The sequence below is a fragment of the Dermacentor albipictus genome, chromosome 1 (assembly GCF_038994185.2).
Source record: "Dermacentor albipictus isolate Rhodes 1998 colony chromosome 1, USDA_Dalb.pri_finalv2, whole genome shotgun sequence".
Lineage (NCBI taxonomy): Eukaryota > Metazoa > Arthropoda > Arachnida > Ixodida > Ixodidae > Dermacentor > Dermacentor albipictus.
Window position 1 is genome coordinate 203,104,622 of NC_091821.1, and position 288,358 is coordinate 203,392,979.

Genomic DNA, 288,358 nt, shown 5'->3' on the forward strand with positions numbered 1-288,358 from the left:
ACATACGCTGGCATATATAACCAGCAATGTTTCTCTGGAATGGTGTTCGGTTACCGTACAATTACGTAGTAGGAAGACATTTTAACTTGATGCATACATATTGAAAATTCTTTCGGAGACCCCCACTACGGTGCGCGTCATTTTCATGTGGTTTTGGCACGCCAAACACCAAGCATCTAATTCTGAATACATATTTAAACACTTAGGACGAACGGCAATGTGATTCGGCATGTTTATAGACGCGGCGAAGTCAAAGCTGCGCATGCGTTCTCCATTTCACGGTGTGCCGCGATAAAACCTGAATGGAAGAAACATAGGGGACAGTTCTCGCGTAAAACGGCGGGTTTTACGCGAGAACTGTTCGTAAGAGACGCCAGCCACTCTTTATGTTGGGAAGCGAAAGCGGCCGGCCAATAGCAAGCAGCCCTTACAAACAAAAAAAGCTTTGGAAGTACGGCTCCATAATTTTATCAGAAATTCGCCTTGAGATGTCAGTGTACAAGCAGACACTAATTCAGGATGTTGTAGAAAAATTCGTGCTTCATGGACACCCTTTTACCAAGGACAGAACCAATTTCACTACCACTCATTTCTCGCTGCACTATTGATGAATGCTGTACCAGTGCAGTGCGTCAATCCACTTCTTATCTTACTTAAACATGAGAATAGTTGAAAAAAAAAAAGACGTCGTGGAACACTCTGCAGTCGGTGTTTACGCAGATGCAATCGCTCAGCCAACTCGGTTACCCAATCCCGAAGCGATTACCGACAGTATCTTCTGCATGGCTCCTCCAACACACACACACACACACACACACACACACACACACACACACACACACACACACACACACACACACACACACACACACACACACACACACACACACACACACACAATTATATATATATATATATATTTGAGAATTAATATCTCGAAACTGGCATCGTCCTGAGAACTCGTTCGAAGTGGATCCGTCTTGCGAATTCCACGGATAGAATTTGTGAATTGCAATGTTAGTCCTAAGGTACTTAGTTAAAGAGATAATTATTGAATGTTTGCTAATTAGTCGGTTTTGCATTTCAATTGTTTTTTTGTGCAAGTAGTGTCCGCCGCTTCGAGTAGACCCCCTCATGAACTAGAATTGAGCTATCGGCCACATACAACCTTTAAAAAGTTTTGAAAGTGTTCGCTGAAACACCCTGTATATCTATTATACACGCCTCTACATCTTAGAGGGGCACTAAAGAGAAACACTTAACAAGTTTAGACTGAGAAAGTACACATCACAACTATTTTCGTTAATTTCTCGGTAAGAGGTTGATTATTACAGGAGAAAATTAAGGTCAAAGATTCCTTTCTTTTTAAATTTCTCGCCAAAACTCTCGCACCAAGATTTCAGTGTGGCGTCACGGATTTCAAACTAATTTCTCGCTACTAAGCCATTGTGGCTCAATGAAAGTTCTTGAATCTTGCTAAGTTCAGTTCTTGGCTCTTTTAGATTACAATGCAGTACATCTTTAGCGATAACAAGTTAACTGGGTCCGAGTAGACGTTGTCGAAATCCATGACGTCACGGGGAGCTGGCGTTTCTTCTCGCAATTGAGTTATATATATTTTTTATTATTTTTTTTGGTACCGCAGAAAGTAAACGTATTAATACAGCTCGACTTATTTTTTACTCTTTAGTGTGCCTGTAAGGCACGTAAAACGCGGGAAATGCGGGAGATGGGAATCAAAGACGATAAGCAAATCTAGAACAAGGTAAAAGCAGGGGATAACGTTTCGACAAGTGGACTTGTCTTTTTCAATAACAATATAAGGAAAAGCTCGGATTGTCTGTGAGACTAAATGCCAACCAATCCTGATGCTGGACATTTTAGCGAAGGCGGCTGGCCAGGGGCAAGGAGCACGAACAAACGAAAAGCTTTGTGAACTCGATCCCTGGGGCCGAATTCACAGAGCTTTTCGACTCTGCCACTGGCTGACCGTCTTCGCTAAGAGCATGTCCAGTATCAGGATTGGCTGGCATTCTCTCTTACCAACAATTTTATCACAAGAACTTTTTTCGCGAACACGCTCACGCGGCCTTGGGCCCGTATTCGACGAGCAGTTCTTACGGAGCGGTTCGTAAGAAAAGGCGCATGACCAATCGTGAATGTGAAGGCGTCCGGCCAATGAAAAACGTTTCTAATATACAACGAACGAAAAGGTTTGCGAATTCGACCTTCGAGGTAGAGTTGCATCTGCGCTTTCGACCTTTGGGGCCGAATTAACGAAGCCTTTCGTTCGCAAGGACTATTTGTCACTGGCCGGCCGCTCTTTGACCACACGTTCGCTGTCGTTGAGTGACCGATGTTTGTTCCTACGAACCGTATAATACGGACTGTTTTTGTGAATACGAGCTGTCTTGAGCGTCGCTCGTCCGGGGGACTCTCCAAGTGCCCCTTCGTTTCGCCGTCGTTTAGATGCGCGCCAACATCGCCCTCTTCTCCGTCGCCCCGTTCTGCCGGCTGCCCCGGCTATGCGAAAAAATCGGACCGATTTCCGAGCGATTCCCGCTCGGAAGCCGCGACTCGGAATCCCTGGCAGGCAAGGGCATAAACAGTGCGCCCGCGTGCTACCCTGGGCGCCTTTCGCCACGCTGTAGCACTCGCCGCCAGACAGTCGCCAACGGACTGGCGGCACGGAGAACAGGTTTCCTCGCGCGTATCGCCGCTTGACCAAACTTCCGGTAGCATGCTGTGATATAAGGCGGATCACACTACGCACGCTAAACACACGCCGCCGCACGAGGACGCACTGGAAGGGACACCATAAACACGGAGAGGGAAACCCTTTGCGTACGCGCAGAAGCCGAAAAGGATAACAAAAACAGAAGAAAGTAACAAGAAAGGAACGGCCATCCCTACCCTACAGCTCTTGGCGCATTCTTTTGTAGGTATAGACAGAGAACACGAGTGTGTGCACCGAAGGTGGAGGTGGAAGAGAAAGAGACACACACACATACGAAAAAAAAAAAGAAGAAGAAGAAGAAGGGAGAAAAGATGGAAAGAATGGCGGCAAAGGTCGTGAGAAGAGTATACGGCCAGCATAACCATAACGACAGAACAACAACAACTATATGGACAAACGTAACACATGTGCGTTGACCAATGCATGCTCAGACAGAAGCGTAAACATCTAGCTGGACGGCGAACAGATGTTCTCTCTTAAATGCGGCATCAGCCAGCATTCAGACGTCAAAAATGACTTGACACTGCGTACGCCGAATTGACGGCTGAAAAAAGGCGGGGAGCAATATGTGGGGCTTCGGGAAAATATTTCAGGCGAGGCAGAATAGAGTACGCTGCGCATGGTATTGCTTGGACTTATGAAAGCAGACAGATGCGTTGCATGGCAGATGACGAAGGCGTGTACAAGTCATCTCACGGCTCCGGCAGTTAGTTATCCGCGGACGCGCGAATATATAAGGATGGGTTGACGAAATGTTTACTGTGAAATATAAACTAGAATAGCTTGTCATGACGCGGTAATACTGGATCACTCATGGCGTTACTATGCACACTTGAGGAGAGTCGCCAGGCGCTTAGCATGCACCATTTGCCAAAACGTGCGCCACGCAGTTTCTCGAACCTTCTCTTCCACTGCAGAACAAACATATTGCCCCATCTCGCTGTTTAATTTTTTCGTGCCTTGGCTCACAAGGACGTGCAAAACCGTGTACTGAGCAACTACGACTATATGCTATATGCTCCTTATCTTAGTGCAAAGCTGTGCTCAAGTGCAACAGCGAAAGTTTGTGCCATAACACCGACTGTTCGGACAACATCGTTTAAGCTAATCTACATGCGTTACCGTCTTCACAAACGACAGAAACGTGGAGAGATGCGAGCTCACCAATACTGTTACCTATATGAAGGCATGTTCACAACGCCTAACAGCCGACGTCCGTGGCCCAAGTGTTGAACGCTCTTCGCATTCTCGATTTGATTATGAGTAGGGGTGTTCGAATAGCGAAATTTTCGAATTGAATACGAATATTTGAGAAAAACGACCTTCGAGTATCGAATCAAATATCGAACATACTCAATTTATTAAAAAAAAAAGTGAAATAAAAGTTTCGTAGAGTGTGCTCTGTAACAAAAGGTTTGTTTGCATTATTTTGATGCATATGTAATACTATCAAAAACTGGATATTGGGTCTGCTGAGAAGCTTGTAAATGGTAAACAAAGTACGATTGTATATCTGGTGCATGACTATAGTAACAGTAATGAAGAAGAAAAAAAAACAGAAACGGAACAGCACCTACCAGAAGCATGTAGTAAGATTGTAGTGTTTGTTCACGGAGCTAAGCGCAATACTACAGCCCCGCGCATCGTTTTGAAAGAATCCAAACATCGTGATTTTGGCGAAATAATAAACTGCTTTGTCGAAATAGAGACAGATAATTTGTAGGCTGCTCCAAGACGAGACATGCTTACTCAGCGGCTGGTAACTATTATGTATAAGTGGCCTCCTTATGTACTTGTGTATGTTCAGGCACTGGATCGTCTGCGCGACAACCGCTGTTCTCTTGCACCGGAATCATTCAGAGGAGTCAATTTTCATCAGTGTTTCCCCCTCAATTGCAAGGCTGTTGATGATCCACATAGCGTCCAAACGAAACAAATATTCGACCCCTTCGAACAGTGAATTATTCAGTCGAATGCGAATCGAATAGGAAAAATTACTTGATTCGCATTAGAAATTTCGAATATTCGCACACCCCTACTTACAAGTAAACGGATCGCTGCAAAATTTTCGAAACAGTGTAGCGGCCTCAAGAAAAAGTTGCATCCTCCTCTAATCGTTTACCAACTCTTGAATTCGGCGTCTTCCATGCCAGTACTGATCTGAGCAATCCGATACGCAAAACTCAAAATTGCATTCAAGTAGCCTCACCAACTCGCAACCTATGCCGAACGTAAAAGCGATTCTCAAGGCGAAATATTCAACGGGAAAGTTACTTAGTGCATATTCACCCGTCACGCTTGAATCCACAAGTCACGAGTAATAACCACTTGTCAACGAATTCGGTGTGCCCTTTCATATTGCTCGCTGGTGCGCGCTTCGTTTCTAACATTTCGCCCGATAGAACAGCGCTGAGTCAGCGATTTGACGAATACGGAAAGTGCTCGCGTCGCCTACATTTCAGGTCATCGCGATAGCAGATATTACTTTAGCACCACTGCGCCCAAGAAGTCAGTTTCTAGAAGAGGGTTATAGCGCCGAAAAAACACAACACACATCAAGCGAGACGGGACAGGCGCCTGTCCCGTCTCGCTTGCTGTGTGTTGTGTTCTTTCGGCGCTATAACCCTCTTCTGGAAACATGCACCAACTAGCCCCCCAACAAGTATTACTAAGTCAGTTTCTCTCTTCAGAACGCGTCAATATCTCCACGCAAGCAAGTGTTACCTCATATTTAGTCAAGCAGACCTGCGCTCGAGAAGAAATGCGGAGCTCGAGTTAAGCTACAAGCGTGAGTTTGATATACACGCAGAAGCGTTGCCGCACCTCCTGGGACGTTGTGTCGGTATCGAATAAAGCGGATCCAGTCCTGCACATCGCTCACTTGTACCGGCGGGGTCGGCACGGCGCAGAGGCACTCGATCGGTTGTGAAATACACCGAGTTCGATATGCTCGCGGGTTGAAGATCGCGGTGCAACACTCCGTAGTTGGGCGGATGATTTCGGCCGCAGTCGTTAGGGCGCAGCCGGCACATGCACCGTATAGTTACGAAGGTGTGTCACGCGAAGAGTCTACATCCCCTTTTGCCACGGGAACGCTACGTGATACGTTGCTACCAGTGAAGTTTAGGACTTTGAAGACGGCGTTAGTGGCAAAGGCAAGAGGGTCCTAGGCAAGATCGTGCAGGCGGTAGGATAAAACTGTCTTGTAATCTGCTCTAAGAGGTGTCTCATGACGTGGATGATTTGAAGTGATGTGGAGAAAGATAAAAAGCCCCGTAAGGTTCACACTAAACCGAGAATAAGATTTATTCCGCTCCTAAAACTAAGGTGTTGGTAGACGGTAAGCGTACAAGGCGCTGTGCAACAGGCGTCCACCATTGATATATGGGCTAATTCATTACGGGTATGGTTCTGAAGAAAACTAATACCGTCGGCAGGACAGAAGAGCAACTACACCAGCGGCATTTATGTCATCATTAAATGGTAGATCAATTGCAGACATATGTGTGCGCGCTGCAGTATCATAATTAATAAACGGCAGATATTGTCACGTATGTTGCCAATATGAGGAAAGAAAAAAACATCACAAATACGATATCATAGTAAACCACTGAATATTGCACGTGCGAATAAAGAACTATAGCACACTCTGATCAAAACATCGTTACCGAAACTACTAACGAGTGTCTACATATTCCGTTCGTTTCTTATGGAGCACCGGCAACACAACCAGCAAATGAGTAAGCGAACGGACGCAGAACATAGCATAAAAAAAGACAGAAAGAACAGAACAGAGCGCACTCACAGCGGGGAGTGAGAGCAAAGCTAAGCGCTCAACGCACGAGCTCAACGGAGGAGACAGGTTGTAAACATACGCGACAGTTCTGCTACCACGACTGAACACATGCCGTCTGGTCGGAGAAGTCGCCGAACCGCAGCGGCGGCCGCAGAGCCGCGGAAACGTGCGTAAAGCGGCGACACATTGACAGTGCGTGGAACCCCCGAGCGTGTTGTCAACGTGCACGACGCGTCGTTCGGGCCCCCGGTGTGTGTCACGCTCATTGAGGCGCGCGCGCGCGCTCCGAGCACGCGGGAGCGCGCGCGGCCCGGCGGCCGGAGCCGGAGCGCGGCCAGGGCAGACGCCGCGCGAGGCTCGGACCGCGGGGACGCGCACGCCAGTCGCTCTCGGAGTCAAGACCGTAGGCTTAGGGGTAGCCGCTGTCGGAGGCATGCACTCACATTGCATCCGCTGAGGCCGGTGCTGCTTCCGGCGAGGCATGCCTGGGGCGTCGCCAGGGCGGCCGCCGTGCTGCTGTGGGGGGGCGAGCGTGCTCAGGGCCCGCGCCGGCCGAGCCTCGCCGGAGGGGTTCTGCCGGCCGCCCAGCGCGCCATGCCTCTCGCGGCCGCTGCCGCTCGACCGCCGAGCATCACGGGAAAGTCATTCGGCTCCCGGCTCGTGCCGCCGCCGCTGCGGCATCTCTTGGCCGCCGCCGAAGGCGCGCCCCGCCGAGGAGCCGCTGGCGCAGGCTGCCGCGATTCGAGCGGCTACCGCGGGGAAGCGCCACGCACGCCGCCGTCGTTCCGCCGTCGGGGCGAATCGCGGGCGATTTGCGTCGGAGCTGCTGGCCGTGTAGCAGCGGGGTACGGTGGTACTCCAGTGGCGCGGAGACTTCGAAATACCCCTGACAGTGAGATACTTGGGAGCGCGACTGACCCATGATAACCTCGAGAAAAATCGCGTTGTGGGACGACTCGTTAAGGCTGCGCTGTGGTCATCATTGCGGGCTATTGTGCATTTTTGCAACTACACTGCATTTCTATATATTTAGCTACTCATATTCACCTCTTGAGTGGATGAGGAACGCCAGAAACCTATTATTTTTTCTCATTAACCTCATTTTATCGTCTTCTATTGTGCCTTTACTCTCCATCCTTCCCGTCTGTTTATCCAAACGGTTTGCCTGTAATGCTTTAATTATTATTCACCACCGCTGAAATATGATCGTACGGAAATGGAAGCATTCCATTTCGTTGTATTAAGGACAATTGCATATGTACGAGGAAAGGAGCGGACATACCTCGCAGGTGTCTCCTCCTCCGCAGACACACGGTTACAAGCCAAGGACAGCGCAGAGTCTAACGCGGTAATATTGCTTTCTTTATAATGACTTCCACAAGTTGCAACAACTCACGCTGTATTTTTAACGGACACCACAAAGAGACGAGCCAAGTAGGCCGACTCTTCGTTTTCTTCACAAAATGTGGGCTTCTCTTGTTGGTTCAGGTGTGCTGCGGGAAAGCCAAGATGTTGTTCGGAAGATGAAGGCGCGGAAGTACTGCGAGGAAAGAAAGGCAGACATACGTTGCCAACCAGTGGCAGTCGTAAAAGCGAGGAGAGAGGGACTTGCGATGAGAACAGACATCTAAACTGTTTCGTGACTTTTCCACTTGCTTATCTTCTCTTTTTTTGTTAATTTCCGCAGAACCATGACAGCGAGAGAACCCTCGACCCTGTTCGAAAACCAACGAACAGGGAGAACGACAACATTTCGCAGGTGTGGTGGCGCGAAGCGATATATTTGAGCATTACTAAGCCAACTTCTTTGCATAACCAAAATTCACGAACAGCGGTATAGCAGCGCAATTTCCGCGAGCAGGTTCCCTGCATATATTGTGTGTGATACGTACCCGTAGAAGACATTCGAATGTACACGCTGCCAATGGTCTTGTATAAAAATCCAGACCCATGAAAGCAACGAAGTGAAGACATAAATGAACGAAAACGGATTAATGTGAAGCGAAGTTTCAGTGAAGTGGTTAATTAAGTGCTATATAACTAACAGCGATGCGCACAATTAATTTTGTGCAGCGTGTAATCTCATGCAAATGTTTATCCACAGCAAAGGCCACAACTTTAATGTAATGGCATTTTTATGTTTATGCACTACACCGCTTACAAGTTATGCCGAACTCCCAACACCAAATCAGGCGAATGCAGCGCCAGACGACTGCATGGTCACGACAGCATGACCACGACGGGGTGATGACAAACGCGTAAAACAACGAAGTGAGGATGACATGATGACCACGCAATGGCAAAGAATGATTGACGATAACGGTATTATGAGAACGGGATGACAATTCTGGAACGATGACGGTCATATGACGACGACAGCGCGTCGACGATGGCATGACGTTGCTGGAATGTCGACGACAGAGTGGCGACGACGGCAAGAGGACAGTTGGATGAGGAGGCTGGAATAATGACGCACGCTGCAACAGCTATTACAGCGTCACGACGATGGTGTGGCGACAAATCCATGACGTCAACTGTGTGACGGCGACTGTATGATTACGGTGGCGTGATGATGACACTAGGACGACGGAATGGAGATGACTGCATCATTACGACTACGACACAGCCACGATGCAATAACGACGATGAAATTACGACGGCGGAATGGCGACGGCGGAATGAACATGACGGCATGGGGACGGCAACGTGATGACAAAATGACAACGCATTGATAACAGATGGCGGAACGATGATGGCGGAATGATCCAACACAATGATGGGATCTAACTGACGCGAAGCCTCTTTAAGTTGTCGAGGTATCGGGAGTAGCTGATGGCACACGCGCGGCCCCGTCGCATTCTGTGTCACGAGGACGAAAGCGGCGGCCTACGATGCTCTTCTTTTGAACTACGATGCTCGTCGAGGGAAGAATGCTGACGTGACGCGCATGCACAAAAAAAAAAAGTATGACACACCTAAACATATATATTGAATACAACCCTTGTGTCGCACACACTAGCACATGACCATTCTGGGGGATTGGCCAAGAGAGAGAGAGAGAGAGAGAGAGAGCAAAGAGAGGAAAGGCAGGAAGATCAACAAGACGAGCGTCCTGTTTGCTACACTACACTGGGGAAAGGGAAAGGGGGAACAGAAAGAGGGAAGTGGGATAGAGGGAACACTGTCTGTGCACGCAGCAAAGCACCTGGAAATCAGTCAAGTCAAAGCAAGTGCTCCGTCGATACGTTAGGCTGCCGTCATTCTGTCTGAAGCTAATCTTGGTGCTTCATAGCTGGTGACGCACGTTGAAGTCACCAGTGAAGACCAAGGAGCCGGTGGGCGTCAGCAGTACGTTGCAGTGCGTGGCAGTATATTTTTAAGATAAACCACAGCCTGAGTGCGAATATAATGATGCGGATGAGCCATGATGCTTACTCAAGAGTTGCAAGTACTGGATTGAGAGCATCCAGCACTTGCATTGCACTTCGCGCTGACGGAGTGTGCAGGTTATTTAAGAGCATTCGAAAAGTATTCATCAGAGACCGGAGCATCATAACCACTTGCCGGTCTTCTTCGGGCAAATTGTCAGGAACCCGCGCTGAACACTCTACAGCCGTGCGCAGCTGTATCACTTGACATGACTCGAGCTCCAGGCTGTGGCGTCGGCTGTGCCACCAACTGTGGCATCGGCTGTGGCATCAGCTGTGGCTTCGGTTGTGACTTCCGCTATTGTTGTGGCTTTGGCTGTTGCTTTAGTAGGAACACCAAGTTGTATTGTTCTCCGCCATGACTTTGTCAGATTTAGATTGAATTGCCCCAGGCCTAGGGGGCAAAGGAGGAGGTGTTGTCGGATGGGGCGTACTCTTCACAGAGGCATCAGCGTTCTTTGAAGTCCGACGGCCTCGGGAGTGTCGCTTTCTAACGGCCGCAACAGCTTCCCGACGAGACGAACGGTCTCTCACCATCTGCTTCAAGATCGCCTTTTCCTTCTTCATTTTGGGGCAGTCCTTCGAGGAAGCATCATGGGACCCAAGGCAATTGGTGCATTTGAGAACCGTGGCTGCACAAGAGTCTGCAGCGTGAGGCTCGCTGCAGCGTGAGCAAATTCTCGTGTTCTCGCACACGGCGCTCACGTGTCCCAGACTCATACAATTGCGGCATTGCAGTTGCCTTGGGATGAATGGTGGCACAGGGTGTCCAAAGTGGCCCACCTTGAGGTGCGAAATGAGAGTGTCGCCCTTGAATATAATTGTCACACGCCGCGATGTGCCGAGGCGATACACATGTGTAATGGCGACGCCATCAACGGCAGGCTTTACTAGAATCGGCAAGTCAGCGCTGGAGATGGAGACGTCCACGTCGTAGATGACACCAGTAGCGTAACCACTGTTCAGGGGGATGTACGAGCGGAGTCTAACGCCACCTAGTTTTGTAAGTTTAGTCAAATTTCTCAGTGCTGTCTCATGTGCGACGTCGATAGCCAACACATTTTTTCGTGAGTTGACTCTAACGTCTGTTATCTGATTTGGCGCCACCGCTTCAAGTTGCACCGATACGGGCTGTCTGTTGAGTCGCCTCAAGTCGTCGGTAGCGAGTTCTGGTACAAATGGAATTGGCCAAGAATAGGCACCTTACCCAATGGCCTAAGAACTGGGTAGACCAAATATAAAAAATATGTCAAAGAAGCCGTATAACAGTATGTGCTGTTCCATTAAGAGGTATGTTTATTATTATTATTATTATTATTATTATTATTTGCCTTCCTCAAATTGTTTGCATTTTTCTGTCTCCCATTACTTGAATACTCCTCAGTGGTGTGCAATGGCACAAGCAATTCAAATAGCACTTTATTTGAGCGTGTGCTGAAGCAGCCCATGATATAAATAAACATAGTTTTCTGACCTCACGCACTAACATTTCAAGTGTGAATAATCAACCTACACTTCTGTCACTTAGCTACAGACGTCGTCGTACCGACGCCCTGTTCTTATACAAAATTATTCATGCGATTATTAAAAGTTCGGATCTACTATTCTGTATCACTGAGGGTTCAGCAGACACTCGCCACAGAATGCGAAGCCTTTACAACTGTCATTTTCTGCATCTTGGCATCGTTCAAAACCTCTTGTCTTCTTTCTGTTCCGAGCTTTACGCTTTCTCTTGAGCATTCTTTCTAGCTGCACTCTTCTCCTGTTTTCTCACAAGTTTCTCTCTCCTTCCTTCCATGTTTTCCATCTCTAAACTGTGCGCTATGGCTGTAGTGTTGTTCATTGCGTAGCTGCTTATAAAGTTTTGTTGTTTTTGCTTTTCATTCCACTTTTTGTTTTATCTGAACTTTTGGTCGTAGTTGTTTTAAATTTTTACCCTACTTGTTTATGTTTTTCTGTGCACCAGCACCCAAACCTTAGTGCTGTGTCTAAACACGCAAACCAATTAATTAATTAATTAATTAATTAATTAATTAATTATATAATTAATGATTATCATTCTAGAAAGTCGACTCGCCCTTCCGGCTCTGCGAAAGTGGATTTCCAGCGAAGCTGTTGAAAATCACCGCTACAACTGCTGAGGAGGATTTCCAATGCTTTATTGCTAGAGTGCAGCGGTGGCGTAGAGGTAGAACACCCGCCTCGCGTGCAAGAGGTCCGTGGTTCGAATCCCGGTGCCGGCAATTTTCCACCGGATAAAAAAAAAATCCGCATGTTGATGAAATTGCACAAACAGGCCTGGAGTGTGGCCTGATCCCGGTGACCAGAACCGGTAACGCACTCCCTCACCAGAGCAGGATTGGCCACACTGGTGCAGTACTTGGCCACAACCTCCTATATGAACACAACAATCAAACCCCGGCCCTCAGTCCCCAGCAGCTGCGAAGCAACTGATCACGGCGGCGGTCAGACCTGCGGCGCAGCAGAGGGTGCTAAGAATCACTGGCTCCGGACAGGCCGCCATTGGAATATGAACCTGGCAACGTTTAACGCTAGAACGTTATCTAGTGAGGCGAGTCTAGCAGTGCTATTGGAGGAATTAGAGGGCAGTAAATGGGATATAATAGGGCTCAGTGAAGTTAGGAGGCCAAAAGAAGCATATACAGTGCTAAAAAGCGGGCACGTCCTGTGCTACCGGGGCTTAGTGGAGAGAAGAGAACTAGCAGTCGGATTCCTCATTAATAAGAATATAGCTGGTAACATACAGGAATTCTATAGCATTAACGAGAGGGTGGCAGGTCTTGTTGTGAAACTTAATAAGAGGTACAAAATCAAGTTTGTACAGGTCTACGCCCTTACATCCAGTCATGATGACCAGAAAGTCGAAAGCTTCCATGAAGACGTGGAATCGGCGATGGGCAGAGTGAAAACTAAATACACTATACTAATGGGCGACTTTAATGCCAAGGTAGGAAAGAAGCAGGCTGGAGACAAGGCAGTGGGGGAATATGGCATAGGCACTAGGAATAGCAGGGGAGAGTTATTAGTAGAGTTTGCGGAACTGAATAATATGAGGATAATGAATACCTTCTTCCGCAAGCGGGATAGCCGAAAGTGGACGTGGAGGAGCCCGAACGGCGAGTCTAGAAATGAAATAGACTTCATACTCTGCGCTAACCCTGGCATCATACAAGATGTGGACGTGCTCGGCAAGGTGCGCTGCAGTGACCACAGGATGGTAAGAATTCGAATTAGTCTGGACATGAGGAGGGAACGGAAGAAACTGGTACATAAGAAGCCGATTAATGAGTTAGCGGTAAGAGGGAAAATAGAGGAATTCCAGATCAAGCTACAGAACAGGTATTCGGCTTTGACTCAGGAAGAGGACCTTAGTGTTGAAACAATGAACGACAATCTTGTGGGCATCATTAAGGAGTGTGCAATGGAAGTCGGTGGTAACTCCGTTAGGCAGGATACCAGCAAACTATCGCAGGAGACGAAAGATCTGATCAAGAAACGCCAATGTATGAAAGCATCTAACCCTACAGCTAGAATAGAACGGGCAGAACTTTCGAAGTTAATCAACAAGCGTAAGACAGCTGACATAAGGAAGTATAATATGGATAGAATTGAACATGCTCTCAGGAATGGAGGAAGCCTAAAAACAGTGAAGAAGAAACTAGGAATTGGCAAGAATCAGATGTATGCGTTAAGAGACAAAGCCGGCAATATCATTACTAATATGAATGAGATAGTTCAAGTGGCTGAGGAGTTCTATAGAGATTTATACAGTACCAGTGGCACCCACGACGATAATGGAAGAGAAAATAGTCTAGACGAATTCGACATCCCAAAGGTAACCCCGGAAGTAAGTAAAGAAAGCCTTAGGAGATATGCAAAGGGGGAAGGCAGCTGGGGAGGATGAGGTAACAGCAGATTTGTTGAAGGATGGGGGACAGATTGTTCTAGAGAAACTGGCCACCCTGTATACGCAATGCCTCATGACCTCGAGCGTACCGGAATCTTGGAACAACGCTAACATAATCCTAATCCATAAGAAAGGGAACGCCAAAGACTTGAAAAATTATAGACCGATCAGCTTACTGTCCGTTGCCTACAAACTATTTACTAAGGTAATCGCAAATAGAATCAGGAGCACTTTAGACTTCTGTCAAGCAAAGGACCAGGCAGGATTCCGTAAAGGCTACTCAACAATAGATCATATTCACACTATCAATCAGGTGATAGAGAAATGTGCGGAATATAACCAACCCTTATATATAGCTTTCATTGATTACGAGAAAGCGTTCGATTCTGTCGAAACCTCAGCAGTCATGGAGGCATTACGGAATCAGGGTGTAGACGAGCCGTATGTAAAAATACTGAAAGATATCTATAGCGGCTCCACAGCCACCATAGTCCTCCATAAAGCAAGCAACAAAATCCCAATAAAGAAAGGCGTTAGGTAGGGAGATACGATATCTCCAATGCTATTCACAGCGTGCTTACTTACAGGAGGTATTCAGAGACCTGGATTGGGAAGAATTGGGGATAAAAGTTAATGGAGAATACCTTAGTAACTTGCGATTCGCGGATGATATTGCCTTGCTTAGTAACTCAGGGGACCAATTGCAATGCATGCTCACTGACCTGGAGAGGCAAAGCAGAAGAGTGGGTCTAAAAATTAATCTGCAGAAAACTAAAGTAATGCTTAACAGTCTCGGTAGAGAACAGCAATTTACAATAGGCAGCGAGGCACTGGAAGTCGTAAGGGATTACATCTACTTAGGGCAGGTAGTGACGGCGGATCCGGATCATGAGAGGGAAATAATCAGAAGAATAAGAATGGGCTGGGGAGCATTTGGCAGGCATTCTCAGATCATGAACAGCAAGTTGCCATTATCCCTCAAGAGAAAAGTGTATAATAGCTGTGTCTTACCAGTACTCACCTATGGGGCAGAAACCTGGAGGCTTACGAAAAGGGTTCTACTCAAATTGGGGACGACGCAACGAGCTATGGAAAGAAGAATGATAGGTGTAACGTTAAGGGATAAGAAAAGAGCAGATTGGGTGAGGGAACAAACGCGAGTGAATGACATCTTAGTTGAAATCAAGAAAAAGAAATGGGCATGGGCAGGACATGTAATGAGGAGGGAAGATAACCGATGGTCATTAAGGGTTACGGACTGGATCCCAAGGGAAGGGAAGCGTAGCAGGGGGCGACAGAAAGTTAGGTGGGCGGATGAGATTAAGAAGTTTGCAGGCACGGCATGGCCACAATTAGTACATGACCGGGGTTGTTGGAGAAGTATGGGAGTGGCCTTTGCCCTGCAGTGGGCGTAACCAGGCTGATGATGATGATGATGATTGCTTTAGAGTAATGGTAATTTAGAGTAATTATAGTAATGGTAGTAATGGTAATTTTGAAAGCATGCCACCGGCCAAAGCACTGCTGCAACAACACTGAACTCAGTTGTTATGCTGGTGCGGAATTCGCTAAGCGAACTTACGGACAAATTTTGGCTCACGAAACATGTTACGAAAAAAGCGTATTCATAAAGCTAAAACTGTTCGTAAGACCAGCAAGCTTACAATTCCCGCCACTGCAAAGACGAGTGCTGTAGTCGAAACTTCAATACTTGCGCCAATAGTAAGCGTAAGTCGATTCACGAAATGTAAATAGCCGCCGCAGATGACGACTACGATAGGCGATATTTCTACGATAGGCGGGTAGCAGTCTTACGAACCAAATTATGTCTATCTTTGCCGCTCGAGCTGACGCGGGTAAGCGTTGGAACACGCTGTAGCGGTCAATTGGCCAGGGCACAACTGATAGCCGACAATGGTGCGTGCTTATATTTTTGTGGCGCGCTCTGATTTGTGATCTGATTGATCTCAAAATGCTTGAACAGTTTTGCTACACAATTGTATTGAGCGGGCGCTGCTGTGGAAGGCAGTAACATTAATACTGAGCAGCGAACTTCTGCTTAATGTCTGATAGGCTGTGTTTCTTCATGCACGCAATAGCCTGACTTTTCATACTCGTCATGTCATTCCATCGAGTGGTAGGAGTGTGGTTTTTGTCCCTGACAACCGTCAAGCTTGTTTACTGATGTCTTTTGAGCCCTATCTTTCTTTTCTTTCTAGTTTGAGCTTTCTGTCACTCATAGGGCTGCGAATGATGATTTTTCGCGACGCTTTTGAGGCTATGATACTCCATGAGCGATGAAACAACGAAAAATAAAAATAAATAGAAAGGAGAAGAACGCCTAAACGCTTCTACTTATCAAAACTTGTTGGTGTTGTACAATTCGCAGCCGTCTTCCGCGCTGTTACCCTCAGCCTGCTATTATATTGCTCATAGTTTCAATTGCGCATTATATTAATCGAAACGACGTAGTGTCTGCGCCCACAGTTATGTTCATCCTGTGACCTTCGGCGTGCGCGAACGTATGTGTACAACGGATGGCAATCCTGTCTATGATTTGAAGCGAGACGTCAAATGTGAAGACATATAAAGAAAGTGCGAATAAAATCCCGTAGCACCATTGATATGAAAATAATGCGGACTGCTCGAACAAGAGTGATGCTGTGAAATAAAATGCACCTCACGGACGGAGCGAATAATTGCCGCACGAATCAAAACACACGCACACGCACGCACAAACGCGCACACATACGCACACTTCTACAGGGTGTCCCAGCTAACTTTAGCCAGAGTTTAAATTTAAAAAATATCCAAATGCCACATAGCTGGACAGAACAAAGGTAATGTTGTTTGCCGTCGCATGGAGATACTCAAACAATTTTTTTCATTCCGCCTAATTGGATCCTAATCCTATGAGCCAACATGCCATGGGAAGATCAGACGACAAAAACAAGCAACTGCAGACAACAGCCATCGTTGCCTTATGATTGGCTGAAAACGCTTATTCTAAACCCAAGATTAACAGGAAGCTTTAGCTGGAGCCCAACTCCGACGCGGCATATTCAAAGCCACGTAAAACACAAAAACGCTTTTCTGAGATAACTCCTGCACCAATTTCAATGAAATTCGTTGCATTTGAGAGAGAATGTTAAATTATAGTGACTGTTCGAAGCGGATTTTTGATTTCTGGCCTGCATTTTATTGAAAAACATTTCGAAAATTTGAAAGTTCGAAAAAATATAGAAGCTCGTAGTTTACAAATTAATAGCTATCCATCAAGAACGGATGTCGCAATTCTGTAAACGGCGTCCATTAGATCATACAAAGCGGAGAAGTTCAATATGTCAATTTATATATTACGTGAATCTTTTACGTTACCTACAAGGGCTCTGCAAAAGCTGTATTTCCATATTACTGAATTTTTTTTAGATACATTTGCACCATATCAATTTTGTCCGCTTTAGATGTACTATCAGATGCAATTCACAGAATTGTGATATCGTTTTTCCTTGCTGAGTTAAAGAGTTATACAGTTGATAGTTTCATTTTCTGAACAATTTCGATTTTTGTATGTATTTAATAAAAATTGACGACCTAAATAAAATATCAAAACGAACAGTCACCAAATTTTATGTTTTCCTTTTAATTGCAACAAACCTCGTCAAATTTGGTGCAGTGGTTGCCGAGAAAAACGAATTCTCCTTTTACCTGTATTTAGATAGGAGCACCCGTCCCTAAAGCTTCTGCTTAAGAGGAAGCTTTACCTCGGGTGCTTATGCATGATTCCAAAGAATGAATGCACTGTTCGCTTCACTTTACTGACTGCTTGAAGCCTCTGCCTTACGGGGGTCCTGCCCAGCCACCGGGATCGGCCCACATTTTTGCTGACGAACGCGGACATGAAAAATGGCGACTAACTAGAGGCTAACACCTTCGTTGTATATATTTTTCGCTAGGCACGCTACATGGATACCTATGTGCAGACATCGCATGTACCTGTTTTATGTCGATATATTGTTTGATTATACAAAACAGGTGCGCTCACTGGCACTACCTTGTCGGTCAACATTGGAAGCTATACAGGCTGTCCCAGCTATATAACGCAGGTAGGTATAAAAAAAAAAGAAGCACGGATAATCTTGCGTAATACGAAGTGCACGTTGTTTAGAGACTTGTTTAAAAGCAGCCAGTATTTTTTCGTCCCTGACATACAATTATTTAATTAAAAGTAATTATCCAACTTATTAATTTTTATTCGAATTGTCAAGGTGTAAATTAAGCAGTTGTAGAGAATCGTAAGACAAGTCAAACTGAGGTGTTTCCAGCAAGGTGCACAACGCGTGTTTACGTTTTCCGGCAACAGAGAAAGCCCGCGAAGTATGAACTGTACAGTGTGACTATATATGCACCTGCGCGAACGGAATAGCAGCGCCACCAAAGAGTCTCGGTGGGACGGCAAGATGTTCATCTCAGGCTGACCGTACATGGCACCGCATTTCCTCGACCTCCATACGCAATAATCGCCGGGATCTGTTCTCGTGTCACGGAAAGAACACGCGCGCTGTTATCGCCGCCGTTCGACCCAGTAATAATGGATGAACAGCTTGCTTCCGCACTGAGACTGCTTGACGGCGCTGCTATCCCGTGAGCACGGGCGCACGGTCCCACGGTATTTTTTTATACTCAGCGGACTTTATTTGCCGTGAAAAAAAAAAAACACGCGTTGCGAACCGTGTTGGAAACACCTCCTTTAGACGAGTCTTACGATTCTCTACAACAGTCTAATTGACATCTTGAAACACCGAAGAGGAAATAAAAAAAAATATGTACTGGCGGTTTCTCAACAACATGCACTTCACCTTATCGCGCGCGCACGCGCACACACACACACACACACACACACACACACACACACACACACACACACACACACGCACACACACACACACACACACACACACGCACACACACACACACACGCGCACACGCACACGCACACACACACACGCACACACACACACGCACACGCACACGCACACACGCACACGCACACACACACACACACACACACACACACACACACACACACACACACACACGTGCGCGCGCGCGCTCTTTTAGCTGCACCAATCTTTTTTGAAAGGTTGCCTATGGCATGTAGCATAATTCTAACCCTTGATCTAAATTACTCCATGAGGCGGCCATTAGTTCTACAAGCAATCAAAATTTACGGTTAATAATTAACGTAATTACGCTAAGTAAATTAATTTATTTACGCCACCTATTTCAATCCTCGAATTAGAGCCGCTATCTTCGCATGGCGTATCTACTGGGAACAAGTTCTCTGAACAGCACCAATTCAGAGATAATAATTTTCAAAGTTTCCGTCGAAATGCATTGAGGTTCCATTCACTTTTGTGCTTCAATGCATAAAACAGCTGTTAGAAAACTGACTGGAACGCCAATGCGTTTCATCGGACTCCTTGAAAATTCATATCTCGGAACTGGTGCTAATTCGTTCCAAGTGGATACGCCGTGAGAACTCAGCGGCTATAATGCGTAGATTGAAATATGTGTCGTGAAGTAATTATTTGAAAGTTGATTAGCTTACTTACGTCAATTATTCAATTGAACATTCTTTTTCTCGTTGAAGTAATGACACGGCAGCACCGCCGTGACAATGTCGCCTGACGTGCCGCTCTTCATGCAGGTTTTCTGCGCGTGCCTTAGCTTCATCGCTGGAGGCGCTGCGAAATCCTTCGACGCTGGAAGCATCACGCTTCGGCTACGATACTGGCCTACTGCGAAAACTTCTGCGTGGCCGGTTACTTCGGCTAGTTTGCTGAGCTCACCTGTATCCAGGAGCCTCGACACATGGGTGGTCTTTTCGGCTCACCATCTGGGGGCACCATGACCTCAGGACGCATGCCCAGAAGGGATCAGCCACATGCTATAGAAGCGTGCCCACATGCTATAGAAGCGTGACCTACCAGCTTCAGTGGACACGGCAGCACCGCCGTGACAATGTCGCCTGATGTGCCGCTGTTCATGCAGGTTTGTGACCGAAAAAAATGGCTTCCATAGTGATGTTCTTGGTCTTATAGTGCTGCCGTGTCCACAGGTTGTCGTTGACTGTATAGCGACTGTTTTTCTATTGCGGGCTTGTTGTTGAGTCTCTCTGGGCCGGGACGTGGAGAAATATCCAGGACCAATAACGGAAGAAATGTGCAGGGAATCGCTCCATAACCAGAAGGAAATTTTGTCTAAACTCACTGCGGTTCAAGACAAGCAAGACTCGTTTGAAATAGGAATCCTAGACATGCAGAACCGGCTTCTTGTTATCGAGAGTAAGGTACAAAGCTTAGACGAGACTCGGAACAGGCTCGCAACTCTTGAGTGAATTGTAGCTGATTACAGTGTTGGAACATCTAGTCTGGTCAAACATCTGGATGATCTGCATAACCGTTCACGACGCAATAATATTATCATTAGAGGAATAAAATAAGACGAAAATGAAAACGAAGAGACCCTATTAAGCAAAGTAAAAGACTGAATCTTCAGCGCTACTCTAAAAGTGAATGTATCTTCTATTGAACGAATTCATAGGTTAGGCAAGAAAATTTCTGGTAGAACTCGACCAGTCATCCTGAGGGAGGCAGACTATAGGGATAAAATGAAAGTTTTGCAAAACTGCACAAAACTGAAAGACACGGATTAGAGCGTAAGTGAAGATTTCTCTAAAAGAGTACAGGGAATAAGAAAAATGATATGGGACTCGGCATGTGAGGAAAAGAAGGCAGGAAAGAAGGTAAAGCTTCTTTTTGATAAATTAAAGGTAAACAATACTCTGCACAGCTGGAATGAAGAACGTGAGGAAAGGTGCAAACTGCGAACTGATTCAGGGGCAAGTGACTATTGGCGCATGCAGGGCCAACATGCTGACCTCAAAATAATCAATGTAAATTCAAGAAGCCTAGTAAACAAAGCGAGCGCGCTTGAAGCTCTAGTTATTGATCACGAACCTGACATTAGTGTAATTACTGAAACCTGGTTGCCCAAAAATATACTCGATAGCGAAATCGTGCCACCCGGATATTCGCTGGTTAGGAGGGATTGAGATGGAAGAGGTGGAGGCGTGGCCCTTCTGGTGAAACGAAACATCATATTTTCCACTTTAGAACAACAAAATTGAATAATCACACTGTATTCAGCAGGGAGGGGGGGGGGGTATACAGGCCTCCTAACTCTCCTGTAGAACATATCTTGCTGCTAAGATAATTAATTGAAACGTATGTGAAAGAGCAAGACGGCATACTGTTGCTAGGTGATTTTAATCTTGCGGCTATTGATTGGAGTTCATATGTGGCCCGAGACATAGATGTTACATCTTCCGAGATGTTTTTGGATTTAATATATTCTTAAAATTTAACCCAGCTTGTTAACCAATATACTAGGGTGTGTGCAACAAGGTCATCTGTACTTGATCTTATATTAATCTCAAATTCTTTGACGCCGCATGTGATTGGCTGTCTTGTTAACGAAGGGTTATCTGACCACAACATGGTTATTCTGTCCTTGAACAAGTCCTCGTACCCCTTGCACCAGGATTCAAGCATCCAATGTCTAAAATTTCAAGCTGCTGATGATGTCAGTGTCTTGGATTACCTTGAAAGGACGTTTGATAACTTTATGTCCATTTATGAATCCAATGGTGGCACTGACGACCTCTGGGACTTTCTTTCCAATGTTACGATGCATTGCATTACGCGATTTATCCCTATAGGCGTCAAAAAATGCAAACGAAAAAACCCATGGATTACAAGGGAAATAATTAATGTTAAACGGAAGATAAAAAGGAACCGAAAAGCTTGTTCTCGAGACCTTAGCGCCCAGAACAAGACTTTGCTTCATAAATGAGGCTAGACTTAAACCGTCTTATCAAAGATTATAAGGAGAGATTCTTTAATGTAACACTGAAAAATTTCCTTCATAAAGCACCTAGTAATTTTTTGAGATATGTAAATCCTTTCTAAAAAAACAACATAAAGATGAGGATGAAAGGATTACCCAAGAACGTACAGAAAATTTCAATTCCTTTTTTCCTCTGTGTTCAGTAATGATGATGGCACACTTCCGGACTTTCATGACTCCTCTGACCACCCTTCGGCATCTGACCTTCTCATCAACGAGGAAGGAGTCCTGAACCTTCTTCTGCGCATTAACACTAAGAAATCCCCTGGCCGCGACAGCATCCCGAAATTCTGGGCGAGGTTTCTGCGACACCCTTCCCAGAATTGAATGCCTCCTTGTCACTTGAGGAATTGGACGCTGCTCTGGCCACATGCAGGCGCTCATCGTCGCCAGGACCAGACGGCATCACCTACGCTGCTTTATGCCACCAAGGTGAAGATGGCGGAGGTAGACTTCTGGAATGTTACAATCAGTCATGGAATGATGGCGTCGTTCCTGAGCGGTGGAAGTCCAGTTGCTTGATACCACTCCTGAAGCCTGGAAAGTCGCCATTTGACCTAGCGTCCTACCGACCCATTGCGCTGCCCAGCTGTGTTGGGAAGGTCATGGAAAGAATGATTCTCACACGCCTAGAGTGGTATCTTGAGCGCCACAACGCATACTCCGAGGCCATGGCTGGGTTTAGAAGAGGCCGTTCCTCTATTGACAACGTCATCGACCTCGTGACGTCTGTAGAACAAGAAAAACACCGCAAGCGTATATTGGTTACACTTTTCCTTGATGTGACAAGCGCCCATGATAATGTAACGCATGAAGCCATCCTTGATGCCCTGGAAAATAATGGAATTGGTGGACGCATGTTTCGGTGGATTCGGAGCTATCTATTCAAAAGGTCCTTCTTTGTGCTCAGTGCAGATGGCCGAACCAATGACCATTACACTTGCCGTGGCATCCGGCAGGGTGGGGTTCTTAGCCGCACTTTGCTCAATCTTGCAATCCCTGGTCTTGCCGACGTTCTACCACATACAGTAAACCCTTCCATATATGCTGACGACACATGAATATGGGCCTCAGCAGTTACACGTCTTCAGGTGCGTGCACGGCTCCAAAAAGCAGTGACCCTAACATCATCGTACCTGCGTGATCAAGGCCTCAGCATTTCGACCGAGAAGTGCGCTTTAGTCGCTTTTACCCACAAGCCTATGACCTGGTAACCCATTTCTATTGACCACCAAACAATTTCATACACAAAATCTCACCAATTCCTAGGCGTTATTATCGACAGAGACCTTTCATGGAACCCCAACATCTCATACTTGAAGAAGAGGCTTACTTCTATCGCCCATATACTAAGGTTTCTTGCCGGTAAAACCTGGGGCACCTCCGTGTCCATCTATGCTTCAACTATGCAGGACGCTCTTCCTAGGATACTTGCGATATAGCTCACCAGTGCTGTCCAATGCTAACAAACTAACAACCATATCCTAGAGAGCATTCAAGGCCAAGTTCTTCGAACATGTCTGGGGCTACCTCGAAGTGCTTTAACCCTAGCAACAATTGCCACCGCGAGAGAACACCGAATAATGACCTATATAGCTATCGACACACTCCGGGCGCATGTTCGCCATATACCCAGAGTCCCTAGCCACCATCTCTCTCGCATGCCTGAGAAAAGACCCAAGGCAGCGTTCTTCAGATCACTTGCGGCTAACCGGCACGCTTTGTCATTGAGCACTCACCCGCAACAAGAACGCCATCCCCTCTGTGGTGCTTGAAAAAGCCTCCTGTGTACCTTGCTGTTCCAGGAATAGTGAAGAAAGCCAGCTTGACCACCGCGGCTCTCAAGCAAATCACATTGGAACTTTTGCATTGTTCATACGCTAACGGAAACCTTGTTTACACGGACGGTTCCGTCTTGGAATATTCGACGGGCGCCATTGTTATACCATCTCAATCGGTCGTCATCAAGCTTAAGACTTCACACGTAACAACATCTACAGATTCCGAATTGGCCGCTCTTCGCGCTGCTGTCGAGAACATTGAAAAAGAACCGCCTAACAAATGGGCAATATTTTGTGATTCGATAGCAGCCCTCCAGAGCTTGCGAGGTTTACGACGTGGCAATTATGAACAGCTGGTGTCACAAATCAACGAAACTTCCCAGTGCGCTACAGAACGAGGACATGATATCATCTTTCAGTGGCTGCCGGGACATTGTGGCATCGTTGGTAATCACCTCGCTGATGACGCTGCCCGACGTGCCCAGGATGGCGCACCGACACTCCTTATACCTTTATCGAGAGTCGACGCTGCAAGAGAGCTTCGTCGTCTCGCTCGTACCATCATATTAAGTTACTGGCATTCACCACAGAACTGTGGTGTCGTTTACACAGCCTCGACCTATCACTAAAACTTAAATTACCAGGAAAGTTTTCACGACGTGACGCAACACTGCTGTGTCGGCTGTGGGTAGGAGTAGCATTCCCCAGCTCCTACAGCTATCGTATTGGAATGGCGGACTCACCAATGTGCACTAAGTGCAAGTGTGAAGAGACCATCAGTCATCTTCTGTGCCACTGTTCTCGCTTTGATAACCAACGTCAGACTCTCCAGTGTGCCTTGAATAGACTGGATGACAGGCCATTTACAGAAGCAAAGATCTTGGGAGCCTGGCCTCACAGTTCGTTAGCCCACACAGTCCGTTAGTGGTGCTTTTTCACCACCTGAAGGCAACAGACTTGCGTGCCCGACTGCAGACATCCTACACCTAACTTAGTGCATGTGAAAGTGCGGTATACTCGCATGTTTTCTCTCTCTCTTTCACTCCTCGTTCCCCTCCCCACGTGCAGGGTAGCAAACTGAACTCAGTCTGGTTAACCTCCCTGCCTTTCCTTCTTCCCTTCTCTCTCTTTCTATAAATATCTTACCTTAGTCTTTCAATCTTCGCTTACCCGGGAAACATTTCCTATAGCCTGGAAACAAGCTAATTCCAGTTCACAAAAGTGGGAGCACACCTGAGCTGGAAACTACAGGCATATTTCTCTTACGAGGGCCTGCTCCAAACTGCTTGAGCATATAGTTTGTAAACATCTGTCAAATGATCTGGAAGCTTACAATTCATTATCGCCAGTACAACATGGCTTTCGTCCGAGGTTGTCTACAATAACGCAGCTTGTTCAAGCCGTTCCCGATCTTTCACAAACAATAAATTGCCGAGGACAGGTTGACCCCATTTTTTTTACTTCGCCAAAGCGTTTCATAAAGCATCACATCCTAAACTCCTGCTAAAAATGAATTAAATATTTAGAAATCCAAATATTACTAAGTGGCTTAAGTACATCCTACCTCCAGTCTCGTGAGCAGTATGTCGAAATAAATAAAATTAAATGCATGTCCAAACCGGTTGTGTCTGGAGTACCCCAAGGCAGTGTCATGGGTCCTGTTTTATTTCTTATATTTATTAATGATTTGCCTTCCGATATAACTGTTCCACTAAGGTTGTTTGCAGACGACTGCGTTATATATAATAGAATCGAATATTTAAGTGACCAGTTAGACCTTAACAACAATTTACAAAGAATTTAAAATGGTGTAATGAACGGCAAATTTCACTGAACCCATTCAAATCAGTTTGCATGACCATAGCAAGAAAGAAGGTGACCTTGCAGTGCAAATACAGCATCGGTCCACACGGAATAAAAAGAGTAACATAATATAAATATCTAGGATTAACATTTGCTCAAGACTTGAGGTGGAATACGCATATCGATCAGGTCTGTAGCAGGGCAAATAAAGCCTTATAAAGCCTCAGGCGAAGACTGTACAGCGCAACTCCTGAAGTGAAAAGCCTGGCATATAAGATATTAGTAAGGCCAATTATTGAATACGCTAAGATTGTGTTGATATCTTAGCTAATACGCTAAGATATCAGCGCGTGCACTCTCCTATTGAACTATGCAGGCGTGCAAACCTCTCCGCTTTAGAACTAAGGACTGAGTTTGACCGACTGAAATTTTTATACCTAATTATTCATAACAAGGTTGAGATTAATTTAGCTGCTTTCTGTGTAATTTCACCATATGAACGCTCCTGACACAAGAACAGCTTATACATACAGCCGCCAGTTACACGGAATGATATATTCAAGCGTAATTTTTTTTCTGAGTGCGATCAAAGAATGGCATGAATTACCCAATCCCCTTGTCACGTGTTCCTCTGTCAGTGCTTTTACTGCTGGTTTGGAGAAACTTATTTTCCCGCATATGGATGTGTCATAGCAAATGTTTGTTTCTGATGCGCATACTGCGACAGTGTTTTGTCTATGATCACCGCATGTCACTTTTTCCAGATACTGCTATTGTATTATTTTGTTTTTCGTTTCTCGTTCTACATGCCTCGATACTTTGTATCTTGTCTTTGTTATATTTCTATCCACTCCTGTCCTTTCTTGGACTGACGTTATAAATAAATAAATAAATAAATAAATAATCCAAACTCACAAACCCCGCGGGGTTAGGCAAGGAAAGCGTCGTATTAAGATATTGATTGCGGCGACGTAGGACTGTTAATAGCAGACGTATTTCGCTATAAATGTAATTTTATACTGTTATTCATTATCTATTCGTAAACAACGCAGTTAATAAAAACACATGGTTGTACGTACGGCAATAACGTAATGTCTCCACAGAGTATCTTTTATTAACAGAATCATTCAATTCTTCCAAAAATCGTATCGCTTCACGCAGGGATCATCGTCTGAAAGTAGAACCAATTTCCGCACGAACAATGAAATATCATAACTCACCATTTGTGTTGTCTGTAAAGGAGTGGAGTGATCTCCCGGAACAAATAGTTACCGTTACATATGCGTCATCCTTTAAGACAGAATTGCTGATGTATCTGGATCGAGTCGCCATTGAGCAACCCTAATCCTGCCAATGTGCACGAAATTAATATTTCGTATGGCATACCTCTCTTTATTGTGAGATGACATCCGTAGTACTCTTCTGCTTTGATTTGTAAACGCTTGATTTCCATTGTAGTTATGATATTTTGTTTTCTTTGATATTTGTAACCTTGTTGTGCCTCATGATTGTAAAATACCGCCCCCCCCCACCTCTATGTAATGCCCCCTATACCTTTAGGGTATTGAAATAAATAAATAAAAATAAATAGAAAAGGAGAAGTATCTGGGATCGTCATCAGTGCCAATTTGCGACCTTTCTGAAGGCATAGAGATACATGAAGTTAGGCCGTAGAGGTTTCCAGAGCAGGCACTCTGGCACAGGTCTTTCGCGTGTTCTATGCAAAAATACGACTAATCAGCCTAGAAGATTTCAAATCAAACTTATTGTTCTCCATCTCATTCGCCCTTGAAGGCCATTTTTGTTGTTGTGATAACTGCGACAGCATGGGAAGTTTAGTTACGGAAGAGCCCGCTATCCTAAAACCATTGCGAAAAAACAAATAAATGAAGTACTAAACGATATATATATATATATATATATATATATATATATATATATATATATATATATATATATATATATATATATATATATATATATATATATATATATATATATATATATATATGGCGTCCTCAGCCAAGCGAAGCTGCCTTGATATAAGTAGCACTCCGTACATATGGTTAACCAGCGAAGCTGAAACGTGCGGTCCCGGTGTTTATCACTGAGTTAATCCCGACGGTTCATTGAACAACGGCTTGGTAGGATGCCGGATCCTTGGTACGCAGTTGCTACTTGCGCTCGGCTGAACGAGCCTGTTCTTGTGCCCGGGCTGCAGCATCGGTACGCCGTAGACGAGCTCGTTCCCGGTTCTGCTCGCGGTGTTGCTGATCGAAAGCTGCCTGCTCCTCAGGAGTACGTATGACGCGTGACTTACCCGTTTCGGAGCCGCAAAGAAACTCCTGCGCGCGCACTCGGCTGCGACGGAGAGCAACGACGTCACTACTGGTGCAGCTAATCCAACACCATCTAGGCCTTTTTCACTACGATCCAAGACGTCATGTTACCTGGCCCGACTGCCGTAGAATCTAATGGGGATGCTCCCGAGTAGGCAACAGTAATTTTGACGTCACGGCTTTCATCCCACCAGCCTTGTCAATGGAAATTTCGGGCCAGGTAGCGTGACGTCATGGATCGGAGTAAACAGGCCTTGTGCAGCCTAGGTGGTGTTAGCTATACACGCGCCTCTTCGTTGTTTTGTTTTTTCGCGCATGCGCATGGGGTTGCATCGGAGGAGTTTTCGGCGTACAGGCGACCGACAGACGGACGGACGGACGAATCGGCTAGCCATATACAGCTGCGCTGTAAAATTCCAAGAAAGAAAGTGGTCGGCTTAGTTCACTATAATGCTTATATTACGGACAAAGCAAGTTTGACTTGCCGGCTCATTTTAATATCGCAACTTTGGCTCGTATCTTCACAAGTGCTCACTTCGCACATTATCGCTTCTACTACTCTCACTGAAACGCTGGGATTCATCATGGCATATATTTATCACGCTATTATGTAAGCTTTCTTTCAGCCAATACTTAAATATCGCCATGCATAATTACATAGGCGCTTCGCGCATAAAGTAAGCCCAGTCATTTTAGTATTTCTTGGCGTGGATTTTCGAAAGCCTACGCATTCCTTAATGGAATTTCCGACACACCTTTCTGTGCCGCGTGTAACTGAAGAGACGATCGAGCACGTGTTGTGTCTTTGTGATCTATATGACATCGAATGCGATGGCCTTCGGAGTGTATTAAACTGATTAGACAGCAGACCATTTTCAGACGCAAAGATTCTTGGACCATGCCCCCAAGCGTCGCAGGCTTACAAAGCGATTCGGGCATTGCTATACGGTTTATGAAATAGTCTGGTCCCCGTGACCGATTGCATGCCATAAAGAGATGGACAGCCGCACGTGGTCACACTGAGAGTACCCTCCCTCCCTTTCTCCCTCCCTCCCTCCCTCCCTCCCTCCCTCCCTTTCTCTCCTTTCTTTTAATCCCTCAAACTCCGTCCACCGTGTAGGGTACCAAACCAGGCGTGCGTCTGGCTTACGGCCCTACCTTTCCTTCCTTTCTTTTTCTCCTCCCTTGGAGTGGAGGGCACTACATTTATAAACTATACAGTACTTGTGACTTTATAGTGATGTGGAAAGGCGTATGTGTGACGCCGCCCTTGTATTTAGTATGCTGCACTGTACTTCCCTGCCTGGTCTCGCCCGGCGCATGCTTGTTGGGTCTTGACGAGCGATTCATATTTGTGAACTCTGTGGCTTTTATGCTTTCTTACTATTTCAGTTCGCTATGAGCGCATGAATGAGCACGTGGTAGAAAAGAACAGATTGCAGTTGACGCTGAATTCCGCGTATACGGTTATCCATATGGGTCTGTATACGCTCGCTAAATTACTCGCCTTTTTGTAACGAAGTAATGAGCGTTGCAGGTTCTGCAATAGCTCGTTTTCAACAAAAATAGTGAACGAGGACGCACGTAAATAGCAGGGAGAATGGCACACTCTTGAGATTAATTTCACGTAAGCGTAGACCACAACGAAAACAGCGGTTTTGACTTGACCGTATCATAATGGCAGTCGTAATAGGAAGATGGTGCTCGGGAAGTATGTTTCAGCGCGTTCTTAAGGCCAATATTTTGCTTGTCACAGAAAAAGCGTGAATCTTTGAAAAAAAAATTTACATCTGGGCTAAAAATCATCCGACAGCCCAACAACTCTACCAAGCACTAAAAAAAAAGCCATGGCGTGCGTGCGTGTGTGTGTGTGCGTGTGCTCACGCACAGAGACATACACCCCACCCCCCACACACTGCATGTATAGCAATTAACCTACCATTGGCAGCATTGTGGCAAGATTCTTCATGTGCGAAAATTTAACATTGCAGGGAAGCACATAAGCAATTCCTTAAAATCTAAAATCTGGTGCGTTTCGTTCTTAGCAAATCGTCCGAAACCAGTTACTGCGAGGCATTGTCGTGTACATGGCAATGCGCGCAACCGACCACATATCCACAGTAATGCAGCGATGGTAATTGTACCTTTAGTTCAAGTTTTCGAGTAATAGCGGCCGCATGACCATGATGTTATGACAGATAGACATGAAGTGACACAAGAAAAAGCAAAAGGAAGCACTGAGCCTGTGTGATGTACGAGTGTAAGTAGAATAATGAAAAATAACGGAAAGGACGCAGAAAGAACGTAAGCATTCATGACAGACGTGCACGCATACACACGCAAAAACATGCATAGACGAATTCAGAACCCACATGCGTGATGTCTCTTTCTCTGTTACTCTCGCTGACACACACACACACACACACACACACACACACACACACACACACACACACACACACACACACACACACACACACACACACACACACACACACACACACACGCACAAACACATGCTAAACGCATTCAGAACCGGCATGATGTCCCTCTCACTGTCTCCCTCTCACAAACACACGCGCACGCAAACACATGCATAGGCGCATTCCAAACCACCATGATCTCTCTCTCTCTCTCTCTCACGCACACACATGCGCACACGCACACACGCACAACGCACGCACACACACACACACACACACACACACACACACACACACACACACACACACACACACACACACACACACACACACACACACACACACACACACACACACACACACAGGCACGCACGCGCCCCAAACACATGCAGACGTATTTCGAATCGGCATGGTGTCTCTCGCTCTGTGTCTCTCTCTCACACACACGCACGCGAACACAAGCATAGACGCATTCCGAACCGGCATGATGTATCTCTCTCTGTCTTCCTCTCTTGCACCCACACACGTACAAATACACACGCACGCAAACACAGGCAAATACGCATTCCGATCCGGCATGATCTCTCTCTGTGTCTCTCTCCTACACCCACACACGCACAAACACACATGCAGGCAAACACATGCATAGGCGCATTCCGAACCGGCACTGTATCTCTCTGTCTCTCTCTCTTACACCCACACACGTACAAACACACACGCACGCAAACACATGCAAAGACGCATTCCGATCCGGCATGATCTCTCTCCCTGTCTCTCTCCTACACCCACACACGCAGGCAAACACATGCATATGCGCATTCCGAACCGGCATCATGTCTCTTAATCTATCTCTCTCTCTCATACACGCACGCACTTACACACGCGCACGCAAACATATGCTGACATGTTCTGCGAACCGGCATGATCTCTCTCTCTCTCTCTCTCTCTCTCACACACACACACACAAAAAAAAACATACGTAGACACATTCCGAACCAGCATGGCCTATTTTTCTCTCCCTCTCCCTCTCACACACGAACGCACGCACGCACGCAGACACGCGCACGCAAACACATGTGAAGAATAATACCGAACCGGCATTATGCCTTTGTCTCTTTCTCAAACACACACGCGCACGCTAACAAATGCATAGACGCATTCAGAACCGGGGCATTATGTCCTCTCTCTCTCACACACACACAAGTACTCACACGCACGCACTCATGCGCATACAAGCCCCTGCATAGACGCATTCAGAACCGGCATGATGTCTCTCTTTGTCACTCTCACACAAGCACACACATACACACACAAATACGTGTATAGACGCATTCAGAACAGGCATTACGTATCTCTCTGGCTCTCTCTCACACAAACACACGCACGCATACACACAAATAGAGGCATAGACGCATTCATAACCGGAAATGAAGGCTCTCTTTCTAACATACACACACAAGCACACGCATACAAATACAGGCATGGACGCATTCAGCACCGGCATGAAGGCTCTCTTTCTAACACACACACACACACACACACACACACACACACACACACACACACACACACACACACACACACACACACACACACACACACACACACACACACACACACACACACACACACACACACAAACACACACACACACACAAACACACACACACACACACAAACACGCGCGCGCGCGCACGCACGCACCAACGTGCACCAACACACACACACACACACACACACACACACACACACACAAATACAGGCATAGACGCATTCACAACCGGCATGAAGGCTCTCTCTTTCTAACACACAGACACAAACACGTATGAACGCACCACCACGCACGCGCATACAAAAACAAGCGTGGACGTATTCAGCACCGGCATGAAGTCTCTCTCCCTGTATCTCTCTGACACACACACACGCACTCACACATCGGCTGCCGATGAATTTTAAAGAATGATGTTCAAATCTTGCAGAGGCCTCAACATTAACCTGCTGTTACAGTCGAAGCGCCATTGTAACGAGTCTAAACGTAAAAAAAAGAAAAAAATTGAGAAAGAGTTGCAGAAAATTAATGGAAACTGCGGGCAATCTCACAGACCGCGCTCAGCCAACTCGATTCTAGAATATATTCTAAAACAATAATTCGTGGACACTGTTCACATCCGTCAATGGTGCAGAAGTCTATTCATGCGGTACTCTAATTTTTTAGCCCCACCGGCCTCAGTGATCGATTGTATTCCTGATGCTCCTCCATGTTGTGTGCGCGCAGTGCTCCCACTCCCTCTTTTCCTCTTTCGATTTCCCTTGCCACCCAGTGCAGGGTAGCAAATAGGACGCTCGTCTAGTTTACTTCCTTGCCTTCCCGCTGCTTGCTCTCTCTGTCAAAGAGCAACACCTGGAACACTGACACTTTGTGGTTTGTAACGAAGCACAACATACATGATTATAAAAAATAATGAGGTTTCATATCAAAATCACCCATGGGCAAGTTAACAAAGTGGCAGAGGTTAAGGCTGACAGTGCTCTTGATGACTTGGCTATACTACATCGGCAAAGGAAAGCGATCCCTATTTACTCTGATGGGAAGAGGCAATTAAGTCGACCTAAGAAGAGGGGATCATGGTAGTACCAACAAAAATCTGCAGCACTAAGAAGTCGAGGAAGGAAAGCCCGGCTGATGAAGCGTATCAAGTGCAAGGAGCTTACCAAAGGCAGCAGTCCCTTATACATAAACGGAATATGTCTGACAGGAGTTAACTCCTGTCAGACATATCCCATTTATGTATAAGAGACTGCTGGGGACATAGAGCAATATCTAGGGTTAACTAGATATTGCATGTTGGTGAAAGAGTATACATAACCGAATTCCTGACGTGCGAGCGTCAAGCCATGAGATATGCATCCGAAAGAGGAGCCGAAAAGAGGCATAAATATTTCCAGAAGTCCATTATCCACCTCACATGTTGGTTAAGTCTTTTCATCTAGCTAGAAAAAAAAGAGAAAAAGAAAGTTAGGACTATTTGATTTCTATTTATTTGAACCAGACCATAGGGTTCCTGCAGAAGCTGCGGCGACTGAGTGCCATGGGAACAGCGACAGTAGTAAATAGGTTCGCAAGCCTATGAGATCGAAATGCGCATTACCCATGAAAGAATACATTTCGGCGCATCTGACAAGAGTAGCGCTGTGCGCTTCAGAAAGAAACGCCAAGGTAAATGTACCTGGTAGCGAAGCTTCCATAGGAGCCCATACGTTGAAAACATGGCGGTCCATCGCCGGTTCATGGGGCTTAGCGCCACCTGTATGTGGTGGGAACACTTCCGGCGGAAGAAAAAATAACGTGACGCCATGTCTGTTAAAAGCAGAAGTGACGTCATTTTGTTTTCGAAGGCGCGAAATTTGTTTTGTTGTTCTTCCTTTGGAGCTATATATTCAAATGCCCCGCCATTCGGCTTCATGGGCGTTTCGAGCTTTCAGCGTGAAAGCGATGCAGGAGAAGGCCAGCCGTACGGTTGTCGAAATCGCATCCCTGCACAGAACATATGGAACATACATTCTTTGGAGGCCGACGAAAGCTTTAGGTGTAGACTGCTGATCCTTTTGTCGGATGCCAAGCCCGTCGGCCAGCGCAGTCACACGAAAACAACTACACAATTATCTGGCGGTCGTAACTCACTACTTTTGACTGAATAGATTAAGAAGCAGTGAAGCTACCCGCGTCACCAAATTTAGACAAACTTCGACAAGCAAGAAAGCACAAATAGTGAGGGGGGCGTATTTCAACAGGTAATACGAGTGCGCCTTTCTGTCCATTTCAAGACGTGCATTGCACTGCGAGTGATAGTGGCGTCAACGCCCCCTGTAGCGATGGGCGCCGAAAAGAAATGCATTTATTAATAATATAAAAATTAAACGTATTTTCTTAACTCATCAGGAATATATAAAATTGACTAGGAATTTTATTTTCGTTGAATGAATCTAAGTGTGTCTCATTTGAATTTAAAAAACGCGTTTTTCTTTCCTAATGTTTGTTCCCTCCAAACATAGTCGAGCTTCAATCGCTGCTCCCATAACCCCCCATGCTGATGTCGGTGACAATCTGTACTGAACCGCTTTTCGCCCGAAGCTTCGCGACCTATTTGCATCGACCTTGGAAACGCGCCCTACAAGCGTCAGCCCAGGCGGCGGAGAAACTGAACACAGCGCCACCATCGACCACAGCATCTAAACTAAGCTCTTGCGCGACAGCAGGTCTCAAAGAGCTAGTTTGCGTTCGGTGATTAATGCTGCACCGCAACTCGGTTGCGTGAGGTCAAGTGCGCTTACCGGGGAAAAGAGCCAAATAAAGCTATTGGCTTTAAAACAAGAGAACAAGCTACAGAAACCATTACGATTTACTAATGGAATAATGAGATTGACGGCGTATATTTTTTTGCAGTGAAGGTATTTAGGTATCCTTTGCTGTTCCGTTGCGTAACGCCGCAGAGAACAGAGCCGATTACCGCCGCATCTGCAGCAGTATAGTACACAGGTGGCTACACAACATGGTTATACATAAACGCCGACTCGTTATATGTATGCTGTCCTGCTCAACGCAGGACAGCATACATATAACATCTTCCGTTTCAGAGAAACTATAGTTTCCGTGAAACGGAAGTCTACGGGAGACATCGAGAAGAAACCGCTTCTGTGGTAAAATGGAATTTGTAGCCATCCACGTGGTGAAATTGTGGCGAGGCCGGACCTGCTCAGCTCAACTGTCCGCAGGAATATGGGCCTTGTATACTATACCTATCTGTAGTAGTTGCTCGTACTACGCAGAATATGAAACGTGTTGTATGAAGCAGCAGTATACACATATCGCTGCTTCAACGCTGCATCACTGGTGGTGTAAGCTTTCTCCTGCGCTTTCTTTTTATTAAATTTTCGTTGGAATGTTCGCCACAAGAGACTAAGTAAATAAGTATGCATAGTTTGCATACTCGTGTCCAATTCTCAGAATGTGCTTTCCTTCGTGTGTGGGAGCACGATTTTATCGCCTATGTTCCAACGTCCATCGCTTCTGATTGAAGTCTCTATATGTTTCTAGAAGTTCTCGGGAATGATCGACCAAAGCATGCGAGAGGATTTTCCAAATATTTTCTCTACGCGAAGGCGTGATGGTTTAGCGTATGCAAAATCATTACTCATCGGTGCGTGTAATATCAACTCACTTAAGAACATTTGCTTTTATTTCAGCGAAATGAACAACCCCTCCACTCCATGTCAGTCACGGCGAACGTAGAATAACACAGTTCATTAAGTTTTCTTTCTAAACAGTTTTCCAAACAGCAGGTGCGCAAAGCCCCGAAGTGCCATACCCCGCGGCAGTTGAGTTGAGTTGAGTTGAGTTGTTGTAGGCTACTGGTGGGATTAGCCTTGCAGTTGCTGCCGGCAATTGCTCCACCGTAGCGACACTTAAAATAATTAAATCACGTAATCCGACACAGACCTCCCAATTACAAATGTTCACTCCTCAGTTCACCATGTTGAAGCCAAATCCGTGTCCTGTAGGTAATTTAACAGAAGGCGAGAGACCTCCTTCCTACACAACCGGTTCCCGCGCGGGAAAACTATGTCCTGAAGCGAACTGTGAGGAATTCCTGTGTTCTTGAGAGACCCGAATAACACCCTCCTTTCCGCGTTATACACAGTACAGCACATTAGGTAATGTTCTATGTCACCACACACACCACACGTTGAACACAATGGTGATAACGCCAGGCCAGTCTTAAACATCCACGCAGGGGTACGAGCAGAGCCCGTGCGAATGCGGAGCAGTAAGGTTGCTTGGTTTCTTTGGAGACCCTTGATCACACATGGCTTGTGAGGTGAGCTCCACAAAGAACTGAAGTGGCACGACACCGCTTCTCTGAAGAGTCTCCCGTCTTCTTGAGGCACTTTTCTCGAAGGATTCCCAGACAGCGCTCTATGGGCGAGGCTGTCCGCCATCTCGTTGCCTATGATACCTATGTGTGATGGCACCCATTGGAATCGTATGGAGAAGCCTTTGACACCCGCGGCACTCGCGGTCCACCACGTAATTGTGCTATAGTGCCTTAATTTGTTGCCTGGCGCAAATTGCGTATGGAGGGCAGATAAAAGCTGCGATAGCGTTCGCTTGATCGACAGCACGGTGTGACAGATTCATTTCGGACTTCACATTATATTATCTCGAGGGCTAACGTTCTTCCCTGCATGACTGAGACATGTACCTACATTATGTGAAAAAAAAAATCCATCGCGTTACAGAAGCTGCCATGTTGAGCGATATACGATTCACCTACACAGCAGGCTTCGGAAACTTGTCTTTTCCTCCCGTGAACTTTCCATTTCAAAACGAACCTCTCAACCTTTCTCGGCCTACAGGGACAAATGTGCATTAATTAATAATTCAGTAATTCAGAAATTCCTTATTTCATTAATTAATTAAGGAAACTAGTGAAGGCCCACCGTTCCCCGCGCAAATGTGGGACAGCTACACAGGTCACCGGCGCCTTTCAGACGGATAAGTTATCGCATACCTCGGCGTGATTTCTGGAAGCGTAAGTGCGAGTCATGTTCCTTGTAGACGTTACAGAAAAATGTTATCGATTACAATCAGCAAGCAACGCTGAAAACTCCCCCGATGTACACGCTGGAGGGAAGGGCCATGTTGTTAAGTGTGAACACATTGGGCACAAGATTGTGGTTACAGAATGCAACTACCCTCGCATCTGGATCCTCTATGAATCGTGGCGCTTGATTGTTGCTGGGATTATGGGAAGGCTCTCCCGATAGAGCCAATGAAAAACGGAAAAATCGTTCGCAGGCGGTTCCCTGGAATCAACCTCCGAAGTGGCCATTGCTATCGAGCCACACAAGCCCAGTTTCAATGTGTCAGTACACATCTGGTGGAGCTCATCCCGGCGCTCTTCACTTGTCAGCAACTTAGACCTAATGACTAATTGTAACGGATGATAACAAACGTTCATGCTCCTTGGAAAAATGGGAGAATATGTTATGTAATAAAATAAACGCTGCATATTGTTCAGCACACACACACACAAAAATACTGTACATACGTTACAATCGCAAAGATAGTATCTATGAGTCACGTATGCATATCAGACAGATCGAAACACATGCGTTCAACAGGCAGAAACATGTCTCTATCAGAGAATTTATAGACTGCGCAAAGCGAAGAATAATTGAGCAGCAGCTCTTACCGCCTCTGAAGGCCGCTTAAAAGCGCTTCCAGCGGAGAGAGACAGAAACTTATTAAGAGAAAAGCTGAGAGGTCGGACTGAGAGGTCTGCAAGACTTCCATGTTCAGGCGGTCGAGGTGTTGTTGCAGAACGCTCATTGGGTAAAGGAGGTAACCTATGTACACATTTTTATCCCTTTTGACACTGTAGCCCACGCCAAATTATGCCCAAAGCTGCGTCGCTTGTTATACCTTGTTACGTCAAAAATGTAACTGGTTACATGTAGTTGGTTACTGAAAAAAGTAATTGAATAACACTCAGCGCTAGCGAGTAAACAAAGTAATCGTTGCTAAAATTGCTAAAAAAATAATTCATCGGCCATTACGATGCTCCCTTATTACGAATTTCGAACGCAGCTGTTTCGGTGTTTTCAATTCGCGATATATTGCGGCAAAGAATTTGAATCTTAACCACAGGGTCCTCTCGCCGGCGGTGCTGAGCCTCTGCTCGCGCCCCTCATTTAGCAGCAGCGGCAGGCGAGCAACACAAGCTAACTTTTCTATGCAGATGAGGGGGGAGGGCACCTTTAGTAGTACAGATGTGAATAACGCCCGCCATTCGCCATAAAGCCGCCTAAACTCGAAAAAGAGAAGTGAAATAAGGTATATTTCACAGGTACTGCTGCGAGATGCACTTCTCCTTTACTTGGCAAACAAGGGATCCCTTCAAATGGACTCGCGCAGGAAATAAGTGCAGCAAGAACATTGCCAAGAACAAGTAAACGAGCGAAAGTGTAATATAAAGATTACTATACTAGAATACAACAAAAAAAGAAAAACAGCAGTTGGCAACCAAGGTACATGGACCGCGCGGGGTTGTGTTACTCCGCCAGCCAATCACAGAAGCAAACAAAATTGTCGTCATGCGGCCTTTTCAAAATGGCGTCGTACTTGATACCTCCGGAGCGTCTGCTGTTCTTGAAGAGCCTTTTCATCGGCGGAAGCAATGAGGTGTGCAACAGCCATGCACAAAGTATATGGACTCTGAGCATTTCACTCTTCAAAAGTCTGGAGTACAGTTCATTTCAGTGCTGAACCCGTTTTACTCATGAAACTTCGCTACCAACTGAAGTGAAACTCGACAATAAATGGTTGCAGCGAAGCAAGCGTTTTATTTCAATTCAATAAATAATTAGGCTTTCGCCATTCTACTATAATAGGTGAGGGAAAGCGCATAAAATTACGCGCCAATAATATTATTTTTGTGGTTACCGCCTGATTTGGGTAACAGGAAAAGTTTGGAATTATTTGCAGCCTCGCGGAGGAACAGTGGCTGGCGGTTATGAGGGCGTGGGCGGTGCTTCACTGCAGACTTAAGTTGCATACGACTATAGTAGCATTTTTAAAAATTAGTTCTGGAAGAATTATAGACAAATATATATTTGCGGAACAATCACAGTTCTTTTGAATCATTCGTTTGCTGCTCTACCAAGGGCCAAAACCGACTCGTATTGTTATTTGGAAGTTGCGTAACGATGCGTGGCAGCCAGTCCCGTACAACCGCGTAGAGCGCAGGACGCTGCGGTTCTATATAGACGTACTGCGTCCACCGCGCAAGATAAGAAAAACACCTACATAAGCACAGCAGAGAAATGGCTACGTCAGGTGGCTCGACTGAAAAGTGTAGAAGCATCATTCAAAACGAACAGAATTATTCTACACTTCCGACGCCATTTTTTCTACTTCCTTTCTAAATAACAAGATGTTGACCCATAAACAACGGTAAATTTGTTAATTTTCGCTTTTCTTTCCTGTTTGGCTGTGGCCTTTGCTCTCTCTGGAGTTTATTGGTCCCAGATCACCACATTCATGGTCCATCTTTCGTGACTCGAAGGCAGCTCTCCAGTGTCTGCTGTCCCCTTTCAGCCACGGACATAACGTGCAATTGGTCGCAGAAATCCGACTACTGCACCATCACGCAATCGACAAGGGGCACAACATCATCTACCAGTGGATACCGGGTCACTGCGGAATTTCGGGAAATCGCAGTGCGGATGACGCTGCCCGATCGGCCCACGATGGTGTCCATATTATACCAATACCACTGTCAAGCACAGATGCAGCCACAAGTCTTCGCTCCCTCGCACGCGAGCTTACGCAGAATCTGTGCAACACCAGCGAATTCATGAACGCACGTCTCCGTAGATTGGATCCACCTCTGCAACTCCGTCTTCCACCAGGGTTACCACGAGCGGAAGCAACACTTGTGTGCCGCCTCTGGCTCGGCGTGGCATTCACGAATTCCTATTCCTTCCGCATTGGAATGGCCGACAGCCCTACTTGCGACACCTGCGGCTGCGAGGAGACGATCGAGCACCTCTTTGTGACTGTCCCCGTTACAATGTGCAACGAAAAGTGCTCGTGACCGCGATCGAAAAACTGGACAATCGCCTCTTCACAGAAGAAAAAGTTCAAGGACAATGGTCCAGACGGGCTTCGGCACTCAATGCCTTAAGGGCTTTGCTGAAGTTTTTAAGGATATGCGACTTGTGCGACTGTCTTTGAATGTTGCAGCGCGTAGCATCACGTTAAAGTGTGAATTTGTATTAGCTTTTTTTCCTTCTTTCTCTTTTTTCCCTTTACCCCTCTCCCTAGCCTAGGGTAGCCAGCCGGTGCTTACACTGGCTAAGCTCCCTGTCTTTCCTCCCCTTCTCTCTCTCTCTCTCTCTCTCTGCTTTGTCCCTTAGTAGAGGGCTTAATTTCTCAACTCCTTGCGACTCTTGTTTCCAGTCGCCAATTTTGCACGAAAAGTGCTGTACAATTAGGGAAAAACCAGACGAGGTAACGGGTGACAGTCATATCGCTTATGTGTTTAAGGGTTATTACAGAGTTTGATGATGGACGCTGTCTTGCATTATTTATATTCGACCTTATCTAATCCATATCACGTGGATATGGTTCCGAGGATATGCCAGCATCGCGGCGAGCCGTCACTCGAGAAAATAATGACGCAAAAGGAAAAGTTGAACGCGACTGGCGTTTTCTCCGGCCGCAACTCGTTCCATGAGCATACCGACCAATTGACTACGAATTGAATTCCATTCCTGGTCCCTGGATAAGTCTAAACAAAGAAGGTTGAACTAACAAAGCAACAGCGATGCGCGTGACCATTGCAATAGAAGGTGACAACTGAACGCATTTCGATTTAATCGCGCGGGCACCGAATCGATGAGAAAACTGGCCTTCACACCCCAGGAGACGCCGATAACTACCGCCATCCAAAAGAAGTGAAAAAAGGCAGCAAAATGGTGACCGCCGAATAGCCGTCAAGTCTCAACGTTGATTTGGCGGTGCTTTAAGAATGTGTGTGAGTAGGGGTGGCGTGGGCGGAGGGGCGAGGGTGTGCCGCTTAATTTCGGGTAGGGGGACCGGGCACCCCTCCCCCCCTGCGTATACGTGCCTGGTCGAACATATCACAAAAGGCGACCAGCCAACGACAAACGGACCTTACGGACAAAAAAGCTTAGCGAATTCGGTCCCAGAATGCAGTCGCTTGCAAGCGGCACGCGACTGTCGCCGCCCGATGCTCACTTGCAGGCACAGGCGACCACAGCATACGGAATTTCGGCCTTTGTCTCACCAGCAGCAATAACGGCTCAGCAGAGAGGTATCAGTACCATACTCCTGATCATATTATCCCCGCCAGCTCGGATCTCTTCTTGGGATTGCAGTATAACTAAATAAATAAATAAATAAATAAATAAATAAATAAATAAATAAATAAATAAATAAATAAATAAAAGATGCATAGATCACGGCACGATGACCGCGCCGATGAGTCTCAAACAAGTGTGTCGAAGGTTTCCCTCAATTTTAACGCTCAAATATTTCGGCGGAAGGGTGCCTGAAAGGTTGTCGCCTTACTCTTGCACCAAAAATGGTGCGCGCTGTTTTTACAGAACGCGGACCATATTTCAGGGAAAGATAAACCTACATTTTTTCATATTTCTTTCAGTGATGTACAGCTTTGTGTTTTGCAAGGAAGCCACCGCTCTTAGGCTACCATCCAGGCATTAAATCGGAACTTTGCGTGTTTCAGTTGGCGACGGGGTTTGCCGCGGGAAGAAAGGGGGCGGGTTAACATTGGGTTCCCAGCTTGCTGGGCAATCTATGCCTCGCATCTCCTCCTGCAGGAACTCTGGACGCCCTCTTTTACAGAGCGGTAATAATAAGCTCACTAGAGTAATGTCTATGGCCAACTGCGGGCCTTCAAAAAAAGAGCACTATTGCTCTGAAAAAGTTTTTAGAGGACACCAACATTTTGGGAAAATATTAAGTATCAAATGATCCGAATACGCTAAATGAGTTACATAAACGTCGTTCGTGGTTCATAATTGGTTTACGTGGTGATCGCAACTTTTACGCAATATGTATAATTCTGTCCTGTACTTGCAGTGTATTACATGTGTTGTGTGTTTTGGCTGTTCAAAACATCTGACTTTATATATGCGTACGTGGACTGAACTAATGCACAGAACTTTGCGACTCATGTACTGTTGGACTGTATATTTTTTATTGATGCGGTGTTCTACTGAGTGTTATATTTTGTGCCGCTATTCTTACTTTTTACGCAAATTTGTTTCGTTTGCCAAGTGACAAGGAGTAGCCGGTGCCACCATAAAGGCGCCAACCTCTCCTAACATTCACTTCAATAAAAAAAAATATGCCTCTCAAAATGAACCATACAGAATTTTAAAAAATATCGCCTGCGACAGCATAGCGCAATTTTGACCCTTGAGCGGTGTTAATTGCTCGAGGCGGACATTGCTTGCCAAAGAAATCTATATGTATAATTGTATAATTAAATAATTCCCTAATTAATTTCTTAGCCAATTACTTTAGGGCACGTATTGCAATTTACGAATTGAAGTCAGCGAGTGCTCATGCACCCGTGCGGTCTTCAACCGCGATCGCATGTGCGCTTCTCCCTTCTTTATACCGCGCGGCGTCTACGTACACCGCCGCGTTGCTGTTGCCAAACTCCTTCTGAAGGTCGCTTGCTCGTTTGTTGCGTCTCCCGACGTGGTGCGTCGGGTGCATGTTCTCGGGAAGCAGCGGGATGATCAGGCGGTCGCGGACCGAGGCCGGAACCGCCGTCTTTTCTCCATGCTGAGTGTGGTACGTGCTGCCGAGCGACTCGAGGATGCGTCGACCTGTCTTTAACTTGGATAATCGTTGGTATTGCGCAGCGTCGTGGGCTTCAATTGACTCGTCAAGTGAGTTATTTTTGGAGCTCGAATTTTTTATGAAGAAGAACATATGTTTTTCTTTTTGGTCAAATTCCATAAGGTTTTGTTTTTTTTATCTTTTTTTTCTAAACTGTGCTCAATTACCGTTCTCTGTCTGAACTGTGCTCCTCTGTGAAAATAATATTGGGACAAAGGAAGGACATTTTCACTGCATAAAGAACGGAAAAAAAAAACTTTGTTACGTCTACTTAGGTAGAGTTAACAACAAACTCTCTCTCAGTACAGTAATTCGAACATCCTAACAATATTGTCACATTATCGTGGCGGTGAAGAATCCCACCGTGGCACAACGGCGAGTCACAAAACTAACTGTATATTGGGCGAACCTGCGCCCACAAAAGCAAGTTATACTCTGGCAGAACGATAATTACCAACACACGCGGCGTCCAGAAAGTACGACACTGTTCACGTCGCGCATACGATCTGATTACTCAAGGTTCGGCGACAACATAGACAACAGATAGAGTCAACGATGACATTCGATAAAGTTCCGATGCATGCAGGCCCGTCTTGCTATGAGCGATAACTTTAAATTGTAAGCGGGTGAAATGCGGTCCCCGAAAAAAAAAAGGGTAAATACGTACACAATTGCTTCTTTCCTGACGTCTTCGTAACTTTCATTAAATGGTAATAATTCATGACGTTAATGCCCCCCCAAAAAGCCTGTATACTCTTATGGATGCCGTAGAAGACGGTTACGAAATATGTCTGAGCATCCGGCGTTCTTCAACGTGCTCCAAAGTCTCGGAATACGGGAGTTTTCATTACTACGACGTTGGTATGCGGGCGCCGTGGACGGCAACCGAACACTCAGCGGAGTAACGCCGCAGCCGCATGATCATTGCGGCGGGTTATAATAAAGACGAACTACGCAATTTAAGCTATCACGGAGGCGAAGATTACCACTGAACACAGTAATATACGGTTCCCTATAAAGAAGAAAGACACAATAGGAAAGGCAGGGAGGCTACAGCCAAGTTTGCTGCATTTACACCCCACAATTAACCCTAAACCATGGAGCAGGGGAAGCGGGTGAAAACAAGGAAAAAAAGGAAATAATCGGAAGTGGCGCACGCGTAAACGCAACCGCGTTATTCCCAGTGAAGTTCACAAAGGCGGTTGCGAAGCTCAGTCGCCTTTAAACAGTGCAGCAGAGCTCTGGTGCGCTTTCTGTGCGGATGACGCTCGAGTACATGGTATGTAAAAGCGACGCCCAGTCGCAAGCGGCACAGTAAAGTTGCGTCGCGTCGATATATACCAGGCGGTTGCCGAAGGCGCAATGAATGGTCCAGGGTGCGCAGTCGCGAGTTGGCACAATCTGCCGAATTCCAATCTTCTGCTGAGTTCCAATGCGACGACCCAGTAAGGCGAAGTTGCCGCGCTGCACCAGGCCTTGACAAATGGCAGAGGCACACACTGGGCTCGCTGCTTCGTCGGCACTTTCACTGCCGCAGTGACCCGTAAGTGACCCGCAATGACAGTTTCAGCGTGCGGTTACGGACAGCTACTGATAATATTTACTTTGCTGCTTTAATGCAGTTAACCGAGAAGCCATACGTTACTTGCATGGCCACAGCAATTACATGCCGAAATTCTCTAAATAACCCACTTACTTGCATAAAATGATCAGACACAAAGACTGGCAAAAGAACAAAGTGCAAAAAAAAAGAAAACAAATAAAGAAGGAAGAAGATCCGACAGGCAACGTACGCAGTCATGACGTCAATTCTCCCTAATTGACTAAGGCGGCCAGAACATTCCGAGTATCTCCGATTTTTCTAGATGTTCCGACCACATGCGTTAGCCTGAGTCCTAAAGCATCGCGTACGAAAATCAAAAGCTCGTGTCGATACGACATTGGAAAACGCGCCGTAGGCTTTTAGTGAACTCTGGAGACGGGAAAAGTCCATGACAGTTCTGTCGTCACCAAGCGTTACAGCAATGAACAAATTGTATTTTAGTTACCCAATCCTCTGTAGCTTGCGTTCTTGCTTTTGCCATGTCAGGTTACACTTGCTTGCCAGGCGGGCCCTTCCAAGCGTCTAGCATATAAGAAAAAAAAAAGTTTTGACATGGCGCGATCTTGCAGATGTTGCCTGCGTCATGCATTCCTGGAAATTTAACGTCAAAACGAGATTTTCTGTCTTATTCGTCTCGTGCGTTCGATGATACTGTCGCCAAGGCCGATGCTTATATGCAACATTTTATCCCATGTGAAAAAGCATTGACATGGAAACCTGTAATCCTTTGTGCTTACATAAAAGCTGTCTTTGAGCCTTTCCTAAGGAGATTTCGCATTTCAGCGGTTTGGGAACGTGCGCCAGCGACCGTCAACACGATTGGAGTGCATAACGCCATTCAGTTGAACGAGGTTTACCATCAGCAAGAAGCGCGATGACCATTGGTTGCTGTTCGGGCGCGAGTGAACAGCTAACAATTGATGCTACAGTATAAGAGGATGTCAATCATGCACCGCTGCGATATAACGAGATTCGACTACAAGTTACAGGAACGCGTTTCATGCATTGCCTCGGGGCTTCTCATCTCATGCGTGGCGAATCTCGCTGTCGTTGAAAGCAAGAAAGGACAAATGAGTGCCAGGGAGGAGGATAGGGTTGATAGAGAGGATAAAGCTTCAGCCTTTAGCAGTGTCTCCCACGGCAATTTTGCACTCGGTGCATTTGTCTTGCATAATCTGAACGAAAAGAAAGAAAGAAAGAAAGAAAGAAAGAAAGAAAGAAAGAAAGAAAGAAAGAAAGAAAGAAAGAAAGAAAGAAAGAAAGAAAGAGCGACAAGATGTTTGCAATGCAGGAATGTGACAGACAAGGTAAGAAAGCTAACTTATAAGGAAGAAGAGAATGTAGCAAGTTTACGCACTCGCTGGTACACGCTCGAGGGTCCACCACTCCATCACAGGCAGTCACTCAAAAACTGAAGTAGCGTTCTCCTGGCTTCACTGTACGACGTCACAGCGGAATTAATTTCAAGAATGAAATGCTTTTAGCTCCCGTTGTCGGCGACCTTCAAGTGACCTTTAGCCAAAAGCCGGGGTCGTTATCCGGGCACTAAAACGCGAACATCCGGGCAAGTTGCGAGAACAAAACGAGATCATCCGGGCAACCAGTCGACACTTAAGAAAATCATCATACCGTGTTGGTGAAGCAGCGTACTGACCAGGACAAGGCGGAGGGGCACAAGAAAAGTCGTAAAAAGCGGCATAGCTTTTTCAGGTCTGCTAGCGGCCTTAAATATGTTAGTGCCCGGAAAAAATAAAGGCAAGTTTCAGCCAACTAGTTATCAGGCTAAATAATGCAAGATACAAAAAACATGTGCTGTGTAGATAAGCTTATAAGTTGATTCGTTATTTGCGCAATGTCTATCAGAAGGAACTTAATAGAAAATTGAATGACTGCAGAAAAATTGTGTCACTACCATATGCGCACAAGAGTGCGCATATCCTAAAAAAACGTACGTAGTAGATATGCTCTACAAGTCATTTTTTCAGAACCTAACGAACTCGGTAACATATGAGTCGGACTGGATTGTAAAGTTTCAACAAAAATAGAAGTATATAAATGTATGCACCTAAACAGACATAGGCGCACGGTGAAGCATAGAAAAGAATTTGTCAAGTGCAGATCGTCCGTTGTATACTGTTTGCCCATATCTCGTGGAAAAGTATACGTCGGCCAAACGGGTCGGTGTGCGGAAACAAGGCTTTTGGAATACAAAAGGTCACTGAGGGGAAACATTCCTCCACACATTGAAGGGCACTGTTCAAAGCATAGGTGCTTGCCATTTACAACGACACTACAGCTCTTTCACAACATAAGGCTTAGATTCTGGTCCCCTCAAGAAGGAATCAAGCGGGTTGCGAAACGTCGGGTTTTCTTCAACAGAAAGTTGAAGTAACATTTTCCTGGCATTCGGTGTAATGAAACACACAAAGCTAGCCCATGCAGGAATGCTCGACCCGCCGTGGTTGCTCGTGGCTATGGTGTTACGCTGCTCAGCCCAAGGTCGCGGGATCGAATCCCGGCCACGGCGGCCGCATTTCGATGGGGGCGAAATGCGAAAACACCCGTGTACTTAGATTTAGGTGCACGGTAAAGAACCCCAGGTTGTCAAAATTTCCGGAGTCCTTCACTACGGCGTGCCTCATAATCAGAAAGTGGTTTCGGCACGTAAAACCCCAAATTTATTTAATTTTAATTAGGAATGCTCAACATACAAGCTCCAGTTTGGCTGTGCGCATGTGGCAATAACGAAGGAAGGCGCGACAGCTAAGGCAGGTGTCAGCAACGAGGTGGTGAAGAGCTCGCGAACATGTTTTTCTGATGTGACACGTTGTTTCCCAATCATCGACAAAGGAGTTGTAGGCGCTTTCTGAACAGTTTCGGCTGGCGCGGTGTGGTATAGAGTAAGCAACTTCATGTTCCTGCCGTGTTTCCAGCACACGTGGTTGTTTTGGTTGCCATGCATGAATACTCGAAAAAGAAGTTGTCTTTTATTTGGGGGGGGGGGAGGGGGGGAAGAGTGTGGTGGAGCACCATAAGCCATGAGCCCCCTCCCTAATACGTCCCTGGAGTACACCAATCCCGGCGGTACTTGGCCTTGGAAGCCGGTCTGCCAGGGAAATTGTGGAGAATCAAAGCCTTTTTTCTTTCTCGCCTTCTTTAACCCTACTATATATAGCCCTTACACCTGCATTTATGCCGATGTACCATCCTTTAACAAAGTTTATGCATTCCTTTACAGGCATGCAGTTGGTTGTAAGCGTGCGTGCGTGCGTGCGTGTGTGTGTGTGTGTGTGTGTTTGTGTGTGTGTGTTTGTGTGTGTGCGTGTATGTGTGTGTTCAGCGATTCCAGACGGGAGGATACGTCCACCGTCACTCTGTATCCATCTAGCCAGACCGCCATTACGATGCAAAGATGCAGGATCCGCGCCTCGCAGCAGACTAGACGCACCACAGTGGTGGATATGCATTTTTTTTAATGCGAAATCCATCGTTAGCCTTCCGTGTCTCAGAAAGTCGGAGCGGGATATTTTTTCGCTGGCGTTGCGGTCTTCGTGCGACTCGGTTGCTGCTGTGCGACGCGAGAATGCGCGAAACGGCGCGCGTGGAACAACGTGACTCAGCAGTTGCTTCTCGCGAGCACCCGCTCGTGCGAGGGCGGGGGAGAGGTACCAGGCATGCACCGCGGTCAAGCTCTCCTCGCGGTCGCCTCTCGCCAACGGAGCTCCCAACAGCCAAACTATGCACTCGCAGCCAGCCCCCGTGTTGGTTTCGACGCATCGCCACGGAGCGGACGGCACAATCCAACCACTCGGAACCGCCGCTGTCCACGGAGTGGAATTCCCTGAGTCAGCTCTCGACTCGATTTTTGCGCACCGCGCCTCGACCATCTTTCTCTTTTGTGAAGGCGACCAGGGGTTTCCTGCCTTCCTCTGTCCCGCCAGACGCACTGGCTGCGTACTCAAGCTTTTGACGCTCAAACCTCGAGCAACTTGCTTGCACATCGGAGGAGGATCTAATGAAGGACGAAACGGCGACCTCAGCTTTTCGTTAGCCGTGGTCACAACTTTCACATATTGCCAAAACTGTGAAGAAGACTGCAGCTTGAAGTTTATACATTCCAGGAATCAGACGCCGACTGAGCTCTAGAGGTTTCGGCGCCGGTTAGATGACAAATAAAAAAAAAAGGTAGTCTGCCAGCAGCTGTGCAAACTACGCAGGCATGCTAATCCACTTTTGAGTGTATAATAGACACCGCGTAGCGTCGCGCTCTGCGCTTGTGTTTCAAGCGGAAATGTCCTTTGTCTTCAAGAGAGCGACGAGCCACCCACGCAGCCTCCACTTCAGCAGTTGCGCAAACGTGCAGCCTGTAAGCGCCGCAATAAATGACTGGTGCTAGGCGTTTATCATGTTGCCAGCACTGTGAGTGCCATGTATAGCATTAGATATATTCGCTCCCTTTCTGGATGAGCAAAGCCCGCGAGAAGTCTCTGTTGCGTATTGATATAGTGCGTAGGTACTGCGCAAACGGAGTCACAAATTCGTTGATGCAATGTTGAAATGTGTCGGCAAAATGAAATCGTAAGGTTTTTTCGCAATTTCTCCCCGCCGATATACGAGGGTGAATCAGAAAGTATTTGCCCCTATATTTTATTAGCCAAAATAAGGAACATACAGGTAAGTACAAATATACGTACAATTCCACGTACCTTGTACTATTTTTTTCACATAGTCCCAACACCGGTTCAGACTATTTATCCCATCGCAGCACTAAATTTGAAATGCCCCTGTGTCGTCAGTCAGCGACGCACGCGGCCTCCCCGAACGCTGATTGTCATGCAAGTCTTCACGGCCTTCTGGGAGCTCACAGCGCCATCACCTCAGGCATCTCAAAGCGAGATACCTGTCCGCATACGTGGGCTACATTTCCCTGTGGATTTCTATGGGCGTTCGTCCCTTGCTCCATAGAAAATGAAACACATTTCGTTGCTCGTACGCCGTGGACGTGTGAAGTACAACCGTCCTCTTCAACAACTGACAGCGGCGCCGTGCCGCGGATGTACTGGCAGATAAGTAAGGTCCATCGCTGGGAATGCACATGTTCAATTCGCATCTACAGCCATAATTTGGCTAAGAAAATAAAATAGGGGCACAGACTTCCTGATTCATTCTCGTATATATCGTTGTTGTTGAAAGCAGAAAGCCTACTCTTCGTACGAGCTTTTGTCTTTAAATGACTGATATAGCTTTAAATTAAAATAAACGACCACCAGCGTGTTCAGCTTTAGGGATTTCACGGTAACAAGACACACCCGCCGCGGTAGGCTAGTGGCTGTGGCATTGCGCTGGTTAGCTCGAAATCGCAGGGCGATCGTGGCCGCGGCGGCCGCATTTTGATGGGGGCGGAATGCAGAAACGTCCGTGTCCCGTGTGCATGGGTGCACGTTAAACAAGTTTAGGTGGTCAAAATTATACCGCAGCCCCCAACCTGCAGCGTGCCTCATAATCAGATTGTTGTTTTTGCTCACAAAGTCCCAGGATTTAATTTTGTAAAGCAACAAGATACTTTCCGAAAGATGTAAAGCAAGCATATATTGCGAATGCATACTTCTGGACCTTAGCACAGCACGGCAGCGAAGAAATAAGGAACACCCTGTGTATATATCTGTAGGTTTAGAACTTCTTAAACTTGCAAATCCTCAGTTTTGCTGCGCGCTATATGACAGTGGGGGACGGAAAATATGGTTATGCGCCACCGAAACGCACCATCTTTCAATTACGTGCATACATATGGGACGCCGTCTCTGTCTAATTGCAATGGATGTGCAGTGGCTAGGTGGCCAAGGCTAATCGGTTAAGCGAGACGCCTCTCGTTACGCAAGAAGGAGCCAATTCGCTGAGTCACGTCATCGCCTTACCTTTTCGCCTTCCGAATTGTTTCGCCTCCCGTACCACGTGGTTCCTACCCGTGTCTGCGTCAGTTTAGATGGATCGAACCATTATATAAGCGGAATGGCGATTGATACTGGCCGTGCAACAAGAAACAAACGAATTCCTTGTCATCGATTGTTTCGGAGCCGGAAGCAGTGGCCAGCATTGCATTAACTATGTTCATATCAATTTGTGCAAATTATCATAGTTTATGCGGCGAGATGGCTGGTAACGCGCGTATAGGCTATTACGTGAACTTCATTTTTGTTTTCAGTGTACATTTTGAAGAAACCTCTACAAGCAATATTCTCAGACGTTTCAGGGCAGTATGTCTCTTTACGTTCGTTCTTTTTTTTCCTTTCTTTTTTTACACACTGGTATTTGACTATCATGAATAACACACTAGCCCGATTTTCAGCTCTTGTTTCTTGTACCTTTAGCTACTGACAAGTACTGGGTCTGACAAGCAGTTATTTACAGAGACAGTAGTAAATTCTTACTGCGCATTATAACGCAATAATAACTGCACGAAATGCCTTATGTGGACAACCAAAGGAAGAAGAGAAGGGGGAGAAGAAGGAAGGAAGGGTAGGAAGGTCCACTAGACGGACGTCCGGTTTGCTACCCTACACGTGGGGAAGGGGTTTAAGGGACGAAAACAAAGAAAGGACAGGGAGGGAAGAAGGTACTCTCAGTGTGAACACGTGCGGTCGAAGAAAGAATAACGCAAGGAGCTAGCAAGAACACAGAAATGGTACAACCAGCAACATGAGTGTGTTAATTACGACAAAAGCTATTTGCGTACTACACAGTGCAGTAAAAGAGGGAAAAAGTCCATAACCAAATGACTCATCACACATTAGCCATACCAGTGAGTGGTTCGTTCTACTAACAAGTGAGCCTTTTGCTCTTTAGACAAAATGGGTCCATGCCGTGCGCAGTCGTTCCTTATTAATGCCATTAAAATGTTGAAAGTGTTAACCGCTTACTTTTCTCTTAGTTACCTTAGTTAGCTAAGGACAAGGCTCTAGTGACTCGTGACACGTGATGAGGGAATAAAAAGCGATGGAGGAAAGGGGTACTTGCTTTTTACTATTTTGTGCGCACATATAGACGTTTTTAACACTCAAGAGATCGAAAGGCAAAGCAATTGTGATGTGCGAAAGATTGGTTTGCTGAGGTTGTTGAAACAGGAATGGGCTATACTGCCCCCCCCCCCCATTTTCCCCTTTTTGAAAATATATGTGATGCTTAGGAGATGGCACCTTTAATTGTTCCGGCTATTCTTTTTCACATAGAAATGTGCAAATAATAAGGGACACATACATGAAAAAAATCTCATAAAATTACACTAAAATTGAAAGTAAACTCACATGAGTAAGTTTCTTTAGTCCTTAAGCTATTGTTACATGAACCAGCAAATATACAGGTACTCGAAGAGCATTTTCACCGTCGCCGCTGTTGTGACGGTATCGACGTATCGACGGCGTTGCGTGGCCAGCTCGTGGAGGGTGTTTGAACCGCACCGATGGCACCGGCTGTTGGGATCACACCGATGGCACCGGCTGTTGGAACCTCAGTGCTGACACCCGTTGTTGCAACCGGACCGTTAGCGCCCGTTGTTGCAAATGGGTCGCAAACCCCAAGGGTAGCGTTGGCCTGGCGGCCTGGGGCACACTGGAAGCATCCGAAGGTCCCAGCAAAGCATGAGGCGACTGCTAACAGAACAACTTGTTTATTCTAGCATCGCAAAAGAGCGGCCGGTCAGGTCGACCGAAGTGGAGAGACGGGAGAGCACGCTTCTCGACGGAAGAATTCGGAGCCTCTCTCCTGGCGTCCGGGGGCAGCTGCTCTTATACTCTCGGAGTTGAGGGCAAGAGGGAACGTCATGGGACGAGGTCACGTGACAGCGAGGCACGGACAAGCTGAGAGACATGTTGAGACGAGTGTAGTGACGCATCAGCCGGGCCGGCGCCGGTCAGACCTCCTCGCTTCACACTGGGGGAGCTCCTCTCCCCAGCTGCCGCGCTTTGACAAGCGTGGGCACACACACACACACGCACACACGAAGACACGTGGCACTGAAACATGCCGGGACGCGCTCGGGGGGGTGCGTCGCGGCCGCTCCGAACGGGCCAAAATGTCCGCCGCTTGGAACGAAGCCCCGGCGTCCGTTGAATCCGCGCTGGCTACACCGCGCGTCATAGGCGAAACGTAACAGACCGCCCCGCCGGGGGAAGGAGATCCCGATGGTCAGGGGACTGCATCCGCTGTCCGGAGGGATGTCGCTCGATGATGCTCATAACCGAAGTCGGTCGTCCCTCGGCGTTTCTTGAGCGCAGCGCACCGAGAAGGCCTCGTTCTCACGTTCAGGTTCACACAGGACACTGCAAAGTGACTTCGGGAGAGTTGCCATTTTTGTTCTCTTTCCCAGCAAGCGTTAGAACTGCGCCGAAACTCAGCCGCTCAGTCAGCAAGCACGGCACAACCCTCACTAAGCCATGCCAGGCTCTTTCCCCTTTTATACTACTGCCTAGTTCCTGACAGTAGTCTATAGCAGCACTCAGAACGCGTCCACAAATCGGAAAATTGCACTAGAAAGCACATCATCACTTTGAAACACTACACAAAAGCAATGTGTTAAAAATCCTGCCTCAGGAAGAAAAACATCAATAACAAACAATTTTGAGGCTGATTCCCACGTTAGGGGCTTCGACTTAAGCCATCGGCGTTACCGTTGAGACTCCCCTTTTTGTAACGCACCTCAAAGGAATATTGTTGCAAAGCGAGGCTCCAGCGCAGGAGGCGGCCATTTGTGAAAGAGATGGTCTGCAGCCATTGGAGAGGGCAGTGATCCGTCTCGATGCATGCGAAGCGGAGATCGCAGCGAGCGACGGTACACTAGCTCAGCTGGCGAAAACCCCGTAGCCACATGCGGCGCGGTCCTCAATGCAAACATCACCCCAGGTAGAAACAGCTCCCAGTCAGTTTGTAGTTCAAACCACATTGCTCTCAACACGCGCTTCATGACGGAGTGGAGCTTCTCAACGGAATTCGACTGGGGGTGGTGCACTGAGCTGTGTAACAGCTTTACCCCGCACCTTTCGAGAAAGGCCGTCGTCAAAGCGCTAGTAAACACTGTGCCCTGATCTGATTGGATTTCCGCAGGAAAACCAACTCGCGCAAATATGGACAGTAGTGCCTTGACTATCTCAACTGAGCTGAGTTCTTTAAGCGGCACTGCTTCAGGGAACTTTGTCGCTGGGCAGATCACAGTCAAAATGTGTCTGTACCCCGTGGCTGTTACCGGCAGAGGTCCCACTGTATCAATAACGAGCCGTCTAAAAGGCTCCGTAATGATAGGTACCAACTTCAACGGCGCCCTCGATTTGTCCCCTGGTTTGCCCACCCGCTGACAGGTGTCGCATGTCTTCACAAAGTGGTCTGCGTCCCGAAAACACCCTGGCCAATAGTACTCTTGCAAGAGACGGTCCTTAGTTTTCTTAACTCCTAGGTGTCCGGACCACGAACCCCCATGCGACAAGCGCAACAGATCCTGACGATAGCATTGAGGCACGATCAGCTGATCGAACTCCACTCCCCTGCGGTCTATATACTTCCGGTACAGGACCCCACCTCTTTCCACAAAGCGAGCATTTTTCTTGGCGACACCTTCCTTGACAATGCAGCGTATGTTTTCTAGGCTGCCATCCTTCTTTTGCTCGGCTATCAAAGCCGACCGGCTGACTTTTAGCAACCTATTAAGTCCGTCTGACGTAGGCGCGACGAGCAAATCTGCAGATAGCTCTTCTAAGTTTCCCGCATCGGGAATTTCTTCTCCAGTATCTGGTGCCTTTAACGCTACAGGCTCAATTTTATTCAGTTCGGGCGTGCTCTGAATATCAGCTTGCTGCGCCTCTGAACCTTTCTCATCGTTCGACAACGTCGGCCCCGCAACTACCGCCTTTGCAGCGAGCTCCCGAACCTTCGATCTGGTTAAGGCCTGAACGCTAGCCTCACCAAACAAAAGCCCCTTCTCGCGCAGGAGGTGATCGGACCTGTTCGAAAATAGGTACGGGTAGTGGGGGGGGGGGGGGGGGGCAGCATAGATGACACTGCCGCCTCCGTCTCAAGTGCTCCGAAAGGACCTTCAATAAGCACTTTTGCTACGGGCAGACACACGCTGTGAGCTTCCACGGCTTGCTTGATCCATGCGCACTCGCCCGTGAACATATCGGGTTCTACGTAAGAGGGGTGAACTACATCAATCGTAGCTGCGGAATCGCGAAGCACTCGGCACTCTTTCCCGTTCACGAGGAGGTCTCGCATGTAAGGCTCGAGAAGCTTCATGTTCTCGTCAGTGCTGCATAGTGACAAAAATACGACTTTTGTTTTTGTTTCCGGACACTGCGCCGAAAAGTGACCCGGCTTCTGGCACCTATAACACACGCGCGCTTGCCTCGCCTCGAACCGCTTTCTGCGTTCGGCTTCGGCTACCGCCGTCTCCTTACGTTCGGTCGGACTGCTTTCGCTCGCATCCGCACTACGTGTGTCCCCCTTTGCTCTCATGGGCGTGAACTTCGGCCTCTCAAACTTGGAGCCAAATTCACCCTTTTGACCGTCCTTAGCTCCGCGAGCCCGACGCGTCACAAACTCTTCGGCTAGCTCAGCGGCTCTAGCCACCGTACTAACGTCTGGCCTATCCAAGACCCAGTACCGCACGTTCTCAGGTAACCGACTATAAAACTGTTCTAGCCCGAAACACTGCAGAACTTTCTCGTGGTCACCAAACGCTTTCTCTTCTTTGAGCCACTCCTGCATGTTTGACATTAGCCTGTAGGCAAACTCTGTATATGACTCACTTTTGCCTTTCTCATTTTCTCGAAACTTCCGACGGAACGCCTCCGCGGACAGCCTGTACTTTTTTAGCAGACTCGATTTCACTTTGTCGAAATCCTCTGCCTCCTCTCTCTCCAAGCGAGCGACTACGTCGGCCGCCTCGCCGGGTAACAAAGTGAGCAAGCGCTGTGGCCACGTTTCCCGAGAGAACCCCTGCTTCTCGCACGTTCGCTCAAAGTTTACCAGGAACAAACCAATGTCCTCTCCAAGCTTAAACGGCCGCATCAGGTCAGTCATTTTGAACAATACTCGTTCTCCTGCACCGTGTGCCTGACTTCCATTACGAGCGCGTTCCATCTCTACCTCGAGACGCTTCAGTTCCAAAGCGTGGTCGCGCTGTTCTTTTTCTTTCTGCTCTTTTCGTTCGCGCTCATCTTTTTGCTCTTTAAGTTCGCGCTCCTGTCTTTTTGCAGTCTCCCTCTCCTCAATGGTCTCAAGGCATTCCGACAGCTCGTCATCCTCAGCTCCTAACTCAAGAATAGCCCTTAGCAGTTCTGGTTTTCTGAGTTTGTCTGAGACATCAAGACCCAACTCTCTTGCAAGCTCCAACAATTTCGGTTTGCGCAACGACTTCAAATCCATGGCTGCTCTGAATGCTGCTTTCTCTACTGCCTACTATTGTCTTGCCGCAAACTAACCCGGAAGCAACGACAACCACAATTACCAGCTCTGTTTCTAACACTAACAAAAGCCTGGCAAAACTCAGAAGAAGAAAGTCCCGCACTCACCAAACCTCGCAGCCAAGAATTCAGCGCAGTCGTTCCGCTGCAGGCAACCAGTCATCACACAGGGCTCATTGCACTGCTCCCGGATGGTCGTTGTGCTGCTCAGCATACAGTCAACCGCATATCTTCGCTGCTGGCCTCCGTAGTCGCGATCTCACCGCTGGCAACCAGATGTTTGATCCGCACCGATGGCACCGGCTGTTGGAATCTCAGCGCTGCCACCAGCTATTTGATCCGCACCGATGGCACCGGCTGTTGGAACCTCAGTGCTGACACCCGTTGTTGCAACCGGACCGTTAGCGCCCGTTGTTGCAAATGGGTCGCAAACCCCAAGGGTAGCGTTGGCCTGGCGGCCTGGGGCACACTGGAAGCATCCGAAGGTCCCAGCAAAGCATGAGGCGACTGCTAACAGAACAACTTGTTTATTCTAGCATCGCAAAGAGCGGGCGGTCAGGTCGACCGAAGTAGAGAGACGGGAGAGCACGTTACTCAACAGAAGAAATCGGAGCCTCTCCGCTGGCGTCCGGGGGCAGCTGCTCTTATACTCTTGGCGTCGCGGGCAAGAAGGAAGGTCACGGGACGACACCACGTGACAGCAGCGACGGACGGACTGAGAGACACGTTGGAACAAGGAGGTGACGCATCAGACGGGCCGGCGCCGGTCAGACCTCCTCGCTTCACACTGGGGGAGCTCCTCTCCCCAGCTGCCGCGCTTTGACAAGCGTGGGCACACACACACACACGCACACACGAAGAAACGTGGCACTGAAACATGCCGGGACGCGCTCGGCGGGGATGCGTCGCGGCCGCTCCGAACGGGCCAAAATGTCCGCCGCTTGGAACGAAGCCCCGGCGTCCGTTGAATCCGCGCTGGCTACACCGCGCGTCATAGGCGAAACGTAACAAGGGTTAGAAGCAGGTCTCCAAAGACGCGCAGTGCGTCTGGTTGCAAAGACGAGCGAGCGAAGTAGACGCATCGTCACACTCAGCTCGATCGGTTCTGCAGCGGCCGTCAGGGCAGCGTTCTGCCTCCCGCTGATCCCCTGAACATTGTCCGCGCACACACATAACCGCGTTTCCGCTGAGGAGCTGTACATGCGCTTACCACACCACGGTGCATACACTGGTCTGAGTCTGTTTAAACGTCAAGCTAAATCTATGTATAGTCCTTTCATTGGGCGCTGACGAACGCCGACGGTTTTCCGCCAGTCTCATGCGGTGCAGCGTCGAGGTCCGACGCTGGTAACGCCATTGCCGGTGCTCCCCATGCATCGCGCGCAGCGTTGTGACAGGCCTGGTATGTCTGACAGGGCGCTGCTCCTGCTGCGTCGCAGCAGTTGTCTCGCGTCCTGCGTCGAGCCATGTCGCCTGCGTGTATTGTTGAAACACCGTGCGAGGATAGCTTCAGCGTAACGCCAAACCTTGCGATCGTTGTGAACGCTTCGCGTTCGGGCGAACTGCCAATTTTCTCTGAGAGCCTGATTAAATCAAGGCAAGTTTTGTTTGTTCCACCTAAAGATTCAATATGGCACGAAAGGTGGCTAAGAAAAAAAGAAATCCAAAGTACGAGTTTCTTAGCGTTGTTAGACGAAAATACAGTAAACCCTCGTTATAACGAAATATTTTAATTACCACTTTTCTAAGATCCCGACTCCAGCTCGTGCATTTTTGAACAAATTATTAGAAATAAGGCGGCGCCAATTGCACTTAGCACGAAATGCGAAGCGGGATATTTCTGTGGTACCACTCGGCGAAGCAAAATCGGAGACTCTTTTCAGTTCCTAATGTCACTCTGGAGTGCGCGTGGGAGCAAAGAGCACATGGTTCTTGGGAGGCGCTGTCTGCACCACGAGAGGTGAGGAAGGACAAGAAGCGGCTAAAGCATTAGAAGCTACCACATTAGAATGCCGCTTACTCACGGGGTTCAGCAGAATTGAATATTTGTCGGGTCAGGCGAGAGGGCAGTTTTCCACTAAGCGAAGAATACCTCTCGAGAGCACTCGATCCTAAATGCCACGTACACGCCACTGTCTGGTATCCCTAACTCATAGCACAACGCCAGGTATCATTTATGTATTAGAGGCACAAGCATCGAGCGACACTCTTGTTTCTTGCGCAGCACTACCGGTTCACCTCCTGAGACGACCGGGGACGAATTTCAAGATAAATCAGAAAAAATAGAAAAAATAATACAGCACGAGATTCATGGGTTTCATTATCGATATCAGACGATAAGTTTAGTTACAAGTTGAGTTACTGAAGTTTCTGGAATGATTATAATTAATTAGAAATCACTGATTACCGCACACCAAAGCAAAGAAACCCGCACAGAGACCCGCCACGTGAGCATTATTTTAGCGAAATTCCTGGAAACCTGCAAGTAAAAAGCGCTAGTAATGACGTCACTAATGACGCCACTAATGACGTCACAAACAAGAAGGTGGCATGATAGTTAACCGGCTAATTAATGGAAAACAGTTGCCTCCGAGTTCGGTTCGTGCGTTGCTTTCGTCTAAAGTTAATCTAAAGAACACCAACGCCAAAGTGCGAGTGCCACTAAGAGACACCTAAGTAAAAGATTAGGGTCGCCTAGCATTTATTTATTTATTTATTTATTTATTTACTTCAGTGACCCTCAGGACCCCATGGGCATTAAAGAGGCGAGTGGGGGCAGTGTAAGTAAAAATATCCAATACAGAACAAATAATTAAAAAAATAGCATCAAAGCATGACTAGGAGTACGTCTACAACGTTCCTCCTAATATAATGTTAGCTAATGCATCGACCAATCAAGCACACAATTAGTATCAGTGTTTGATAAGGCGAACATTCACACTGTTCTTGCTAATACAATCTTAGTTAATGCATCATGAAAATTAGAGGACGCTTAAGCTTCGCCTTTAAGAGTGGAACGCGATAGCGTTCAAAGATCCCTGACTGCTTCTCACGCTTCCCGGCAGCTGCAGCTTATGTAACCATAATGTTTACCGGCAAACGCTGGCAGCGAACGCTATGCACGAAGGCGAGCTTTCTGGTAGAAACGCGGCCTCTTTCGGGGGCCGATCCCGGGGTAGTGCACAGCCGCGCAAAAAAAAAAAAAAACTTTCAGGTTTCTATTATTGATCCGCACTTTTAATATTTCAGTCTGACAAGATTTAACATAAAAGACATGCGCTGTTGGTGTTTTGTTTCATGATATTTGATTGTGGGCTGTCATTCTCAAAATTCCGAGGAATAACTTTGTCAAGAATATAAGACCAGGTATGAGCAACTTTCGTGATAGAATGGTGTGGCAAAACCCGCATGTACCGCATGTCCTATAGCAAGGCGTGGCATATACGTAGAACAGAGGCTGAACCGCGCGAATAAAACAAGGACACGAAGAAACAAACACCACAGAAAGCGCTGACTGCCAACTGGAAGTTTGTTTGAAATTCTCCAGACGTTTTATACCTTTTCCATCATAGGCATGCATACACCAGTCACATATACATAAGAAAAATCAACGTCATGATCTTTATTGCAAAAAAAGAAAAACTATTTCTTTTTCCGACAAAGCAAAAGAGAGAGCGCTTACACATTTACCTCTTTGCTTTCCAATGTGATGTGCTTCTATTATTTCTCTTTCCCTCTTATTTTTTTCTTTCCCTGTGAATTTTGTCTTTCCAAACATGGGAGTGCATGGGCACTTGATGCAATGTCCCGCTAAATGACTTCCACAGCCATTCTTCACGTTACTGTTGTGCTGAGGAGCTCTGTCATTGAAACGCTGTCCCGTTTGTCCTGTATAACTTTTTTCACAGGTCAGCGGCATCTGATAGATAATGGTGCGCGTGCAGTCAGTGAAACGACCCTTACGAGTGGTGGCGCACAGGCGCCTTCTGAGCGTTTTCATACGATTGGATATCGACGAAAGCTTGCACGGGACATTGAAAAGTAAATTAAAATTGTGTCTGTTGAAGTGATGACAGAACGGGGAAAACCTGCATTCTGTAATCGTGCTGTCTGATTAAAAAACTTCGCTCACACTCGTGTTCACACGACTTACTTAGTGCTGCCTTAATGCATGTTGTCGCTATGCCCCTCTTAACCAAATTACAGTGTGCGCTGTCATAGAGCAACAACGTTTTCTTAGATCTGGGATGATGATATACCCAGCAAGCATGCTCATCCAAAGAAAAGCAGAGATTAATATTGAGAAACTGAATGGGGTTGTTAACTGGCAATTCGTACGTGAACTTAAGTCCTCCCGATGAGTTAATGAACATGCGCAAAATTCATAAAATTGCATACGCACATCTTTATTGATAGCAATTAGGTAGTCGTCCACGTACCTAAACACTCGCGTGTCCACCCACTTAGCAGAAATTACATTGTCGATCGAGGATCAAAATATGTCGTAGAAGATGGGGGATATAGCTGAGCCTATACAAACGCCGGAACGTTGGATGTAGAACTGGCGATCATAATTGATGGCAGTTGAATGAAGATAAAAATCTAAAATCATATATTTGGGTATATACACATGCCTAAATATGTACGAAAATTTTCGCTCATGGACAACTCCGCCGACGCCGACACCGGATTTTTAAATTTTTTTGCGACACGGGGCCCTTAACGCTGTCGTGTTGAAATGTTAATTGTAACGTATGGTTAACATATCGGCTGAAAGGTGATTCTACTCTCGCGAAGTGCAGAAATCGGACGCATAAATTGTCGACGTAATGTTGGGCGGTGAAGATTACGAGAACATCACAGCGGACGAAGAACCCCGAGAAGTGCCCTGGACATCACAGACGTGAACCATTCTTCGTATGCTTCGCGAATCAAAGCAGAGTTTTGTGCCAGCGAAGAGGGACTTATAAGGTGCGTAAATGCTTGAGAAGAGGGACTACACTGGCACCCGGAAGAAACGCTCGCCAGACTCTACTCCCGCAAAATGCTGTCACATCGCCAGTATGAAGTGCAGTTTTGTTTCTATGTATACGCTTTACGTGCTCCCAAGCAGTCACAGCGAATCTCCAGCATGATTATGGCTCCTTTAGAGCGTTTCCGCTTTTAACAACATACTGCTTCTGACGAAGTCCGTTCCCGTACCGATGACTTGATTAATAACGAGGTTATGAAGTTATAACTATGTCCAGCTAATAACCTCTAAAGCACAACACGACAACCAAATGCTAGTTTCAAGCAAACGGCGAGAATCTACGGCCAGGGGTGTATATACTTATGTATTTAATGCAGATGTTTGGGTAGTGACTTTACGGTTAGCATGACACACGTATGTAAGACACAACTGCCGATATAGGTTTTCGAAATACATTGCATATAATTCAACCCGCTGAGATGGCTGAGTGGATATATGGCGTTGCGCTGCTGAACGTGAGGTCGTGGGTTCGGCCGCGGCGGCCGCATTCCGATGAGGCGTGGAATGCAAAAACGCTCGTGTACCGCGCTGTAGATGGACATTAAAGAACCCGGTTGGTCAAACTTGATCCGGAGTCCGCTACTACGGCGTGCCTCATAATCAGAGAGTGGTTCTGGCACGTAAAACCCCAGAATTTAATAAAATAAACATTATGGGGCACAAAGATTTAACGAATGCAAAGAAAGAAAGAAAGAAAGAAAGAAAGAAAGAAAGAAAGAAAGAAAGAAAGAAAGAAAGAAAGAAAGAAAGAACTGTGCATAGATACGACTCTGCGCTAACAACAGTGAACTTAAAACAGTTCATCCACCTCAGTGGCTGCCACGCGACGAATGCAAGAACCCGGGCCAGGGCATCTTCATGCTTTCTGCGTACATCTCCCCCCCCCCCCCCCACACACACAAACACACTTTTCGTAGTTTCTAGTTTTTGTCGGGCCTGCATGCAAAACGGCCGGGACTAAGAAAATAAAATATAAAGGTTGTTCAATTTGGACTGCAAGCTGAAGTCTGACCTTGAGATCGCCAGAGTCACTGGATCGGAGCCCAACTGCGTGTCGATAGCAGTCTTGTAAAATTTGATCACACTGACCCTTTTCGGTTAAAACTTAAAACCGAATTCTGGAGAAAAAAAATATTCTGCGTACTTTTTTCGGTTTTGTTCAACCCTACCTACCTAAAAAAAAGTAAAGTAGAAGAAGAAAAGAAAGACTACCAGTCTTTAGGAACTGTTGTGTGCGCCGCACAATTTGCGAAAGCTTGTTTCGAGCTTTCATCACATTAGCAAGCTGTGTCGCCTCCTCCCCTACCAGATGGTATATATAGGAGAATACAGGCACAAAAGTGTGCGGACAATAATAATGTGGAGAGAACATCGATCGTGGGGCCCACCCAATTGATGACTTGATTTCACTCGCGAGTTGCGTTTCTCCCGACGCACCCGCAAAAGATCCGAGGGCCCGCTTCCTCATAGCCGTTAGCGGAAGCCGGAATAACGTGCGCGCTTGCAAAGCAGTTGCGGATAAGGAGCCGACAGATGACGCGCGGTTCTTGGGGAACCAAAAACACTCGTGAACCGGGCATCAGATTGACAATACTTAATTGGCCAACGCAAGTGGTCAATCTTGAATAACACCGATGCAGATGGCTTGACAGGCGCTTCGTTTTGCAACGACTTAAAAAAAAAAAGAGAGAAGAGTGGAAAGAATCATTACTAAATCTGCAGGTCCCCGACCACACTTCTCAAATGCAGCCGAGTCGTGCGCTCCTGTCAAATAGGTGGAATCTCTGAGGAGTACAGCGAAACTGCTAGCTGTCGGTGGCTGCATTGTTTACCGACGACGCGACAGACCAAAAGTCGAGCGGCCGCGCCGACCCATTGGCAGGATGTGCCCATATTGCACGTTCGGCCGCGAACTACGACGCGTCGCGCTTCCGAGCTCGGCGGTAAATAAAGGAAGGCGCGAGGAAGGAACAATAATAGCAAAACAAACCGCGCGCGCGCTTTTCTCTTTGTGTGACGACTCTCGTTATTCACAGCTGATCTGGAAATTTACGGCCCCGTGCGCGATCGGAGGGCTGCAGACGGACGTCGCGGCGGCGAAGGCGGCAACAATTCAGCGGCCGGCGCCGCCGCCGTGTCGCCCGCGCCCCGAGTCTCGGCTCACGCGCGCCGGCGGCGCGTGTAACCACGCGCGTGCGCGCCGTAAAATGACAAGCTTCCGCTGACGCCGGTATTTCATGCGTGCCCGTTCCTGGAACCGTAAAACGCGGGAGGCGGCCATATTGACGTGTATATCAGGCCAGACACAAGGCAACCACCGCTGTCCGTCTGCTGCGCGTCTCGCTGCCGGTCCGTGGCCGCGGCGCGAAAACCCAGCCGCGGGTAAGTTACGCACGCCTCCTTCCGCCGCCCACCCTCGGTTTCTCTCCTAGTCGTGGTGGCGGAGAAAAATAATTGCCGAGACGGAAGACAACTTCGAGCGAGCAGGGGAGAGACAGCGCTCAAGTGACGCCTCGAGAAAGGAATCGTAACTCGCGAAAACGCATAATTCGTCGCCGTACGGATGAGAAGGCGATCGCGAACGCTCCTGCGATAGAAGAACAACCGCTGCGCGCTCTTGACATCGGCGGAGCCCTACAAGATCGCCGCGGCTCTTTCAGGCCAGCATGCTTCGCAGAAAGCGAAGAGAACCAGAGTGTACCGGCGCGTCAGTGCGCAACCGCTGAGACTGTTTTCGCTTTTCTCTCTTGTGTGCATGCCCGCGTTGAGTTATGCGTAACGACACCATGCGTGCGGAAGAATTGCGCCGGGTGCAGGTAAGCAGGAGCATAGATCGAAATTCATCGCTGCTTTGAGCTAAACCACGACACAAGTGCAGGTTCACCGCTCAGAAGACCATATAATTTTAGAAAACGCGAACACAAAGTTGGCGGACGCCGTCGGACCCGCGCACATTGGCGGTGCTGAAAACCCGGGTCTTTGACGCAAACCTACCGGGAAAAAAGAAAGTGATATAATCGAGTCAAACGAAACCAATCCACAGGTTAGCATCTCCACGGAGGGACACCGCGGCTGCGTCGTAGTTTGCGAACGATTACTTGCTTAGTGAGCCGTCGGAGCTGTTTTCGTGCCTTCGACCCACAAAGCCAACCTGGTCCATCGTTAGAGGTATAGCAGAGCTCGCGCCGCTTGCTCGAAAAGGAAGCTGTAGGAAATTGAAGAATTTGACCCGAGCCTAACCTTCGGTATAAGACATCTGGACGCCACGGTGCAAGGTTGAAGACAAGTGCGTGAAACTAGAGAATAATTAGAACATGTATATGCAATCTTGAGATAAAAGAATGTGCGCCCGTAAGAGGCGGTGCGCAACAATACTGTATATAGCACAAAGAAAAAACTGCATGCAACTTCGTCACCGTTTTCTCTCCGCCAATTCTGCAATGTCTCCAGTCGGCAGATATTGAAGGGAGCTAAACGTGTTTCCGGTTCCTATGTTCGTGCAAACATGTTCTCGACCCGAGAGAGAAACCTTGTTACCTTAATCGGAAGTTGCAGCGACAATGAAGGAGTTCTTCGGTCGAAGAAACTCGCTGGATACGTTTCATAGAGCGAGCTCTATATGAACTCAGGCATCTTCGATCATCGACGAAGGAGGCTCGAGCGAGTCAACCACACATGGAGTGAAAGGGAGCAAAAAGCGAGCAGTGCCAGTGCCTCCAACGCATATATATTGCAGCGCTCTCAACCGCGCTTCGTGCGAAAAAACCGTGCGCGCGGACCGCGTGGCCAAGTGAGCGGCCGCGGCTCTATAGGCATCGGCCTCATAGTGCGTCAGCATCTTTGACGGCGGCACACGGAAAGGAAGCACCGTCGTCCCTGATAAGCGATTGGCTGGACGCACGGTTGAGCGCGCTGCAATACGATAGCGCACGAGCGTAGTCACGTGATTTTATTTCCTATTTCACGGGCTTTCTTTAAACGACGAAAAAAATCCCCGCGCAGCCTGTATAACTCTAAGAAGAAAAGGAGGAAATGGGGTACTGAGGTTACTCCTTTAGGGGAGAAACTGATCTGCCACAACCATTCCTCCCTTTTGGGAGTAAGCGCCAGGGGATGTGTTACTCCCCATGGCGTTACTCCTCCGAGGACTAACAGTTGCTCTTTTCCGATGCTCCTCAAGGGAGTAATGGTCATTATTTCCGATGCTCCGCAAAGGTGGAATTAATGAAATTAGGCATTTGTACCCTGATAAAAAAGGTTACTGAGCTGAAAGAAAATGAAAAAAAAAAGGTTGCCGAAAGTATAATTCGAACTGGCGTCCTCGCGCTCACAAGTAAGGTACTCTAACAACTGCACTACGGCAGACTTTTTTTTTTTATTACCGGCTTGGCAAAAGAAAATACATTGTGTGTATTGCATGGCCATAAAAAACAACTAGTCAATGCCGGATCAGTGTGGTGTGATAAGAACGATGTAGGCTAGTCACTTTGTCCAAAGCACTTTTGTCCAAGCCTTTAGAACAGAAATGGCAGTCGCACTTGAAAGGCTGATTAGCGAATTCTATAAAATGAAAGCAAGTCCTCCATCCTTCCGAGCGTCCCACGTAGTACTAATTCCTAAAACGAATGATCCGATTAAGTTACAGTCTACACTACGGCAGACCGGTTGATGAAACAGGAAATTGAGACAGGTTAGGCAGAGGAACGCAGGTGCGACAATATGAAAGCGACTCGGCATTTTGTGAATGCTGTGCGGGAAGAGTAACGTTTAGTGCACTTGCAACCATAAGCGAGTGCAAAAATAAATCTGCCCGAGTATTCTTAGGGTGATTTAAGCTGAGGCACTACGCGATGTATAAACGTGTAGCGAGCTCAAACGGGGCACCTAAGATGACAGAGAAGGACAATTTCTCTCTCGCTTAATGTGTCCTGTTTGAGCTCACATCGCTTCCGTTAAGTTCGTAATCTCCTTCGAACGGAAGGAACTTCGGTACTATTGACCAGTAAAATCTGGCATTCTGTCAATGACTTGCGTGCTTAATGTGCATTGCTCACTTATGGCGTGCGCACGGAGGGCATGGCTCTTCACATACCAGTTTTTAAATTTCACGCAATTTTCTCAAGAAGAGGCAAAGTGCTGCTTTGCATGTAGTTCAATAGACAGCGCACGAACTTCGAACTATTCATGATTTATAGACAATACCGTTTTTGCCGCATCACACCACGATCCCTCCTCAACGTTGTGCAATTGTGGAGGACGGGGAATGCGGATCAAACACAAAAATACGTGATGCGTTGACGCTCTACAGAACACGCGCGACAGGCGTTGTACTGCCTGGAGGTTTCCTACACATTATGTGGGACACCAGAGCCCTGCAGGGAATGAAGCATGAACGTAGTAAACCAGTAATGCGAAGTTGTATATCGTTCAAGCCGGCGGGCCTCCCACCTTTGTCCACGCTCAGCGGTTACAGTGTGAGTGCGCCGTATCACGTTCTGAAGGACACGTGCTGCATGCGCTATCAGCATGCACAATCATTACTTTAGGGCAATCAAATCTTAAATGTTGATCACGCGTAAGGTCATACGTAAAACTACCCCTTTAAAAGTGTTTTGTGAGAAAAAAAAACGAAAGAAACCTTTAATAGTGTAGTAGAACATGTAACAGTCTAACATTAAGTATGTCAATTTTTTAAATATATATTTTCTGATCTCTTCTGTTAGCTTGCTTTCCTGTGATTTCACCGACGCAATCTGTTTATTGTTTTGCTGGGATGCGGTTGTAACAGATCATTTATGTACACGTAAGCACTCTACGTTGAACGTATGAGACGTGACCACTGACAAGACACCTCCATGGTGCCGAGACAACCGGCACTACGCGACACATCCGAGTCTCCACGTACAAGTTTATGTAGTCGTGGTCCGAGTGGCACGACTCTACCGGAGAGCAGCTGTAGCCTTTTCATAAGTTAGGACCATTTGGCGAGTGCAGATGAGATCTACCTGCGTATACTTGCGTGGCTGGTAAAGCTGCACACAAATGTTAATTGAGGATAGTAAAGAGACGAAGAAACGTCATTCGGCTCACAGTATTGACCACTAATTTTTCCTTTACTGTATGGGACCAATTCTGTTAAAAAATCAAGCAAAATTCACTTTTTTTTACCATAAACAGAATAAACATTTTTTTTAATTAAATAAACTCTGTTTCTTCCACTGAAATAAATTTCGATAGTCGAAATAGAAATTCTCTGTTCTTTCGTTGTTGTTTCTTCACATTTATTTTTTACATTGACAGCTCACCAAATGCGGTACTTTCCCGATTAGCGCTGCGGACGCATATGTACTAGGGTGTGGTCCATAGAACGAATCTGGAATATTATAGCTGGCCACTTAAGGCCGACTTCACAAAAAATTTCACTTTGACTAAATTTGTCATAAATTAGTAGTAGATATCACTGAAGCAATCTTGGCCAAGCCACAGGGGAGGTAATTGTACATTTTTCTTGTTAGCAGCCTTTAAACAGAACCTAAGCAGACAACGCCTGCCCCTGGTGGTTGTCGCTATGGCGTGAGACCCCGCAAGCTACCAAAAGCGGCGCAGCGGCCGTTGAGGGATCCCAAAACCTGTTTTTGGAGCTCCGCGCGCCGCTGCGATCAAAATCCGAACATTCTAAAAATTTGCTATTGGCGGGGGCATGCATGGCGGGGGCCATGGTAGGTGCGTCTACCAGTAGTAGAAGGACATGCAGAGTAGCCGCGCATTCTAGGTCATGCATCTCTTCCGGCGAGTGATGAAGGCGTTTTTTTCGGTTTCGGTATTAAAAACACATACTTGACAATGTACGAGGGCGAGTCAGAAAGTCCTTGCCCCTATCTTTTTTTTAGCCAAATTACGGCTGTAAATGCGAAGGCAACACGTCCATCGCAGCGGTAGACCTTTCTTGGACCGGCCCGGCCTTATCTGCCGGTAGCTCCGCGGTACGGCGCTGCTGCCAATTTATGAAAATGGCGGTTGGGCTTCACACGTCCACGGCGTACGAGCAACAAAGTGCGATTCGTTTTCTACAGAGGAGGGGACGACCGCCCATCGAAATCCACAGGGAAATGCAGCCCATGTATGGGGAAAGGTATCTGGCTTTGAGAACTGCGAGTTAGTGGCGCTGTGAGCTCCCAAAAGGACGTGAAGACTTGCATGACAATCAGCGTTCGGGGAGGCCGCGTGCGTCGCTGACTGACGAAAAGGGCATGTCAAATTTAGTGCTGCGATGGGTCAAATGCCTGAACCGGTGTGGGGACTATGTGGAAAAATAGTGTAAGGTACGGCTAATAATACGCCATATTTGTAATTACCTGTATGTACCCTATCTTGGCTAATAAAAAAATGGGGGGCAAAGACTCTGATTCGCTCTCGTATACGTTACATGCGGAAGCCAAACCCATCCGCCCCGCTCGTATCGCGTGTCGAGCCGCGTTTGAACAACCGATGTATCTGGCGAAAGCATGGCCTGTACGACATTTGTTGGCCGATATCCCAGTTTGTTTGTTTGTTTGTTTTTTGTTTGTTTGAATGGAATAAGCACCGAGTAAATATTTATCGACGGTAAGTATTCCAGAAAGTGTGCCTACTGCACTATTGTAGCAAAGAGAGCGTGTTCAATTCGCTGTGCTGTTGGTTTCAAGTGAAAGCAACTCCGCCTCTCGACATAAGACAAACCGCTGTCTTGCAAAAGTAAGCGACAACGCAGTGCTGCGTAAATTTATCTGATTCTCCAGCTATAAGCGACGAAATGCTTCCGCGGACGTACCTAGCATCGTTAATCAGATAAGCCACCGATTTCAGCTATGGTGCGTCGTGAAACTGCGGCTTAAGGAACGAGAGGCCACGTTTTTTAGGGGGAAGCTCCGCACCCATTCCTGCGTTGAGCGTCGGCGTGCCTCGCCGTACCCTGGCGTGCCTCGGCGTAACCGAGCTAACGAGCACAGCGAAGGATAAAAGAGCGAACGCGGAGCGCAGCGGGGGATGAAAGACGGCGATAGCGAAGAAGGCGCGAGGAGGAAAGCGTAGGAGGAGAGTATGGCGAAATGGTGAGGAGGAGAGCAGAGTGCCGCACGAGACTACGAGATGGCGCCATATTATTAGAGCGCCGCTATTAGGCGCCCGTTCCCGGGTTGAATGTCGCCGGTCCTCGGCGTAACCGTGCGGACGCACTCGTGCCACTGCTCGCGCGTTTGTTGTCGTCTTCTTCCATAGCTAGCACCGATGCCGCTCATCATGCCAGCGTTCCCATACTGCGCCTTCCTCTGCGAAGGCGCTGACGACACCGGCCCGCTGCCAGTCGGTGCGGTGATTTCGGTCTCCAGTTCTTTGCCTCAATATATCGCGCTATCAAAACACGCATACAGCTGCGCTAAGATTTCGCGTTAGGGAGTATCGTAATCGTAAGACTTTTTTTTTTCCACCGGTATACCGAAAACTTATAGCAACTTCTAGCCATTTCTCTCCTGGTGTCACTTCGTCACGGTAGCCGTGCAGCGCTATCACGAATGCCACTATTCCGGTTTGATGTACGCTGATAGGGCCGCTATCATTACCATCTCGTCACATTGATAGACATGGTACTGTCGCCACGGCTTCCTGGTCCATAAGCTTAAACATTAAACTCGCGCTTAAACTCCGGTAACATTAAATTAGCTTAAACTCTGGTAACATTAAACATTCGTTGGACCGTGCGGTACGCTGTGTAAAGTGGTAGGCACAAGATTAGGACAGGCTACTGGTCGCAGCCGCCCGCTTGATTGCGTGACAAAAGCAAGTAGTTAATAACTCCGAGAACAAAAATGTGTTGCTACCTAAAGGCCATATACACTGTCATATAGATGTCAGACACGTTACTAAAAGGCAACAACGGATAGACTTAACGTAAATGGGTCATTATGCTAGTTGTCGTGAAAATAAATGTAGTTAGAAGCCTTATATAGCCCATATATTTATTCAATGTCCTCACGTGTTTCGAGGTGGACTATCATGTGACGTGGGTTAAAAAAAGGTTAAATATAATGAAAATGAGCGCAAGTCACGTACTGGTTACATAAAATTTAACAGTATGAAATCGAATGCTATACATCGTAAGCGGTAGAAGTCACATTTTGCTTATACATCATTAGGCTGTACTAAAATCGGTCATGCAAATGCACATGCAATGTTTGCAATATAGCAGTACTTGTTATACATGAACAAAAGTAATGTATGAAGGAAAATACGAACCGTGGCCCACTCCTTTGTATGCAGTTACCAGACATACAGTACATTAACATAAGGTAAACAAGACTGCTTACGTCGTATCTAAAGGTGACAGGATCAACAACGTTTGCGATTCTGTCGGGAAGATCATTCCAACATGAAATAGCTCGTGAAAGAGCGATTTAATTAAACTCGTTTGTTTTATCGAAAAGGCTTTGTACACTATGGTCACTGTGCAGACGCTTTGTAAGGTATATGGATGCTTACGGTGAATTATAATGTGCAGCAAACAGGATAGTGACATAAATCCGTGCGTTTCTAAAAGCGCAAGTGTTACCACTTTCTTGATATTATAGTGATTCGCTGGAATGTATGCTGTAGTCGTTTACGATGAATCGTGCGGCGCAGTCTAGCGGGTGACTATGAAGGTATAGCCTACATAGTCACCCTCGCCGTCTATACTTTGGGCAAAGAACATTCCGCATAGCGATAATACACTTGAGATATCAGCGCCCGTCCATGTCGAATGTGTTCTTTTCGTCCTTGTCTTTAGGGCCGTTTTAGGAACGCTGTCAAGATATGACTGGACGGGGCTACCATAACGCTGCGGCTCTCTAGTACGATTCAGCTGCGGTGCGTGAGCGCCAAGCTTGGGACTCTCAATAGTAGCGCATCCACTTTCCTCGCCGCCCACATGTTCCCGGCCGTCGCAAGGCCCCGCGCGTCCTCGGTCGCGCTCGCTTCGGCGTCAGACAGCGCGAACTGGTTCGGGCGCGCAGCTCTGTCGCCCGGCGGCAAAAGAACGGAGGCGACGTGACAAGCCGCCGGTCGTAAGTCAACCGATCCGGGCTGCCAAGGGCGGGATTTGGCCCTCGGAATGCGAAGCCCACACGCGGAGAAAGAGGAGCGCGAGGGTCGCCGAATGAGCGGATTGAAACGGAGACACTAGTCAATATGCAAATCACGCCAAGGCGTGCGCGCCAGGTTATCTGTCAGGCGCCTATCGTGCCGGAAAGCTCCGTGACGAAGCCGGCTTCCGTCTTGGAGAAGCCGGCCCGGAGCCCCCGCTCGGCACTCTCCGCCAGCCGCACGGCGAAGGGCACCTGGGGCGCCACGCGGAGCCGTGCGCCACGGGCGCGTCGCGTACGCGCCTTGTTTACGCGGCGTCAGACTCACTGGGCCGTCAAGTAGCGAGATCCCACGGCGTGAGGAGCTCAAGATGCGTTAGATGCACCGTCGGCAAAACCAGCGAGACACGCAAGGGTTTTCCTCCCGTTTGCTTGTAAGGGGATTTCATTGCTCCTTCTTTGCCCGGCGTGCGATGCGTTTGAACGCGAAATAAAATTCGATGGACAAGCGCAGTCCTCTCGCCCTTTACCTCCTCGCTCTTTTCGTTGATTACAGCATTCACAGTGCCCCGTTTGAGCAAATGCATGGTGCAAGAAAATTATCGGGAGCGTGTTGCGGCTCGGGGTAGCGTTGTGCCAGGAATCTACCATGTACATTGATGAGTACGTCCGGTTGTGGGAATGAAGGAAAAACTGTTTATTTTACATTATTTACACTGGCTCCAGATTCGGAACCCCAGTCCATGTAGGAGCATAATAAACGTCTGAGTTCAGATCAGGACACGTCAGCACACCTCCTGCTACCAAAATCCCCGCTTTAAGAACAGTCGTCTTCCCTAGGAGACTAGACTAGGAAATCTGATAACTACATCTCGGCCCGTCACAATCGTCGAGATCGGTCGCAACATCCCTTTCAAGATGTCGCACCGTTCCGCCGGACTCCGCCTCCTATGATGCACCTTCACCCCCGCATATGGCACAAGCGCGTAGCAATTTGGGAAACCCAAGTCAACGCTGTTCCCACGGTAATCCTCGACGTTGGCGCCTTTCATCAATTAGTTCAGTTTGTCAGGTTCAGGTAGATGTGTCTTCACCTCCACGGAGGACGCCAGCTTTTGCCTCGAAGTGAGCTCTTTTGTTTGCGCGTAACAGTTCATGTCGGGCCCCGTCGGCATCCGGGCGCACGCTGATTGAAAGGGTAGCCTCATGGGAAACGTTCAAGGAATGCTCATCGCCGTATTGAGACTGAATGTAGCGTTAATTCGCTGTCGAGAAAAAGGTTCATGACAAGGAAGTTTCTTTCCCGTAGCAGCCACACTTCTTTCAGATAAGGAAGTCCCGATTCTCGCGTGCAAATATTTACAGCGTTAGAGCTGCAATCGCGATGGTTTCTCTGCCCACTAACCAAAACAGACCTACGAGCCGACGGACAAAACGAAGACTGGATGAGAAACGAATGCCCCAGATATGCGTTTTTGGACGTCTGTCAGTTGCCTCCTCTTAAAGATGCCGCTGCGAATAACGGCGTCCCTGGTCTGACACACTACTGAGCTCGGTATAATTCGGCAACGCATTATGATGCACCGTATAAGACTCGAAGCGGAGTCAGCAACGCGTGGTCGTGTTCAACGAGGAGACATTCGATGTGATACGATGAGCATCGTCAGATAAAGGCGGCGCGCGAGTGCAGACGGCCAGTGACGGGCGCTATCTGCAGCCAAATATCTGCTCGCAGAAACTGCGGGCTTCTAGGATAATCCCATTATGCGTGCCGTAGGACACCCGGTTGTTCCCAGCTTAAACGTCGGGTGAGAACATCACTCACGATACGACACACTGTAACGGAAGCCGCCCGCGCCAGAAAATAAAGGCGAGCATGGCCGAATCCATTTTTTTTGTCATTGTTTTTCTCTTTTTTCTTCTTTTTTTTTTTCTCCTGTGAGCGTGACGCCGCTCAGCGGAGAGCGTTTCATTCTTTGTGAAGTTGTGGCGACAGCCTCGGGGTGACCCCGACGTCGTTCTATAAGCAGCCGCGCCGTGCACAATCGGGCATCATTAATTTTAGGCGCCTTTTGTAAGCGCGACCCGAATCGAGAGACGCGCGCGCGCGCCATCTCGCGCAAGACAGGGACAGCGCGGATGGCGCGCCACGCACAAAAGGGCTGCGATGGCGCGTGTCTGCCTTCGACAATCTGCTGGCTTTCTCTTTCTTGCCAGAGAGCAGCAGCTCCTCTTGCATCGGCTACAAGAAAAGGGAAAGGAGATTCCCTCCGTGCATTCGGGGGCAAAACGCTCGCATTAAGGATCGCTGGTGGTTCAATGTCTTCGGCAAGAGTCGGGGAGGGAAGATAGGCCGGCGGGGAGAGATTATAAGTCTCGCCCTACGAGAAACTGATAGAGAGCAGTCGTTGTCAGATCGTCGTTTGGGCGCATTCGTCAATCAGCGCACAGACCCAACAACTGGCGTGCAGCGCGCACCCGCGCGAGATCATTCGTGCCGCTCGGCTTTCGCGCCGGCATTCGTGTTTCGCGGCTCGTTATACGAGCATGCGCGCGCCGGAGGAGACCGCGAGGCTCTCCGTGGATCATATATCAGCAGAACGGCGCATCGATTAGAGGATCCTGGCATTCAAGAGATGCGCCCGTGCTTTTCTTTTCAGACCATTTCTTGGACGAGCCAGTCATATAGCTCAGGAGTACGGGCGGCTGAGCATCGAATGCGCCACAGATGAATACGGTCGCGTTCAAATGGAGAAAAGGCCCAGAATCGGAATATCAGATCGAACACAACATTCTACTTGCCGGTGGCCTAGCCAGTCTCGCGCCCTCTGTATGTATGTATGGTGACTCATCTAACGTTGTCAAAAAAAAGAAAAAAAAAGAGAGGTTTAAAAAAACACGGTGCAAGGTGCGATTTTAAGACATACGGTTCTCGGTTGTCAGACGTCTGACGAACGGACACCGTAGGTCTTATAATTCTATCTTCCATCGCGTTTTCAAAATCATTTTTTTTTCTTTGAACAGCTTAGTTAACTTTAGCCTGGACACACGGTGTGGTGGAGTGCTATCCCGATCCGCTACTGAGTGTGCCTACAGTGATTCTGGACCGGAGCGGACGTATGTCATAAAGTCAATGCATACGCGATCCGCCGACAGACTCAGCCACAGACAGAGCCGGATTAACCTACAAGCTAGGGTGGCTGCCGCTTCGGGCCCCCAAGATATTCCATACCAGTATATACGGGGTGTTTTATTTTATTGTTAATATATTCTTTAAATATCACCCGTGACATGTAGCACCAGTCTACTTCTTGAGCTAGAATGCTCTCCAAACGAGACATTATTTGCACAAAAATGACAGTGAATGTTTGAATAACTAACACATCTTTTGCTAATTAACTTGTAAACTAATTAATTTATGCCCCATATTGCAATTCATGAATTGTTGCCGGTGACTTTCAAAGTCACATCCACTTGAAATGAATCCCAAGGACGACACCAGTTTCGAGATATGCGTCCCCAAAGTTTGCGACGAAATACATTGGTGTCCCACTAACTTTCGAACTTCAACGCATAACAACGTGTTTCGGTGAAAAAGTAAGTGAACAACAGTGCCTTCTTGTGGCAATCTTGACTGCACTTCATTCCAAGTGGATGTGTCTTGTGAAAGAGCTGGCTTCAAATGGTACTCTGTCCAGGGAGGACGAAAGGTGAACCCCTAGAATACGAAGGACCTGGACCGACGGGACGGCGCCGGACGGGAGAGAAATCTGGGGTGGCGGTAGGCAGGAGACTGATAGGAGGGCCGATTTGGATTGTAGAACACTCTAGGCCACAAGAAGCGGCGTAAGTGTCCACTAGAAGGACCGCCTATTGTAGGCGTCTCTCGATTTGAGCCGGAGGGCCGGTGTTGGTCCAAATTGTAATATCGTCAGCATAGAGCGCATGGTGTATCCACTCCACCTTGGGCAGGAGAGAGGGGAGGTTCAGAATGTCCAAGTTGAAGAGTATATAGAGGTGACAAGACCACTCCTTGAGGTGTACCTTGTGTGCCTAGTGGGTACGGGCCGTGTTCAGTGGAATCGAGGCGGATGAAGACGGCGCGATGAGAAAGAAAAGCGCGGATGTAGTCGAAAGTCTTCTGTCCGCAGTCTGTGGTGGAAACGTTAGCGAGAATGCTACTATGTTGGACATTGTCGAATGCACCCTGAAGATCGAGAGCGAGAATGGCTTTGTCAATTTGGCGCATAGTAGTCGGCTCTGTGACATCGTGGTGGAGCTGTAGCAAGACGTCCGATGCTGTCACTCTCTAGTAAGCATGTTAAAAAATAAAAAAAAATGACTTACTCTAGTTTGAATAGTAAGGAGTAGTGTTCATTTTATTCAAAAACAGAAGCCAGGGCTTAGTAAAATGCACAGCGAATAAAATATTTTCAAAAAAAATTGTAAAGCTCATTGCAAATCAAGTCAAACATTTTCAAATACGAAAAAAAGAGATGCACACAGAAGCAAATATTTTCGAATATGAGCAATTTCTATCAACTGATAGCAAGCTCATTGGTATGAGGCCTGAACTTTGTCACAAGTGAGATTCGCTCTCAGCAGCTGGATAGTCAACCTCAACTACCCTGACATACTCTCAGCCCGCGCACAACGCCTCAGTGCTGCGTTTCATTGCTTTAAGGTGTTTATTTTGGTTTAGATGAGGGACACCTGCATTCGGCGTCAGCCAACATTTTGGTCTTTGAGCTCAAGGTCCTTCAAAGAAGCAGCGGCACACTTCCTTTCCCGTTCATTACTCAATGCGTCAGTCCTTTCTATCCTCGCCCTCCTTCCGCCGCGCGTTCACCCCAGGCACCATATGAAGCATCCTCTTGGACAGTTGTACAGTCAACGTCTGATTTTTTGGACTCCCTAGGGGCCGCGAAAACGTCCGAACAATTGGGCAATCAGAAAAAATGAATGCATGCCTTTTACTGCCCCCAAGGTGCTCAAATCGCCACATGCACGTCCGAAAAACGCTTTGAAGGCCTGTCAGTACATTTATTAGGCATATCGTGCTCGTAATATGACAGGATATGGCATGTTCGCGCGTTTATAAATGCATATTGTGTAGAGACAATTGTTCCTTTCCACGCTTGTTAAGCTTCACCGCAATACTTTGCGTAAGCTTCACCGCGTCACATTTCTGTATTGAGGCGAAGCTTACTTTCAAGAACCGGCGTTATGCAACGCGTCGTGCTTTCTGAGCTTCGAAGCCAATCGCGAGGATTACAGAGGCGGAGTCAGTGCCATTGTCCTGACAGCGGCGAATTCTTTCAATGAAAAACTCGGCACCGAACGGCAAGAAGCTTAATAGCGAAGGTCGAAGCAGCTAGGCCTAGCGTCGTAGCGGTGGAGGCTACGGCTGCCAGCGGATCTGCATGCGAGAGCGCCCGTTCGAGGCGGCGAGATAATCAAAAGGGCGGACCGCCCGGGTTATCAGGTACGTCCCAAAAATCGGGCGTCCGGAAAATTTGTCTTTGACTGTACACTGGCAACTCCTCCAGCCGACGGCACGGCGTCAAAGACGATTCGTTACGACCCCTCTCTGTTACTAGCGCGACTTCCGTTCCCTTTGAATAAAATTACAGCTAATTTTCCCTGATAGAAGCACAAATTCCTTGAGTTCTCGAAGTAAATGAGAATTCCCGGTTTTCCTGGTCGGTAGACACCCTGTGCAGCTTTCTTTTTAAAGCGAAGCTTTCTATGGCTCGCTGATTCGTCCGCTTGCGCCGAAAACTTACTGCAGGAAAGCCAACCTACACGTCTGCGTAGAACACTAGTTTACATCGGCAGTACCGCGCCAGCGTCGACTGGCCGGCAGGTCAGTGCCTGATAACGGTGCAAAGCGACGAGGTCAGCAAGAATAGTGCATGCGCACAAAGTTAACTGGAAGCGCACGTTGGGTCTGTTAGGCATGACACCACCCCTGTCGCGATTAGCTAAGCCCACCCATCTCACCAATCTATCATTTAATAATACACCACGCTATCCAGACGAACTATATATACTGTGCAAGTGTAAAGTCATCCGTGAAAGTGTGGGTGCGTGTAATCAAAGGCTACATAATCTAAAATAAAGGCTATGCAACTTAACTAAATGTGTCCTAATTCATTCAACTTCAACGTTAAAACAAAATATAATCCTAAACAAGCAATCAAATCACATATGCATATAGCACCGCGTCGCTTGGCGTTTCTTGGGTTCGCTGCGTGGTCGTTGTCTTTGGAGTGACTTTGATTCAATTTGCATTGGGGGAAAGCTTCGCGTTCAACCATCTTTCTTTAAGAAAGGGGAGTTGATTTTTGTTTTTGTTTTGGTAGGCATAGAGAACATTAAATATTTTTGCAATAGCTTCTTTTGTATTTCTGCGATGGCTACGCACCTTAATTAAAATAATATACATATGTTGAGTACTTTCACTAAGTTACTTGACTTCTTTAAATATTTTAGCCATAAATTTATGGATTCAGGAAGTATATGGAAAGTTGCGTTAGTTGAGACTGTTCCCTTTTGCGAAATATGACGTGCTCTCGTAGAACTAGGCGCCTTCTTTCATATTTACAAAAGTTAGCGCTTAATACATCACCAATTAAGCGTTAGATGAGGTATATTAATTTATTACAGGAAAATGTGGACAACGAGGGCAACCAGCTTAAGCAGAGTACTGAAAAAATACTTGGCTCGCTTATTTTCTTTATTGGATGACTGCACGGCCCCTCAGCTTCACTCCTGTGCGTTACGGTTCACTTTGTGCGGCAATGAATGGAACAAATGCCAAACGGTGGGGGCACAGCGTGCCTAATCTTCACGCTCGTCAACATGAAAAGACTTGTCCGTCGGGTGTGTGCGACGGGATTATGCACCAGTGCAAATCCCGCTCCCCTCTGCCCTACGCTCAACCCCTCTACGCCAAGGAGTGGATTCCCTCCCGTGCGTCTCTGTGCGGGTTGCCCCGACGTATCCTGACAAGGCCCTCTACCAGTGGCCAGCAGAGAATGTGGATGCCCGGATGGCGAAAGCCAGCGAGCCGCCACGCGTGGTCGCATCTTCTCTGCCCTTGCGTGTAGGTGCACGCACGCTGAAAGTTTCTGTATTTTCTGTCTTGGAGCGCACCGCTCACCCGTAATTATGTATTAAACTTCTGTTGTTTTTTACATCACCTCGTCTTCCCTGCCGGAACCTCCCCGATGGTCAACCTGGGGTGCGATCGGAGATGGTTGTTCGGCGCGTTCGTTCGGTTACCGGCGCGCGCGATTGGACTACTCCGCGCCGACGTCGCCAGCCGCGGGGCGCAGCCACGTTTTTGGTGACGTCAAAATGACGACACGCTCCTGTCAATTATGAGTTGAGAAGTTTGGAGCGCTCATACGCCCGCTACGAGACAGGCTTCGCATGGCGCGTCTGGTGGATTGGATTGGATCCAACCGGCGGGTGCGGAATGGCGCGTTCGGATCCAATCCACAGTTCAATTCGAGAAAACGGCACTTGCGTTGGGAACTTAGGTGGTTGCGCTGGCGTTGCTCCAGGAGGAAGGAGAGCGGGTGGCGGTGCGAAACGCGTTTGATGAAATGGCAGAAAGCGAATTCCGGCGTCGCTTTCGTTTCTCGAAACAAATAGTGCGTTGGTTGTACAGCGAAATCAACCCCATCATCTGTCCCAGCGAGACACTGGAATGTTCTTGTTGCCTCTTGAAAAGTGCGCCACTGCTCCCGTCGTTTCTATTTTCTTCGTTCTTCTCGCGGTGCGCGACACCACCTAGGGACGACGCAGAAAAACTAATAGTTGTAAATTGTAGTAGTCACACGTACTATTATTTGAAAAAAAAATACATTTTCAGATAAAGATTTCATGTATTGGAAGACGAGAAACATTTCGTTTTGTAGTATACTGTCAGCAAGCAGACGACAAACGAGGGAAGTAAACTTCCGGGGAGTTCACCGCTTGCCGATTGGCTGCTTTCTCCACCCCGTTCTCAGAAATTTTAAATACTGCCACTTTGTGACGTTGCAGAAAGCGAACAGAACGCCTATCGAACAAAGATAACCGATCCGTTCGAGCTCCAAGAACGCTGGTTGAAGGTCACAAAACGCCGTCCCCATACCAAGTGCCAGAATTCCTGAACGCGCAAGAAATCACTAAGTGTATGTGTTCGCAAAATGACCTGCTCAAAACGCGCTAAATGGAGCGCGTCTTCTTGGCGTAAGGTTTGTTAACAAAGGCTCCTCTAGACGTCACAAGAATCACATTGGGAAAACGCATTTATTTATAACCTCGCAGGGAGCCACGAAGCCTTCTGAATATACAAATTTGACATGCCTATTTATAACAGGGCATGACGCCTCATTCTTTGCGATGGTTTTAAAGTTATATTTATTTCACATAATTCATAGATTTGAAATAAATTTGATTTGATTTCAATACCCGCCGAAAAACCGTGAGCAGTATAGTTCTAACCCAAGCGAACTTGTCTCTATAAATGTACCGCACGTTTTTGCGGATATCGGAGCCACGCGAATGTTTTTTTCTTCGAACCCGTTTAAAACCGAATTAACCGGTTCTGAAAGCTCCGAACCGATTCGAGCCGTTATACCTTCAGGAAGAGAACCTGAACCGCACTCGAAAAAGCTTCGGTTCGACATTCTGCTCACGACCTCTTCCTTAACGTTTGTGTCCGCCGCTACAACGGGGAGCGTAATTATGATCACTGAATGAGGTAGCATATATCTCGGCGCTTGTGTTCAGTACACCAGTTTTCGGACACAGCCTGCTCGCATCAATTCATGTACATGCAGCTGTCATCAAACGCCTCCGTCTCTCTGCGTAATAAATCAGCAGCGTTGATACGCCACGGTGCACACACTCACTGTTCTCCGCAAGCTTTTATATGTTCTTTTGAAATGGCCGCAATCGGGCTGACCACGTTTCGCTCGTTGTCCAAGAAGCCTAAAAAGCAAAACCAATTAAGGATAGAGCACTCTGCATACGCTACCGCCACGTATGTCTTTATGCAAACGTAACTGTCAGCCCGGGTGAGCTTGAGTGCGTGTGACCTAGACTCCGCGACCTCGTTCTCAGCTGCAGCGCAACGTTAAAGCCACTGAACCACAGCGGTGGACCAGTCGGCCCGGATTTGAGGCCGACTTGCGTTCTCCAGGGTAGCGTACCACACCGCTGCCGACCAGTTGCTGCGACGCGTTTCTCGAAGCCCGACCGGCGTTACTATTGGGTAGCGTGGCGTTGTCAGTAGGCTGCAGGCGTCCGGTAGACCATGGCGACCAGGCAGGGACGAGACGATTTCTAGTGCGAAACTTGCACGGTTTATTCCATGGTTGGTGGAAAATGAGATGCGAATGAAGGTGAAAAGGTACATCGCGGGGCCCTTTAAATAGGCGCACTAAAGTCGTAGGCGGGATCATGCTTACGTCAACGTCACGTGATATGCACTGAGTTCCACGGTGCTTGGCGGCGGCACCCACTCACCCGGCGACCTTTCACGAGCCCGCCTCCGCAGGTGGCAAGCAGCAGGTCCGGGGTCCTGTCTCATTCGCGGAAAGGGTTTTCACGCACACACACAAAGGGGGCTGTGAACACTGCGGGGCGTCCGCCAGACCGGCATCCACTCGAGACAACCACCACAAATTAGGCATCCATCCTTCGTTCCGATTAGGCATCACACACACGAATGGGCCTGTAAGCACTGCGGGGCTCTGCCAGACCGGTCATCCACTCGAGACAACCATGGGAAATTAGGAATCCATCCTTCGTTTCGATAAGGCATGGTGGTGGAGCATCCTTTTTGCCCGGGGTGTGACACGCCAACCATAACAGACTTTTAAAAAGTTTCTCTCGCAAGTGCTATTTGCTATTGGCCGGATGTCTTGGCTAATGTATGTTATGTCCAGCCTCAGGATTGGCTAACAGTTGTTCTCACGACTAAGGACTTTTTGTGAATACGGGCCGGAACTTTGGCGAGTGAGTCCTGCTGTACGTGATTACTACTGACCTCAGTTCGATCGAGTGAGCCCGGCTGGGTGCCATTTTGGCGAGCCTGAGAGGTTTTTATATTTTCTATCGATGTTTCCATCGTTGATAAATTTCGTGAACCACCAAACAGCTCCTTTATCAGCCGCCAGCGTTTCGTACTATAATAGCAGCAATAATGTCGCGACACATGACCATTTCGCACGTCGTGGAATTCATGTAACGCCTCCACCGTAGAGATGACTGAAGTCCGGGTTTTTCTGGAGTCGGAAAGCTTGCAAAGCAATGTTGGAAGTATTGCGAACATTTAGCAACAGATGCGTTCACTAGGTATGCCTACTTATACCATTAGAACTGAAGGTTAGTTACTACAATAGCTTTCTCTTTTTAGAGAGCAGTTTTTAAGCGGGAGACACACGGTCGAATTCGGTGTCCGATACGGTGTCCGATACGGCGTCCGACGCGCCGAAACGGCAGCCGGAATCGAGGTGTTTTGCCGTGCTGAGGCGACGGATCGGACGCCCGGCGTGCAACAAACCGGGCAGGTTTTCAACGCCCGATGTCTCCGACAACCAGCACCGTCGTTTGGCCGCAGCCAATGACAGCGCGGCTGGCATGTGACGTTCTCTGACGTTCCCTCCACAGAGGCGGCGCTGGCGGTCCGCTTTATCTAAAGCCCCTTGATAATTTGAAAGTATCGACACTCTCCTCCTAGCGGCGCTTTCCTCCTCGAATCTCCTCGCCCGCCGGCTGCGCACGGCACCCTTTTTCTTCGGGGCTCCCGCTCACGGGCCACAGTATTCTATGGAGGCGCGTTATTTTGGGCCAGTTGCGCGCCCCAGTGGTGTTGAAAATTTTGAGAAATGCTGATAACAGCATCGATAATGCTGAAGGCAACGTTTATGAGGGGGTTGGTATTTTCTTAAAGCCGTATGAACGGGGTATACTGATGTAAAAGGAGCTTTGGGGTGACTTCTATACTCCAGCCAAATTTTGTGCCACATGATAACATGCTTTACTTTGTGCGTCTTATCCAGTATTGCTTGTGGCACATCCCTTTGTGTGTGGCTTATTAAGCGAAAGCCTTAGATCTCTGTCTCAAGGTCTCGTTGTGAGCTACAGAAAATATCACGTGACCGAAGGAAGGCCGGAAGCAAACCAAAGCATATGCATAAGAGATGATTACTCATTAGCAAAGTTAAGTAATAATTGATTACTGATTGGATTAAGATAAATGCAGGTGTATTAAGGAGGATTAAGGTGTATTAAGATAATTAAGGTGCATTAAAGTCGATGAAGGTGCATTAGGGAGGTTACGGCGGATTAGGGTGGATTAGAGTGAATCAAGAAGGATAAGAGTGGATTAAGGTCGATGAAGGGGAATTAGGGTGGATGAAGTTGATTATGTGCATTAAGGAGGATTGTGGTGCATTAGGGTGGATTAAAACGAATGAAGGAATATTATGCTGGATTAAGGAGGATTAGGGTGGGTTAAAGCCGATGAAGGTGAATTAGGGTGCCTTAAGGAGGATTATCGCGGATTAGGGTGCATTAAAGTGAATGAAAGAGGATTAGGATGGATTAAGGAGGACTGAGGCGCATTGAAAAAGATTAGGCTTAATTAAGGTCGATGAAGGTGGCTTATGGTGAATTAAGACGGATTAAGGTAGGTTACGGAGGATTAAGGCCGATTAAGGTGGATGAAGGATTTGCTTAGATTAAGGTTTAATACAGTAGGCTTTACAAACTTAATCCTCCCTAATCCTTGTTAATGCACCTTAATCCTCCTTATACGCCCTAATCGGTCTTAATACTCCTTCATTTGGCCTAATTCACCTTAATCAACTCTAATCCACCTTAATACTCCTTGATCGGCCTTAATCCATATTCATGCACCTTATTCCAACTTAATCCTGCTTAATAACCATAATCCGTCTCTATCAAACCTAATCAACCCTGATCCATCCTAATCGGTCTTAATGCTCCTTTATCAACCCTAATCAACCTCAATCCTCCTTCATCCCCCTTAATCCTCCCTAATCCTTGTTCATGCATCCTAATCGGTCTTAATACTCCTTCAATCCTAATTCACCTTAATCCACCCTAATCCGCCTTAGTCCTTCATCCACCTTAATTCTCTCCCATACACCTTAATCCTTACTCATGCACCTTAATCCATATTAATACACTCTAATCCACCTTAATCCTCCCTCATTCACCTTAATTCAATCGTTAATGACTCATTAGTTAACTTGGCTAATCATTCTCTTATACAGAGGTGGACATGCTTTGGGTCGCCTCTGGGCTTCCTTGGGTAACGTGATATTTCTGTTCACAGCGCCACCTTGAAACAGAGATCTAAAGGCTTTCGCCTTAAAACTTAAACGCAATGTGGAGTAGCTAGCGCTGATCACCTGCAATACCACAGTATTTTTTCAGGGCTTGCACTCATTGTATCTGACTGACGCACAGATCGACGTAAGGTAGAAATAATAGCTCCTCTACAAGCTGTTATTTGAATTTTCAGTAAAACAGGCAGCGAAAAGCAATCGCGAAAAGTACGATCGATAGGCTGTATCTTTGCACATAATTGTTCCCAGCGGAAATCAGAATCTATAGTGCTGCGTTTCCGATTGAATAAAGGAACAGTTGGTGACGTGCCAGGTGATGGAGCCGCCACAGAATATTAAGCATACTGAAGACAACCGCAATTTTATGCAACGTACAAATTGCCGCAACAAAAATGCTGATGAGCAGGCCGGAAGAACGAAAAAAAATGCAGGATTACGGGATGCTATGCTACGAGCAATAAGAAAGACGTCTCACCTCGCAAACAACGCTGTTCTTTGTTGGAACAAAGGTCTTTCGGTCAATGTTATGCAGCCACTGCTTCCTGCGCAAGCCGTCACACTTTCCTTGCGGTATCATAAAAACGGCATAAACACCTTCAGGCTTCTTACTGCAGTTATATGTGCGACAGCGCGGCATAGCGCTAGCACACAGCGTACAACGTTCGCTACGCCAAGCCAGCCGAGCTGAGGAGAAAAATGGCGCGAATGAAAAATAAAAGCACAAGCAAAACGCAAGATCCGCGCGTTTCCAAGGGCGACGGTAGGGAGACCAATCGTCGTGCAGAAAAACGGGGTAAAACTGGCTTCCGCGGGAAGGCGGACGAGCAAGGGGCGAGGAGGTCGCGCGGCGGCGGCAGAGTTCAAAGAGTGGCTGTACTTTCAAATTATCAAGGGATTTTAGGTATATCGCGCTTGTTTTATTCTTTCTTGCCGGCTACAATTCATTTCCGACACAAAATAGTTACCAGTTCAGTAAAATTATCTTGAACGTGTACTTGTTCTGCAAAGTAGCGCCTCGTACATTAGTACTAAGCTACTGGCGAGACCAGGAGCCGCGATGCGAGAGCATATCGCAGGCAGACAGCACACACCGACCGCCCGAGAGAGGCTGCGCGCTTGGCTTGCACGTTTACCCATCGCAACGACGGCGTCGAATAAACCATTTGTATTTAATTACGGGCACCCTAAGTGTAGTGTTCATCGTGTTGGAAAATATAAGCGCTCTTCGACGAGCTCGGGCTGGCTCGCAAACGACTTCGGCCGTGGCCTCCGCCAAGCTAGGCCTACCGGCCCCATCGCTGGCTGTCAGCAGAGCCGTGACAGCCGTCAGTGGACCACGCGCCGTAGTGAAGTGTTTTTTCACGAGGCATAATTTTATTGACAGTGTTCGCATAAGGCGAATCAGCGTTGTGTAAGTTGTTTATAATGTAGTTCTCGACGTGGAAATGAATCCAGAAGTACATGTTGCTAGTCTAGTCGGTTCATATTGCTGAGTAGACCGTAAATATGATCGCTTGGCGCAAACAAGGACGGGAGGCCGTCTTTCCTTGTTTGCGCCAAGCGATCATTTTTGTGGTCTGCTCAGCGAAAGTGGAAATGAAGTCATCTGAGCGTATACGAGCCGGGGCGCTGGATCTAGGCGAAGCTTATAGCGCCGTTCGCTCATTCGGAAGCACGCACCGTGTGCCCCGAATCGTCGTATGGCGTGGCATGCAGCGCCGCACTTCTGATCGGACGGCGAATAGTACCGTGTGTTTCTGCTCTAGGCGCCAGTTCCTGCGTTGAGCGTCGGCGACCCTCGGCGTAACCAAGCGAAGGAGAACAGCGAAGGATGAAAGAGCGAACGCGGAGCGCCGCGCGGATCATGAAAGAAGAGAGCGCCAGGAGGAAAGCGGAGGAGGGTAAGGCGAAAGGCTAGAAAAGCAGAGTACCGCACGAGACACCCGCCGTGGTTGCTCAGTGGCTATGGTGTTGGGCTGCTGAGCACGAGGTCGCGGTATCGAATCCCGGCCACGGCGGCCGCATTTCGATGGGGGCGAAATGCGAAAACACCCGTGTGCTTAGATTTAGGTGCACGTTAAAGAACCCCAGGTGGTCAAAATTTCCGGAGTCCTCCACTACGGCGTGCCTCATAATCAGAAAGTGGTTTTGGCACGTAAAACCGCAAATATTATTATTATTACCGCACGAGATGTGCTCACGGCGGCGACCAGGCATGCGGCGAGCGCGTCAACCGATACCATATATGGAAACAAAGCGCTGGCTTGTGCTTCGGACCCACTGCCATGCGTAGCCGCCGCTAGAGAATGCTCTCCGCGGAAGCCACGTGTTCCCGAGTTCACGCTTCCTATCTGAACAATGCGTGACCCAACCGGTAGAAATGCTTTGTCTTCCACTGTTGCTAAACGAGCAGCCCGAGCAGAGGGTCAGCGCCGCCGCCGAGAGGATCCTGTCGTTCAGAAACAAATTTGCCACAATATATCGCCAATTAAAAAAACCTAAACAGCTGCGCACAATATGCGCATTAGGGAGTATCGTAATCACCGGTGAAATAACGATATATATATATATATATATATATATATATATATATATATATATATATATATATATATATATATATATATATATATGTATATATATATATATTGTAGAGGGGAAATGGGTCAGGAACCATTGAGAGAAGACGAATTCCGGCAGCCCTGAGAGCGCGAGTCAAAGAAAAAAGAACGTTTTTTCACCGTTCGATTCATGGCCGATCCCACAAAGTGGTTTGCGCCATTTCATTAGGGGACAAGAACAAGATAGCGACCGACGCTCTTGGACCAAGGCTGTTGTTGCGTAGACCCGCTTGTAAATAAACCCCCTTACAGTTGGTGGAAGGTGCCGGGTAGTCTACCAGTCTCCCAACCTGGAACTACGAAGCCGTACCTAACTGAGCGATGCCGCAAGGAACCACCACACAAGGCTCCCAGACTCAAGCCACCATCTGTCCCAGCGTGCTGCCTCAGCGTCAACCACCGATATTCAGCGGGACTGACGACCAAGACGTCGAGGACTGGTCGGCAACTTACCAGAGGGTGAGCGCAGTCAACAAATGGGACTATGCGACTAGGCTGACCAATGTAATATTGTCACCCAGCTATGGCAACTAAAACAGTTTAGCACCGACAGACTGGGACAAAACGTCTGCCTTTAGCGATGGCTGGTCCTCGGAGAGCCCGCGCGCAACCACGAACTTCGTCGTTCTCGCCTTAAGGGTCCGGTGTCAACACGTGCAAACCTATTTCGCTTCATTGCTCCCCTCTCAAAAGCGACCGGCCCGGTCGCTTCAAGGGCAGCGGGCGCGCACTATGGGCAAGAGTGTCAACATGAAAAGACAAAAAAAAAACACATAAAGGAATGTACACAATGCTGAAGCGGTTTGTGAGGGTTGCTTAGCCCTGGCGTGCGTAGTACGGCTTCATCCGTACTACGTGGACGACTTCAGCACGTGGACGGCGTCGGTTCGAACCAGGATCAGAGGTTCGAGGCACCACCTCGTAGTTCACATCACTGAGGCGGCGTACGACTTCGTAGGGGCCGAAGTAGCGGCGCAACAATTTCTCTGAGAGCCCGCGGTGCCGGATAGGCGTCCACACCCACACGCGGTCGCCTGGTAAGTACTGGACATTCCGTCGGGTCCGGTTGTAACGGCAGGCGTCGGCATTCTGCTGGGTGCGGATGCGATTCCGAGCAAGCTGGCGAGCTTCCTCGGCTTTCTCGACGAAATCTTCAGTGTTGTCATTCCTTGTGGTTCCTTGGTCTACCGGCAGCATGGCGTCTAAGGGGGTTGTAACGCGACGTCCGTAAACAAGCTCGAATGGTGTAAACTCGGTGGTCTCCTGCACAGCGGTATTGTAAGCAAACGTGACGTATGGCAAAATTTCATCCCATGTTTTGTGTTCCACATCAATGTACATGGAGAGCATGTCGGCTAATGTTCTGTTTAGGCGCTCTGTTAAGCCGTTAGTTTGGGGATGATAGGCTGTGGTCTTTCGGTGGTCGGTGTGCGTCAGTGTGACGACTTGTTGCAATAACTCCGCTGTAAACGCTGCACCGCGGTCAGTAATGAGTACAGCGGGTGCACCGTGGCGAAGCACGATGTTGTGGACGAAGAAGCTGGCGACTTCAGCAGCAGTTCCCCGCGGCACAGCTTTTGTCTCCGCATAGCGAGTTAAATAGTCAGTTGCCACGATTATCCACTTATTTTGCAAGGAGGACGTGGGGAACGGCCCAAGAAGGTCCATTCCGACTTGCTGGAACGGCGCCGGAGGCGGATCCAAAGGCTGGAGGAGGCCGGCAGGCTTGACGGGTGGAACTTTACGCCTCTGACAGTCACGGCATGTTCGCACATAGCGCTGAACCGATGAAAATAGGTGTGGCCAATAGTACTTTTGCCGTATGCGCGCTAATGTCCTCGCGAAGCCTAAGTGGCCGGCACAGGGATCGTCGTGACACGCCTGTAAAACTTCCTCGCGCAGTGTCGTCGGAACGACGAGAAGGAACGTTTCCTGGCTGTTCTCGAAATTTTTCTTGTACAGGACATCGTTTCGCAGGCAGTACGACGTCAATCCTCGTGAAAGTGGGCGTGGGACAACAACGTCAGCTCCCTCGAGATATCGGATGACTGGAAGCAGCTCAGAGTCTGCACGTTGATAGTCAGCCATGCGCACCACGTCGACGACACCAAGAAACGGCAAATCTAGCTCCAAGTCGGAGGATGTCAAGGGAATAGGAGAACGTGACAAGCAGTCAGCGTCGCTATGCTTATGGCCGGATCTGTAGACAACAGTTATGTCGTATTCCTGGAGGCGGAGGCTCCAACGAGCGAGGCGACCTGACGGGTCTCGTAGATTGGCAAGCCAGCAGAGCGAGTGGTGGTCACTGATCGCTCGAAATGGCCGGCCGTATAAGTAGGGTCGGAACTTGCTGATGGCCCACACGACTGCTAAGCATTCTTTTTCGGTCGTTGAATAATTAGCTTCTGCTTTTGTCAGACTACGACTGGCGTACGCAATTACACGTTCTGCGCCATCTTGCCATTGAACCAGAATGGCCCCGAGTCCTACGTTGCTGGCGTCGGTGTGTATTTCAGTTGCCGCGGTGGCATCAAAATGCGCCAGCACTGGAGCGGATTGAAGGCGTTTACGCAATTCGGTGAAGGCCTGCTCTTGTTCTTCCGTCCACGCAAAGGGCACATCTTGTCGCGTCAGTCTCGTGAGCGGTTCAGCAATCCTTGAGAAGCCTTCAACGAAACGACGGTAGTAAGCGCAGAGGCCCAGGAACCGCTGAACAGACTTTTTGTCTTTAGGACGAGGAAACTCGGCAACGGCAGCGAGTTTTTCTGGGTCTGGTCGTACTCCTTGGGCGCTGACCACGTGGCCTAGAAACTTGAGTTCCTGGAAGCCAAAGTAACATTTTTCAGGCTTGATGGTGAGGTTGGCCTTGCGTATTGCGGTAAGAACACTTCGTAGCCGGGCGAGATGTTCATCGAACGTGCTGGAAAACACAATAACGTCGTCTAGGTACACTAGACACGTCTGCCACTTTAGTCCAACGAGTACCGTGTCCATCATTCGTTGGAACGTAGCAGGGGCGGAACAGAGACCGCAAGGCAGCACTTTAAATTCGTACAGCCCATCGGGAGTCACGAAGGCGGTTTTTTCACGGTCACGCTCGTCCACTTCGATTTGCCAGTAGCCTGACTTTAGGTCTAACGAAGTGAAGAACTGAGCATGACGCAGACGGTCCAAAGCGTCATCGATCCGTGGCAGGGGATAAACGTCGCGTTTGGTGACTCGGTTAAGCCGTCTGTAGTCAACGCAGAAGCGGAGTGTGTTGTCTTTCTTTTTTACTAGTACGACAGGCGATGCCCACGGACTTGTCGACGGCTGGATGACGTCATCATTTAGCATTTCTTGAACTTGACGCTTAATCGCCTCCCGCTCCATAGGTGACACGCGATACGGATGCTGACGAACAGGCCGCGCCGACTCCTCTGTAACTATCCGGTGTTGCGTAACGGAAGTGCGCTGGACTTTGGATTCCGTGGAAAAACAGCCGGAGAATTCTGTCAGTAGGCCCAGCAGCTGATCCTTCTGGACATCTGCTAAGTCAGCATTAATGTGGACGCGGGTATTCAGGCTGGCGTGAGCTGTTGCGTCCAGTGAAGTCACTTGTAACGTGCCGATATCGGAGAAGTCAGCAATTTCGTTCAGGAAGCCACAGCTGTACCTTGAGGGACGTGCTGATACTCATGGCTGAAGTTTGTCAACAACACTTGCGAGCACTTATGCTGTATTCGAACAAGGCCGCGGGCGATGCAGATGTGTTTTTCAAGCAGCAGCTGGATATTTGCCTCGGCAATACCCTCATAGCCGTCGGATGCGTCGCAGGTGACGAGGGTCAATACGCTGCTCCTTGGCGGCACCGTGATGTTCTCGTCAACAATCCTCAAGGCGTTGACATACGTGTCGTCAGTGCTGCTCCCTGCTAAGGCCTGCGCCGTCGAAAACGTTACCCGCGACTTTTGTAAGTTGATCACAGCTCCATTAGCCTGCAGAAAGTCCATTCCCAGAATTAGGTCCCTCGAGCAGCTTGGGAGATAACGAAATCTCCGAGGTACGTAAACCCACGAATGCTCACTCGGGCTGTGCATCTTCCTACCGGGGTTAGCAGATGTCCTCCTGCAGTTCGAATCTGCGACCCTGTCCACTCGGTAGAAACTTTCTTCAGCTTGCAGGCAAGGTCCATGCTCATAACTGAGGTGTCCGCTCCAGTGTCGATTAACGCCGTTATTTCTTCGTCGTCTATGGTGACGGGAATGTTCGACGTTACTACCTCTCGTAAGGTGTTCGACTCCGTCTGTACGTCTGCGTCGTTCTGTTTTCGTCGTCGTCGTCGTAGTGGAGGATATTGCGTACAGTCGTCGTCAGCGGCCTCACCTCCGGAGGTCGCTGAACTCAGTTTTCCCGACCCGCCGGGCTAGGCGAGCGGCGTCTCGGAGCGCCGCGAGTAAAGGATTGGCTTGGTGATGGAGACCTGTAACGAGCAGGAGACGACGAACGGGGCTCCGGACATCGCTGATCAACATTGCGACGATTTGCGACGAAACTCTCTATATCCGGCGGCCGCTCACCAGGTCGTGGACGAGGTGCATTCGGCGAGAATCCACGAAGCCCCACATGACGATAAGGACACATTCTGTAGATGTGCCCGGCTTCGCCACAATGAAAACAAAGAGGTTTGTAGTCTGGGGTGCGCCAGACGTCGCTCTTCCTAGTCCTTGCTTCGGCGATGTGTGGTGGGTTGCGAGGCGGCCTGAAGCTTACGTCCATTTGTTTAGTGGGGTGTACCATGCTGCATGCACTTGAGGGTGGCGGACGGCGTACTGCTTCAGCGTAACTCATTTCGGCGTGCGGTACCTGCTGTGGTGCCTCGTACTGTCCAGGAACATGGACGGCCTGTCGGACCTCGGCGCGCACCATTTCCGCAATGGAAAGTTGTCCCACAGGGGCCGTGGTCGTCTGCATCTTCTGCAGTTCCTCCTTGACGACAGCCCTGATGAGTTCTCGCAAGGCGCCAACGTCGTTACCGAGGGTAACGGCAGAGAGCTCCCTTGAAATCACGGCGTCGCGGTTGTTTTGCCTGGCCCGCTGTTGAAGGGCCTTTTCCATAGTAGTGGCTTCGTCATGGAACTCTGCAAGTGTCGTCGGCGGATTTCGAATTAGGCCAGCAAAGATTTCCTCTTTGACGCCGCGCATGAGATGGCGCACCTTCTTTGTTTCAGTCATCAAAGGGTCCGCACGTCTGAACAGCCGATTCATGTCTTCTACGTACGCAGTCACTCGCTCATTGGGGCCTTGAATTCTTGCCTCCAACGCTAACTCCGCTCTCTCCTTCCTGTCCGCCCTGGCGAAGGCATTGAGGAACTGCCTACGAAATTCTTCCCATGACGTCAGTGTCGCCTCGTGGTTCTCAAACCATATTTTCGCGGAATCTTCAAGAGCGAAGTACACGTAACGTAGCTTACGCTCGTGGCTCCAGTCGTTGAGGTTGGCAACCCGGTCAAAATGGTCAAGCCAGTCATCGGCGTCCTCGGAAGCACTTCCGTGGGACAGATTCGGCGTCCGGATGTGATTGACGACAACGTGCGATGCTGCAGGAGCGGCGGGAGGTGGTTGGGTCGTCATTTTAGTTCGTTCAGGTAGCAGACCGTGCTGTGGCTGGAGTCCCTGGAGGCGTCGGCTGGCACGTACGTGCACAGGGGTAAGCTCGGTTGAACTACTCGCCGGGCTTAGGTCTGGGGTATGCTCCGGAGATCTTAACATCGACCGTACCCAGCACCTCCACCAGAAATGTCACCCAGCTATGGCAACTAAAACAGTTTAGCACCGACAGACTGGGACAAAACGTCTGCCTTTAGCGATGGCTGGTCCTCGGAGAGCCCGCGCGCAACCACGAACTTCGTCGTTCTCGCCTTAAGGGTCCGGTGTCAACACGTGCAAACCTATTTCGCTTCAATATTTTATTTGACCGGAGTCGCCAGTCTCTGGTTTCGAAATCACGAAGCGGAGATTCATAACGGGCGTCGTTCAAGACTTTTTCGGAAATCAGCCGCCCCGCGGTACTGTTGCGTACTCCAGGGTAGCGTATCATACTGCTGCCGAGTTGTAGCGGCGCCTGCCTGTCAAAGCTCGACCAACGTTACTTATTGGCTAGCGTGGCGTTGTCGGTGGGCTGCAGGCATACGGTAGACTATGGCGACCAAGCAAGGGCGAGACGATTTCGAGTGCGAAACTTGCACGGTTTATTCAAAGGTTGATGGAAATCAAGAGAAGAGAATGAAGTGATCAAAAGTACATTTCGGAGCCCCTTAAATAGGCTCTCTACAATCGTGGGCGAGATCTTGCTTCCGTCGACGTCACGTGACCGGCACAGAAAGAGGGCCCCTCCTCCTCTGGTTATACCGAGCCTGCTGAAAAGAAGAGGTCGTCACGCCTCCTGGAATTGTAGACGCCTGTCCGCCTCTTCTGCGCGTTGCGGGTTCGTGAAAGTTCTCCTCTAGGTCCAATTCGAGGAAAGCGACTCTCTAAACTCGCACCCACACACACATACACACACTAAAGAGGCCTGTACACTGCGGGGCTTCCGGCAGACAGGCAGACACTCGAAATGGTCGTGGCGAATTAGAAAGTCACGCTTCATTTCGACGAGGCCTGGTGGAAGAAGGTTGGGTGAGAGAAAGTTCTTTCTGCACGTGGAGCGGGACGCCAACAGTAGCAGGCGAAGTCATGCCTCATTTTGACGAGGCAGGGTGAGATGGTCGGTTGAAATTCCTTTCAACACGTGGTGCCAGACGCCAACCCTAACAGTACGCAAGCTCCGCGCAGAACAGTGACTTCGTGAACGCGCTCAACAACCCGGCGAGAACTTCGCCAGTTATATTGAAGACCTCGTCGACTTGAGTGAGCGTATAAACCCGTCGATGCACGAGTCGGATAAGTTCAAGCAAATCCTCAAAGGAATAGCCGATGATGCATGTCAAATGTTACTGGCCAAAGAACTCCACTACGTCGCAGGCGTCAGCTTGTGCCAGTTTCGACGAAATCCGCAAGCAACGCGCCCAACTCGCTGCTTTCTGGAACAGAACGACTCGATCTTGGCCTTGACTTTGGGCGACCATAATGTACTGTTGATTCAGATCAAGCAGCTCGTGCGTGAGGTCGCCTGACAGCTCTCCATTTTATTGAGCACGCCCGAGCCAACACAGGCATATCTGGCGCCAGTCATACAAGTGATACAGGTCACTGAGGCTTTGCCTCTCGCTCGTCCTTCACCTCTGGAGTCTGCACCCTTGGCGCACGCGCAAGTCGTCGCTGACGGGTCGCCCCGCCAACCAACCCTATTCTTTTGCGTTGGCACCCGTTCGGCCACGACCAGTTCCGTTCAGCCGACCAGTCCCCACGTTTGTGAATCCATGGTACACTGCGGACAATCGCCCTATGTTATTCTTGCGGTTACGCAGAACATATGGCACGCTTCTGTCGCCGTCGTCCTCCTTTTCAAACTGCGGCCATGCGCTCATCTGCGTACGATCCTCGCCGATTTAACGGCACATCGCGGCTACAACAATCATGTTCGCCCGAATGCCTGCCCTCAGCTAGCCGCCGATCCCCATCACCCCGACGTCGCTCTATGTCACATATGCGCCGTCGACCCTACCCTTCTGACGCGGAAAACTAGATGCCGCAGTTCCCGAGGCACGAACTGCGTCGTCGTCGAAAGATTGAAGTCCTCGAATTTCTTCAGCAAACCTCATCGAAGTTCCTTTGGATGGCTTTCGTACCCTTGCGCTTGTGGGCACTGGTGCTACCATTTCAGTGATAGATATAAAACTTTGCCGCTTGCATACGAAGGTTCACACGATGTCAAAGGGTTTGTTCTTCCGTACCACCAGTACACACCATATTCAGCCGTCAGCCGTCTGCCGTCTGCACAGCCTGCGTTGCCATTCAAGGTGTAGTGCATCCCAGTGAGTTTCTTGTGCTACCAGCCTGTTCGCGTGATGTCATCCTCCATTGGGATTTTCTCTCTTGCCATCATGCTGTTATTGATTGTGCTCATGCCGAAGTGGGATTCTCTGCGTTGTGTTTCGCGTCGTCTAAACCTAAGTTAGACAAGTTTTATGTCGCCGACGGTACGAACATACCACCCAGTAGTACAGCCCTTGCCCCCGTGTCCTGTGCCGGTGATTCCAAGGTTCTATTTACTCCCTCCGAGGCCGCTCAACAACGCAGGAATCTCGCATTTGCCATTTGCCGTTCTCGACATGCCCAACGGCGCCTACATCCTTGTTTGTTACGAATCCGTTCCCAGTTCCCTCAACATTACTCCGTGGAGAGTGTACAGGTACAATTCAGGCATTCGACGGATCCCCCATCTTCCGCCTCGACGACGCGGACAACTTGCAACTTAAGTGCTCTCTAATACCTTCAACCGGTACGCCTGATCACCCACCTTTATATGTTTGGCTCCGCCATCGACGGCGAACTTGCAGGGGCGCACCGCGAGAAACTTCTTGAATTTCCACAGCAGTTTCGTGGCTCTGACTGCCAGAAGACGTCATTAGGCCGAACGCACACTGTTCTTCGTCCGATTGACACCGGCTCCTAAGCGCCTCGGCGACAGCGCCCTTACCGTGCATCCCCTGCTGAGCGACGTGTGATCTCCGAACAAGTCGACATTTTTCAGCGCGGCATCATTCAGCCATCCTGCTGTCCGTGGTCCTCGCCTCATGTTCTTCTCAAGAAAAAAATACTGCTCGATCCGCTTCTGCGTCGATTACCCCGGATTAAAACAAAGTTACGCGCAAAGATGTGTATCCTCTGCCACGTATCGATTATGGGACTGCTTGCAAGGAGCCGAATTTTTTTCATCACTAGATTAATGACCGCTTATTGGCAGGTCCCTATACACCATCCCATCGCCCGAAAATTGCTGTAACTGCCGACGGGCTGTACGAATTCAATGTTATCCCCTTCGGCCTATGTCATGGCCCAGCAACATTCGTCTCATGTGTGTTAAAATGGAAGACATGCCTGTGCTACATGGATGAACGTCGTCGTTTTCTCCCCTGATTTCGACAGTGACCTCCGTCGTCTTTACGAAGTATTGGGCTGTTTGAGGCGCGCAGGACTTCAGCTTAAAACCAAGAAGTGCCAGTTCGGAGCTCGCAAACTCACCATACTGGGCGCCGTAGTTGCTGAATTCCCGAAACCTACCACCGCGAAAGCGCTTCGCAGCTTCCTTGGTCTGCACTCATACATTCGCCGTTTTGTGAAGAACTTCGCTTCCATCATGGCACCACTGACGAAGCTGCTCACCGGCGATTACTATCTGTCTCGTTGGTCGCCGGCGTGTGACGAGGCCTTCGCAATATTACGCCGTCTCCTGACTTTACCGCCCATTCTACGTCACTTCGACCCTACTACTCCAACCGAGGTACACACGCATGCCAGTGGGATCGCAGTTGGCGCTGTACTTGCCCAACGAAAGCCAGGCTTCTCGTGAGTACGTAGTTGCATATGCGAGCCGTGCCTTCACTAGGCGGAGTGCATGTATACTCGGTTACCGAAAAGGAATGTGACGCAAACACGCCGACGCACTTTCCCGCTCGCCCGTGCCTTCTGACGTCGCACCTATTTCCCTTTCCGCAACTTTCTTCGCTAACATCAATATCACTGACATGCCTTCAGAACAGCGCAAGGATCCTTGGATAACCTTGCTCTCTCGCGCCCTTCATCGCCAAGTACATTATGCACTCCGGGACGTTATGCTGTACCGCCGCAACTATGAGCCAGGTGGTCGCAAATGGCCTTCTTGTTATACCTCGCAATTAGCGCTCCGGCCTGTGTACGCCCTTCACCGCAGAACCACAAAACGCGCACGCTGGCGTTTTGAAAACTTTATAGACTTCGTCAGCTGTTCTACTGGCGCGCAATATACACACACGACCGCAAGTACATTCGTTCCAGCATTGAGTGCAACGCCGGAAAATAACTTGTCACAGGCCAGGTCCATTACAACCTTTGCGGTGTCCACCTCGCCCGTTCGGCAGAATCGGCATAGACCTGTACGGGCTCCTCCCACCACTGCGGGCAAACGGTGGATTATTGTGGCCGTCGACCATCTCACTTTATATGCCGAAAGCGCTGCTCTTCCAGCCGCTTCAGCTCGTGATGCTGCCTTGTTAATTTTGCGCAGCTTCGTTTTTCGCCACGGCGCGCTACGCGAGCTACTTCGCGACAGAGGCCGTTTCTTTCGCAGGTCGTCCAAGAGCTTCTCAGTGAGCGCAATACTATTCATCGCACCACTACATCCGCAGACTAATGGCTTGACGGAACTCTTTCACCGAAGACTTCGCGATACGCAACATTCTAATTGCAACTTGGTGCTTCCTTTCGTAATATATGCCTATAACACAGCCACACAAGCCACCAAATATCGCAACTTTCACGTACGGTGGCGCCGTCGTGCGGCGGCGGCCGGAAACAATGGTAAGATTATACTCGCCGCTGGCTACCACCCGTTCGCGTAGAGTATTGGTGTTGTCTACGCTTTTCCTTCACTTTTGGTTGATGTTTTAACGCGTTCAAAGCTCCTTTGTGATCCTGAAGGACACCTAACATGCTCAGAATAAGCAAACAGAAGTAACCGTATTTGCTGCGTGCCGCAATGGGTGCCGAGCAGTAGTTATGCGGTAGGTGATGTGAGCCTTGACTCAGTCCCACTGGCTGCGTCCATGAGGAAGAAATCGATTATTAAGCTGCGGATCGGCAAAGCCGTCACAGAAACGATGAAGGTTTGCAGTGCGCACTTAATGCCGGAGGACTTTTTTAGGAATACGACAGATGAGTGACGATTCCGAGCACTTGAAATCGCGAATAGACGCACCTCCATAAAGACGCAGGCATAGCACTATATTACGTGCAGGGAAAGAAATAATGCGCAATCTTAACTCAAATGTGTTGTAGGATGATTGATGCTTGCGTTCTTGCCACACATGCCTTTGCGGCTACGTTGGAGCGCAAACATTCTCCGGGAAGCCTTGTACCTGCTTCAAAATTTCTTGTTCTCGTTAATGCATTCGTGCTCTGCAACGCCGGCTTAAAATTCCACCATTTTCGAACAGAGAGATGAGTTTCTAATTTGTGCATCGAAGCTAAGTGACGCAGGCGTAGAGGGACCTGGAATTCGTACCTCATCTGCCACTTCGATGCGCGGCTGCAACGTGTGCACAGGCGCACATGACCGCACTCTTAAGGTAACAAATCCTAGTCCAACAGACGTTAAACTACAGTGCAGTGTTCGCGTAGCGAACCCTCAGCTGATCTGCGTGTATATTACTTTATAAAGATAACTGGGAGAATGAAGCGAGCATTGCCGCGGACCGGTAAATATCGGCTATGTATCGCTTGATCTGTCTATAGGCAAGACGCGGTAGGACTCAGGCAGGCTGTAAAACTACCGCAAGACTGTAGCTTGCACAGCACGCATAAAGCGCAATAACTAAATTACAAGGGTGAACGGTTATCGTATTAGCTCGCAAAAGCGGTCAGATTTGGTTTTTTGTGTACTTCTCATGTTCAACATCCAGCTTTGTGAACACAGGCAGGGATAAGTAGACACAGTGGCGTAGCAACAGGAGGGGGCCGGGGGGCCGTAAGCCCCGGGTGCACGGGGCCAGTAGAGGGGGTGGGGGTGTCATATACGTCTGAAGACACCCGAAAATTGTCGATATCCTCGCCTTCCTCGACTACACTAGGGGGGGGGGGGGAGTGACTGAAGAGCTAAGGGCCCCGGGTGCCAGACGACCTAGCTACGCCACTGAGTAGACAAGAAATTTTCGCGCACAAAATGCTGCTTTAGGGCTGCTTTTCACGCCGTCGATGTAAAGGACTTCGGTCGCGCAACACCAGGAAGGTGTTTTTTCTCGACACGGCGACTTATTCAAGCGGTCTAAGTAACAACTTGCAGAGAGCACCACACCGCATAAAAGCTCATGGTACTCGTTCATAGCGGCCGAATTAATAGAATAGCAAAGAGAAGGCACGATCACTTCTCTTTAACACCGCCGCGGTAAAACAGAAACCACAGCCCGTGTGGTTTGCTTCGAAGCCACGAAGTTTGCATGCAAAGGCCTTCAACAGTCACGGACGTCGACGTGCACGATTTTATGCCGCAGCACACAAGATGACCAGCGTTTAGGACTTCCCCGCCTTCGAGCATGCTTCGAATCCTGCGTTCTGCTCGCCCAATGTGAGCCATTACGCAGGCTAACGACAGAAGGTGTGTAAATTGGAGACATTTTAACATGACGACGCGAAACAAGATGTCACTGAGCAAGACGACCGCAGCACTGCACCGACCAACGTTTATAGATATCTATAAACGTTGGCACCGACTGCTCTAGTTCTTAATCTCTCGGACAGCCATGTTGGATTTAAGGTGGCGCCCCCTATAGGCCGTGAAAGTTGTGATGCCCTCTTCCACACTGGATACTATACTTCAATAACACCGCCCGGCCTCAGAACTCGCTCAATGTGCCGAAGAGTGCCGCCAAATAGCACTCATTTACATCCGTGACAAGTTCTTAAAAAAAAATCTCAGTGCCCCTTAATGGCGAACTGCATCTCCGCCGCGGATCTGCCCGGCATTGCAGTCTTCGGCTTGGGCCCACGTATGGGGACTGCTTAACGCCTGCTTCAACTACGCCGCGGATCGGACCAGCATTGCACTATTTTCAGGATCGGCCCACGTATGGGGAGTGCTTAACGCCTGCTTCCCCTCCGCCGCAGGTCGGGCTGGTATTGCACTGTCTGCGGGATCGGCCAACGCATGGAGAGTGCTTAAGGCCTGCTTCACCTTCGCCGCGGATCGAGCTGGTATTGCGGTCTTCGGGATCGGCCCACGTATGAGTGCTTAACGCCTGCTTCACCTCCGCCGCGGATAGGCCTGGCATTTCATTATCTTCGGGATCGGCCCACGCATGGAGTGCTTAACGTCCGATTCACCTTCGCCGAGGGTCGGGCTGGTATTGCAGTCTTCGGTATTGGCCCACGTATGGGTAGTGCTGCTTCACCTCCGCCGCAGGTCGGGCCGGTATTGCACTATTTTCGGGATCGGCGCACGTATGAGGAGTGCTGAACGCCTGCTTCACCTCCGCCGCGGGTCGGACCGGCATTGCACTATATTCGGGATCGGCCTATGTATGGGAAGTTCTTGCTTACGACACGAAAATTTCCTTGGACGGTAGAGGTATACAGCGTCGCTTAAAAGAACGTCTTTACCGGCTAAACCTGCCCCCACTTTCCCTATTGGCTCGTTCGTGTGGCTTTCCATTCCATGCCAGACCTCTGGGGTGCGATCTTGTACGAGTTCCAATATAGAACGGAGGCGGTTCGTTCCAGCGAGCCAAACACGATTCGTCAATTTGAACCGTGCCGAACGCCACATCAATTGTGACGTAATTTTGCTGTCATAATCATTCCGTGTCGTCTGCTATCGGACGAACGGAACGGAACATACCGCCTCCGTTTTATTTTGGAACGCGTACAAGATCGCACCCCTGGTCTGCATCGTACGTTTACAGCGAAATATCACGGTTCCTACCGCATCGTTCAATCCACGCCACTGGTGAACTGCATCTTCGAGCCCGACACCTCCTACCGACAGACGCGGCCGCGGTCTTGAAACAGTCCACGTGAGCCACTTAAAGCCCTACTACGACACCCTTGTGCTCCACCGCCTTGAGTCGCCAGGCTGGCTTCTCTTCGCTGCCAGGGCCAATGTGGAGAAGTCGGGAACTATTGAGAGAAGATGACGAAGTTCAGCAGCCCGGAAAGCGCGAGATAGCGACCGACGCTCTCGGACGAAGCCCTGCTTCTAAATAAACCTTCTTACAATACATATACATATATATATACATACATACATATATATACACATATACATACATACATACATACATATACATACATACATATACATATATATACATACATACATACATATATATATATATATATGCGCGCGCATTCACAGTACTTAACCTTAAATTGTGCAGTTGATTGAACCTCTCGATTCTGCATAGTGGGCTACGAGGGAGGCCGCAGCGATGGTTTCCGGGATAATTCTGGACACCTGGGGTTGTTTTAACGCGCGCCGAAAGCACGCAACACCAGCGTATTTGCATTCTGACAGCATTTGAATGCCGCCGCTGCGGACAGCATCCCGCGACCTCATGCTCAGCAGCGGAACGCCACCGCTGCGGGTAATGAGGAAATGAACGAATGTTGACGCTAGAGAACAGACATGAGCCGTCCGGTGCTAGTCTGGTTAATGCTCTTGAGGCGAAAATATGAATCAACAAAAAGCCAAACACGCCCGCGCCAACAAAGCAAAGCTGTAATGAGCTTTCAGGGAAAAAAATACACAATTCAAATACTTCAAATTTGGGCGAAAGAAGTGTGGCAATGACAAGTTGTGGAGGGCTGCAACATTGCCACGGGGAAGCTCTGCCAACGCAAGATTAAAAGCAGTGAGGTTAACCATAGTAACTGCCTGGTTAGCCAGTCTGCACTGGGGGAAGGGCAGAAAAGCTTCACGATCAGTCCAAATCACTCAATTTGTTTACGTAAGAAAAAAATATTGACCCATGGAGGTAAAATTATAGGCTGGATCACACCAAAATAAACGATTAACAAATTTTTCTATCAAAGACTGAACTGAGTGTCAAAAAATAAAAGCCCATAGAAATACTGCAAAGGGTACAGGCAACTTCTCCCATTTCTACATTTTTATCTATAATAGCAGCGCACAGCAAAACGAAGACACAAAAAAGAAAACACGTGACAAGCGCCTCATTACCGAACACTTCAAAACAAACAAACAAAAACAAAAGAAAAACTGCATACGAGTGCCAATGCAAAAAAATGGGGCTTAATGCTATGGTTGCCAACTCTCGAGTGGATGAAATCGAGACAGGGGTGAGAGGGGGCAAAGTGTGGAGAAAAGGAAGGTTTTCACCCTGTCAGTACCGAGAGCCGCGAGACGAAGTTGCACAAATATTTTATAGGCGTTCCGTGTCCCTATTTTACAAACAAGGTGACTGGATAACACGGCTACCAATACAGATAAGAATGTGCAATCGGGCTGCCAGGCATTACAATGAGGAACTCTGGTGTATCGATTATTATTCTGTAGAATAAAGCAAGTCAGGACATTTGGCCAACGCAACTGGGTCAGTCCGCAACTCGGGACATCTACTCTGAAGTCTGGACTAACCCGTTAAATCTAGGACGGTTGGCAACCCTACTTAATGCCTTTGTTCTTAATGCGATCATGATGCTACCAAGTGCGCGCTACCCATGCTGCAGTACTTGTTGCTTTCAGTATTTCGTGCGACGTGCAAACGTTAAATGTCATGTTTTGAAAAAAAGAAAGGCAACACATACATTGAAGGTGTATGCAGGTTCCCTGCGCGCCTTGCAATAAAACAAACTTGATTAGTCTCGCCATTTTCAGCACATGTCGGTGTGTAACAAAACAGGTGTGCTTTTAAGCTGAATTGAGAATGAAAATGTTCATCTGCCAAATTTGGTGGCAAATAGACGCAAAACTTCTGGAGATGTCGCCACCTTGAAACAGCACTTGAGCGCGTTTTGTATGAAGACTCCGTACGAGCTGAGAGCACGACAGAAAGCCAACAGAATTCCGTTCCCGTGGCTCTTCCAATTCCTATGGTAGCAGCTGAGCATTCGGCTCGGGCATGCTCGGGTCTGCATCGCAGCAAACCGAGTCTGAGCGTGGTAGAAACCAATCGAATGTACCTATAAGGTGGTGATGCAAGCGACAGAAAATGGGATAATCTGCCATACCAACCTAATCACGTGTGTATCGTTTTCCATCCAAGCACCACAGCCTTTTGCCGGCTTCTTTCTTTCCCAATTCGCATCCAAGAAAAAAAAAATGCTATTCAACCGAAAATAGATTAAATATAAAAATGCAACATATAAATTGTTGCAATTATAGGTGTTACATACGAACACCAAACATGGAGTGGGCATCTAAAGAAGCACGTAAACAGTTAACTTGCCCTATGTTTTCCTTGCCTTCGCTTGGTTGTGACAATCGAGCCCCCGGTTCGCCCTTTTCTTGCCCATTGCATAGCAACCCTGGCAGCCTTGGTGCCTACAGGTAGCATACGAGGGTTCATTGGACGGTTGTTCGCTTGCAAATTCGCATACTATGAGACGTCTGCGATTGACATGGTGTTCCATCTGCTTCCATGGCCGTGGGTGGCGTTGGTTAGCACTGCCAGGGCTAGGTGTTTTACACATACACAAAGGCCCAAGAAAGTGGGTGGCAACGTTGGCTGGGTGGACCAAGTAAACAGCTGCCCGGAAGTCATGGGTGCTGCTCCCACTGGCGGCAAGTTGCCTTTTTTTTTCCCACATTCATTCTCATTGCTATTCTATTTCAATTTAAAAATGTAAAATTTTCTTCGTAAAAAGAGTGCCATATCTGTGTCGCTGCGCAGAGATTCGACATCCTCACTTAATGCCACCCACCTCATCAGGGCTATGGCAACGCTTTATCGCTGGCGATCTGGAGTGCTGAGGGACACTGATTGCTGTGCCGTGCACATATGGCCACTTCGAAGGAGGAGCGCTGCGAGTACCCAAGAGCGCAACCAAGCTAGGCCACTCTACCAAGTGAACCTTTCTAATTACTGTGCAGACTTGACAGCCAGTTTAGAAAGGATGCCGCGCCACGTACCAAGTGCGCACATCGCTTTCTTGCGCCTAGCATATGGGCAGAGACTGCATTACTTTTACTGGCCGTTGACAGATCAGCCGATTTCCCCCAATGTGGGGGAAAAAGGGGGAGGGCGAGACAAGAATCGATATGAAAGGACATCGACGCGCTAACAAAGTGCTCTCCCCTTATTTTCTGATCAACCACATGCAAGCTTTTTTTTTCTTTCGATGTACGTTTCATATAAATATTAAATTTATCAGCAGCAGCGTCCCTCCAGCCTCTTGCTCAGCACCAACACGAAGGAGCAGGGACTGGCTCGGAAGATAGGCATATAGGGGTCCTGCATTCCCTACCTTCGAAGCAATGGAGACCGCATTGCATAAATCACTAGGGAGCATCAGTAAAGCACTGCTTCAGTGAAGGGTTGGCACAGCCTTTGCTAGAATCTAAGGCTTTCTATTAAAGCTACTGAGCATGTGCTGGTGGGCGAGTCGGTTATACATGATTACAACGAAGGCGCCAAATAAAACGGACGAAGGAGGAGACACGGGTCGTGCCTACATGGTTGTCCCGTGTCTCCTTCCTTCGTCCGTTGTTTTATTTGGCACCTTCGTGGTAATCATCAAGTCTAGTTTATTCATGCCAGGGCTAATCTTGCTCTGTGGCCAATAGGTATACTGTAGGTATGAACAAAGTTAATACTGCTGTTTTATAGTGTTCAGTAATGTGCTCTATGAAAAGTTTTGCAGCATGCTGTGAACAAGTTTCTTGTCATTTCTTTCACAAACTTGTTTCATGTATTCTACTTACACATTCACCAGTAACAGCAGCTCATTCCATGCAACAAACTAGTGCATTCGGAAATGGCAGCTATTCTTGCAGTGTATCTGCCCTATGAAAGCAAGTGTTCGACCATGAAAAGTTTTCTTTCTCATAAGGAAGAGAGAAAGTAAAGGCATCCCATCAAGTTGTACGCATCTCCATTCATGCTGCAAACACATTCTGAAGTCTTCAGTGGTGCAAATGTAGCAACTCCCAATATGCATAAGCTACTAAGCAGTACAGGACAGTAGCCTGTCGGCAGAGGTTCAGTAGATCAAGCGGCAAAAATATAGGTCAAAAACTGCATCATTTAATAACTTCTATATGTTGCAGCAACCTTACATGGAATGTCTTGCACTGTGGCGCAAGACAGGGGCACAAGTTATATTTCAGCATGCATTTACAGCAGTGATAGCAAAAGCTTACTATTTACAAAGAGTAGCATCAAAAGACAAGAACTTTCCAGAACAGACAATGAAGAAATGCTGCGAGGTACTGCCATCACCACTCAAAAAGCTTTGCATGTCCATCCAAATGGACCAAGCAAATTCTTTCATGGCCACTAGGACTCGGCTTGTTTTTCATAGGTTCACTAAAGCATCTCAGCATCCCAGCAATTCATTCCACAAGCAGCGTCAGCTAGCCCACAATACAGCGCCTAGTCAATGTTACACATTTGAGCATTCTGGTAGCCTCTATGCAGTGCTACGGAAAAAAATTACAATAGGACAGCACTAGTCCGCATCAGCGAACCCTTGCCACAACAAATGCAAAAGAAGTGGTAAAGTGCAATGCAGATAACAGCTTCACCACTATGTTCTTTACATGTCAAATGTGCATTTACAGACTACAAAGATGTTCAGCCTAAGAAACAAGACACGAGTGCACTTGTCAAGTCAGATAGAATGCAGAAAAAGGGAACACATAATTCAGAAGAATTGAAAGGCTAAATACCTCAATGAAGGTAAATACAACAGGGGAAGACATTGGAGAAAAAATCTGGACCATACAGAAGTCAGGTCAAGCACACAGAAATGCACTCAACAATATAAATTGCAATGAGATGGGATGGATGTAAGACGTCTAACAACTGGTATCAATGTAAGTGAAATCAGAAACTGAAGTAAATCTTGTCAAACTTCATAATGACTGTAGCTGTTAATGTATTTCATAGCATGATGCGAACTACAAGCTGTGGGCACACACGAGATTGGAACTAAAATAGAAGAAAGGTAGGAAATTGGTTTTCAATATGCCTGCTTCACGAAAAAATTCATGCCAGTTCAGTCTATTACTATTTGATCCCACCAGTAACACACACACATACATGCACGCACACAAACACACGAAAGCATATTATGTGTGCCATGTCTTTACACTAATATGATTAAAAAAGTTAGTGACCAATAGCATGTTTTTGGTACAAACATGAACCAGCAAGAAGTGTACTGAACAATGAACTGTTTTCGCAAAACAGACATGAAATTAGGTGACCGCTTCTAATAACTATCAGGAGCAAATGACTGAGAAAGCCTGGCTATCGTACCAATGTTCAGTCAAGGCGACTTGTTTTGTCTGGAATTTGGCTGAGAGAAGAGCAATTTCAAAATGTTGGCACAGTAGTGAGAACTTCCCCTTTTCAATTCAGTCCCGTTTTATCAATACTAAAAACATAGGTGCAGCACTACAGAAATGCTGGAATGTACCAGTCATCAAATTTTGACAAGTTGCACAAAAAGAGTGCAGCACTTAAATATGGATTAAAACTCCATTACCAGTAATTTTATTGTAAACACAATCGAATGTTGTATTACCTCACCATCTCTATTAACTGAAAACATGAGTAATTCAATAGCCTCCACCACTGGTTCATATCAGACGGACACCTTCCACAACTGCATACCAAATATGGGCAATTTGCATACTACCACATTCTACAGTACTTCCCTTTGTGTTTGTTCAACTGCTATGCTTGCCCTCGCAAGTGGACAAGATCAGCCAGGTTCTGAGGGAAAAACAAGAGCAGCCCTAATGCCTATGTCTACTCCAGTTGAAAAGCACTGCAACTCTTCCGTCACACATTACTGAGTTACCTGTCAGTTTTGTCATAAAATTAATAAATTGTGTACATGCAGGAGCTGCAGTTTCTGAATGGCCTGTGTTTTGAGCTATTTAGATTGATGAACTGCACTTTTGCAACAGCAATCCACTTTCGTCAAAGAGAGGTTTGGTAAACCAGTACACTGCAGAAAGACTGGCAGTGATATCATTCACATTCCAAAACCAGGGCCATCTGACAATCTTAATTCTCCGTGCCTAGATACAGCAGCAGAATTTTTTTTGTTTTACGCCACACTGTTTTCACACCTGGAATACAGTGCTGTCCAAGTAGGGACTTATGTGTGTATACGACAAGCTATTATTCTATGATGACATCAACTGAAAAGTCATGAAAAATTTCTTAATAAGTGAAGGCAGTTGAGCGCCACACCGATTCTTTGCAAAAAGCAAAGTGGTTGTCAATTAGAGATGCACGTTTTCTTCCTGGAAAAATATACCTATTCCCTCCTGCAACAGTCAATAAGAAAAATATAACCAATTTAAATTCAAAAACAAAATTAAACCTTGCAACACTAGAAAGTTGCCTCTGTGTGCACACACATGCAACAGACTTTTACATGGAGAATGTAAAAAAAGTTTGATGCCACAGTGAACATTTTTGGTTATCCTTCAATTTCTCACCAGCACCATATTTTGAAAAGTTGCGCATCCCAAGAACTAACCAGCCATATTAGGTACTGTTTACTATAAGTAACTTGTGGGGTGTAATCCCCCAGCCCTAGTGAGAACGTTCTAATCAGCGGTTGGAACAAGGCCCAAAATAAATGCCATCACACGGAGATGTGGCACAGTCATAATGATGAAGCTACAGAAATCTACCTTAAGCCTGGCTAAAATGGGGGAGATGATGGCAATGAAGACATCACCACTGTGGCCTTTGGGCACAAGAGTAGCGTTTGGCCATCAACTGTAACATTTTTCAAAAGGCAATCCTGTTTCCATTAAACAATGTTTCCCAGCTCGACATATGGCCTCGTTTAGAATTTCCCTTTATTACTCTGGAATGAGTAATTTTTAATAATAATTCAATTTTAAAATGAAGCAAGGCTAAGAACCACCGTCATGCAACCATTAGCATTGTGCGAGCTATTTGAAGTAACACATTCAAGCGGTAAATTGATGTAATGGTGGTGTTTTAATTTTGAACTTTTTTTTAACCTAAAACTAGGGAGGCATTAAGTTAAACAGGCTTGCCATTAGTGCCTAATATCTCCAGAACATGATTGAAAGGTCCCAGTTTGAGCTGAAGTGCTGCACATCTTGAGAGAAAACTATGACAGACTTGCAAGCTAACAAAACGATGCCCAAGTGACCACAAGAGGGAGCACTATTACACCATTCTGGGAAAACACTACAAATGATACATTAAATAGGCTTATTTTATTTGCATAGAGGGTTTGTCCTAAAAGTAATGCCAGCGATTAAATTGTGAAGTGACCATAAGTCAGTGCGCTAGGACCGGTTGGAATTGGTGGAGGGGGAAATTAGCTTATGCTAAGCACGGTCACACTGGTGACTGCTGCCATCTGGAGAGCAAGGACAGGCTTTTGCACGGAACTCGTTTTCACTTCCCATGGATGCTTTAATGCAGCATTCGTTGGAACAAAGGATTGGCATCAAGTTTAGTGTGAAACTCGGCAAATCCACAGTGGAAATTTTTCCTATGATAAAGACTGCCTTTGGTGATAACTGTCAGAATATCAAGTCTACTGGTGGCACAATGCATTTTCAGAAGGCCATGAAGAGGTCAGCGATGAAACCTGTGCTGGATGGCCATTAATGACCATCATCAATGAAGCATAGGAGAGATCTTTCAAACACAGATTGCCATTTGTATGTTTAGCAGCAGAGACATTAAACATTCCGAAAAGTACTGTTCACAATATTTGTACAAATAATTTGCAGATGCGACAAATGTGTGCCAAGATTGTGCTGAAAGTGTTATCAAACGACCAAAAATCATGCCGAGTTGAAACGTCCCAAGAAGTTTGGGACTTGCGTGAAAGTGACCCCCACTTTCTAGACGATGTCAATCACAGGTGACGAGTCTTGGGCGTTTGAATATGATTCCGAAAAAAAAAGATAGAGAAAAAGAAAGAAGGCAAAGCATTGAGTGGCACACCTCAGTGTCCCCTCAGCCCAAGAAGGCCAGAATGAGCAAGTCAGAAAGTCAAGACCACGCTCATTGCGTTCTTCGACATCAAGGGGTTCGTCCACCATGAGTTTGTACCACATGATACAAGGATCAACGCTAAATTCTACGTGCAAGTTCTCAAGAGACTCAAACAAAGGGTTCATTGTGTCCGGCCTGATATAGCAAGAGATTGAAAACTTCACTATGACAACGCAACAGTCCATACCACCTTCCCTGCAATTCACTTTCTGGTCGATTCAAAGGTGCCAATGGTTCCCCAGCCACCCTATAGTCCTGACATGACTCCCCAAGACTTACTTTCTGCACTGAAAAGCTCCCATGAAGGGACATCATTTTGGTACAAATTAGAAAGTAATCAGGCTTGGATCAAAGCTCCAAGGGGCATTCTGGAGGAGGCCTACTGCGACGCCTTCTATGCCTAGAAAATCTTGCTGGAAGCTATGTTTCGACACAGGAGGAACCTATTTTGAAACCTTTTAATGTGTTGTAGTGATCTGATATTTTTGAATTGACTCGGTGACATTTCTTTTCAGACATACCCTACATATCTACAGATAAATTAAATTTCAGATCATAACGTGCCTTCAAGCATTTTTAGTGTGCATAGAACCAAGCCTGGTATACACACATGTACACTATGCATAGTTAAGGTCTCTTAAGATTTTCTTGTCACTGACGTAAAAATTGCATAATGGAAGCAATTAAAAAATGTCACTTGTGTGATTTACACTTAAAAGGCAATGGCAAACAAATTTGTTAAACAATTAAGCTGTCAAATGATGTTATTGCACAAGCACAAAAATTTAGCAATGAATGGAAAAAAAGCATCAAAGGCTCACTGGGGCAATCAGTGCCAAAGCAAGTTGTGCGCTGCGTACATTTACTTAGGCAGTCAGGTGATAGCAGCAGCATTCCCTATGGGGTGTTTACCATTTTTATCCCCTCGAAATGGCACAGGCTCGTTCATTATTTTTGACACTTTAATTACATAGCAGCTGTATGTGTCTTATTATTGACAAGAAATTGCAGTATGCAAGCAGAACATGTCAATAGTAGTAAAAGCAGCTAAAACCTGCATTTGCAGAAATATACCACGTGGAAGGAATTTCGACTTGGAATATAATTATGTGTAATAAAATATAGAGACAATTATAATGCAAACTAAATGCCTAATGCAGTTGTATGGCAAACAGTGCCTCTTAGTATTCAGGTTAGGTAAACTACACAGTGACAGACCCCATGTGGGTACACATTATGGCAACACATCAAGGAGCCTGATCCAGGTGCACTACAGCAAGGCAAGTGCATTTGAGAGAGGCTGCAGAGATGCACTGTAGTGTACACCAGGTTCATTGGACTTGATGCCCAGAAAGTTCTCACTGCAGCCCCACACCCTACTTTTCGCCGGAGCGAGTTGCCTTCTCGCTATTTGCAGATCCACACACGCCTCAGTAAGTAAAAAGGAAGGAACTTCCCACAAAGTTTAGTTTGCCTAGTGCCTTAGGTCACTGCATCTTTATAGGCAAAATTTACCTTAAAAATAAATCTGCATTATATTTGGAGCACAGTTCTAAGTATGATGTTTGCTGGGTTGGTAAACCTAGAAAACAGTATTTCATGTCACTTTCATGCATACATAATAAAGAAAGATGAATTGCTATTGCAAGAATTTAGCATTACTGTGCCCACTGAAAAAAAAAAATGACTAAGATGCAGTCTATGAGCAAAGCTTGAATGCGACTGAACCAGTGGATAAGGCAATACAAAAAAGCTAAAAATCTTGCAATATGTTTACACAAATAGAAGCAAACAGTTATGGTAAAGAATTTGTTTTTCTGCCCAAATGAGCTCTGGTTGTCATTGTCCCAAAAAGGATTGAGAAAAGGTTAGTTTAAGAAAGGATGAATGCACATAAAACAAGGAAACAATAGCTAAGAACAACCATTGCAGGATGTACTTAAAACAGTGACATTCTTTAGTCAGCTGAGACATTTAGGCAGTGCCAACACAGAAGTGAAACCATAAATTAGTGCATCTCAAACATGACACGACGAACCACTGTTGAAGTAATCGGAGCAGCTGTGAGAGCACGCCAGAACTGAGCATGCCTATTCCAGTCTATTTGGCTTTGACTTGGTTAAGGAGATCATCGTACAGTTTTGTCAGTTCGGTGTTCTCTTCATTCTGTGGGAAAAAAAATTTTTTTAGTAGCAAATAAAGAGAAGATCACTAAATTTCAGGTACAAAACTGCACTTTTATGCATAATATTATGGTGCAAGTATCAGGTGTTTTGGAGAACACTCAATTTTTCAAGCAGAGCAGCCCTGATTAAGGAACCATATTCTTTTTTTTTTTGCAAGATCTCATAAGTCATGGATGTTAGTGTGATGCGACAGTTAGTAAAAGATTAATTATAACTGGATATAACTAACATTTTAGCTAACTTCCCGAGGTATGTGAAATAAAATCGAAGCCAGCGGGAATGCAAAGCATTACCGTTTGCTACAAATGCTACGCCTACCACTACTTTCAAGGAATGCATACTCAAATGGTTTGAGCATGGACGTCCAAGCATTGATGTTCCAGTTAACATTTCGCCTAACTGCACTTATTCAGTACCAATTTTCTTTCTCTAATATGAAAAAACATGCACCACGTCACTATGGCCTTTTTCTATTAAAAATAGCAGTTAGACCAGTACAAGAGTGTTCACTAAACGAAGTCAACAAAATTTAGTGAAACAGTAGAAAGCTAAAGAAATGTATTTTTCAAATATATAAACTTCAAAAACACCTCTTAGGGTGTAATAAGTAATATAATTTGTGAAAAGCGAAATTTACCAAAAAGCATTGGAATTATATGAAATGTTGCACTGCTAACATAATAGGCAAAATATTCTAATACATACAAATATTTTTGCTTCCATATTCAACAACCCATAAAAGTTTCCATGTTCTTGCTCATAGTGAGGTGTGCTACATATTCTACATATTTGCACTTGGTGGGAACTTCCTCTTTCAGATAGGTCCCACATATATTGGGCAAAACGTTACATACTGCTGGGCTGGAGGCAGGAAATCATATTTTGTAGAAACATTGTAAATATGAGATATTACTAAAATCTTTAAAAAATCTCGATAGGCACAAGAATTTAACCTGCCAAAAGGCAGAAAATGACACTCGCTGCTGAACAGCCAACGACTGTGTCGGTTTTGTGGGTCTCCATAGTCCACATTAAATTCCATGATCTACCATCATCTCCAGTTTGACAGATACTAGTAGCATACAAGTGATCAGTTGATGGTGCAACAAAATTGCGAGACCTGCTTTCACATGAGGGCCAAGTTACCGAAGCACTTGCAATCTTCACAATTGCAAGGTGCACACCTCCAGACACTAGTTAAAAATTGCTGCCACACAGAAAAAAAAAAAAGGTACTCTGCAACTAACTAAAGCCTACTTTTTTAAAACTATGGTGTAGCAAGTCCCTAAGGGCATCAGGAACTGAAATTGGGTGCAGCACTTGCCAATTGCCCATGACATTGATGTGGCAAGGAAAGTTGGATGCAGGGGCATTTTATGGTTGTACGTATTTTGACAACCTACCGGTCATATTTTGTAATGGAACTTGCACTAGAATTGGCACATACATGAAGCAGTGTACAGCAATTTACTTTTTCCTTACCCTGTAAATTTTTTTTGAAGGCTTTAGTAATTATTTATTGAATAGATAATCATGATTATTATAACAAGCTATATACTAAAGGAAAGTAGAATGGTATGGTATGATGAACTTTATTATGTCTTGAAGATGAAGAAAGGCGTTTTCTAAAGATAAACATTTTGTTTGGTAACCAACTTAGGTGTGGGGACAGCATTTAACGTAGCCATCAAGCCCCGTCCACTTTTAGATGAAAAAGGGGCATACCTTCTGTTCTAGTCGTTTTTCAAGACTATTGATGGTCATTGTAGCCTTCTTGAGTTGACCTTTCAGAACAGTGATGTCTGCTTCAAAGTTCCGTTTCGTATTTTCCACTTCTTTGTTGGCACTGGAAGAAAAAAAAGGAAGCAGGGCAAAGGAAAGACAATTTAAAGGGTCACCAAAGGGGAATATCAAGTTAAGAGGAAGCTTTAGCTCGGGCCCAACTCCAACGCGGCCTATTCAAATACATGTAAAAACGCAAAAACGTTTTTCTGAGATAACCCCTGGACCGATTTTGATGAAATTTGTTGCATTTGAGAGAGTAGGATAAATTCTAGTGACTGTTGGAAGCAGAATTTTGATTTAGGGCTTGAATTTCGTTACAAAGATTTTCAAAAATTCTGAAGTTTGAAAAAAAATAGAAGCATGAAGTTTACAAACTAATAGCTCTGCATCAAGAACAGATATCGCGGAAATTTGTTACATTGTTTACGAGGGTTCTGCAAAAGTTGTAATTACATATTATTACATTTTTTGAGGTTCATGTGTAACATATCAATTTTGTCCGCTTTAGATGTGCTATCAGATACAATTCACAGAATTGCGATATCATTTTTTCTTGTTGAGTTACAGAGTTGTAAACATGATAGTTTCGTTTTCTGAAAATGTGCAATTTTTGTCAATTTTTTATAAAATATTGACGGCCTAACTCAAAAATTCGAAACCAACAGTCACTAGATTTTAAGTTTTTCTTTTAAATGCAGCAAATCTAGTCAAATTTAGTGCAGTGGTTGCCGAGAAAAACGAATTCTCCTTTTACATGTATTTAGATAGGAGCACCCGAGCTAAATCTTCCTCTTAAGCTGTATTAGTAAATTAGGTTTCTGCAATAGCAGCACAGCCATTCTTACTGCTAAAGGAGGCTTCGAAAGCAAGAAAAGGCAGGCCGGTGGCAACACCGCCTTGAAGTTCCTACACCAGCTTGCCTGGACATCCTAGTTTGACAGCGTTGGCTGTATGTTAGCTAAGTGTTTAATGGTAAAGAATGAATAAATTATATGCTAGAGGAACCAAATGAACGAATATCTTTATTTACAACAGATTGGGGGAGACAGGAAAGAAAAGCTGCAAGTGCAGCTTGAAAAAAAAACAGCCTGCCCCCTATGATCACAAGACATGGGCAGCGCAGAGCTGCTGCATGTTTTTAACAATACAAAAATACAGTTTTGCAAGAATAGATGAGAAGCACTAAGTGGGACCCACTTAGCAATTAGCACTTAGAATCTTTCCTGCTTCAAAATGGTGCAATTACAAGAACATACTTCGAAATCATTGACGTCGCACTGACGCATCAACAGGAACTTACGCTTTCATCTCTCCCCGTTTCCACAAAATAAAGATGGTTTTGAAATACTCTAGACGCCTCAAGTAGCTTAACTCTTTCCCTAGTGTGTCCATTGGGCATCGTTAGCCAACTATTGACGGTTTCAAATGCCACTTTCAAGACTTTTCGCGCTGCTCATGGAGACACTGCACTATCAGACATGAAGAACCATATTTTGTTTTCTAAGCAGTTTGCTTTTTTCCTGCCAGACGGTGATTTTTGAAAGCGCTCCCAAATTCTTGCTATCATCAAAGTAGAAAACAAAAATGCCTGCCCACTATCGATGGTTTGAAACATCGCTTTCGAGACCTGCGCTGCTCATGGACACACTGCACCATCGGACATGAAGGAGGAGAACTATAGTTTTGTGTTCTAAGCAGTTTGCTTATTTCCCACCAGGCGGAACTTTTTGAACACTCTCCAAAGTTTCGCGATTGTCAAAGGAGAAAGAAAGAACTCAGTGCCTTCCAATATGAAGAAGGATGACCAGCAAAGCTGTGTATGTGGGCCCCCACCTCTGCTGCAGGTGCACCCGGCAAGGCACTATCTTCATGATTGGCCCACGTATGGGGAGTGCTTAACGTGTGCTTCACCTCCACCGCGGGTCAGGCCAGTATTGCACTATCTTCGGTATCAGCCCACATATGGGGAGTGCTTAACGCATGCTCCACCTCACCCCGCAGGTCGGCCCGGCATTGCATTATCTTCGGGATCGACCCCCGTATGGGGAGTGCTTAACGCCTGCTTCACCTCCACTGAGGGTCGGCCCGGCACGGGATCGGCCCACGTATGTGGAGTGGTTAACGCCTGCTCTACTTCTGCCGCCGGTCAGCCCAGCATTGCACTATCTTCGGGATCGGCCTCCGTATGGGGAGTGCTTAACGCCTGCTTCACCTCCGCTGAGGGTAGGCCCGGCTTTGTACTATCTCCGGGATCAGCCCACATATGGGGAGTTTATTGCTTACCGCGCCAATGACACGAAAATTTTGTTGGACGGTACAGATATACAGCTTTACTGTAAAAATGGCCGCCTCAAGAAGCAGTGTGCACACTCCGAAAATCGCAGATCTTGCATTCTGCTACATTTATGGCTGATTTTATCTATGGATTTAGCAGTGAGTGTGAGGATGCTGCCTTTTTGTTGGACTTTAACTGCGATGACACAAACCGATGACACAGCGATGACACAGCGATGACACAAACCAGCCTGGTACATCAGCAGCCGCAGCCTGGCAAGCCCAACTGTAGTGCTTGCCGTTAAATTTTTGTAGTTGGACATGCTTCTCCTTCCTGCCACTTGCTGGCGGGTCTAAGCAGCCTCCACAGAGCACGGGTCACGCTCCCGCATGTTCTCTTTCATAAAGGACCACCCTGTACATTACATTTGCTTTACATTACGTGTGTTATACCACTGAAGCTAGAAATCAAGTACCGGTCTGTCTCCTGTGACCATGCTCTCAAAAGAAAGTAGTGCGCCAAACTTCTTCCTTGTCCTGTGTTCCTACACTAATCCAACAAATAACACATGCTGCCTATTATTCAGTGTTGGCCAAAGACATTTAGCCATTAGCCCAAAACTCCATACTTAATACCAAAACTCTACAAGAAAAAAATTTTTCTATCGTGTGTTACCTGTAGGCACACTCATCCATAAGGGTTAATGTCCAGAAGGTGCAAAATAATGGACAGTTTTAGTTTAGGGTTTGCAATTGAATGTAAAAGCATCACGTACGTAAAGAAATAGCGTCGTCCTTACTGCGCATGCTCGGAACGGTATTGGGTTTCTGCGGTTTACACGCGCTATGATAACACGTTATTTGGAGAGCTTAACGTCCGAAACATTTACGGACGCTAAGAAATAGCATTGTCGAACATGGGGGCACCCATGGCTCCCGCTTCAGTGTGAATTCTCGTGATGGCTACGCTCTCACTTGCGTTGATCGCCAGTAACTATTGTAATGAGCTTTCGCTTTTTCTAAACTCACCTGAAAGGATAGTTATGAACGCATAGCACGTACATTTTCCAAGATAGTTCGGTGATTCTGGCCCCCCTACGCCTAACGAGACGCGTCCACGTTGCAACAGCAGGATGGTTGCTAATGGACAGTCTTGGTTTGGATACGTTTGGCACGAGGCACCAGACGGCGCCCTGTTTTATAACATTTTTTCTTTACGTTTGTGTTTCCATAAGGTAAACTAAAAGACCTGACAGGACACGCACATTAACGTTCCACAAAGGTGCTTACGTTTAACGTATGTAAGGAGACAAACGCTATCCTGAAACTGTCTAATGGTGTAGTGAAGGGCTGCAGAATAATTTTTATCACCTGAAGTTCTTTGATGTGAACCCAAGGCAGCTACACGAACGTTTTTGCATTCTGCCCCCATTGGAATATGGCCGCTATTGCAGTCAGCTACGGAAGGCTATACAATTTATTACAGCATCTACAAAGAAGTACCCACCCTTCGATGCTTTCCTCTGTTTTGGTTTTGATCATGTGAACCATGTGGCAGTTCTTCTCCAGGGCCTCATTTGCCTCAGTTAACTGCTGTTTTAGGAGAGCTTCATTCTGCACACAAAATAAATACAAACCGAATTAGCATCAACCACAAGAACAAGCAGTGCACAACTAATCTGAACTGGAATCAACATACAAGTGCAGTAAACAATTTTGAAATGTATGTTTCCTTAGAGTAGACTCCTTTCAATATAGACTGTTTAGTTCCCAATCATTTTTGTTAAGCTCTTAAAACTTCTGGCAAAATAGCTATCCACAGTCTCTTCAGGTTCATAAGGAAAGTCTGCTGAGGCCATGTGCAATGATGGGCTTAAGCCATAGGCTGACCCTGCACACTGGCCAAGGCCTAATTGAACGAGACCAATGCTCAACACAGTTTTAGTCTGGGCACATTCGGCACTGCCTGCTTAATACCTCTCGCCATATACAATGCCACAACACCTCCACACAGGCTTAGTCTCCAAAGAAAACATATAGCCATGCTTAGCTGCAAAGAATACTTGTGCACACACTCATCTAAGGCTGGACAGCTGAGCAGTGTGTTCTCTACATATGATGTACAAAGGCGGTAAAATACAAAAGGACAATTGGGAAATTATACTTATAAAACAATTGATCAAGCAATGTGAAGAATAAATATGCATGCCACTACAATACACTTGATTTCATAGATTTCCCTTTTCACACTGCAGAAGCAGCTTCACAGGGAAGGTTAGTGCATGTGAACACAAAGTTTGCTCACACGAAGAAACTGGAAACATTTCTGTAGGTGTTGACAGAGCATGAATTCATACATGCAGCTAGCTGACCATAGTCTCTAAAATGTTATCCCCAACCTTACCTAGCCTCCCAGTAGGTAATTATGGGGTTTTACGTGCCAAATCCACTTTCTGATTATGAGGCACGCCGTAGTGGAGGACTCCGGAAATTTCGACCACCTGGGGTTCTTTAAAGTGCACCTAAATCTAAATAAACGGGTGTTTTCGCCCCCATCAAAATGCGGCCAACGTGGCCGGGATTCGATCCCGCGACCTCATGCTCTCTCAGTAGGTAAAGGAAATAGGTTTTTGTCAACAGACGAGTCCCCACTATGACAATTTGTAGCACATGGTAACGCAAATTATGACATCCACGGTGGTTTTCTTGCCCAAATGAGTTCCACAAGCAACCCTCTACAGAACAGCATGGTTAACCGAGAATCAATATGCAGCAGCTTACAACTGCACATACAAAAATTACTTGAGAATGAAGCACCAGGATGACAGTAAGCTTAGGTCAGCAAAGCTTTCAGAGAGCCCACAATATACCTCCACACACTATTCCTGTACAATGAAAGTACTACGCACATAAAACCCACATTATGGGCCTCTCCCAGTCAGTTTGCTGTACGATAGAAAATAATCCATGCCAACGACCCCACAACAGTTGTCAACTTCTAAAGGAAAAATTATCTGGGTAAATGTGACCTATTCGGGGATGGAAGCGGCGAAGCAATTTTTGGAACAGCTCCTGAAGCAGCAAATTTGGCAATTTAGAGCAGGTTTGGAGCACGAATTGTTTATTATGCAGCAGTAGATATGCATTTTGGAGCAGCATTGCAAAGCTCAACATGAGTGAAGTAGAGGCATATAAAGAACAGATGTTCTTTGACTTTGCAAAATACTATTATGGTACAGAAAATCAGTTTTGCGGAAGGCAACAAAGTGGAGGAAGGTTCATGAGGAAAAAATTCCCATCCACACGATTGTAGCCACGAAGCTACAAAAGAAACCCATAAGGGCTTCTCAGAAACCATTATTAAGTTACACAATGGATGTACCCAAATAGATGTGGCCAAGAAAATAACTGAGGGCTCTGCGAGAGCTGCGCACACTGTATGTTGATAGTCTTTCGTTAATGCTATCGTGTTTTTCTTTTCATTGTGCACAAGCAACTCATTAAGTTTAATTATCTAACATCTATTACATATTTGATAAAGTGCCAATGAAAAGGTTGTGGAGAACGTCGAGAAATGACAAACATGAGTGCATAAAGCAACCGATAGGTTTTATGTGGTCTTTTTCTGGGAAAAAAAAAGTGAACAAAAAAATTTCAAGTGACAACGCGTCCCCGTACCAATATTATCAGCAGTCTTAGACGCTTAAGTTCTCTAGTGCGTTGTGTACATTACACATGTGCGAACCAGGGGCACGGTCTTGTAATGGCTATGAAAGCAAACCATTACAAGACTGCTCTATTTCGCATTAGATAAGGACTGAATATGCATGCAAAAAGCTGCTGATGCGCCAAGAGCGCAGCCACTCCTTCAGAGCTCCCAAATTTGACGAGGTTTCCGTAAAGATTGCGGAGATGCTCGATTCTCACGAGTCTCTAATGTTTTCTCCGCATGGCTCTTGCATCTCCTGCTATCCGGCTAGCCTGTGTAGCTGGACACTGCCAGTGGTCAGTGTAGTTGCAAATTAGTACGAAAGATGGCGAAGGTGTTGCGCTGCTAACGCCACCCAACAGCAAGGTTACTCTGGCACACACTAGAGTATGCTGTTCCTCCTTGGATTTTGGGTCGGCAGAGCGGGCGAACTTGAAGTGGCTATCTACACACTTCCTGCCGGACCGTTGGGCGAGGCTTTGGAGCAAGGCACCGGGATGGACAAACTTGATCTGTTAGAATGCGCCTCCGTATGCATGACTGTACATGTGAACCATCAGGTATTGGAGTCCACCATGAGGCCAAACATATTCACTCAATATCCTGTTGGTTGTGATATGACTAGCTGGCATTGGTGTATCAAAGGTGCAACAAATGCCCAAGAGCATGTTTGAGACCCCATAAGATTTTATGCAATCTGGCACGTCGAACCATTGTTAGAATCACAGCATATATATATTTTTAAATATTGCGTTTCATTTTCATTAGGAAAAAGGTCCACATGAACCCTAGGTTGCTTTAACCCCACAAAGCCGGAACACCAGTTCACATCAAAGCAAATTAAAATAACTTGTTACCATTTATTTCTGGTCACGGATAGTATATCTATATGAAGAAAACAGGTAAATAATCGATCAAAATCTAATTGGGAAATATTTTCATGAACGATCCACAACTGAAAACTCCCTCCAGCATACAAAAAAAGCTAGTATGGGCTCTAACACTGGGTTTTCAGCACTTCCATCAGTCTTTAGCCATGAAACTCAGCCTACGAAAAATGATAAGTTGGGCTTTGTGGGGTTAAATCCAGTTGTCGGTCATTGCTCAACGTCCTCCACAGCTTTTTCACTGACTTATGATCGATTAGGTGAGTTTATAAACTTAGCTAATTAAACATATTCGTGCACAATGAAGAACTAAGTGACAATCATTTTTAAATGCTTTAAACAATTTAAAAATGCTTCATTAAATTTGTTTTGAAGTGTGCAACAGCGGTTGCTGAAGTTCAGTGCAAGGACACATGGAGGACACACACTGCACTTTGCAGCTGGTCGTTCACCGCTGCGTGCTGTCTGATCTGCCTGCGCTACAAACAATTGTGACAGATTGTACAGAGATTCCACAGCTACCTCAATTCTTCGCAAGAAAAGTAGGAAGATACCTATAAAGAAAGGTAAGACAGGGAGACAATCTCTCTAATGCTATTCAATGCGTGTTTGGAAGAAGTATTCAAGCTGTTAAACTGGGAATGCTTAGCGGTAAGAATCGACGGCGAATATCTCAGCAACCTTCGGTTTGCCGATGACATTGTTCTAATTCAGAGAGAGTGTAAAAGTGGGGTTGAAGATTAATAAGCAGAAGACAAAGATAATGAAGAATACCGGGCAAGGGAACAAGAGTTCAGGACAGCCAATCCGCCTCTAGAGGCTGTGAAGGAGTATGTTTACCTAGGTCAACTAATCCCACGGAACCCTGATCATGAGTAGGAAATTCATAGAATAAAAATAGGTTGGATCGCATAGAGCAGACATTGCCAGCTCCTGACTGGAAGCTTACCATTATCCTTGAAAAGGAACACAATCAGTGCATTTTACCAGAGCTGACATATGGGGCAGAGACTTGGAGACTGACAAAGAAGCTTGAGAACAAGTTAAGGACCACGTAAAGAGCGATGTAATGAATACCAGACATAACGTTAAGGGACAGAAAGAGCGGTTTGGATCCGAGAGCAAACAGCTATAGCCGATATTCTAATGGACACTTAAGAAAAAAATGGAGCTGGGCAGGTCATGTAATGCGCAGGTGTGATAACTGTTGGACCCTTAGGGTTACAGAATGGGTACCAAGAGAAGGGAAACGAAGTCGAGGACGGCAGAAGACTAGGTGGCGCGATGAAATTAGGAAATTCGTGGGAGCTAGCTGGAATCGGTTGGCGCAGGACAGTCTTCGTCCTGCAGTGGACATTCGGTAGACTGATGATGATGATAACCAATTACAAGCAGATCTATCAACAAGCCCATATAGCTATCCTGATCGCATATGCAGTAATTGGAATTCGGTTCGAACAAAGTCATGTCAGCGCAGAGACCCTTGTGATACCCATACTTTATGTGTGACGTGTTATATTGCTTGTCATTGTGCATAAATATTTCCTGCTCCTAGCCATATCCTTCCTTGCACCAAACTTGGCAGCAAGCACCAGCCCGAAAGCTCAACTCTGCCTTTGAAGGAAGCCGCAAATGATTTGTGCGATCACTGAATGTACAATGGTCTCTTGTTGTGAACTTCAATCTTGGCACTACTCTTGTTTGTCCAACATGGCTGCATGTGCTGTAATTATGTATAGAAGTCCTCTCTGAATATTTTGAAAGGCGTAAAAGCCGACACTACAAAATTTTAGAAGTGCAGCTCTTGCGCAGCCGTTCCTGTGGCGAGCATCGGCATCCCTTGTAACTGAGCGAACACGCACAGCGAAAGATGACAGTGAACGCGGCGCGCATCTGGGGATGAAAAAAGCGGTGAGAGCAAAGAGGTGTGAGGAGGAAAGCGGAGAGGAGGGTATGGCAAAAGGGTGACAAGGAAAGCAGAGTGCCGGCAGCGACCAGACATGTGGCAAGCGCAGAAATGAAGCGCTGGTGTGGGCTCCGGACCCACTGCGCAGGCGCTACTGCTGCCGCTAAAGAATGCGCTTCACACAAGTCATGTGTTCCTGTATTCACGTTTTCTTTCTAACAATGAGTGACGCAACCACTGGAAATGCTTCGTCTGCTGCTGCTGCTAAACGAGCTGCCCGAGCAGAGGCTCAGCACCGCCACCAAGAGTACGCTGTTGTTCAGAATCAAATTCTTTGCCACAATATATTGCGAATCCAAGACACCTAAACAGCTGCACTCAAAGTTTGCGTTAGGTAGTATCGTAATCGTTAGTGAATACGTATGTGTAGCAAATTTTGGTTATGCACTGAAAGTTGGTACGTATCCTCTAGAGAGCGTTCTGCCGCAAAAACTTTTCAGATCGGCCAAGATCAAAATATTTCAGTGCCGCGAACCCATGATTTCAGGCGGCAAGCTCCACTGCCAAGCGACACACTTTCTCACTCGCCCCATCTAACCTCCGCAAACAAAATTCCTTCCCTGCATTCTCCCATACTAGACCTTGAGGATTGTGTGATGCATACGTCATGGGCCCCGCCTTACTTTTTTCTTTTTTTTCTTGAGGCGCTGTGCACTTTCGTTGATGGCGTTGTGTGCAAGCTGTTCCGATTTTTGTCTCCTTTTTGCACAGTGCACGATTTTGTTCGCTGTACGCAAGGACGCATGACTAGCGGAATAATTCAGTGCTACACAAATACTGAGGCAGAGCAAGTGGATCGCAAAACATGATCACGCGCTGGAACACAGTAGATAATGGCATAGTTTCGGTCCTTTCGCACATGACTGCATGACTGCGAGAACAAGAAGACGAAGCGTAAGTACATCTCTCTTGCTTCGCTGCGAAGTAAAAGAAAAAACATGCAGACATTCCGTTTGTGTGTTTTACTATTTCTCTAAACTTCAATTTGTCAATTCAAGCAACAGATTACACAAATAACAGATGTTGCTTTCAATAATTCTTGAAGTCACAAGTCGCCACTTGCGACGTCACACTGAGGACACAGGTACATGGGTGAAGGGACACGAGTACGTCACCATCAGACTTGGAGCGCGGTCGCCGCGAGGGAAAGGGAAAACGGCATTCAGATTGAAATTTTAGACCTTTCAGTGGCGTGCAGTGATGCAATTCTTTGCAAACACGATCATTAGCGTGCATTGTCAGGGTGTCTACTACGTTGACATTTCCAAATTCCCCGAGTTTTCCAGGTTTTCCCCGAGTGCCACTGCAAAATTCCCTGCGTGACCCAGAAATTTGTTTTATGTAAAAATGGGCTGACACCATGTTGCCCAATGCTGTCACGCTCTAGCAAGCATATTAAAAAAAAAAAAGACAATCTAGTTTTAATAGTAAGGAGCAGCATTTATTTTGCTCCAAAAGAAAACAGAAGGCAGGTGTTAGTAGAACGCACAGCGAATAAAATATTTTTAAAAAATATGGTAAAACCAATTGCAAATTGAGTCGCGCATTCTCAAATAAGAATAAAAAGGAAATGCATACAGAAGCAACTACTTTTAAATAGGAGCTGTTTCTATCAACCTATCACAAGCTCATTGATATGAGGCCTGAACTTTGCAACAAGTGAGATTATCTCTCAGCAGCTTGAAAGACAACCTCAACCGTCCTGACATACTGTCAGCTCGCGTACATCGCCTCATTGCTGCGATTCACTGCTTTTAAGTGTTTATTTGGTTTGGATGATGGTCACCTGCATCTTGGCGTCAGCCACCACTGTTTTTTGTGCGCAAGCTCCTTGGAAGAAGCGATGGCACGCTTCCTTTCCCGTTCATTCCTCAATGCGATGGTCCTTTGTGTTCCCATCCTCCTTCCACCACGCGTTTGCCCCATGGACCATTTGAAGCATCCTCTTGGTCAGTTGTACAGACAACGTCCGATTTATCGAACGCCCTAGGGGCCGCGAAAACATCTGAAAAATCGGGTAGTTTGAAAAAACGTGCGCACGTCTTTTATTGCCCTTATGGGTTTAAATCGCCAAAAGCACATCCGAAAAAGTTCTGAAGGCCTGCCAGTACACTTATTAGGCATATCGGTGCTATTACTTTGACAGGAGATGACGGGTGCATGCGTGTATAATTAGGGAATACATAATGTGTTCAAGAGAACAGATTGGTAGGCTAGTTGGTACTACGTAACTAGCGCTGCGTCTTCGTTTCCTTCTCTTGTTCTCGTGTTTTTTTTTTGCGCTATGTCTCAACATAATGTGTCCCGTAAGAATGGCCTCTTACCCCACTTGGTATGCTTCACCGCAATACATTTAGTATGCTTCACCTCATCACAGAATTGTACTAGCAAAACTAACTTTAGGAAACCGGCTTCAGACACGCATTGTGCTTTCCGAGCGACGAAGCCATGGAATCACGATGACCATAAAGGCGAGGTCGGTGCCATTGCTGACAGCGGCAATTCTTTCAACGAAAAACACGGCACCGAACGGCAAGAAGCTTAATAGCGAACGTCGAAGTAGCTAGGCCTAGCGTTGTGGCGGTGGTGGCTACGGTTGCTATCGGATCTGCGTGCAAGAGCGCCGGTTCGAGGCAGCAAGGCAATCAAAACGGCAGCGGTGGTGGCTTTGATTAATGCCGTTTCGGACCTTTGGTGATGGCGAAAAGTCCAGATAATCACACGGCTAAGGGTTCTTGCGTCCAAAATTTCAGATACATTTTCAGAGACGTTCTACGGGGTACGTGGTGGTGCCGCAAAGCCGTCCAAATTATCGGGCATCCGGAAAGTCGGCCGTTGACTGGCAACTCCTCCAGCCGATGACTAATTTTTCCTGATAGAAGCACACATTGCCCGAGTTTTCCCTGAGTATTTCCAGACTAGTCAAAATTCCTGAAAATTCCCAGTTTTCCCGGTTGGTAGACACCCTGATTGTATGCTCAGCACTTGTCAGCTCAAAATGGCCAAACCTGGTGAGGGGCTTTTTAAGATATAGACAAGTATGCTATAGCGTAGACTAAACACACTTGAGTGGTTGAGTGGCCGGCTGTGGAATGCAACGGCATCTGTAGCTGCCACCTAGAGTTAACTGCTAGGTTTCACGTATGTTTCTCCTATAGCCCATGGACATGGCAAGTGGCATGATCATGCGTGGTCTCATTGCAGTGTTGGCCTGTGCTTTTTTTGCAATAGATGGTGGTCAATACGGCCGGATTGCAATTCTGTCTGTACATGTATATAACATTTTTGTGCATCTTATGTGCATGTGTTGTATCATGTTGCGAGTGTTGTACTTGCAGTGATGTAAGCATTTTTTTTAAATACATTGCACCACAGTCACTTATTCAACTTTATGTTGAAATGCACAAAATGTGGCCACCCAGTAATGGTGAAGATAGCCAGCAGCATAGGCAAAAAATATGGTGCAGATCCAATGCACTGGTCGGAATCAACATAAATGAAGGTTTTATGCAACAATCAATTAAATTCCGTAAAACTGCAATGTGTACAATTGCCTTTATTTTCAGCCGATGTAACATGGACTCCTATGCAACGTTTGTTTATGGACCACATAGGTCACAACATTAATGTCATGTAATGTACACAGCTCAGTGAACTCGCTCAGACTTGGACCAACCCGTGAAGCCAAGTTAGTGCAAGCCTGGCTGAGTAGAATTTTGGTGGACATGAGTGGGAGCAAGCTCAGCTGAGTAGAATTTTGGACACAAGTCGGAGCAAGCTTGCACAATAATTAGTTTCACTGTTCAAGGCCACTTGACACCACTTTTATAGACAAAAAAGCCTATAAACGTTGTGTTGGGTGACGAATGCCAATTCCCAAAACGAACTGCAATATAGCTCTCGCGAATCTTGGCACAATTTCGATAAAAAATCGCAACGATTGCTCCGACCAACTGGTTGGTTGCAGCCACAAGGAGGGGGGGGGGACAACTGATTTCCGTCGCATGCGACCAAAAACATACTTCCGGTGTTATAAAAATCGCATCATGTGAAACCAGCTTAAAACCGAAATTTTGCACCCTTAGCTTGCATTTTGCAGTGGCAAAAGTCAGATATTTTGGTGGGTGTAGTCATGTGGAAAGTAGTGTAACTGGAGTCGAAATCTGATTGAGGCTGCTATAGGATATTTGGAGCCTAGCAGTTTCACGAAGTGAGCAAGCGGGTCATTTGTCAGCACGCCGCGTCCCGGCAGCCAGATATGGTGCACACGTATTTTGGAACACTGGCCATTAATCAACTCTGATTTACCAGATTTACCAGTACAAGCGAGTGCTAAATTGCATAACGAAACTGTTGAGCTACATTCATTCAGCTGAGAGCGTGGCTTTCCTTCCCGACTGCCACATATAAAGGAGCACCAGTTGAAATCAGCTAGCTCGCATCGTACACGAACACAAAATATAAAAATCATTTTATGCAATACAGTGCATTATGAATTTGATTTCCACACAGCTAGCTTACAATGCGCCACCAAACACACTACTAAGACACTGACGTTGAAATGGATTGCTTAGGCTTGGTTTCCAGGGCTAAACGGTAACCAAAGCATGGCTACGGCTGTGGGGTTTTCACTGAACATGTACATCCTGAATAATTTGTTAACTTCATTCAAAATTAGTGTTTTGGCGCAGGTTGGCACACCTCGATCATTTGGCATACGATAGTTCAATAGGTACAGCATTTCCATAGCTGTATATTTTTCATCACTTCGGTAATCTGTCTGAGCATTCTGTTAAGGTAACCATTAAATGTTCTACAATAGAAGAAAAGAAAAAGGTAAAATAAATGGCATGTTGCTAATTAACAAAATAGTAACATAAAAGAAAACACTGCTTTGAACAAATCAGATTACAAAGAAGGCGAAGAAACAGTACCTCCTTCATAACAGAGATGACTTGCTTGGCTTTCTCATAACGACGATGGAAGTCGGCAAAAGTCATTTCCATATTTTGCAGATCTTCTGCAAGCTGCAAAGCAATGGTCAAGTCTTTAGAGCTCCTCCATAATTTTATGCGAACATAAGGCACGTGAAAGTTCACAAAATTTCAATTGCTATATCGCCATTTCACAAGCAACAATCCTAGTAGAAAGTTGCAACTTTCATAGCGTTAGCAACTATATGGACTCTCCAGGCGCATTTTTGCCACCGTCGTGATGTTCCGCATGAAGTCCAAGGGTGATAACACTGTCACCAAGCACCATATGTGCAAATAAAAGCGTGCGAGGGTGAGCTGACGACTGTGGCCATATGCCGAGCACAGCCGGACTAGGCGCAGGAAAGAACTGAGCAGTGACTCCGATGGTGGGCTTGACAACAACAACCTTTATTTCATGCCAGCAGCCTACATATAACGACCCCGCTTAAGATGAACTTTCGCTTAAAATGAATGAGAGCCGTGTGACCATCAAAAAATACATTATTTCAATGGCATAATATTGCATGTATAACGAACGTCTTTGAGCCCTGCCGATCGGTTACAACAAATGGACGGCGTTAACCCGCCGCCGCAATGCGAAATAACGATGACCTCCAACCCCTTTGCGCAAGCGGTCTATTTTCCCAAGCCTCCTCAGAGGCTAACTATCCACTTCGTGCCCCTCTACCCTCTCCCCGCCATCACGCACTGCCCACGAGTGTGGGTGAGTGGCTTTCAAGATCACCCACCCGCCTGTCCTCGCAACTCCGCTCCCCTCTCCTCACTCTTTCTTGCAACTCCCTCGCTGTCTTGATGAGTGTGCTACGGCGCCGGCTAAAGTTCTGAAGTTTTGTTTCTGGCCGTTACCGCGAGGCAGGCCTCTCCACACTCATCTCCATGCTCCCTCGCTTTGTTTTAGTCAGGCCCAAGTTTAATTCAGGATAGCGGACGGGAATGCCGTGCCTGCAACAGTCACGAAACGAAAAGCGCTGAACATTTAACAAAGCAAGCAATTTTGAAGGAAGTGTCTCGAGGTGCTGAAAACAGTGTGTTGGTGAAGAGAACAATGTGTCTAAATCAACCATCTCGAAGATTCTAAAGAACAAGGAAAAGATCACCAGCTCTGCTGCCGACTCAACGAACAGAAAGAATTTTTCGGACACTCCTTGAGCCAACTCGATCGAGAGCACCATGCACCGACTCTGCCCGGTGCATGGTTCAATTTGTTGAACGCCATTTTTGTTTTAACGGAGCCTTGCAGTAGCCCGAAGTGGTGCTACTGCAAATTCCCGCTCATCATCATCATCATTTCTGCCACGACCTACTGAACTCCTGACCTGCACAGATCTCCCTCCTTCAGCACGCCTGGTCTAGTTCACCCCTTTTGCCGCTAGGGAAAGAACGTACTAGCAGAGTGGCGCTAGTTATAACCTGTTCGCTGTCGTCTGCTTCTGAAATCTGTTCAGCGCTTGTTCAGCGATCTGTTCAGCGCTTGTTCAGCGATCTGTTCAGCTTTCTTTAATTGGTTACAGATAGCCTAATGTCGTAGATGACATTAGGATTTACTGCTGTGTGCCGTACGTAGTGAAAGGCAGATGATCCAGTAAAAGTAGAGTAAAAGTATTCACGAGGAAGTCCTCCGCCGCACATGTGCAATAGGTTGATCGATTCTGTTTCAAGGAAAGGTGAGCATATCTTGTTTTTATTGTCATTGGATGTCTAGCTCAGTAGAAAGCTTGGCAAAAGCTATTGCAAGAGCTTTAATACGCGCTGCTCTGCAGGCCTTATATCGTGTCACGGAACTCTTTTCAAACTGCAAAGCTAGCTTTTCTGCGTGGTACGGCGGCTGCATAACGGTGGTACTTAAGATACGTACGCAGTGAAGCTGTGTGTGTAATTCACTTTTTGAACGCACGACGCATTCACGGACAACTTTTAAGAGTTAAAATTAGTGCTAATCGTTCTCTCGTCGAACGTTACGGTGGTTTTAAGTTTCTAAAGAGCGCAGAAGCGAAATTTACATGTACAATGAAACTGTTGTGTACGTTGCGAACTCTATGCACAATGTAATTTATAATAATCTGCTTGAAAAAGGCAATAGGAACGGCTATTTAATGCTATTTTAGAGAGCAGCGGACTACACGCAACAACATTTTTTAGGGTCGGGCAGTCAACTTTTGGAGCCAAATGACCGATCAAAGCCTTGCGACATCACTGTCACTGTGTTAGCAAAAATTAACTAGACAAGCCAGTTCGTCACAACCACGACCGGCTTTATTACTCGCGACCTGCTCACTACGCCGGCTCCTATGGCGGCGCCTGTCCGCGTAAATATCACGTGACTGTTCAGGAGGGACGGCGCGCCGCAGCAGGGGGCGCCACAAGCTACCCTCATTTCAGCAATGCCCGCCGTACGCTTCTGTTAGCTTCAGTACGCTTGCGTTACCATGTAGCCGGTAGGCCGAGTTAAACCGCATCGTTTAAGCACGCACCGCAGAGATGTGTTAATATTCATCAGATGCAATAATCGCGGACAGCTTTCTGTATACAGCGGTAGTTAAGAGCGCGAGCTGTCAGCTAACGCGCCTAATCTGGCTCATGAGCACGCGAGAACAGCGCAGAAGCAAGCGTCTCGATCGCGCTCGTAGCAATTCCCCTGCATAGCCACAAAAAGCTGTACCCGACTAAAGGCTGATAGCGCTAATATTTTTCTTTCTCAGCGCAGCAGTTTTGCAGCTAAAACAAGCTCAAAGAGCGGTTGTAGTGGTGGGCGCGGCTCTGCATGGTGCTACTCAAGCGGCGCTTTTTTTTTTTTATTTGCGCGCAGAGCTGCACAACCTGAACACGATTGCTTCTGCTCTGTAGCTAGCAGCATCCCAGGGCGAAGCCGTGCTACTTTCCACCAATTTACGACAAAAAGCGCGCTATGCACACTTACTCGTTTTCAGGAGCATTCACCCGATTGTTAATCATTTCAAGACGCACTCTAGATGAAAAATGAATAAAACCAGACTAGAAAAGCTTGTTTGCCAGACACAATAGCCGGTCGTGGCCAGATTTATTTCAGGTCAGCCAGATTCTTACACTTTTAGGAGCGTTCGTGATTTCGGTTTGGCATTAATTAATTTTCATTTGGCGTGCTCTTCTGTGAGATCAGAGGAAAAATTGGACAAAAATGGCCTCATAAACTTGTGGACAATCAGCTTTAGCTGGGCCAGTGGCGTAGCTAGGTCGTCTGGCACCCGGGGCCCATAAGTCTTCTGTCACTCCCCCCCGGCTATAGTCGGGGAAGGCGAGGATATCAAGTTCCGGGTGTCTTCAGTCGTATATGACCCCCCCCCCCTCTGGCACCTTGCACCCGGGGCCCACGGCCCCACGGCCCCCCGGCCCCCCTTGTTGCTACGCCACTGAGCTGGGCCCTTCTGTGAGGCTCTGTGGTGTCCTTCAAGCAAACAAACAACGGATTCTTTATAAGTGACGGCAGCACTAGGTCTGCAAACTGGCAGTAGTAGTAGACTGAGAGGCTGGTGCCCTCAAATTAATGAGACAGCCCTCACATGTGATACCCTTCGCTGTGCGCCCGCTCGATTTGCAGAGCGGAACGCAGCAATACACCATCGCGGGCGATGATTTTTACGGCCTACGAAATGTAAAGGCTCTCAGCAGTAATTGCGTTCTTGGCACGTATGCGGGCAGCAATCAGAACAGCCGGAAACACGGTGTTCAGACAAGCACAAAAACAACGAAGAAGCCGCCACTGCTACCGCTACGCCAGCCCGCACTCGGCGTGGGGGTAAGTTCTGGCGCCACGAAGAGCAGCGGCGGTCGGGCGAACTAAGAATGAACTAAACAAGCAGTAAAAAATCGGTGGCTACGAAGGCGGCGCCGGTGAACAGGTCGCGAAGTAATAAAGCCGGTCGTGGTCACAACGCAACAGCTGCCGTACTAATGACAATGCAGCACAGCCGCCTACCGCGTAGCAGACGAACAGGTTATAAAAGCGCCACCTACGGCCGTCGGTTGAACGAAAGTGGGTGCAAGCTGCTCCCATAGAAGCCGGACATCTGTGCAGGTCTAGAGTTCCAGTAGGTCGCGGTTTCTGCCTGGTTCGATAGAGTGGCTCTACAGCAGTTCCAGTTTCAGCTTAGTAAGCCATGTCAAGACAATGCAGCAGCTGATTTGTTTCTTTGCGCACGACGCTGCGAGTAGGCCACGTTTTTCGTTTGTGCGACAGGTGTCGGCATGGTGGTGTTTGCTTTGTGTGCTATGTCGAGGTTCCGGTGATCCAATGCAGCAACGGAAACATCGCGTCAAGTGTCTAATGGCGCCAACAGTGCACGCGCAGACTGCGCTGCGGAATGCCGGCATGCGGGTGCCGGGAGGCCTAAGATTTGTCGCCTTTCGATGTGCTCCCTATTGATGCGGAAAATGTTCTGCCGAGACCTGCGCAGTGGTTGCATTGCAATTCCCGACACCGCCTCATTTGACAGTTTCACAGGTGCTGACAGTGCTGTACTGACATGCGCAGAACCTGACGACGGCAAGATCATTCGTCAGGGTTCTGCTGCACTGCCGGACGACGACTCTGAGTGGGAAGATGACGCACCATGTGCTACGCTGCCGTCGCATGCGGTATGACCACAGCCGTGCACAAGCAGTGACTGTGCTTTCAGCCGCCATACGACCCTCTCCAAGATTCAGGCTTATCCGATTGCACGTAACCGGAACAGCGTGCAACGGCACATTCGCGATTTCTTCAAGCCTACTGCCGAGCCTGAATAAGCGCGTGGAAATAAAGGATTTCATTTTTTTTTTCTTAATCTGCTTTTTCAACACCTGTTTATTCGGACGTTTCCGCAGTCCCCGTGAGGTCCGAATAAACGGGCGGCGACTGTAGTCATGAAATTTTGTACCAATATAACCAATGACTATAGTCGCCATAAACAATTTGTCACACAGTGAACCTATGACTACAGTCCTATTGCATCTAGTTGCGATTCCCGACACTAGATGGCCCCAGTTGTCAATGTTGGGGCATTTGTGTCTCGCCTTTCATTATACAGTCACGGACTGATTTTTCGGACTCCAAAAATTTGGACATGCTCGATTATTCAGTCTGCTTCACGGCACCGATTCTCGCCTTAGACCACTATGTATAACAACTGCCTAAAGTTCGGACACCTTGCAACCTCTCGTCTGATTTTTCGGACACTCCTTGAGCCAACTCGATCGAGAGCACCATGCACCGACTGACCGGTGTATGGTTCGACTTGCTGAACACCATTTTTGTTTTGAACGGAGCCTCCTTGTTGTCCCACGAAGTGGCGCTACTGCAAATCCCTGCTCATCATCAGCATTTCTGCCTGGTTCGTGGCTACAGCAGTTCCGGTCTCAGCTTAGTAAGCCATGCCAAGACAATCCAGCAGCCTGTTTGTTTCTTTCTTCGTGCACGACGCTGTGAGTAGGCCACGTTTTTCGTTTGTGCGACTGGTGCCGGCGTGACAGCGTGGCGATGTTTGCTTTGTGTGCTGTGTCGAGGTTGCGGTGATCCAACGCGGCATACGGAAAGATCGCGTCAAGTGTCTAATGGCGCCGACAGTGCCCGCGCAGACTGCGCTGGGAAATGCCGGCAAGTGGGAGCCGGGAGACATAGGATTGGTCACCTTCCGATGTGCTACCTACTGACGCCGAAAATGTTTTGCCGAGACCTGCACAGTGGCTGCATTGTGATTCTGGACATCGTCTCGTTTGACAGTTTCACAGGTGCTGACACTGCTGTACAGACATGTGCAGAACTCGACGATGGCAAGATTCGTCAGGTTTCTGCTGCACCGCCGGACGATGACTCCGAGTTGAAAGATGACGCACCATGTGCTATGCTGCCGTCATATGTGGAGCGTGTACAAGCAGTGACTGCTTTCAGCCACCTATAGTGACCGTATGACCCTCTCCAAGATTCAGGCTTATCTGATTGCATGTAAACGGAACAGCGTGCAACGGCGCATTCACAATTTCTGCAAGCCTACACCGAGACTGAATAAGTGCGTGGAAATAAAAGATCTTTTTTTCTTAATCTGCTTTTTTGGACACCTGGGACCTGTTTATTTGGGCATTTCCGCACTCCCTGTGAGGTCCGAATCAATGGTCGGTGACTGTATTGCAGCCTCTGACATCCTCGCATAAAGCATGGTTGCCTCCTTGAAGCGAGGCAATGAAAGCGCACGTAAAAGAAAGTATTTTGACAACTCCTCATTAGACCACAGCACTGTAGAGTTTTGCTCCAAAATGAAAAGTGATGTGTTCTCATCTGAGGAGTCTGATGACTATTCTATGGATGGCCCAGAGGATCTTGCGGCTGCCTGTAAGTCTACCATATGAAGACTGCCTACTAACTGGCTGACGAGTTGCATAAAAGAAGTCACTATTCATGTGCATGTTTCAGCAGCGTTTTTTTCTTCATATTCTCTTTTTTCATTGTGTATCGAGCGCTGCAACACACTTTTTGCAAGACACCAGGGCCATGCAGCGAAGCCTTCAACATATCTTTTTACACGATTTGTGAAATAAAGGAACCCCATTGAATTGAAGTAATGGTGCCATTTTATTATTAAGCTCTACGAACTGAGCACAAAAAAAAATTTGCAGTAAGTTTGGTATAATCTTTTTTCATGGTAGGGAAAGGCTTCAAGAATAGTCAACAGAAACAATTCATAATTATTTGCTCATGTACATTTTCGTAAGTGAGGAGCAATAATTTATTTTACTTGTATCATGTGTTTGGAGAGACCAAGAAGTTGCAGCATTAATTGTGATAGCAAATTATTAGACAGCTATAAGAAGTAAGGATAGTAGTTTTATCAGCCATATAAATTTGTAAACATTCACTTAACTATTAACAAGAATGCTGTCACGTGTACACAGGCTAGCATGAAATCATCTTGTTCAATGACCACAGACAGGTGCGATCAAAACGCTGGCATGAGGAAGAGTGGCAGCAGCAGCAGCAAGCAAACTGCCTTTTGTGCTGTCTCTCGCTTCAACAAAAACTAAGCGGCAAGAACACAGCGCACACGAAGCCATCAGTCCTGAGTGCACCTAGACTCTGTACCCACCACAGATCGCTGTCAAGATAACATCTCTGAGGCCATGTTCCACCGCGCCACACTAAGCCGCCACTGTCATCGCCAATAGCAAAATGAATTTAAACACTATTGTATTTGATGCATTAATGTGGCACCAGACATTGAAAGGTGGCATGGAACAATTGCAATCAGAAGAGCCATGAACATGGTTGTGCTTTTTAAAATTATCATATGGTATACCGTATTTACTCGCATAATCGTACTTTTTTTTGTAAAAGAAATTGACTCAAATGTGGGGTGCGATTACAGTCGAACCTCGATATATCGAACAGCGCGGTGATCGCAAAATAGTTCGATATAGCCAGAATTCGATATATAAAATCACGTAGAAAACGCGCCAAAAACTAGCACAAATCAATCAGTGAACCAATCGTGGCGCAATAGATACTCACATGAAGCTTCAAACAAAGTATTTATTTCGTTCGCTGAAAGTACTGAAGCAGCGTAGCCTGCTTCATATTGGCAACCGCGTGCTTGACCACGGCGTGCTCAACATAGTCCAAACGGTCCAGAAGAGACGGTCCAGTGCCTTCTATTGCGCCGCAGTAGCGGCGCGGCGTACAATGGCCAAAGCAGCTACAGCCTCAGTTGCAGTCGCGAGCGGGGCAACATCAGTGCTTGCTGGATCAACCTCGGCAGCGTCTTCGTTCGGCCGCTCAGCAGTCACTTCTGCCGCGATCTCACGTCTGTTAGGGCCGATTTACGCTCGAGCCGCCCATCGCCGCAAGCCGCACCGCACACTTGCGGTCGCGCGAAAAATTGCACGTATCCAGCACTTGTGCACAAATTACGATTTACACTGTGTGCACAGTGTATACCTTGCACATTGTAAACCGAAATTTGTGCACAAGTGTTTGATACGTGCAATATTTCGCGCGACCGCACGCGTGCGGTGCGGCTCGCGGCGATGGGCGGCTTGAGCAAACTCCGCCACTGTTCTGGTGCTGTCATCACCGCCAACGAAGTCCTCAATGCACATGCTGTGTGGCTCAGCACCGACAAAGCGCTCCAACTAGCTCCACGGCTGCCTCGATCACGCGCGTACGGCAAGGCTTGCCCCCACCGTGCGCGTGTGATCGAGGCGGCCGTGCTGGCTCCAAGCCGCCGTGTGTGTACGCCGCTACGTTCAAATGGCGCCCTCGGCGCAACCGATGTGGGCAGCTGTCGTACGCAGCAGTCCGGAACGCCCATCGCGCCGTCGCTATCTTCGAGAGTGTTGCGGGAAAGCTCGCCTCCTGTCAACAGAGCGCACTTGGTCCGGGGCGGCGGAGTTCGATATATCCATTTTACATCCGGCCCCGTTCGAAATAAAAAATTAAATATGCATGCGATTTTCCACGTGATATAGAAAGTGTTCGATATACGCAATAATTCGATATATCCGTGTTCGATATATCGAGGTTTCACTGTATTAGGCGAGTCAAATTTTCCGCGAAAAGAAAAAAAACTTTTTATTTTCATCCGGCATTTCGAGCAGGATGACAACAGGTCAACGAACAGGTGCCTGCCGCTGTATGCAGGACACCAAAAGAAAAATGGCGGCCGGCGGGGCAAGCTGAATGCACCGAACGCAATGCTTTTCCTTCTTGTGAGTACATTACGTGCCTTGAAACAGTTTCTTCCGTATCAGTAAAGAATAATACCGTTAACATCGACAATTCTGTGGCAATAATGTAGCCATGTCCACTTTGAGGGGACAAAAACAGAGATGGGCCTGTTTAGCTGCCAGTGACACAAAAATACCTGGCGAGCATGATGCGAAAACTTTGGCATTTGTCTTCACTACTATCCTAATACGGCACCTTTCCACTAAGGGTGGACGAATAGCTGTGTTACAAGCGTCGGCATATGAATAGGGCACACTTCTGATGTATCAGTGTAAACGTGGCTACTATTGTTTCCGCTCGCAATTTGTTGCATGCCCACGAGTGCAAGTTTGGTTGTAGCTTTTTTTTTTTTCATGGAAATGCAGAAAGTGACGAAAGGAATGAAATGGGCGTCTGCTTAAGGGGGTATAGTAGGGCAAATCGACCAAAAAACTGATTTTTTGATTTCATCAATAAAAAACAATACACACTGTGGGGAGCAAAACAGTGCAGCGGCGAGCGCGTAGGGGCGCTCTAAGCCATTTAAAAATGGCGCCAAAAGCGCGCCGCCTGGTATTTAAACGTGACAGACGCGAGGGTTTCTTTACATGTTGTTTTCCGTCATTTTTTCAGTGTTTACGTAATTATGTTTACTTCATGTTTACGTAAACGTAAACATGAAGAAAGGCTTTGGGGAAGACACCAAAAAAGCCAGAAAGTTTCTGTACTCTGCTGGTGCATGTTGAGCGGTTGTAGTGAAGGTGCAAACATAAAAATGCGTTTTTCTCAAAACCACTTTTTTCAAAATTTTCGGAACTTGATGTACCTTTTCTGGAAAACTATACAGCCCATTACGCTGAAATTTTCCCAGAATATACTCGCATCCCTTGCAAGTAATCTGAACCTAAATGTGTGAAAAAATCACTCAGGTATCACTAAAAAAAAAGAAAAGATTATTAGAAGGACCCTCCACGGTACGAGACGTGTGACGGCAATATTTTTTTTCTTGTGACGTAAATGTAGCAAAGCATTTTTTAAAGGTTCCAGTTAAACCCACTATTATACAGAATTATTGTGCGAAATTTCACGGTCATGCTGTTTTTTGTTTCTGAGGAAAGGTACATTTTATTTTACATCATAGCTTAAAGTTTGGTTCTCAAATACACAAAAAATAAAAAAAGGCCTGCAGTAAAAAATTACACCAATTTAGGCCAACACTATTGCTATTGAGCGTGCAGAATTTCACGCTAATATATAGAACAGTTGTTGAGATATAAAGCTGAAACCAAGATAGTTCATGCACCCTACCATACCCCCTTAAGAATGTTTAGTACATGCAGACTGCTTGGTGTGTCTTAAAATCATTCGCATAGCATTCGACAGCATCCGACAGATGGTAAGCGCAATTATCATTAGCTAGACTTGGCACACGACATATCGCTGCGGCAAGTTCGGGTTGCGATCATTAGATTGAAAAAAAAAATTTTGTTTTGACAACAATTCAGGGGTGCGATCATAACGTGAGTGTGATCATTATGCAAGTATATACGGTAATAGTTCTGTTTATAACCTCAAAATCTTCAGAAAACCATATTTCAGTTTGTTTCACTTTTCAGAAAACTCAGTTGCAAAGCTTTCAAATTTCGTAAAAAGGATAACGGTAAGCTACAAATATGGGACTAGAACACGTCAAGAAAAAAAAATGTCAGCAAAAATGTTTTTTCTTACATAGTGCAAGTGCTACTATGACGTTTTTTATTTGTTCATTGAACTCCCATTAACATGTGGATAATTCTAGTTTCAATGTTGTACGAGGCCACCAACTCAAATGTTCAAAAAATTTAGTTCACATACACCCACCATGTGTTTAAGGAATAGGTACAAAAGTGTCCTAAAATTGCGTAAGTGCAAGTGGTTTCAAAACAATCAAAATTAGTCTTTTGTGGCTAACGTTACTAGCCTCTCTCTCTGTTGCTGTGGTCCTTCCTTTGCAGTTTTGCTTCGGCTTGTAGTTCAAAGTCCCCCCCCCCCCCTTTTTTTTTACCCACCACGAGCACATAGAAACATACCTGGTCACGATCCTTGACAACCTTCTGCATTAAGTCTTCTTGCTCAGCACGCTCTTTCTGAATATCCTTGGTGAAGGACTGCAGGGTTGCCAGCATGTTTTCGTTATCCCTGCCAAGTAACACACAAGCCTCATGTACATTCTGCACAAAACCCCATCCTAACAGCCATAACAGTCATAGGTACAGCTAAGTTCATAATCATAAGGTGTGAAAAATAATGGCAAATATTCAGTAGGGCTGACAATCTTGCTTCCACAAGTAAACATGCTACACCATGTAGGAAGATGAATCACATTTTCACTAGCAAAAGTATACAAATGTTTTTGATGGCTGTGCATAGCACATCAAATACTAATGACCTTACTTACCGCTGTCATCCACGTCAACATCACACGAGTGCTTGTCACTTTGTTCTTCCCACAATGTGCTGTCCTTAGCCTTGTCTATCATTCTTGAAGTGCACAATTTTTGAAATGATCACGAGATGAATTCAACAAAAATGTTTATGAGTTTTTTACCCTATATTTAGCAATTTCTGTTTGGAGCAACTATGTAGTCAGGTTTAACCATTATGACCCAGGATAAATCTTCCCGCATGATTTTCATCAAATTTTGTAAATAGTGACAGAATAACACAAATACCACATCTTCAAAAATTATCGAGGTATTTATTGCTTCTTTACAATGGTGTACTAAATCTAGTACACTGGGCATATGAGATTTCAATGGCTACGGAACTTGACATTGCACTCCCACCTCCTTGTATGAAACTTTTTTGAAGCCCCATTTTTCAAAGCACAATGTGGCCATGCACTTTTACCTTTCCATGATGCTCGGGTGCGACAAAATCGGCATCACACTTGCTTTCCAACTTGACTGACCGTCCACCACGAGCGTCCAAACACACTTGTAGTGACACCCATCGAGCACGGCAAGAGCAACGCGAGCATCGCAAGTGCGGCTAATGTGCCCTCAATAGTACTATTGCAACAAAACGATTTCAGCGGAACATTACAGGGTTTGCTAACCTACACCAGCCACAGATATCAATCACGGTGAAAGCATCAGTGCTGTCATTGTCACCTTCCTCCTCATCCATATCTTCGGTTGGGCCTGGTGGCATAATCAGGATATCAATGTTCTCGTCTATGTTTTCAGCCCTTTTACATCCAGGCCATGACGCAAGCCCCAAAATAGCTTCCTTTCGAATAAAAACTGTATCCATGCCGGAACACTACTAAAGAAAAGCTCTGATTCCTAACCACCTTAAGCCCTTGCGCAAGAAAACTCACTGCAGTTAGCCACTGAACTTTATGGTCAAGGCTTTCCTGGAAGATGTGACAACAGCTTTTCTGTAGCATACACTGGAAACAAAGTAGCTATACAGTAAAACCTCGTTATAACTAAACGGGGTAGTTTTAATCAGTGCTTTTCATTTTCATGTACTAGCGTCGCATGCACAAATGTGCACATGGGATAAAGCAAAAGACAAATTGGAAAGCCTCACTTTTGAAGGCACTGCAGAGCTCTTTCTTGCATCTGGCAAAGCTTTTGGCTTTCGCCAAGCTTGCCACGGTAACTCTCCATTTCTTGCCGAACAGAATCCAGCTGTCGAACACAATCTTGGTCCTTTTTAAGCAGGCGCTCTTGAAACATCAGCTCCTGGTACTTGAGCGCCTGTGACATTTCCTTCTCCGAAAACATTTGTTCCTGAAACAAATGCCAAAACCGTACCAACTTTTAAGAAGCAAACTTCAACAGGAAGTATAAACCAGAATATATGTTGAGATCTATCCCTAAAATAAAGAGAGAGAGGGGGGGAACTAAACTCTACCCTCATTTTATATAGGAGTCTTTAGAGCACATTGCATACATGTCACCAAGGTCAGGGGTCGACCTATATTCCCGTTGATATGGTATCTTGCAAAGTTTGCTCATAAAAATTGTCAAAACAAATAAAATGGGAAAAGGGGGCGCACTGAATTTTGCACTATGAGACACTAAATGCCATAAGGCTCCCCTACCCCATGTGGTACTGCCAATTTTTCAGAAACAGTGTTTACAGCAGGGCAGTGGTGAGGTCATAATTGGTCAGTGGTGAGAACATAATTGGCGCCTGAAAGGCGCCAATTATGTCCAATGAACAGCTTCACAAAAATTCTTGCATCTGCACAATTACGGAAAGACTACAGTTGCTGAATTAATTTAAAATGTTAATTCTTTCTTTCAGTGAGTTTTGCCAAGTTTTCAGAATACACACTATGTGGGAACCCTCTACAGGAGCATCACATACAACCTAAACTAATAAGTATGTCTAGCATGCTTCAGAAACATATCCAGCTATATGAAAAATGTACCTGATGTGAACTAAGTTTTTCCTGAATTTTCCTACAGAACTCACTGATGCTACTAGTATACACAACTTATCCAGAACTATTTGAATGACCATGGCACCTTCTGTGCCAACTGCTGGCTCACTGACGTTAACAGAGCATGACCGCAAATTATCAGCAGCGTCATGCCCAGCACCTTGCCAACAATCTTGGAGGCCCCACATGAAATCGCGTTTATTCAAACCTGCTTAGTTTGAACTTTCTATTCATTCGAACCGATGTTGCGGTCCCATAAAAGTTATGTTCATTTAAATGTGCGAAAATGCACAGTAATACGAACTCATAACCATTAACGACGATTAATTTGAACAAATTGCACCATCAACCGTGCTCTCAGCAGCGCGCTAACTTGCACGCCGGCGCTTTCAACCCGGCAGTGCGGCCACATACCAGCTGCTGCTCCTGTTGCAAGTACCTTATTTTGGCAAGTATAATATGCACCACAAATTTCAAAAACTTCACAGTAAAGTTGGAGTGCGGGTTATATGCGAATACCATAAGCCGCACACCTTCATTCAATGAGTCCTTCATTCAATTAGCTTCCTTTATTTCTATCAAATTTTCGGGCTTTTTCGAGTTGTTCGAATTATGGAGATTCAACTGTAGCTATAACAGATTTCAACTGACAATAAGATGTGCCATTCACAATTGCTATTCACATGGAAACATGATCAGAATAAATATAAAGCACTCCTGCAGCTAATGTGCATACATGTCGTTAGGCTGTGAAGTTACACTGTGGTGCTAGTTGGGCACTAAACATGCTTAGTCTTTCAATGCACACTGAAGTTGCAGCACATTCATGTTAGCACTTTTCTTATTATAGAAGAACTGACTCCTAGATAGCATGGCCAAACGTGAATCCTGCAACCCTTTGCTGCATATAGCATACAGACCCATTGACCCACTGTGACGAGGCAACAAGTCTCTGAATAGCCTTGCATCTTGTATATGCAGTCTGGTTTATGCAGGAGTAATAGAATTGGAAGTAGTAAACACCCAAAGAAAGACTACAGTAACAAAAAAGGATTATTACATGTCACAAATTAAAGACAAGAGACTGCAGCACCGGTTTTCACTATGCAACAAAGACATGAGAGACTCACCTCTTGAACAGCTGCTGGAATTTTTGGGGAAGACACTGACCCTTTCGAAGGCGTTGAAAAGTTCAGCAGGTCCTATGAGGTCAGAAGCTCAAGGTAAGAAAAGTGTGCAATTCGTACCTACGACATTAAATGCACACCCATTTTTTCATAGCAAAGAAAAAGTATACTACATAGTGCAGAGGCATAGTTATATATATTAAACCTTTGTAGCTCAAACAGATTTGCTTTAACTCCAAACAATCCTGATCTACTATATATATTATAAGGCACCTCACCTTACTGTTGTTAGGACTCAGGTTGATCAACAGTTCACTGTTGTCACCAGCCAAGGGCAAACTGGAACATAAGACAAATTATATTGTTCATACAAACCAAACAAAATGTAGAAAGACTGGTCGTGCAGGAAAAAAGTACAGCACTGGTTTAGAAGACTAAAAATAGATTGACAAGTGGGTAAAATGTTTAAATGTGCCCGTTTCAGGTACAATTTCAAGAGTACTGAAAAATATGTTTATTCAGCAAGTAGCTCCCCACTTAAAATTAAGAGTTTGACAAAATCTCGTCTGGTCAAAGTAACGGCATAATAGGAATAAAATACAGAATGCCGACCAAAACGGTGTTGTCAAACACATTTTTTAACCGTTTCGGCTTCCACATGGAAGCCTTGTTTGCTTAAAGCATTTTTTTGACAACCCCATTTTGGTTGGCGTTCTGTATTTTAGCTCCCCATTTAAACACAGGATTATAAATATGTATAAGCCTGCTGGCGAGTCTATAGAATCGTTGAGGCTACAACAAAGCAATATTGAGAAAAAACTTGCCAATAAGGCAAATGAGAGTTTGGTGGTTCAATTCCAGAGGCTGCTTTTTTTGCTGTGAATTAGCTCATTGGCTTAGTTCAGTTATTGGCTATCCATGGCACCCTTATTCACTGCTTTAGCCATCGCGAGCATTTTAAATATAAATGCGCAAGATGTGCAGTGTGGAAGTGGAGTGGCCAAGCTACATTCTAGTGTGCGATTTCCTAGTATGAACCACCGACATGCCAGCAAGGCCAGGAATGCTCCAGATTAATTCACAAAAAAAAGGGGGGGGGGGGGGGGGCATGCTGAGCTCACTTACAGAAACACCAAACATCACTTATATTCCCATACAATGAACCTGCACATTTTTAGGAATAAAACTAAAGATATCTTGTAACAGGAAAGGTATTATACTTTCTTCCTTTTGAAAGAAGATTTTTCCTATAGTAAAGGCTGAACGAAAATCTACACTGACTAAGAGATGAAACCTCAGCTCATGATCAAGGTTCCTTGCAATTAACTGACCCAGGTAAACGTACTCCTTCACAGACTCTAGAGGCCGACTGGCGATCCTGAACTCTTGTTCCTTTGCCCGGCTATTTATCATTACCTTTGTCTTCTGCACATTGATCTTCAACCCCACTCTTACACTTTCTGTTAAGGTCCTCAATCATTTGTTGTAACTCGTCTGCATTGTTGCTGAATAGGACAATGTCATCGGCAAACCAAAGGTTGCCAAGATATTCGCTGTCGATCTTTCCTCAAAGCCTTCCCAGTTCAATAGTTTGAATACTTAAAAAAAAATTGCGGGGTTTTACATGCTAAAACCACTTTCTGATTATGAGGCACGCCGTAGTGGGGGACTCCAAAAATTTCGACCACCTGGGGTTCTTTAATGTGCACCTAGTTTGAATACTTGTAAGCATGCAGTGAATAGCATTGGAGAAATTGTGTCTCCCTGCCTTTATACCCCTTTCTTTATAGGTCCCTTTCCGTTTTCTTGTGTAGAATTAAGGCAGCTGTAGAACCTCTGTAGATATTTTCCAAGACACTTATGTAAGCGTTCTGTACTCCTTGATTACGTATTGCCTCTATGACTGCTGGTACCTTTACAGAGTCAAATGCCTTTTCGTAATCCATGAAAGCCATATAGAGAAGCTTATTGTACTCTGCAGATTTCTGGACAACCTGATTGATAACATGGATGTGATCTATCGTACAGTATCCCTTCCTGAAGCCAGCCTGTTCCCTTAGTTGACTAAAGTCCAGTGTTGCCCTTAGTCTATTCGAGATTATTTTGGTAAATATTTTATGTAATACTGGGAGTAAGCGAATGGGCCTAAAATTTTTCAGTTCTTTAAAGTCGCCCTTTTTGTGGATTAGTATAATGTTTGCATTCTTCCAGTTTTCTGGGACCCTTGCAGACATAGACACTTCGTATAGACATAGACACTTCGTATAAAGAGCCGCCAGTTTTTCAAACATTATGTCTTCTCCATCTGATTAAATCGACTGTTATTCCATCTTCTCCTGCCGCTTTTCCTCATTTCACATTTTGCAAAGCCTTTCTGAGCTCATCACTAGTTATAAAAGGAGACCCTCTATCCTGCTCATTACCATTTCTAATTGAGGCTTCCCGACTCCTCTGGGTACTGTACAGGTCAGTATAAAATTCTTCCGCTGCTTTTACTATATCTTCAAGATTGCCTATATTACCCTGCTTATCTTTCGGTGAATACATCTTGGTTTGTTCTAGTCAAATCCCTGACTCAGCGGCCATTGAACATAATGTGTTTTGTATCCGCATAAACCGTATCAGCTTATTGCGTATGCATCGGTTAAAACGTAGCGTTTCAACTTTTTGTCGCGCAAACATGGCGGTGCGCCGTCTCCATCGGGTGGCCCGGCAGAGCAACAAGCCTCAGAGATCAGAACAACGGCCTCCAAGCGTCCTGTGCATTTGAGCGTGAAGCCACATCAACAACATCATTTCGACGCCGTGCCAGATAGCGTTATGGCGTCGTGCAAGTGAGGACTCGTGTCGCTCCGAAGCTCGGATAAAAAAGACGCTGGGTGCTCAGCATAGAAGAAAAATTAGACATCATCCGTGCTATCGAACGTGACACGGAAAAGTCGACGCTGGCACGCAACAGGGATGTGCTGTTGACAGCAGTGAGTGGCATTTGGAATGCGAAGAAGTTGCTCGGCAGCGCTGCTACGACCCCAAAGACATGTCAGCTACGAGGTTAGACTTTTCGCCATCGTTGCCCGTGTTGTTGCCGAAGTGTTGACAAGCGACAGTGATGAGAACGACACGGAAAGCGGCAGCACAGGCGATTCAGGCCAGACAGTGGCAGAAGCTGCACGTTACGTCAGCCTCATGAATGCAATCGTCGCGACGAGAACAGTACCCCACAATGAAAAAGGCACCCCGCGACTTCTGCAGTGCTACCACATGCATGCACTGAGATTACATAACGCTAATGAGGAATCTGCCATGCGTGTTTACCGAGAAGCAGGGACTGGCTCGCAACTTCAGTGAGTTTGAGACCGCTGTAGCAGCTTTTGTCACGCGAAGTGAATAAATACTGCACGTTTTTTTTCCCCTTTCATCGCACGCTCTCCGAGTTCCGTGTTTGACAGGTAAGTGGGTGATCTCATGCTATTTTGGTTAAGCAGTACTACCGTTTAGTACATACTTTTTCAGAGCTTTGGCCAACTACGATTTAACGAGGTTTCACTGTATACAGTTAAAACTCAATCTAATGAAACTTGACTTTACAAAGTTCCCCATCTAACGAAGAAATTTCCATTCCCCAGCAGGTACCCATAGGGTTTGAGTTGTCATCAACCCTAATTATCGAAACGCACTTGGCCGAACATGATTTAACGAAGTCTTTCCTGAAATGAATGAGAAAAAAAAGGGCCGATTTCTTTCTAATTTTGGCATAGACTGGCTTTTCTTCGAGCGTGAGCTCTAAAGCTATTGTGTTGAACCATCTAGGTGCCCTAGGCCTTAGCTGTATTTTGACGAGGCTGCATGCCGCACCCATGCACAAAACAGCGGACTCAACACCAACTCGGTAGGGGCGGCGGTGGTTGCTTCCATTATTGCATGGTTTGTGCTACAAATGGCTGGTTTAGCAGTAAATACAATGCCATGGTAGCTTCTGCGGGTGACGTTACAATTTTAGATTTATAGAGAGCAAAATTTCCTTTCTCGATTTTACGAACTTCCCCATTTAATTAAATAGTTCGAGCATAGTCATCACTTCATTAAATCGAGTTAAAAACTGCATGTGCATATATATTATTCTGAAACACAATCCACAGCGAAGGTAACTGATGGTGCAAACATATGGGCACATAGTCCCACAATCACGTGGCAAACTTCTGCCTTACAATTCAAAATGAACAAGCTCAAGGCAATGTTTAGCAACAAGTAAGCTGCAAAGATTGCAAGAAATGCAAGCATCAAGAATGGATAAAACTACTTCCCCATTCATACAGGTTATGCAACCAGCAATTAGAATTATGTTCATGCCATATCAAGCACTGAATATCAACTTACAGTGAAGCTCTGTGTTTAGGCTTCAGATCTTCATTTGCTGCATGTAAAAAAAAAAAACATTTTAGTGCAGGACAGTGGGCGACAGGGTAAATGGAAACCATTAGTGCAGCATTTAAAAGCAAGTTTTAGTTACGGCACGTAGTAAGAAACTGAGCAAAGTAGTAAGTGAAACATTCTGGGCCACAAGATTAACAATGCAATTTAATGGACAACTTTAGAAAAGTCAGCACCGCCTGTGGTGCCAAAGGCATTATGGGAACTTTGAGGGTCAGTTTCGGTTTTGGAGGCCTTGTGCTGCGCACCTAGGTGCCGCCATCGCCGTAGGGTGCCACGACGGGCCCACTTGCCGAGATCACCATCGAGGCGCTCAGAAAGCTGCACGCTCAAATCGGTGCAGGCGAGCGTGGTGTCGCAACGCAGCCCGAGCTCGTGCCACTTGCACATCCAACACGTAAGAGATGTCTCGTGCTGTGTACACACGAACAGGAATGTGTGGGGTAAGCAACTGATACTTTGTTTTGCTGACTGACTACACTTGCGGACACAACCTCAATTCTGCAAGATATATCTGCGAAGTTATTTGCCTGTGAAATATGCGAAAGGCTTGTAAACATTGTCATACGGCTGCTGCAATCAATAGGGGCTGTGCAGCATTTTGTCTTCTCACGAGCTGCTAAAGATGAAAAACACACTGGCAGGAACCTTGCGACTGTTGCCAGTGTACACCAAAGTATTTTTCAGCACACGCTCGAAAGTAAGCGCCAGCAGCAGGCAATTTTACGTGCAATCCACCAGTGGTTCCAGACAATTTGTCGAAACGCATTGAAAGACATTCATAGATATCCATTCAAAATAAAATGTTTCGTATTCTAACCAGCATGAGGCATATTCTAGTGCATAATACATGGCAAAGAGCCCCACGAGAAACTTTAGACACTGAATCGCTTTTACCGCGATTCTGGCCAGAATGCCTCCGCACATGCAGGCAGTCAAAATGCAACCAAGTATTAGTGGATGTAAAACCTCATGTTGCAATTACATGCCACTGTCTTCTCAACAGTGTTTTATGGCTGTGCATTTCCTGCATCTAGCAAAAGCAGATCATCACTCAGAAGCTTCATTTCATGTACCCAGCAGGCAAAACGTGGGTGCTGGAGCATAGATGCACTCGGCGCACCGACTGCACGGAGACGTGATGGCTGCAGTACCCGCACGCCATTTTGTGGCCACTTGGGTCATGCTCATCTTTGTTGTGCTATGTAACCTTGTGCTACAGTTAGCTAAGACAGCAGAAAAATGGCCGACTCCAGTCCACGAAGTACAACCTATGCAGATGGCTGCAAAGGAAGCAGATGACAGAGCACCTTCCCTCAAGGTTCCCATTTAAGCCTTACCAGCAGCTGCTTGTTAAAGGCATGCACCATTTTCTGAAGTTCTTCATACAGCTTTCTGTCAATTGAAAGATACCAGCCACATTACCCTCAAGCTAAAATATTTAAGCAACTAGTACAGTGTTTAGAATGAGCACATCATGGAATTTACTGTTTACATACCCAGTAACATCGGTGGAAGTTATGCACACAACGCCACACTGCAGCTGTCCTCTGTGCCTCGGCTCTCCAAAACAGTTGCCGAGAGATGCAAGCTACTAAAAAAGTTTGGCACCGCTAACAAAGCATAAAAATTAATGAAAATAATTGGCTGGCACATCCACGCAAATTTTCGGTTTCAAGGGAGTGTACTTGACACTGCAATCTTATGTTGTCACCAACTATAGTTAGAGAATTGTATCGGCTATTAACATTGATATAACCCATTTGCATGAACTGTTGAAAAACCTCAAAAAAGCACCAGGTTTTTCATGTGTTTTCATGCGTTGGAACAAAAAGTCTCAGTTTATGACAGATCACAATATGGATAACAACAAATTCAGCAATGCAAACGGTCATACCAGAAAAGCATGTGACAAAGCTTCATTTAAATTGAGAAGGTAAACAGAAGTGCAAAAGGAATAAGGATTACATGAGTCCTGTGTACTTGTCTCATCCTTGTTTCTTTCACACTTCTGTTTTCCTTTTCACTTATGGAGCAACTAGCTTAACTCTTTCCCTACCACACCCATTGGGCATTGTTAGCCCGTTATCGATGGTTTGAAATGCCGGTTTTGAGACCTTCTGCACCGTTCACGGACACTTTTTGACATCGGACGTGAAGGAGGAGAATTACATTTTTGTTTTATAAGCAGTTTGCCTTTTTCCCACCAGGTGGTAATTTTTGAAAGCACCCTGAAGTTTAGCGATCGTCAAAGTAAAAAGAAAAAAAATGCCACCTCCGGGAGTGGCGCACATGCTTCTAAAATCCCAGATCCGGCAATTCCGCTGTGTCTGCGGCCGATTCTATCAATGTACAAAGCAGCAGCGATCTGGGGATGCTGCCTTTTCGTCCGACTTTGGCTCAGAGCAACAACGCAAACCAGCCCAGAACATCAGCGGCTGCAGCCCGGCATGCCCAACTGTAGTACTCGCAAATTTTTGTAGTGAAATACCTGTTCAATGAAAATTTCGATTTTTTCTAAGATAGTACCTATTACATGCCAATACATTTAGTACATTTCATAATTTTTGTTACATATTTTTTTCTTAGTAGATACAAGCATGTTTTTACAAACGTTGTTCAATTCTATCTCACAACCTTGATTCTGGCAATTTATCTTTTTTCTTCACGACATACATCTCGTCTACAAAAATTTTTTGCATGAAAAGTGCAATCATTCTGCTTTTTATTCGTGTATTACATAAAATCTTGAGTGCAGTAGCTCCTCCAGAAAAAAATATCTGCCGTGGCCTACAAAAAACACCTATTTTCCCCATGGTAGGGAAGGAGTTAAACTGTTTCATTAAGCCTCATTCAAAGTTGTATAAAAATGAGAAACATGCAAAACACTTTTGCCCCACTGAACATATTTTAATACAAACAAAGCAATGACTACGGGTACAGTAGACTTCCGTTATTTCAACTACGGTTTATTAGATTTTTCGGTTAATTTGATCCTGGCCGGCAATTCTAAAATTCTATCCTAAAATTGGCTAATTTGACTAGTCAGCACACATGCACCTAACCCCTATGGTGGCGCCGATAATGACTCCTTTAATGACAGCGTCTGTCTTGGCAGAGTTTAGGGGACAGTATGCATTGAGCACACGTCATATCTTGTCGAAAACACCCATTTTCAGCACACCCTTGGAAGATTTTGAAGCAATAACCATAGCTCACAATGTTTCATTACGGTTTTTATGCGCTCCTAATGCCCGTCTATTTTTAAAAAGAAAATTGGGCTGAAAAATGCCTGCTCGGTGCATGCAGACACAAAACCAAAACTGCCTTCGCAACGTTCGCGTGCTTTGCCGCATAACGAGCATGTATTGCGGCGAAGTTGACTTTAGGAAACCGGCTGCCAATGTGCATAAATTTTTCTTGCCAAAGTCACCACAGCCATTTGCCTCATCAAGAGGGTGTCACACAGAGCAGCAGGCATGAAGGAAGAAAGCCTCACCCGGCTAGTGGAATCCTTCGCTACAAGCCACATTGCATACGTTGCTGCTTTCCACAACTGGAGGCAGTGCAAGCGAAATAAGATCAATGCGCTCATACGCAAAGCGTATAAGGCAGCACTTTGACTTCTTGACTGCACAAGCACCAACAAGTTACTGGCCCTGGGAGTGCTTAACACCCTGGAAGAAATTGCCGAGGCACAGAGGACCGCCCAGCTCGCGCGGCTATCGGACACAATGGGCAGACAAGTGCTGCGTGACCTAGGCCTGGAGCCAAAGAAAGGGGGACTGGAAAATACAGAAGTGTCTGTACCGGACACCATTAGTAGACGGCTATGGGTACGTCTGGTGCCAAGAAACATGAACCCCAGAGTTCCATAAAGAGCAGCGGGCGGTGAGGGCCAAGGCGCTCATCGATCTCCATGCCAAAGACAGGGGTGCCATGTTTGTGCATGCGGCATAGTATCCAAACGACAAAGGCATTCGCCGCAGCAGCCATCGGGGCATCAACCGGTGCAATGAAAACTGCGGCGAGTGTGCGGACTCTAGGGGCGCATCGAGCCGAGGTGGTGGCCATTGCTCTGGCCATCGCCGACCCCAAGTGCACGACTGTGCTCAATGATTCTAGGACGGCAGTGAGAAATTATGCCAGAGCAACGGTGTGTGGTGAAGTCGCGAGTGTGTTGCGTGGGGTCGATCTCGCGAGTGAAAATCGGTGTGTCGTGATAAAGTGGTTTCCGGCACACATGGGCAGTGAAGTGTCGGACTGCGGCAACGCAAACTAAGAGATGGCGAACATGGCGGCGTGAGGACTAACCAACCGTGCTGCTGCTACTGCAGTCGACCCGCCGTGGCAGTGGGAAACCAAGGACAGAATGACCTCCTACAACAAAATCGTGAAGTGGCACAGACTAGAGAGAAGGACTATGCTGCCGCCTCAGCTGGGCTTGACCCGTAAAGAAGCGGTGTTATACAGAAAATTTCAGACGGGGCCGTTATTCACCCCGGTGCTGATAAGGCACGTATGTCCGAGTGTTTATGTTAGTGACCTGTGTTGTGTGTGTTGAAAGGAAAGAGCCACTGCAGCTCACATCCTTTGGGACTGTGCCAAGAACCAGCATGAAGCTGCAACGATGACAATGATCCCGTCGCAGCTCGAGGCCGCAACGAGGTGCTACGATTATGAGGTCCAAGCCCAGGCAGTCCCAGCAGATCTCGGCGGCACTCGAAAGGCAACGACCGAGTGAAACCGGAGGGAAGCTGCCACCCCAAAAGAGGGGCACGCGCGGTAGACCAAAGGGAGTAGTGCGGCCACGGCCGGAGTAGAGGCGCCACACGCCGGGAAGACGTCTTGGCGTGTCACGGTGACGGCTCCCTCACAGGGGAAGGCTAATTCTGCAGGCCTTCCTGATAAAGTTGCTTTGCTCGCTCGCTAAAAAAATCGGATGCACGTTCGATTTTCACTTTATTTAGGAGCTTCAATGTAATTTCTGCATTTGTTAACTAGGTACTTTGGACACATACAAAGTGGGGAACGCATTTGATTCGCGGGCGTGTTAGAATAAGGTAAATACAGCCAAATGTATCAGTGGTGTAATTTCGCATTCTTCCTGCATCTTTACTTCAAGCCGCTGGATAATTCCATCTATTTTGTCGGTGCCGTCAGGGTTCAATTAACAGAAGTTTATCGCACTTTGTTTAACTCTTTCAGAAAACAAAATTCACTTGGTAAACAGAGCACAAGAACGTAAAATTCCTATGACACATTACTACAAGGGTATCTTGCTGTTCTGTCCTCGTCACTATTCTTGAACTACTTTTGTCTTAAATGGACCTGCAGGGGCACTGAAAATGTTTGAGAATGACAAACTTGCTTAGTCACAATAGTCTTATGAACACCTGAGCCAATACTCCTGTATGTGTAGCTGGTAGCCCACAATTTCCCTTGAACAGTTACCTGCCCCCCTTCACCTTTTCTTCAAAACCCCTATCAGATATTCTTATGCACAAGTAAACGAGTTGGCTGCTCGGCAAACTTTAAAAGTCACAACTAAGCAGCAGCAGCTCGGAAATCCCATCAATGATGAGGCAATGCCACCATCTGGTGGCAGAGAGCGATATCACTGAGCCAGAAGTGTGGCAATGGAACAATAGAGTGGAGGGTCATGGCCACACAATCTAGAGTTTGTGTTGATACAAAAGCACAGCCCACATGATGGACAGAGCATAGTGAGCATGGTGGGCACTGCTCCACACGAACATAGTAGCAATGAAAAAATCGGGTAAGCTGTATCAGGAACACAGCCACTGTGGGGCACGTCAAACTTCTTGTGCATGCTGCAGACTGTATGGGCATAGAGTACAGAAATGATGTAACCAGACGCACAAGTTACATGTATTCACTCAGGAAGTTTAAATGCTTACCTTATGTTATAGTTAAAAGGCACCTTAAAGTCGATTTTGCAATGGTGTTCACCCCCTATGCGTAGTGGGCCTGCTTTTCTAGAGTGGTTATGTGCTAGAGCGAAGAAATGGCTATTATAAATTGTATTTATAAATAAATTTAACCTCTGAACCTGCAAATAATTGCATTAATGACCTATACAACATGGTCAATAAGATACATTAAAGACAAATTCACTTTGGTGCCTGTTTATGCACTGCTTAGGTAGCCAGTATTATTCCCCCTACTTTTTGCTACCACTCATTTGAAAAGAAGACAATCATATGCAAAAGGTTTCAGTAAAAAAAAAAACAGAGCAAGCACAGACTCACCCTCACTACGCCTTCGTGCCAGGGGGTCAAAATTGAGGTAAAGCGAGCAGCGCCCTAGGCTGGTTCTGCCCAGCCGCTGGCTGCTGCCCACTTTATGAAGGAATTCCAAATCTTCCTTAAAGTAGTCAGCAGCTGTCTTGAACTCCTCCTCCGAAAACTGAGCAACCTCGGGGCCTGCCTCAGAATCCACGGGTAATGTTCCCTCCGTCTTATCTTTGTCTGAAGAGTGCTGAAGTAGAATAGAAAGAGGGCACTTAAAACAACGAAGCAATAAGAATTGGTATGATATTCAGAGACAATGTCTAGGATTTTGAAGTCAGAGGCATACATGCCTGACATGGTACTGAGACCCTGAAAGCACACCTGATACACATGCACAAAAGCAATGCAACAAGTAAAAATATCCAGGGGCTCTATTCTTATCACTCAGGGCCACTACATGGCACTAGCATCAGTCATGTTGGCTCTCCAATTGGCTGTCAAGAGGTCACATTTTTCATTTACACCAGGAAACAGAAGCTTTCTCTCAAACGCTCTTTTTTTAACAGAAGCCTGCCTCCTCCTTCTTTACTGGAGGCTTTATTTCTTAATATAGCAGATTCCCATACATGGCTACTATTGGCAAATAGCTGACATCAATCAAGAAGGGTGTTTGGATCAGTGCACTTCTGTTACTGTGTATATTGACACAGGTGAAATACGACGCAGCCTGAAGCAAGCGAAAATCGGCTTTCAAATTTCAATAATTAGGTGCTTCCAGAACAAACCAACCATCATCTGCTCACACTCAGCCACGGCCACCCTGCTTATTGGTGTCATAGCATTCAGGTGTGGAGTTTTCGAAACTAGTCAAAATTAGCAACTTGCCTCGAATTAAGCGAAACTTAATGTCAGACCACAAGCACATTTGCCAACATACACTCACTCCTGGCTAGACACCTCAACAAACTTCGCCTCGTGTTAGGCTATTGACAGTACTTCAAAATGAGCGAGTTGGATGTGGTTACTATCTGTTGGTCAAGTCAAGTTGGTGCAGGACAAAATTGGTCCGCACCACGTAGCACAGCCAGACTGGAGAATATGAGCACGAGCGTGCACTCAAGTCCTGTCGTGCAGAAAGCGAATGCTGCGCATACGCATTTACAGTTGCATGTAGCTGCAGTCTGGTACGCAGCGTAGATACCAAAGGCGCTGCAGGGGACTGTGACAAGTCCATTGGCAGAGCATACTGCAGCTTGCCGAAAACAACCACGTTTGGCACATCATATGTGCCAAAATTGGTAGTAAGAAGCCAACAAACACTGACACCAAGGACAACATAGGGGAAATTACTTGTGCTTAATAAATGAAATAAAGAAACGATAAATTAATGGAAATTAAAGTGGATGAAAAAACAACTTGCCGCAGGTGGGAACCGAACCCACAGCCCTCGCATTTCGCGTGCGATGCTCTACCAATTGAGCTACCGCGGCGCCGTTTTCCCATCCACTTTCTTGGGTATTTATGTGTCCTAGTAAAACCCTGGGAGTGTTAGCCAGTGCCACCACTCACAGACCTTGGCGGCGGACGTGGAACGTCTTTTTTGCTGAAGGCGTCACGAGAACGTGATCTTTCTCGGGTGAAGGCAACTGGTCAATAAACCCACATATGCTACCTGAAGACATCAATGTTGCCGGATTCGAGACACTCGTTAAGTAATAATGAGAAGAAAGGGGGTTAACCGAGGGGCCCGATTTTTATTAGTCATATCATAAGAAGCCAACAAACACTGACACCAAGGACAACATAGGGGAAATTACTTGTGCTTAATAAATGAAATAAAGAAACGATAAATTAATGGAAATTGAAGTGGATGAAAACACAACTTGCCGCAGGTGGGAACCGAACACACAGCCTTCGCATTTCTCTTCGCACTCAGCCCGAGCTTCAAAACTGACTTGCATATAAATTGCTTTTTGACAGTATGTATGTAACAGTATGTAATATAGTAACAGTATGTACCAACAGTATAGTAACAGTAACAGTATGTAACAGTATGTAATATAGAGAGTCAATTTATCGTAATTATTACATAACTAATGTAGAGGCTGCTTGACAACTGCAGCAAGAGATGAGTCACCAGATGGCTGTAACAAATGGCAGCAGAAAAAAAGCAGTAAATGAACAGCCCCACCTGGCAAAATTTTTTTTCACTCCTGCGTTGGCGTGTTGTTCAAGTATGTTATCAGTACTGTCCACATACTCTAATACTATTGGTGCAGGATCAAGTTCTGATGCCACAAGCAACAAAGATGAGTCAGCACTGACCATGTTTGAACACAAAGTGCCACTGCTATAACCTGCAGCACCTACTGCACAGCTGCCATATTGTTCACATAACAGTATAAAAAGTAATTGTTCTTCAGAATTTGTCTGACCACTAGTTTTCACTTGGTTTAGACTAACAGTTACTACAGTAGCAGGCTGTGCAGAAGGTCAATAAATTGATCATTTCCCACTTGTATAGGCTTGTCTAAAGCTTCCTATTAAACACATCAACATGCCTATTAGGTAGGACACGTGCACCATATTTATTGTAAGGTTGGCTTCAATCTTGCAAGCCTGCTCTAGTAATTTAAAAGAACATATCTCTCACAAAAGATATTTTCCAAAATAACTATTCCCATTTGCTTAATTGGCTCACATCTGCAGCTTGCTTGTGCTTTTATTCCAAGTAGTGCTTAACAATTATGTAAATGCATCAAGGATGTTAAAGTAGACAGTGCATAATTATGTTCATACAGTATGCAGCAACATACAACACTGGGTCAACTGAAATGCATCATTGCTGTCCTTAGTGTGCCCAGCTACGAGGACACATCGTTTACTAGTGGCTACATCATACTGTTGATGCTTCTCACACACGACAAATTAGCGCTCTTATTGCTGCACACATTTTGTGATAACAATCGTGGAATTATTTTAATTTATATTTATGCGGCCTATTTTCAGCACTTAAAATCTTAAGGGTTCTTAAGGGAAGAGAGGAGATAGCCTACATCTGGAAGGATGCATGTATCAGCTTGCAGCTGCATGCACTAATAACGGGGAAGTTATTCAGCCAAAAATACAGTGGTACAATAATAACCACTGCTGCTTTCAAGATATCCCAAACTCCTGGAAGGATGCAAAGAGCTCACCTGGACTTGGGCAACAACTTGGTCACCAGATCCAACAGCAGCAGTACCCGAGGACTTTGGGATCACGCCAATTCCAGCCCCACTTGCATCCCCTTTTGTGGTCACCAGGTTCTCATTGGAATCAGTAACACAGATGCTCAATTCTTCATCCTGACCAGGTGTACTCGTGGACTCTCCGGCACTGCTGCCAGCAACGAAAGTTTGTCGACGTTCCTTGCTTTGAGCCGGAGCACTTGGAGTAGAGGAATTGTCTAAGCACAGGAGGAAGTTTGCGTCCTGTAAAACTGGGATGTCTGGCAGCTTCCGAGAGTCTGAAAGCTCAAGGAGGTTCACGTTTTGGTCATACAACTCAAATGGTTCTAAGGGCTCATTGGTTACACCAGGGCTTAATAATTCAGGTGCATTTGATAAAGCACTGTCATTTCCCAGATGCAGCACAGTGTCATTGGCAGGAATGCAAGTCACATCCCTGCTGCTGGATTCCAAAAGCACACTTGGCGACTCCAGAGTATTGTTTGGCAGAGCTTCAAGAGTGTCCTGCTGATGCTGGCTTTCATCTAAGGCAGAGGCTGCAGGTGCCTTCACTTCATGTCCCTGCAGGGAAGAAAAAATTGCAATGTATCATTGGCAAAATTCTTTCTTCGTAAGGTTGAATCCTTAATGTGGGAGAGTGAAATCCCCTCAAGTCTTAGAACTTTATTACATATTTCTGAAATTAAGCACCCCTGCACCTTAGAAAGCAGCAACATTAGTCTGAGGGTGGAACAAACCGAAAAAAAAGCACCTGAACTTTTAAGTTGAACTTTCACAAATTCTATTTAAAATGCTATGCTATCTACACAAATGCAGCTTGTACTGATGCTTTATGCTCCTTGGAAGACACACAGTACATGTAAATGGGGCCAGAAAGTGTTTAAATAAAGGTCCATTTAACTTTCTCTTTTTACTATTTTGATATGAAGTTTTTTCCTGAGAATGTACATTTAGCTAATGTATATTATAAGAGAAAATAAAATTTAACTTAAACTTAATATTTCTTTTCGTATGATTTCATCAAGTCCTGTTTTAACCATGCAAGTTTTTTTAATTCCGCTGTTTACAATTTCCTTGTTTACTATGCAAGCTTTCCATACTTTGTATAAATGGTCAACTCCAGCGTTTTCTTTCAGTGTAATGACAATAGTACTTGTAACCATCCAAACACGGAAACGGATGTGCAGAAAATTAAGTGAAAGGTCAAAACAAAAAATAGCCAAGAACACTCACCAAGCATCCACAAGCCAGCATGAACAGTGAATGACAATTGAGAAAATGAATGAAAGAAAGCTACTACTGAGAGTGACAAGACTTCTGTCCTATAAATTGATGCATTAAGCTAGGAACAACTACTTGAGCTGAGCAATATAGTTTTCTCAGGCAGATTATAAGTTGACAGCATGCTGGATCCTGTCACGAATGTGTTATCTGTATATAGACAAGAACTTTCACATTAGCAAAAGATGAACAGCGTGCAACGCAATGCATATGCACGCAAGTTGCACACCTGTCTACATTATTTTTCAAAAGTCATTGTCTAAACCATCTGACTAGGCCTCAGACTTACCTCAACTTTCACAGCAAGCCTTTCCAAAGATCACTTTTGTAAGAGTTTGTGTAAACTGGCAATTATGTTACATAGCTAGTTCATAATTCAGTAGCCAGCTTATGAACAGCAAAAATAACTCATTCATCATTTTTGCGCCACCAACCTGAACTAAGAGAAATGTGAAAAAGAAAACACTTCATGGGCTGCGGCTGCAACTTATATTTAGTATACTGCAGGAAAGAAAACCCCTCCCAACAATTTCCAGTTGCCCTTGTCCTGTGTTAGCACAACTCATCCTATAACACTTTCAGTATGATTAGAACGTTTATAATTTCAAGGTATGATATCCATAGCTGTGCTGCAAACACAGCTGCCAAGCCCACTGCAATGTCAAAGCTTCGCGCTGAAACCTGACTTACAAGTTTCGCCCATTTGCTGAAAGGGGGGAAAATAAAGATGCACACTCACGTAATGTTTACTAGCTAAGGTTTCTATTTCAGCCACTGATATGCTGCCCACATAACAGAGAGGTGCTACTGAACACTCAAGAATATAGGTAGCAAAGTAATTCCCATCCACATTCCCGAGACAAGTTTATGACTACATGAAGAAAGACGAAAAAGAAACACCTCTGAATATTTAACAAAACAAGTTTTATGCCAATGAGAGCCAAGTCCTAGTACACACGTGTGCAAGCACCTCAGGGTTACACAGATTAAGAAGTGTTCAAATCAGCACTGATGATACAGATCAAAGGTCTTCGTGCTTATACAACACAGCAAAGAATGTACATGTACAGTGTAAGAAGTACCAGGCCTTTGGTGGTGAAACCTCCCACTGTGCCCTCTGCATGACACGTTCGAAGCATTCCACAGCAGGAAGCACTAGAATGTACATACTGTCACAGAAGCTCCTGGGCCAAGGAGCTAGTGGTCAGAAACGACTGGGCTGTTCCAACAGTATAGGGATGTCTAGGCTTCTGCATATGTCTACGCACAAGACATAGGTCAGCAGCAGTAAGCCTAGCACCATCACATGACCACATCTAGCCCAGCCATACAAGTCCAGGCCTGGGAGCTTTTGCATCAGATATTCTATTAAACAGCAACACTGGAAACCGAAAATCCAATCAAGTATAATTATGAATACAACAACATGTGGTTCTACAGGCTATTTTGAAGACACAGAATATGGAATACCAGTGCTAGATATTCTAAAATCTACTTAAGAAGCCACAATGAGTAGCAACAGATGGCAAGCTGTACTAGCTGTGGGTGCATGCATACAGCGATGGTTAGATGCAACAGAATAAACAGCACTTTTCTCCACGTGCTTATGTCACTGTGTAAAACAAAATTAAATGTCACAGCAGCATCATTCGTACATAGGAAAAAAAAAAAGTGGCCCACCAACCTCAATTCATTCATTTCGGGGGAAAGTTATTACATTCTATAAAAAGTTCTTTTAATGTTTTGTGAATATGCATTTGCCACAAGTCTAATTGCTTGCCCATTCCGAGCAAGCTATTACACCTGACCACAGGTCAGTGCCACGGCATGGATCAGCTATGCTTCCAAGACAAACTGAAGTGCAACCAAGCCGGCCTCAGTGTTAAAAGCCTAATGCAGGCTGTCAGCTGGGCCAGCTGATAGCCTACATTAGGCCCAAATATTTTATTTTCATCAGCCACTACTTAGGATCAAACAATATTTAGTAATGTCAGATTTTATGGTGCAAAGACAACTGAGGTCATGATGCATCATGCACAAAAAGCTGACAATAAAACAAAAGTATGAAGATATTAGGTGATGATTGTGGTAAAAGCACCATTCTTAAACATTAGAAGTGATCTGGGAGACAAGAGTGCTCCCTCTGAGGAATAAAGATGAAACAGCATTTGTTTTTTGTGAAATGCTTGAAAGAAGGCTCATGACACAATTCATATTTTGGCCATGTCGACAAAACGCAGCTGTCAAGGGGTTTCAGGCATATCCGATACAGGTCATGCATACTTGCAGAGAAAATTGTGCATGACAGCTGCAAGTCCCAAAGCTGCACAGGCGGTTACAAGGGACAATGTAGTGGAGGGCTTCGAATGTATTTTGACCACCTGGGGGTTCAAAGTGCGCAAGCATTTTTGCACTCCACCCCCATAGAAATGTATATATACACTGTGGGAGGCAATCAGACCCACAATCAGCTGTCAAAATGTTCTTGGTGCGTGCATGACTTCCATTAACCTGGTGTTTGTTTAATGAAATTTGTTGCTTACAGAAAAATCTCACCCAGTCTGCTGCTTTGACAAGGTTCGGCAAGCTAATCACATGCCATCTTTAATTAGAATTTAATCTAGCAAGGGTTTGTTGTGCTGCTTTAGCTGTACTCCCATTGGCTTCTGTATTGCTTGTTTTCAAATGGCTAGAGACTAAATAAAGCCAAAAAAATTTGCCTTTGCACTATATATTGAGCTCACAATCTGCTTTAAGTGGCCTGTACAGCACTTATGCAAGAATAAGTGCAGATGGATTTTTTTTTCTTCAAGTTAGGACAGCCTACAGCAAGCAATATGGCATAAACCTCAGCTGTAATAAATGAAGAGTGATATAAACCTGAAGCAATGCTTTGGACATGCTCACTCATTAGAATGCCACCAACCTTAGTATATCTTATAATTGCTCTGCTATTGCACCAGTTCAAGCAATAAAAATAGTAATTGTATGTATATGAAAGGAGGCAAAAGCCACCAGAGGCTCAGTGGCTCTGGTGGTCTGCTGCTGTGCACTAGGTTGCAGATTCTATGCCTGGGCACAGTGATCAAATTTTGAAGGGAGGTGATATGCCACAAAAGCTTGTGCACATATAATTGGCTGCACATTCAAAACATACCAGGTGGCTCATAACCTAATGTGCCACTTTCAGGAGATTAAATCCCACCAATAAATTAAAGGAGGCAAAGTATACAGTACAGACCACACTAAAGTGTAACACTGTAGCTTTTTCACATTACAATAAGATGAATGCCATGGTATAATACACAGCAAATGCTTTCACTATGTAAAGGTAGCTCTGCAAAACAAGCAAGGACTACTAAACACTTCTACAAAAAATAAACTCAGCGCAGCTTTCCAGAGTGATATACAGTTCTCACACGTTCACACTTACGCGTTCCTCACCTCGTTCACTAGTGTCAGCGATTACTGCCACACCAATTTCAAGAACACAACGGAAACAATCCACATGCACGGACAAACTGAAATCAAAACTAAGTAACAGTCGAATTGGTTGCAAGCAAAACCATTTAAGCAGCTCAAGAAAAAAATCTTAACCGACGGCTGCCGAGACTGGCAGTTATGTGCAACCCTATAGAATTGTGGTGACAGGCTCAAAATGCAATACCAAAGACAATTCTAGCCGAAGCAATGACAGCCATCCACCATGCATTTGGCTATTACACGACGTCAGAGTCAGACACTAAACCAGAAAACGCGCAATATAGCACCTGCACACCACTTCATGCAATAATAACTCTTTATGCTATTTTTCCTTCTTTGTCTACAAGAACACTACGAAAGCAGCCAAGCTGTTAGCTGTTACGATAAAGCAAATATCTAACAGCAAAAGCTGGCACAAGCGGTGCCACGAATTTCGGAACCACGATGTGCTTAACACCGGCCGTCGTATTATCACAAGTCACTGTGTGCACGCTCTATCAATGACCGACCGCGCTCGTACGGAACCGGCAAACGAAGGAGATAGAGAAGCTGTGTTTGCTCACCTCGACCGACTCAGCAATGCTAGTGTCGTTGCTGCTGATGTCAAAGTAATGAGTGGCCCCCAAGGGAGAGCCCTTCGCCGTGGTGTAAGTCAAATCCAGTTCGCTCTTGTTTGTGTCGTCGCTGAGAAGAGAGGTGTTTGACGGTTGCTTCTCGGGCCTGCAAAACGAGGGCCGCAAGTGATAAACGAAGGACCGCAGTCTAGCCACCCAAAGAGGCGAGGCTCCTCCCGCATAACCAAGACACTCGTCACAGCGCCAACGCAATGAGCCACGGTAATGGGAGCCTTTCCGCGAAGCTCGGCACCAAAACAGCGACCGCGTTTGGGCGCAATGGTTTACAAAACAAAGCAAAAAGGGCTACGCAGTCCACGTTAGTAACCAATTATATTATCGGGAAAAGGAAAACTACTCACCCCTAAAAGGCACTCAGGAACTGCATGTAAAGTTCCGCTACACAAGTTACAGGCGCAAGCAGTGATGAGGTCACGTGACGTCCCGTATGACAACAAAGGTTGCCAGAGCTGCAAGCAAAGTCGTTCACGGCCTTTGCCGCGTACTACGAAACGCGACGACTGCAGGAAGATGTTGCGACGCTAACGAACTGCAACGCTTGAACTAAATGCAGTATCCAAGGCGCCGCGACGAGCAGTCGACTTACTTCAGAACCTAAATTAGGCCGACAAGCAAAGTCATTCACGACGTTTGCGGCATACGTACTACGAAACGCTTAGGGAGTTGCTGCAACGCGAACAGACGGCAACGATAGCACTAATCCAAAGCGCCGCGACGAGCCCTCGACTTCGTAAAATCATTAATTACAGCGGCAACCAAAGTTTTTCACGACGTTTGCCGTGTACTACGAAACGCTACGAGTAGGGCGTTGCTGCAACGCTATGGGGCTATGCCTGCACGAAATACACTATCCAAAGAGCTGCGATAAGTCAACTTACCTTTTAGAAGCAGCAATAAGCGGGTCGGAAGAGTTAGAAGGGATGTCCAGCATTGTTCCCTGTTCGTGCGATGCATGTTCGACGTCATCGTGCTCTCCAACTTGCAGGCTTGTGAGCGGCGTTCCATCTACAGCGAAGGTGAGCTCCGCACTGTCTTCCTCGGGCACACGGGACGACCCCGTATGGACGGCACTCGGGGATCGAGGAGTGAACGTTCTGTTCATCATGCCGTCCTCGTGATCGCCTGAAGCCGCTGCAGTAACTTCTGAAATGGTTTCGGAGTCGACACAGTTGTCCATCTCGCTCAGGACAGCTCGGGCTTCAGGTAGATTCCCTTGGTGCTCGATGGAAGCAAGGGGTCCACCACCAACGGGCGTGCGTTGTTCCCTGGACGCTTCGCCCGACTTTCGCCGGCTCGCTGACGGCGTTCCGTCCTAGACGACGGTGGTAAGCGTAATAGTCTGTCAGAGAACAGTTGCCTATGCAACGCTGCCACAATGTGCACAAGCAATAGAAGGCACGCATGCCATCACAAGATATGTGGGCGTTATGGCGCGAGTGCTGTCGTCTGTCTCTGTGCTGTCGGCTTTGACTCGAACGCTGGATCACGTGACACCGCTTCGCACTGGTAGTGCTGGTAGCACTGCTATCATAGCCTGGCCTCCCATACGCTCTTTGCGCTTGCCGGATCACCAAAAAAAGCTGCCGTCGTCTATGAAGGCGCCACTTCACATAGGCTAAAACAGAGTTTCATAGAATAATTACTATAGTCGGATACAACTCATGTCTGCAGTGAAGCCCCACCCACACCCTCACATCCGCCAGCCACTGTTCCTCCGCAAGGCTGCAAATAGTTCGTACTTCAAACTTTCCCTGTCAACTAAATATGGCGGTAACCACAAAACTAAAATTATAAGCGCATAATTTTATACGTTTTAACTCGTATATTATAGTGGAATGGTGAAAGCGTAATTCTTTATTGAACTGAAATAAAACGCTTGCTTCGCTGCAAATATTTACTGTCAAGTTTCACTTCAGTTGGCATTGAAGTTTCATCAGTAAGACGGACTCGGCAGTGAAATGAACTGTACCGTGGACATTTGAAGAGCGAAATGCTCAGACTCCATACACTGTTTCCATGACTGTTGCACACCTCATCGCTTCCGCCGATGAAAAGACTACAAGAACAGCAGGTATCATGTATGACGTCATTGTGAAAACGTCACATGACGACGACTTCGTTTGTTTCTGTGATTGGTTAGCGGAGCAACACAAACCCGCGCGGTCCGTGTGCCTTGGTTGCCAACTGCTGTTTTTAACGCGACAGCGTTAAGGAGCTCGTGTCGCAGAAAAGCCGGCGTCGGCGGCGTTGGCCGTGAGCGATAAATCCCAGCAGGCACTTCATGCATAAAAAAACAACTTGCAAGATGGGCTGGGTGGGAATCGAACCAGGGTCTCCGGAGTGTGAGACAGAGACGTTACCACTGAGCCACGAGTTCGATGCTTCAAAGCGGTACAAAAGCGCCTCTAGTGAACGCGGTGTTGCCTTAGAAACGAGCTGTTTCTCAGGCTCAGGCGTGCGTCGCTTGCTCAGGCGCACATTTCGTTGTTACGCCGAACGCTGCGTTGCTCGACGCTCACCGCGTCCGATGCGGGGCGCGTAGTCGCTGCGCCGAAGCCCATTGTCTCACACCCCTTGGCGGGTCGACGGGAACGCTGTCGCGTTCCACTCTTGAAGGCGAAGCTTAAGCGTCCTCCAATTTTTTTTTTTAAATTTGTATTCTACTACAGAGGGAACTCTGGCGCTATAGCGTCTAGGGGAGCTGCCATAGAGTTTCTCACCAATATAGAGTGTACCTAGAGGGAAATCTGGCGCTGCTGCGCTATGGTATATATACACGGAGGAAGGAAAAAGATTCCTTCATCCATGTATACATGGGAATGCCGTTATATTGTGACTTCGGATTGGCATCGTTCTCGGACAGCCAGCCTGGCACCTTAAAGACTCGTCGGGCAAGCACCGTTCCGTCTGTCAAAATGATTCATTTTCTACTAAAAGCTAGAACAGCTTTTTACGTTTGTTTACTATTACACAAAAACATGTTTTGTTTAATTATGAGAAGCAGTTATTGCATGTAAAATTATCTGAAACGTAAAAAGCATCGCGGGCCGGTAAAATTGGAGGAACGACAAGATTTGCGCTTGCCCTGGAACAGCTTGTTGTCTGCTCTTGCTTTGCTTCGCTTGGTTATGCATAGTGGGTGAGTAAACTTCATGGGAAGATGTAATATGAGAGAATGAAATCTTTTTATGGAGATTTTACTTCAAAGGGACACACAACCGCTATGAACATGAATTGAGATAGCTCTGCTGATGGAATGATTCCCTATCGTAGTGGTTCAAACGAGCCATGTTTTTCCCATTAAACGTGGATCTATATTTTTAATTCATCACTAAAGGTCAAGAAAAACTACCTTTGGCGCCCCACCCGGCAAAAACATGAAGCTGCATAAGAGCTCCACCATGTGACTTTCTTTATTAGTATAGAAATGCAGTATACTTTTTTGTTATAAGTTTTTCCTGACTTACATTGTGCAGATAGGCCTTCGTTTTCAATGAGTTGGCTTGGCTTGTCTATCAACAGAACAACGACGACGGGGGCCAGCCAGCCATGACGTAGGCGTGTACTTAGGGGAAAACGCGGTACAAATATGAGCAATGTCTTTACAACAACGAAAACTTATAGCAGCAGCCTTTTATACTCAAAAGTGTTTGAAAAGGTCAAAACGTAGGTCGGTAACCACAATTACACTCACTCCTGCGAAAGGAAAAGGATGGGCGGCTTTTACAACTTACGAGGCGTATCGACATCGCCCTCACTTCTCAGCGTTGCTGGAGGAGGGACTCTTTTACTTTTTTAGAGGCTGCTCAGATTGAAAAATTATGCTAACTATATATCCACGCGCTTCTGAAAGTAACCGTTGCAGATGTAAACACTACCGAAGGCGAGCTTTGCATTGCGCCATAAAAAACGAGGTCCTTAAAAATCGGTTGCCAGTCCCTTTAAGAACGCGTTTTTTATGTAGCCATGACCACATTTTAGACGAAGCCTCTTACAACACAAAACTCGCAGACACTACACCGGGTGTGTTCCATCGGAGAGTCTACGTAGACAGCCATGAGACAGCCGAGACAGCTTCAATGCCAAGTAATGGAACACGGTTCTAACGTTAGAACCATCTGGAAGACGCTTCTGCGATCTGACGCCACCTCGCGGCGACAAAAAAAGCTGACAGTACACATAATTTCTGTGTTTTAAGTATTTGCGTTGCGAACTTATGAAAAACACGATGTGACGTGGCATAGGGAATACGTGTCTAGTTTTCTTTTGCGCAGACGACCTTCCCGTCGAGTTTCCAAGCATCCTGCTCAGCTCCCATCTTCTCTGGACAGGAAAGTAGCCTGTATCGTTTTTCACTTCGATACTGGCTTCACGAAGCTGTCTACTTTGACGTGTTTGTGAGAACTGGAACTAAACTTAAGAAGGCCGCTGTCCGCTTAACTGTCTACGGTGAGTACTGGAACACAACCACTGTCACTCCCATGACAGCACAGCGCCCCTTAGGAAACTCCCATAGGCGGTGGCGCCAGATTTCCCTTTAGGTGTTGTGGTGAGAAACTCTATGGGAGCCGCAATGGGGCTGCACTCTACACTCTTAAAAAAATTTACACCCTTTGGGGCGTATCTTGTCCCACAACGATAATCGTCATCTGTCTTGCCCGCGTTTCCTTTCTTTAACGCTGCGAGCCCGGTACTTCCCGGTCACGAACGGCATGCGCGTTATCAGTGTGACGCAACATTCTCGACAGGAAAGTAGCGAGCGCCGAGTTTTCAGGAAAGGAAACGCAAGCAAGGCAGATGACGATTATTGTTGTGGGACAAATATACACCCCACACTCTTAAAACGGTTGCACCCTTTAGGGTGTATATTTGTCCCACAACAACAATCGTCATCTGCCTTGCTTGCGTTTCCTTTCTTGAAACTCGGCGCCCGCTACTTTCCTGTCGAGAATGCTGCGTCACACTGATAACGCGCATGGCGTTCGTGACTGGCAAGTACCGGGCTCGCAGCATTAAAGAAAGGAAACGCGGGCAAGGCAGATGACGATTATTGTTGTGGGACAAGATAAGCCCCAAAGGGCGTAAATTTTTCTAAGAGTGTAAGAGTTCGGAACGTTTACACCCTTTGGGGTGTATACTCGCACACAACACTCTTAGAAAAGTATCTTGTCCCACAACAATAATCGTCATCTGTCTTGCCCGCGTTTCCTTTCTTTAACGCTGCGAGCCCGGTACTTCCCAGTCACGAACGGCATGCGCGTTATCAGTGTGACGCAGCATTCTCGACAGGAAAGTAGCGAGCGCCGAGTTTCAAGAAAGGAAACGCAAGCAAGGCAGATGACGATTATTGTCGTGGGACAAATATACACCCCAAAGGGTGCAGCCGTTTTAAGAGTGTAGAGTGTGGCAAATATACACCCCAAAGGGTGTAACTGTTTTTAGTGTGTTCAGCCAGCATGGTAATTATGGAAAGTACACGGATTTGCCTAAACTTCGTCCTTGTGACTTCAAACGGCTTCGTGACTTTGTAATCTCGTCATTTTCAACAAAGTACTGCGTTATAAAGGGAAAATCAGACATCCACCCGTTCGTAGCAATTGCTACAAAGGAAACCCATACGGGTTCCTCGAAAGAAAATTCGTTCCGGAAAATTCGTCCCGGACCAGGACGAATTTTTCTTCAACTCTGAGGCTTTTCTTTCGAGGAACCCAAAGTACTGCGTAATAAATAAATAAGCATTATTAAAATTGTCCGACGGCAGGATTCTAACACAGGACCTCTATCCCGATACTGAAACCATTACGCCACGGACGCATTTTTAAAAATTTCTTTATTGCCATATTTAGCGAAACATCCGCCCAGCCTGTGTAAGGCTAGTCTTAAGACAGTTGTACTCATTGGGGTGTATATTTGTCCCACAACGATAATCGTCATCGGCTTTGCTTGCGTTTCCTTTCTTGAAAACGCCGCGCCCGCTACTTTCCTGTCTGGAATGCTATGTCATGCTGATAACGCGCATGCCGTTCGTTACGGGGAAGTACCGGGCACACAGCGTAAAAGAAAGGAAATGCGGACAAGACAGATGACGATTATCGCTGTGGCAAAAGGGTGTGATTTTGCTTAAGAGTGCAGAGTAAGAAAAGTTTACACCCTTTGTCATTTGTGTCCGTGTCTGCACGCCTTACCCCCTTTTTTGCATATATGAATCCTTACCAACTAGCTCAGCTTTCTGTCGTTCGACTCTTGGCGCTCTTTGGCCATACCTGGCCCTTGCGCCAGTAAAAACAACACATTCATTCACTCTGTCGTTCTAAGACTACGACAGCATCACGACGATGGGTACATAGCTATCAGGCAACTTAGGCCACTGTTTCAGCGTAGAAAGCGTGAAGACGATGGCATGACGAGTCAAATGACGAAGCTGGAATGACGACGACGAACTGACCACGATGGTATATGGTGCATAGATAACGACGGCGTCTCGGCCACCATCATTACGAGGGTCGAATGACGAAGCTAGAATGACGACAACAGAACGACCATGAGCACATACCTAGTGGTCCAAAACAACGGCCAAACTACCTGTACGCTTGCCGGCGTAGGGAAGCTAGCGCCTGCGGAGATGATGTGGGGCAGATGGTACGCGTTGCAGCGCGGCACGAGCGCGGATATTTTCTCCAGACAAATATCGGTGTTCTGGGGCCGAATCTTATAACGGTTCGGTTGGGGAACCGTTCGTTTGGCCTGACCTGATTGGCCAAAATTTTGGTTACGTCACAGGTCGTCAGAGGCAGCGGGGCGGTATCGCAATTTATGAATACGTCACGCATCTGTCAATCAACTTCAAAGCGAACCGGCCGCAGGAACCGGCGAAGCGGTAGTCCGCTTTGGGTTCCGTTGCTGTGGCTTGGCTGTTGGCTTGCGACCCTGGCCGCGCACGCCGGAGATACGCGGGCGTCGCGCGCGCGTGCGTTGGTTGCTTCGGAGGCTATATTACTTGCCTTCGTCGTCGGCTTGGCGTTGCTCTTTCCGTGTCGACCACGGCTGGAAGTGCGATACGCGTTCGAAGAAGTGACGGATAATGAGTTGCACCGCCCTTGTCGGCTTTCTAAGTAGACCTTTTGCAGGCTACGCTATCAAATGGAGGAGACTCCGGTGCAAGCGTACCAGTGGTCATTCCACGCAGAGGAAGGAATATTGCGCGTTGCGGTTCATCGCCACCGGCCTGCAGCTCCCAGAGGTCGGTCGGACGCGAAGCATTCATCGGAATGGCCTAGATCTCTGCTGCCGACACTGTCCACAAAGTTGCTCTCGTAATTACTGTGTTGGCCGGTAGAAGGGCTGGGTCAGCTTTCCCGTGACCTCCGCTTCAAAGCCAACGCCAAGGAAATATTTGCATGGCGAGATCGAATTCCCAGTGCTATCGCCAGCGTGAATAGCTCGGAGATCGCCGTTCAGCAATCAGAAGGGTTCAACCTAGGCCGGTTCAGCGCTTCCTTCGTTCGGCTGATAAAACTATACAGTCAGGACGGGAAGATATTGTGGAGATCTCTTACTTGGCTGCCCTTTCTTTAGTTCGGAAGTGCCACACTTTGTTCCTCAATTTCACGGCACAGCGCGCACCGTCAGCACCACACTCTTCGGTTTTACTTCGCGCAGGCAATGCAGGGCCCGTATATCGTAATGTTCGATTTCAAGTTCCATTGCTTCTATTACGCGACGCGCCGTGGGGCAGATTGCATGGATAGCGGCAGCGTGGCGGCGAGCGAGTCATGTCAGAGCCGATGACGAAGGGCGAAAAAAGAAGGAAAATTGATAATAGCCGGTTAGTAAAGGTCTCCCTAAGAACCAGTTCACGGTTTTGTCGCACTCGCTACTTAGGAAGTGCTGGCAGTGCGTTCCTGTTGCATGCATCGTGTGACCTCCTGGTATATACGACATATAGCGCTGCGCTCTGGCAACTCATTTACGCTAGCGATACCGCCTGTCGACTGAGAATGAAAAAAGAATGACATGAATAAATTACTTCTGCATTGCGTAAACCGACACCACACGTTTATACTTCAGAACTTGGCGAATGAACTTGGCGAACTGAATATTTAATTTATATTTTACATTTATTTAGCAAGCTGAAACATTCTGCAATTCCTCGATTAGCTAGCTCGTCATATAATGACGTTCACTTCAGAGGTGGCACCCTCTCTATTGGTCGCGTCCTGCCCTTCTTCCACCACCGGCTTGGCAGTGGGCACATCTAGCGACGTAAGCGGCGATGCGAACGGTTCGTATTTCGAACCGTTATAAGATTCGGCCCTTGGCTGTCTCACAAAAATACGAAACGATGCCTAGCAAGGCGCAAATAGTGAGCCAAATGGGCGCGCGCTGGCGCGCATCTTGTAGATTCAAGCCGCCATATACCTCACGAGGCGCGGTAAATGCAAGGTGCGCGGGTGCGAGCTTTTGCGCGCCTGCAAGCGTACGTGTAGTTTGGCCTTTAAGCTACTTGGTCGACATAGTAGGCGCGGCAACGACGGCATGACGACCGTCAGATGACGAAACTGGAATGAACACAACGGCATCACGACCATGCTCACATACCCAATCGCACTAGCTGGACGACAAATTGTGCTGCCATAGATTAGATAGATAGATAGATAGATAGATAGATAGATAGATAGATAGATAGATAGATAGATAGATAGATAGATAGATAGATAGATAGATAGATAGATAGATAGATAGATAGATAGATAGATAGATAGATAGATAGATAGATAGATAGATAGATAGATAGATAGATAGATAGATAGATAGATAGATAGATAGATAGATAGATAGATAGATAGATAGATAGATAGATAGATAGATAGATAGATAGATAGATAGATAGATAGATAGATAGATAGATAGATAGATAGATAGATAGATAGATAGATAGATAGATAGATAGATAGATAGATAGATAGATAGATAGATAGATAGATAGATAGATAGATAGATAGATAGATAGATAGATAGATAGATAGATAGATAGATAGATAGATAGATAGATAGATAGATAGATAGATAGATAGATAGATAGATAGATAGATAGATAGATAGATAGATAGATAGATAGATAGATAGATAGATAGATAGATAGATAGATAGATAGATAGATAGATAGATAGATAGATAGATAGATAGATAGATAGATAGATAGATAGATAGATAGATAGATAGATAGATAGATAGATAGATAGATAGATAGATAGATAGATAGATAGATAGATAGATAGATAGATAGATAGATAGATAGATAGATAGATAGATAGATAGATAGATAGATAGATAGATAGATAGATAGATAGATAGATAGATAGATAGATAGATAGATAGATAGATAGATAGATAGATAGATAGATAGATAGATAGATAGATAGATAGATAGATAGATAGATAGATAGATAGATAGATAGATAGATAGATAGATAGATAGATAGATAGATAGATAGATAGATAGATAGATAGATAGATAGATAGATAGATAGATAGATAGATAGATAGATAGATAGATAGATAGATAGATAGATAGATAGATAGATAGATAGATAGATAGATAGATAGATAGATAGATAGATAGATAGATAGATAGATAGATAGATAGATAGATAGATAGATAGATAGATAGATAGATAGATAGATAGATAGATAGATAGATAGATAGATAGATAGATAGATAGATAGATAGATAGATAGATAGATAGATAGATAGATAGATAGATAGATAGATAGATAGATAGATAGATAGATAGATAGATAGATAGATAGATAGATAGATAGATAGATAGATAGATAGATAGATAGATAGATAGATAGATAGATAGATAGATAGATAGATAGATAGATAGATAGATAGATAGATAGATAGATAGATAGATAGATAGATAGATAGATAGATAGATAGATAGATAGATAGATAGATAGATAGATAGATAGATAGATAGATAGATAGATAGATAGATAGATAGATAGATAGATAGATAGATAGATAGATAGATAGATAGATAGATAGATAGATAGATAGATAGATAGATAGATAGATAGATAGATAGATAGATAGACAGACAGACAGACAGACAGACAGACAGACAGACAGACAGACAGACAGACAGACAGACAGACAGACAGACAGACAGACAGACAGACAGACAGACAGATAGATAGATAGATAGATAGAACTAGGCAAAATAATTCCGCCGGTTAAATTTTTCTCGAAAACAGATAGATGCTTTCTGTGACATCAGAGGTGACATGCACGTGCCGGTAGGGTAGATGGGTAAATGTGATAAGCGCGCGGAGTATTACCCTTGAGAGCGGTGTAACAAAAGTTCGCACCTTTTGGGATTCATCTTGTTCCCAGACAATAACCGTCGTGTCTTGCTTGCGTTTTCTTTCTCGAAAACTGCACTCACTACTTTCCTGTCAAGAATGCTTGCCATTGTCACGCTTCTGGCACACACGCCGCTCGTGACTTACCGTGAAGTACCGGGCGCGTAGCGGTAAAGATAGGAAAAGCACATAAGATCGATGATTACTGTTTGGCCACAAGCCCCAAAGGGTGCAAACTTAAGAGTGACGTATATATACAGCGCTCAGCGATCAAAACATGATACTCTGAGCGCGTGGCTGTCAGCCGTTTTTTCCGCCACCTGTGGCCACTGGCGACATCGAGTTGGTGCAGTGTTGTATCATATAGAAAGTGAGAGCCTTTGTGATTCTTTGTGACTTCACAAAAGATGCGATTTCCAATCGGAGCAAAAAGCACAGGACATCATTGCGTATGCAGAGAGCCTCAAGACATGCTGTGGAATTGGAAAAGTCTGCAAGTTTGAAGCATTACAGCTGACCATTGATGTAAAGTATCTCAACATCGCTTGTTCTCCGATGCTTACAATGAGTCTTTGCCACCTTCGCAACCAGGTATTTGCGTCTTCATTCATTTCTTCAAATTTTTCACAAGTACATCGTTTCAGATAGATACCCCAATCGGACATCCTCAGATAGAGCATAAATGCCCGAATCACTCGGTCTCCTTTAAATGCATTTTTTTTCTGTCGTATTTCAGGAACCCCCAGTCACGCTAATGAGCTTCTGCTTTGCTTGGAGGAAAATCAGAAGCCTTTTAATGGCTGATCTGCTGAAGGTTCAAACAAGAAAATAAAAGAAATAAAGAAAAGAAATATAAAAAGAAAAGCTCGACGCCCACTGGCAAAAGCTGTTGGTCAACGACAAGTGGGCTGCGCGTATGTACCTCGAGGAGGAAGTACAAGAAACTTCCGTCTCTACGTGATATGCACTAGAGCGAGAGGCCAATTGGAATGTCAAGGCACCTATATTTGAGCAAAATGTTTGCCCTGCCACTGCCCGTTTTAATTATGCAGGGCGTCCCACGTAACTTGAGCCGAACATTAAAAATATGCAAATGCCACGTAGCTGGACAGAACCTGGGTAATGTTGTTTGCCGTCGCTTGGAGATACTCAGGTCATTTTTTGCATTCCGCCTAATTAGTCTTAATTAATAAGCTTCTCTAATGTTATAATTAGATTAAAAGTGTCAATGAGAGAATTGTAGACCAACATGAAAAACTCCCAATACAGCTTTCTGTTGCTCAATACGCGCTACATAAAAGTGTTTTTCCGAGCTTTACAGAAGCCCGCGAATACACGCGAAGTGCTTCGAGCGGCCAGTCGCGAGGCAATTATGCGTTTGGTTCAAGTCACATGGGACACCCTGTAGAGTACCGTTCACAGAGCACTGATTCAATGAAGCTTCAGTACTTGGTAGTTTTGGCACGTAAAACCCCGGGATTTCATTTTTAAAACTTGCGTGCGTTATTTTTCAGCTGAATGGGCTCCCAAGAAAGCAACAAGCTGCTGTGAGAGTGTTTCGAGGCGTCCTTGTGCAGCACGGCCCTTCCTGGCAATAAACAAATACTGCTTTATGAAGGTCGTGTTGCTGCCCATACCTTTTACACCAGCGAATGAGTTTAATACAGTTACCCTGCAAATCTCACTTAATGATAACTTCGCAAGATGTCGGCCCCAACACTTCTGCTCTGAAGTGAATTTATGCTGCTTCCAAGGAGAACTTCCTTTGCGGCTCCATGTTGAGGTTTCGAGCGGAAAGCACTGGGTTGCCATTAGGCACTATATGTTCTATGTACGAAACAGATCGCGAGTGTGCGCGCCGACATTTTAATGATCCCTCAAATCACTGTTATGCTCTGGAGGTTGTAAGTCGCTGCTACAAGGAGCATTCCGCCGCAATTTCCCGAATGGAGATAAAAACGAATGAAACTTTGCGAGACAACAGTGCGAGGAGTTGAGCTACCTTAATCTCCCTGGACGTTTACCATATATCGTAGTCGAGAGCCTCACCTCATTTTATTTTATTCCTCTTTTTTTTTTCACTTCAATTTTTGCAGCGAGGCGCATATACGGTGGCAATCCTGCCTGCTCAATCCCGTGTTTTTTCGCGTTTTCACAGCATCCTGATCTTTGATGTTGAAGATGGAGAGACTGGCTACTCCGAAAATGTGGGCGCGAAGGTTTTCGTTTAAATTGTCAATTGCCCCGGCGCGCATGTGTAACATTTTCAAGACACGATCGTTACCGTGTGATCTAAGCGCCGGACTTATCTGCAATGTCCTAACTTGGTGAGGGGTCATTAAATTTGCGGAAGAGCTACAGAACTTTCAGTCACATCGTTTTGTACACATGACCAAAGTGCCCAGGAAAGTGATTTTTTTTTCAATGAGTTCAGATCCGTGAACCTAAAGGAATCACTGGCATTACTGTAGTGTTAAAAGAAAACGGGGTTCATTCAAATGGTGACACGTGTACAGCGTAAGCATTACACATGGACCCGATTTTTCTGGCTGTCATCATCTACATGCTGGTGAACGAACGCGTTGCGATTTTCGACGTAGTTTCAATGCCACTGATTGTGCAATACCAGTTGGATGCAACTTGCCATTGAACTGTCGAATTAATTGAAGTGCAAACGGGTTCTGACATAGGGTCGAGATGCCAAAGCGTGTACCACGCATCGATTTAGTCATGTACACCTTACCAAGCAACGTATCGCAACGAAGAAACTTCAATTACGGAAGAGATGAGGGGCGTGGGCGGTCAAGCATAAGCGTCACCGCCGCATCCGTCAGAACTCGTGACGGAGGCACCGCGCGCCGCCCGTGAACTTGGCATTGGCACCAATTGCATGCACGGCCGCCTGTCTGGTTGACCCTCCACGGTGACAGTAGAAGTACGTGGGCCCGTACGCGTCGGCGGCTATGGTACTTGGGCAGGCAAAACATTGAGTATTGGTAGTTTGGATGGTCATTGACGCACACTTCCCGAGCTCCGTAGTTTCGGCTACGTGTCCACCAATAAGGCGTGTCCCGCAGCCCCGTCACCCTCTTGCCAGCAGAACTCGGTACCGTTTAACCACTCACGCGGAGGCTCACCGGGTCCGAAGTGTCCATCCTGGCCACACCGGGCTGGTTGCCCATGGCAGGGCGGCTGGATCCGTCGCGACTCAGCCGCCGCCGCTTTGCACGCGTCCGAACGCGTCAGTGAACGAAAACCTCAATGCCCGACCCCAAAGAGCCCTAAATATAGCGGACGCTATTCGCAGCGCAAGCCACATGTCGCAAACCTGCCGCCCTCCTCCCACCCAAGCGCTGCCTCCGCAAGCAGTGGGGCGAAGGGGCGCCGCCCCGGATCACGCGGACGCCCTGCGCACGAGTCAAGTTCAGTGGATGCACGGCCAGCAGGCCTCCGTGCCGGGGACTGAGCCCTGGGCGGCAGTGGCACAACACTTAATTGCGCACTGTAAGTCTCGCAGAAAGGCTCGAGCTGAACAACAGACTACCCTGTTTATTTTTTTTTACTTTGTTTTGTTTGTCCCCAGCGGTAAGGAATATGTGAGGCTTCAATTTATTGATATCAAGTCCGTTATAACAAGAAAGATTGTTGCATGTGCATCTCCATCATTAGCCACAGGTTAGTTGGGACAGGGATTCATTAAATAAATATCAGTATATAAAGGCAGGAAAATCCATACAATAGGCAAAGACATTCAGAACAAGTGTAAAGCTTGTACAAAACACAAATATAAAATAAACAATTGTACGAAAGTAAATGCCCAGAAACAGGAGACTGGCACACAGAATTACACAACACTCAAAAACATATTGAGAAGACAGTATGTCATCATAGAAAGACCAAGTACACTCTAAAAACAGTTGCACCCTTTGGGGTGTATATTTGCCGCACAACGATAATCATCATCTGTCTTGTCCGCATTTCCTTTCTTTAACGCGGTGAGCCCGGTGCTTTCCAGTAACGAACGACATGCTCGATATCAGCATGACATAGCATTCCCGACAGGAAAGTAACGAGCGCAGCGTTTTCAAGACAGAAAATGCGGGCAAGACAAATGACGATTATCGTTGTGCGGCAAATGTACACCCCAAAGGGTGTAAACTTTTCTTACACACTCTTGGAAATATTTACACCCTTTGGGGCGTATCTTATCTCACAACAATAATCATCATCTGTCTTGCCCGCGTTTCCTTTCTTTAACGCTGCGAGCCCGGTACTTCCCAGTCACGAACGGCATGAGCGTTATCAGTGTGACGCAGCTTCTCGAAAGGAAAGTAGCGAGCGCCGAGCTTTTAAGAAAGGAAACTCGGGCAAGACAGATGACGATTGTTGTGGGACAAGATAAGCCCCAAAGCGTGTAAATATTTCTAAAAGTGTAGAGCGTACACTCCTCCAAAGGGTGTAAATATTTCTAAGAGTGTAGAGCGTACACTCTACACTCTTAGAAATATTTACACCCTCTGGGGCTTATCTTGTCCCACAACAATAATCGTCATCTGTCTTGCCCGAGTTTCCTTTCTTAAAAGCTTTGGAGCGTACACTCCTCCAAAGGGTGTAAATATTTCTAAGAGTGTGGAGCATACACTCTACACTCTTAGAAATATTTACACCCTTTGGGGCTTATCTTGTCCCACAACAATAATCGTCATCTGTCTTGCCCGAGTTTCTTTTCGAAAGGAAAGTGAGCTCGGCGCTCACTACTTTCCTTTCGAGAAGCTGCGTCACACGGATAACGCGCATGCCGTTCGTGACTGCACTCTAAGAACAGTTTACACCCTTTGGCTTGCCCCTTCTGCCACACAAAAATAATCGTCATCTGCCTTGATGCGTTTCTTTTCTTTATCGCTGCGAGCCCGGAACTTTCCAGTAACGAATGGCACGCGCGTTACCAGCATAGAACAGTTTACACCCTTTGGAGTGCCTCTTCTGATAACGCGCGTGCCGTTCGCCACTGGAAAGTTCCGGGCTTGCAGCGATAAAGAAAGGAAACGCATCAAGGCAGATGACGATTATTTTTGTGTGGCAGAAGGGGCAAGCCAAAGGGTGTAAACTGTTCTTAGAGTGTGGGAAGTACTGGGCTCGCAGCGTTAAAGAAAGGAAACGCGGGCAAGACTGATGACGATTATCGTTGTGGGACAAGATACGCCCCAAAGGGTGTAAATATTTCTAAGTGTGTAAGAAAAGTTTACACCCTTTGAGTTGTATCATGCCATACAACGATAATCGTCATCTGTGTTGTCCGCATTTCCTCTCTTTAACGCTGCGAGCCAGGTACTTTCCACTAACGAACGGCATGCGCGTTATCAGCATGACATAGCATTCCCGACAGGTAAGTAGCGGGCGCGACGTTTTCACGAAAGGAAACGCAAGCAAGGCAAATGACGATTATCGTTGTGTGGCAGAGATACACCCCAAAGGGTGCAAACGTTTTTTAGAGTGTAGAGTGTAACGCACGACAATGGCCTTCAATACATAATCGAAATTTACAGGGCTGTAAGGTGGTGTGAAAACCATTTTTCCAGGTTGGAGAAAACAAGCCGGTCGGTGCTGCCTTAACATTCCAGTTAGTTGTAACAAGCCTGGGGCCATATTCTGTGACGGTTCGCTTTGGAATCTGTTCGCTCTCACGAACGCCATTGGTCGGCGCTTCGTTGTCGTCATCCCTGGCGGGCGTGACTACAAATTTTCTGGTCGTCACACAGGTTGTCAATCATTTGGAAAGCGAACCCTTCGTCTCGACGAGCGGAACCGCAGAGAAGTGGTTCGCTGGAGTCTAGCGGCCGTGGCTCGAGGGACGCGCGCGGTCGCGAGCATGACCTGCAGCAGTTGTCTAGCGCTGGCCGGCACGACGAGGGAGACGCCGCTAGCGGCTTCTTTGGTTGTGTTGCTGGCGAGCGCTGGCCAAAGACAACGGCGCGACGCGTCCGACATGAGCGAAGGATAGTTCCGAAGGCATTTTAGGGTCTGCAAAAGACGGAGTGCGATGGATTTGCGACGAGCTAGAAATTTCACGGACCACAAGATTTAGTTGCGTTGACACTGCGACGTAAGTGTGCGCGCTGCGTTTTTTTTTTGTTTTTTTTTCCGCGGGTTGCTTTCAGCAGTGCGTCTGGAATGTAGAAGCTATTGGGTTGTCGCAACCGTAAGTCAGTCGCATCATTACTGCCGTCGCTAGGGTCATCACGCTTCAGGGAAAACGAAAAGGGGTGTGAGATTTTTCTCCACGGTGCAGGAGAAAGCCGTTGTCAAGAACGCTTCCTTGACCGCGGCAAGATTCTCGAAGTTGTGGGACGTGTGGACGGAACTCTCATCGCAATCGTCCGCCCTAAAATCTCAGCCACGGCTAAACGAAATCCTATTAGAGCACGCAGAGAACCGCTTTGGTTGTTTAACATATCGCGCACCGTCTAGCTACAAAAAAATAAAAATGAAACGCAGATAAAGAATTTACACCCTTTGGGGTCCTACCTTGTCCCACAACAATAATCGTCATCTGTCTTATGCTATGTTCAGACTACGTTCGTAAGGCGCCGATTTTTCGTAACATGCGTAAGCGGAAGCGCAACAAGCGTGTGCATCTAGTTCAGACTGCGAACGTAAAGGTACCAACGTGCGCAATTCACGCAAAAATCGTGGGTGAGAGTGTTAAAGGGTCGGCAACATTTACGACTGTGATATTACGACCGTTGCGACACAGCCAATGACCGATAAGCTTTCAGTTTTCAACAACCGGTGACGACACTTCCGTCCTCCCGTCCGCAGACAGCTCCGGGCGCGGGAAATGCCATTCCGCCATTCCGTGCGCACGATTTGGTTGGCTGTGTTCGTGAAAATTTGTGCAATGCGCCTTGCGAGACTGTTTTCAGTTCATCTGCTTTATCCGCCGAGGAAATCAATGGCCGCAGATGCGTGCTCCGCACTTCGATGAGTGGTCTCACTAGGTTTTCAAGAAAGCGGAACTGCTGGAGCGACATGCGCATGAAGTTATGAAACATCACAGCGTTACCAACTCGGAGCTTGGCGAAAAGGTTGTGAAAATCGCCATCCACGGCCCTGTCGAGAAATACTTGCCGCTCCCAAACCCTTCTGCGTCGCCTTCGTCGTCTTTATGCGATTGAATACATGACTATAAGTTTGTTTTGAGCGTGAATTTCTTCGATCTCGGACAGCGCTCGCATGTTGACAGGAGCCATATTGGACCGCAGGTGACGTCGATTCTGCAGCTCCAAATTTGATTGGCCTGTTGTAAAAGCCGTAATTTACGCAGCAGTAAATGTGAACAAAGGTGTCAGCTTAACTGCCGTAACTTTTTTTACAGCCGTTACGTTCGATACGCCGAAAGAGCTGTTACGCGCGTTACGACCGTAGTGTGAACATAGCTTACCCGCACATCGCTTTTTTTTTTAACGCTGTAAGCCCGGTACTTCCAGGTCATGAACGGTACGCGCGTTATCAGCGTGACACAGCATTCTCGACAGAAAGTAGCGAGCGTGGCGTTTTCATGAAGGGAAACGCAAGCAAGGCAGATGACGATTATCGTTGTGGGACAGATAAACACCCCAGACGGTGCAACTGTTTTAAGAGCGAAGGTCATGAGGAAGCGTCTGAAAACGTCGGAGTAAGGCAACCCTTTGTGCCTTTTTCCGCCCCCTCTTGGCAGTCCTTTTCATGAACCATGTTGTGATCGGTGACCAGCGATGATCTGTACGAAGTGACAGTGATTCGGCGATCTTTCTGCGCCGCATGGCAGCTTCTATGAAATGACCGCTTTCAGCGGTGACATGCGACGGTCAATGTAAGTACCGTTGACGCACGATGCCGCGTCAGTGGTGCGTCGTGTTACGATCGGCCTGCGGGGGTGGCGTCCTTCGGAGAAGCGACCTTCGAACCTTTCGCGGAGCGCTGCGACAAGTCGCTTCGGAGAACTGGCGACGCTAGCAAAAATGTTAACCGACAATGCAACTCCTTCGGAGAACTGGCGACGCCCGCAAAGTTAGCCGACCGTCCACCTCCTTCGGAGAACTGGAGACCACAGCAAAGTTAACCATGCGCCTCCTTCGAAGAGCCAGCGAGTCTAGCCACGTTCCGCGGACCGAGTATTGTTACTTGATTCGCTGTCACCTTCATGGTCTACTTGCAGCGAGAGAGCTGCTGGAAAAAAGTCTTGCGGTGTGTTTTCACCGGCCCCAGAATTCGTCACAGTCTGCTGAGAGTCGTGGAGGCTACCTGAGAAGCCAGCTCTGGATGAGGCGCCCGTTGGGGTCAAGCGTGACAACCTGGCTATGAGGACCCGCTCAACTCGGTGGGTTATGGGAATCCAAAGTGCCTATGTGAGTGTGTGAGCCCTCCCTCTCAAAGGCGGGTCGACTATGCCTCCAACGACTGTGGACAGTCCGATTGTACGAAAGTTGGACAGCAGTTTTCCCCTACCTAGGTATCTAGGGAGGACAGAGGGTTTTTAAGCAGCAGTTTGTTGGCTGCTAATGGTGCTCCCTCGTGTGCTCATGTGCTTGGTGCTTCATCTTTCATGCTCCATTTGGGAGTCATGCTAGACTGTTGAAATGTACCTCCTGTCGTAATGTAAATACTGTAAATAAATCCCGTACTCCTAGGTCTCTATGAGGTTCTTCCCTACAACCACGTCCCAAGCATGGGTGAGTTGGACAATGGCATGGGCCAGCTACCACTTATTTCATGCCCGACTACAGCCCGTACAACTGGTAGCCAGCAATGGGAAGTCCCTCCCTTCAACTACGTCTAAACCTTACAACTGGTTGCCAGCGGTGGGATTGTCCTCCAACTTTTACAGCCGTCAGTTTACATAACAAGGAAGGCAAACGTAACAAACAGGTAGCTAATAAACATGGCCCAATGGAAACTAAGCGGAGCCGATGCCTCAGAGTGGGGAAAATGTAATGAACAGGAATGTAACAAAGGCATTCTACTGCACATGCCTAGTAAAAAAAGCAAGGAACATCCTCTAAAAGTGGCCATGACACCCAGTTTTCGAGTTTTGATTACACATGGCATGCTTACGGGTCCCACGACAAGCTCGCAAAATTTCAGCGCATTTAATGCGGTAAAAAACTTCTATTTAAATTTTTTTATTGTATATTGCAGAACTGTATACCGGAGCTAGATCTCGAAGGCCACACTTTTATGTACTGCAAGCATCGGAAGCGTTTGTAGGAGCTGGAAAAACGATGTCACCAGGCATTACTTTGTTTTCGCATGAGCGCTTTGGCTAAGGCGGCTGTGAAGAACGCGGCGCATTTATCTCGCCCAGAAGCGGCGCCTTGCGAAATCCTTGCGCTAGGTCGAGAGCGTAGGGGACTGGTCAGCTGTTGAGATATGCAAGAGGCATTTGAGCATTCGAGTGAAGAAAACAAGGAAGAGACTGACAGAACCAGACTAGTTACATTCATAGATTACCGTTCCACACGTTTTTTTTTTATTTGCAAAGCTCCCTTGTGTTATTGCGCCTTAATTAAGTATGTCATAAAAAGTTGCAATTTCACCCGAAATGCAACTTCTAGAGGAAGCATCGACTGCGATAGGAAATTAGTGGACAGCTTACGAAGTAAGGATAGTAGTTTTATTGACCGTATATGGTTTTAAATATGGGCATACTAACTAAATTAACAAGCACAGTGTCACGTGCGCACGAGCAAACATGTACACAGACCACATAAACTCACTGTCAAAATGCTAGAGTGAGGAAGCGCGGCAGCAGCAGGTAGCAAATTGATCTTCATGCTGCCTCTCGCATAAAGATAGATAGATTATGGGGTTTTACGTGCCAAAACCACTTTCTGATTATGAGGCACGCCGTAGCGGAGGACTCCGGAAATTTCGACCACCTGGGGTTCTTTAACGTGCACCTAAATCTAAGTACACAGGTGTTTTCGCATTTCGCCCCCATCGAAATGCGGCCGCCGTGGCCGGGATTCGATCCCGCGACCTCGTGCTCAGCAGCCTAACACCATAGCCACTGAGCAACCGCGGCGGGTTCTCGCATAAAGGCAAACTAAGCTGCGAAAAGAGCGCATGGCGGGCTCTGTACCCGTCGCAGATATCTTTCAAGATACAGCGGCCCGGGACGCCAGAAGCAGAGCGCACCCCTCCCCTTCCCCACCCTCCCCCTGGAGCCTTGCGCACAATGGAAGATGGCGCACTTCCTCTGTTGCGTGCATGAGATTGTGCAGCGATCGCCGGTTCACCTTCACACGCTTTTATTCGCACATACAGCATACGGCTTGCGGCGACGATTTTATCGCCCCTGGGCTTCCGCAAAACCTCAAGGCAATGGCAGAAATGTGCCTGGAGTGTCCATATAATTGCTATCGCAATGAAACGAAAAAAATTTGCGGCAATTACAATACTGACTACACATATGCTGTTTACACGAAGCAATGCATGCAGCGATGTTCGCCTTGTGTACTATACTGCAGGTAATGTGACAAGAGAGCGGGTTCTATATGCCGGGATGCCTGCGATGTGCCAAGGGACAGACAGTGCTGTAGCAGAAGTGCCTACTGATGTATTCAAGGAATGGGATTTTGGAGGGCTTCTGTCTTCTGTAGCCATCAGAGTCACTGTACAACTTGATTACTGCTGCTGAATTAATCAGGCCAATGTGTGTTTAGCACAATGTGGATGCATTCAAAGATTGTAAGCAGCCTACGTACTACAGGCAGCAGCATGCCACAAACTGGCTCCCACGCCTTGCACAGAAGTAACCTGCTTAGTTAACTTTTTTTTTTATCACAAGGATTAGTTTCTTGTTAAAGTGGCTCAGCCAAGCAGCAAGTAGCAAGTGGAAAAAGAAATAAAGAGGCTGAAGACTTGCTTAGCTTAAGGCACCACCCATCACAGAGTCACAGATAAGGTTGCTGATATAGTTATGCGTTATAAAGCCATAAACAAAGCTCAGTCTCAATTTCTCTACAACATTGAGCATAAATACTGGCTGTGCAATTCCACAACCTTAGGCAGCACTCAAAGGTGGACAGAAAAAAAGAGAAGACATAAATAGATGCAATCGTTCACAATAAATGCCAGTAACTGCCACACTAAGAGTCATAATATCTCATATGTTAACGCACACTAATTTCAGAGCAATGAAACAATGATGATGATGTATAATGTTTAATGGCACAATTGCTAGATATGGCGAAAAAGTGCCATTGAAACAATGAAATATTGCTGAAAGATACCACCCTAGCTCCTGCTGGTACAACCTCGGGCTACTCTCCTTAACTACACCGATAAATCACATAAAAATTTGTTGAGATCATTTTGCATTCGCAACAATTGCAATGAAAATGCGCTACCTTCAAAATATGCTTTTTCCGAAGAATGGTTGCATGATGGTGGATTATTTTTGCAAGTGTAAGGTTCATGCTGATGCCACAGTTGGAGGTTCTCCGGTGCTGTAGGCCGTATATTGTGAAAGGGCAATGTTGTTGAATGGTAACAAAACTTATACTTGGACAAGCAAGCATCACGCAACAGGAGTGCAATGCCAGATGCTGCGAGCAGCTACCATGCACCCCAGTAAGCCGGAAGCATAGAGACTCTATGCTTGAAGCAGCCGGTTTTCACACCTCCCAGTTCTAGCCAGCCTAGTTTCAGTGGTCAATATGTGATAGTCCCTGCTGGCATTTTCTGGTTTCGGCAGTGATGCTCTTGCTGCACTGTTGGGTGCGCAGAGCAAGACATCCGATGAGGTTTCTGACTCTTGCGAAGCAGTCGACAGAGTGGTAGCACTACAGTTCCCGACGTCACACAACATATGCCAAAATGGCGGTCACTGTCAGTGGGATTGACATAAATGCAACAATTTCGCCAAGAGCCCAGTTCTGTCTGCCAGTCCATCTGCCCGCCGCGTATGTGTGCGTGCGTGTGTTACCACTACAGAGAACATCTCATAACCTGTGCAAAAGGCGTGTTAAGCCATCTTTTTTGCCAGGAATGATGAACTGCAATATATTTCCTACAGAGCAAGAGACAAAGTCAAAATGGTCTCACTGGTTAGTCAACTTTAATATATTTAGTGGTAGACGGCATTCTCTTAAAAGGGACACTAAAAAGCAGCACTAAACCAGTTGAGACATTGTTTGCATTTATTTGGTGGGAAAGTGATGGTTATTGGCAAAGAAAATGAAGGCTGAGGTTTCCCTTTCCGAATTTCATATCACAATGACAGTGCCAATACATCAGTGCGACATCATCAATTTAAACATATTTTCATGTGTATGGGCCATTTTTCTGTGGGTAATGTTCCAAATTATTACTAGGGCGATTCTTTAGTTGCTTTAGAATGCAGTGTAATCCTTGTTTATCAACAAAAATTTAATTGGGCCCGAGCAAACGCTTAAAATCCGTGATTTCACCAAGAACTAGGGCAAGAACGTTCAAAGTGGCAATGCCTTGTGTCTTTCATTGTTTTGTCGCCTTTCTTCTGGCTTGTCCTGTCTCCACTCATCTTAAACTGATCTTTTTGGTATTTCAGAAGCCTAATTAGCAATTCACCTGAACTCTATATTCCTCTTTAATGGTGAGGAGCGAATGCCCGAATTCATGCTGGGCACCTGCCACACACCCACGGTCAGTTGCCATGTTCTAAATACTTGCTTCATGAATGGCAGCAATGCCATGGCAAAAGTATCTTTACATGAAAAGACTCTAACCACAGAGTCACTAGCACAGTGAAAATGCTGGAGCATAACGTCTTATAGTGTACCAACGAGTCAATATTGCTGATGCATAGAGCATACGTGCAAGCAGTCCTCCAGAACCTCAAAAGGCAACAAGGCAATTTAAACACAGCATCCCATAATTTGCCCAACACAGCACATATCCAGATTATCTGGCAAATAAGCCCTACAGTGTATAATCAGGAGTATAACTAAATTAAAGACCTACATTCTGAGCAAGTGCCATGTACCTCCGATCATAAAACAATGGACCAGCTCTGCAGCAATGACACATGAAAAGTACCAGGGAAAAAAAAAACTATGCTATCACAACGAACTAGTTAGCTGGGCATTGCATGTATTCTAATAGGCACTCTTGGTCGCGACACCATGGTAATGATGATAATGATTTCAGAAAACCGTGAATTTAAAGGAGATCTGAGAATAGACAGAACAATAGGGTATGCAGTTGCCGGCATCACTAGAAAAGGGTGGCAGGAGATTATTTAATTATTAATTTCAAAGACTCCAATAGCTACTTAGCCCTCTCCAACAGTAGGCAGCACAGTCACCCAAAGATGAAACAATATCACTGCAGCCTGTGGTAGCTTGTAGAAAATATATCAGTTGATGGGTTTGTGACAAGTTATCAAGCTGTGAGCTGCTGAGTCAGATGCATTTGACATAGAGCTTGCAACATAAACATAACATGAATCATGGCTGTCACACCTCTGGGTTGCACCAAGGCACGCTGCAAAGCAGCAGCAAAGGACAAAATGCTTTCACTGTAGTTAGTATACACATGTGTGCACCAAGAAGCTTTCATAAATATTGCACTGCAGCAATTTGGAGGCAACTGCGTAAGAAATTCAGTGAATTCTTGCGCTGTTGCACAGTGAGAGAGAAACATTCTTAAACAGATGCTGAAGATGTCTGCCTGGCCATATGCATAGCATGCTACACCAGATGACGTTTACTACATATGAACACATCACTTCAAATGCACTGCCATGCAGTGATCTTCTCTAGCACAGAGGTCAGTGAAATCAATAGTACACTACTGCAATTTTATAGACGTGATCATTACAGACACCAATCATCACAGTGAAAACATGCTGTTTCTGCCTAATATTCTCTCCAACAGCATGTGAACCCTATGAACGGTGTTCTGGAATGGCACCTATGGCAAGCAATACATTAATTACAATGCTCAGCTTGTTGTGCAGCTACTTCCAACTAGCCAAACAAACACAAACTATTCAGCAATTTATGCAGTTGCCACTCAACCTTCACAACTAAATCCAACATTAAAAATATTTAATAGCAGAAGACTGCACATCACGTCACTGGTCGAAGCAGATATGCTTGCTTTGCTACGTTCTCAGTTGTCTATATTTAAAGGGGCAGCTAAGTTGCTTCATTGGAATGAATGACACTGAATGAGTACTTGGTCACACTACAGTCTTTATACTCCTTTTAAAAGTACATGGCCACATTATGAGGAGCACCTAAACAGAAGTGTAAATTTTTCTATGTTAACTCACCGGAGGCAGATTCTCTTTCTTTTCTGGAATGAGGTCATCAATCATTTTGGGATCTGGTGATAAGAGGAACAACATATTATTGTCTGTCCAGAAGATCCTGAGTATAGCTGCATATAGTTGAGACTCAAATTCTCAAAAAGCAAGTTTAATCAGATGACACGAAGCATGCCAACCTATGATGGTATAGAAAACAAATTTTCATGTTGCGTATAAACACTTAATGTCTTCATTCAACTTCATTTCGTGTGCAAATGAAGAGAAATGCTCTAGATGCTTCCGAGAGGAGTGAACAAGGCTCGAAAGTGTTGCAGAGCAACTTGTCATCAGTTCAACTCCTCTCTCACAACTGAGAGAATGCGCATATACATCCCCGGAACTGAGTTCCCTTCTTTATCCTTCAATATTTTCCTTCCCCCCTTTGCCACCATGCCAGCCACCCCCATGCCATATTTATCATGAACCTCTATGCTATGAATAACAGTCACTTTTGTTGTTAAATTGGGAAACAGCTTTACATTCATGAAGCAACACAGTAGTGGCAAGGCAAATTTGTGCACCAGTATGCAGAAACAGAGCCTTGATACTTTTTTTTGTGAGTGCACCTGTCTTCTAGACAAAGTGATCTACAGATTACAAAAGAGAGCAAAAGAATGGACCTCTATTGTCATGGAGATAACTTTACCATAAAATAGTAATGATGCTAACATGCTAAACACTGACTTAGAAGAAAGGTAATTAGATTCCAAATTGTTTTTAATGTTCATTGACTGACAAATGCAGTATATTGACCCAATGAGTGAAGTCTCACTTTCAATAAAGAAAACATTAGGAAGTAACATTTTCATTTAAGTAAACACTTAAAACTTACTTACGAGGGCTGTTATAAATTAATTACTGCTTGCCAATCTGACTAGCTTCTTAAGAGACACAATAATTCGAAAAAATGTTGATAAGAAAGAGATTTGTGAGGTGGAGCAACATAATTTTTTTTTTTTCATGGTGAAAAAAATTTGATAACACTTTTCATAGCATGTGTACTGTTAGTGGCCATTGTTCTGCACTGCCAATGAAATGACTTAGAAGACTTTGGTACATTGTTAAAACAATGAACTAAAGCGTTTCTTGAGTGTAAGACACTGAATACCCTAGGCTGTATTGCTACTGCTAGTATTAAGGAGTTTTAGAACTAATGTCCCCAAGTGGCTTTGTGCACTCAAAAATCTAAATTCCAGTGTGTGCCTTTCGCATTTTTTTTTTTGTATGCCTGGTCAAAATGGCCCCTGGATCCCCCATTTCTAAATCTTGCTATTAATACACAAGAAAACAGGTGGAGTGGAATCTACTTCTGTTAGATTGCTGCTGTTGAGATGCTACCAAGTGCTATAATGGTGTGGATATGTTCCATATAATATGCGGTCACCTTCACAGTTTGTGAAGGATTCCAGAGGTTTACAAGGTGCAAAGGCAAGAAACCATTATGTAACATCACTAGACTCTTCAGCCAACGAGATGCTGACATTCCTTATTAGAGCGGGACACTACGTCATGTTATTTTTCTCACCATTTTCCCATGTTTAGAAAATCTGGATGTTTATACGACTCAAATCTCCCTCAGATGCTACAATATAACTAAACAGATGTGGACCTACCCAACCAGCTGATCAACTTGATGAAAACACCTTGCGGTGTGGGCTTCCAGGTGACATTTATGACTAAACATGGTACCTTCTAGCGCCATTACTGAACATTTGATGCCTTGAGTTTGTTCTGGCATGGTTAGAGACGAGCATGCTTATTGACATAGGAGCTTTGTTTGGAAAACGATAGCAGTGTAAGCTAGAAAAAGAAATAATACCAGCAGAGATACAAGAGACAACATAATAGCATGACAGAGTTGTAAGCATTCTTAGAATGACAGAAAGCTAGGCAAGTTGGTATGGATTCATGGTATGAAAAGGCAGGCATGTAGAATGCAGACCCAAGAGGAATGAAAAGGACAACACAAACACCAGTATTTTTATTGTCATTTCCATTTCTCTCACTGCATTTCATTAACTTCTTTAAACTGTGTTCCATAACTATTTTTATGCTAGCCATCGAATTTTTTTACTGTTGTTGCAGCTACTAACATATAGATTTTAGTCTACGATTTGCTCACAATGTTACCTTTTTATTGCATTAATACAGTAGGTCCCACCTGCAGTTTGTAACTGTAGGACCTCGATACTTATTTACTATGTGATCTTTCTTTGCTACTACTTCTGGCCGAATCTATGCACAATCCGATTCGAAGGGCTGTGGCTACACTATGATTATATTCTCCTTTTAGCCACTTATGTTGCATTTATATTATTTGATTGATTGTGTCCATGTTTCGTACGCCTGTCTTTTCAACTGGCCTACCATGTACCAAAACACCTAGTGACATTTCGCAAGAGTATTTATGAACTGTGAGAACAGCATCTGCTTTTCACGATAAAGTCGCATTCTCCGAGTGTGCAAACCGCTGAAAATACAAAATTATTTTCATTCCGCGGTCGTGTACAATACACAGTATAAAGTAGAATGTTAATAAAATACGCGCAAACCGACAAATGTGATCTTATTACGGAGAACCATTTAACACTCGGATCATAATTCCAAGGCACAATCTAGTACTTGCGCAAATTTTAGTACTTACCACTGGCCGCTCCACCATTAAAAGACACAAACAAAAGCGCTTCCCATAAATGTTTCGCACAAATCAATCTAAGCAAAATACACCGCTACGCGCCGCGGTTGCTTAGTTGCTATGGTGTTGACCTGCTAAACACGAGGTCGCGATATCGAATCTCGGCCACGGCGGCCGCAATCCGACGGGGACGAAATGCGAAAACACCGGTATACGTTAAAGAACCCCAGGTGATCCAAATTTACGGAGTCCCCCACTACGGCGTGCCTCATAATCGATCGTGGTTTTGGCACGTAAAACACCATAATTATTTTTTTTTTGTTCTTTAAGGACACCACTGTTCCTCAAGAAGTGAATTTAGTAGTAAATGCCGAATTGTCAAATGAGTTTATTTAAGCTTGACATCAGATATGATTTTGGATAACATGACTATACCGTGGAGAACAATCTGCTGATGTGCCCACACGCCGCAACCAATAAAGGTTAACGTCTTTCAAAAGTGAATAACATTGTCTCGGTCACCGACAATGTGCTAGCCACACATGCGCCAAAACTCGCAAACAGCAACCGTTATATTGTGTACTGGTCGACTGCTAATATCATCAAGCCGTGCAAGTAGGCACAAACTCACTCCGGTGTTTCACCAGTTGGCTTCTTAAAATATACGGTTTTTGAATGGCGTCAGAACGAAAACTATATATATAATTCGGTCAATACGTACGAATAGAAGTACGACGCACGATGAGCCTGTTGAAGTAACACTTCGCCTCACAGCGACGACAGTTCGGCAGTCACAAGATGCAAGTTTGAATGTGACCAACCTTCAGCCTTCAGAGGAGGTTCAAATTTGGCGGTAGTTATTTTGACGTACCCCGTTTATATAAGCAATGAGGTAGTTTAAGTTGATGGCGCCCATGACGTAAGCTTTGCGTCCGCCGCAAAAGCATGGCAGCTGGAGATTGATACGATTAGTTTTCATTATCGGGAGAATGATGTAGACTCTACTTATCGAATTTAGAGCGTAAAAGGGACGGATAATCAAGAACCAACTCCAAAGGTTCTCAAGCAGCCGCTGCTATCTGTACAGTTAGTACCACGGGTCAGTAAGCATAGTCAGTACGCATAGAGTTTTTCACTGTATTACATGTGAGAAACTCTATGTAATCACGTAACTATAAATTGTACCATATATTTAATGCCCTAGTGTAATTGTATACGTAATTACCTGTATGGCTGCAGTGAATATCAACACTCGCTGTCTTGTCTTGGTTGTGTCCTGGTACCTGTGGGTGTTTTGAAGCCTTTACTGCGTTTACAGTTTGCTCTTTACTATCGGGCCTTTTTCTTGACCGTTCACGCACATATGATTTTGTGCGCAGCGCGTTCCGCTTGTCTGAGGACGAGTGGCGAAACTAGTGCACAAAAAAAAAAAAGCACGTATTTCGAGCCTACGGAGCGATGCGTTTTGAAACTACGGAACGCCAAAATCTCGGAGGACAGCTTACGGAGGCAAGCTTACGCAATGTTTTGATGTAGAACAGCGCCTAATAAAAATACGACCTTGTCATATCACTTTCCGACCTATATTTCTATGGTGAGAAAGCTTGGCGCCAACGCAGAGCCGTTCCTACGTCGATATTTTTTATCTTTCATTATTTATTTATTTTTTATAAAACCGTCGACATCGAAAATACGGGATACCTTCCCTACCTTCCTCCATGCTGTCACGATGCAGATGCTGTAGATGTAGGTAGGTACACTCTAATGCAGGACACTAATAACCGTACGGCACAGTGCAATGTCGAAACGTGTAGAGCTAGAATCCCACATGGGTTCTCTGGCCCTACTTTGAGTGTTGACAGCCGACCAGCCATTGACAACATGCATGGTTGGCGCACATAGGACATAAGCATGGTTTTGCTAGTGGGGTTTAGTTTTGCCTAGTTGTACAGGTTGTTGCTTTTTAATTCTAGCGCGCTATCGTATTTTTTATTGGACACTGGCTCTTTATGGTATCCTAGTGGCTATCTTTAAGAATAGGTAATAGTTTTCTCTTTAAATGGAGTAATGATGTTACGTTGTCAACTGTAGAAGTACCATTACGGTCTGCACTTTCAGGTCAAGTTGATGCCGGTCCTGGAATAGCGGTTCGATGTACGACACTGAAGACGACGACACGCATTTGTGTCTTAAGTGCAGCGCAACAATCTCCGGTCTGAAAAACTACATCGCGCATCGCAAGCAGCACTGTTACAAAATTGTGCGTAATGACAGTGCACTTACATCCGTGGCGTCACCAACAACCGAACATCCATATGAGCCGTCATCACTGCGGGCGGACGATTTTTTTTCTTCACTTGAGCTTCAAAGCATCCAAGCTGTTATTCCAACTACTGCCACAAAAGTAGACCACGCAGATTACGACTTGGAAGACGGTGAAGACAGCGACAATGACCTTTACCCACCGACGTCGCACACGGGCGGCAAGTGGAAACCTGGCTGGGGGCCGACCGCTCGTTCTGACTGGAAGGCGGTGCCTCAACACGGGGTGAGTTAGAAGTGGAGCTGCGTAGTGTTTGAGACGTAAAGTAGCTGGCAAACCTTTTTTTAAGAAGTGCTACAGTGGATTTACTCTTTCCTAAAATCCTAAGTAAATCGGCATTCTAGTTCGGCAAACGTAATACAGAAGTGCTGTGCACCCATGATTATGTGCTTACGCTTACATTTTGCATATGCCTGCATGCAGGAGCTCCCATCACAAGCTACAAAGGAACCTGCTGCCATTCCGGAAGGATTCATTTGTATCCCATGCAACAGACACTATCGCAATAAGTTTACATTATTGAGACACAAAGAAACTTTGTACCATCTCAAGCGAAGTGGTGGCATTACAACAGCCAAAGTAAAATCCAGCCAACGATGTGCAGTACCCTCGATAGCACCAATTCAGGAGAAAGGCCAGGAATGCACGAAGACAGACAAAGTGTGCAAGGTCCATGACATAGCAAAGCGACGCCGCAAGTGCCCTTCCGACTGTCCCCGAAGTAAGCAGCAACGTGACAAGCACATTGCTGTTTCTACAACTCGGCCATCTTCTGCAAACCAGTGTATTGGCGGTAATGGTGCAGAAGTTCAGCTGGATAAGTCACCGGCGCCAGACAGGCATTCTAATATAGTTATGAATTCCCAGCATGCTGCTTCAAGACATGTCAAACAAACCATTCAGGGCACTCTTAAACGGAGCACTACACCAGTGCAAAGTCAGCAACCAGCACTGCATTGTGTTGCATGTAAAACCCAGTTTCTAACTACTTGTGAATTCAGGCTTCATGAACATCACTGCGCAATTTCGAAGCAAGCAAGCAAGCAGTTTCTGTATGGAAGCTCGACAGCATCTAAGACATCTAAAGCAACTGCTGCTTCTAATGAGCTTGGAGCCATGGAGGGAGCCACAAATGTGCCGAAGCAGTGCAAAATCGCACCACGACTCTTTTGTCCACATTGCCGAAAGCTAATCAGCAAGCCCTACATGAAATTGCACATGCACGTACACACTGGCGAAAAGCCCTTTGCATGTCATATATGTGATCAACATTTTGCCCATCGCAGTACTCTGAACATCCACATTAAGCACCACTTAGGACTTCGGAAATTCCGCTGCACCCTTTGTCACTTTCAGGCTGTGCGTCGCAGCATGCTGCGTCGGCATGAGCTTGCTGTTCACCGGTGCAAGGCTGGCTCGCAGCCCCCTTTTCCTGCAGCCAGCACCCCTGTGTTGCAACAGGACTTAGTTGGACAGTGTCACAGTGTCCCTGATCAGAAGTGTGCCCATAAAAGTGCAGTGTCAGTTTGCAGAAGAAAGCGCCCATTGAACCCAAAACTCCAGTTTATTTGCAGTAGTTGCCATCGAAGTAAAAGGAAGGGCCAGTTGCCTCCAAGTCATCAGAGACAGCACATGGGTGAACAGCATTTTCAGTGCTCCCATTGCGACTACAAGTCTTCACGTAAGGGCCATGTGCAGCGGCACAGCCGCATTCACTTTGGCCTCAAACCCTACAGCTGTCCTTACTGCAGCTATCGCTGCAGCAATCAAGAGAACATGCGTAAACATATCCTTAACACTAAAAAACATGGTGGAAAGAAAATGTACCCATGTAGGCAGTGCAGTTTTGCCTGCAATGAATTCAGTGTTTACAAAAAACATGTTTCAGACAAGCATCCAAAGGATGTGATGGCAAGTAGTACCAATGATTTACCTGCTACTGCTAATGGTGTAACAGCTGAAAGTGCTTCACTGCTAGTGGGCAGCACTGAAATTGCCAAGGCACCATCTGATGACAAGCAAATGACGGAGGCTTGCACCGACTTGCCAGAACCAGCAGTTTTCCTGACCATTTCAGGCTTGAACGAGCCTGACCTGGAGAACACATCTGTGATGGCACAGGCACTGCCTCTAAATGAATCGGAAAGTGGCCTTGCTTGTTCCGAGAGTGATGTACTTGCTGAGTCGAGCAATGGTATATTATTGCCAAGTGGCCTGGACACTGAATTCAGTGACCAGCTCAATGCACAACTAAATGATCAAGTGACTTTTTCCACGCTGGATACTACGGATATTGTGTACACAACTTGTTTGAATTCTTCATAATCTCCCACTTGTTGACTTGTTTGTGCATTACTTTTAGCTCAAAAATTAGCTTTTTGTTAATTCCACATCGGTTAAGTGCCAGAGCAGCATAAGCATGTGGGCAGCATTTGATACTCAGTCTGCACTTGTAATAGTAGCCCACACAATGTTCTATTTCATTTCACACTACATGTATGGATGACATATGAAATTCTAGATTTTCTTGGCTTCGAAATTCACAAAATCCTTTGGTCACCTTTGCTATTCTTATGGCTAGCCTTACTTTACATGTGTACAAAACTTCTGAGGTTGCTGAGATCAGTTAGAAAAATGTGCAGACACTGCCCCATTCCTACTGTAAGCCAAGCAGGCAATTCAGCATAATAAATGCTGGTCCACTCTAGGTAGTCTCTGGAAAAGAAATAACTGGCTTTTTCTTGTGTGAACAGTGTGTATGTTGAAATCCGCAAAAAAAATGTGGCTGGTAGTTTTTTTAATTGTTTGGGTAACAGACAAGGTGAGCATCATCTGAAAGAAGTTGCTGCAACTGTCCTTAGTGTGGAGGCCATGCCAATGCAAAAGTGATCAGGCCATACATTTCTAATAGATGTTTGTTATACTACATGCAATAAAAATAAGTACAGTGAGAAATCACTTCTCTGATGTATAATGCTATTAATAAACCCTGAAAAACACAAAAACTATACAGTAGGAGAGGTACTTCTGACATGCAGAGAAGTAGCTGGTCCCTACAGTTCAAAAACGAGTGTGACTCGCCAATTATACAGAAAAGATTCACTTCAGTTCTAATGTCATATTTTTGTACCAAAGCTCCCACTTTTCAATCTCGTTGTGCTTCTGGTGCAACAAATACATGAGTGCAATACATGCGCAGGCCTTCTTGCTGAACTTGCGGACTAGTCAAACATGTTTTAATAATAACACTTCAAGCTGATGCTGGTGCACGGAAATAAATTACTTGGCATGTCATTACAGGAGATCAAGGTGCAGCAGACAATACTTTGATCCAAGTGAAAGCCTTATTTGATCATGTGCATTATGTTTAGTCTTGTACATTGCTGTCGAAACATACAATAAATGTGAACCACTTTGGGCACCAATGCCTGTTCAACATTGGAGAAACAAACGCAAAACAACGCTTGTACCTGAGTGTGTGTCAAAGTTAAAGGCCTCAGTAATGAAATGCATAAATCAGAGGCAATAGTCGCATGTAACAGCATAATCCACTGCCTTTACTGCTGCTGCTGTCAAAAGCTGCAGCCCAAGCAGCTAAAAACACAATTTGCATAGTTCCTTTTGCTAAGTGCAATGTAGGCAGCGTTTGGTGAAATTACACTCCAAGAACTGAAATGAAAGTCATCGGGCTCTACAGTGGGTAGTGTTTGCTGACAGATATGGCACAGTAAAGTAAGGATTAGCATCGTAAATTAGGGTCATAATTTGTAGTAGTCTTAGTTTTTCCTAATTTTCATTCTGTTCGCCTTTCGTGACTGACTCCCACAAAACAGTGCCCTCACTATTGCTGGGATCTACCACTCGGTGCACTGGATATGAAAACAATTACACGAAAAAAATCTTAAAAGTCAGGATTTAGGAATGAATTTATACATTTATAAACTTGTTACCAAAGTACAAAAATTTCAATGCCATTCCACCCTGCAAAGGTGGATGACCAGTGGAACTGTAAACGTTGTGGTAAGAAAATTTGTGGTAAAGACTTTATTGGCATCACCCATTGTCACTTAGTAACGATGGTCAGAATGGCTTTGGGGTCGCTATGATATACACTGATCGGCATACTCGCAACTGCAAACACATTCTTTGATAATGTCAAATCAATGCACGTATGCTGCTGGCTGGTCGGCTGAGCTGGGTCAGTGTGGCCTCGCAAGCAATATGTCTGCTACACGAAACACATAAACCGCTCCCTTTTCAGTCCCGACACATCCACATTGAAATCACCGACAATGACCACAGGGGTACTGTCATAGTAACTAACCCATGCAAAGTGAGTAGCCATAAATTTAACAGGGGTATGAGGCATTGCATTTTTTTTTTTTGCTTGCTTACGGGGATATGTGTGCTTATGGGGTATGAGCCATTGACGATATAGTTTTTGTGCGTGGACACGAAAATTCTATGGTACCCTAGCCATATACAGCTCCGCTGTAAAAATGAAGCAGCATGTCTTGTTTTACACATGTTCAAGATTTATTACTGTGATTTATTAATGGATGTGCCTTACAATACATCTTGTGCTGTTGGTGAAGCACGGGAACTGTATTCTGTGCCAACTCCTGATAAATAATTGCCACTGGGATGTACGTCAGCAAAAGCTGGTTTCATAATTTCAAAGTAAAAGCACCATACTTCTCTTATATTTACATAATTTTTTCTCAAATTGGAAAAATAGCTTTGTTCTTGACTTCATGCTGTTTATTGTTATAGTAATGTTGCCAACTGGCTCACTGGGACATTCCTACAGGAGATTTTCTTATCTGCAGAAGTTTCACTCTTATAAAAAGTGGGACATTTGTCATTTTTGAATTTCTTTCAACTCCATCTTTGCCTTTAGTGTTCCTTTAATGTCTCTTGGCTCGGTAGCTGTTGTTTGTCTACACAGTACACCATTGTGCACATCTGTTCATGGTGGTGAACATTAGCAAATGATCAACATTTGCACATGGGCTCTGTACTCAATGTTATTGAAGCTGGCAGCATAGAATTTCAATCATGTGCTCATGTACACACCCTGGAAGTTTCTAATGTAAGTGTGTATTATCACCAGAGCAGCAAGCTTTTCTGACATTGCGGCCAATGTTTAGCTGAAAGTGGTTCGCCATTTATTTATTTATTTATTTATTTAATTATTGGAATACCCTCAGGGCCCAAAAGGCATTACAGAGGGGGTGGGTACACTGTGTTTATGCAATTGTAATAACAGAAACATTGTTATGTATGAAATAAGATAGAAAACTAATAGTGAACTGAGCAAGTTATTCTAACAGAGGTCAATAATAGAGGCCTTCAATGACAATACCGTAAGCAACACTATTGCACATGTGCAACAGGAAACGCAAATAACAAATAGCAGCAGAGATTAATCTGAGAAGTGTTCAACGACGGCGGCCTTGAATAACTGCATCTTCAATGCTGGTGATGGTGCTGGGAAGTTGGTTTCATTCTGAACTAGTCTTTGGTATGAATCCTGAAACAGGTTAGTATGGTAAAAAGGGATGGCGACTTTATACTGGTGATTAGTGCGGGATTACAAATACGATGGTTGCGATAAAAGTTCGCGTTTCAATGACTGGTTCATGAAAAAAATTTTATGGAACACACAAAGATGTCACATTTTTCTTCTTAAAAGCAAGTTAGGAAGCCCAAGATTAGACTTCATCAGTGAAACACTGGCAGTACGGGAATAGTTTGGTAAGATAAGGCGAGCTGAACGATTCTGAACAGATTCTATTGCGTCTGCAAGGTTACGTATGCCCGGATCCCAGACAGCAGACGCATACTCAAGTTTAGATTTAATCTGCGTTTGATATAGTAATAACTTTAAATGTCTTGGTGCTTCAAAAAAATTGTGGCATAGGTATCCTAGTGCACGATTAGCATTGTTAATGATATAATTAATGTGCGTATGCCATGAGAGGTCACTCGTTATGTGCATACCAAGATACTTATAGGAGGCTACGTGCTCTAGTAATGTGCCATCAATTTTATTGCCATCAATTTTTTATTAATACAAATACCCTCTTTGCATGCCAATGTCAAACCACAGAGAGATTTAATTTACAGGAAATGGTAGAGAGGTTGGCCTGAGCTGATGGACTCCAGTCTGCTGTGAAAGAACGAGTGGGAGTGAAGGTATAGTGATGAATGACAATGAGGAAAAGGGAGCGAGTGAATGTTAACTACATAACACAAAAGGCCACTCGTCCAGGCTCATGGCATACAACAAACTCCAACAATGCTTTCATTGCTTGCCTGACAGTTATAGGATCAGGCTATGCATGGGCTGAGAACAATGCCCCCTGACAGTGGTTGCCTGCCGATGCTGCCCAGGAAACTGTCCATCGTCCATCTCTCTGGCACAAATATTGTGCGAACACATGACATGTGTTCCATTGTTTCACACATCTTGCAGTGTTCACGGTCGGGGCTATTTGACCAACCGATCAGATATGCATAGCAACAGGTGGAAGTAATGCCTAGACGAATCCTGTGTAGCAAAGATGCTTGGATACATGTAACCTTCAGTGGCTTATGGAATTTTCTATGTGGATCAAATACATGCAGGTGTCTGTGGATGTTGACAGCATGAGCCCTCTATGTCATTGTAAAGTCCTGCATGGTTGACTTGATCATTGTGTTGGATCACGAGTAGACAATCCGCATTTTGTCAGAGGTGGAGAAGACCGATCTTGCCTCGCTGTCGGCGAGTTCATTGTCAACCAAGGCACAGCGAGTAAGTGTGCATTAAAACGTGAAGGTGCGGCGACTTCGCTGGGCACTGTTGTGAAGCTCTGCGGTTTGTAGCACGAGGATGTAGTGCTTTCTTCAAAAAGCATTCTGCTACCAGCAATGCTGATTTGGCATCATGGAACACTGTCCAGTTCCAAATTATGTCATAGCAGCGTTTCAATATAGTCCTTGGAATTTTTCTCACTACATTGGGCCCTTCTATGGCTTATAAGCATACCATTTTTTTTATTTTAGCTATACAGAATTTTTAAAAAAATGCCTGTGGCAGATAGCACCATTCCAATCCTTCAACTAGATTTCTCGAAGAGGTGGACATTATTTGTGTAACAAATTAAAATGCATAATTGTCAAATAAAAAAAATTCACTAGTTTTTAGCTAATGATCGCATATTGATAGACTGACAGGATTTTCCTAGACTTTTCCAAGGCATTTGATTGCGTAGCCCATCGCTGCCTGATTTCAAAGTTAACCGCATTAAGATTAGATTCACTGACACTAACTTGGCTCCAGAACTTTCTAATTGCCAACAGTTTACAATCGTTAACAATTTTTCTTTGCTCCTTTCCTATGTCACCTCTGGCATACCACAAGGTAGTGTTCTTGGGCCACTACTATTTTTAATCTAGATTAATGATTTTTCCAATAACTTAGCATCTCAAGTGCGAATGTTCGCAGACTGCATTATTTACTGCCCTATAACCAGCCTCAATGACCCCATCCTTCTTCAAAACGACCTTCAGCTTATTTTGGATTGGTGTAACACTTGATTTATGACTCTAAATTCATCTAAATGCCAAGTAATGTCTTTCAGTCATAAACACTCAATCTCTAGTTTCCCTTATCACACAAATAATAAAGTTTTTTCCAGCTACTTCATACAAGTACATAGGCATTAATCTCGTACCGAGCCTTTCCTCGAACCATCACGTTACTACTATATGTGCCAATGCTTCAAAATCACTGGGGTACTTACACCAAAACCTGCATAATTCACCCTCCAATATCCGCAAGCTAGCTTATCAGACTTGAGTTTGCCTACAGCTCGAATTTGCCTCTCCATTGTGGTCACCCTATCATAACCTAATCAGCTTATTAGAATCAGTTCAAAATAGGGCCGCTATTTACTTATTTATTTCATGTACCCTCAGGGCCATTGGCATTGGGGAGGGGAGTGGTTACAGGCATACAAAACAAGGTTTATCTCGCATAACTATACCTATAATTCAAGCATCTTGCAAACAAAGCTTGATATTTCACTTCCGTCCTTAGGTACTCGACATGATTTTTGCACTCATCATTACTTGACAAGTATGTTCATGCGCTTAGAAAAGCTTGAAGTCGCACCTTGCACATGCTGCAGATTACATAATCACCTCAGCTTCACATGCATCTATGGAAACACTCATGCATTCAATTGGTCGGTGCTTCCTCATGCCATATGGTTATGGAACACTCTTCCCGGTTTCGTCGTATCCAAAACAAACCCTGATAAATTCCGCCAGCTCACGAGTTCATATTGCACTGCATAACTTCAACAAAATTCATTGTATTTTCTTTTGTTTTGCAGTTATGTGCATTCTGTGTGCTCTGTTGTTTATGGCTTCATTATATTGCTTATTATTCTTGTATTTTTTATCCTATGAGATTGGAGTGGATGCTTTTGTACATTGTTATTTTGTTTGCTGAAAGAACTATCTTTTCTCTAATATGTACATTATCACCTCCTGTCATTTTTGTGTAATGCTGTAATGTATAAAATGTGTATACAATTTTATAGTGTCTATTAATCATGCAAGTAAATTATGTTTTGTTATATACCCTTATATATACTCTTTTAGTCCTTACGGTGATGCCCCCTTACCCAATGCCTCATACGAGGCATGTAAGAAAACTTTAAATAAATAAATATGATCAAATTTATAAATTGTAGCCAGTGAGTTTGCAAGGCATATCCACTTTGAACTAATTTCAAGGATGGCACCACTTCCGAGATGTGCACCTTCAAATTTGCAGTAAAAAGCGCTGTTTATCAACTCTTAACAAATGTAACTAGAACAGCAATGTATTTCATTGCACAATTTGGAAATTAATATCTTGAAACTGATGTAATCCTCATAACTAATTTCACAAATTAGTTATAAACTTCATTACTTCAATTGTGTTAATAAGTTGTTTGTGCATTTTTATCTCTCATGCACGTGATTGCCTTTTCGAGTGTAGCTTAGCGGCTATGGCATTGTGCTGAGAAGCACGAGGTTGTGGGATCAAATCCCTGCCATAGCAGCTGCATTTTGACGGGTGTGAAATGCAAGAACACCCGTATACCATGCATTGGGTGCACATTAAAGAATCCAGGGTGGCCAAAATTAATCTGGAATCATCTACTACGGCTTGTCTCATAATTAGATTGTGGCTCTGGCAGATAAAAATCCAAAATTTAAGTAATTTTTTAGACCAGCTGAAGACTGGCATTGTGCTATTGTGCCACAGGTGATTTTTAAACATTATGTATGGATAGTAAAAAATGAAAAAAAAAATGCCCTGTGCAATGGAAAAAGTGGTATACGGAGGCATTGCAAAGCTTTTTGTGTCACACTTGATTTGTGTCTTTGAGGAAACTATGGTAATATGTACCTTCATCAACAAGGGCTGTCTAAAAATTGTGTACAGTGAGTCAGCAAAGAAGTGGGAGAGGCTGTGGCAGCACCATTTTCGCTTTCCCCTCTCGAGGGGATTGAGTGGATCTACTGCATGAACTGAACTGCTGTATGACAAGCACAATTTTATGCCTGCATTTTTTATGCAACCCATTTTTATACTTTGTTGTAAGGGAGGTCGACCAACAGAAGAAACAGGATCAATATCAAGTTTTTGAGGTTTGACAATAATGGTACAGAAATCTATAATGCAAAAAAGCCTATGGAAAAGACGCCCTAAAGGAAAGGACCGTCTTCACATGGGTTTAGCATGGTTCACACGGGTTCAGAAAACATTGCTTGTGTTCTCCCATGCTAAGCCGTAGGAGAAAATTGTGATACAAGAGAGAGAAAACAAAGAAGGGAGGAAGACAGACAAATAATCCCCATATACGACACGGATGGATGGTGCATCATGACAATGATAGTAATAAGCGAAGGTTAATAGCAAAGGTTACATCTTGTAAGCATGTTACAAGATGTACGCTGAATGGTGCGTTCGTTGATGTATGATCCTACAGCACCTCGCATTGTTTTAGAGGAATGTTAACATGGCGAGCTGGCCTAACAAGAATTTGCATCGTCTAAACCAAGGCAGAAAATTTGTATGTTGTCTAGAAGTGATGTATTTTTTTAATGACTGTAAATTATTGAGCAGAATTATCTTCCCCATGCGTTTGTTCAGAAGCAACTGTGGCTCTCCTGCACCAGAATCATTTCGAGCAGCCTCCACAAACTTTTCAACAATTTCAAACAGTGAATTCTCAAAATGAATACAAATCAATAAAGACTGAGCAGTCGATTCATAATCAAAATTTATAATATTCACACTCCAACTGAAAGGGAATAGGGCGACTCTTGCTTGTATTGCTAATGGGTGGTTATTTCTAAGGTTTTTTTTTTTTTTCATTTCTTTCCATAGCGTACGTGTGTGTGCAATACCAAAAAAAGTCGAACGCAGCCACAAAGGAAGCACATGATGTTTTATGCCATTTTTCTGCTACAATACACTAAACAAGGACCTGCTTCACGACTGTTTCTCGCGAAATCGCTTCGCGTACGATTTGTCGTAGTTCTTCGCACGTTTTTCTAGTCGCTGGAAACAATAATAGGTACAGTTAATTCGTATGCGCTTCGACGCGCAACAGCAAGCAATGTATTTTACGATTACCTCTTTTTTTAAACACCTCCTCATTGCAACGTCGACGTCATTGCAGGCCCCAATGAACTTTGCCCATTTGTTCTGTAAAAGCACAGATATGTCACAAAAGCATTAACCCAGCGACATATACGTACCTCTTCGTAGCACTGCTTCATCAATGCTATAAGGTTGTTGCATTCCTCGGAATGCAGGTGAGGGGACAGGTCTGTGTGCATGTTTGTCTGCTACTACAACTGTCTGAAAGTAAAAGTTTAGAGGCACGGCTTAAAGCGCAACGTACACTACACACGTTATCGAATGAGAACGTTGTTGACAAGTTGAAGAAACCTGTGCGTAAGAATAATTTCAGTTATTTGAACCTTCGTCCGGCACTATCTTTTGCGAAGTAGCGATCAAGCTCCGAGGTTGTAAGCAAATGATGCTTCAGGGCACAACTCGGGGAGGTCGGCACCACAGTTACTTCAGGTGGGTAGAAGTCGCCTCTGGGCCACAGTTCACAAGGATTTACCACGGTATAACTCGTGGCTAGTGGGAATTCATCGTCTTTAGTTCAGTCGCTTTGCCGTTGTGCTGTGCTCTCATTATTTTTTTACTTTGGCTTGCTCGGAGGCATAGCATAGCTTGGCTAGGCTTGGCCGCAATAGCTCTATGGCAATAGTGACAGGCGATCGTGAGCATGAAGAGGCTATGCGCGTGGCTAGGACTGGCTTGGCTTCGGCCACGTCGGCTGCTTTGGCAGCGGCTGGTCCAAGTTTATTCTATGGCTGGTCCCTGGTTGTGGCATCAATGGCATCTTGAGGTCGTCTTTGTTGCTTACCCCGTTTTAACTATTCCTGCTGTCTTAGTTTCTTGTCAGCTAGTAACGTGAGTCTTTCTGACAAACAATGCGCCCATTTTTCGCTTTCTCAAAAGCCGTGTTGTCGTGTCCTTTACTACTGCAGCCCTACCGGTGTAGTTTAGCTAGATATTCCACTTCGTTGAAGCCAGCTATCACGTCCAAGTAAGTGTTTAAAACTTACATGGTTCGTTCGGGTATCACCTCATGAGTCCCGTTTTCTTTCCAGACCTCATCGTGTTTATGTAGATGCTCTAGATTACAAAATTCACGTGGAAATTGTTGGTAATGGGCCTCGTCCGGTCGTCTTGCTACCCGGTGCGATTGGTAAGTAGCAGTAGTAGTTGGTTGTTTTCTTCGGCAAAAGAGAACAAGATTCCTGCTGGCCGCACTGTAACTATGACGGGAAGGGGTATGGGAGTCAAGGACTTCACGTTGCCGGCGTCGTCGCTAAAGCTCGGCGCACATTTGGCTTCGTATCGTGCCACAAAGTCAGTATGGTCCTACGGCGCTACGATTCTTCTACATCGCATGTCCTTCCTCTGCTTGAATGCTGCTGCCTTGTCTGGTCCCCTCGCTAAGGCCATCTAATTAACTGACTTGATCGATGGCGTTCAGCGCCGGGCTTCGTGAAATATTTGCGCTCGGACTCACGACAAGGCAGGAAGGCCATACCGTGCACGCCTAGCATCGTTGGGCTGGTTGTGTCTGGATGAGCGTCAAGACATTCACAGTCGACGTGCTCTGTAGACGCCTCGATGATTACCTCCGCGACTGCCAGCTGTCAGCCTCAGTGTAAGTACGTCGGCAAGAGGTCCGGACGAGCCGAGCCACTTCATGGCAGGACAACCAGGCACCGCGAGTCTCTGCTCGCTGCTTCTATTAAGGATTTTCTATTCATCTCTGTTGCCCTACGTAATCCCCTGTCCACCACACCTGCAGAGTCCCGGGAATTCGCCAAGGCATTCACACGTCTTGCGTTTCAAGATCTGTCATAACATTGCGCTTCATCCCCCGCCCCCCTGATCCTACCCGTATTCCTTTCCTGCTACTCCGCCTCCCTCCGTCAGGGAGTCGCTATTTTCTCTTCACTTCCGGTCATCGTCATCTCTTTCACATCTCGCTTCTGTCTTTAATGGCATCATCCTTCCTTCTTTGCTTTCCACTCTACTTCCCTCTCATCCCATACTCTCACTCCTGTCATTATGTATGCATTCGTTTATTTTATTTTTTTTTCTGCACTGGATGGCAGGCTTGCAGGCACTCATGCACCATGGTTCTTGCCTATCTGTTTTGCCTAGCATGTCACCAAACGCAGACTCACTCTTATGCAAAATAAATTACAATTGCAATATAGGGAGAGGATAGTCAAGGAGATGGAGAAAAGACCACTTACATAGAGAGTTGGTGTCTAAGTAAGTAGTTCAGTTCATGTGTACAGCACAGTAGTAGGGTTCAGTCTAGTGCCATGAATTATTTGTCCTTTATAAAGGCTCCTCCTCCTTCCTCCCCACAAAAAGATTGCTCTTGAAAAAGGTTAAAATCTAAAAACTGTTTGGTGCTAGTTTGCTTGTGATTTCACACTTGCCAATTTGTAGGTGCAGCAAGTAAGCTATCAGCCCTCTCGTGTGGGCGATTTTTCAATATTTGGAGGTGCTGAGCTCTGCAAAATTGCACATGCAGTGCAGATGGGGAAGCAAAAAGCGGTGGAAATCATCTCATGATGACTATTGACAGTAATGTGTTTAGCATTGAATCAATATAGCAGCACAACAAATTGCCACAGTCAAAACAAGTTGCATATGAGGTGTGTACTGCAGTAGTATTCCTCTTTTGCTTGTCTCAGCGCTATCTAGTGCCGCAACCACGAAGCCTGCACGTGGCCTCCAATATGCATGTTGTGCGGGTGTGTGTGAATGCTGAGTAATGCATCTCGTGTTTCTTTCTCTACACACTGCGCCATCTAATGGCGCTGCCAAAACGTTCACGCACAGCCTCCGAGACGAGAAGCATGGTGTGCCAGTGCCTGCAAATGCTGATAATTGTTCCCTCGCTTGCCGCACACTCAGTGGCACATACTCAGTCACCCAAGTTGGCAAGAGGTTCATTGAAGAGCGGCACATACCCAATGCATTTGTGGTGCAGCCTGCTAATGCATCGGGGCTGCTGTCTTTGAGGAACAGCCCTTGTGATGGAGATTCGATTCCACTCAGCATCGAAGAAATTTAAGGAATTCTTTTCATCATAGTAAAGCAGCACATTCCCAGTGGCACATACCTAGTTACCCAAGTTGGTGTCGAAGGCGTTCATTGAAGTGCGGCACGCACCTACTGGCACATACCCAGTGACCCAAGTTGGCATCAAAGAGGTTCACCGAGTGGCACATACGCAGTGCTCCAAGTCAGCATAAAAGAGTTTCTTCGAACAGCATTGCCAACTAGTCCCACATCTAAAGCGACCCATGTTGGCATGAAAAACGTTTGTTGAGAAGTGGCGCATACGTTGCCACATACTCAGTCACCCAGTTTGATCCGATGGTTGATTTCGAACCCTGTTACCTAAGCACAGTAGCCCGGTGCCCTATGGCCCCAAACCATTTGACCACGGACTACACAGTGACCTAGGTAGGTGGGAAAATGGTTAGATGAATGTACACATGCACGCATACATACATAACACATAATACATAATGCTACAGCATCATATTTTGCTCCTTCAGTGAACACAACAATCTATGTGCATCTGGAGCACATAGATTGGAGCCCCTGGAAAGCGCATGAAAAGTGCTTGAAGCACCCTAAGAATGCGAATGCATTAAAAGACTGAACGAACCACAATTTTTGAACGCTGGCATTGCACCCACCCGTGCAGCAGAATAAAAAAAAAACAAGTGGATGTGCTGAGTCTGTTCAAATTGTCTTGAAGATGGGATTATTGCCATTAGCGCACTGAACTCGTCCGAAGCAAAATTAACCAGGATTGCATCAACGAGCGGAGCTCATCCAAACACTTATGGGGTTAATGTAACAAGGAAACATGTCACCAGATGCACATAGATTGTTGTGTTCACTGAAGGAGCAAAATATGATACTATAGCATTAAACATTGCCTTAAATGGTATCCAAGTATGGTGAGGCTGACCAAATAATAAATTGCTTTGCCCAAATCAAGACAATAAATCTGTGTATAGGCTACCTAAAATCAAGGTATTCTTTGAATAACTGAAGTTATTGAGACTTTACCTTCCCCATACATTTATTTTCTCAGGAACTAGTGCATCTGCACAGCAATCGCTGCTCTGCGGCAGCAGAATGACTCAGAACAGTCCTCACTTGCATTCGTCTTTCTCTCCCAAGGCTCTAGTAAGTGTCATCAGATGTGTTCGAGCAAAACAAATGTTCAACAATTTCAAATAGTGAATTTTCTTATTGAATACGAATTGCTTAACAAACACTATTCGATTTGTATTATAATGTAGAATGAGTCATATGAAGATATTAAACTTCTATAATTACTTTCATTTTGTAATTCGAGAGCACACCATACTTGTTTGTTTTGCCAAGTTCTAGCCTTTACTAAAGCTAAATTGCTGGCCCTAGAGGCTCAGCAGGCACCCCTTCCATGAACTGTTATGGCCTTAGACTGTCGCATCCTCAATTTGTGCAAATATTTTTGCTGCTTGTTTGACTTCTTGGGGGCTGTATAAATGTAGCCCAATTCTTTTGTATTAGAGTTCACAACAGGTCACGGATTTCACATGATGCTGTATTGGTAATGTGTTTTAATGGTTACCATTTATTTCACTGCCTGACAAAGAAGATCAGCATACACTTTCCCACAAAATTTTGTAGTACCTTTAAGGCTGCTGAAGTACAAAAAAATGTTTTCTTAAGGAGGCATAAATTGTAAGATGTTACAAAATGGTCCTTTCCTAATGTATTTGAACATGCTGGAAGTTTGCACCACACAATAAACTGTAAAGATGTAGTTCGTCACCTATGCAGATTTAGGAAAGTCTAGTTTCTGAAACATGATGTGCTATTATACTTTTTTCCTGCCAAATTATTCAATACCCATGCCCCACAGGTGAGGTCAATGTCATTTATAGTCTAAAATTAAAAGGGTACTGACATGATATTTTAGACTTCTTTATTTCTTGCATTAAATCAAGGTCCTGGACCTCTAAATCCTAAAAAAAAGATAGTCACAAGCCTCAGAGCACTGTTAACAATTTCGTATAATATTGTTTCTACAGCTATTTTCAGTCTCATTTCCCAGGAGGATACTGTCGTGATGTATCGACACAGTATCCTGGAAAATTAAACTGAAACTGGCTGTAGAAAAGCCATTGTACTGTTAACAGTGCTCTGAGGCTTGTCACTACTATATTTAATGCAAAAGCATTGTATGCCCCATTACGCAAAAATGCGGCATTTAGTTGGCGGCATGACCGAATGATAGTACAAAAAATGGCCAATGGCAAGGAGCGAAACCACATAAAAAAATACTCCAATTCAGATGAAATTTCTCACGGAGGTTCATGTAAATGAACTAAATTAATTCCTTTGAAAAGAATATTAAAATTTTGGTCTGGGCGGGAATTGAACCCGGAACTCCGGGGTGCGAGACAAGCACACTTCCCCGATGCCCCAGCGGCTCCACGGTTCTGGTTCATTTAATGTGTGCCTGGTGCATGCGTCATTGCGCACGTCACGTCGCAGCCATCTGGCTGGCTAAATGTGTGGCCTAGTTCATGCATTGTTGGATACATGACAACGCAGTCAATGGGTAGGAGTTGCCACCACGTCATTAGTGTATAAAATAAAAAGCATTAACGTCTAATTGAATGCCACTGAGCGGTCCTTCAAGTTATGAACTTGTTGCAGGCAAGCACGTTGAGACGCTTGGTGCATTTTCATTGGGGCCTTACCAAGGCGCCATTAGAACACAGGCGAGCGCTTGTGCGGAAAAGGAACGAGCAGAAAAAAACATTTCACCTAAGTGACCATAATGCTTTCGCATTCCCACTCGTAAGCAGCCGTAAGTGTCTATGCGGAATTTTTGTTAGGGTTTAGAACTCTAGGACCTTCATTTAACGAAAAAAAAGTCAGAAATATCGTCTCAGTAACCCCCTAAGAGGGATGGGCACCAAAATCGGCCAATGATTTCCTGCATTATTATTTTTCCTTTAAGAAAGCTTAAAAACTGGTCTTTGTGTAAGAATTTAGCAATATGATAAATATGCTTGTTCATTTTAATGTTTGCATTAATTCAATATATGCCGCAGCAAATCCTCGCCCTTTCCTCCAATCCCGCAAACTCGTCGCCAAACAAACAAATTACAGATTTCACCTAAAAACTTACACTAGCTGCATTAAACAGAGGAAAATCCCAAAAGGTCTCAGAATTAAGGTTAGATGCGCCCTCGGTTCCTTACCCTCCAGGCTATTATTAAAGTGGAATGCTGTCCTAGAAAATGCATCGCTCTCCCTTATTGACATTCTCGAAGAACACTGCAAGGAACAACTTATGATAATTTCTGATCAACTCGACAGCATAAACTTATCTGAACCGGAAAGAAGAGAACTGAAACAATTCGACCAAACTAAGGAGGAAAAATTACTAGATAAATACCAGTGCAAAGATATTAGAGCTGCAGATCCACCCAAAGAAACTAATGTAACCCCTGCAGCACGTAGCTCCACCGACAGTCCTACAGGCGAGCATCCAGAGCACTGCAGCAATGTAGTAAACATATCCCAGAGTCTAAGCCCTGAAGAAGTTGATCTCCTGAAACGTGGTCTAACGTTTAGTCCTACGAACAATGCAGTAAACGAATACGAACTCCACAAAGATATAACAGAGTTTTCACGACACATGCGCATAAAGGAGTTCTTTTTCGATAGAGCAGATGTAGGAAAAGAAGATAGGGACTCTCTTAGACCACCTAGCACGTGGACACCGGAAACCGAACAGTGCCCAGACCTCGATTTATACATAAAACTGATATCGAAGGAAATTCTAGAGTCAACGCGGCATTGCCAGAAACGCAAAAATTTGACCCCCGCTCAACACCAAATTCTTAAAGAACTTGCGAAAAGGAATGATATTGTAATAAAACCAGCAGACAAAGGCGGCAGTATCGTAATCTGGCCTATAGAAAAGTACAAGAATGAGGCCTCTAAACAACTGAACAACCACACCCATTACAGAAAACTAGACTCTAACCCAACTTCAGATTACGGCAATATTGTGATAAACACAATAGCAGAGCTCCTGTCCAGGGAACTAATCACGCACTCTGAATATCGCTTCATGATGCCCAAGAACAAAACAGCAGGCTGCTTTTATCTTCTTCCTAAAATACATAAAGTTCCGCTGGAAGAAATATTTACAGCAGAAATCCCAGGTCGGCCTATTGTGTCTAATAACAACACACCTACTGAGTCACTATCTAAATTCTTAAATCACCACCTCTCAAACATACCCACCACACTCCCATCTTTCGTTCAAGACACGCCGCACTTCCTTCGAATTATCGACGGCATCAACGCCAACCAAATCCTTTCCGACCGCGCGATTCTGGTCACTTTGGATGTTTCTGGCCTTTACACCAACATTCCCATGAGTGAAGGAATTGAAGCCTTTTCTAGATCCCTCGCAATCAATCCGCAAGCGCACGCTCCTGAAGTTTACTTATCGCTCCTTAGGTTAGTTCTCACGCTCAACTATTTCGAATTCGATTCTATACACTACCTGCAAATTTTCGGCACTAGCATGGCTACGCCATTCGCTCCCACGTATGCGAACATTTTCATGGACAGCTTGAAGCAGACCTGCTGAAATCCTACCCTTTAACACCCCACATCTATCTTCGTTACATTGACGACATATTTATAATATGGCAACACGGCACAAGCGCCTTAACCGACTTAATTAGCCATTTCAATCGCTTTCACCCGAGTGTTAAGTTTACTGCTCACCACTCTCCTAGTCAGATCAACTTCCTGGACATGACAGTCTACATAGAAAATGGAAAACTGAGAACGACACTTTACCGGAAGCCTACAGATAGCCAGCAATATTTAGACAACAGTCATCACCCACGACATTGCTAGCAAGGAATTTTTGTCGGACAAGCGAAACGTATAAGAAGAATCTGCAGCGAAGACCACAATTATATCCACCACCTAAATTACCTTAAAACAACGCTAGCAGAAAGGAACTATCCTGAAGTTGCTCTCGATAGAGCTTATGATGCCGCGTCAAGATTGGAGAGACAGTCGGAATTGGCGAAAAGACAGCCCACACTAGCATCTGACAGACCGCTGGCCTTTATAACAAAATATTCTAATGCACTCTCAAACATAAACAACATCCTAAGAAAAATACCACCCAATATTATCAAGTAACGAGCGTCTGCGAAAAGCGTTCCCGGATGTACCTCGGGTTACCTATCGCTGAAACAGGAACTTTAAAGACATGTTAGTGCACACAAAAGTCAGCCAACAGCATTCCCCCGTAATAAAAGCATGTTGTCACCTTAGGTGCAAAACCTGCAGGCACCTTCAAAGTGACAATAAAATTAAAAGCACCGCAGATAGTTATACACATGAAGTCAAATCTAGCTTCACTTGTACAAGTTCGGATGTGATTTATATGCTCGAATGTTCCTTCTGTAAGAAACAATATATCGGTGAAACAGGACAATTAATGAACATCAGATTAAACGGACACCGCGCGGACACAGCTAAAAAGCTTCCCAAAGCCGACGCCGAGCATTTCAACCAGCCAGGTCATAACTTTGATGAACTTAAACTCTACATCTTACAGTCAAATTTCCGTTCTCAACGAGAAAGAAAATACAGAGAATCATACCTTATCCATAAGTTCAAGACATTGCAACCAATCGGCATAAACGTTTCAAAGGGAGCTTTAGAATCTATTTGCTATGCTAAACTTCAAGCTATAGGCGACAACACTTAGTTGGATTTCTTGGCGTATCCCCCCCCCCCTCCTTCTTTTTTCTTTTCTTTTTTTTTTCCTTTCCATCGCCCCCCCCCCCCTTTTTTTTATCAGCCGGCGTGTCAGACGACCTTGGCACGCCGGCTAACATGCGTGGGTTGAAAGACTGGGGTGGGGAGTGAGGGGTGGCCCTGGCATTGACCTTGTGCACCGCGTTCCTTTACTCTCAATTCGACGCACTAACACACCTTCCCTCGTTTCCGTACCCTCCTGCCTCACACCCTCTCCCCTTTAGAAGAAACCCACCTATATATACTGCGGCGAGGAAAGCGTACGTCGCCTTGATGAAGACAAGTCCACTTGTCGAACAGTGGCTCCTGCATTCACCTTGTTTACGTTTTGCTCATCGTCTTGAATTTCCATCTCCCACATTCCTCGTCTTTTCCAAGGAGATATTATAGCATGTGATGTCATTCGTTGCTTTAAGTTCATTTTTGTCTTCTACAATTTTGGCTTATGTTGGCTTTTGCTACTTATATGTAAAATAATTATCTATCTGTATTTCCACCTCGTACAAATTCCCTGTGGGAATTGCAATGTGCTTGCACGCACACACACGCAATACTGCAGTACTTTTGGTGGGAAAAGTTTGTTTGTCTCTTTTGCCATTGCTTGTCACTAAATTAAACTAAATTATGGGGTTTTATGTGCTAAATCCACAATCTGGTTATGAGGCACGCCGTAGTGGGGAACTCCGCATGAATTTCGACCACCTGGGGTTCCTTAACATGCGCCTAAATTTATTAGGAACACAGGTGTTTTCGCATTTCACCCCCCATTGAAATGCTGCTGCCGTTGCCGAGATTTGATCCTGCGACCTCGTGCTTAGCAGTGCAACACCAAAGCCACTAAGCAATCATGGCAGGTCATTGGTTATCACTGGTTATCACCATTTTGCTTGCGAATGTCATAATTTTTTGTTTCTTGAAACCTCTCAACTGTTTTGTTTTTCTTTTACAAGCACATTGTGAAAAGAAATATGCACTTTAGCTTGGCATAAAGCGCCTCAATAAGCGAACCCAGAACACATACCAGTCTCTGAAGAATTTGACTTGTCACATTTGTTTGAGAAAACTGAAAATTTCTGTATATGGTGCCATTAGTTATCGTAACGAATGGGAATAATGCTATAAAAGTATGAGGCCTTTGGTGTCACACAAGGAGGGTTTTACGATACGGTGCAGAGCAGGACAGACAATAAAATCGCCAATGCATGCTTCAGGCTCTCTGCCGAAAATGAACAAGTGGAAGGCAAAGACCTGTAAGCATGTGAAAGAAACAGTTTCGAGAGGCAATCAGAAGAAAAAATATTGAAAGTTACACTGCAAAAAGCATTCTGGCCTGACTTCTCTGGAACGAAAATTTTACTTTGTGTTTTTCTCTAAACCACATTTTTGTGGACATGGAAAACAATTTCACAACAGTTGCATGCTGGGAAAAAAAATTATCTATGAGTGGTTCCCAAATATCTGTCACACTTACTGAACCAAAAGAAGCTTGTTTATCACAGAACTTGTGTTTATTGATAAGTTTGTCCAAGAGAAGACTTGTCGAAATTTGAGCCTCAATCTTAGAAAATACTTTTTGAAGGTGTGATCACAGCCACAATTTTTGTTTTGGTTCAGAAGAAAACACAGTGTACCTAAAATAAGTTGAAAAAATTTCAGCTGCATACCTAAAAAAGAAGTTTAAAAATTTTGTCTTCACCAAAGCAAAAAAGCTTTACAATTCATGTCTCAATATCTTAAATCCATTTCAATATTTATGTGTAATATTTGTGTAATATTTGGCATTTTAAAGGGTAGCATTATCAAAAACAGCCTGAAAATTTTAAGAGTGCTTAGTTAAAAAAAAATTGACCGCCCTTCCGCTACAGCAAAGGTGCAAGCGAAGCTCAGGATCCATGGCTCTTTGTTGTCGTAATGGCTCGGCTTCACGTTCTCTCACGGCAAGGTTGGCATGTCGACAGCGAATCCGTCCTCAAGCGGGTTCCTGGTGGCATTCATGAAACGCCACCTGTACTTCAGCCGAATGCATGACACACGGCCTGCACCCACTGCCGTTCCTTTAATGCAGCCTGCTCTTTGGCAGAACAAACCAAATGCAGCTTCCCTATCGGACTGCCGGGCCTGAACTGGCAGGAAACGGCGGGCACGAGGCAAGCGAACACGTGATCACAGCATTTTCCACCTCCCCTCCAGAGAGAGGGGACGGCTGGGATTGGCTGGCGCTGCATCTACTTCTTCATGCATACAAAACCCTGCTTTTAAGGGTGTGTATGATGAACCAACAGCCAAGAAGAAGAAGAAGCCGTGTGGAACGACTGCTCGAAAATGCTCTCTCCTGGAAACAGCGTATCGGCCCCAGGCCTAATATCGTTGACCCCGTTTTTGAACGAAGATGCAAGTTACAAAATTGTCCTCCCACGTCTACCAACCGGTAACAATGTTTTTAATTCTATTTTCCTTCATGCAGACTTGAGTGACAGACCATACCGTGCTCCTGACTTCCGAGACGCTCTGCTTGAGGTATTGAATACTTCAGATATTGTAGGTGTCGGACACCTGCAATTACAAGTACCTACAAGTAACCATCCATGTATGGATGGTTACTTGCGCTAGTAGTGCGGCAAAACAGACTCTCGTCGCCTGTGGTGAGCTCCGTGTCAAAGGGCTGAAGTGCATGGTGATAGATCCGGAGACTAAAAACATCAAGCTTAAATTACTGTGGCTTCCACCTCACCTTGAACCACGACGCGTTGAAGAGGCGTTCCAGGCCTATGGTCAGGTGAAGTCCGTGGAGAGAGAAGTATGGAGATGCACTGGTATGGAGCAGTGGGTGACAACAAACCGGGAGGTTTCCTTGGTGCTCAAGGACACTATGACCATAAGCTCAATACCGCACATTATGTCCATTTATGGACACCAATGCCTCGTACTTATCCCCGGTAGGCCTCTGCTGTGCCTTCGTTGCAAGCGTGTGGGACACGTTCGGCGACAATGCAGAACACCGAGATGCTTACAGTGCCACCGATTTGGTCACTCAATGGATGCCTGCATGTCCACCTACGCCAATAAGCTTCGTTCTGGGCAATATAGCGCAGACGAGCCACAACTGGACCATCTCATGGATTCTTACAGAGGTAGTAGATGCCACCGGAGAGACTACAGGTGGCATTAGGGACGAAGACCAGGAATCCTTGAAGCCAATGCCAAGCAGTCACAACAGCACAAGTTATACTAGCGAAGCTACAGGCGAGGATGACTCAGTTTGCCCACTTGGCCTAGCAAGCCTTAAAGAAAAGCCCCCTGATGACAAGGAAGAAGAGGAAGAGGCGATGGACATAAGTCAGGCAAGGAAACGTCCGGCACCATGCAACAACGAAGCAACGGAAAGTGCACTACAAGCGCCCGAGAATGTGTCTTCTAGTGCTCAGCGAACTCCCTCTCCTAGTGATAATGTGCCACACCGGTTTTATCAGCGTAGTCAGGAGAGTGCCACAAAGAAGTCCAAAGGGAGCAAGACCACAGATTTACTTGTGGCCAAGGGCGCTGAAACACAAAAGCTTTAGGTGAGCAAAATGGCTACCGCCTTCACCCTCCCCTTATGTGTAGTGACACTCAACATAGTGGGCTGAGGAATATAAGGCGTCAGCAGCAGTTACTACATGTGCTTAGGCAGCACGAAGTTGATGTTGGTGCAGTGCAAGAGACAAAGATATCGTCTGCTGGTGATGTCAACCTTGCGCTGCAAACTTTTCAACCTGATTACGAGGTGTGTATTAGCCAAGCATGTGGTGCTTCCGCTGGATGCTTTTTGTTAGTCAGAAAGCAGTTAAATCATTCTTCATTGTCGCTACGTGTTGATGGGGAAGGCCGCCTTATATGCTGTGACCTCTCTTTTCATTCCCGTAATTGGTGATTTATTTGCGTTTATGCTCCCTCAAAAGTGAGTGACAGGAAGGCTTTCTTCCTCTCACTTGCTCTGCTCCTAGATACTGACAGAGATTTGGTACTGTTGGGAGACTTCAACTGTGTTTGTCATTCCAGAGATCACTCATACCTAACCAATCGTTATGAAGCAAGTTCTACTTTCCTGCATCAGTTAATGGAAGATCACAATCTAATAGACATGGGCGCCTACACACCTTCTTGGGTGCAGTTCACGCACTTTCAAGGCGTCTTTCATGCTCGACTTGATCGTGTGTATGTTTCGACGAATCTCTGGTCTAACATTCACAACTACGCCGTGAAGCCTGTACTTTTCACAGACAGACCACTGTTTAGTAGCTGTTTCATTGGGTCCCCGAAAATTTCGCAAGTTTGCTCCAAACTGAGAACTGTGGAAACTTAATACACAACTTTTGCGAGAGGACAGTTTTGTAAACAAAGTGAAGGAATTATGGCTAGAAATAACACAATGTCAACAGCTTCCATTGTTTGCACAATGGGAAATGTTAAAAAATAGAGTAAAAAATGAGGCGATTGCCATTTCATGTGAGCTGTCTCAAAGAAAAAAAGCTGAAAAGCATTACCTACATGATCTACTTCACAAGCTGCACGCTTTCAAAAGCCAGGAACCAGGGTTGTATAGCGATGAAATAAATACAGTTAGCGCACGAATACAGAAATATGAGACGGAAGTGTACAAAGGAGCAATGGTGCATTCACGCACAACTCGCTTCACAGAGGAGCAGCCCACAAAAAGAGCTCTCGGTGATAAAAAGCGATACGCGCTTTCCAAGCAAATATTGGAAATTGAGTCTGGTGGGTCTATATACACAGAAACGTCCCAAATAATAAGCCTATTTGAAGCTCATTATAACGATCTTTTCACTACAGTTAAGCCTCAGGATGGACACGAAGAAAACGCTAATCAGTTTATTTCACTTATGCCACACTTAGAAGATGATCGACTAAGCGTTGATGGGCCAATAACTCGAGAAGAAATTAATTTTGCCATCGAAACGCTGCAGAAGAACAAAATGCCTGATCCTGGTGGCCGTAGTGCTGAATTTGATATAAAATTTCAGGAATTCCAGTGTCATTTTCTTGAGCAGCTTTTCGAGGAAGCCTATCAATATGGTGAGCTTCCTCCATCTTTCTATCAGGGCCACACAACCTTAATGCCGAAGAGCACTGATGATGAAATAATAAAGAGGGTAAACGGATATAGGCCGATATCGTTACTTAACGTGGATTACAAAATATTTGCAAAAGTACTGACAAATAGATTGCCGACAGTCATTACTAAATTAGTCGGTGATCATCAAACATGCGGAATTTGAGGCCGCTCTATGCAGACGAATGTTCATATCGCACGATCAGTCCTTGAGTACATAGAGGGTAGTACGGATCAAGTAGCTCTTCTCCAGATTGACCTCGCCAAAGCCTTTGATAAGGTTCAACACGAATTTTTGTTCCAACTACTGCGACATCTTCAGTTAGGGGATGTATTATACAATGGTATAACACTTTGTTATAAACATTGCACTACAAAGTTCATTGTGAACCGTACCCTCTCAGATATAATACAAGTACAGTCATCTGTTTGTCAGGGTTGTCCGCTCTTGCCTTTACTCTATGCCATATACTTAGAGCCGCTTTGCTTAAGCATGCTTTGTGACTCGAGCATTAAAGGATACATATATGCCGATGAGGAAATTAAAGTGCTAGCTTATGCAGATGACATTGCCTTCTTTTGCGTCGATAAGCCAAACATTACCAAGGCAATAAACGCTACCCTGCGCTTTCTGTGCAGGAGCTACTGTAAATTTTGACAAAAGTAGAGACTTTTGGCTAGGCATGTGGGCGCTCACTCCCTCTGTATTCGCGAATATTAATTGGAATCAGTCTTCGTTGCAATATCTTGGAGTGCCTCTCGATAACTTCCATAATAGCGGACCTCATTGGACGTCCACGATAACCACTATCCATCGAAAGGTGACAACCTGGCAAGGACGTGATCTCTCCATTTGCGAGAGCTAAGGCATGCAATACATTTCTCGCTTCTAAGCTTCTTTATGTTCTGCAGGTCTTGCACTGCTCACGTGTCCATGTCCAGGCATTTCATAGAATATTTGCATGTTTTATTTGGCATTCATCATGGGAAGCCATGAGAAGGGACAACCTTTTTCTCCCGCTAGAAAAGGGAGACCTGGGTCTTGTGCATTTGTTTGTGCGACAATTGGTCATGCGCCTATTTTACCTTAAAAATGTCCGTCATCCATTCCTTCTCGCAGTTAATCGAGCACGTCTTGCGTCACACCTCCCTTTTCTTTTTGTCATGACAAACTTTGCTCAAGAACTACCGTTATGGGGCTTCCTAAAGGAACTTGTCGACACTATTTCATTCTTAAAAGCCAGATTCACCCTTGAATATTTGTTTACCGTTAATCGCACGTTGCTAAATGTAGCACTTATAGATAACCTTTTCCCTGCACCTCTGTACCGAAAGCCGTATCTGTCTCTATTTGGTCAAGATGTCCTTTGCCGTGTCCGTAGAATGTGCATTGCGCCAGCAGCGAAAACGTTTTTCTTTAAGCTGCACACCTCCACACTGCCAGTTAAAGCGTGGCATCAGGAAAAAAGACTGTATGTACCCTGGAATACAAATTGTAGACTTTGCAATCAACCCGAGACAATAGAACATTGCTTTATGCTTTGTCGTGACGCATTTCATTTTTAGGACATTTTACAAAGAACTATCAAAAAAGACTTTCCTCTCACATATTATGGTATCCGGTTCCTTCCTTTCAAAAAGACAACCAGTAATACACCATACGATTTGTTTATGTTATTAGGACTTTTTCATTATGGAGAAGTCGAATGATTGACAGACATGCCGAGCCACCTCGCTCGACAAGGTCTATCTTCCGAGAAGAGACTGCTCAAGTCTGTAGTGTGGTGGCTACATATGATCCCGTCCCTGAATGGATTTCGCGTCTGGACGCTTGTGTTTGTTTGCCAGAATTTTGAACTGTCATTGGACTGCATACTATCTGTGAATTTGTTTCTCATGTATGTTCATATGTAATGTAACCGCATTGGTTTGACAGTACGGATAATTTCATGCAATAAAGAAAAAAAAACCAACAGTGGCTGAATCAGTTAGCATGGTGGTCTCGCAACCCGGAGGTTGGAGGTTCGAATCCGTAGCCTGCCAAGCAATTTTTATTTTCGCGCGGCTTGAGTTTTTTCGTACGGCAACACCAACACCGATGGCAACACGAGTGAGGCTATACAAGCTTTGCCTGAAAACAGCAAAGCTTGAGGCAGCCATAGTTCAACACATTAGTCAGCTGCTCATCCCTTCTGAAGTCCCTTAATGTTGTTATATATAAAGTTGCTGCCACGCGTGCATTCTTGATGGCAGTAAACATTGCAATGACAATAGTTGCAGATTTGTTTGCTAATCTTAATGTCATCAAGAAAAGTCATTTAGCAGGCAAAAGTTCAAGAAATCCTGCAGAAGAACATTAATAGGCACATTTTAATTGTTTAGAATTATTTCAGATCCCTTCAGAAATATGTTTACCATGTGCAGCTGTAACTGACATCTTGGGAACAAGAGTACACACATGTCACTTTTGTTTGTATTCTCCTCCAGGTTCCACCCGCACGGACTTTGCACCTCAACTTGAAAAGCTTAACAAACAGTTGTTCACAATAATTGCATGGGATCCTCCTGGTTATGGCTTCAGCCGACCACCAGAGCGAACTTTTCCTGTTGATTTTTATCATAGAGATGCTCGAGTGATAGCTGCAGTCTTGCATGTAAGTTTATCATTATCCTGATTATTCTTTTTTGTGTAAATGTACTTGTCAAGGCACTTGACTTTAAAGGAGCTTGGCAAGGTTGTTGAAGATGCTAAAGATTTCTGCTCTTTTGCTAGCAGATGTTGCCAGGAACATCTTATGTAAACTGTTGCTCATCCACGTGCAGCAGTAAACTGACAAAATACTTTAGCTTCTCCATAAACATATTACCGTTTGCAGAACATCAGGTTACCTGTAGCCATGGATGGCAGTAGCAAGACTGGTAGCCACATCTTTTGGTACTTTGTCCAACTGTAATGCGTTTGAACTATCTTTCTGTGACATAGTTGTTTTCGTCAACAGAAAAAATAAAAATGGAGTGCATGTAACACTTATGTCACTGCCATCCCTTTACACCAGCAGTTAAATATAATATGGCTGGTCACTGCAGTAATAGGTTTAGGTCCTCTATAGTTAAACCCTGTGCCACAAATTGGCACCTCAACATTGCCACTCGTGCAGATGTCTCCAGTAGCTCAGTATATTGTGAGCCGCAATATATATGCAGACAAAACATGTCTGCTGACTCCCTAGAAATTGCTTCTCCTTCCCTGTGACTTGTTCACATCCATACCATCGTGTTTGGGTGTCCAATATCAAAGGGGCATAATGTGTATTAGCAGCATTCCTTCACATCTCACAAGCAGTTAGTGTCAGCTTGCAAATAACAGGAGCTATTACCAGCAGCGAGCACAGTGGCAGGGAAAGCAAATGCTTAAGGACGGAAACAAAGGCATCCTGTTGCAGTCAATGCTGTTGTGAGGCATGAAATCACGCATTAAACACAGAAACAAGCATGCATGTTCAAGAATGGCTCCATAAAGATTGTGTAGCATTGTAGCAGCTACAAGGCATGTGGTAGTACATAGCACATTGCTCACAAGTATTGAAGCGCACCTTTAGCATCTAACAGCAGAATTGTCAATGGTAAAGGCATTTTTCAGAACACTTTAATATCACAATCTGCAGCTAGAAGTACAGTGCCTTTGCTATCATTACAAGCAGATGACGTTATAGACATTAGGTATGCGCTTTGTCGCACTAAATTAATCTTTATTTTCTCTGCCTCCAGCTCTAGCCTTAGCATCACAGCAGTTTCTATGAAAAACTTGGTGAAAGAAAACTGCAACGTGAAATTGATAAAAAAAAAAGATAAGAAAATGCTACAAAGCAGCCTGGTCATTGGAAGGCCTTCACAGTGGAATATTGTGGATATGAGGGTGCTAGGAAGAACAAAAAATAAAGTAAATCTTCTATAGGAATTCATATTACTTTTTATAAATCTGCTGGTACATGATGTCTAACAAATTCCTGCAGGAGAAATTTCTTGAAAGAGATGCCCCTTCATACACTGGGATTGTTGATACCTACTTTTAAAAGTGTTGCAAGGCCACTTCACCATCATGCGGTAGCCCGTGAGCTTTAATAGTATTCGAAAGTCTTGTGATGAAACTAGCAGTGTGTAGAGTACCATGTACAGCCAGTAAGCTCAGCTGTGTGATGTGTATAAACATGCACCACGTGTTCAAATTGAACCAGCAAACCTGAAGTTAAATGCTCCAAGCCATAAGAACATACAAAAAGACACACACAACACGGCAACAGGCAAGTCTTTTGCATAAGTTCTTTTGGCCCAGTAGTGTGTCAACTTCAACATGTGCAACCAACTATAGTCCCAACCTTGGCCCAATAGCCAAGGTGTGCATCTTATCAGCAAGTTCGATCTCCATTCATATTGAAAAATGTGCAGCCACTTTTTAAGTGAACACTCCAGCTCACCAGTAGGCTTATACGCACAGTGCACCACCTATAGAGGTGCCACTGACGGCCACCTAGAGAGCGCTTTCGAGAGTACACTCGGGATACAGTAGCAGGCGACAACATTTTGCAGTAAGGATGGCTGAAGCCATGATTTTCCTTTTTTTCGGGTGCCAGCCTGCTACTTCGCCGGTGACAGCTGCAGGAAAGGCGTGGGTCTTTATAGGAGCAGATATATAGACAATGTTATGTGCAACATGCGCCCCGTACCCAAGCACAACGAAGCCCAGTTATACGAAGTGGAGCTTGTGCTAAGTAACCACTTAGCTTTCTTGACTAATTCAATGTCTTCATAGTTTTTTTTAAAATATATTCTACATAACCATAACATGCATGGGTGAATAAAAGCACTAGTTAGCCCTGCACCACCGATGCGATTCTACTGCGTATATGGACAAACTGCCTTTCCCGCAGCAGTTTTCACAATTTGAAATTTGCTTAGTGACCAGCTTGGGAATTCACAAAGCTAAAGTGTCACCAACTTATGAGTATTTCCTTTTTTTGTAATGGTATGGAAGAGAGAAGACACGCAATATATTTAAATGTAGAGCAGTGCCGGCCAAGGTAGATAGCGCTGGCAGCAAGGCTGGCTTTACTCCTGTGCAACATTGGCATTGTACTCCTACACCGCAAAAGATGATAAGAAAGAATGCAATTGAGTATAAAATATACATGCAAAAAAGGTACTCTGCTGTACAAAGAAATCACTTTGCTTGGTAAGTCTGCTTAGACAGTGTTAAGGTGTAATGACTTCACAAACCTGACATGAACATTTCAGTAAAAGTGAAATGGTAATACCATATGTAGCAGCTAACAGTAGTCCTTGCCCTGAGGTACCTCTTTTCTAACACATTTCCCCAGCAACTACAACATCAAAGATGTCCTCGGGCGAAAATAATAAAGCTGTTGAAGAAGCCTTTGCCTGCAGTCTTTCTGATAAACAGCGTGATTTAGGCCCCTTACAAATGAGGCGATGCAAAAACCCTGTATCTAAAAAAAAATCCACAATTCTGTATGAAGCAACTAGCAACCATTCAGCAATTGTGAAGGCATGCATAAAATAGATACAAAAACATGAACTGTGTGAAAGTTGGCGTGACGATTCAGCGGGCCACATAAAATTAATAAAATCAGCCCTTGCAAGCCTTGGCAGCTTTAACACACAAAGGGATGCACTACAGTCCTGCTAGAACAACACGGTAAAGAAGTGGCAAACAGTTGAAACGGTAAATGTCATTCAGCACCTAAACAAAATGTTCTTAACCTGCATGCTGCATTGTGCGCAAACCTGACCAAAACTTGGGTAAGCTGTGACCAACTTCGTCGCTTCCATGGAAGCATGATTTAGTGCAACAAACACCGGTATGACAGAAGAAAGCACGAGAACACAAAATTTTCCACCTAATGGTGACGATCGATTGTTGCCATTTCTCCCACTGATAAAGCCTCGTTGGGAATGGTTAGAACCATGTTGCTGGCAAGTTTTTATAGGTATTTGAGCACTCCACCATGCAACAATTGTTCTTAAACATGCCTTAAAGCTTTGGCCATAACACATATGCGATGGGTGTAGCTTATTTCGTCCCGAAAACATGAATCAAACAGAGAAGCACGAGCAACGACACAAAAAATTACGGCAGGCGGCTACCTCCTTTCTCGAGTGCACTTAGCAAAGACGCCACCACTGGCATGTCCGTCAGTGCTCACTATGCATATACAACTGAACCTAAATATAACAAACTCAGATGTAATAAATTTTTGAATATAACAAAGCAAATACATGTTTCTTGGCGATACGGGTGTGTAGCAAATGTTAGATATCACGAAGGTATTTTTGTATTGGATGCTGTTTCACTATAATGAGGTCCAACTGTAGTTATAATTTCGCATTTGATTTTGTTGTGGCTGTGTTATGAAGGCAGCAATTTTGGTACAACTTTATGTTGCTTTAAGAGGACACTGTCATGATGAGCTGAAAGCAGAGTCTTTGAACTTTGTAAAATCCCTGGACTATTGCAGATCAATACTGTTCTTTCATAAATCATTTTTAACTGCAAAAAAAAAAAACCCTCCAAAATGTATTGCTTTCCATAGACTCCCATACTTCAAACTTTGTGTGTAATTTGTAAAGGGCTTTTAGCTATTAAATACAGTAATGCTTACATGCAATGTGACACTAGTGTGTAAGACCTATTTATATTTCCTCCACACATATTTCAATACATTAGCCTCTGAGATAAACTGTACACGAGAATTGGTGCTTGCTCTAATACTCTCGTGATCACTATTGCTTTGCAAAATATTCCCTAATACATTTTTCTTAATGAATAGAAACATGAAAGGCATGAACAGCAGTATTTGAAGGAATATTGTGGTTCCTATGACATCTTGTGATACTTGTTAACTGTGAGACATATTAGTGATTTGCTTTACAAAAACATTTTGGATTAGTCAGTCAGACACAGCTTGTAGAGTAACTCAGCGCTAGTATCCAATCATCAGGACAAAGAGAAGAATTCACATATGCATAATGCTTCTGCATCCTCATGTGTTTGTGCTGGTGTATCTTGAGTCATCCTAAGTAATGGTAATGGTAAGCTGAACGAATATTTCTTGCTGTATATGAAAAAAAAATTTTTTTGCAATAAATTAACATCAGTGTTGCTATTTGCAGAAACTGGGCCACAAACAATATTTTGTCGTTGGTTGGAGTGATGGTGCAAACACTGGCATGATACTAGCAGCCATGTACCCAGAGCGCATTCAGAAACTTGTTGCGTTTGGAGGTAATGCTTTTGTCACTGAGCATGATGTTCAGCTTCTCGAAGGTGAGAGCAATTACTTCATTTTCACTTTGTGTGTGTGCATGCGTGCATGCATGTATCTGTCAAATTTAACTCTCATCTATATTACAGGAACAGCTTTTGCTTACGCAAACCCAGCAGCAAATGAATGAATGCTGATGAAAGGTGAAGCAGCTGGGGCATAGCTTAATGTACCTACCGATCATAATAGAGTGAATAATAGAGTGAATAGAGTGAAATAATAGTAATAATAATAATAGAGTGATAATAGAGTGAAAAACAATATACACAGCACTTATACTAACAAGCAATCTTTATTGCTTATCGACTGCAGTCTGCAGGAGTAACATAATGCACAAGCGAAACAGTATCGAGCAATTCACTGCTCTCTGAGGGCTGTCACCTGTTTAAAAAATAATAAATGTGTTGATATGGAGGGCATGCTGACACATGAATCACTAATGTTGTTTTATTGCGATAGCAATTATATGGACATGCCAAGCGCATTTCTGCCACCGCCTCCGCTGTCAGTGTCACCATAATGTCCTACATAAATTCCAAGTGCGATAACATCTCAGCCGCGCACCATATGATGCTAGTGAGTGAACGCGTGCGATTGTGAGCCGAGGATGGTGGCTCGATCTCGCTCGTGCAGGGGATGAAGGGGGGAAGAAAGTGCTCCGGCTTCCATCGCGCTCAAGGCACCGGGGGAGAAGGGGGGGGGGAAGGGGGTGCGTTGTTCTACTCCTGCAGCGGCTGTGTGCGGGCATGCAAGCCCGATCTTGAAAGCGATATACGATGGCTACAGAGTCTAGTTGCTCGCTGAGTGCTGATAGCTTCGTGTGCGTTGTGTTCTCGCCACTGAATTCGCGTTGAAGCGAGAGGCAGCGCGAAGGTCAATTTGCTCACTGCTGCTGCTGCTCTTCCTCATGCCAGCATTTTGACAGCGAGTGTGCGCGGTCTTCGAGTGAGGTGTGTTTATGTTTGCCTGTGCATGCGTGACACCATGATTGTTAATTTAGTTGGTAAGCGCATGTTTGCAACTTCATACGGCTGATAAAACTACTATCCTTATTTCGTACAGCTGTCTACTAATTTGCTATCGCAGTCAATGTTTTGCCTTTTGGGCAAAACTGCAACTTCTTGTTTGTGCATTGTGTTATATATATATATATATATATATATATATATATATATATTTATTTATATATTGCAGTTGATACAAAATAAAAACTGGTTGTTAGCACTGTGTGTGTCACCCTTCACTTTAGGTACTGCCCAGCATTAGGAACAACACTGCAGTATTTCAGTAACCAGCATTGGAAACTTTTTTAAATGGTCTAAGTTTTTGCAAAAATGACATGGTAAAGGCATTGAATTTCTTAGCGAGTGCGCTGAATATTCTGAAAGTTTCATGACGCTACGTAATCTTTTGAGTAAGCCAAGAACATTTCATCATCCCTCTAGCGCGCATGCACACTTAAATTTGTTACAAATGCGAGGTGAGCTGCTAATGAACACGGATCTAGAACAGCTGATTTTCAAATCAGTGTTTCAGGGAAATTTAATTGTCAAAATTATTTAAAATTATTTTCTGCCTTTATTCATTAAGAATAACTGACCTTCATTTCTATATTTGGCATTTCACTGTCAAAGCATCTGTCTTGTTAAATGGTAGCTTTGAAAACTACAATTTGATATTTTAACATCCACTTAGAATGACTGTCTGGTGCACAAGAAGCACTAAAGAAATCCCAGGATTCTACTGGAAGAAGGAACCTTATTTTTATATACTAATGGAGGGTACCAAAGTACATTACATGTTTAAACTTCCAAGTGTTGTGCTTGCAATTGGTTATGCATTCATTACACTTGCACTTTAACCATTCAAGCTATGAGTAAAGAAGTTCAAACTGTTGCAGGCTTCGCTAGTAGCATCATAATATGAGTTTACAGGTTGAAGCTTTGATATCTATACTCAGAAACAAGCATAATTTGCTAGATATGGTGAGAATAAACCTAAGAACTGCTTGCTACATTTGAGTCTTAACCTCTTAGCACAGCCTGATCCAAACCACTGTCCCTGTGTTGGGTGATGAATGTTATTTCTAGCCATTTAGATAGTACTAACCAGGTAACTCTGAGCCTGTCAGTTTTCATATGAGCTGTCATTTGTAAGTTTACTTGCTTGTCAGCTCAAAAGCTGCCATGATGCTGTTTCAGCCACCAGGAACATTGACAAATGGAGCGAAAAGATGCGGGCATCGATGGAATCCATGTACGGGACTGAGCACTTTCGCCAGCTGTGGTCCAGATACTGCGACTTTTACCAGGACCTACTGCACAAAAACCATGGCGAAGTGTGCCGCAAGGAGCTGCCACTAATAAGGTGCCCAACGCTGGTAGTGCAAGGAGGCAAGGACCCACTGGTGCCAATGCATCATGCTCTCTACTTGTTGCAACACATTGCAAAAGCAAAGTAAGAGCACCCACTAATTGTGTTCAATTTCTGCTTGTGCCACTGTCACGTTTTTTTTTCTTTTTTGCAACAGTGTGAAGATTAAAACATTGTTCTGTAAAATGTTTGCTGTGGGAGGACCTTTGGGTTCAAGGATCGTGGGGGAAAAGCTAAGAGAATATTACAGCTTCCTTTACCCACTGGTGTCCTGTGTTGCTCATGGTGCTTAAAAAAAATTTTGTTTGTCACCTTTTGGGTGTCGTAAAAATTTTAGTGCCATTTCTTGACCAAGAGCTGCAGTAAAAGCTTCTTTCTAAACAAGAAACAGAAGGTACCAATGTTCCTTGTGTGACCACAGCCAGGTGCTTGCTTTCAGAGTCCTAAGAAGCAGTGAGCAGCCTCTGTACAGCAACGTCTGCTAAAGAGTTAAGGTCTTTGAATACGTTTTCATGCCATTTATGTGAAATAAATGCAAAATTACTATTTGAAAACAATGCAGCTCGGCCCTTGCAGAAGCAAGGGCTGAGCTGTATTTGGTGTACAGAACTTTGCAAAAGCACCATTTCTAGATGTGTATCCTAATCACGCGGGAAGGTTAGCTACTGCCAAGCACAGGAATCTTATGTGTAAAATTCTGTATCTTTAATGTGAAGCATTATTGGCATCGATCCCCAGGCTCGTTCTCAAGTCGGGCCGAATAGCATCGTTTAATTTTGACAGAGTAGTGGCAGTGTAATCAAACAATTAATCGCAACATGAAACCGGCAAATTTAATGTCTAAAATGCACAGACCTCTTCGTGGAATACCACATAATACTCAATGGCATCTTTGATTTCATTAATTTTGTTATATTTGCACTACCCAGTTTTTGGGCCACTGGGTATGTGCCCATTCTTGGCCAATATCTTCCCCAGAAAAGGTATGTGCCACTGTGACACAAGGGCTATAAAATCCTTAAATGTATTTAGGTATATGTCACACTTGTCGTCCCCATTCCTTCCTCAACAACGATTAAACATTGCTTTTGTCTTCATGACATTGCTGTGTCTATGACTCACAGTGTGCATCTGCCTGAGTTAGTGTCCGCATTTCTGCATAGCTTAAGAATGGTTTAGTGCATAAACATAAACATTGCATAGGAGGAAAATAAGGAAAATAGTACGCATTGCATTTAGCTGTATAGCATTTAACTGTATAATTTTGAAACACTCAACACTAACACATCTGAACTATCAAAAGCCACTGAACTTTGCAAACCACATTTGATAAGTTTTGCTCAAGGTACACTCTGTCAGAATTGCACAGGCTATGTTGCCTGTGATCGCCAAGTTGACCGCAGGCTGAAAAGAACTCTCATACTGACCATTTAGAGGTCTGGACTGTCAGGAATGCCATGGTAACCACACGACACAGCCGAACGACATATATGATGAAGGCTCGAAGTGGCCTGTATTTTAGAAGGGCTGTATGTAGGAGGCGGTAATCATCTTTGTATTGTTCTATAGTAATTGCTTTTTATTTCAAATCAACTTGCATGTTGTCTCGATGCACTAAGGCAGTGTATTAACTTAAATATGTGATTTTCTTTGTAGGGTTCCCTGCTATCATTTTTTCACCTGGCAGTGAAAACGGAATTCGATTATAAGTTGACCACTTATATTAAGTGACACGGGGTATCTTGCATGACACATTTGTTTCATTACAGTAAAATACTGAATATAATTAATTTCTTAATTATTTTTCCAGACTATATTTGGTTCCTGATGGAAAGCACAATCTGCACTTCAAGTATGCTGACGAGTTCAACAAAGTTGTTACTGAGTTTTTGATCAGTTGATATGACTGAATCATGGTAAACTAGCACGATTGCCATTTTGTGTCCTCATGGCAAAAGGTTCAAATAAACTGATGATTTGGATTTTTATCTGGTAATTACCTTACGTGACTTGCGGCCTATGTCGACAAAATAAAAGTGATATATGCCTTATAAAGTGTGGTAAATGTTGCTTGCAAAATAATAAAATGTCGCAGTTTCGCCTGAAATGCGACGCATCGATTGTGATAGCAAATTAGTGGACAGCTATACAAAGTAAAAATAGTATTTTATCGGCTGTATAAATCTGTAAACATTCGCTTACTAACTGAATTAACAAGCACGTTGTCATGTGTGCATTGGTATACATGAACACATCTCGCTCGATGACCGCGGAAACTCGCTGTCAAAACACTGTAGAGGGGAAACGCAGCAATAGCAGCGAGCGAATTGACCTTCGTACTGCCTTTCGCTTCAACGCGAACTAAGCGTCGAAAGCACGGCGTTTACAAAGCTATCAGCACTCAGCGCACTTTGTCCACATCGCAGACCGCCTTGAAGGTGAGGCCCCTGCAACCGCGCGTTTTGTCCACATCGCAGGTTGCTTTCAAGATACAGAGCCCGAGTGGCATTGCCATGCGTAGCAGCAGTCTTTGTACGACCTATGAATTTCAGCTTCTTTCAGCACTTCACCAACTATATAGAAGTCCCACACTGGTCGGCCATCTCCCCTACTTTAACTTCGTCATGGCCAAGATCGCACTACCCGCAGTGGTAGCGTAGTGGCTCTATGGAGTTGTGCTTATAAGCTTGAAAGCGCAGGATGGAATCCCAGCCGTGGCGACTGCATTCCATTTCGATGGCGATTAAATGCAAAAATGCCCATGTAACGTGCATTCGGTGCACGTTAAAGAACCCCAGGTGGTCAAAATTAATCCGGAGTTGCTGAAAACGATGTGCCCCACAATCATATCACGGGTTTGGCACGTAAAATCCCAGAATTGTTTATTATTGCATGGAAATTATATGCACTTGAAAACCTTTGCTTTACAATGTACGCTGATGATATCACCCGGTGGAAGACCTATAGGCTAAGCACAGCTGAACAAGTTATAATGCTGCAAAACGCACTGGACATAATTGATCAGGAAGACTACAGGCATGAGGCCCTCGCTGGCGAAGACTAACTACATCAGAATACATTTTACAAACATGGAAGCTCCGACATCACACTTAAATGGACACCAAATTCGCCAACCGGAAGATGAACACCTCAAAATACTGGGCGTCCCAATTAACAAGGATGCCACGACATGTACATGGCTGCAATAGTTGAAGCCGCAATGGAAACCAGGTGTACACCTTATCAGGTGACTAACCTACCACAGCGGAGGGGCAGGAAAAAAGGTTGCATGATGGCTGACCATAGCTGTTTTCATCGTTAATATACGGTAAGGATTGCAAGGACGCGACCCTAGAGGTGACGTTTTGCTTACATCACCCAGCAGTATGCAGCAAGCGCGGTGCGACAACGACTCGCTACTGGGTGACGTGACAGAACGCCTGTATACTCAAGGGTGCGGCGTTGAGCTTGCTGCTGCCTCCCATTTTCGGTTTCGTGCGCTCTGATAGTCGAAATTCGTCATGCCACAGTTCCGTGGGTAATTGCATTTTTTCAGTTCCAAAAGTTGATATGGCATGTACGGAGAGCTCCCTTCAATCTGTCCAAATATGATGAGCCCGCTGAAATTACAACTTTCAAGAATAATTATTGCATTTTTGGTTATTAGCGACTGATTACTGCGTATCACTCATCACCATGTAGTCGCCAGCACTGATGGCTTGTCTCCAAGAAAAACGTCCTTTTATTTCAGAACAGTTATTTTTAAAGATTACAGTGTCAGTACGAGCATCGTGTATAACTGTTTAAGGCATTCTGCAGGAAGTTCAAGTGACAAGTTGGAAAAACTGGCCCTAAACTACCTCAGCAGTGCCTTTATTCAAGCGAATTCTTGTATGGGCTCACAAGTTTCGGTGGCGTTGTTGTGGTCACGCAAAAAACCCAGTTGCTCCCATGGAGAGCGGAGCAGCTGTGGGAAAGGGAGGTTGCATGAGCTGACAGCTGCGCCGACGCCGTAGCGTGCATAGATTAAGGAGCGTGAGTCATTAGCAAGGGTTCCAGCTGCATAGGCGCGCGTTCACGCCACGCGCGCAACCAGTCGGAGCTGTTTCGCTTCCGCCAGGTAGGGAAAGGCCAGGAAAGGGTCTCGCGCGCGCTGCGGCAGCTTCATTTATGCTGACTCACACTAGGCCGGCCCGACACCGATTTCGGTCTGTCGGCGACATTTTTTTTTCCCCCTTCGTGTCAGCGCCTCTGTCACACTGTACCGACGCCGACAATCTGCCAACGGTCGGCAGAGAGCTCGGCGTCGGTACAGTGTGATATAGGCGCCTACACGAAAGTAAAAAGCGCTGTCGCCGACGCTCGGCATACCGAAGTCTGTGTCGGGTCGGCCTGGTGTGAGTGAGCCTTTTCCATTCAGTTCAGTCTCTGAAAACAGATGGGACGGCCACGCGTTGTGCGTTCCCCCGAAAAACAGGCAGCCTTCGATAAGTGGCGGCGAGAACTCGCCCGTGAAAGGGCTCGCCGTCGGCGCGCCGATCCAGCCGTTAGAGCCGCCCGAGCATAGGCCAGCAGCAACGAGAAGGTCCCGAGCTGAGGGAGCCGGAAGTTGAACCAATCCGGCATCGTTACTTATGGGTTGCTTACTCGCGACCACGGAGAAAGAATAATTTAGGAGGCGCAACTCGCCTCCTTTCCACGTCGTCATATTGCTACGAAACAGCCACCACAGTGTGGCTGCACTGAAGAGGAGGAAGACGACGTGGACCCGCTTGATATAGTGTCGCCATTTTGGCCTTCCGTTAGCTTCCTCTAAATAAATTGTATATAGCATTGGGCTACAGCTACATGTAACATTAATTTGGTGGAGGTGGACGTTCCCCGTACCTGTCATGGAGCTTTGCAGCGGTCGCAACGGCGATAGTACAACTTCGGCTTCTGCTCTTCGGCTCGGCTCCTGCTGTATTCATCTACGCAACCGTCTCCGCCTGTAGCCCCGACCTACGTCGCCGTTTCCCCACCACCACTCAAGATCCTGGTGTTTTCAACGAAGTCGGCAGTCCTGATGTTGATGACTGGCTCCGCTTATACGAACGTGTCAGCGCCAGTAACAGGTGGGATCCGACTATTATGCTTGCGAACATTCTTTTCTACCTCGACGGAGCTCCACTTGCATGGTTCCAGACTCACGAAGAGAAGATCTTGAGCTGGGATCTCTTCAAAGAGAAGCTCCGCGACCTTTTTGGCAATCCCTTCGGTCGCCAAGTCAATGCCAAGAAAGCCCTTGCCACACGTGTACAGACGTCGACCGAGTCCTACGTGTCATACATTCTCGACGTCTTGTCCCTTTGTGCCAAGGCTGGCCCGACCATGTCTGGGGACGATAAGGTTAATCACGTCCTCAAAGGCATTGCTGACGACGCCTTCAATTTACTGGTGTTTACGAACGTCACCAGCGTCGATACGATCCTCAAGAAGTGCCGCCGTCTTGAGCATGCTAAAAGCCGCCGGGTACCCCAGCACATCACGCGACTTCATTCCCGTCACCTGATCATTCTTCGGTGACAATCTCCTTGATACAGGCCGTCGTCCGTCAAGAGTTGTCCAACGTCGGCCTGCAATCCATTCGTTCCGTACGCTCAGAACCTCTCTCTCCACGCACGTCTCCACCGCACTCTTCTTACTCTTGTGGACAGCGCAACCCCTCCGAATGGTTAACCGTGGACGACAAGCCTATCTGTTTTAACTGCCGACGCATTGGCATCAATGTACAACAGTGGGTTGTCTAGATTGTAAGCTGTTCTGTCCATCGATGTGCAGCGGTGGGCTGTCTAGATTGTAAGCTGTTCTGTCCGTCAATGTACAACAGGTGGCTGTCTAGATGGTCTAGGTGGCTGTCTGTTGGTTTGGTGGTGGTGTCATGCTGATAACGCGCCTGCTGTTCGTGACTTAGAAGTGCCGGGCTCGCAGCGTTAAAGAAGGGAAATGTGGGCAAGACAGATGACCATTATTGTTGTGTGGCAAATATACACCCCAAAGGGTGCAACTGTTTTTAGAGTGTAGATATGACAGAGCTGGTGTTTGTATACTGTTCTGTGCATAAATGTGCAACAGTAGGCGGTCTTGATTGTAAGCTGTTCTGTCCATCAATGTGCAATAGTGGGCGGTCCCAGCGAGTAGGCGCTGCAATCACCGGAGGGAGCTGCTACACTCTTAGGCAAACTTACACCCTTTGGGGTGTATCTCTGCTACACAACAATAATGATCTTCCTTGCTTGCATTTCCTTTCCTGAAAACGCCACGCCCGCTACTTTCCTCTCGGGAATGCTATGTCATGCTGATAACGCACATGCTGTTCGTTACTGGGAAGTACCGGGCTCGCCGCAATAAAGAAAGGAAATGTGAACAAGAGAGATGGCGGTTATTGTTGTGTGGCAAATATACACATCAAATGGTGCAGCTGTTTTTAGACTGTAGATATGACGAAGCTGGTGTTTGTATGCTGTTCTGTCCATAAATGTGCAACAAGTCCCACTCCGTGGGTGCTGCTATCACCAAAAAGACATGCTCGACATGACAAGGGTCACTCTTGATTGTAAGCTGTTCTGCCCATCAATTTGCCACACCGGGCGGTCCCAGCCCGTAGGCGCTGCCATTACCCAAGGGAGCTCTTAGATGTGACGAGGCTGGTGTTTGTGTGCCGTTCTGTCCATCAATATGCAACAGTGGGTGGTCCCACCCTGTGAGCGCTGCAATTTCCGAAGAGAACTGCTAGATGTGACAGTCACCCTTGATTGTAAGCTGTTTTGCCATTTGCAACACCGGATGACCTTAACCTATGGCGCTGCTACCACCGAAGAGAGCTGCTAGACATACATGGTGAAGCTGGTGTATGTAAGCTGTTCTGCCCATCAAACAAACCTTCTTAGTTCATCTGATCTCAACAGTGTATTTTCGTGTCCGCGACCACTGGAACTGATCCTTCAGGATGACTAGTGAATTGTGTAGCATACCCGGGATCTCTTCTGTTCTGCATCTGAAACTATGGACGAGACTTCACCCAGCGTGTGGCGACTTCCTTATGGACCGATGTACCTGTGAACTCTGGGTTAATTTTTGTCTCTGGAACTGTTCAAGCAAGTCCACAGAAATGCCCCACTAAATTTCTTAGTACACGTGAACTACAATGTAGTTGTCTTCGACCGTTGAGCCAGCCTGCAGTGAGCCTTAGTAAAATGTTTAGTCGCCAAGATACCTGTGATCTTTTCAGAAGTATTTGTATCTGCTGCCATGGAAGAACAGCCACGCTCTGCCTCTGGTAACTTCCAGTGAGGCCGTCTGATACCCGTGAATTTTTAGGATAAAACTGTTTGTGTGTGGCTGCTGAAGCAAGCCCACACAAATCTTCTGTTAGCTTTTGGTATGGGCAGACTCATAATGCATCTTTCTGTCTATGACTGCTGAAGTGAGCATGCTGCAAGCTTTTATTTAATTGTGTAGTCGCCAAGGTACCTGTGACGACTTCAGCAATATTTGGCTATGACTATGCAAAGGTCACATTCAGCTTCTGTTTACTTGCTTAGAAGCCTTCAAGCCTATGAACACTGACGGTGAATTTGTGTTTGTGACCACTGAAGTGCAGCAAGTGTCTTGTAACTTTTAGTACCTGTGAAATCAGTTTGGTATATTGTTGATGCAAATGTCTTGTAACTGCTTATATATCTCTGAACTCTCCAGTAATGTTCGTGTTGGCAACTGCTAATTGATCCTTCAGTAATATTTTTAATGCCCAGTGTGTCTGTAAAATATTCAGCACCTTTACTGTGTGCGACCACTGAAGCAGGCCTGCAGCAAGTCTGGAGTAGCTTCCTTTATGGCTAGGACACCTGTGAACTTTCCAGCAAATATTGCATTTATGTGCCTGTGACCGTTGAAGTCAGCCAGCCCACAGTAGCCCTCCTACTAACTTCCTTTGTACCCCACCCTTGCAGAGAGCTTTTAAAGTTCTTTTACTGGCCGAGGTGCATCTGCAAATTATTAGCTCAACTGAAATGGTCTCGTCACTACACGAAAGTGTTTGTTTGCTCTGGTGACCTTTACCAGAACTTGTTATGGATGCTAGCGCATTTCCTCTATAAATGGATGATCATACAGCAGCTGTCTGTGTATATGTGATCACTGAACTAGTCAAGTAATTTTGTTAATGCCTAATGTAGTTGTGACATCTTTGGCATAACTCGCGTTGGTGTAACTACTGAATATGGCCTAGGGAAAGGCTGTGGCAACCTAAAGTGGCTAACATATCTGAACTGTTCAGCAAATTTTGCATTGATGTGCCTGCGACCATGGAAGTGAGCCCACAGCAAGCCTCATGATAAGTTCAGTAGTGGCCCCACTACAAATTCCTAAATTTTCTTGCTACCCAAAGTGCATTTGTAAACAGTTTCATTCATGTGCACTTTTACTAACCATGGTGCGGTATAAATAACTCCTAATGGCTGAGCTTGTATGATGAAATTATTGAGTTTTATTTGTTTGCATTCATGGGCTTTACTGAAATCTGCTCAGTGCATTTCAGAGTTGAACTAGTGATCTTCCTGCAACTGTTTTATTGAAATAAATGCTGTATTTTTAATAAGATTGTCAAATGATTCAGCAGCCAGCAGAACTTAGTTCTGTATTACTTCGTTCCCGCTAGCACAAAAGAAGTATAGCTTGCATGTCTGTATGTTTTCAATTAATGCATTTTTATCAAGTTGTATGTAATGTATTTGTTTAGCGTAGCAGGGAAACATGTGCACAATGCTTAGCTGCACTGCAGCCTTCATTTAATATGCTTTGAGATGCGGTGGGCTGTATTCCTGGCCTGTCTGCTGGTACTTCAGCTTTTGCATGACAAAAATATTTGGTTGCCTTATTGGACTGCTGGGATGGATCTTGAAGAGCCATGCAGTTCCTCTTCATCATTGCCCACAAGCCATCACAAAACCAGGCCAAGCTTACTTTGTTAATTGTATGTAAATTGCAGCAGGCTTGCTGCACTGCTAGGGCTAATTCTTAAGAACGTGCCAATGATGGTAATTTATAATCGATATGGACGCCCTGTGGATATCCTAAATCCACAACCAAACGTCCCAGAAGCGTCCTACATCCTGACAGAAATGTCCTAAGGATGTACACGGGATTATGCTAAAAAAATAATCCGTATTTAAACATCTCTTGGACGTCCGACTATCCCATGGACGTTCGAGTGTCCAGTTTTGGATCTCTGTTGGACATCTGTAGGATGTTGGCACTCCAATGGGTTATCTTCAAAGGTCCTGTGGATGTCCGAAAATTTGAGTTTAAGTACGATGGACGTTCGTTGGATGTGCGAAAATTCTTGCGTCTGACGATCCCATAGACATACGTAGTACATCATCCGGACTTCTAGGAATGTCCGACGGATGTCAAAATATCCTTTGTAGGACGTCCTTTGGACATTCACTGGAGATCTGTGGTCCAATGGGTTGTTGGATACCCGAGTGTTCCATTGCCTTTGCCAATATTTCCGTAGTTTATACTGTAAAAATGGCTTAAAGTCTCTGTAAGGTACAGGTATATTAATGTTTGTGTCACAAAAAGGTACAGAAGTGGCCCTTTCGTCAGCAGCTACGTTGCCCTCTATGGCCAGGCACCCAACAAAGAATAATTTGGTTTGACATGTATGCTGAGCATAGAAGGTTGTAGACTTCATTAAGGATATAGTTATTGTGTTTTCGTAGACGATGTGCAACTAACGACGCTTAATGAATCTTGAATATGACAGCCTTTATTATACCTGTTTGTTTTGTATGTTTCACAGCAGAGAGGATCGCGTATGCCGCCACTGTGAAAATGCTGGTGTTTGGATTTAATGCACCGGACGTTGAAAATGAAGGTCAGAGCACTGCATAAGCTACACCATAAGTAGACTTTGAAGCATCTGTATAAAACTCCGCGCAGGAGTACTTCGCCTGGAGTTCGAGGAAGTGTGAATGTATGTGCACCTCAGGTGCATGTTTTGTTATTGCGATGAAGTGGAGGAAGACGTTGAATTGGACTAGAGAAAGACGAAGTCTGGCGGTTGCCTGAACGCCATATCCATCATTTGTAAATATAAGTTATTTTACACTCGTAGGCCTGCTTTCTTCCCGCAACAATATCACACTGGATAGTCTGCCATTCGCAAGGTGGTGCAAGGTTAGTGGGAGTCATTAGGACGGTTTCTTGATGTTGAATACCAGTTTCATTAGCCAGTTGTTTTAAGTGCACAGACAGAGGCGCTCGAACAGATGGGCGCACCAAGAGGGGGACCGGATAGCTCGAGAGTACACTAATTACCGAGCGTCCAACGTCGACAGCCTCGAGGAACCCACGCCTGTACCCTGAGTGTACTTGGCCATTTTAGACATTAACAGAGGCTGCAGGAAGCGGTACCCAGTGGCGTAGCCAGAAACTTTGTTCGAGGGGGGGGGGGGGGCGGGGGGGTTGCTCACGTTGCTGCAGCTCGGTCTCCTCGTTATGAAATTTGTCGACGGATCAAATACATGAATAATAACTACATTACCATTACAAAAGATGCCACAAATGAATTCTTGAACGCTACGCACTGTCAAGACAAGTAAAATACATATTTTCTCATGAAAAATCTACTCGTATGTCCCAAAAATTGTACCCAAAATAAATGATATCAATACTTCCATATTTTTGTTTATATAATAAGTAAAGAAAATGTCACACGAACTTTATAGCTATATCAGTTCGAAACCAGCAAAGCAGTGCATGCCGCTGATATGAAAAATGTAAAGGCCATGCAATGAACAAATTGAGGAAAAATATTTTAATGAAACTTTGTCATTCAAGAACCTTGTTTACATTCATGCATGTATGCAACAGCTAGTGCAAAATCTCAATGACACTGTTCTTTGTTCCAATGTATTGCACTGGAGCAGTTGTCACCAGTCGTTAATCGTGAATAATTGCACCGAAATTATAGTCGCAACAGACAGCACATATAGGAAGCAGGAGTCCTGCAAAATATGCGAGGGCAAGTCAAATGAAAGTGAGCCAATGCGAATATATGACAAACAGCGAACTTTATTTAAAAGTAGTCTCCATCACCATTTATACATTTGCCCACTGACTAACGAGTTGCGTAATTCCCGTGTCATAGAACTCCTTGGGTTGCTACTTCAAACGTCTGTAACTGACTCTTTCACATCATGGTCCGACACGAATCTGGTTTCCCTGAGCTGTTTGTTCAATTGCCCCAAAATGTAAAAGTTGCAACGCGACAGGTCTGGGCTGTATGGCAGATGTTGCAGCGTTTCCCACTTGAACTTTGCCACATCAGCAATGTGGGGACGGGCATTGTCATGGAGCAAGATGACCCCCCTCCCCCCTCCCTATTTGTCGAATTTCCACGTAGTTTGTTCTTGATTGCGACATGCAGCCGATCCAGCGTTTCACAATATCGGAAACGATTTATAGTCTCTCCAGGTTTAGCAAATTCGATCATTAATGGCCCCTGATGATCTTAAAAAAAAAAATGTCGGCACCTTTCTGGCAGATATTACGGCTTTTGCTTTCTTTGGGGGTGGTGAATTCGAATGCTTCCACTGTAAGCTTTGCCGTCGTGTTTCAGGCTCGTAATAGTGGCACCATGTGTAATAGTATAGTAGGGGACACTATTACACTATGTGTAATCCCGGTCACGATTGCTGACAAGAAGTCGTCACCCTTATTATGATACGGAATCAGACGAGACAAGGCAGCGCCGAACTTTTCTGTCTTCTGGCGGTGGTTCAAAATCTTGGGCATCCATTGCGCACACAAAAGCCAATAACCGAGATGTTCATGAATTATGGTGTGAACCGAACCGATGCTGATGTTCGCACGCTCTGCCAGTTCATCGATGCTTATCCTCCGTTCTTGTCTAATCAGTTTATCAACCTTCGCAATTGTGTTGGGGGTGATTGCACGGTGGCTTTGGCCCAGTCTTCGATCGTCTTTGCAACTTTCATGTCCTTCTTTGAACCATTCGCACCAATGCTTCACAGTGGCCAGTGAAATACAATCTTCAACGTGGACGGCAGCCATATGGCGACTAATTTCTTTTTGGGAAACACCTTCAGTTGTCAAAAGCCTCACAACACCACGCTGTTCAATTTCTGGAGCGTCCATCATGTCAAACAACCATGTTCAACCCGGTGTTTGAGATCATTAAAGAACATTTATCCTCACACCTGTGTGTCACTTTTGTAAATGTGAAATGCCTGTGTGCTACGCGCATGCCTCGCAGGTAATGAACCGAACCATTATTGCGCGGGATGGGTTGGCTCACTTTCATTTGACTCGCACTCGTACATTAGAAATGCGAAGATACAATGGAATGTACATGTGTGAAGACACAGCTTGACAAAGGGCAAAAAAGTGCCCCTGGAAACAAAGTTCACTGCACGTATACACAAAACCTCGCAACAAGAGATTTAAATATACGTGAATGTCTCCAATAAATCTACGTATCCAAGAAAAAGTCACTGTGTATAATGCGTCAAACAAGGCAAATAAACATGTTTCGCAATCACAGATTCACAGATCACCAAATGCTAAGGCTCGCTTTCCCCCCGCCCTCCCTCTACACCCTCCTGACGTTTCGCGCGCGACGGAAGGCGGCGCGCATCCTCCGCTTTGCTCCCTTGTGCACCATTGTCGGCTCACTCCCTCCCCCCGATCGACGCCGCTATGTTTCACTCGCACATACAGCATGCGGCGCGCGGTCATGATGTTATCGCCCACGGACTTCATACGGAACAGGAGTGTGACGGCGACGGCAGGAATGCGCCTGAGTATCCATATAATTGCTATCGCAACAATACTGTCACGTGGTAGTGACGGTGAAGAAAGAACACAGTAGCAGTACTGTGAAAGACAAAACTAGCTTTTATTGGGCGAACCTGTGCCCACAAAACAGGCTACACTTAAAGCACAACGATAGCGGCGAACACAGTCGGCGATCGTCGAAAATCTGATCAGCGGGTCAAGCGCGTCGGCTTTTATACAACAGTCGTCGAATGTACCAGACTAATCGTTGGGACCCGCGTGCCTTCCACAAAGTTCTACACCATTCGCGTCACGCGATGAAATCTGATAGCACAAGGTTCGGCGACAAGAGACAACCGGATAGAAGCGTCGATAACTTTCCAGAAACTTCAGATTCATGCAGGCGTGTCCCGCGCTGTGCGATTACAGTTGTTAAGCGGCGAAACGTGGTCACCCGATAAAGATAAGTACACGTGTCAATACGAGTATCCGGCAACTGAAGCGTCCCGCGACAAAATGTTCGGCCTTGTTTCGAAAGATTTGAGCTGGTGGCACAACCTTAAGTGCCTGGCGGTCAAATTACATAGATATGTTACCCAGCACCTCCACCAGTTTGTCACGACCAAAAACCAGACCGAAAGCAGAGTAGCTTCGACTGAGCAGTACGTCCTTGTCGGCGTCATTATTTCTTTTTCTTTCGCACAATGTGGCAACGCATATAAGGTGCACTGAATCTACGGGGCAATATGCACCGCGGAAGCACGAGATGGTGGTGTCACGCACTGTCAGGCACTGTCAAGCAAAAATCAGTGACACTGCCTGGTGTCGCCACTTCACGGAGATGTAGACAGGAGAGCAAAAGGTATGGGACCTCCTTTCGCCCCACCCGCCGTGGTTGCTTAGTGGCTATGGTGTTGGGCTGCTGAGCACGAGGTCGCGGGATCGAATCCCGGCCACGGCGGCCGCATTTCGATGGGGCCGAAATGCGAAAACACCGGTGTACTTAGCTTTAGGTGCACGTTAAAGAACCCCAGGTGGTCGAAATTTCCGGAGCCCTCCACTACGGCGTGCCTCATAATCAGAAAGTGGTTTTGGCACGTAAAACCCCATAATTTTTTGTTCCTTTCGCCCCATCCTTATTACTTCGGGGAACATAAGCGCTTGCAGAAACGTCTGTCGAAATCTACTTTTATTTCTTTTTTTTCTAGTTCATTTCTTTCGTAAGCGCCTCCAGTAACATATACGTGTACTGCGCCACCCACTTCGTGGCCCATTTTGGTTTTCACCTTGCCATTCGCTCTTTGTTCTTTGCTCGTTTCCGTTCGTGTGCAGACTTGGCGGCAGCCTCCGGAGTGATGCGCGGAAGCGCACTTTCAGCCTTGGGCGATTGAAGGATGTACAACCTAAAGGGGTGCATGGGCATGGGCCGGCCCGGACGCGTATTTGGAAAATCCAGAAGGGACAACGCATGGCAACCGCAGCGCCACGCACGAGAAAACCCGTTGCACTCTGGCTGGCTCTGGCAGCCCGCGGGTAGCGAGAACAAGAAAATTGAAGAGGCTCAATGTGTCCTCGCGAATAAAAGTCAAAGTAGGGAAATAAATAAGAATATAGTTACCTTTGCTGGCTTTAGTGGCTTGACTGGGATGCTTTGGCGCATGTGGAAAAAATGTTGATATTCTTTTCTGTGCCATGGCGGCACAAATGGACCACCACCACAACGCTTCGTCTCATCGGACATCGCTGCGTGCTTTGTCAACTTGTCTGACAGTGTGTTGATTTAGCTTTTGTTTCGTCGTATGGTGCGATGTACGACTTTAAAAAGGTAATGTACCTATGGCGTGAAATGTTTATAAGAACGTTAAACCCGCAAAGTTCCGGAAATGAAAATCTAAAGCACGACGTTGGAAATACCAATGCACCTTTCACATAAAAAAATTTATGAGAACTTTATACTCATAAAGTTTCGGAGTTTAAATCCATGCGCTACGTAGATTCCGCGGCATCCGCGAGATGCCGCGACTTGCCCGCTCGCCATAAAAACGCCCTTGAAACTTTTGCTTGGATGGGGCTCCTTGCGTTGTGCGACTCCAGGTGCATGGGCATTGTCACGAAATCCAGACCGAGTTTCCCGATGTTCGCGCTGAAATGTCTGTCTTTTCGAGCGGGAAAAAGACACTCTAAACAAAATCGAAAATGGTTTCCGGCGCCGGGGGTTGTTTTGGTCGGCGGGGCATGACAGCACGAAAAAATTTCGGAGGGGAGGGGGGCTGACGATTCATACCCCCCCCCCCCCCCCGGCTACGCCCCTGCCTCCGCCGCACAAGTCCCTTTGGAGGGAAGAAGCTGTCGCATGGAGACGACTACAAAAAGGGTCGTACCCTAACCTTAACGTGCTAAGTAAAATGCACCCCACACTATATAAGTCCATGGTGCAATGAGAAACCCACATTATACCACATAAAATGGGCATGCCAACAAACTGACGTATAGTCCCATTCATGTCACACCCAAGTGCGGAGCAATGGGAGCTCTAGGAACTGCGGTCCAGCTACCACTAGCGAAGACCAGCTAGGTCTAGTGCGGCGTGCACAGCGGACAGCAGAAGCCAGCGGAGCCCTGCACTGAGGGCTGCCGACCTATGCGATAGACGACGGACGAAGCAGCGGGTGAAGAACTCCGGGGAAGACACAAGGAGGAACACTCCCCTAAAGAATTCACCCAAGCCGCAGAAGAGCTCAATAAAGTTTTCATAACTAACTAACTAACTACACATTTGCGTAGAACACTAAAGTTTACATTCGCAGTACCGCGCCAGCCTCGACTGGCCGGCCGGTCAGTGCCTGATAACGGCACATAGCGACGGGCTCAGCAAGAGTAGCGCATGCGCACAAACTTCACTGGAAGCGCAAGTTGCGTCTGCTAGGCATGACACCACCCCTGTCGCGATTAACTGAGCTTCCCTGCTTATTGGAGACGCCTGCCACGCTACCCAGACGAACTGTATACATCTGCATTGCATTATGCGCGTCACGCAATGCATTCCTGGCCGTCAACATGGGCAGGCCGCGGGTGCAGCGCACGGCAGAAAAAGAGGCTGCCGCACGCGAACGTAAGCGTGAGCGCGATCGTCCCCGTAAGGCCGATCCCGTGTATCGGCAACGGCATTCAAAAGCCATGTTGGAGGCGCGCTTGTGCAGTCGAGATGCCCACTGCTCTTGTGATCGGCAGCGGGCACATCAGACCGAACACATCTCGTTGTGACGCGGAAACGTTCCTGACAGAAACGATGAAGACCTTAAAGCCACATAGTACGCCTATCCTCGTGTGCGGTGACCTTTTAACATCGATGTCGCGAAAGAGCACGGCAAATGGATCGAGAGTTTCATGCTAGATCGCTGCTCGTTGAAATTGAAGACGCTACAGAGACCCACGACGCAATACCGTTTCTGCATTGATCTCACGTTTGCAAGTAGGCTGTGTCACGTTACGATGGCAGAGCCTCTGACCGTCTACCACAGCGATAATAAGGCAATACTGTGCAAGTGTAGAGTCGTCCGCGAAAGCGTGAGTGTGTGCGTGTAATCAACGGCTACATGACCTTAAATAAAGGCTATGGAACTTAACGAAATGTGTCTTCATTCAACTTCAACGTTCATAAAATACAATCCTAAACAAGCATTCAAATCACATATGCATAACATCGGGTCGCTCAGCATTTCTTGGGTTCGTTGCGTGGTCGTTGGCTTTAGACTCGAAGTTCTTTTTTTTTTTAATTTTCTGGCCAAAACTCCAGCGCCGGAACGTCAGTGTGAGGTCAGGAATTTCAAAGCATTCGTTTCGCATTTGGGCCGCTTTGGCTCAGTAAGGTTTTCCGAAACTTGTCATGTTCGATCTCTTTCTCCTTTAGGCCAATGTAGGCTATTTTTAGCGATAGAGCATTAACAAGCCCCTGTAGCACTTGCCGTCTAAGTCCATGGCGTCAGGGCAAGATGGCGCGGTAAGCTGGCGTCGGCACCCGTGTTTCCTTTTTGCTCCTTTTCTGGCTTTCCAAGATCTTCGCGTGGTGAGTGACCTTTTTGGAACCGTAGAAGGAACATGTCTTAATACAAGTAAAATTACATTTCTCTTTGTGGTCCGTCTAATTTTGTCCGCTTTATGGTTTCTAATAAGTGCAGTTGACATTATTGTGATATCGCTATTTCTAGAGACAAAAACATGGTACTTGGTTTTCTTTTTTTTTTCATCTTCGCAATTTTGAACAATTCTTGCTATATTAAAGAGTAGCGGCCTAATTAATATATATGCTACCCCTGTCAGTACAGTTTACCTTCTATGTAGTTAAACCGGCACTCTAGACCTTCTTAAAAAAAAAAAAAACCCCTTCCTTTTAAGAGGAAGCTTTAGCTTGGGGGCTCCTATCTGAATACACGGGAAAGGACAAATCGTTTTTCGTGGCATCCATCGCAGCAAATTTGGGGAGGTTTGTTGCATATAAACGAAAAACTTGAAATCTAGTGACTGTTCGTAGCGAATTTTCGATTCAGGATGTCAGCTATTTAATAAAAATTCATGACAATCGCAAAATTTCAGAAAACGAGACCATCAAGCTTACAACTTTAACTCGGCAATAAACAAACGATATCAAAATTCTGTGGATTGCATCTATTAGTACATCTAACGCGGAAAAAAATGACTTATTATACATGGCTCTCAAATATACCACTAACGTGTGAGTAGGACTTTTGCAAAAGCCTTGTAAACAATGAAAAAAAAATTCACGTAAGATATAAATTGATGTATCAAATTTGTTCACTTTGCGTGCCCTAACAGAGGCAGTTTACGGAACTGCAATATCTGTTCTTAGTGCAGAGCTACGAATTCGTAAATTTCTTGCTTCTATTTTGTTTTTCAAACTTACGAATTTTCGAAAATTTTCTTTAAATATGTGGACAATAAATCAAAATTCTGCTTCTAACATTCACTAGAATTTAACGTTTGCTCTCGAACGCAACAAATTTGATTAAAATCGGCCCAGCGGTTATGTCAGAAAAGCGTTTCTGCGTTTTACATGTATTTGAATAGACGGCATCGGAGTTGGGCCCGAGCTAAAGCTTCCTCTTAATTACCAGCGTATCCGTCAAGTAGCCACGAAAAACGCAAGATGAATATAATTCGGGAAAAGATCGTTGAATTTGTGCTAGTCAATTGGGCACAAGAACAAAAGAGTGTAACTTGTATTAACATGTGGTACATAACACGAACCACTTGAGACTAACGTTCATATTCAGCAATGTACTAATCGAGCCACCGAAGATGTAGAAACGTATACTTCCTGCCTTTTGCATCGATAAGTAGGCAGCATAAAATTCGTGTTTCGTTGTTACTCTTCACATTTATGGGTTTCATCCCATTCGACCATCTCACGCACTCTAACCATGATCTATTCCGGGGCAAACAAAATAGCACGCCTTTCTAAGGCTGCAGTGTCATGTCGCGCGTCGGCGAACGACCGAGTCCCACTCTAGACCTGGGGTCAATGCTCAGCGCCCTCGCGTCTGTTGCCGCGGTGGAGAGCGAACGCGGGGATAGAACATGCCGTAACAGTCCTATAGTTTCAGCGTGGCCGTGGGCGATAGGCATGCGTTATGCGCCATACAAACTTTCAACGCTCTACGCCTATTTGCAAGCCTGTGCTGTATCTTTGAAAATAGTTTGTGCGAATCGAAAGCCGGAGGTAGGACAACAGACGGACGCAACAAATCGGACGGATGCGCTCCCAACAGCTGACGCTGTCACAAAAATAGCGAACATAACAAAAAAGAAGCTCGCGCGCGCTCCTTAGATGGTGCGAGGGGAATATCATCCAGCGCTAGCCCGGTGGAGTTGATTGTCGAGTTATTTGGTAAATAATGTAAAGGAGGTCCCTAAAAGTAGAAAGAGAGAGAGAAAAAAAAAGCTGGACAGGAGAAAACGAAACGTAAAGATTGCTTGATCTTGGCTTCTAGCGCGAAGTGAAACACGGACACAGAAAGGAGCAGACAGGACGAGCGCTAGTCCTGTCTGCTCCTTTCTGTGTCCGTGTTTCACTTCGCGATAGAAGCCAAGATCATGTTACCGTACCAACTCGCCCAACTGTCTATCCTTTTTCATTAAAGATTGCTTGCCTGGTATTGAACCGAGAGGTCTCAGGTACGATGGGTATTTGTTTTTTCTCTATAACTGCGATTACAATGTGCGTGGTGGTGTCCTCACTAGTGCTGAAAAATATGTTTATTTTATGTACTCTAGCCTATAAACCGAAGGTAGTGATTGAAGCAGGCTTCTCCCCCAACTGCCTTACTGTGAAAGAAAGCCTGCTTTCAAGGAGGAGGATGTTGCAGCTTGTAGGCTGCTTTTCAATACTGCTTGTTTTGAGCGGCTTATGGCGGTATCACGTACGGGACATCTTCGATCGCGATTGAGCCAGATCTGTCATGTGTGCCCGGGGTGGCAGGTACGTGTGTTAGGAGCTCTCGTTACTCGGAGCTCTCATACTCATTAGGAGCTCTCGCAATTCTATACCCATTTTTTCCAACTCGGTGGGTTGCTAAAGCAACGGTCCACTCTGGAAAGAAAACCGTCTGCGTTTTTTTGCCGATCATTCCTTTTAATACTCACATTGACGACACTGTTTGATGAACCGATTGCAGCGATGAAAATGGGAGCGCCCGTCTTTGTTCCCCGAGTGAAATGACTGGTTCTCGGTGTTGACCGGCTAGTGTGGTTCACAGCTCTCGTTGAACGCTACGGAGTTAGCGAGGCTGGGAATATCTACAATCGCGATCGAAAATACGCGGCCCACGGCTCCGGGCACAAGAACGGCTGCGGGGCCGCACCGCGGCGCTGCTATCTCTATCGGGCTAAAACCCCTTAAACTTCGTAAAGTAACGACACTTTCCTCCTCCGCCTTCACTCCTCCTCGTTTCTCCTCTCTTTCACGCTCCCTCCTCGACCGTGGCGCCGCCTACACTGCTCGAGCGTAGTAATGGCGCCAGCATGCGCTCCTCGCCACTCCGTAGAAGCTTCTCGAGCAAATTGGCGCTGAAGCACGGCGCGAAGGCCCACGTGATGCTATTAGGCCAATAGCAACTCGGCGTCGGCCTCGGTCAAAACGCGCGAGTAGGAGGCGGCATTCTTCAAAGCGTGCCGCTACTTTGCGAAGTTTAAGGGGCTTATATCGGGCTACATCGAGCGCCTGCTTTGAGGTTGCACCGAGTGATGACTTTCATGAGCAGCTTCGCCGCTCATGGAAGTCGATCACTATAGATTCGCTCCCGTATTCTAGAACGTTCCTTCACTTGGCAATTTTAATTCCATGTTCAATTTATTTCCAGTTGGTACAAAAACTGAGGGTGGCAAAGGAAAAGCAGTGTCGTAGCACTGCTTGGCAAGGCTCGCCACACGTTTAGTCAGCAGCGTACACAGACAAATATATGCATTTTCCAGTAAGTACATAAGTTAAACATCATTCAGACAACAGGATGTTTCACATAAAGTGTGTGTGGGGGGGGGGGGGGGGGGGAGACTATACATATTCAACTTGAATAATTGAATACATCACCCGCACAGAAATACATGCTTTATGACAACAATACAAAATTACACATCTGCAACACGTGCAGACAGCATCAAGCTGTTACATGGACACATTATTTTGCAGATATAAAGGAATTTGTGAATTTGCGAACACAGCGGTGCCGGAATCGATTCTGCACCACGGTAGTCGCGATTCCTAGGTAATCGAAGGGTCTGGCGAGGTACAAACGTTATAACCTTCGAAAATACAGAGCATCATATTTAGATAAAGTCGTTCTGTAGAAACACGTGTGCCCGCCGTGGTTGTTTAGTGGCTATGGTGTTGCGCTGCTAGGGACGAGGTCGCGGGATCGAATTCCGGCCACGGCGGCCGCATTTCGCTGGGGGCGAAATGCGAGAACTCGCGTGTAATTAGATTTAGGTACACATTAAAGAACCCCAGGTGGTCCAAATTTCCGGAGTCCCCCACTACGGCGTGCCTCATAATCAGATCGTGGTTTCGGCACGTAAAAACTCATAATTTAGTGGAAAACATGTGAATTAGTGATCAAACATCTCTGACAGGTATAAATCTGAACTATTAAAAAAGTGTGCGATATAGCAGTATCATATCGTGCGTCGGATATTGCGCGCAACATTTTCTTTTGTAAAATAGGCGTTTTTTCCACGTTTGTTGCAGTGATTCTGCCACAGAGAGGAAAAGAGTAATTAACACAATGACGAAAAAAAAAAGAAGCCGTAGTATAAATTTAGTTTCGTTTGTAAAGGGAGAAGATGTCTATTGCGAAGAGAGTTATTCGAACAATACGCAAAAAGAGTACGACAAACATCTGTGACACGGATATTCCAGGAAAGTGTGGACGTGAAATTTATGCCGATGGATTTAACCTTATCGACATACTTGACGATACTAGAATTCAGGTACATGGACAGCGGGTTCCGTACGAGCTTTCTTTCTGGAACAAAAGTCATGGCTTTGGTGTTTGTTTATTCATAAGAAATTCAAAGATGCCCATTCGGCTACTATTCTATCACGGTTACCATGAAGGCAGCGAAAGGGGGACGGTGACACAGAGACAAAAGGGCACACTGGACAAGCGCTGTGCGCTTTCATCATTATTCTTTTTACGGCGAAGCTGTTAAGGGCTAGTTCCCCCAGCATGCTATCCGTGTGTAGACGCGAAATCCGTAAGATAGTGAAATGCCGGGCCGGACCCGTGGGGGAGGTGCTGTTCGCCATTAAGGGGCCCACATGCACAGCTTCGCTGGTCATCCTTCTTCAGAGTGGAAAGGCAGTGAGTTTTTCTAATGCGAAAGCAATATATGCCCTATTACGCGAAAATCCGGCGTTGTAGTCGGCGGTGTAACCGAAGGACGGTAACAAAAATGGCCGACGGCAAAGAGTAAAAAAAAAACACCTAAACAAACAATCGGATTGACGTCAACTTATTCAGGGAGGTTCCTGTAAATAAAGTAAATTAATCCGTTTCAAGATAAAATTTGGTAAATTTCGGTCTCGGTGGGAATCGAGCTCGGGCTTCTGTGGCGCTAGACGAGCACGCTTACCCGAAGCGACGGCGGCTCCAAGGTTCTGGCTGACTAAACGTGTGTCCTAGTGCGTGCATCATTGAGCACGTGGCGGCGCACCCAATGGGTGGCGCCATGTCACGAGTGTATAAGATAAAAAGCATTAATGTCCACTTGAACGCCGCTGAGCGGTCCTTGGAATTATGAGCTCCTCGCGGGCAAGCGAGCGCGTTGAAACGCTTGGCGCGTTTTCATTTGGCCTTTAAGGTGAGAGTTTGCGCGGGCAACGAAAGCGCGAAAAAAAAAATTTCACCAAAGCGATTATACGCTTTCCAGTTCCCACACGTAAGCAATTTGAAGTGTCTCTGCCGCATTATTTTGCGTAGCCGTCATATAGAGCACAAATTTGGCACGTTCTTGTCAAATCACGCCAGTAATACGCAAGTCAGTCGTAATAACAAGATGCAGAAGCTTAATAGTAGTTAGTTTGAATTCTTTTAGCAGAAAACACTCGAAAAAAAGTGTTTCTTTGATCCCAAGGCAAATGTGCTCGCGTTTTCGGTCAACGGGCGGGATGTTTCCGCGCAAGAAAGTAAAACAGCGCCTCACCTTCAGTCTGCCGTAAAACGAAAGAACTGTTTTTACCAGAGTTTTTGCGCCTCAGCACAGATCAGACAATTGTTTCCGAAGCCGGTATCGTTGTTGGCTCGCGTCGTGTCCGCTACGTGACTGAGGAAAACTGCGTGCTCGGGGAAACCCGGCAACCACTACAGCAGTTTCAAAAAGGTGTTCCGAACAAGGCACCTGTGCTGTGCAGGCGTTCAGACGTGAAAATCGACAGCGCTCCACTAAACTGAGCTTGAAGAAGTCAGAGAAGCCAATGAAGAACATTTTTTTTTTCTGTTTCTTGCGTGATAACGCCGCGATATCCGCTGGCCCATGTGCAAGCGCAGTCGAGATTTCTTGGCGCAGTGATTGACGGCGAGAAATCAATGAAAAGAGGTAAATTATTTACGCTTATTTACCTAATTATTTACCTTAGCTGTTAAGGGCTACTTGGCCCAGGTTCGTGTGCGTGTGTCGACACAAAATTCGAGCCTTCTCCTCCGGCGTCCGCGTCAGACACCACCTGCATTTTCGTCGTCTATACAGTTTCTGGCGAGTGCTCTGTAGCTCTAAATTTAATGTAGGTATCTCGGAAAAAGATCACACTGAAATTGGCCATCAAGATGACTCTATCATTAGGCCGAGTTTCATTTACTTGTCATCATTAGTTAGTTCACAGCAAAGTTGTAAAGGTTACAGAATTTCCTTCTGCTGTCAATACACGGCCGTCTACGGAGGGAGTACGGTTAAAGAAAACGGCTGTAACTCTAGTTTTATCGTAACTATCCAGAGAAAAATTAAGTGACAACTAGCCTCAAAGACGACTCTAACATTACCCCGAGTTTCATATGCTTTTCATAAATACGTAGTTCACCGTGAAGTTGTAAATATTGTGGAATTCCTGTCTGCCATGCAGCGGTACTTCCACACGTCACTACTTCATAAAAGAATAAGAATAAATCACTCTACAGTCAAAAGACGTATTCGTTGTCTGTGACCTACAATAATAATAATAATACCTATACATTCTACGTGAGTAGATTGAGGTAAAATACACCACAGCTTCGCTGCTCGACCTTCTTCACAGAGTGGAAGGGCTGCGGGTTTTTTTTTTTTTTTAAGTATCTGCTACAAGACAGGTGGCCGGGCAGTCAAACGAAACTAGCGAATGCTTCCGCCCCGGAGCCAGTTTGCGACGCCCCGAACCACGTGACAGTGGTCTGTCGGCTTTATAAAGGGGGAGTGTTTGCGGCGCCGCTCGTAGTTCAGTACAGCGCAAGGACCGACCAAACATGGTAAGCACTGTCAGCGGCGCGCGGTTTTCTTTTTTCTTTTCTTTTCTTTTCTTTTCTTTTCTTTTCTGGTGGGGGTGGACTTCGAATCTGTGTGCAATGGCGTGAGAAATTTCCGCGGTCTTTCTTTCCTTTTTTGTTTTTCTTGTAACACGGGGTACGCAGCAGCTTGATTTATACATCACTTTCGTTTTCCGCCCTGTATCTTCATTTCCCCACGATGTAATTGAGGATTGACGTAGTGGTGCACTATATGGGTTCATTTTGACCACCCGGGTTTATTTACCGTTCACCCAATTCAGGGAACATGGGCATTCTTGCATTTAGTCCTCATCCAAATGCGGCTACTGTAGCCAGGATTTGATCCCGCGACCTCCGGCTTTGCAGAGCACTGCCACTGAGCCACTTCGGCGAGTGTTATCTTTTCATTGTGTGCGTGACGCATGCATAGTATCAACGCGCACGGATAATCGCTGAAGTATTCACTACTTTATTACATAAAGGTTCATATTCTTTGACGCAAGTCCCTTTCAGGCCATCTGCCAAGCACTAGTTACCATTTTCTTAATAACTAGCGCGCTATGTTATCGGCAGTCGATGTAGCATCTGATTACTTTTGCGGAGCATCTGGGACCCCGCGAGATCAAGAAGGATGCAACGTTCGCGTATTACAACTGGTATGCTTCCTACATAAAAAAATACTTTATACATAAAAGAAAAGAAAGTAACCAGCAAGTTAAGGATACCTTAACTTGCTTGCTTACGTTTTAGTTTGTAGTTTGCTCAGCGAAACTTGCTTGCTTACGTTTTAGTTTGTAGTTTGCTCAGCGATATTCGGAGCGCGTGGCTACCGTTTTTCCTTCACCCTTGGGCTCTGGGCACACTGAGAGCGACGGCTTCGAGCGACGAAACGGGCCGTGAGTGAACGCTCTCTCTAACATCTAGATTTGATCGTCCACACGTGCTATGAGCGACTAGCTAATAGCACGAAGCCGTAACAGGATGTGTAACAGTGACAGTACCAGATGTCGCACGAACGATCAAATGACTGGATTTCGACAGGTGTAGAGGTAAACCTACTGCAAGACCTTCAGCGATACTTTATGCTGCTCTGTACGGCTGCAGAAATCAACTTTATTAAAGCACGCGTCACACCAGTTTGGGCTCATATTTGCTGCCCTCATCCCGGTAACACCAGGGAGACTGCGGTCCAAGTTGTCGCTCGTGTGAACCGCCGTGGTGGTTTAGCGGTTGGGGCATTGTGTTGCTAAGCGCGCGGTCGCGGGATCACACCCCGGCCACGGCGGCCGCAATTCTATGAAGGGCGAGATGTTAAAAAAAAAAAAAAAAAAATTCACGGCACCGCGCACCCCGGTGCCGTGCATTAGTTGCACGTTACGGATCCCCAAGGTGTCAAAATACTGGAGTCCCTCACTACGGCGCGCCTTATAATCATACCGTGGTTTTGGCACGTTAAACCCCCAAATATATCTTCCTCGATCGAGTGAGGTTCCATCTGTAGACAAGCGAAAGCGACAGCCAACTCTACTGCGTCGCTTGTCACTGTAGCGCGCAAGGTCGCTTGCATCGGCTATCTATTCAAAGCAAGCCTTTCTGGCGCATTTTGACTGCATTGGCCCCCACGGTAACGTGGCGCTCAGTGATAGGCGGTGACTCGTTTTTCGCTATGCGGTCGCATTATCGCGTTTGAATTGCTGAGCACAGCCGCACCGGGATGTGTCCAGCTCGTAGCCTTTACGAACCATCGCCGCTACCGGTCACTAACGTTCCTGTCGCGCCGTTGAGGGCTGAAGTTGAAACGTGAAATAATCGTGTCATGCCAATGGTAAGTCTCTTCTGACGGGTGAGCGTCGAGACGAAACGTCTGCAACAGCCCTTGCAGCGTTCCTAACGTTCAATGAATGAGAATGCGCTGCAGCGCTTCTTTCACTTGTCCAACTATTCCCGATGCGGGCACGTTAGTTATGCAGAAACTATCGACGATGTAAGCGAATAGCCGAGTGCACTTCTTCAGTGTCAGTCCGACCTGGAAAAAGAACGGCCGCAATAGCGCGATTTATTCCCTTCAACAGCTGACGATTGTGCTCCTGCGCAATCCTCGATGCTCGTTAGACCTAACTATCGGTGTTCACGTATGCACTGCAATCGGTCGAGCTGGATCGCCACACCCGGATGGATGGATGGATGTTATGAGCGTCCCCTTTGGAACGGGGTCAGGCAGCGCCGACCCGACACCACGGTCGCTGATTGCGGCCTGATAGTATTCACATGCACTCGACGGGCTGATCTCACCCGGTAAGGCCACTGGACCCGCTATGCACTGTCGGATTCCTGTAATATGCCCGGTAGTTTCATCAGTGTAAACTTACGCGTCGGTTTCGGCCGCTTACACCTGCGCCGAACTCGGAAACTGGCACTCCGGGTGACCCATCGGTATCGGCAACCTGCATTAGAATGCAATGCATTGCGAAGCAGCCGTGCAGTGCGTGCGAAACCCACACTCAACAGTGAATGGAGTAATTTCGGGAAGATTTCCCTTTTCTTTTCTTTTTTTTTTGTCGCTAGCTTTTACGAATGCCGCCCCCTGCTCCCGCAGAAATCGTTTATTCAGCGGCGCGAATCAATGAATATAATCGGAGGAATGAGTCCAGGGACGCGAATTCAACCACGAACAATAACAAAATTTTACTCCCTCGGTGCATGCAGAAAACGCGATGGCGGCATCGCGAACAGGTTTGCATAACAGACCCTCGCTAGAGTTGGCAAGCATCCTCCGACTGGCGTTCAAGGGATGCTTTCGCCGGCCACGTCTTCGCAGCCCCCGTAATGACTTTCTTCACTGCACGTATGAACCACACACTGCTAGTCGATACACTATGCGTGCTTGCTATTCCTGCGCGTGACTTTCCCGTTGCTGGGTCCGATGTCTCAGTTTCGACTCCCCAGTCGCCGTGGCAGCGTGCACCGATGGAGGTAGAATGCGGGAACAGTGGTGTAGTGTTTTGATGGCCACCTTGACAAAGACCCGGGTAGTGGAAATTCGGAGCCTCGTACTACGGCGTCACGTCAGCCCCACTGCTGCTTTGGGGGCTTAGTTAAACCCCATAATCTTTGTTGTACCTCAGTGTCTATTCATGGAACGCATGGACATACCTGCTTACGCCAGGTTGTTAGATTTTGGAATCGTTAACACCGTGCAGACAATAAAACGGTTCATTAGTCCATTTGTTTTTCCTTCCTCCTGCTCATGCTGCCTCCTAGTGTGTTCCCTGTTGTGTTTATTTCGCAGAGAGAATGCATCAGCCTACACATCGGCCAGGGGGGCGTGCAGATCGGCAACGCATGCTGGGAGCTGTACTGCCTTGAACACGGCATCCAGCCTGATGGCCAGATGCCCAGTGACAAGCTGAACGGCGGTCTCGACTCTTCATTCGACACTTTTTTTGCCGAGACGGGCGCTGGCCGATATGTCCCGCGCGCGGTGTTCGTCGACCTCGAGCCCACCGTTATCGACGAGGTGCGCTCTGGCCCCTACCGCAAGCTCTTCCACTCGCAGCAACTCATTGGTGGCAAAGAGGACGCTGCCAACAACTACGCGCGTGGTCATTACACCGTCGGCAAGGAGCTCATCGACGTAGTGCTTGACCGCGTCCGGAAGCTGGCCGATCAGTGCTCGGGTCTACAGGGCTTCCTCGTCTTCCACAGCTTAGGCGGCGGTACCGGCTCCGGATTCACCTCGCTTCTTACGGAGCGTCTTTCAGTGGATTACGGGAAAAAGTCCAAGCTCCAGGTCTGCGTCTACCCAGCACCTCAGGTGATTTCTTTACAGCCTTTGGAAATCGCGACTAGAGGCGATGAGCGTTTTGTTAAACTACAGCACGTTGCCGCCTCTGAAGGGTTAAATTGGCCAAGTTTGCTTTTCATTATCCAATATCCCCCTAGAATTCAGTTCATGATCGGGACGATAGCCGTTACTAAAGCGGTACACCTTTTAGAACGTATACGCAGATTTGTGAAACGTTAGCAACGAGTACTCCTTCAGTTAATTTTCTGACGCGGATATTGGCAACATTTGTGAGGACTAGTTGGTTGATCTTTAGAACTATCTTTAGAACTCGACTGAACCAATGACGCACAGAAACAAATACGCGCTTTTAATGCCTATGCATTCTTTGGCCAGCACCCCAGCACACTCTGCCCGTCCCGTGACGCCTCATGTCCTCCAAATCAATGCATATTTGCTCAAGGTAACACGTGCAATCCTTAGAACGGTAAGAGTAGATTATTCGTAGCGATGATTAAGCATGCATAAGCTAAATAAGTATACAAAAGCTGAGTAGCAGCAGTCAAAAAAGTGTTTGCGCATTAGTAGAGAATTGTTAGCATTTCTGTATCTTCTTCGTGGCATTTCTTTGTGTCCTTGTTTCAATCATCCTTTCAGCATAACTCTAAAGACCCAGGTATCTTCTCCCTGGGCCAGCGAATAACATCTAACACAATCTAGTGAAAGGCACCAGGTCTATAAACGAGCTTGCGCGACTGTATGCAGGAGAACTCGTGTTAACAGCGCCAGTGGTTGTCACGTGACACAACGAAAGTACATGCCAATTCTGAACATGGGGCGATGCTTACGTGTACTTTGGTCTAGTTGCACCGGGTAGTAAGAACGGCGACAGAGCAAGGGACTCCCCTTATATTATCATTCCCAACATGGCAATGGCATTTCGTCTTCAACACGCCAATATTGAACCTATGCAGGTCCTCGTTCCTCCCATTACCATCCCCCATTGTGACCCTTTTTCTTCCCCTCTTCCCCTTCCCTTACGTAGAGTAGCAGGCCAGATGCTCCATTATCCGGCCGACCTCTCTACATTTTCCATTCATTAAAATACTTCTTCTGTGCAGGTCTCAACTGCTGTTGTGGAACCCTACAATGCCTTGCTGACCACGCACGCGACCTTGGAACACTCGGACTGCGCCTTCATGGTTGACAACGAGGCCATCTATGAAATCTGCCGGCGCAATTTGGACATCGAACGGCCCTCCTACCCACATCTGAACCGGCTCATCAGTCAGGTCGTCTCCTCCATCACGGCTTCCCTCCGCTTTGATGGTTCGCTCAACGTCGACTTGACGGAGTTCCAGACCAACTTGGTGCCTTATCCTAGGTGTGTTCCACAGTTTCTGAGCTTTATCACCTGTTCTAAACTCCCTAGCGATTTTTTTTCTCGTCTATCATTCTACCCTCGCCCGCGTACAATCGTATTGAACGCTGTACATGAATGCTACGCTCTCTGCAATACTACCCCTTTCATTCGTCCCATCATCCCTATTTCCTCTTGGATGGCCTGAAACACGTTCAGCCGAAATCAATCTTAGCCTGCCCCCCTTCCCCACATTTTTTTTTTTAATGTAGCAGCATATTCGTGCAACTCGCTTACTTTCCCTGTGCGCATGCAGGATCCACTTCCCACTGGTGACCTACGCACCCGTCATCTCCTCCGAGAAGGCCCACCATGAGCAGTTCAGCGTGCACGACATCACCAACGCTTGTTTCGAGCCGGCCAACCAAATGGTTAAGTGCGATCCGCGCAACGGCAAGTACATGGCCTGCTGTATGCTGTACCGCGGCGACGTGGTACCCAAGGACGTCAACGCTGCCATTGCGGCCATAAAGAACAAGCGCACCATACAATTCGTGGACTGGTGTCCCACAGGGTTCAAGGTCGGCATCAACTACCAGCCGCCTACCGTGGTGCCCGGCGGTGACCAGGCCAAGGTTCCTCGTGCCGTCTGCATGTTGTCTAACACGACAGCCATCGCCGAGGCCTGGTGCCGACTGGACCGCAAGTTTGACCTGATGTATGCCAAGCGCGCCTTCGTCCACTGGTACGTGGGCGAAGGCATGGAGGAGGGAGAGTTCTCAGAGGCCCGTGAGGACATGGCCTCTCTCGAGAAGGACTACGAAGAGATTGGTATGGACTCAAACGAGGACCTCGATGAGCACGAGGAGTACTAGGCTGAGCGCTACATTCCCTCGGCAAGAACGACGACCTTCGCTTAAGTTAACTGCCGTTCATGTTACGAATTTTTGTCATAAAATAGTTCATTGCACCACTGCATCATCACTTCTTCGAACGTTGGATTCAAAACGTTCAGATTGTTCCCTCTCAAATGGTGGTTCCGAGACGCTGTCTAGCGTTCTCCGTTTTTTTTTTCTTTTAAAGGTGCCGAACTCCATACATCTGGCGCGTATTTGCTTTATACTCCTTTCCGTGCGTCTTTTATGCTCGGCGCTAGTATCCCCCGACGGCGCTCCGTCCCTGTAGCTTAAAAGTGTGCACGACCAGGATTTAAATATAAATCCTTTCCTGCTTTGTTTCCATTGTAACCTATAGCTACACGGCACTTGGCCGTATGTCAAAAGCACGCGGTACCTTATGGAAGCGCACAAACGTGCAGTAGCAAGCAATGAGCCAAAAGAAAGACAGGCGAGTTGTTTGACCGGGATGAAGTACGTCGGTTTGATGCCTTTATAAGGTTACAATAACTCGTGTTCTTCAGCCGCAGCAGAAAGTGAACTGGAGTACAACATAAACGATCTTTTAGGTGGTGCATGAACAGGTAATCGCTATTCACCCCCGTCTCTGGTCAGCGCCTCAAAATATTATGAACTTGACGCTGCGAAGACTAGCACACCGTTCCTTATCGTCGGCTTTCTGGTAAAAGCCGCCGAGGATTCCGCAACTGATGTCGGTGGTGCGCTGCAAACATAAAGTGGTTCATAAATAAAAAAATAAAAAAAAACGGTTAGCTGCAGCTGAATCAAATCAACGGCATATGGTACTCCATAGAGTATATCTATATTCCGTTTATTAGTTCATTATGGAAGATCAATTAAGCAAAATTCATATTAACTTTATGGCCAAGTGCGTTTCGTTGCCTTGCAGGGGGCATTTCAAAACAACCGATCATTTTCTTTCTTCTTTTTTTTTTGTGGCAAAGTACAAGCTGCGTGGCGATTAGTTTCGGCGTTTAACGAAAGCCCGCGAAATATAGAAAACCACGTGACTGCACACGTGCGCTATCGTATTGCAGCGCTTTCAACCGTGCGTCGAGCCTATCGCTTACAAAGGATGACGGCACTTCCTTTCAATGTGCCGTCGCCAAAGGTGCTGAAGTACATACTGTGAAGGCGTTGCATAAAGGCGCGGCCACTCACTTCGACACGATCCGCGCACCCGGTTCTTACGAAACGCGATTCAACTCGATGCAATACGATAGCGCATGAGCGCAGTCACGTGTTTTTATTTCATCTCGGGGACTTCCTTTAAAAACAGAAAAAAAAAATCGCCGTGCAGCATGTGCGGTGCCACAGATAATTGGATCGGTCGTTTCTGAATCTTGTACAATAGTACAATCTACCACACTAGTACAATAAAAAATAGTACAGCTACCACAGGGTTTCCTACAATGACATCTACAGTAGATCTGTTATGTTGTGCGGAAATGCGTTGCTAAATTGAGCGCACTGCTATCGTCCAAGCTGATTTTTTTTATATGTGCGTGTTTGTCCAAGGCGAGGCGTGGGCTTCAGTTCAATTTCCACCTCGGCTAAAGCACGAAATTAATTGGCAAGACGTTGAGTGCATTGTTCGTTAACGTGCATGTTCACGCTGCTGCATTCAACACGCTGCGTGCTGCAGCCACGATGAATGCTTAGTACTACACGAAAAAACGCCGCGCTATGCTCGTTCAGTCTGCATAACGCAGTCTCTCAGTGCACTACAGGCAGCAAAATGCTGCAATTCTTTATAAATGTTGATATGGTGCAACGGAGTCTTGTTTTATAATTGTTGGATATGATTGCAAAGTGTATGGTGTTGCAGAGAACTGCGAGTGCTTCAAGGAAACTAAGGTTTCGCATGTATTGTTATACTGGGAATGTGCGTTAGCCATACTACTTTTTATCCATTAAATTATTTTTTTTTCTTCGTGCACACTGTGCATAATTTCATTAGAATAAAAGTGAGGTGGTTTTTTGAACCTCTCGGTAGTGTCATTCATTCTCATCCTATTCTCTCACGTTCTTAAGGAACGTACAGGAGCAATTGAGTTATTAACATCCTAATTACGTGAACTTGGACACAGGCCACTCATATAGTTTGACACGGCGCGTCAGCTGAGGAGAGTTGCAAGCTTTTAAAAAAAATCCGAGGTCTCCTAAGCACTTCCTGCGAGTGGTGAATGCGAAATCATTATTTATTTTGCCTCAAATACCCCAGTACAGGGGTGTTACATGAGGGGTGGGCATTCGTACGGGGTTTGTTCGATGTGCGCTTTGAACAGATACAGTGGCTGTAGAATAGAGCAGGGCTGGAGTGGTGCACGACGTGGGGCGGAAGGTCATTCCACTCCTTGGCTGTTCGAACAAAAAATGAGCGACGATGTGCAGCTGTGCGGGCATGCGCAGGATAAACGGTGTTTTGGTGGTTAGTACGGGGAGATGTGAGGGCATGATAATAGGTGCGTCAGACAAAGAATGGAAGAATTTGTGAAAGAGGATTAGTCGAGCGACTTTGCGTCGCAATTCTAAATTCACAAGATGGGCTTTGTTCTTTAGGTTAGTGACACTTTAGGGACGTGAGTAATCTGAATATATAAACCTAGCTGTCTTTACAAACAGATACATATACGAACCCGGTGGCCTACCACCGCTGCTACCCGCACCTTTACACGGATAGATGTAGGTTCTGTCAAGAAAGGGCGGACCTACAACATATGGTTTGGGCTTGTCCTCGTACACACATACAGAATAAAATAAGACCAGAGAGCAGTGGGAGACCTCGTTGCTTAGATGTGCACCGGAAGACCAACTCAAGGCAATCCAGCAGGCCGAAGATGCCGCCAGGGCCCAAGGGCTCGAGGCCGTCATTTAGGTAGAGAGGCCTAGGTCTCAAATCTACTGTGCACAAATAAAGTTTATTCCTCCTCCTATTCTGAACACATTCTAACGTTTTGGGCAGATTAGATTGGTGTAGCGGGTCCCAGACGGCGCAAGCGTATTCAAGTTTTGGACGAACTAATGTTAAATATGCTGAATGTTTCACAGGAGCAGGAGCAAGTCGTAGGTTTCGTCTGAGCTAGCCAAGAACTTTCTTTGCTTCGTTAGAAATGTTTGTGGGGCGACCGAGTGAGATCTGTTAAACCTAAATATTTATAGGAATTCACGGGTGATATTTCGGACCCGCAAATGAAGTATGTCGGAATAGGATAGGATTTTCTGCGATGGAAAGAAACGACAGATGTTTTCTTAATGTTCAGAGTAACTAGCCAATTTCTGCACCAGGTTTCAATAGTTATGAGATAATTTTGGAGGGTCTGGGAGCCATTATAGGGCAGTGTATAGGATGATAAATTACGCAGTCATCAGCGAATAAATGGATATTAGACGATATATTAGTAGCGAGCGCGTTAATATAGATTAAAAATAGAAGGGGACCGAGAACCGTACCCTGAGGTACACCTGAGATGACAGGACGTCGGGATGATGAAGTCTGGTTGGCATAACCGAATTGTTTCCGGTTAGAGAAGAAATTTTTCATCGAGTTTAGAACGGCAGTGTCAATATTTAGGCGCGAAAGTAACAAAAGAGGACGATTATGCGGTACTTTATCAAACGCTTTTTCAAAATCTAGGAAAAGGGCGTCTACAGGAATATTGTGATCGATACTTGAGCTTACGTCATTAATAAAAAGCGCTAGTTGTGTGTCACACGAAAGGCCTTTCTGAAATCCGTGGTGGCTGGGGTGAAAAAAGAAAGTACAGATATAAGGAAATTGACGGTTTGAGAATGTATTATGTGTTCCATTAGTTTCCAGCACACGCATGAACTGATATTAGGCGGTAGCTTGCAGGTGAGAATGACGGACCTTTCTTGGGTATTGGGATGACCTTGCCAACCTTCCACTCTCGTGGCACCACTCCAGATGGCAGTGATTGCTGGAAGATATGTGACAGTATGGCAGCAGAAAAATGTTTCGTGTTTTCTAAAACTTTAGAATTTATATAATCAATTCCAGCTGAAGATGACACTTTTAAGGAATCAAATACTTAACGATACCATTAGGTTCGAAGATGACATTAGGCATAACAGGGTAATCGTGGTGGGACACACATGGAAATACATGGTCAGGTTCATCAGTAAAGACCGAGAAAAACGTGGAATTCAGTGTTTCTGCAACTTCGAACTCCGGGACTGGAACGTTTTGTTGATTGGATAACGAGATATAGGTTGAGATTATGGTATTCCAAAACTTTTTGGAGTTTGTGCGCAGCATGCCTGGCAGGTTGGAAGAGAAGAATGTTTGCTTAGCGTCTGAGATCATGAATTCATAAAGTTTTTCGGTTTTACGATATTTTTCCCACGCGTGCTTGGAGTTTGATGTTTTAGCTGACCGGAAGTGTCTTTCGTTTTATTGTTAAGGCGTTTTATTGTGTTATAGTACCATGGGGAAGAAGGCCGTTCTGTAATGGTAATGGTGGGGATGTATGTGTTTATCAATTGCTGCATTTTGGTTTTAAAGAGGTCCCAGTTTTCGCCGGCAGAACAATTGGGAAAATCTACAAGGAACCAGTCGCAGAAAGAGACTAGGTCGTCATTCATACCTTGATAGTCGGCTCTGTCGTATAAGGTTATTGTTTTCTTTACTTTCTTTGGATTGGGAAAGTTATATTGGAAAGTGGCATGAATAACTGTGTGATCACTTAGGCTGGTTAGATTAGAGACGGACTGAATTTTATTGGGTTGGGACGTTAAAAATAAATCTAGCAGGCTTGATGAATTATGAGTCGTCCGTATAGGGATAATTATTTGGGATAAGTTAAAGGTTAGGCAAGTATCTATACAGTCACTTTCAATATTCTGTCTTCAAGTCGTTAATGGTAAGTTTGACCAAGTTATGGCGGGGAAGTCAAAATCCCCAATTAAGAGAAGAGGGGCATGATCCGAAGCTGAAGTTACTAGTTGAAGAGCATTATAAAACTCGCCGATGAACGAGGAATCGGAATAAAATGGGGGGGGAGGGGGGGCAAGCGCCATCGGCAATGAGTGGAACGGCAGCTTTGCAGCGAATGAAGATAATTTCAAGATTGGAAGGAATGTCGACAGCGCAGCATTTTAAACTGTTGCTATCGGCGAATAACACCCCACCCCCACGCCTGTTTTTGCGATCTCAACGAACGATATCAAAGTCATTAAATAGAGGAAGAAATTCAGAGTGAAAAATTATTGAATTCAGCCATGTTTCGGTTAGCACGACTAAGTTACGTTCGATTGCCTGTGCAGGCTGAGCGGGGAATCGCGTTTAGGCAATATGATCCTAATATTAGTATAAATAAGTGAAAGAAAGTTGGCACTGGACTGGGCAGGGGCTTCAGTAGATAGCTATGGTGCACGTGGGAGCACCGTTTGTGTAGTCGGGTCAAAGATGTAAAGGAGTAAGGTGTGCAGACACGGACACAAGAGGAGAGAAGTGGACAACACGCCTAGCTCAGCTTTCTGTCGTTCTAAGCTTCAAAAATGTAAGTGACCTTATCGATGGTTAATTTTCGGTATTCAAGCTTATAGGGTCGGGATTGCGCTTTGCCGAATGCAATCAGCCGCTTGTGTATCAGGCGGGTGTTGGGGGAGTGATCCTGCGATATGCTGTATGTAGTATTTTTAAGTTTTTTTGCGTTAGAAAGAATGCGGTCTTTATCTTTGAAGTTCATAAACTTTACAATGATCAGCCTATTTCTGCTAGGTTGGAAAGTTCCCAGTCGATGTGCACGGTCGATATCACGTGGGTTGAGCGTTATATCGAGGGTAGCTAGCCTTGCAGTTATTTGTGATTAATTCCTCTGATTGTGCCCGTATTTCGCGCTCGGAATCTTGGTGTCCTTAAAAAATAAGGTTATTTCGTCGGGTTGATCACCTGAATCGTCAATGCTGCATGTTAGTTCTGCGATTTGTACAGAATTTTGAACAGTAACGGATCGAATGTCTTCAACGTCTGCTTTTATTGTGCCTACGTCGGCACAATCTTTTTCCACTTTAGCAAGCCTTTGTTTTATATTGTCAAGCGTTTTGTCATTGCGAGAGAGTGTAGTTTGGATGGGTTTCATTTCTTTCATGAGAGAGGCTTGTTTTAATCGAATTTAATCGAGAGCAGCTGACAATACGTCAGCAGCTCTTTGGGTTGAAGCGGGACGGGTGGTAGGGCCTGGATTTTCTTCTATATCTCCGGAAAGTAACAGTAGGTTTTGTAAACGGCAACAGTACTGGTATAGGGCACCAGTGCAATGCCGTGAGTTCGGTAACACTATCAAACCATAATACCACGTAGGCTTTGCAAATATGGAGTAACAGTTCGTTACCTGCATGAAAAACAGACGGCACAGGTAAGCATTCGCCATCGTAGCCGTGTTGCAAAGCCCACCAGAGGGGCCATGGGGGACTTTGGTGCTTTTATGGTGGCGGTGGCACGTCGGTGTTGAAATCGTGACGTGGCTGGCACGTGACATCGGCGGGGGGGGGGAGCAAATCGTGGCAGATCAGTTAGCGGTTTGGCGGTGCAGCGCGCAGCATCCAGAGGTTTTTGCGTAAAGGGTCTTAGCGGCATGTCGGTTGGTCGTGGTGGTCGACGGGCTAAGCTTCCGTCAGTACCGTGAGGCACCCAACAGAAGACTGGCGGGACACATGCCCAGGCGACTATCTGCATGAAAAACAGGCGGCACAGGTAAGCGTTCGCCATCGTTGCCGTGTTGCCGAGCCCACAGGAACGGAACGCCGCTCAGCGGTCCTTCTAGTTATGAACACGTCGTGGGTAAGCAAGCGCGTTGGTGCGCTTCGCAATGTCCTTACCGAGGCGCAATTAGAAAGCAAGCGAAAGCTTGCGTGGACAAGGACCGCGCGGATAAGACAGGCATCCGAGAGCGAGAGCTAGGGTGATTCGGCATCGCGGCAATGTCCTCTCCCCTCACGCAGCACCTGGCGCGCTAATGCGGCAGGTGTACCCTTTCACCCGTTCACTCCATCGAGGCGCGCTCGTGCCGTGGCGTCGCAGCCGTTTCGCTGCTACCGACGCCGTATGACGGCTTTTTCGCTCAATAAACCATTTGATGCTCTCGACCAAAAAAAAAAAACAAACAAAAAAAACCTCCTCGCGCAGCGGTCGAGATACCGGGCCCAAAAACCCATTCAAACATTCGCACCAAGGAGCATAAATTCTCGACGTCACATCACTTCCGCGAGTGACGTCATAATTTTTTTACAGAAGTTCTTCGCACGACCGACAGGGTCGACGTATGCAAGACGTCACCACTTTCTACACTCTTACAAAATTATGAGTGGCTCTGCTAACGCAAACACCATGAGACCAGCAGAGCTGAGGGAAGGTCAGTAAAGTAGTGCCAAACCACACACTTAGTCTAAATTTTGCTGGGCTTCCCACTCCACGCATAATTTCTTCCACTGCGAGAACGAAGACCGCCGAAGCGAGCGCGCGGGTTTTTATCGGAGAGCAATGATGTCACCTCCTGTGGCCCCGCCACGCCGCTAGGCTCCACCCACTCTCGCCGCGTCCCTATGGTGCGCGATATTATTTTTTATACTCTGCTTTAATTCTCTCTCAGCTCTCTGTCCCCCAGCTCGGTGAAGCTGCGGACGTCAAGAGAAACCCAGCGAGGTTCTAACAGATCCACTGTAAAAAAGTTGGCACCCTTTGAGGCTTATCTCGTCCCACAACAATAACCGTCATATGTCCTGCTTGCGTTTCCTTTCTTGCAGAATCTGCGCTCGCTACTTTCCTGTCGAGAATGCTATGTCACGCTGATAACGCGCATGTCGTTCGTGACCTGGAAATACCGGGTTCGCAGTGTTAAAGAAAGGAAATGTGCGCAAGATAGATGACGATTATTGCAGTGGGACAAGCTAAAGGCCCGTTTATAGTCCGGCGTTATCGGCACGCGGGCGAGCGTCGTTCGCGGTCAGTCACGCTGCGTCGGTTGCGCTGCGCCAGCCGAGATGCCATCCCCTCTATACTTCAACGCGCGCGCCGTAGGCTGCTATCTTCAGAGCATGCGCAGAAGGTTCCCCAAGTCGCGCGCCGTCCGCAAAAGCCGTCTGTGGTGTTGTGTTGGCGCCTTTTTCTTCGCGCGCAATGCATTGTGGTGCGAGAGTTCCGCCGACTTCGACGCGCGAATGGCTCCGGAGCCAAATCGGCGCCGGGCCCGTCGGGGCGCGTTGGACACCGCCGGTTACGTTAGCTGCGCCGGTGCGCCGGACTATAGAGGTGTCGTTTTCGCCGACGTGACGTAGCGTGAGCGCGCGCGCGCGCGCGCGTCCGTTACGTCGGACTATAAACGGCCCTTAAGCCCCAAAGGTAGCGAACTTTTTAAAGAGTTCAGGCGTATAACTTCTATCTTCACAGTCAGCTAGCAGAGCGTGAGCTTTCACTTTTATTCCAATAGCAATTATATGGTCAGTACAGACGAATTTTCACCGTCACCGTGATGTTCCATATGCAGCAGTTTTTTATAGCCTCGTAGCGCGAGTGTCAGCCCCACCGCTACTCTCGACACCAGGGTCGCCTTCTGGGGAGTACTGAGGAGGACAACGAGGCGTTATCACATAGAAAGTGAGCGAAACAGAGACAGTTAATTGGATGCAAGGAATGGAAACTAAAAGGACTATGGAGAACAAGAATGAGAAGAAAGAAATTAGAAGGGAAAATCTGCACGATAACACAAAGGGCAGTGCCTTACTATTTGAGGCTCGAGCCGGTTGCCTAAGGACGAAAACATACCGGAGCAAATATTCGGAAATAGATGAGAAATGTGTACGCTGCAGCAAAAATGCGGAGACCACTCAGCACCTCCTAATGGAATGCGAAGGGATTACCCAGTGAGAACCGTAGGTAACGTACACGTTCCAGAGCGCTTGGGTTTAAAGTGTACAGAAGCGTTATGCGGTCACCAGTCGAGATAAGGAAGAGACGTTTAGAGTATTGGTGGGAAAAAAGCACGGAAGAGATCGATACGATCGAATCTCTTACAGTCATGACTAGCGGTTCAAGATAGATTTTGAAGGCAAAAACAAAAAGAGGATTAAGGAGGTGTATACTAAAATGCTAGGGAAAAAACATGTATGGCACACCTGATTAAATCAAGCAGGCTAGGTGACTATATTTCACTGCCCCGTTTCAAGAAGGATGCCATTAAATCCTCTCCTCTCTCTGCGGGAGCCGGGAGAAAGTGACTGCACTAATTGAGTGTTCTGCCTATGGCATATATTACGGATAATTGCGCACTGCGCATTCGTATCCTATATCTCGTCTGAATAACTTAATGTACACTAGTGTTTTAAAAGATGGAGGAGGAGATATCGTATGAGACAGCAAAGGGCGTGGTTGGTCTCATCAGTGATATTAGATGTGTTATTTTGTGTGCATACATGAGTGGTTGAGCGAGATCAGTATGTAAGTACATTAAGCAAAGTACATTAAGCAAATAGCTCATCAACTTCGAGTGAGAACTCTTCCCGGAGACATGTAGCGTATGTCCACGCTAGTGCGAGTGATGATCACGTCACCACGGCTATCGCTTGTCCGGAAATATTGACAGAAATAGCAACCTGCTCGTATGCTTGCTCCCCTGCCTGGCAGTCGACACAAGCGGAGCTCTTGGCCATTCGAGAGGCAACATCCATTCTCTGTCTGCTCCTCTTGCCGTGTAGTAGGCATACTGACACCTTCACCGATTCCACAGCTGCCCTCCGTTGTCTGCGGCGTGTTCTGAATTCCGACGTTTTGGCACAGGAGATTCAGGACACAGTTGAGAAATTACCCGTTACAGTACGTGTACAATGGATACGCCGCAATTCACATCCCACACAAGCCTTAGTGGATGCAGCAAGTCATAACAAAACTTCTCGTCCACTTCAATTGGCCCCCACCTCTCCGGAGAGAACATCTTCGGCGCGCTACGCGAGCACTTTTCCCACCGTGTGGCGCCGACCTCCCTGGCGGCCTAGCGTGCTGGGAAGATGTCTTGCTACGAAGGTTACGCCTCCGTGTCGCCCTCACCCCTGCGGTAACCTGGTCGTGGTCGGCACAGCACCGTGCCTCCATCAGCGATTCCTGGCCCTTCTGTCCCGTTACTGTCTGCGAGGTGGAAATTGGGCACCTTCTCTGGACTTGCCCCTCTCTACATGCCCTCCGCCAGAAACACCTGCTTCGATGTGGACCACCACCAGGTCAGCCGCCAGATGTAGACAGTTGCATCTTGGGGCCCCACCACCGGACATTGCTGGACTTCCTCCGAGAATCCGGCGTGTATCTACACGCTCAAATATTTCTTTATGCCAGAAGGCGAGCTGCCGCAATAAAAAAAAAAACTGTGAATGGCGGCACTAACTCTTTATTAGGCAAACCTGTGCTCAAGAAAACAGGCTACACAGAAAGCACGAGGATAGCGGCGAACACAGTAGGCGATCGGCGAAGATCTGGTCGGCGGGTCAAACGCGTCGGCTTTTATACTAGTCATCGAACGCTCCAGAGTAATCTCTGATGCCCGCGTGTCTTCCAGAAAGTACTACACAATTCGTGTTGCGCATGCAATCAGATTAAACAAGGTTCGGTGACAACACACAGCGGATAGAACTATCGATAACGTTCGAGAAACTTCCGATACATGCAGGCGCATCCTGCGCTGAGTGAGAATATTTGTTAGATGGTGAAAATCGGTCACCCGAGAAAGATAAACAAGGGCAGGTGTCAATATTTTGAGATAATGCTGTATTTGACTGTGATGAAGCGTTACAAGCTTTGAAAGATCAATTAGCCTGTGTACTAAAACTTCACAGTTCTGCGTTAACTAGCGATATCATCGCTTACAAGTAAAAAACATTACTATTAAAACTTAGCACTTCCGGACTTCAGAGATCAGTTTACGTGTGCATAGCGACCTGACTTACCGACCATTGCTTTCTTTCCTTCTTATTTTTTTTATTTTTAAGAGGACGCTTCAGTTCGGAAGCTCTTATTTATAAATACATGGGAGTGGATAAATCGTTTTACTCGGCAACCACTGCACCAGTTTCGATTAGGATTGTTGTAATTAAAAAAAAAAGAAATTTGAGTTGGTTAACATTAGTTGGCAACCAAGGCACACGGACTGCGCGGGGTTGTGTTACTCCGCTAGCCAATAACAGAAGCAAACGAAGTCGTCGTCATGCAACGTTTTCAAAATGGCGCCACATTTGATTCCTTTGGGGCGTCTGCTGTTCTTGAAGAGTCTTTTCAAGGGCGGAAGCGAAGAGGTGTGCAACAGACATGGACAAAGTGCATGGAGTCTGATCATTTCACTCTTCAAAGTCCTCGGTACGGTTCATTTCACTGCTGAGCCCGTTTTACTCGTGAAAATTCACTACCAACTGAAGTGAAACTTTACAGTAAATAGTTGCAGCGAAGCAAGCGTTTTATTTCAGTTCAACGAACAATTACGCTATCGTCGTTCCCCTATAACAGACGTGTGAAAACGTTTAAAATTACGCGCTTTTAACTTTATTTTTGTGGTTACCGCCTTATTCAGGTAATAGGAAAAGTTTGAAGTACGAACTATTTGCAGCCTCGCGGAGGAACAGTGGCTGGCGGTTATGAGGGCGTGGGCAGGGCTTCACTGCAGACTTAAGTTGTATCCAACTATAGCACATAACGCAACTCGTAAGCCTCGTGAGCCATAGCGATGTTCTTGTGGGATGCGCCGACTGAAAAGTAATTGCTTCAAAAAATCGATTACGCATTTAGCCCCAGTTTGCATCCTATATGCTTGAACCGTTTCGTGCCGAACCAGTAACAATTATTATTTTTTCTGGTTTAGGTTCGGTCCGGATTCAGTTCCGGCCAGAATTCCGGTTCGGGCGCGGTTTTCGGTTCGACACACTGACCTTAAAATGGCCAGACCTCACCAGGTCTATCAATCTTGAGCTGACAAGCGCAGAGCATACAGTACGATCTAACGATCTTGTTTGCAAAGTATTACACCGCTACGCGCCACGGAAAGGTCTGAAATTTCAATCCGAACGCAGTTTTCTCTTTCCCTCGCGGCGACCGCGCTCCAAGCCGGACGGTGACGTACTACTCGTGTACCTGCGCCTACATACTCGTGTCCACAGTGTGACGTCAATCATCGAGACACGGGACTTCGATAATTATTCAAGGCAACATCGGTTTTTTGTGTGATCTGTCGCTTGAATTGACGAATTGAAGTTTAGAGAATAAATAAAACACATAAACGGAATGTCTGGGTGTGTGTTTCTTTTTTTTTTTTTCTTTGCACCGAAGCAAGAGAAATTCCGCTTCGTCTGCTTGTTGCCACGGTCGTGCAGTCACGCGCGCAGGTACCGTAACTATGCCATTTTCTACCGTGTTCCAGCGCGCGATCATGCTCTGCGATCCGCTTGTTCTGCCTCAGCATTCGTATAACACTGAATTATACCGCTAGTCATCTTTCCTCGTCCACAGCGCGCAAAATCGTGCGCTGCGCGAAACGAGAGAATCACAACAGCTCCCATGCGACGCCGTCAACAAAAATGCGCAACGCCAAAAAAAAAAAAGAGAGAGAGAAAGGCGAGGAGTAACCAAATGAAGGCGGAGCCCGTGACGTATGCGTCACGCCATCCTCGAGGTCCGGTATGGGAGAACGCAGGGTAGGAATTTCGCTTGCGGGAGCTAGACGGGGCGAGTGGAGAGACTGTCTGGCTTTGCAGTGGAGCTCGCCTTCTGAAATCATGGATTCGTGGCGCGGAAATATTTCTATCTCGGCTATTAATGAGCCGATTTGAAAATTTTTTGCGGCAGAACGCTCCCTAGAGAATACCTAACACCTTCCAGCGTATAACCAAAATTTCCTATGGGGCCTGGTGAGGAGCCCACATTAGGCTATAAGCCTGTAAAGGATGCACTGCCGTAGAAAGAGACATAATGAGGCAAAGCCCCCATACGGCACACTTTTGAGAAATTGAGCGCGTTCGCTTGGAATAAGCAAGGCTCCCACGACGCAATGGTGTCTGGTAAGCGGCTTCGCCGGTGCCCACCAGAGGCAGGACTATCCAACTTTCGGCAATCGTGCTCCAAATGCGGTCACGCGTGCTGCTCCTTCGACCACATGCTCTGGCTGTGCCCGTACAACGCGGGCTTCGACTTTCAAAACAAGTCCAAGTGGGACGCCTTGCTGAAGAGCTCGGATTTCCCAAGCCAACTACAGGCCGTCCAGAGGGCCCGCGACGTCGCGGAGAGTCACCATCTCCCTGTCCCGTCGTGGGCGGAGCCACCAACTTGATCGGGGAGCCTTCGGTTCCCCCCAATCAAGTTCCTCAGGACACTCTAATAAAGTTCTTGTCGCTGTCACTGTCACCAGAGACACGAATTAGTCACTGAGTAGGTAAAATAATGGTACGAGCGTAATTAGCGCCAACAGAGTAGAAAATTAGCCACATTGCACCATAGACTGCCTTATCTCCTGATTCAGCCCACCTGGCCTCTTGGTCAAATAAAGAAAGAGTCAACCAAACGTTGACGCTAAGGAAGAGAAGGTCAACGTTATTGCGTGTGAAATCCAATACGAAAACCATAAGAAATTTGTGAATAATGAACATGTACAAGAGTCAGAAATAGACGGAAATGAAATCGATATTTATTCATTAAATCATTTAAACACCACGTACGCCGATCTTGTCTTCTTCAGCGGCGACACTTGGTTGACCCTTCTTTTCATTTAGCTAAAAGAAGAGTATTCTTGCACGTTTTGGGGCTATTTTGGGCCACGGTTGCTTCGTCTTTCAAAAGCGGATTATTCTAGTTTAACCTCGTAGTGGATGCGAATTTTCGAAGAAAGTGAATGTCACTTGAAAGTAGTTGTTTGCCCCGCGGTATTTTCAAGATATAAGCTGCCCGCTCTTTTGAGAATTCAATAAACGCTTCCTTGCGTAAGAGATCGTCAATTTTCATGGGCTTTGGAACGTCCGATGTTCTCAAAAAAGGCTAATGACCCCCGTAAAATACTTGACTGCAGTGCTCCTTTACAAAAGCGCCCCTGGAAGCTCAGAAACTTTGCGAACTAAAGCTGTACTTTGCACATATGAAAAATAAGTCGTAGTGATTGCGGCACTTCAGCGATTTGGACGGATGAAGGTGCGTTTCTCTGGTATAAAATTCTAAACACGCGCTATGGATACTGCATTCATATAAGAAGAGGCTGTTGAACCCTGGAAGTTTGCCGCAGTATAAACATACTTGACACATAGTAGGAGATGAACCTAGAGGTTAATTGGGTGAAGAGACCTTGGTGTTTAAAAAAGAGACTTGCTCTGTAGTCAATTTTTAAATGTCATTTCCCATTGAGTGACGCCACTCCACCACGCTCGCCGCTGACAGATGTTGTTAGTGGTTGATGTCCCCAATTACTGGTCATATGCACGTATCCAAGTGCTCATCGCACTTAATGCTCAAGGCATCGCTTGCGACGCTCATTATGGACTTTTGCTACGAAGGACGCGCCGTGTACGTTCCGCCACATCAAGCACAAGTTTCTAGCAATAACAAATAATCTGCGCCAGTCAACTGACTTGCCAAATATATATAATTTATTTTATTGGAAACCTCCAATTCTGCAATCCAGCGGTGACAGTCGTTTAAGCAGTGTCAGCAAGGGCGTCTTCGTCGTCGAACTCGCCCTCGTCGTCGGCCGTGGCCTCCTGGTACTGCTGGTACTCGGACACGAGATCGTTCATGTTCGATTCGGCCTCAGTGAACTCCATCTCGTCCATGCCTTCTCCGGTGTACCAGTGAAGGAAGGCCTTGCGACGGAACATGGCTGCGTTGACAAACACCAGAAGCATTAACTGCGGAACGAGAATACTACGAAATTGCTAGGTGCGCACGAAAAACACGAGCACCCTTTAATTAAGAGCACTTCAATTCGAACGGTTGGGAGAAGAAAGTTGACTGACCAGTGAACTGTTCAGAGATCCGCTTGAAGAGCTCCTGGATGGCGGTGCTGTTGCCGATGAACGTTGCTGACATCTTGAGACCGCGGGGCGGAATGTCACAGACGGCAGTCTTGACGTTGTTGGGGATCCACTCGACGAAGTAGCTCGAGTTCTTGTTCTGCACGTTGAGCATCTGCTCGTCGACCTCCTTCATGCTCATGCGACCACGGAAAATGGTGGCGACTGTGAGGTAGCGGCCGTGGCGCGGATCGCACGCAGCCATCATGTTCTTTGCGTCAAACATCTGCTGAGTGAGCTCCGGCACAGTCAACGCTCTGTACTGCTGGCTGCCTCGCGACGTCAGTGGAGCGAAGCCAGGCATGAAGAAGTGGAGGCGGGGGAAAGGCACCATGTTGACAGCCAGTTTGCGCAGATCAGCGTTCAGCTGGCCGGGAAACCTGCAAAAGTTTTCGGTTCAGGACTGGAGGGTGCGTGTGCGCGTTGCGAAACTGAGAAGAACATTTTTCAAGACGTTTCAGCGAAAAATCAACTATTATTGTGCGAATACTTATGCGCAGCATGGTAACGATGTTCCCACGGCATGAGTGACGCTTGTTTCAACAAATAATCATCTGGTCGCATTTTTTCAAACGACACACTTCGCCCTTGCATGGATTATAGGTAAAGTGGGGTAAAATTCACCACAATATAATCAAGTTGGTGCTAGTTTCTTGTTTTTATTGAAAATGGTGAGGAAAAAGAAAACGCAATAAGAACCTTCTTTGGGCCGGTGCACTTTTGACCAGAAAAAATTAGGGCACCGCAGCTGGTAGAATTATTAAATAAAATTATTCCCGGGGTAAGATGAGTCGTATAGGGAGGGCCGAAAGGAGCCAACCTCTGCAGAAATAACAAAGGTCACTATTTACAAGCCAAACACTCGTAGTATACTGCGCAGACCCCCACGCAGGATTGGTGCACTAAATCCACACAGAGCCCGGTATTGTCTCCTTCTATAATTTCTTGCAAACTAAGCATCGTCAGTACCCATTGGCGCGAGTGTCATCCAGGGTAAAAGACTTTCACGGGCTCAGGCACTGAGTGTACACTTTCTCCCTTGCTTTCTTGAGCCTTCCTCTTCAATTTTCTTGCCTCACGATGTCTTACTAACAAGCCCAAATCACTGCTTTACAGCATTTCAATTTTCTGCTTTCTTAAAGAAGGGGAGGGACTTTGTGGCTGCTGGGCAGACCAGCCAGACTTTGACAAAACCAACCTCGCTTTGTACGCCAGGTCAAACAAGGACCTCTCTATGCTCAAAATGCGGTCTACGAGCTCTCTTTCGTTTGTGTCCGAAATCACGCGTCGTTTAGTACCAAGCGTTTTCCTATAAAGCGTTTGGAATCTGCACACATCAAGTTTGCGCACACGCATCGCAGACCATCCCTTGGCACACCGAAAGCTTTCGCCACCACACGGATGCAGTGAGTTCGCTCTCGAATGACTTGCAGTGCTTCTTGCGTGTCATTTTCAACCCGCGAAGCCCTGGATGTCTTCCGCTTGTAAGTGTCAAACATCCTAGACAAGACGATAATAAATCTATAGCGTAACAAGTTAGAATGAGATCCATAAAAATAATTTTAGGTCTCTTGGGAAACTTTATGGTGCGTTTTGCCCCTCTCGCTCAGAATCCTAGTCAGAGAATTCCATCACTGTTAAACTTAAACACATCGCGCTTATATTTTGCCTGAGCGTAGTTAACGAAGGGAAGAAATAAAACAACATCTTAACATGCCGCGTCAGAGTATCAAGGCTGCGGTGTGCACACTCCAAAAAACGACTAAGCTTATTTTTGCCTTTTTAAAGCGGGCTGTTAACTCGCAAGCTCTCAGTTCGTTTTTTTTTTTTTTCTCCGGCGTCCTTAGGCCACTCACATCAGTTTTGAACTAAGCAAGGTGGACAAGTAGCGACATATTTAGGTTAAATATCAAACCACTAAGATTTTCCAGCTTGAAGATATTGCGCGACAAACTCAAAATGACACTCCGCATTTCCTTCTCACTCGGTATGACAGGATTTTGTAACCTCCACTACTCTCTGAATGCACCAGGTTGTCTCACCTGTCTCGCACGTACTGATGTGACTGGGGTCAACCACGAACCCTGCGAAAAGCAAACAGCTTCAAATTACCTAAGACACGTGGTGACTCCGGACATTGTGACAGAAACCAGATGGTTGAGATCTCCGTAGGTGGGAGTGGTGAGTTTGAGTGTTCGGAAGCAGATGTCATACAGGGCCTCGTTATCGATGCAGTAGGTCTCGTCGGTGTTCTCCACCAGCTGGTGCACAGACAGGGTGGCATTGTACGGCTCGACGACGGTGTCGGATACCTGCATTGTATGCAGTTGTGATTGCTTATCTTTCGGCGCAATAATAAAATAACTCATAAAATCCTTACCATATCCAGTTTATCGCAAGTTTTTGCTTGTTTACGTGCTTCATTTCACCCTCTTTTTATTAGGGTTCTATCGTACGCGCGCGTACGCTTGTAGACTTCTTTGCAATTGCTTTCACCGTTTATGTGCAATGTATATGCCGCCATTCAACTGTGAGCACGTTGCTGGTTACGTGGCAGTGCTACGGAGGTACGTACATGTGCTCTAAGATATTGCGAAAGGATGTGCACATGCACATAAAGCTTTTATCAGCATGGACACTTTGAAGGAAATTTGATTCGTACCTGCTTGAAGTTTGCTACTCGCGGTTTTCCTTAGAAATGTATTGCTGTCTTGTTCAGGTGTACGGGACGCCGGAAGGCAACTGAAGTAGCATGTATTTGCAGCCATGGACGCTCGCACGGTCCTACGCACCTTTGGGGAAGGCATGACGCTGAATGTGTTCATGATGCGGTCCGGGTATTCCTCCCGGATCTTGGAGATGAGCAGTGTGCCCATGCCGGAACCCGTGCCACCGCCCAGCGAGTGTGCCAGCTGGAATCCCTGCAGGCAGTCGCAGCTTTCGGCCTCTTTGCGTACCACGTCCAGGACGGAGTCCACAAGCTCGGCACCCTCTGTGTAGTGGCCCTTGGCCCAATTGTTGCCCGCACCGCTCTGACCTGCGAGCATCGGGTCGTAAGTTCCAGACCGTTTGCAGACTTGGCACAGAAGACGTCCATACCGAGCTGTACCCTAAATAAGTGCCCATCAAGTGTGCGAGCAGAGCTTCTGCGCCAGTGGTCACTGGCCTAACGGCGCATATCGACCGTTTCTCAAATCTCAAGTCTTACCAAACACTTGGTGATCGGGAGTTCCAAGAACGATAGTGCTGTCGTATATCGTGAATTAAGTGCAGTGCGTCCGGAAAATTTTGTAATGTCTATCAGAATATCTTTAAGGACGCAATATGACATAATTCGCCAACGGTGAATTCCTTGTGGATCTCCAGAAGAGTACATCTGATAAGACGTACACGTAGAGGGGAGAAGGTGAAAATTTGCTGCCAGGAAGGCGTAGAAATCGTGCATGAGTCAGCTTGCTCCTTCTATACTCATGCACTTGTGGAAGTGGGAAGTGGCGAAGGAGGAACAACAAAACAGATAAGGACAGATCAAAGGGATGCGTCTGCTACACAGCTCAAAGGCAGTTTCCACGCCAACGTCGGACGAAGAGTTTAGAAAAGTCTCCACTGCTTCTCTCTCAATGTTAGGGTGACGCCACTGACCAAATACAAAACTGCGACGTGCCAGCAGACGGTGACGGGCGATACGTGTCCTTCTCATTTCCGACATACATCCGAGAATTTGCTGAATACTATCTGTCCCAACTGGTCAGCAGACTGCTGGTCTTTGTTTTTCACTCTGCACTGTAGTGGGAATCAAAGGTTAGGCAACATGCCTCAGCCATATAGACCGAGTCCTTTCTTTCGGTTGACCAAGTCGCTATCTTTTTTTGAGTTGCCTGTTTGAGAAAATTCTGGAACAAGAGAAGTCAAGACAAGAACCATAAAGACCGACTTGACTCATGGTACTTCTAGTTGAGAGAGACTAGCACGCCGCATTGCTCCCACTATGGCGCACCTGTGCACGTGCGCTCTACCGATACGCCCAACCGAAGGCGGTAGGGTTTTAATAATTCCTACCGTCGTTTGCCAATGTGATACAAAACCACCAACATGCAGAGATTGAAAAGAACTATTTACCAAATATAAAGTTATCGGGCCTGAACAGTTGTCCGAAGGGTCCTGATCTGACGGAGTCCATGGTTCCTGGCTCCAAGTCCAGTAGGATGGCACGGGGCACATACTTGCCGCCTGAAACAAAGAAAAAGAAAACAATATTTCACTCAACCACCCATCCACTACAACTGCAGACCTTATTTACGCATGGTCTTGGAACCTCGCCGATATCTCTGTGTATGAGATGCATGCACAGAAAATGTCCACCATCGAAGCAAGTCGGTCATATTTGTCCGGAAAAATATGCGTGCAGTGGAGAGCGCGCACGCTTTAGTAGAAAGTGTATACATTGTCACTAGTCATGGGTCTTGAGTTTCATGTTAATTAAGCACAACGTTAATGAGCTTTTCTAACTGTTTGCGGCTTTAGCTGTGGCACTGTCTATCCAGTGGACATATGGTAGCACTTGCTAGCACACGATGTGCCTGAACACGCCGATATATAGTTAGGTTTTCTGAACCAAAAATAACACCTGTGTGTTACAGCGTGCGCTGTCTGATTTTTTCAAAAAGTAATACAGTATTGTAAGAAGGCTGCCAAAACCGCACCATGACAACGCAGCGCAAATGATGGAATCGACGCTAGAAAAGTCCTTATATATTTCTGCAACGGGGGAAGCGAGCGTATTATCACCAATAGTTTTTAGAGAACTAAGCAAACATGTAGAGCTAGAAAGCAAGCGAACGCACACACTTTGACATTTTTAGGGGAGGAAAGGTTCAAAAAATGCGATTTCATATTCCTTGAAATTCTATCACATGACAGCATTGATGCGGCAAGAAAAGAAGAAAGAATAAAAAAAGAGGGGGGGGGGCAGCGGGGACGCGGGTGATAGGTCCATTTGCTCCTGCACTAGGCGTTCCTAATCTCGTCTTTGATAAGCATATACCTAGCTACACTGCTGAAATCGGCACCACTTCTCTCTCTCTCTCTCTCTCTCACACACACATTTTCACTGTTTCTGCTACTTTTTGTGTATACTCACTTCATACTGAAAAACACCAACCACGTTGCCCAAACGTGAACTATAGACATCAACAAGTTTTCCATAAGCACTATAAACAATGCTCGAGCAGCGCTATCTACACCTAAGGTATGTCAGGAACGTTACACATAGAGAGTCCGTAACGATGACGACATAAGCATATCGTACTGGACAAAAGTACAACCTCGCTATTTCAGAAATAATCGCTTCAAATTATTATATGTTTCAAACTATCCGCGTCAAACGCATATAGTCGAGCATTCTATAAACTGCTCGACACGCAAAACAAAATGTTACTATCCTCGAGCTGTACACGCGACTTCCTATTTTCGTCATTTTCCCCCCTCTTGATTTTAATTGTTCGGAATCAATGTAGTTCGACGCTATTGCTTGCCTGTGTGAAGAAAGGCGACGTTTCTTTCTTTTCTTTTTCGGTGGATAAGTATATCGGACTCTTGGTTCAGACTTTATTATCGAAAACAAAAAACAGGAAGAAGTATAAGAAGCTCTCGAAGTAGCAAACTTAACCTCTCCTACGGGCACGAGCGCGAGGCAACACCGCGCCGCTGTACGAGTGGTACAGTTATGAGCCGCATAGCTGTAAACAATGGGAGCTAACGCGCTTGGTTCTGCCTTTCGACCCAGTGACACACTTCTACGAGCCGAGAGGAGAGGAGTGGCGGCGTCCACTGGCCGCGCTGGCCGGCAGCAGCAGCTGCGTCACGCGCGTTCCAAAACGCGCCTCCTCGACTGCATGCGCGCAGAAAACAAAGATAAGCGCGGCTACCGCGCTGGCTGCACGTTGGACGGCGCCGGACAGCGCGAGGCAAACCTGTTTCCTCTTTAAGCCCCTGGCCCGCGCAGAGAAGTGACCGGATCGGCCCACATCGGAAAGAGGCGACACGCGGGGCCAGGGCACGCCACCGAGCCAGCACGGGAGGACAGGCGGCGTCCTTTTATGGCGACGACAGCCCGCACTACTGGGTCGAACGCCTCCGCTCGCGGTCCACGCACGCGCAGACTCCCACACGCGCCCTCGTACCAATGGGGCGGGGAACGAGCCAGACGGCGTGCGGTCACCTCTCCGTGGAAGGACGCACCAACGGAGAGCCGACAACGCTGCAGGCAGCCCGCGACAGATGCGCGTCGCTTCTTCCCGTACGACACGAAGCAACTCAAAATTAGAGACGCGTTAACGTCTGGTTAGAACATGCAGAAGCGCCCAGCTCTCTGTGGCCGCATGGACGCATACACACAACTGATATTTACACTGCTAGAGAACGAAGCGCTCAGAAGGGTTCAGCACGTACAGATCCGCAATCGTCAAACTCTTTTCGATGCTGTGTGCGCCACACTAGGGTCCGCAGCGCGCCTTGAAACGTCACCATGCAACACGTTCTTTACGCACGACCTCAGAACGAGGGAGAATCCGTGCTACGGATTCAATCAGGTAGTGGCAGGAGCAAACCATTATTTTTTCAAAACAATGCATCTGCCGAAAGTGCGCGAGGGCGTCTGCAGGGGGCACTCGCTGCAGTGGCTTTCGACCCAGCGGTCGATTTAGGCACCACTGGCCTCCTTGAAGCCCTTGGGTTCAGAGGGAGCAGTGGTAAAGCAAACATGTCCGCAATAGACATTAGTAAGAGGCGACTGGAAGATTGGTGGAAGAAAAGTAGGGAAACGACAAAAGACGGAGACGTACAAAAGCACAGTTCGCAATAGGGGATCAGAAAATTTGGGCGTGGTAGTCCATAGTGTTTTTTTGTTTTGTTTTTTTTCATTGTTTAACCTAGGTAGAATATTAGGCAGTATAGTAGCAAGAGCTTGGTGGCGCAACCCACCGCCCCGTTCCAAAGGGGACGCTCATAACATCCATCCATCCATTGTGGTTGTAGCGTTCTGCTGCGTGACATATATATGCAGGTAGTGGGTTCGATTCCTGGCGTCGATGGACACATTACGGTGGGGGCGGACATTAGAAGAAAAAAAAAAGAAACACTGTTGTGTGTTTTAAATGTTTCAGATGCAAGTACTTAAGAACCCCTTTCGATAAAGGCGGATCTACAAAAAAAAAGAGAATAAAACGTCTTTGTACTTAGATTTACTTTAACCTCGTCAATAGATAAATATAATTCAATCATTCAATCTGAAAATTACAATGCGAACAAACTTTTGGAAGAGCGGAGGGGGCGCCTATGTATCTTTATATCCCCGCCACATCAATGCGCTGCTGTACCTTCGTTTATGGCACTGCCGTCGCTGTGCGCACGTACTAATGGGACGGCGCCTGAAAGTACGGCACTGAACCCGCTCCCCGTGACCGTCGACAGAAGAAGACACCATCGGTGAGACAGCGGATGGCGCAAGGTTCAAGCGAAGAACAGCTTTAATGAAAGCTTGGTCGAGAGAGGCTGCGCAAATGGGCATCGGCGCCACATAGACATCGAGTTCACGGACGACAAAGCTCGGAAGTGGCGCGCACGTTCTCAAGCCCCTTTACTTCCTTACGGTCTCGCAAACTGACACTGAAAGCCACAAAAGAAAAAAGAAAACGCGTCAATGAACCTGATCTTCTTTGGAACGGTTGTAAGAAAGAAATGAAGAGGAGAGAAAATACCGGTCCGTGAACTCTGAAATTTTCCGGTGCTGGTTTGACGGCTGGGCACTCGCCAGCGTAATGGACGAACGAGACTGCGTGAACTTGGCCCACTCGGCGGCAAGCACAAAGGAGGGCGGCCGGTGCGGAACAGGATGCGCACGTCATTACGCCTGGTCGTTACACCCGCGGCCCGGGTTACGTGCTGACTCGGCTGCTTCGGCCAGTTGCTTTTACTGTTGCTGTTGTGGGAGGCGGGAGCCTTCGTGTCGCATGGACTTCGCGGAGGATAAGAAAGGAAGAAAATGTCGCTTCAGACAGCACGCGCCTTTGTGGCCTATTTGTTGTCTTTTTTAAGGGGTCCTTAGCAGTGCGTTCACCGCAAGTGTAAGCACCGTATGGGCGGCTTGCACGGAAAGACCGCCTAATGGTAAACGGAGTCGAGCCAATTTGGGCAATTAGGAAGAACAACTGTGCATATCAATTACGCCTACGCGCAACGTGGTTACTCTCTTGCAACCTGCATGAAAGCTGAAAAAGTTTTTTTTTTTTTGGGGGGGGGGGACAAGCGATTGTATGTAACACCGTCTCTCTGTCTTGTTTTTCTTTTTTTTTTGCATCCAAGGGCCTCCAGACCGTGGCCTGGATTTTTTCTCGGGGGGAGGGGGGGGCACGCGTTTGACCTGGGAGGGAGGGAGGGAGGGGCAGGCGAGCGTATCCGCACGTCGTTTCATGCAAGGTATCCTAGTATGTAAAGATTGTGCAGGGGAGCACGTGCCCAATGTGCAGCACCCCCCCTCTACCACCGGCTAACCCCCTGCCCCCGAACGCTAAACACGAACTTCTACGCCTTCCCCATCTTTGCAGAACGGAAGAGACCGAAACGAAAAAGAAGGTAAGGGCGCGAATGTGGCACCTCTACCCTCTAGCGTCGCCGCTGTCGACAATCAAGCCTCTTTCGCGGTAACGTATTGGAAAGAGTACTGCATCACTTATAGCCCCGAAGGAACTGAGACAGGAGTTGCTATTGGATGTCGAACACGGCAGGGAAAGCAGCTCGAGCGGCGGCACGGAGCAGCTCATGTAAAGCGACAGGGCGAGCGAGAGACTATGAAGAGGTGGGGTGAGATGGCTAGCAATAGTTTACCGTGCGAACCACTGGTTTTAACTTGCATTTTTTTACGTACGAAATGGATTTAGCGTGAGCTGTACGGATTATTTTCACCAATTCTAACTTTTGAAATCTTGCCCCGTAGTATTGGTCTTGCCTCGGGAAAACAATCTTGCCAGCGGGAGTTTCTCGAATATTTACTTTGCCTTCCCTAGAACAAACAGCAGTGCCGCCACATCTTCGTGATGTCACAGTGTCCAGCTTGTCTAAAGTCGTCGTATCACGTGACTGCAAGGGTGCGAGCTTGTAACGGTTCGGAAAGCGAACCGTTACAAGTTTGCCGCCTGCAGCTCGCTGCTGCCATGGTACGCCGCGCCGTCGAATACGACATGCAGCGCGACGGTAAGATGGCTGTGGCACTGCGCCAACTGGTGGAACCTGTTGTAACAACACTGCAGCTATGAGGGACTTGTTGGTAGCAATTTATTGGTACGACTAGTCGTATACGCGATGTCTTCTGATTTAGCCTTTTTTCTATTGAACAGGAATCGCACGTGGTGTCATGACGTTCGATATATATATATATATATATATATATATATATATATATATATATATATATATATATATATATATATATATATATATATATATATATATAGAGAGAGAGAGAGAGAGAGAGAGAGAGAGAGAATGTGCAGAAACCATCGACGATTATTGTCTCTGTAAGTGAATAGTACGAACGAACGAGAGAGCGAGCAGTTTTCGTACCGAATCCGACCATCGACCGACCACCGGCCAACCACAAGAAGAAAGCCCGAATGAGCCAAAGAAAGCGAGCGGAAATTTCATCGTGTTATCGAAGCGCTGTCCGAATGCGCCTGATACACGTAAGTCGACAGAAATTAGTTTAAATGGATATGCAAGACGATGTTACTATTACATATATGACGCATACGGCACATCAGTTGCCGAAAAGTATTCCGCCTTGTTGAGTGCGTTGCTTGAGAACGCGTGCTGAGCAAACGCACAGATGTAGGGGTATATGGCGCAGTCTCGCCACCCCGCCGCCACATAAGAGAGAGAGAGAGAGAGAGAGAGAGATCCGTTGTGTCTGGATGCGCACTGTATATACGAGACATCCACATCAAGCCAATCTCCAGCGGCTCCTTCTGTCGTCTTCTTTTGAGGAGTAGGAGGAGCCTTAATCATTTTTTTTTTTACTTTCCAAATGCTCTCCATCCACGCCAGCTGCGCTAACCGTACACATCCCGAGCCATCACACCAGCTGACTGATTCTCTTCTGAACCCACTTTTCGTTCCCTTGGTATACGTTCTGCTGCTCTAACGCGACCACCGGTTGTCTGTTCTACGTAGCACATGTCCTGCGCGAGTTCACGTGATCTTAATTTCTGCCTACTCGCCTCTGTTTCTCTATTTCGCGTTCCCACGTGACTTCCACACATGAGCCTCGCACGGGATTCAACGGCAGCTAAAGGGTGCCCCCCTGTCGTGCGCGGTCATTCTCCCAAGCACGTGTGCCACTCTGCCGCGCAGGCGCAGCACGAAAGTCGGCTCATTTGCAGTGGAGCGTCGGAGAAGCCGCTCGGGCACACTGCGCGCGCTTCGGACGGCCGAACGGCCGGGGCGAGCTACGAGGCGTGGCGAGACGCCGGGCGGTCACTGACCCGAGGCCTCGTTGTAGTAGACATTGATCCTCTCCAGCTGCAGGTCCGAGTCTCCATGGTAGCTCCCCGTGGGGTCGATGCCGTGCTCGTCCGAGATCACCTCCCAGAACTGCGGAAAGAGAAATTGAGATTCAGCATGTAGCTTGCATCCATGCGCGAGGCTCTGCAGCCCGCAGAAACGAAGTTACGTAGCGAGGCTGCGCACTCGAGCGAGAAGGCGTCTGCCTGGACTCGGAGCGGACGATGGAGCGATACGTGGGAGCCTAATGGCGTCAACCGCTTCTCCCGCGCACGAATTCGCGTAGCTCTTTCACAAACCCGGGTTCTTTGAACCATCTCGTTGCCAAAATAGTAGACCACTAACTTCTGCTGAGTAGCGACAAATTTTCCGGTAACGGTTGTCATTAAAGTGCCACTGAAGGGCCACAGGCCTTCAGGAATACGCCGAGAAAAAAAAAATATGTGACACCTAGAACACGGGTTCAAGTCCAGATGCAGATACTTCAGGCCTTCCGCATTCCACGGTGTCATCACTTCAAGATCCATGAGTATTGTTGCGCACCCCCTCCCCCCCCCCCCCCAAAAAAAAAAATTCAGTCGAGAAAGGTGTACGTCGCAACACAGATTGCCGGGTAGCTGCTCGTAACAGCGCAAGAAAAATGCAGTGGCAAAAGAAGCCGCTGGTGCACGACAGCACTGGTGGTCGCCTCGAAACATCGCCAGGTTATTTGTGTAATTTCTGTTGAAATGAAAGGAAGGCCGCCCACCCTCTCGCCCCCTTAGAGCCGCCCATGAGCATCACAGCTCTGTGGCATTCAATACCCCTTTCCAGTTGCGTTAAGGCCATTGCAGGGGTCAGGTATATTAGCCTTTCAGCGATCCTTCATACATTAATTGTGAATGAGAATTATAGGTAGCCTCCACAATAGTAGTTACGGTTGCTGCAAGAAATCTAGTGCAACACCGGTGACGCACATTCATCTCATTCTGCGTCTACCTCAGCTGTATTTCCCGTAAATTAAAAAAATAAAGACAGAAACAAGAACAGATTAAGGCAAGCTGCTTTGGAGCATAGGCGTCCCAATAAAGAAGGCGCCACTGATCAGTCATTATCAGTGTTGTCGTCAAGCGCGCGGAGGACGTGTCGAAGGGTATATATATACACGCTTGTCGCTCGATATGGCGACGTATACGAAGAGGCCGGGAGTTCACGTACAATGCAAGGTAACCCTGTATAGAACCGCTCGTGGGTGTGGCGCATCCGTCACATAGAAACTGGTACGGGAAGATTCTATCTAGACAGCGACGCCTTTGTCCGCCAGGGTAAAAAGAATGACCGCTTGAACAATCACTGCTGCGACAGTATGGCAGCGGACCTGAGAAGATGGAAAGGTGGCTTTATTTGAATTTATTTATGTATTGATAACTTTTCCATGTGTTCCGTTTAGTCAATGTTCGTTTCCCTCGCGCTCTGTATAGACGGTGACAATGCAATGGCGAATACAGCGCTATTAAACTCGCAGATAATCTGTATATAGATGCGCCAATCAATTACGTTCCCTCATTTCTGTGACGTCATGGAGGATGCGAAGTTCTTTTAATATCGGCGTCTCTCGAGAACTACGTTTTGGAGCACGGTGTACAGTGCTGTGATCTCTCCATACATATCTTTGTTTTTTTTCCTCCTCTCCTTGGCCGCGGAAATGTGCAGGTGCCCAAACGAAATGCGAGACAATTACGATGCCAGCAGTTTTTCTTTTCTTCCACACTATCTCCCCCCCTCCCCCTTGTTTTAATTTTTTTTTTGTTCCCTGGAACAATGAAATCGCCAAGCTTATCTTATATCCTTTGTTTCAAAAATGCAAAGCGCGCGAGTGTAAAAGCCGCGATATGCGCCGCGGTGTTTGCATAGCGGATGATGTACTCATATACTGGTGCTAATGGCACTGTTGATGACGTTAGCGTGAAATGTTGCCCAGGAGAATTTCTTTGACTGTGAACGACACCACGACAATTACGCTCACACCATCGTCTGGAAATAAAGCTTTCAGTTACGCAATCGGGCCAATGTCGTATTTTCCCTAAAGAGGCGGAGACACCCAATTTATTGTGCCAAATAGGGACAACATGAACCTCTTGGTGAAAACTAGAGCGCCCCTCGCTTAATTATAAGGCGTGCTACTAGATTACCGAGCTTCACTACCGACTATAGCTTCAGCTCCGGTAGGCTGCCAAATAAAGAAGATTTTAAGAAAGCAAAGGAAATAAGTGTGTGCTCTTTAATCGGCCAGGCGCTTAAGGGCATACGCATCGCGGGTAATGAGGCGTACGAGAAGACGAAGGGAATCATTAGGACAACAGTGGAATGTGTATTTCAAATCAGCGGCGTGTTTGCGTTGCCAGGCAACGAAATGCATCCGCGCGGCGCTTGCGAGATTGCGTACGTGCCCGAGGGGCTCCAGTATACCCCGGCATATAGACAAGCGGAATGGGAGCAGACAGCCACTGCGGGATTGCTTTCGAGCCAGCACCCATCGATTATTAGACTGTGGCTGATGACACAGGAGCAAGTATACTTATCAAGTGAAGTGGCACCGACCGTATTACAATTTTAAGCTATAGAGTGCACTTCAACGTTCAAGCTGTCAGTAGTCGTAGGTCCTCCTCGGAAGGTCCAAGGTTCATTGACTAAATGCAGGCATATGGGAGGCGGTGATGATCTTGAAGAGGAGATTATGTATCTCGGATATAGCTAAATGGAATGGAGGCGGGGGGAAGGGGGGCATGTTAGCCGAAGAGCGCATTGCAAGTTGTCTTCACTTTGTACGTTCCTGTAAACTCGCCCTGCCAACACTTCGCCTCTAAACGTATCCTCACCTCTTCTAAGAAGTCGGCTCCTGCGTGTCTGCATTCAGCCAGGCTACGTACGAGGTATCTTGATCCTTCTGACAGGAACCTACAACTTTACTCCGGCTGCGAGCCTCAGTGAAGCGTCACGGCACAGCCATGTTCTGATAATAGGTGTTCGTCCGCATAAGTAAAACTAACCTTGATGCTGATGTGATCGCTCGGCCCGTAGTAAGCTATGGCTACATGCATAACAATGCTCACCGCGACATTTAGTACACGTTATTCATGTATTAATTACTTGAAGATCTGCACCTATGCTAAATTTTGATTTCGAAGCAACTGTTACTGCATTAATGGGTTTCTTTTCGTTCACTCAAAAGAAGCCCACGTTCCGATCACAGTGCGCCGAGTTTCGGCCAACGAAAAATGATCTGGCGCGGCAGATAACGTAACTAAGAGAGCCCAAAATTTTTCTCCCTGACACATTTAATGATCCGCTCAGTAGGTGGCTCCCACATGGCGCGGAAGGGCTTCGTTATAGGCGTTTTTCGGCTTCGTTTACACCAACGCGCCATGCAGAGCGGATTTCCCTTCGCTTGCTCCTTGTACGTGGGTTCAGGGAAGCCGTAGGCGGAAGCGTCTCCACGTGCGGCCCCAGCAAGGCTTCACACCCCTCTCAACGTGGCCCGCCACAAGCGCCAGTGCATTATTACGCTGAACCGCAATAACCAACGTTCTGCGTGCGTTCAACCCGAGTAACCTACTCCTAATTTGACCTCGCGGAACAGTTCCTCTGCTTTCTTTTCTACGATGTTGCATCTTCTCTCCTTATGAACTCATTTTTTGCGACGCAGTGGTAGTAAGCCGTATAGCTCCCGTACCGAGTTAATCTTTTTGTGCCGCTTAGACAATGAAAAAAAAAAGTGATTAATTACTCTTTTCGTATTCGGAGTAGTCAGATCCAACTATTCATTCCTTCTCTGCCGAATAGGGCGGCAGCGAACAACAGTTCCCCCCGCGGCTCCGAACAGCGGTTCACTGTTGCGGCCGCGCATACATGCTGGCTGGCGGAAGGTCACCGGCGGAGCGTGGCGCCTCAGCAGCCTTTTGTTTGGCGAAGGCGGCCCACGATTCTTTTCCGGGGGAGCGATACCAAACAGCCGGGCCGTTGCTGCGGTGAGCAAGCGCCCTTCGGCCTCGACATTCTGCTACGGTCGCCGTATCACGCGCGAACCGCTGCGGTTGGCCTGCACGGCCCCGAATGGAACGACGCGTGGGCTGCCATAAACGCTGCCCTCGGCTGCCCCGAATCGAAACACCACCTCCTGCTCCCAAACCGAGGCTTTTTGTTGGGCCTTCTGCAACAAACTTGACGCCTGTTCATTTTCACTCTTTTTTTGTGTGTGTTTTATGCGCTTGTCGCAGAGAGACTTACGACTGGTGGGTTACCTCTATTCGTACTATCTCTGCCTCGGCTGCCGAAAGACAGGTGACATTGTATTTTATCGTAAAATAAAAACGATCTCGCGCTGACGCCTCCGCATTTCGTTGAAAGAGATAACTCGACCACCGCTGCACGTAACTGAATGTGCCCCTTCGGTGTATGTAATGTTACGTCGTACTGGCCCCGAGGCTGCTTCAACGAACGCAAACGGTGTCTGACACAAAAAAAAAGAAAGGAGAGAGAGAACAAACAAAAATAGCAAAAACGAAACAAATGCCGCGCACATATCGTCCGAGGCGCGCACAAAACTTGACTGGTTGGTTCCTGCCTACTTCGGCCAGTAGCACGAACACTTCCACGACCCACCCCGAGTTGCCATCGCATGCCTGACGAGAGGGAGGTGCTTTTCTACGTGTTTTCACTGGACGCGAAATTCCATACCTTGCTAGTCTTCACTCAATGCGCTTGAAAAAAAAAAGCATTTGACGGGAAATACACAATTCTAAACTCGACGGGACGTCTACATCAAATTCGCCTCCCCCCTCCCATCCACCCCAACACTTCACAACTGTTATATATATATATATATATATATATATATATATATATATATATATATATATATATATATATATATATATATATTTGACGGTTATTGTTAAATAAAACATCGCTCAGTGAGATCACGAGACCAAAATCGCACTGCCGTAAGTGTCAAATCGTCGTCATTAGCCGTTTGATATTGGCCGACGCGGTGACGTCACAGCGAGGGAGTGATCGTCACACGCGCGCCGGCGCGCGTTTCGGATCACTTCGGGGGCACTGCGAGTCTACGCGGAAACCAAGCCGCCGCGCGGTTACTTGGTTTGCACGGATTCCCGCAGCCGAAAGCGCTCGCAACCCCCGCAGGGTCGCTGGACCGGAAGGCGGGCGCCTCTTCTCTGACAGGTGGTCGGCACGGCACACGCGCGTCTGCGCCGCCGGAGTCGCGAAATTTCGCAGTGGACACCGACATTACAGCAATTTCCTCACCTTGGCGCCGATCTGGTTGCCGCACTGGCCGGCCTGGATGTGCACGATTTCTCGCATTTTGTTTCCTGTCTGTAATGCGGCTCGCCGAACGACCTGCTGTACGTGTTGTCGGCCGACTACGGTCACCCAACTGAATCCAGCAGCGCCTTCGAGTCGCGCTTTTATGCCCTCCTTTCCCGCGGGCGCGCTCAGCGGCGCCACCGTCGGCTTTCCCAAACATGGGCGTCCGCTGAGGCCGGCCCCGCAAACCGGTCCCTGGGGCCCACACACGCCGGCCGGGGTGTCTGCGCCGCTGCTCCCATAGCGAGACAGCGTGCGCCCTTGTTTTTGTTTTGCCAGTCTGCCTCGGCCCCCAGTCGCAGAATGACAAACCAGCAGCTGAGGGTGCTTTCCCCACAAACAAGCATACGCCTGCTCCCGATACTCGCCGCCACGCCGCTCCTTATGAGCAGCATCATAACAATCCCGCGGCACATGGCTAGCCAGACTGGCGTACGAATAAGGAGATCCTGACTCTGCGATATGAACTGCTCGAATTCATACGAGTCAGCGGTGGCCGCTCGCATATGGCATTAAATTATTTACAATGTTCTTTCTTTCTTCCTTGCTTCTTCTTTTCAGTAGACAGAGAAGAAGACGCGCTTTATGCACTTTTTTAATTGATAGCAAACGCTAACGTTAGTGCAGCACTCGACTGGGATAACTATATATATAAACGAGAAGAAAGGGGTTAACCGAGGGGCCCGATTTTTATTAGTCATCTCATAAGAAGCCAACAAACACTGACACCAACGACAACATAGATAAAATTACTTGTGCTTAATAAATGAAATAAACAAAAACCGAACCCACAAACCGCGAGATGTGAAGGTTGTCGGTTCGGTTCCCACCTGCGGCAAGTTGTTTTTTCATCCACTTTAATTTCCATTAATATATCGTTTCTTTATTTCATTTATTAAGCACAAGTAATTTCCCCTATGTTGTCCTTGGTGTCAGTGTTTGTTGGCTTCTTATGATATATATATATATATATATATATATATATATATATATATATATATATATATATATATATATATATATATATATATATATATATATATATATGTATAAGGTCTCGGGCATACTCCGCAAACACTATAACATTCTCACCCAAAGCGACAGGGTAAAGGCCCTTTTTCCTGAGGCACCTCGTGTCGTGTATCGGCGTTCGAAAAACATAGGCGACATACTAACTTTTTCAAAAAATCGCCACTTCTAACCCGACCGGTTGCAGCCGCTGCAATAAACCACGTTGCAGAGTCTGCCCTCATATAACACCTACATTGACTGCCACCAGCAAAGCCAGCCAATTCATGTTCACAATTAAAGGCAGTTTCAACTGAGATTCGTGTAACGTAGTGTACTTGCTCGAGTGCGGCACTTGCCACATGCAATACATAGGCCAGACTGAAACACTTTTCAGGATCCGTTTTAACAACCACAGATCGCATGCCAAATCGCAACCGAACCTACCACAATCGAAACATGTTAACATGCCGGACCACTCATTTAACAATCTCAAGGTAACCATGCTCGAATATTGATTCCGCACCAGCCATGACCGCGAGCTTCGCGAATCTTACCTGATTCATAAATTTAACACTGTCTCGTCCGGAATAAATGAAAACAAAGTAACCCCCCCCCCTAACCTGTTTAACTTTAAATTGAGTACAAGTATACACCTCCCATGCAATGTATATGTATGATTTCACCGCTTTTTTTTTTTACATGTGGCTTTTTTGACGTCTGTGGCTTGAAGTTGTACGCTGAACACCTCAATTTTTAGATAATTCGAGGTTGCACTTAGAGATGCCATGTGCTAAACCTCACGCCTTTGTATCTGCATATGCACGTCATTTTGTTTTCACTACGCATAATCATGGTAACCGCTGGCACTTACCTGAGAGTCATGTTTGTATATATTCTATCCTGAACACATCTGCATTTCAGTTTTTGAATTCAAAAATGCGTGTCATTGATATTGATTTATGATGCGCACTGTAAGGTCTAGTCAGCGCAGATAGTGCGCCCTCTGCTCTTGATACGGAGCTTTTAAAGCTGCAGTATGTGTTGTTCATACGTTACTGTACTCTGACGAAGGCTGGTCCACCAGCTGAAAACGTTAAGTAAATACGCCTTCCAAAAGGTTCGTCGTCTCTTTGCTGCAAACACACACACACACACGCACACACACACACACACACACACACACACACACACACACACACACACACGCACACACACACGCACACGCACGCACACACACACACACACGCACACGCACGCGCACGCACACACACACACACACGCACACGCACACGCACGCACACACACGCACACACACACACACACACACACACACACACACACACACACACACACACACACACACACACACACACACACACAGTATATTTAAACGGACCCCGTTGCGGGCGCCGGGCATACGCCATGCAACACACGTGCTATGTCTATTCGCATGAAAGAATGCGTCATGCTCAATGGTAAGCTTCCAGTCAGGAGATGACAATGTCTGCCGTATTCGATCCAACCCATTTTTATTCTTCTATGAATTTCTTTCTCATGATCAAGGTTCCCAGTGATTAATTGACCTAGGTAAATGTACTCCTTCACAGACTCTAGAAGCTGACTGGCGATCCTTAACTCTTGTTCCCTTGCCCGGCTATCTATAATTCTGTTTGTCTTCTGCATATTAATCTTCAACCCAACTCTTGCACTCTCTCTGTTAAGCTCCTCAATCATTTGTTCTGATTCGTTCCCAGTGTTGTTCAACAAGACAATGTCATCTGCAAACCAAAGGTTGCTGAGTTATTCGCAGTTGATCCTCATTCCCAAGCCTTCCCAGTTTAACAGCTTGAATACTTTTTCTAAGACTGCAGTGAATCGCATCGGAGAGACTGTGTTTCCTTGCCTGACCCCTTTCTTGATAGGTAACTTTCTACTTTTCTCGTCGAGAACCAAGGTAGCTGTGGAACATTTGTAAATACTTCCCAAGATATTCACGTATGCGTCCTGTATTCCTTAATTACATAATAGCTATAGACTGCTGCTTTCTCTCTTTCTCCACACACACACACACACACACACACACACACACACACACACACACACACACACACACACACACACACACACACACACACACACACACACACACACACACACACACACACACACACACACACACACACACACACACACACACACACACACACACACACACACACACACACACACACACACACACACACACACACACACACACACACACACACACACACACACACACACACACACACACACACACACACACACACACACACACACACACACACACACACACACACACACACACACACACACACACACACACACACACACACACACACACACACACACACACACACACACACACACACACACACACACACACACACACACACACACACACACACACACACACACACACACACACACACACACACACACACACACACACACACACACACACACACACACACACACACACACACACACACACACACACACACACACACACACACACACACACACACACACACACACACACACACACACACACACACACACACACACACACACACACACACACACACACACACACACACACACACACACACACACACACACACACACACACACACACACACACACACACACACACACACACACACACACACACACACACACACACACACACACACACACACACACACACACACACACACACACACACACACACACACACACACACACACACACACACACACACACACACACACACACACACACACACACACACACTAGGTGTTTCAGAGGACACTTTGGAAAATTTTTAGAGGTTGCCTATGGCAGACAGATAGCACAATTCTAGTTCATGAGCTGGTCTACTCGAAAAGACGGACATTACTTGCACAGAAAACTTGAAATGCATAATCGACTAATTAACAAAAATCCACGATTTAGGTTTTCAGATAATTACCTTATGGTCCATATTGCAATTTACAAATTTTAGGCGTGAAGTTCGCAAGGCGGATCCACTTGGAACCAATTCTCAGGATGACACCAGTTTCGAGATATTAATTCCCGAACTATGCAGAGAAATGGATTAGCATTCCAAGTACTTTTGTACTCCAATGCATAAAACGACATTTTGTTAAGAAAGTGACTCGAAAGAAAGTGACTTGTTTTTTTTTTTAAGTGTTGGTTGAAACACCCTCTATATAGCGTAGGAATCACGCTGGCCCCAGTGGTACAATTTCAGAGAAAAGAGTATATATACCGGGTTTTTTTAGGTCAAAA

At 46.1% G+C, this 288,358-nt stretch overlaps 6 protein-coding genes across 13 annotated transcripts in view; 3 read left to right on the forward strand and 3 right to left on the reverse strand.

Annotated features, from left to right (window-relative positions):
* The window catches only part of LOC135906656 (protein tiptop-like), a 455,200-nt gene extending 448,069 nt beyond the window's left edge, over positions 1–7,131 (reverse strand). Inside the window, exon 1 of the mRNA XM_070530739.1 lies at positions 6,977–7,131. Within this exon, the coding sequence (XP_070386840.1) occupies positions 6,977–7,016 (40 nt within the window). The 5' untranslated portion in view covers positions 7,017–7,131. The remainder of the gene's footprint in view (positions 1–6,976) is intronic.
* A 96,560-nt stretch (positions 7,132–103,691) lies between these two features.
* LOC139054138 (transforming acidic coiled-coil-containing protein 3-like) lies at positions 103,692–188,163 on the reverse strand. 3 transcript variants are annotated; one of them, XM_070530740.1, is made up of 15 exons: positions 188,139–188,163; positions 183,758–183,810; positions 159,966–160,399; positions 159,016–159,172; positions 153,656–154,249; positions 150,477–150,705; positions 144,151–144,187; positions 140,052–140,112; positions 139,777–139,848; positions 137,785–137,987; positions 136,278–136,386; positions 125,439–125,531; positions 115,450–115,556; positions 111,609–111,729; positions 103,692–109,863 (listed from the first exon to the last, which is right to left on the reverse strand). In XM_070530740.1, exons 1-15 carry the CDS (start codon positions 188,146–188,148, stop codon positions 109,798–109,800), a joined length of 2,346 nt encoding a protein of 781 aa, XP_070386841.1. In that variant the 5' UTR covers positions 188,149–188,163; the 3' UTR covers positions 103,692–109,797. The 3 variants fall into 3 exon arrangements, with proteins under 3 accessions (XP_070386841.1, XP_070386842.1, XP_070386843.1); XM_070530741.1 differs by lacking the exon at positions 188,139–188,163 and adding an exon at positions 187,150–187,284; XM_070530742.1 differs by lacking the exons at positions 183,758–183,810; positions 188,139–188,163 and adding an exon at positions 172,596–172,695.
* On the forward strand, positions 188,037–192,172 carry LOC139054139 (uncharacterized). Of its 3 annotated transcripts, none has more exons than XM_070530743.1 (3): positions 188,037–188,178; positions 188,547–188,976; positions 189,175–192,172. In XM_070530743.1, the coding sequence occupies exons 2-3, from the start codon at positions 188,581–188,583 to the stop codon at positions 191,074–191,076; spliced, it is 2,298 nt and encodes a 765-aa protein (XP_070386844.1). In that variant the 5' UTR covers positions 188,037–188,178; positions 188,547–188,580; the 3' UTR covers positions 191,077–192,172. The 3 variants fall into 3 exon arrangements, with proteins under 3 accessions (XP_070386844.1, XP_070386846.1, XP_070386845.1); XM_070530745.1 differs by lacking the exon at positions 188,037–188,178 and adding an exon at positions 188,198–188,316; XM_070530744.1 differs by lacking the exon at positions 188,037–188,178 and adding an exon at positions 188,323–188,468.
* Positions 192,173–200,149: 7,977 nt separating this feature from the next.
* LOC139054140 (valacyclovir hydrolase) lies at positions 200,150–225,108 on the forward strand. Of its 3 annotated transcripts, XM_070530746.1 has the most exons (6): positions 200,150–200,426; positions 200,491–200,588; positions 215,895–216,061; positions 220,596–220,749; positions 222,949–223,204; positions 224,931–225,108. In XM_070530746.1, exons 1-6 carry the CDS (start codon positions 200,311–200,313, stop codon positions 225,019–225,021), a joined length of 882 nt encoding a protein of 293 aa, XP_070386847.1. In that variant the 5' UTR covers positions 200,150–200,310; the 3' UTR covers positions 225,022–225,108. The 3 variants fall into 3 exon arrangements, with proteins under 3 accessions (XP_070386847.1, XP_070386849.1, XP_070386848.1); XM_070530748.1 differs by lacking the exon at positions 215,895–216,061 and having other exon boundaries at positions 200,151–200,426; XM_070530747.1 differs by lacking the exons at positions 200,150–200,426; positions 200,491–200,588 and adding an exon at positions 201,005–201,056.
* A 21,720-nt stretch (positions 225,109–246,828) lies between these two features.
* Positions 246,829–253,101, forward strand: LOC139054141 (tubulin alpha chain-like). Of its 2 annotated transcripts, none has more exons than XM_070530750.1 (4): positions 246,829–246,969; positions 250,277–250,801; positions 251,893–252,155; positions 252,448–253,101. In XM_070530750.1, exons 1-4 carry the CDS (start codon positions 246,967–246,969, stop codon positions 253,004–253,006), a joined length of 1,350 nt encoding a protein of 449 aa, XP_070386851.1. In that variant the 5' UTR covers positions 246,829–246,966; the 3' UTR covers positions 253,007–253,101. The 2 variants fall into 2 exon arrangements, with proteins under 2 accessions (XP_070386851.1, XP_070386850.1); XM_070530749.1 differs by lacking the exon at positions 246,829–246,969 and adding an exon at positions 248,789–248,812.
* Positions 253,102–267,652: 14,551 nt separating this feature from the next.
* LOC139054142 (tubulin beta-4B chain-like) lies at positions 267,653–284,103 on the reverse strand. Its single transcript, XM_070530751.1, has 7 exons — positions 283,955–284,103; positions 278,629–278,737; positions 272,213–272,323; positions 270,886–271,130; positions 270,206–270,405; positions 268,037–268,473; positions 267,653–267,900 (listed from the first exon to the last, which is right to left on the reverse strand). The coding sequence occupies exons 1-7, from the start codon at positions 284,009–284,011 to the stop codon at positions 267,719–267,721; spliced, it is 1,341 nt and encodes a 446-aa protein (XP_070386852.1). The 5' UTR covers positions 284,012–284,103; the 3' UTR covers positions 267,653–267,718.
* Between the last annotated feature and the right edge of the window lie 4,255 nt (positions 284,104–288,358).

Bases quoted from the DNA above. Each gene is read 5' to 3' on its own strand.
- LOC139054138 (XM_070530740.1), bottom strand. The intron at 144,188-150,476 runs GTGAGTCTGTGC...TTTTACATGCAG, and splicing joins GGCACGAAGGCGTAGTGAGG to CAAATGAAGATCTGAAGCCT. The intron at 125,532-136,277 runs GTATGTTTCTAT...ATTGCTTTGCAG, and splicing joins TTGTCAAGGATCGTGACCAG to CTTGCAGAAGATCTGCAAAA.
- LOC139054141 (XM_070530749.1), top strand. The intron at 250,802-251,892 runs GTGATTTCTTTA...TCTTCTGTGCAG, and splicing joins GCGTCTACCCAGCACCTCAG to GTCTCAACTGCTGTTGTGGA. The intron at 252,156-252,447 runs GTGTGTTCCACA...GTGCGCATGCAG, and splicing joins AACTTGGTGCCTTATCCTAG to GATCCACTTCCCACTGGTGA.
- LOC139054139 (XM_070530743.1), top strand. From the start codon at position 188,581: ATGTACGACACTGAAGACGACGACACGCATTTGTGTCTTAAGTGCAGC. The intron at 188,977-189,174 runs GTGAGTTAGAAG...GCCTGCATGCAG, and splicing joins AGGCGGTGCCTCAACACGGG to GAGCTCCCATCACAAGCTAC.
- LOC139054140 (XM_070530746.1), top strand. From the start codon at position 200,311: ATGCGCCCATTTTTCGCTTTCTCAAAAGCCGTGTTGTCGTGTCCTTTA. The intron at 216,062-220,595 runs GTAAGTTTATCA...TGCTATTTGCAG, and splicing joins TGATAGCTGCAGTCTTGCAT to AAACTGGGCCACAAACAATA. The intron at 220,750-222,948 runs GTGAGAGCAATT...ATGCTGTTTCAG, and splicing joins TGATGTTCAGCTTCTCGAAG to CCACCAGGAACATTGACAAA.
- LOC139054142 (XM_070530751.1), bottom strand. From the start codon at position 284,011: ATGCGAGAAATCGTGCACATCCAGGCCGGCCAGTGCGGCAACCAGATC. The intron at 268,474-270,205 runs GTAATTTGAAGC...AAACTTTTGCAG, and splicing joins GGAGTCACCACGTGTCTTAG to GTTTCCCGGCCAGCTGAACG. The intron at 267,901-268,036 runs GTCAGTCAACTT...TTGTCAACGCAG, and splicing joins GATCTCTGAACAGTTCACTG to CCATGTTCCGTCGCAAGGCC.